The following is a 288,358-nucleotide window of genomic DNA, read 5'->3' as shown; positions in this document are numbered from 1 at the left end:
TACCATTAGACACTTTTTTGGACAGGACCATGCACAGATTTCACTGATCTGTACATGGTTCTGTCGAACTCACCAACCTGGACCTCGTTTATTCATTTTTTGGTAATATTTGCACGCTACTACATGTGCGATTTTTTAAAAATGTGCGATTTTGGCCATTTTTTACCTATAAATCGCACCTAATTACATTTGGCCCCAGGTATCACACAGGGGTGGACTATTTATTTAAAGGCAACCTGCAATCGGGAATCCTTAATTATCATTCCACCACATATTGCGGCAATAATTACCATTATTCTGGACCCTCTGGGACGATGCTCCAGATTCCTCCCCCAGCGGCTTTACTCCATCTGCTACATACAACAGAGAGGACCTAATATTGGATCGATTGGGCTGTGGCACCAGACTCTTCCCTCCAGCGGTGGTTCTCCATGGTAAATTGTACGTACCTGTCTATTGCTGGCCATTCCAAATTATTTTATGCAAATGTGGAACCTGATTATTTAATGTATGTGTCTGTTTATGTCATTTATTCAAGTAAAGTATTGTATATTCACTTGTTCATTCAGTTTTAATTTATTATTTATTTAAGCGCTGCTATGGGTTTCCTTTTTCACTTCTATACAGTGCCAGCATATTTATAATTTGAATGCCGCACTGGCCAACAGCCATTCAGAGCTTGCATACCGACAGTGGTGGTTAGTAATTGGCTGCAGAGTTGCGAGCTCCAGTTAACTTGTGTGCCGGCACCATATTTAAAATGCCCACCAAACAAAATGACGGGATGCACTACAAGGGGCATAACATGTATAAATAGCACGGTATCCGGACTATTTGTCTACAACAAGAAGATAGACAGCCATTAGGTCGACACCATTAGTTCGACAACTCAATAGGTCGACATGTTCATTAGGTCGACATGTCAATAGGTCGACACTGCCATTAGGTCGACAGTGTATAGGCAGACAGTCAAAAGGTCGACATGGTTTTTTTTTTACTGTTTTTTGAGCCGACATGTGCTGACAGGCGGTATTTCATGCCCTACCATCCACTATGACTGTGTCGACATTTGGGTAAAAAAACAGTGAAAAAAACCATGTTGACCTTTTGACGGTCGACCTAGACACTGTCGACCTAATGGCAGTGTCGACATAATGGCATGTCGACCTATTGAGTTGTCGAACTAATGGTGTCGACCTAATGGCTGTCTATCTTCTTGTTGTAAACAAATGGTCCCACATCCAAATAGCACTACTGGGGGCTTTAAGTTTATAAGCGGAACTAGTAAAGGCATTATGTGTGTAAGTGGCTCTAGTGGGGGAATTATGTGAGTAAGCAGCAGTGCAGGGGGCATTATGTGTGTAAGCGGCACTAGTAATTTTGCCATGAAACACCTGGCAAGGAGTAATGAAAGCATTATGGTGGGGCCTCATTTTAAGGGGAATTTTTGTGTGTGGGACAAAATATTGTGTCAGCGGCATAACTGTGTGAGGCATTATGTTGTGTAGTATAATATGTAAAATTATTACTGTGTGTGGCATAATGTGTAATGGGCATTACAATGTGTGTTGCATATTGTGTAAGAGATATTACTATAAAAAGGAAAAACTACTGAGGAAAGAAGGGGGCAGAAACATACCCTTGCTCGGGGCACCATGTCACCTAGCTACACCTCTGCTGATGGGTGTATCTAAATCTGATAAAAGGTGCAGCTCATGGGATATGGTCTAAACTTAATTCGATCAAACAGATAAAAAGCAATTCAACTTTTCTCCTCACAAAAATGGTTCCGGTATAACGGATCGACGGCATCTAGATTGACAATCACATTGTCCACCGCGTCTAGTCAGACGCCTAAAGATAGTCAACAGTGTCTAGATCTACAGTAATGACAGATATACGCAAGCGTTAGACACCCAAAAAATGAGAAAAACATGACCTATGTCGACATGGACACCGAGAAAGTGTACAGTGTCCCCTCGCTACGCTCACCATGCTTTGGGCACGGTGCCTCGCTACGTTCGGCACACTATTAGAATCTGATTCTATGCCCACTTGGATGGTAAACTATGAACCAAGCTTGTCTAAAGCAAAAAAAAACCATGAGAAACTTGTGTCAACCTTTCATGTTCACATCGACCTAAACACCATTTTCGACCAAGAGTGGTTGACCGAATGATTGGCGATCTAGACACCGTCAATTGAATATGACCAAAAAATAAATGGCCTTGAAGAAGCAAACTGGCTTGCCAGGTCACCCTGTAACATTTGTTTAAGATGTGGTGCTAAAATCATAATGTACAGTAAGTTTATTTTGAATACAGTAGGTTTGTGGCCCTACATGAGTAGTAGCTAATGAAATGTACAGCTGTAATCCTCATTACCTTCTGCTGGACTACTTACATTAGATCACAATGTGCAGGCCATCATCCTCTTCTGTTCATTATATCAGCTTCCAGTGATACTGTTACTGATCTTTACCATTACTCTCTGTATTCTCCCTTCTCCTGTGGCAGAGTTCCCCCCAGGGGCACTATATCCAGCCGAGATCAAATAGGCAACTTTTTTTCTAGAGCCCAGTTGACACTCTGCATGAGCCATAGGCATATTTAGAACACGTGGCCCCTAGTTCCAGGAGGGGCCCACACTGGAAACTCTGCACCTACAGAATACTTACCTTGTGCTGGGAATGGGGTCCATCCTCCTCTGCAGTGCCATCTTCCAAGTGATATCTTCGGGATGATGGTGCCGAGCAGTGAAAGTAGACTTTGGCATTATGCACAAGAGTTTATTCTCTGGTGCTCCATCTTCCAGAATACCACTGGGAAGACGGGCCACACTGGACACAGATCCCATCTCATGCTCCCCTACCATCACTGGTGGCCTGGCAGCCTTCAGGTTTTGGGAAATGGACTGGGAATACATAGCTTGCTTTTGCTTAGAGAGCGCAGGAATGGTTTTGGTGCATATAATTCAGTTCACACTACATAACCCAGAAGAGATCGGAGGGGAAGGCACAAGAAGGGATTCATACAAGTTGCTGCAAGTTATAAAAGGATTGGGGGATGCAAGTACACCTAATTATTAATAATTTATAACATGTTTTAATGAATGTCAAATTTAAATAGTTTTATACAGCATTTTTCAAACTCATTTATCAAGGAGCGGGGTGGGCTCAAGATTAAGATATATCAGGATATAAATACATTAGAGACTGTACAAATAAGGGCAACTAAAATGGTGCATGGCCTACATCACAAAATGTACCAGGAAAGACTAAAAGATCTTAATATGTATACTTTAGAGCAGAGAAGGGAAAGGGGGGACATGATAGAAACTTTCAAATATATCAAGGGCTGTAACAAGGTACAGGTGGGAGACATTCTTCACAGGAAGATAAGCAACAGAACACGAGGACATGCACTGACACTAGAGGGAGGAAGATTCAGGGGAAATTTGAGGAAGAATTACTTCACAGAAAGAGTAGTAGATAAGTGGAATAGCCTCCCATCAGAGGTGGTAGAGGCAAATACAGTAGAGCAATTTAAACATGCTTGGCATAGGCATATTGAGATCCTTACAAATAAATAAGTATCAAATATGGTTTGAGGTAACCTGTTTAAAAAAGGGGCAGATTAGATGGGCCAAGTGGTTCTTATATGACGTCAAATTCCATGTTTAACTAATAATTCTTATAGATGTGCGGGTGCATGTTTTCCAGATGAGTATCTAAGTCTGTGTGTCCTATCTTTCCTTACCCGAAACCCTCATGCCCGGGTTACATGGTCAACTGTTTCACCCAGGTGTGAGAACACCATTACGTAAGAGCAAGGCGCATTGTTCCTGAGAAATCCATTCACCCACCGTGGTGAACGGCACTTACAATCTATATTCCCTACCACATGTACACGCGCACACAGACATACTAGGGTTCATTTGTTAGGAGCCAATTAGGCTACCAGTATATTTTTGGATTGTGGGAGGAAACCTGAGTACCTGAAGTAAACCCACGCAAGCACGGGGAGAACATACCAACTCTGCAAAGTTAGGGCCTTGGTGAGTGTCGAACCCATGACCTCAGGGCTGTGAGGCAGTAATGCTAACCATTACACCATCTGTGATGCCCGGAAAAGCATAATACATATGTCGGGTATACAACAGCCACAATCATTGTGAAACGCCATGCCGTAACACAGAACATGTTTATGCACAAATGATCATTTCCAGAGATTATAATTAAAGAAGGGGATATTTATGTATAAATGTGACAGGACGTCATTAATATCTCCCCATAGACAATAAGTGTTTACTTGCAGTCTCCTTGAGGCCTGATTTCCGAGCAGCTGAGGAATAACCGTTACTTCTGTGCTGTACCTGGATTGTGCCCAGATGTAGGTGGAGAAACTGGCGGAGACCAAGGCTTACCGTAACAGAAGTTTTATGTTTGTAGCAATGAGCATTGCAGCGTGAGGAGGTTTTACATTTCAACACACACTTGCAAATACGCACGTCTACAGGTATATAATCTGCCGTAAAGGGAGACCCGAGTATGTTATGTTCATTTCTAAAACAGCAAAATATTTACCAAGCAGACTCTCTGATTGTTTCATTGTGTGGGCCATGCTTTCATTTGCTTGCAAAATGCAATTCATCAACCAGAACATGGCAGTAGTTGCGCTCAAACACAGGGGCATAAATTTATACCAGACACCCAAAGGTAAAATAGTTAGTGGTGACACCCCCCCCCTTCTCATTCCCCTCTGTTTCTGCAACTACAGCTCCCCAGTGTCTCTCCAGCAAGGCCCATCCTGTCTGTCCAGCCCCATCCCCCCTACAGCCCAGTAACCTTCTTCTGTGTCTTGATATCACATGCACCTACTTAAATAAATAAATAAAACAACTTTATTGTCCCAGGCAGAATACAGAAACATCTATCTATTATGGCTGCCTGCACTGTTGAAGACTGGAAGAAAAAAAAATCACCACCTGGTGTCTATTCCTGCATGAATCCATCCTGCCTTTGGTCATTGGTTACTGCTGGTGGTGCCATGGTAAGGGGAATGTTTTCTTGGTACCACAATACCAGTTGAGCACTGCTTAAATGCCACAGCCTGCTGACCATGTGGCCTAAAAGTGGCCGCTGTGAGGATATCTACTAAATAGAGGAAAGGCTTGAGGAGCATTGCATCTTGTGATGTGGTGGGTTGGATATGCATGGACAATAACCAGCATCCTAAGAGGACACTTGGCCAAATAAATGATGCAACTTCTCTTAGGAAGAGGGCTTGGGAAGAGCTAAGTGCCAGTGCACAGCAGCACTGCCCTAGTAGGAGATTCATGGCTGAGCATTGTGCAATGCAAACACAGCTCAACGGGCGATGAAAGAATCCTGTTGATTATCCTGCCAAGCAGAAAGCGAGAACAATGCACCAATCAGCAGCGTCACTCACCCAAACGGTTTCGGAGAACCTGCCAAAGCCCAGCCAGGGAAGACTCCTGGAAACATTGTGGATGGGACCTATCAAAATCCAATTATTAATAAGACATGAAAGGGAAAGTTACGTAGGTTTCACATACACGGGAGGCAGAAGAGTTGGCAATTAAAAATAAAATTGCTGAATGTGGAGCCCGTCGCCTGCGCTGTGTAACTTCATGGTTACAGCTTTAATCTTTATTTGTTTATAAGAGCAGGGGTACAGACCGAGGAACAGAGAGGGGATTAGGGAGGACATAGCAAATCCATCTTAATCTGAAGAATTAATGGATTACTGTAATGAAATGTTCTGATACAATTTAAATCTACTTCGTAATATCTATAGCTGAACCCGAACAATATAGATTTGAGAGGTTACATGATAATAAAGACAAATAAACGTATTATATAGGAGAAGTAGCAGAAACGAAAAGTCATCCTGTTCTATAAACCATTAGAAACAACAAGAAACCGCTTTATAGCCACCTAAAACTAGCTACACACCTAAAGATTTATCTGTCCCATCAGTCTGGTGGGAACAAAATTCTGGTAATTGCCACTAAGCCATACTTGCCTACCCTCCCGGAACGGCCGGGAGGGTCCCACAAATCGGGTCCCCTTCCTGGCCCCCCGGGAAGGTGGGCAAGTCTCCCGCATTGTGGCCACCGCCCCTGCTCCCCCTTTCCCCGCGGTATAAATTTCCGAATTCCGCGGGTCCGCAGGGAGGGGGCGGGGCTAAATGACGCAAATCGCGCAATTTAGCACCTCCCCCCATCCACGGACCCGCAAATTAATGTGGTTGCCGGTCGTGGGGGCGGGCCTTAGGGACATCAGCCTCACCTCGCCCCCAAAACGGAGCCTCATCCAGCCCCCCTTTCACTCCTCTCCGGGCTTCTCCCAGAGAGGAGTTTTCAAAAGTAGGCAGGCATGCATTAAACCATTTACTTCCAAATGTTGGAAAACAGATAAAAAATATAGTTTAAATGAATTTGTTAAATCATACGACTTTAGCAAATCTGTCAGAATGGCCACTGTCTGTCTTCCCAGCGTATTGGTGCAGTTGGTTGATCATCCTCATATATTTGTTCCCACCAGACAGATTGGACAGATAAATCTTTAGCAGATTTAATAGGTACAGAAGAGAAAAGTAAAGTATATCAAACTGGACAAGAAGTAGCCTATTTGCCCAATGGATATGGGGTACTCACCAAAAACCCCAACTAACAATTGTATAACAAAAAAAGGTACTTATATGTTAGTTGGGCGCCCACTATAGTTAGTACATTCATACCCCTACTATCCATGTCGGCATGGAGTTGATTTTATATAGCCCGAAGCGTGGCGAGCGCAGCGAGCCCGGCAAGTGGACGCGGAAAATTAAGCAAATAGCTTAGTGGGCGCCCAACTAACATATAAGTACCCAAAATAATTAGTAATCCCTGGATTTTTAGGACCTAAGAAAGGAAAAAAATAATTCAATCCATGTTTTAGGACTATATAGGTTTTAGAAAATTTAGTTTAGGAATTTATGCATTGCAGGATAAAGACATCACAACCGTGCAACATATCTTTGTGTTTGAAACAATGTGGCTTATTTGCAGATGTGCTGTGGCACCACTGGGTCCTGATAATCGGGATTCCCCACAGTAAGTAGATCGATGTTGGAATTCTAACGGTTAAAAGTCAGACTGTCAGGCTCTCGAGTGCAGCCTGCCAAGCCTGCAAGGAGCTTCTTTGCGCTCGCCCCGCTGTCAGATTACCGGCAGTCAGGATTCTGACATTGGTCTAATGACTGTCAGAATCCCAACTGTCAGACCCCCATACCACAGCCGTTGTAACTTACCCCTTGCATGCAAGGGCGTAACTACAATAGGTGCTGCTGCTATGGGGCCCAGAGCTGAAGGGGGCCCAGCTTTACGTTCTAATTAATATTTTTTACATACATTTATCACCATCAGTTGCTAAATAGGGGGCCCTTACAAACGTTTACTATGGGGCCTACGAATATCTAGTTACACCCGTGCTTGCATGCCTGGTGTGACAGATACTAAAAAGATATCATGGCTTCAGGGGATGGCATGTGGCTATATGGGAGGGGCATGGCCAAGTACTGGCCTCCCCTTTCTGTAACTCCAGGAGTTCGGAATATGCTGTCTGCACCCGTAGACTGTATTTCTGTAGTGCCTTCTCCTACACTGTGAAATTATACTTTGGCCCGCTTTCCCCTTGTGATGCCGCTGCAGAGGTCTTCTGCTACTGCCTTGCAGCATCAGGAGCCTGACAGCGAGGGGGACCAGCAGCGGCGGGGACCCGGGGGAAGCTCGGTTGCCATGGGGGGAGTGTGAAAGTGCCGTGCGCTGGCGATACTTTCGCCAGCCCCTGCAATGAAGAGGCCGGCTCCATCTGTATTGCTCACTACCGATATGGAAACGTATCGGATGGACCATGTTATGGTCAGCAACGCTTAGTCCATGGGTCCTCAAACTGCGGACCCTCCAGATGTTGTGAAACTACAAATCCCAGCATGCCTTGCCACAGTTTTAACACTCCTTTATAGCAAAACTGTGGCAAGGCATGCTGGGATTTGTAGTTTCACAACATCTGGAGGGCCGCAGTTTGAGGACCCATGGCTTAGTCGAACATGTCTAATCAGGTGCTTAAAGATTGTCAACCACGTCTATATCCACAGTAACAGAAGTTAGATGCAAGTGTTAGTTTGCGGTCACATGGTCAACAGAAGTTTTTCACGTTTTTTGTGCAGGTCAACTTGGTTCATACTTTACTATCCAAGTGATAGTTAGATTATAATAGTGTGCTGGAAGTAGGGCGACCACAGTGACCCATGCGAGGGGACACTTACACAGTGCCCACATTGACCTATGTCAACATAGCCACCAACATTTTTAATTTGGATTGGAATTTTCAGAAAAACCAACAGTCATGTTTATTGTAAAGAAAATGTTTAGTTTTTATTTTGAAAATGCTAAAAAAAAAAAAAAAAATTTGCTTTCTGTGGTGTAAATAATATAAGATAAAAGGTTGTCCTCATTCTGGTCATTACAAAGTATAAGAGACCTTACTGAAAGAATATGATGTATAAAAGATGCAAAAAAAAATAAAAAGTAGAAAAAAAAACCATATGGTGTGGGAATAGTGTTAAAATAAAACTCTGGCTAAACTGAAACTTTTGTGAATACACAAGTAAGTCATCAGCGCACAAATAGACAGGCTACATAAAATGCTAATACATATATAAAACCACCTCACATTCTTACAGCGCCATCTTGTGGCCATTACTAACATGTAACTCCTGCAAGACAAACACACATGGTAAGGTTGACAAAAGGCACCATTACACTCCCAACAAATGGTGACGGTAAAGAATGTCATCAATTAAGTGAAAAGAAAATAAACTCCCAAGACAGTCTGAAAACGTCAGAAATGGGTTTTTATTATAGTGATTCAGTGTTCCCAAAATTAGCAGCATGTTCCTGAATTAGAAGTTTGTACATAGATCATCATTGTTTAGACATTTGTATAGAATACATATTGGACACAAATCAGTCACCAGCTACATGAATGAGAAGGAAACAGGCACAATTTATAAACAAGTGGACCATAAAAGAAAATAAAATCTAGACATATTACATGTGCACAGTTGTATAGACATTGTACCGCACAACACAGCAATGTAATGCTATCTGTTACACAGATGAAATGTGCAGACTTTTTTGCCTAAACAAAGTTCTCATACTTCAAAATATAAAATTAAAAAACCCACACACCATGCTACATGTTAAGGCACTTGTTACCACAGTACCAGCTAGCATCCACTAATAGCAAAACTATTCAATTACTGAGCAGGACCGCGCTTCTTAAAGCGACAGATACCTCTGGTGTCTGCCACTTAATCTTTACATAATAGCAAAACTGTAGCAATGCATGATGGCACTTGTAGTTTCACATCAGCTGGAAGGCCATAGTTTGGACATGCCTGCGCTACACGGAACAGCACAAGTTATGTGTATAGCATAGGACACTTTAAATTAATAGATATTTAAGCTGCATTAGTGGGAACAACAGTAAACCAATCCTGTAGGACAGGGGTGGCCAACCGGTCAGAGGTAAAGAGCCGAAAAATATCGGTAGTCAAGCTAAAGAGCAGACATCATGCGCGCGCCAAAGGCGCATGCGCCAAAAAAAGGGCGTAGTCTATTTTGACCCCTTGGGTGGGTGTGATACAAATATGCCTCCAATAGTGCAGTGCCATATATACATATGCCCCCAATAGTGCCAGATACACATATGCCCCCCACGGTGCCAGGTATGCCCCCACAGTGCAAATTTCCCAGCAGCAGCACTCACCATTGTGCTGCTTCCCCCTCACTTCCCTATGACTGGGCCGCCCACCAATCAAAGCTCGCTGGCCGGCTCCTGATTGGTGGACGGCCCAGTCACAAGGATGCACAGTAAGGGGTAGGAGAGATGCGCGTTCCGCGCTCTCCTCCCCTCAGAAGGAGAAGGGATTCAGGGAACCGGCAGCAGGGGGGACTGGGACAGACGGTGGGCGGCGGGTAGCAGTGGGAGCAGGAGCCGCACTTTACAAGGGGGAGAGCCGCATGAGGCTCAAGAGCCACAGGTTGGCCACCACTGCTGTAGGACATCGTCAGAGGCACATCATAAGCTACAGAAGTATCAGTGGGAAAAGTAGGCCAGAAGCCTGAGCAGCCCTGGAGTGTGTATTGTGCACGATTTAGACCTATGCGCATTTGAAGCCCTGCCGATTAGCGATAAGATTGCACATGCACACGGTACGTTGTGTGCATCTGCCAGGTCCCCCCACAAATGAAGCCAGTGATGTCTAGCCATTGCTGGCCCTTCACAAGTTGATTGACAGCCAGCCAGTGTTTGTAGGCGGCACCCTGGTATTTTCGGTGAGTGCTGCTGAAAACCACAGTTGGGAGGGACACTGACATCATGGCAGCGCGGAGTACATCTAGACTTACTTGGCAGTGGCACAGCTGCAATCAGGACTGAATCTGGAGCATTGCACCTTAAATTTAAAAGACCATCAGGGGCCCATTTATTATTAAAACATTTTTTATTATTCAGGGGCACAGGAGCACTCATTATACAGAACCCCCTGGCAATGGCAGCCACACATGTGCAGTCAGTGGGACCACACATGCGTAGCCCTGGCAGCACTCAAAACACAACGCAAGGACGGGCTCCCTTCTGAGTTGCTGTCCCTGCAGATACTCTAATACAGTGGTTCTCAACCTCAGTCCTCAAGTACCCCCAACAGTTCATGTTTCCCATGTCACTCAGCAGGTGCACTCATTACTCACAGGTAAAGTTACTTATATCACTTGCAATTCTGTGTGGGGTTACTTGAGGACTGAGGTGGAGAACCACTGCTCTCCAATACATCCCATTAAAATTGCATGTATGCCATTGTGATCACATTGTATATGCCATTCTTATAAACCTACCCCTTTTCAGAAGACTTTAAAGGGCTGACAATCGTATGGTGTAAATCATCATTTACATTAATTTTTAGGTCTTTCTAATGCTAGGTACACACCAGAACGATCAGGAACGTGATAATATCGTACGATGGTCGCACGCTCTGTTGGAGCACACAATCTGCATACGATCCGATCACGATCTGTATCCAGTTGAAGGGATCTTTTACAAATCCAGACTGCAGCAGGTAGAATCTCCAAAACCACCAGCGGGGACCCGCATTGGATCAGAACTAAAACATGCCCAATTTACATGCAAATCGGTCAATGTTGTATCAAAATTGGGGGAAATGAGGCCATATCTTTCTGGCGTGTATCCTACATAAGTTTAGTATCGAAACTTGCATTTTAGGTAAGTGGTCCAATAAAGAACTGGGAGCATATACAGTGCAATAATTACATTACATAAGCAAGGCACATTGATAGTTATGCAGGGTTTTTTCTCAAAATAAGGCTACCGATATAGAGAACCTACGGTATGTACACACCCACATTTTTTTTTTGTAAGGGAAGACACAAATGACTGTTCCACACTCAAGGCACAAGAACGGGTATACAATATCGGAGTTGTACGGCTGTGACACACCGGCCCTGCATTATTCAGCTATAGATAGTTCCCAGGTCATACTATGGTGCAACGTACATAAACGCGCCAGGACCCACCGCCAGCAATCCATTGACATTATAGAATACGCAAAGGAGAACAATTGTTTGATTGACCAATATAGAAAGTGAAAGTTAAGGTTCTAAAAACTAGAGAGTCATTCATGATGGGAGGGTGGCAACACTCACAATTTGGGCTGTTTGGGGCTATGGATGAAGTGTAGAAGTTACGCAGGTTTGTTGCTACAACTATACGGTAGATTCCTTATGAAACGATTTTGCACAATGCTCACTAGGAAACCGCACGGTCGCCCGCAGCAGCACATGCACTGCCAGTTGCAGCCGACCAGTAATTGGATCTATCGAATGATTTCAGCATGATCACTCATTGCTGATCAGTCGTGGCCACACACTACAATTATCAGCCCAATCTGCTGCATACTCCGCATTAATAAAAAGATTCATGGAAATCACTCGAAGTTAATGTTTTGGTATTTACATTGAGTCTGTAGGTGGCGCTGCAGCTGCTGTACCTGACTGTATTAAACTGAAAACATCCAGATCATTTAACTTTACTACAGACAGACCATCCACACAGGATTGCTCACTGCATCCAATAAACCTAGATCTTATTTCAAGGGCAAAATATACCAGCGAAAAGTATCAAAATGACCCTTTCATAAATAAGGCAAGGGATCTTCTGCTGGGAACCAATCAGCTTCTTGACATGTCTGACCAGACATCAAATCTGGGTGGGCTATAAATTTGCATGTCTGACTTGCCTGTACCCACTGCTTATTGTTAGGATTAGGGAAATAGGGATGTTCCAGACATATGGGAGCTGGAGATATTGCAGTTCCTGCAGATGCGCCATCTACCAGGTACACCAGGATGCCAGACTGCCATGCTACATATCACTGAAGGAAGGCCAATGGGTTGTTTATAACCCTCACCCATAAACCAAATAGGAGAGTCATAATGGGGCACTTTAACACCACCTCACCAATTCTGAACAGGTTTGCGGAATCAGTTGGAATCTGGTTCTATTGCGGTCATGGCAGCATATGAGGGAACCAGAATATGTCCATGGTTTCTTTTACACATTATATATTTTTATGGCTTCGCTCAGTGATCAGAATGATCCTCTAAGGGGATTGGAAAGCCTGCTAATTAGGATGGGCAAAGTGTGTGTGTGTGTGTGTCTTCTGCTGGGTACCAATCGGCCTCTCGACATGTCTGACCAGACATCAAAACATGTACGGTATTGGTAATGGACAGATTACTCCATTAGAGAGACCACACAGGACAAGGATTGCCTTTGAATTTGCACAATAAATGGGACATACATACTAAATATTGGCTTTGAATCGCATCAAAGGGATTAAAGGAAAAAAAAGCGATGTTGATACAAAGATCATACATCTGTATGGTAAACCTTCAGAACAAATACAAATTCTGATTCATTTTGTTCATAGACAAAATCATGGTAGTCATTGGGTTGCCATCACCAGAATGTCAACATTTGTAGCATGCCATCATAAAGGCTAGGCTACAGGGGGAGCTGAACAGGTCAGTGACTGCCATACAGCCAGGACGCGGTTTATGGTTTACATTCTGAGCATGTAAAACATTAATCAAAGTCAACGCACTCAATTACGTATACATTTATCAGTCACTTAAAAAAAAAAAAGGAGGTTAGGGCACCAGGATTCAAAAGAAGTTTGGGAACACTTGTTGCCAATGTAGTATTTGTGCATTCACCAGCAGGTGGCAGCAGTACTACAATAAATGCAGTCTGACACTATTCTGCCAAAACACTAATCTGTAATGAATGGAACTGGTATTAGATAAGACGTTTAGGTGCCACAAACAAAAGTGTGTAATAGCGAGAATATGTACATATACACACATTTTTAGAATATATATATTATACATATACACACAAAAATCCTCCATAGACTACTGCAGAAATGTGTACATTTTACCGAACAGGAAGTGAGAGGGGAGAAAAAAAAAAAGTTTCCCCCTAAAATTTGCATGAAGCACTGAGTGACAGTTCTACGCACCCCTGCAAAGTTTTAGCTCAGTATGTCCAACCACTTTGGAATTTTAGTCCCTTAAATACCATGCGCCCCATCTCAGGAATTCTTTATGGGAGAATTCCATTTATTTGATTCAGCTTTAATATAAAAAGGCAAGACTGTGCCCCTATAATATACATACAGTGCATCCAGAAAGTGTTCACAGCGCTTCACTTATTCCACATTTTGTTATTTATCCCATTTTGGTATAAGGCTGCAACATCCTGAAAAAGTGAAGCGCTGTGAATACTTCCCAGATGCAAAATATAAGTGTGTGTGTGTGTGTGTGTGTGTGTGTGTGCGTGCATACAGTTCAACTGAAGTCCACACACACTTTGAGAGGGATAAAGTGTTTTATTTTGTTACCAGGGTTATACTGTAATACATAGGTTAGAGATCCTTAGTATACAGCTTTTGCTAGGTGTGTAATATCACATGGCTGCCCTGTCTGGTACAGGTTGAGTATCCCTTATCCAAAATGCTCGGTACCAGAAGAATTTTGAATAATGGATTATTCCATATTTCGGAATATTTTTATATTTCAATGATGTATTCATAGGCATCTTGCATTTATGTTGCACAAACACATGAAATACACACAAATATATTTTATTTGTGCATGAAACAAGGTTTCAAAACATTAAACAAAGTTTGTGTACTATCTCAGGTACTGAATGTGAATGCCAATCAATCATTTTCTTGCACATATTTAGTGCCAGTTACATGTCATGTCCCCAGTAGTGCCAGATACATACCATGTACCCAGTAGTGCCAGTTACATACCATGTCCCCAGTAGTGCTTTTAGCCAAAAAAAAAAAAAATAGATTACATTCTGGAAACGAAGGATAAGGGATACTCAACGTGTATTACAGAAACCTAAATCACAACAAGTACTCCCTCTGGATACCAATACCCCAGTTGATAAAACAACTTTACTACAAAGACACACATGACATTTACCTGAATAAATTGAAACAGTTCGTTCCAGGTCTACTTGTTGCATAAATAACATGTATTTGCAGCAGACCGTGTAGGCCTCACTTTATACACATAGTATAGCTGGTCCCCTAGATGGGCTGTATATGCACCATACACAATACCTCACCATCTCTGTAGCAGTCAATTGCATACAGCTTCTCAAATGCAGTCATTCACACTTTATTGATATGGTTAAAAATGGCTACAACAGTCTGGAATTTTATTATGTCGTCTTGCTGCAAACCTGTCCAAATTCAGACATTGTGGCCATTTGGAAACATCAGTCCGACCTTTTGAGTCTGGTGGCGAATCTGGAGTACTGCAGCCACAAGGAAAAACATTTTCTGTTAAAGTCCTAAGGCAATGTGACCAAATAAAGGGTTAAGGCAAAAGGAAGAGCACTTTAATGTGCTGCCCCACATCTGCTAACCCACGCCTTATCCACTACACAGCCCCCCCCCCCTCCTTTGGGTAACAAATTATTACATGTGGAGTGGGGCACAAAAATTACAGTAGGAGGAAGTCAAATAATTTAAACAAAGATCTTTAGGGAGGATGTGTCAAGCCCTGTGTCGAGAGGATGAAGAAGTTGCCCAACCGGCAACAAGATACTAGTTATTTACAGAACATGAGTTCTCAACCCTAATGCTTGAGTGCTACCAATAGGTCATGGTTTAACCCCTTCAGTGGTAATCCTGAGAATTTTCCGGCCTGTGCTTCGGTGCCCAGACTGGTAAGCCCGGAAAATGCTTGGGATTGCCACTGTTTAGTGCTGGGCAGCACTGCTGATTTAAATTGCTGTACTCTGCTACCTTCAGCGCTGCCTGGCTTCCACTCCTCCACCGCACCTCCTCACACCCCCTGCGGCGCTGGATATGGACACGCCGGGGGCCGGACAGCGACTGACAGGGTTCAGCGGCACTGCCCAGACCCTAGACACAGCATGGTGGTTTTTGTTTAGATTACGCGCCCCCTACAACACTAACCCAGTGGGGAGCGCTACCTTAAAAAAAACAACCCACACCACTGATGGGGTTAAGGATGTCATGCACAAGACCATTGATCTATTTTTACTAGGTCAGTAATTATCCCACAAGCAGAAATCCAGAAAACATGACCTCTGGGGGTACTTGAGGACCACAGTATTAGCTAGATACTGATTTGGGCAATATCTCCATTTGGAAAGTTTAATAAATCACCCCCCCACCCCCCAAAATCGCATGATAAACCATTCCTGCAGCAGAAATTTATTACCAACATACAAATATAATGAATACAACTATAAGATCTGGTTTCATATCCCTAAAACACGTAAAAAAAACCCTCAGAAGCATTCCAATAATATTATATTACCTAAAAATAACATTTGTGACTTGTGCGTAGACTCAGATATATATATATTTTTTTAATTTGTTAAAATAGCATAAAAAAATAAATATAATATATGACCACTTGTGGGCAGCGGGTCCTATAAATCTCTCCATACAATATATATCTATATAGCTATATGCTGGTACAGCAAAACTACACACCAGCATTGCTGGTCACAAGTAAATAGGACATCACCCAAAGATAAGCTGAAGACACTCCGGATTGTAGAGGTGTTCGGGAGAGGCAGCACACACTGTGCCAACGTGTTTTGGTCAAAAGGAATGATTAATTGGAATTTCAGATATAAATAGATTTTTCTCTTCTTCTGGTGGAGATTAAAAATAAATTAATGATTGTAAAAAGGCAAGTTAAAGGTCTTTGGCGAGACTGCAACCTTAAGGAACTGCTCTGCTCAAGGATTTCCAAGTGTGCTCTTTAGACAGCGGACAAACCTGAGCATACACACTTCGGACCCTGCGCCACCACATTCGTTAAGTTGATACAGACTAATCATTGGGTTTGGTAAGAAAGTACTTGAAGAATTCATACACGGACCAGGCAATGGCTGTGGAAGGCATCTGATAAATGACCCGCGCTTGCACTCCCTTGAAGTAGCCCGCCATGCCTCCCAGTTGGTAGACCGTCCTGATGGCATTGGCCATGCCCGAGAGGTGTCCGCTGATGTTTACAGAGCTGAGGGCCATGTTCTCCTGCGTGTTCAATAGAGTTTTGCAGACGTCCAACGGAGTTGTGGCTGCAGCTGCCACGGCTCCCGCGATGGCGCCTGATACTATGTGAGAACCTGGGTGGTACTGCCGCCTCGGGTTCAGCTGCTCCTGAGTGAACTCGTAGGTTATGAAATGAATGGCCTGGAACGGGATGTTCATCAGCAGCTGGGTGGTGTAACTGCGATAGAAAGCCCCCACTCCTTCTGTCCTACTGATCACCTGGATGCAGTGCATCATGCTCTTGTAGGGGGAGTTGTACATCTGCATTCGTTGCTTGACCACTGGTGAGGACAGAGTCAGTGTTCAGATTAATGGAGAAAAGACAACAGGAATTACAGGGTTTAAAGGATATTCAAGCACCTCAGACCATTTGATTTAGCCATGTGGACTAAAGTATGGATATCCTTAAAACCTGGACTGAAATGGAAGTTGATTTGCACTGTTCCATGTTAGGATTACTTCACAAATGGGTACGGATCGTAGGATAGACAAGCATTCAGTCGACCACTGAAAAATCAACATGATTGAAGGTCAACATTATTATGGGGTTATGTCGACACAAGCATTAGGTCAACAGACAAAAGGTCGACATGGGGCGTGTCACATGTTTTTACTCGAATGTTGACATGGACACCATAACGTAGCACCACGTCCACTCGCATGGCTCGCCGCGCTTGCTTCGGGCACACTATTTTATTCTCTCTCCACACCCTAGTGATAAGGCATGAAATACCGCCTGTCGGCACAAAAAAACCTGAAGAGTCCCATGTTGACCTTTTGACTGTCAACCTAATGCTGCTCGTCAACCTACTGACCGTATCCCTCACAAATGAACAAAGCTCTTTGATCATGCTAAAAAAGGATGCTCAATAAAGGTATAGAATGTCAGTCATACTGGCACGGAAGCCCCACATTACCGCCTAGGAGACTGCAAACCAATCACCCGATGATGCTCATTACCAGTTATACCTTATTACCTTCTCCTGAGAACAATAGCCAGATTGTACTATGAATTTCCAGTATCTTTATTTAGCTTAGTAATAGTGGCTTTATATACACAAATACATTTGGAGCACAAAATCTAAACTATCTGTCCCTGGCATTCTCCCAGTCATGAAGCTGTTCAGCGATGTTCCTTAAAGTGACCGTCTGTTAACAAGAACATTCTCCGATTACAATTCAAAATTAAAATCAATGAAAAAATATAAGTACCTTCTGCTGGGTTCATAACAGCGTCATGCAGCACAGTCGCAAGACTTCCCGCAATCCCTAAAGATAAACGAAGAGTTAGTCAACAACAAGTAACCTAGATGGGAAATGGCATTGCTCAAGGCTCCTGCACTGCACTTTTTTTTTTTTTTAAATAAAACAAATATATTTTGCAATATATAATATAAATTAATGCATTGAATATAATGAACCACTGCATAAGCCAAGAGACCGGGGCGGTGCTATGCTGAATACAGTTCGTATAGTTTTAGAGGTTATTTTTGTCTATCCAATTTCTCATAGTAAACTTCTATGTTTGGTCTTTCTGTGGCAAACAGAGTTGTGCGGTTCCATTATTCGCTGCATCTCTCTGTATTGTATGCTATTGCTGCATCTTTATGAATATCTTCCATTATTTTTATTTTAGATCCTCTTTTGGACCATGCAGCAATTTCCGGAGTTCAATTACAATAACACTTGTGATATATTAATACCTACATTGGAATGTGCATTCATCAGTGTTAGTATTAGGTTTAGCGGCTGTACCATATTTAGAACATGGTGCATGTTGTGGCACACCTGTGGAAAGCATTGGAATGACATGACACCTGTGCTTACACATACCTCCCAACATGACCCTCTCCAGGAGGGACACAATGCTCTGCTCCTGGACTTCCCTCAATGTATGACTGCTATCACCTTTTTCACACAGGTTAATTGATAAGAAAGGTGCTTCAACACAGGTGATGGCAATCATTAATTAAGGGAAGTCCAGAAACAGAGCAATGTGTCCCTCCTGGAGCGGGTCATGTTGGGAGGTATGCTTACATTCTAAGCTCCTGTGGTAGACCTGAGAGGGGACAGAACAGAACACAAGGCTTACACCATAGGAAGCATGCCTATTTCACATTTAGCAAAAGGATATAAGACAGGCGATTTACCATGTGCAGTGCTTATGCATGATCGCCAAGAACACGTCGGCACTCCTGCACTAATATAGCAGAGGAAACCCCTGATGGGGCAGACAATAGATTTCATATGATGGAGACATGTACATTGCAGCCAAAGGGCTATCTGCCAGCAAACAGATTAATTAACAAGTTTTATATAGGAGTAGTTCACCAGGCACCTCACGAGGGGGCCGGAAAATTCCCCTAATCAGCAATCGGACGCACTTCAAGTGTTTCTTAGTGAAGCGCTTGGGAACTGCTGGTCTGTTATATGGATTACTCAACAAGATGGGATTACCATTTGCCACATGACTGTTGCCAGCATGGTGAATCATTCCCCCTATAGTGGTCTTCATTTTCTCATAGCAAGCAAAGTACAGGGCATGTGCTGGGCCAGCACCGAGCATCGTCACGTTGATCCCTCTCAGAGGAGTCATCAACCCCTCGGTCCGTACCATCTTCCTCAGAGCTTCCATGACACCCCGGTACTGGGCATTGGGGTCTGGCTGCAAGCTTTGCATTCTGGTCTGAAAGAAAGACGGGAAAAGAAGTCTCAGTCTGAGGCAATAGCTACATACTGTACACAGCCTCTCCGAGGACAGAGGCTACATCTCACTAGCACATGCATGTCCAAACTACGGCCCTCCAGCTTTTGTAAAAACTACAAGTCCCATCATGCCTTGTCAGTCTTAGCACTCCCTAATAGCAAAACTGTGGCAAGTCCCATCATGCCTTGCCACAGGTTTTGCTATTAGGGAGTGCTAAGACTCTGGCAAGGCATGATGGCACTTGTAGTTTCACAACATCTGGAGGGCCACAGTTTGGACATGCCTGCACTAGCAGCACAGTGACAGCATTGCAGCAACTCTTAAGAAAAACCATCGCTGAAAAATGGAATGCAGTATATGACAGGGAGCAGTTGCTCCTCAGAAACCGAAGAGAGCACAAAATATATGCTGGAGGCCTCAGACTACATAGCATAATATACAATTATTTATTTACAGTTTCTTATATAGCGCAGCATATTCTGTTGAGCTTTACAATTAGAAACCGTGATTAAATAAACTGGGTAGAAACAGGTGTGCAAAGCAGTCACCAGCGGATGGGTCGGCTTGTGGCAGCAGACGTGACATATGCACGTGCCTAAAACATGCAACTAGTCTCCATTTCCTAGCTAAGATAGACACACATAAACTAGTTAAAAGCCCATCAAACTGATGGCTTCTGCAATGTATGTTCACTTTGAGCTGTGACAGTATTTAGCCCAAATTCTCCAATCTGCTCCTACCTCCACAGCACCCACTCTCCATATCCAGAAAGGTTTAAAATCAGTGTCACTGCAAAGAATTCTTTCCCTTTTTGTTAGGACATCTTTTACCACATCTCATCTATATACAGTATACATTCTCTGGTGAGGTTTAACCATGCAGAGCATTGAAACTTGCTGTTTGTCTTGCTTTGCAAATGATGGCCACTTCTGACTAAAGTATCTTGCAGCATATTGTCCCCAACATCTGTATCTGTATGTATATATATATATATATATAAAAAAAAAATATCACACTACAAACAACCTGCTCTGTAACTTCATGAATTGTGCCTACACAGACTGCAGCTGTACACATTGCCAGCACTGGTTAGTAAGCATACACTTGCACAGCCAGCAGCGCAGGGACTACATAGATGGCTGCACACATCACTACCGCATGTCTGACAATGACTCACAGCCGGGAGAAATGCAAAGGGCCGCAGGTCCTGTACTGGATCAGCATAAAGCTCTCTGGATCTTTAAGTTCTGACAAACTGGGTGTGGTGTATGGGAGGGAGCACTGCAAGCAGGCTTAGCAGCACCATCACAGGAGGTAGGCCAGGGGTGGCCAAACCGGTCCTCAACATCTACCAACAGTTCATGTTTTCCAGACTACCTGTGGATCTGTAGAATGTGTCAGTTAGGAATGAATGCAGCACATGTTTAAAAACGAGAGTTAGTAATGACTGCACCTGTGCACCAGCTAGGTGGTCTTGAAGGGTGTGGATCATTAGGTCACCAGCATGTTGGTAGACAGGGTCAAAATGGGGTTTTCCCCAATTTTTTTGTCCCGAATGTCGCCATGGACACTGAAACGTAGTGCTGTGCTTGCCATGCTTTGGGAACGGTGCCTCGATGCGTTAGGCACACTATGTTATTCTCCCACCACACCCTAGTGGATGGTAAGGCATGTGCCTGTTGGCACAAAAATGTTTTAAGAATCTCCATGTCGACCAACATTCTGGTGACCCAAAGTTTCAAAACACCTCTGTAGTCCTATACATTGATCTCTTGGTATTTACATTACAAAAAGCAAATATAGGGCACTGTCCCTGTACCAGCATACAAAATAAATTCTTTACATTTACATCCATTGTTCACCATCGGGTCAGACCTGCAGGCCTCTGCCTGTAATTAGCTTATTACACTCACCCCTAGGGGATAGAGAGGTTATATAACCACAGCGACAGCAGAGCACTGGGAGGACAGATGGGTTTGTGAAGAGACCAAAAGGATGGCACCCTGACAGAATCAGCTGGCAGAGCTCACTGGTCAAACATTAATAGGATATAAATCAATGACCAATACCAGGCGTACCCTTACACCATGAACTGCAAATATTCCCTTTACACACAGACAAAAAAGTCAGATAAAATAAGTTTGATGCAGAATTCGTTTTTTGCATCGGTACTACACCGACGCATCCATGTATTACCTGGCTATCGAGTGCTGAGGGAACCACGCACCTCCTGCTAATTACCAAATGCAGCTTTTCCTGCACCTTTATTATATGGTTAATGGGTGGACAAAATGCAATGTTATAGAAGTGTTGCTGGGCATTACATATACACACCTAGGGCTGTAGTAAGCAATTCATTCTGTTTTAATGGCCACATCTACTTATGCAAATCACCCCCTATGGTAATATTGCAGCAGCTCCTTCCTCATACTCTCTGACCAACACCTTACATAACCAGGAAGTTAAGGTCTCCATGTCTGTATTGGCCATATACTACAGGCTGTTACATAAACTTGAGGAAAGGGAAAAAAAAAGTTTTGTCCCCCTATGCATGATTGTGAGAACTATTTTGCGTGTGGAACTATAAATAATCTATAAGTTTATCATACTTTTAACGGAATATCCCAAATGCCGGTCATGTGCTGGCACGCTGCTGCAGCTCTCCCTAACAAAACAAAACAGACTCCTTACTGTTCTACCATGTGGTTGAGGGAGAAAATGGATTCAGGATTTTTTCTTTTACTTTCGCATTGGCTGGGGGAATAATGTGCATTAGTAGCTACTAGTTTGCTTTATAACTACATTTTATACCCCTTTTAGACATACTACCCGGGAATTACCCTGCATTTTGACATTGGACATGGGTCATGTTCCCGGGTGCAGCCTGCACACATTCACAACGTCCTGACGGAGACGCAGGAGCGGCTTCCAGGCGGGAGCTTCAGTATCAGACAAGCGCTCCGGGCGTCCCTGCATCCGAGAGATCCAGGGCTGGTAATAGAGACCTTTCCCTGCAAGGCAGCCGCGCGCTGGTTGTGCTGGCATAGCCTTAGCTACGGGTTTCGGTCTCCTCTATTTCTTATCTTTTCCTTTTTCCCTTCATTTAATTTAAAATCGCTAATTGGATAATTTGACTGTTTTGTAACTGTGATAGGATTCTTTGGATAATATGGTTACCGTTAACATTGTATCGAATCCATAACATATTTATGCTTCTGATGTTCACTTGTCTCATTAACCGCACTCTAGTGCAAATGTGTGTGAATGCATACAGGGACTGGTTACTCCGCTGAGAAGCGGACTCAGCTGATAGCTGCGTTTATACAAAACCATTAATTACACCTGTCCAGCGTTCCAGAGTGCCTGTATGGTGCCTCAGTCAAAATCAGGGAGACACAATTAATGTATAGTCTATCTAGGGCAATTTATCTTGGTGTTTTTGATTCTGGTCCGGCATTGATTGTGGATAGATGGATATATAGGAGCAATCACATTCAGGATACATTAATTGCTCTATTTATTTCTGAGTGAGGTTTTTGTGGACAAGATTGTGACACTTTAGCTTCATTATTTGCAGCAGTTGTGTCTATAAGTATTATTGGGCTAGTGCGCTAAAATTTATATGTGCATATCATCCAGCTAATTGATTAGTCCATTCACAGCAATCAGTCAATTTATGAAGGGAATTATTGTATAAATATAAATGTAAATAATGTGTATATACTTTATTTGAATTATGTCTTACTTTTGCTGACTTATGATTATAATCCTTGTCTCATCACAATTGAGAACACAAATATAATGCCAAATGGTATAGGCATTAAGGATTTATGAAGGTCAGCCTTATATAGCATTGGTGCTTATGTGGATTTCTTATAGGGGTACACATGTAAGGATTATTGCACCAATCTGAAATAAAGTCACATTATTTTCATAGTGTTGGTGCTGATGTGGATCACATGTAGCGATACACACATGTGAACCCATTGCACCTTCCTTTGATCCAGCCCTATAGTTATTACTTTATAAAATATTCGCAAATAAAGATATATATATTTTGGATATTTATAAATTATTCATAAGAAAATAACAATATTAAATAAATATATCTACAAAATAACAACGATACCAAAATTCTTGTGCAGTATTAGATTTATTGATTTAATCACATTTAAATGTCAATATAGAAAGGAATTTTGTAAAATAATTTTCTAGTAAAAAAACCTCTTTTTCTTTTTATTTATATTTTTTCACTTGGCATCCAAAAAAACTAAAAAATAAAATAATATAAAAAAATCTTTTTCGAGCAGCTTAGCTATTTAGATTGGGGATTAGGAGTGCACCCCACCCGAGTTTCTTTTTTTCTTTTTGTTTATAATTGAACTTATCTCTACTCGGGGGTGCACCACTGACCATCACGTGTCTTCAGGCCACTGCTTAGTGCATAGTCTTGATGGTGATGTTAGTTACAAATTATTGAATATTAAAGTCAGGTTATTCCCAATCTTTCTATCTTCCCCCAGACCTCATTTCCAATCTTTCGTGCAGACCCTTCCCACCTACTCTCTTGCACATTCACACAGCAGCAAATTACCGGGTGAAGCAGATCTACCCAGTAATTTACTGAAAAACCTGTTTTTTTTTCTTATGTCTGAAAGGGTCAACCCGGGTCTTAAATCCCGGGTCCTCAACCCAGGTAAAAGGAAGGGTCGGAGAACTGGGTGTTTAACACCCGGGTTGACCCTTTCAGACATACCAAAATCCCGGGTTGATGCGCGTTAATGTGCAAAAACCAGGGATTTTGCCGTATGTCTGAAAGGGGTATAACTCTACACTGTTATTAAGAAAAAAAAAAAAAGTGTTCTATGGAAATAATATCCCCCCAGCTGTCAAATATTAGGGATCTTTAAAGTCTCCTGGATTGCAGCAGTAGTGTTATATGCTCATGGACCATCTTCCAAGTGACGATTAATATCCTTAGATTGCGCGCTATTATGCGCACGTGTGTCCCAGAAAACCCTAAACTCCTGTGCAACCCATGAAAGGGACTAGCTGCAGAGTTTTAAAAGAGCAGGCAGTAGCATCCCAGCTCAGGTGCCAACAACCTGCCCCACACAGATATCACTGCCTTGCCCACATCAGCACAGACCAGCAGTGACACAGCACTTTCAGCTCAATTCATAGTTAGGGTGGAGAATGAAACAAGAGCACACTGATATCTACAGTAGGTACTTCTAAAAAACAAAATACAGCTTTGAGAAGCCGATAAGCCCTTTATCTACTGCATACACCGTTTTATGAACTGGCTGCAAGTAGATCTAACCATAGTCAGAGGCACTTGCCAAGACTCATTCATTTTAAACATGTTTCACTGTAAACTAATCTGGACTGCAATCCTGGAAATACTCTACATTGCAGGGTGGTGACAGTCTGCGGCTGGAAGTTCGGGGATCTCGTAAGAGCTGGCATTCTGTATGGCTGCTTACTGGAATGATGCCTGTAACACACTGGAGAGCAGCAATCCCAGAAATCGGAGACTACCCTACAATGTGACCAACGTATCTGCTGGTGTCCGGTGATTTATCCCCAAATACACAAAGCGCGGGATTGCTGCCAAGTCAGCACCTGCCGCGCACACAGACCTATTACATTGTAGCACATTTGTTATCACCAACTTACAGCTGATACTATACACACACACACACACACACACACACACACACACACACACACACCAGCATCTAGGTGCTGACTGCTTGCCTAGATGTTTAGAGCACTACAACACATCAAGGGGAATATTAGGGCCAGATGTATCAAGCTTCAACAAATGATAAAATGAAGAGTGATAAACAACCAGCTCCTAACTGCAATATAGACTGGGCTTGAAAATGACAGGTAGGAGCCGATTGGCTGGTTATTTATCTCTCTCCACTTTATCACTTTTTGAAGCTTGATACATCTGGCCCTAAGTAACGTGTACTGGCCCAGCACAGATGTTTGCCAGTACAATGGGTGTACTGCGCCAACAGTGTAATTTTACCTTATTGTAGCACCCGCTACAGATCCTCCTTGGTGCGCCAGACCACATGAGATGCAGCAGAGCATATTTTTGCACCAATTTTCACTTTATGCTGGGTACACAATAATAGATGTGTACCCAGTGACTGCACTCACGAATCAGTTAACAGCAAGATGCATAATTGCCCGCCGTGCTTTAAGTGCATGCTGCTGTTCTGCGTCATCCCATTGGACATGCAGCACCCCCGACTAGATGACATATACGGCCCCCGAAGCCGGTCTTTGTGGCCCGACGGCTGTACAGCGAGTCAAGTACAGGCGAAATTTTGTGAGAGCTACTGACCTCTCGCGAGATTTCCCCTGTATGAGACTCCCTGCACAGCTGCCGGAACACACAGACCGGAGACTCGTAACCTGCGGCAGCCGCCTGAGCGGGGGACGGCTGCCGCAGGATGATTTGTAAGGGCGTTTTTTTTGTGTGTTTTTTTTTTTTTTTTTTAAATGGCCCCCGAGACATTATGCCTCAATGCAAATGGCCACCGGACCTCAAAAGGTTCCCCACCCCTGCACTAGGGCATTATGGGAGAACAAAATAGTGTGGCAAGCGTAGCGAGACACTGTGCCTGAAGCATGGCGAGCACAGCGCTACATTTCAGTGTCAATGACGACTGTCGAAACAAAAAACCTTCCCCATGTCGACCTAATGCTTGTGCCGACCTAATAACCCTGTCGACCCTCTTGCATGTCCACCAACATGCTGTCTACCCAATGATCCATACCCCACAGTAGATATACAAGTGTTGTTTATCTAATTCATTTGTGAATTCTCCTAAAGCGATTTTGTCACATCACATTACAATTAAGATACATTTGAGACTTGGCAACTCACTTGCACCGTATGAAGGATAGAGGCTGGTGTATAAGGACCAGGGCCAGCTCCATCATTAGGCAGCTGCCTAGGGCGATGGGATCTGGGGGTGGGGGCGCCACCAAGTCTACCTATAAAACCAAAAACTAGGGTGCTGAGAAGCCTTACACCGGCCCTGACAAGGACACATGTATATATGGCTTCATTTGTGTCTTAAGCTGGGTACACACTGGAGGGCCGTCAATTGTACCAATTTTACTGAAATTCCCTAGAGCCCAGAACTAGACAAATTGAGCATGCACGTGCACACAGCAACCTTGCCGTTGACTTAACACTAGATCACATCATTTGTCCCATGCAATATATCATTGTTCCTGCGTACAACAGAACAGGCTCGGCCAAGCTGTGGTTCTCCAGCTAATGTAAAACTACACATGCCAGCATACCCTTCCAGTTAACATTACTTAATGGCAGGGCATGCTGGGAATTGTAGTTCCTCAACAGCAGGACAGACAAGTTGGCCATGCCCGCACTAGTACAACCTTGATGCCACTGTTCAAGGCGACATCAAAATCGGTCCGACAAAGCTTGCTGTCCAGTTTGCCTTACACAAAGCACAACTGGAAATACATCACTAGCGTCGCACGCGACCACTGTACACACTCAGCAAAGCTATGTTCCAACCACCCATCTTGTAATGCAGGTGGTAACATAACTAAGAGAAACTATATTAGGGAGAGGGGGGCGTTACGTCTTCCTACTATTACAATATAAACAACCACAAAAAAAACACCTTAAACAAGAAACAAGCAGGGGAGTCCGCTTCAGCCTATTGGGTTTTCAAATAATAGTTATCAATAATGTATCTGTCTTTGTGGTGAAACAAAACACAGACTGTTTTTTCTGCATCTCCTCCATCACTTATACCCCTTTCACACCAGAAAATGCAGGGACCCACCTGGGAATTCGGCCCAGGCATCATGCCAGGGCATTCCCGGGTTAGCCCCTTTCACACCAGAAAAGTCCCTGCATTTTCTGGTGTGGGGAGGAGGTAGAATGGCGGCGGAGGTAGTACAGTAGACAGTACTCACCCCGGGTTGCTGGTCCTCGGTGCGGGTGGTCAGGCTAGGAATCCACACAGGTGGCGGGCACAGATGACACAGCTCTCCGGCTGCAGTGAGGGCGCCGGAGAACTGCTTCATCTTCATCCACCACCTGTCCTGTCATCTGCGCCCGCCGCTTGTGTGGATCCTCAGCCCAACCACCCACACCGAGGACCGGCAACCCAGGTTACACCTACCCCTTACACACCGGCAAGGACCCAGAGTCGAACCAGGGAACAACCCTGCTCCATAGCAGAGTTCAAATCCCGGCAAATTTTCCTGGGAACCTTACAAACAAGCGCTAGCCGCGGGTGGTTCCCGGGCCCAACCAGGGTAATTAGGCTGGTGTGAAAGGGGTATTTATGAAAAACGGTAGGGTAGTTGATTATAATAGTGTGCGACTCTTTACAGTTACACTGTGTCCTTGTCAACCTATGCTAACATAGATGCCAATTTAGTTTTAAAAATAATGTCGACCTTTTGACTGTAGATCTAATAAACCATAATCGCTTAAGAGACCTTAAAAAAACTGGTGCTGTGTAATAGTTAAGTGTTGGCTCCTGAACCCTCACTAACCCCTATGTGCAGATGTGTCCCCTAGATGAATGGGGGGGGAACACTGCATTAAAGGCCCATACACACTGGGCAATTTTGAGCTGAGAGCAGTTTAGTTCACTCGTTTGAGCTGCTTTCAGCTCAAAAGCCGCCCTGTGTACGGTGGCAGCGATGAGTGCTCTGCGATTTTCCCCCCTCATCGTTGTCCATACACGCTGGGCTAAATCACCCAGTGTGTATGGACACCCCCCCCCCCCCCCAAGTCTCTGCAAGTAGTCAGTGTTACTGGGGATCTTTAAGGATCTGTAATGCCCCTTTCAGACCGCACTTTAAAAACGGTATATTGCCGTTTTTTTACCGTTTTAAAACGGTAATGTGTGCGGTCTGAAAGGTGCAGGACCACTTAACCGGTTAGAAAAAAACGTTTTTTCTAACCGGTTAAAATGCAGGGTCCTACCCGTTTCAGAACCGGTATTTTAGGCTCAAAATCGGTTCTGAAACGGTATTTAGGACCCAGCCAATGAGCTGGGTCCTAAATTCAGCACAGGGAGTACTTAATGAGCGCTCATTAAGTATTCACAGCACTGGAGCCCCCCCCCCCGCGCGCGTGTCGACGCCCCCCGCGCGTGTCGACTTACCCCGTGCCGGTATCTCCGTTGTGGTTCCCGGCACTGCAGCTCAGTATGCTCAGAAAGCACTTATGAAAAAAGTGTCTTTCAGAAAATGGCTGATCCCATACGAAAGACAGTTTTTTTAAACTGGGTTTTCTATGGGGCAGCCATTTTCTGGAAGACACTTTTTTCATAAGTGCTTTCCGAGCATACTGAGCTGCAGTGCCGGGATCCACAATGGAGGTACCGGCACGGGGTAAGTCGACACGGTGGGGGGGGGGGGGCGCCGACATGCGCGGGGGGCGTCGACACGCTCTCGGTCGACACGCGCGAGGGGGGGGGGAGCTGCACGGAGGGGAGGGCTGAAGGCTGCACTGGCTTTGACCCTGTATTTGGAAAGTTTCCAAAAACGGGTCTGCCAGTGTCAAAAAATCGGCACTTAAACGGTAATATACCGTTTAAGTGCTGCGGTGTGAAAGGGGTTTTATCTGGCAGACCCGTTTTTGGAAACGTTTCCAAATACAGGGTCAAAGCCAGAGATGCGGTCTGAAAGCAGCATAAGTGGGTGAGGAGAGGGTGTGTGCCGGAGAGCCAATTGCAGAGACTCTATTGAGAGTTACAGTAATTTAGAAGACATACAGGAATTCACAATCCTAGAAAGTAAATGATCCTGTTTATCAAGATTACTCTGCATAGCCTTGTTGTGTAAGTGCAGCATTGTGATGTTACATAAGAAATGGAGAAAACGAGTAAAAAGAATGACAAGGACAAAGATCAGCAGGAAAAATGGGAGGGAGTATAGGCAGCTTCCAGGTAGGACTGTGACCCATTACCTACAAACGCCGGCTGCTGTACCAACAGTACAGGACTGCAGGAGGATTTATCATAGCAGGATGTTACAGGGCGCAGATGTAGAGTTATTATGGTAAGACCACTGCAAATGGTTGAAAATAAGGAATTACTAGAACACACCAATAGGAGGCCATGCCAAATCTATCCAATGCATAATGGGAGTCCAGTACAAGCCATCTGTAAAATAGTGCAAATGCTCCATATTTACAACACGCAGTGCTGCAATCGCCACAAAGAACACGTTTCACCTGCCCTGTGTAGCAAACACGTACCTGCCTCTACTGATGAGATGTTCATCAGGGCCTGCATACGGCTTTACAACCAAGGTGTCCAATGACATATACAAGTTACTGTAGTAGGAGAGCTAAACAACGGGATTAAAATGAATTACAAAACTGGAGATTAGAGTTATTACGGAATCCTAACACTGTGACAATGCAACACGCACATTTCCCCTTCTTACTCCTCCAGTTCTTCCTGCCAGGGTTTCGAAACATCCTCTTTGTATACATGGGAATGACATTGAGAAAAAAAAAACAACCTTACAGCACTGGTTCCCAAATACAGTCCGCAAGGCACCCTAAACAGTCCAAGTTAAGCATATCCATGCATGGGCAGAGGTGACAATTAGCATCTCAGTCAGTTTAATAACATGACCTGTGCACAAGCAGGCATATCTCTAAACCCTGGACTATTACGGTGCCTTGATTACTTTGCTTTATAGACTTGTATATCCATGCCTACACCCCAAAATAGGTCCATCTTACAACCAAGTTGGTTTGGTATACTTCTTTTCCAAAACTTTTGAAGTCCGATTTCTATTGGCAACCCCCTTGTGTGCATCAGAAATGTGCTTTTATGTACACCCTATGCATTTACAGCCTGCAGTAATTTACCGTATATACTCGAGTATAAGTCGACCCGAATATAAGCCAAGGCACCTAATTTTACAACAAAAAAACTGGGAAAACTTATTGACTCAAGTGGGACCCTCACTCGAGTATAAGCCGAGGGGGGCTTTTTCAGCATAAAAAATGTTCTGAAAAAGTAGGCTTATACTTGAGTATATATGGTAATAGCTCCAAACCCAGGAGATAAAATGCTGCTGTCCTGCTGCTGACTGAATACCTCAACTACAGTAAAATACTGTACACATCGGCTGTGGTATGACTGCCCAACAACCGGACTCACGACTGCCAGTGCCCCAACAGAGTGCCAAGCTGCGGGCTCGGTGGCTCGTTTCGCTTGCCACAGGTTCTATTCTCTCTTTATGGGGGTCATGGACCACCCACAAGGGAGAATAACCCCTGAGAGTCCGATGTCGGTATACTGACTGTCGGGCAGTCATCCAGTACCCATAGACATCACCCCTCTGTACCATCTCCCAGAACACATCTCTGCTCTGGTCCTTTGACAGCATGTTCAAGTGCATATCTCTCATATGTGCAACCTGCATACATCCCATACCTGCCCACTTTATCCTATTAAAGTGCATAGGGTATCCCTACTTTATATAGCAGCAATGGGGAGTTAACCCTTTGAATGCCAAGTGAATTTGTCAAAATTGGAAAGCAAACATTTTTATTCATCATAATGACCTGTAATGTAACCTTAAATAGGAAGTAAAATCTTTTAACGTAACATTTTCTTTATTGAATTTATATAACAAATGTGAGCAACACTGGCATTTAACAGATATTTGGAACATCTCTCACAGTGATGTTGGCACATCAGGGCAGTCTAAGGTGCCCATAGACTAGGGCAGTATACATGTGAAATGGTCACATTCTATGCAATTGCGGCAATCAAGTATAACCCTTTTACACCAAGATGCCGGGTCACACCTGGGTCTTGGACCCAGCTTCAACCTGGCTTTTGTTACCTTTTACACCGGCGCAACTGCCCACCCAGTGCAGGCGGTTCCTGAGCCGCCGCTTGGAGGTGACATAATCTCCAAGGGCTGATCGCCACCGCCAGGCCCCGGACCGCTGTGCTGGGGCAAGCCCAGCACTAAAGGTAATCTGCTGAGCTGCCCCCAACCCCCATGCACCCCCCCAGCCCTCATCCGGGAGGTGAATGGATGCCGCACACGGGCATCCATTCACCTCCTCCGCTGCTGTCTGCAGAGTACAGCAGAAAGCAGCGGAGGCGGTGTGTGCCTCCCTGTCCAACCTGTGGTCAACAGGTTGGATGTCCCCATTGATGTAAACGGGAGCCGGTCGGATGACCCGGCATACCCGTTTACACTGCCCTCCACCCAGGTCCTAGCCGTGTTCTACCCAGGTCAGGACCTGGGTAGAAATCCCATGTAAAGGGACACGGCATGACCAAGGTCTTTGCAGCGGTGTATGGCAAGCTTTACACCTCAGGAGATATACTAATAATGCAAAAATAACATCGTTTCCAGTGTACAAAATATACACACCACACACACCTGCACTGCATGTATAGTATACATACACACCTTCCCTGCATGTACAGTATACAATACACACACCTGCCTGTGTGTGCAGTATATATACACCCCATACACATGCCCTGCTGCAGCCACGATGCTCCGATGCACAGCCATACCCACCTGTCACCGCACGCCCCCGCCCCCTCATTGCATCTCACCTTGACAGAGTCCACCGGATACATGACCGAGTGCTCCAGGATCCCCGCCACAGCTCCGGCTGCCATGTGCGTCAGCGGGGATACCCCGTCAGGCAAGGTCTCGTAGTCGTCCCCCTCGCCGGGCAGCGAGGGCGCCCCTTCTCTCGCCTCCATCGGAATGCCGGCGCTGCGCAGCTCCATTGGGCTGTCGAGAACTGGGGCGGCACAGAGCCTTCCCCCAAGTACAGCGAGCAGGCCAAGCTCTGCCCGCTGTGTGCAGCCAGGACGCCGCTCACCGACCCACAGGGTCCAAGGTGACGTCACAACGATGGGCAGGGACTTTCGAGGGCGAGGGGCGGGACCGGGAGGACCATGCATCTGAAAGCGCGGCGTCTCCCTTTACCTTGGAGACCAGCAGCGGCGGGGGCGCTGGTCATTGGATCCTGCGATGGACACGTTTTTGTGCCACGCCCCGCCACCCTTCCTAGTGCTGGCAATGGAGCGCTGCCCGTGTCGTGTCACATGGTGCGGCTGGGGACGCGGGAAACTACTGGGACGGGATGCGGGAAAGACCAGAACTATATATGCAAATGTGTTGGTTGGGGTTCCAGAAGTAGGGGGATGGCCATCGTTGCCATTGACATCGATGGTTGCCATCGATGGTAAAAGTACAACTGGCCATCGATATTGTTAAACTATGGATGACCAAGAATGTTTTAACCTACCGATGGTCATTCTTTTTTTTACTGATTGGCCTGTGGGCTATTCAAAACATGGGGGCAGTACTTGGAAGGTGTCCGGCGAGGTGGGGCAGGCGGACTGAGCTATGCTACGGAAAACAACAACAGCAAAATATTGGTTTTGTTGTGGCATCGATGGACGGAAACCATCTGTGTGTGTGTGTGTCCCATCAAAGGCAAAAGTCTTTGACATTGGCCATAAACCATCAATGACTTTGAATAATCGATGGCCATCCCTATTCCAGCACATGCACAGGGTGTGTGGCTGGCCACTAGCACTGGTTATGCCCATCACTTTGACCATACATAATTTAATTTGGTCAAAGTCCACCAACCTGAAGTCTCACAGCAGCCTAGGGTGCCTAAACACACAGGACAAGATGCACTAAGCTTCAAAAGTGCTAAAATGGAGAGTGATAAACCACCAGCCAATCAGCTCCTGCCCAGGGTTGCCGACTTTCTTATTCTCCTCTCCGGGAGAAGCCCGGAGAGGAGAGTTTCAGTAGCCGGTCAGGGGTGGGGTTTAAGCGTGACATCACTAGGCCCCGCCCCATGCTGGTAAACCAGCTAATTCAGTAATCTCCGTGGAGGGGGTGGGGCTAAAATGACGTGATTGTGACATTTTAGCTCCGCCCCCTCCTCTGAGACCTGAGGATTGCGGCATTTTAATGCCGCGATCCGGGGGACAGCGGGGGTCTCCCCTGAATTCGGGAAGGTTGCCCACCCTTCCGGGGGGCCGGGAGGGGGACCCGATTTTCGGGAGACTCCCGGAAATTCCGGGAGGGTCGGCAACCCTGCTCCTGCCTGACATTTTTGATTGTCTGGCTCTGACTTTGGCCATTGAATGATTTTTAAAAATATTTGTCTCTTCCTTTTAAAATTGTTTAATATTATTAATGAATAATCATGTACATGCTTCAACATTTTTCTCTTGAACCTCGTATTACAGTGGCAACATTATTATTATTAGTAGTGGTATACTGCAAGCTGTAAGCGGCTCTTACCTCTGCAGAGGGGGGGTCTGCCACAATGATGCAGAAAATCCAGGTCCCAGTAGCTTTTTATTTACTGCGCTCTATAAGCTGCTTTTGCAGCAGCCCGCGGAGACATATTCCGGCGCATGCGCAGTATCGTCTGCGATACTGTGCATATCTGCTATGTACGGCGCTGCGGACACTTTGCGGCGCCCTATAAATAAACGTACTACTACTACTATCTGAAAGGGATACATGCAGTGTTTTTTTTCAGCAGGAACCAGCAGGAACTCAGTTCCTGAACCTCAAATTAAATATGACATCATCATGAACTGAAAATCTACTTTTCATAAGATAAGTTTTATTTTAAAGTCACCTGTGAGTGCCTTTTTTTTCTAAATACAATATATACATCTATCTCTCCCTCCCTTTCTATATTATATATGGGTTTTTTTTTTTATTTAATTGATCCACACCCAGACCTGGAGTTCCTGAACCTATTTTTCCAGAAAAATAGTACTGTATACATGCAACATCCCAATACGGAAAATCCAGGCAGGGCTCCCCTCAGCCTATCCATAACCCCACATTGTAAGTGCCTAACTCCCTCCCCACAGTTTAAACCCTAAGTTCCCCCCACTAGTGCCTAACCCCCTACCCCCCCCCCCCCCCCCCCATTTCCCCAATTCAGCATACTTCTGCTCAGGATGAGGGCTGTCAATATTATGGCATCATCATCCTGATCTCTTCGAAGTCCTAGTGCTTGTGTTTTTATTGCAGCTGGGATGCTGGAGTCTCCTACCCTCCAACTGTACCGATTTAGCCGGTACAGTACCTTTTTTAACAGACTGTACCGGCTAAAAAACGAATGTACCGATGTACAGAATTTCTGCGCCGGTGGCCGCTCCTCCGACTCTGCAGGTGAATGCTCCGGGCTGCTATGGATATGATTAGGCCCAGTGGGTGTAAATATGTCCCAGTGCGGCTGTTCCCGTTCCCAGGGGTGCCTTGTGCGGCAGCCAGCGTTAAAGCTTTGCATGACATCATGCACACTACCTGCGCTCCCGTTGATCTGACTGGCACCATAGGATTCGGTGCAGTCCCCTCCCCTGCTAGTACCAGTGCAATGCTCCATAGCAGCCCCCCAGTCACAGCCTACTCCACACTCCCTGGATCACCCTCTAGTGAGCTCGCCATAAGCAGGCAATGATCAGCCTGGGCCGGGTCTGCTCTGCGACAGTGGCTACTGGTTCCCTCACATCAACCAACGGCTGGGCGCCCACACTGCCTGAATGGCCTTGATCTGACTGGCACCACGGGATTCGGACAACAAAGCAGCTCAATGGGGTACAGTACAATTTTAAATTAATGTCCGTTCTCAGATGGGGGCATGGCCACGAATATATGAGGTGTTGTCACCCCTCCTCTACATGTGACCAAGCCCCCTATATCCGTGACCACGCCCCCTGTACCGATTGCCATGGCTAAAATGTTGGAGGGTATGGAGTCTGTAAAGTGAATGTTGGACTGGTGTCCTGACCGCATCCCATCTGGAAACCCCACCCGGAATTTAGCGTGGCGAGCGCAGCGAGCCACCGAGCCCATAGCATGGGCAAGGGAAGCGAGCCCCGCAAGGGGACACAGAGGCTGCTGCGACTGAGACGCTGCCGCCGTGAAACTAAACAAGTACCGAAAATTAATTATTTAATAGACAAAACCATGTGCACTGCAGGTGGGGCAGATGTAACACGTGCAGAGAAAGTTACATTTGGATGGGGTGTGTTGAAACTGAGATCTAAAGGTGAGTTAAATCTAAATTACTCACCCAAATATAACTCTTTCTGCATGTTGCATCTGTCCCACCAGCAGTGCACATGGTTTTGTACATTAAAGAAGGAATTCAAACCAGAATAACCTTGTGAGTGTATGTGTGTGACACCCTATAACCCCCTCCTCAATGCGTTGACAGTGTATACATACCCTCCAACATGACCCATTGCATTCGGTACACAATGCTCTGTTCCTGGATGTCCTTGGTAATGTATGATTGTCATCACCTGTGTTGAAACAACCTTCTCGTCAATTACCTAGTTCCACACAGGTGCTGGCATTCCTACATTATCAGGGAAGTCCAGGAGCAGAGCATTGTGTACCGAATGCAATGGGTCATGTTGGAGGGTATGTGTATACCCCCATACCCTGTGTGTGTGACACCCTGTACTTCCCTCCCTGCCGTGTGTGACAGTGTATACCCCCTACCCCTGTGTGTGACACCCTATAACCCCCTCCTAGCTGTGTGTGACAGTCTATACCCCCCTACCCCGTGTGTGTCTGTACTTTCTTCCCCGCTGTGTGTGACAGTATATACCCCCTACCCCTGTGTGTGACACTCTATAACCCCCTCCTCGCTGTGTGTGACAGTGTATACCCCCTAACCTGTGTGTGTGACACCCTGTACACTTCCTTCTTTGTGTGTGTTTGTGGTGCCTTCTAGCTCCACTCAACCTGTGTGTGTCACCCTATACCTGCACCTTACCCATGTACCTCATCGGTACTTATGTACTAACTGGGCTGCCGATTTTGAAATCGGGTCCATCGCATCGCATCCGACCATATCGCATGCGATGCGATGCGATGGACCCGATTTTTCCATAGGATTCAATGTTAAAATGGACTGAGTCCATTTTAACATGGAATTCAATGGGAAAAGGGGTCATTTTCATACCCCTACTATCCAAGTGGGCATGGAGTTGGATATAAACCTGTGGCGAGCGTAGCGAGCCACCGAGTCCGAAGCGTGGCGAGCGGACACAGAATACCGTCCCCTCGCGGGGCTCGCTTCGCTCGCCACGCTTCAGGCTCGGTGGTTTGCTACGCTCGCCACAGGTTTATATCCAACTCCATGCCCACTTGTATAGTAGGGGTATGAAAAGGACCCCTTTTTCCCATTGAAGTCCATGTTAAAATGGACTCAGTCCATTTTAACATTGAATCCTATGGAAAAATCGGGTCATCTTAAGTTAAGGCATACAATCAAAAAATCGGCAGCCCAGATAATACATAAGTACCACCTCATCTCTCTGTAGAAGGGAGGCCCATATGAAAAAGTTGTTATGGGGCCTCCAAAGTTCTAGTTATGCCATACACTGACCATATTATCATCATTCATATTATTTCTAGAAGGTGATTTTTCGTGACGCTCCCTTTGTCTCCGTTACAATTGCACAATGTATTGTTTGTTTACAAATCGATGTTACTTACTGTGTTGGGATGCCACATACCTCCCCGCTGGAATTATGCGTCTCCCCATGCATTGCATAACATAAGGAAACAATAGAACAATAATAACATTTAAAAACAGTTTTAGATTTCACAACGACACAAATGAACCGGTTCTTCTTTCGTCCTACTACAAACCACCAACCTCGCCATAAAATTAATCGTATTTTATTTGCATGCAAAATTTTCACACGGGCCACCTACTACATTATGGACCTTATTCTGCATCATGCACTCCCATGCGAATTTGCAGGGGAGCGTGATGGTGGTTTTTTTGTGCATTTCTGTGCATGTGCATGCACTGTGTGTGAGCGGCCACGGGCGGCCAAGAGGCTTGGGGTGGCGGGTCGGAGGATGCCCCATGGGAAAGCCCAGCATTTTATGGGTATTGCCATGGTAATGCCCCAATGACACGGGTACCAGGGGCGGGCAGCTGACATCATCGGATGTCAGCTGCCCTCCATGTGCCCCTCTAGAACACACATTCGCAGCCATGCGGGCAAATTCTCCCTGCAAAGGGGGCAGCAGCCTGTGAAAGCGGTGGGTGGGCTTAAAAAGCGCTGAATGTCAAGCAGAATAACCTATATTTAGAACAAAGGATTGATGGCTCTCTAATGGTGCTCTTGTCACCTGATATAAATGGCATAAAGAGTAAAGCCCTCCTTGTTGCAATTCTTCTCTGTGTCGTTTTCCCCTTGTTTCTCAGGAGATACACAGTATGTAAACAACAAGAGAGGAAAAAAATATAGTGTAATACGTCTAAAACAAAAAAGAGTTCATCAAAAGGATGTAAGTCCTCCCGCCTATTGTTGATGTTGAATTATTTCTGTAATGGGGTCACCGCGGTGTAGGCTGGAGATGGCTTACATGAAGCTTACATTCATTCAGGAACTCGAAAACATATAAAGGTATCTTTCGATTATTCACATACACCATATACAAGGATTATTAATAGGTGCTTACACAATCGCTTACACCAACTCGCTGTGTATCCTCCTATCAAGGTTTCTTTCAAATGAATCCTCCTGGATCCAAAACAATTATTTTTATTAAATATTCTCAATAAAAATAATCTCAATAAAAGCACAGGTACCACAGGATGGAATACAGGGCCTTATTCTGGTTGGTTCTTTGGGATGCGCGTTCTTTCGGAAATTACGAACACCACGCACGGCGGACATTCTAAGAACACACGCCCACAGGTCGTCCGCATCCGTTCGGATGGACTCGCTAATAAGAGGGAGTGTCTTCAGACTGCATCCAAACATGCATGTGCGGTAGGAACTCAAAGAATCTGCGCGGTCTTACTGCGTCCGACGGGAATCTGACCATACGCACCGAGTTGGTGTATTTGCACAAACCTCAGTAATCTATTCGGAAGTCATGCTTCAGCAACATGACACATTTATCCAATTAGGGTACCAGGGATAACATATATATTTATTTGTCATTAAATCAATTACTTCCTAAATGACACTTAAACACATTACTAGCACTTTAGATTAACCCTTACATCATGTTAAGTTGAAATACTTCATTGTTGCCCCTTTACCTGTGTTTTATGTATGCATAATATTTTTTAATTGCAAGGCAAATGCAATCATTCTAAAATGTCAAATTGTGATTTACACAGCAATGCTTCCAATTGAACCTGTGAAAAGAGTTTATTTAATCACTAATGACTAGAGGACTGGATTGTATTGTGGTCAGCTGCGAGTGTTTAAGGTGCGTACTAATTGGGCGATCCGAATGCCTAGCGCATGAACCATTGCCTTCTGAGAACTGAAACTTGCTTATTGACACCGAAGATTTCTGTCGTGTTGGTTCGCTTGCACTCGGTGTCCGGTCCGAATGCATGCCTACCACTGTTCGTGCACTCCCACGTGTGCGCCCAGATTTACGCCCAGTTTTGCCCACTTTGAAACCACGCCCTTGTGTACGCCCATATGACGCCCATATTACTCCCATATTTCCTGAGGGAGTTCGGTACACATTTGTAGATGGTATTGGTGAGAACGAGTGCGAAGACACTGCGTGCACATGCGCATTGCGTTGCTTACGCATGCGCAGGTAGCTACAAATCGCCGTCCGAAAGAATTCAGAACGGACCGCACCAACCAGAATAAGGCCCACAGTGTAAAAAGGTAAACTGCAATGAACCCGGACACGCTCACCTTTAGGCAGAACTTTTACTGTCAATGTGGACCTTTTCTAAAAAGCATAACACCAACGGGTTTCGACATAAAAATAAATTTTTCAAGGTGAATGTAGCTAGCGTTCTATGTCCTCCTTATATCCCCATTGAGGTGTATAGCCCGCCTCCAGGGGGAGGATCAAACTTCTGAATCCCGGAAGTGGCCTAAACTCGATTTATATATAATGAGGAGAGTCAAACATTTGCAACAATACTTTACAATAATGAAAGATTTAGCATAAATACATACCTCCCAACTGTCACGCTAAACGCGGGAACGTCCCGATTTTTGGGGACGTTCCCGCGTCCCTCCCACGGCCGGCAGTGTCCCGCTGCGGGGGGGGGGCAGTTGGGAGTCCCCCCCCCCAATCTCACAGAATAGACGCTGTGCGCACAGCGTCTATTCGCGTCCGAAAACGAGGGTGTGGCCTAATTTGCATAAACCACACCCTCATTTGCATACACCACGCCCCTTTTCGGGTGCTCGCGCGGCTTCGCCACGCTAGTGTCCCTATCCTAAACTTCAGAAAGTTGGGAGGTATGTAAATATATATAGATTGTAGGGAAGGTCTGAAAAACTTTAAAAAGTGTAGGAATGCGGTGTATATTTGTTTTGGTAATATTTATGTGAATACTGTATTCAAATACCTTATATATATTTATATATATATATATATATAAATCCAGCAGAGGGATGTCACTCGAATGTAATAATAAACAACAAGAGGCAAAGGTTTGGTCAACGTTTCAGGGGGCTTCCCCTTTTATCAAGACCTGAACAAAGAATGCAAAACATACATATATATAGAGGAAAAAGACTAAAGCTGGGTACACATATGTACAATTTCCTTTTTCTTGCGACCGTTCGATCGACCGAATACACGTTTGGCCGTCCAAAACATACGACCGTTCTGCGCGTACACATATGTACAATTTTACTTGCGACGTCCGATGTACTCCCGTCCAAACAATCGCAAGAAGAAGTATATGAGAGACCCTGTAACCCTTTGCCTGCTGTTTTAACTAATGTGTATATAATGTATATATGTTGAGCAGTGGCTCAACACTTTAGACGCATCCCTTTAAGACATTAATCAATGTTGAAGTTTTAATAGAGTGGGCTGGAAGCTCTTTTCAGGGCACCAGCTTCACACTATTAAAACTTCAACATTGATTAATGTCTTAAAGTGATGCGTCTAAAGTGTTGGGCAGTGAGGCATTATACACACATTAGTTAAAACAGCAGGCAAAGGGTTACAGGGTCTCTCATAATGCAGCATACCACCGTGCTTTGTCAAACTGTCAAGCATATCGATCGAAGGTGCGTACACACTTCACTTTTGTTCCGATATGGAGCCGTCCTGTCGGATGAAATATTAAGCAGCAAAGAACCTTCGACCGACCGACCGTGGACGGCCAAGAGCGTTTTTGGCCGTTTATCGGTCGCACAGCAGCAATTGGGACAGCGTACACACCTATACAATCGAACGGCCGTTTGCCCCCAGATTGGAAGAACGGCCCGACGATTGTATATATGTGTACCCAGCTTTACAATTGTGCACCCGACACCTTGGCCACGCAGCCCGTCTGGGGTCCGGTGACGTCACTCAGCTGTAGGAACCTGCTGTGTGGTCCACGCTGTGCTTCACCCCAAATGGATGCCCTTGTTGCCTAACTCCTGAGGAAGGTCCTTTATGGACTGAAACGCTAACGTTGAGTACCCTTCTTTTTACATTTGATGTTTATGTGAATACAAATACACAGCTTTTTATTTTGCATCAAACAGTCTGGAGAGTGTGTCTTTTTGGTCTTTATATACATGGACTTTGTTTCTTGTAAGGAAAGTTCTGGACGTCACCCCAGCGGTTGAATATTTTTTGTATGGAGTGCGATCTTATTGCATATATATATATATATATATATATATATATATATATATATATATATATATATATATATATATATATATATATATATTATGGTTCCTTCTGTTTCTTTTTTGTTTAAGTGCAATGTAACTTTAAATGCCTTGGATTTCTTTAAATTTCAGCTTACTCTAAAACCTGTTTTCCCTTTTGTGTGTATACTTTCATTCTGCCTCAGTGACTATGTAATCCTGATACAAGTGCATGTGCAAATTACACTTGTTCTCTTATACTACCAGGTGTAGTGGTGAGCATCCTTTTTCACCATTGGCTGATGCACTCTACTGTATATTAGAATATATTTACATTTAACTATTAGGGCAGCATTCAATGCTCTGGATTCACCGTTTTTTTTCCAGCAAATCGGCCTGTTTTCTGCTGTGAATATTTTCCCTGAAAATCTGATTCACAATATTTAATGTTCACTGTTCGCCAAAAGCGAACAGTGAATGGCGGCCAGTTCTCTGTTTCATGCTCACTGCAATTCGCTGGTGTATTTCACTGGGGTTTTCACTGTGATTCGCTGAGAGTGTATTCAATTCTAGGATGGAGAACTGCTTTCAGCATGATTTTCGCCGTGTTTCACCGTTTTGCATTCAACATCTTTTTAAGGTGAACTCTAATGTGTTTTTTTTTTTAAATAAAGTTTTTTTTTGTTTTGTTTTTTTGGTGTAAAAAAATCAGTAATGTTATTATGTGAAGAGGCATGCTATTTGGATTGATGTGCAATATATATTTAATTAAAAATTATTTTTTTTTTACAGATGACGTCACAGGGGGTGGGGAGCCGCTCATTAGATATTCACTGCGCCTGGTCCCACTCATTACATATGCATGGAGTTTGACCAGCACAGCGCTCCCTCCACCACCTCCCTGCCAGCTCTCCCAGGGTGGGGAGCCGCTCATTAGATATTCACTGATACTGGTCCCACTCATTACATATGCATGGAGCGGGACAAACGCAGCGCTCCCTCCACCGCCTCCCCTGCCAGCTCTCCCGGGGCGGCAGCTTCTGCTGCCTGTGCCTTCCCCACACATTCTGGCGCAGACAGGGAGGCTTCCATCTTCTTGCCCTCTGCTGTCCCCCCAACTCCCTGCGGCATTCGCTGGGAGGGTAAAATTCACTGTCAGGGGCAGAGAGCCACTAATGCGTGGAATAGGGGGAGAGGGAGGGCTGGCAGCCAATGCTATAGCCCTCTGGAACCCTGCGAATGTGCAGCGAATCCTAAATATTCTCATTGAATACCTACCGTAGTCTGATTCTAGGGGTAGTCAGTCTCTACATTATAGAGCCTGCAGATCACATGGTAGTTCCCTATAGAGGAACTATATGGCTTGTTTCATTCTGTCCTACTTTAAGGGTTATTCAGGCCTGATCACATGGCTACGATCAGGTTCAAGGTTTGTGAAAAGCTTGAGAAAATATCGCAGCCCTGCGGTTAGCCGTAATTCCATTCGCAACTTGCTCACCACCAAATGATTTTCCCAGTGTGTGCAGGCTGTTCGTAACCCAGGACCTACTCAACTGGCGGGATAGAATTAGGCTGTTCGTGGCCACAGCTGACCTCCACGACTTCCCTTCATATGCCTGGCAAGCCTGCATTTCCCTGACACTCCCAGAAAATGGGCAGTTACCAACCCCCAAATGCGTCTTCCTGTCAATCAACTTGCGTATGGCCTGCGATATGGACACCCATTTAAATGGCCAAATTTTACAAATAGTCTGTGTGTGTGTGTTTGTGGGTGTGTGGACTCATTGCTGCCTGCGAGTGTGGATCACTAGTTTGACCAAAAACAGGTATACATTTTAAATGACCAAAATGTAGTTTGGGTCAATTGGTCAACATGAAAAAGGTAGGCACCACAAAAGGTCAACAGTTACAATAGATCAACACAGTCAAAAAGATCACTATGGGAATGTCAACATGGTGGTGTAGTTTTATAGTTTAATCACATATAAGCCAAAAAAGGGGAAATGTGCACTGTTGCTGTCTGGCTTTGCTTGCCCTGCTTCCCACAATATTCCCAAACGCTGCCCACATGCATGGTAAATGATGAAGTTGAAAAAAAGGTGTTGACCTTCTAACTTTCGATTTACTATCTGGAACCTGCTATCTGTATGGACAGTAACATTGTATTGTTTGCCTTTACTATATTCTTGTAGGAATTAAATAATCATTCGGTAGGAGGGGGAAAGAGAACACAATCCACCCTAAAACAACATTGGGGGTTATTCTAGTTCACTCTTTCTGACAAAATCCTTCTTAGATGGACAAAACCATGTGCACTGCAGGTGGGGCAGATATTACTTGTGCTGAGAGAATTAGATTTGTGTGGGGTTTTACTTCAAAGTGAGATCTATATTGCAGTGTAAAAACAAAGCAGCCAGTATTTACCCTGCACAGAAACAAAATAACTCACACAAATCTAACTCTCTCTATACATGTCACATCTGCCCCCTGCAGTGCACATGGTTTTGTCCATCTAAGAAGGATTTTGTCAGAAAGAGTGAACTAGAATAACCCCCATTGTTCTGCTGGCTGAGCTGCTGGGCCTGCACCATCACAATGACTCTGCATCTCTTCTTGTGAGTATGTCTCAAGTGGCTTGTGGCTGATCTAAGTGAGAGCAGATAAGCACCAGGCTGTGAATACAATGTCATCATCTAAAGACTAGTGGTATAAAAAAAACAAGGAATGATGGATTAAAGAATGTGTTCATACAGAGCTGTGGGAGTTCAGGACTCATATTGAGGTTTAACATAATTACTCACTCACCTGCCAAATGTAGGTATTCTGTAAGATGGGAGAAAAGGCTGCACGTGGCTCTGAGAACGAAAAGTTATTAGTTTATATAATATTAGCTAGTTTCTCATAAATGTATATGATATTGTGGCATTACTATAGATGGTTCAACTGCTTTGGGGCATGGTTACTTGGGGGGCCCCCAGGCCCAGCAGGCAATTCCACTACACCAGTTATCTTTTTTTTCCTGGTAGGGAAGTGCAAGGTGGAACCCACTATGGGGGCCCTGAGCTGCTGGTCTGCATCCAGAGACCAGTAAACCTGCAGAGCCGGCTCCCCCATTTGTCTGTCCATCCATCTATACCGCATCCTTTCTGTCTGTTCCTCTATTCACCTAAGCCCCCCATCCATCTGTCTGTCTACCATATGATTTATGCCACCTGTCTATCCATCTATACCCCCATATTTTGCTATGTTCACCCGTCTGTCCATCTAAGCCCTCTTCATCTGTCTATGCCCCCATATGGTGCTCTGTCTATCCCACCATCTGTCTGTTCATCTGCCCATCTATGCCCTCATATGATGCCCTGTATGTCCATCTATGCCCAATATGGTGCTATGTCTGTTCTTCCACCTGCCCATCTATGCCATACCCTCCAACTGTACCGATTTAGCCGGTACAGTACCGTTTTTTTACGGTCTGTACCGGCTAAATAAAACTGTACCGAATGTACCGCTTTTTGAACATTACGCTCCCGTTCCCATGCACCTCCTCCCGTCTCGGAGGTAAACAGCCGATTCATAACCACTGGCAGGTTTCTGGAGGCGGTGCCGGGAGAAGAGGGGCTGGCTGCACAGCTAGGCTTGCTAGCACTTCGGCCAATCAGAGCGCAGGGGGCCGGGAGGCAGCGCCGGGAGAAGAGGGGCTGGCTGCACAGCTAGGCTTGCTAGCACTGCAACCAATCAGAGCGCAGGGGCTAGGAGGTGGCGATGGGAGAAGAGGGGCTGGCTGCACAACTAGACTTTCTAGCTCTGCGGACAATCAGAGCGCTGGGGGCAGGGAGGCAGCGCCAGCTCACATAACGTGAACCGGACATTATATGCATTTGGGTGACGACAAGTCTGGTCTCCTGATTATATGGCAGCAGTAAGTGCAGTGGAAACGGATGTTACAGTATATGCTAAGGGCAGCAGGGTGACAAGTCCAGTCTCCGGACGATAGGGCAGCTGAGGCTGCAGCTCCAGCCCGGGATGTTTGGGAAGTCCTCTCAGTGCTAGTGACACAAGGGCAACCAGCAGTAACTGCAGCGGCAGACCGACCTCTGAGTTACAGCTTCCCCGGCCAATTGCCGCTCCACCCATCATCCCTCTTAGCTGGCCTGACTATTGGCTCTGATAGACAATCAGCCCAAGTTGCAGGCTGACAGGGAGTTCAGCTGTTATTCTCTCCCCAGTCTGGTGTCTTCCCCCATTAGTTTTTTGGGGAAAAAAGCCTAGTACACATTCGGAAAGGGGCCACACCCCCTTTCGACACACCCATTTGTCAATGACCACGCCCCTTCTGAATGTGTACCTGTTTCTGCGATTCAGATGTTGGAGGGTATGCTATGCCCCCCATATGGTGCTGGTGCTCTGTCCATCCATGCCCCCCCCACATCTCTCTACCCATGCCCCCTCCCACATCTGTCCATCTATGCACCCCCTACCCATCTTGTCTTGCGGTCAGGTAGTTTCTCTCCTGCTCTCTGGCCACCCACCACCCCCCATTCCCTTGCTCACTCTCTCAAGCTGCCCTCTCATTCCTTCTTTTTTCCGTCTTTCTTTCATTTTTCCTTTCCTTCTTTTCTTTCTCTCTTTCTCCCTGTTTTTTTTTCCTCCCTGACAATGTCTTTCTCTCCTTCTTTCTCCATGACACTCCATTTATCTTGCTCTGTCTCTAACATCCTCTCTCTGTTTCTCTGATGCTCTCTCTTCCTTCTCATCCCTTTCTCCCTGACACCCCCCCCCCATTACTCTTTATTGCTTCTCTCTCTCCCCCTAACACCCTCCTTGTCTCTCACTCCCCTCACTCTCTCTCATATGCCCCCCTAAGGGGCATTGTAGTAACATGGCAAGATTTTGCTATGGGGGCCACAAAATTCTAGTTGCACCTCTGTTAGCTAGTATCATAATAATAATAATAATAGGTAGTGCTCTCATAAATGAAATAGAGAATTAATTAATCTACTGTCTCTGTGTAATGGCCAATGGCGAGAATGGCAGAGGTGCACCCAGTAGCTGTACTTCAAAATAGACCCACACTCCCAAATATATACCAACGATAGTTCACAATTAACTTGTAATAGCCAATACAAAAATAGCATATGATTATATCACTTGCGATGATAGTCCCCTATAGTGACCTGGCAATGAGCTGCTAATGTCAGAAAGGGGGCGGGGAAGAATGGCGGTGCGTCATTAGGAGGCAGGGGTGGAGGCAGCACTTGGAGCTGATGCTGCCTCCTCCATATAGTGTGAACGGGACCCAGATCGCTTGACCCGGGTTACCCGTTCACGCTGCACAGCAACCCACACCCGTCCCAGGATTAACCCTTCTTTTAACTTAGGTCGGAATGCCCGGGTTGCTGGACCCGGGTAATTTGAAAAGACCCTTTCACACCGCACATCGACCCAGGTTATTTGTGCGATGTGAAAGGGGTATCAGTTTGGAGAGGAAGAAAACAAGAAGCCTCTTTTTGCGGAGGCACTTTAAGACAACATTTTTTATTTAAAATAAATATTTATTGGTATGCATTAAAATAATGATCATTTCATACATACATGATGCAAGTAGTGAGACGCAACCATTTGTAACATTTGATGTACAATAATGGTTGTCAATGTTAGATAGTCTCCTATTCTGGTAATCACTCGGTACTGCTGTTTTTATTAATACATTTTTTGTCATCCGACCAATGCTCAGTCCTGTGCACATCAGATCGGAGTTGGAGATCGGACGTGCTGCACGTCCGACCTCCGACCCGGACAGCCTCCCGGCAGTGGGGACTGGAAACGCATACGATATATTGTATGCAAAAGGACCGCATGTGCCTTTGTAAATCAGGCTGCGATAAGTGTCAATAGGGAATCCTTCTCATCCCCCACTCTTAGTAAATAGGACTGTATGAAGAGAGGGGACTTAGCAGTGGCAGTGTACAGAATTTTTTTACTCTATACAATAGTGTAAAGCACTGTGAATTAAATTTAAATATTAAATAAATACAACTCACTAAATGGATTTCACAAGAGTTGACCATTGTTGGTAGATCGATCAATCTGTGACCTGCGCGGCCACTTGCTGTTTGTCCTAATCCCTTTCTATCTTGTCCCAGATGTCGGTATCATCAGCTGACTGTGCACATGGGAGTAGCGGGGCGCGGACCCTCTGCACTCACAGATACTACACTGCAGCTATCTGACATTACACAGTCAGCGGGAGGACATACAGTGCACCTTGTGTGTGTGGAGATAACGGGGTGGGTCTGCTACATAACTGCTATAGACTGAGCATCGGAATTGTAGCTGTGCATGAACCGAGCTGTAATGGATGAATATCAGCATAGAGGAACCAAACCTATGGCAGCTGTGGATTATACACTGACCCGACAGCTGTTCAAAAGTAACTGAAATTGGGGAAGGCAGGCGTTCAGCGGGCAGCGAACGGCCGCTGCTTAATGAGAGTTGTTGCGTCACCCCCACAGTTTGGGAACCACTGGCATATGGTATATACGTATTACATTTGCGTTTGGAACTTGGGGGTAAATTTACTAAGATGGGAGTTCTGTTGATGATGGGATGTTGCCAAAAGCAACCAACCAGAATTCTATCTATTTTCTACTAGAAGGTGCTGAATAAAAAAGATGTAGGATCTGACTGATTGCCCATAGCAACATCTCATCTTCAATAGAACTCCCATCTTAGCAAGATGAAAGTCCCAAAAATGAATGTGGAGGAGGGTGTGCCGGTCTGGCCCAGTATGTCTTCATATACGCAGGAGTACTTGCCTACTATACAGACCGCTTCAGAAGATGCCGGAGGCCGGGAGGTCCAGTGACAAGAGCGGGGCCCTATAAACACAGTTTACTCCACACTGCGCAGTGTTGAGTCACGCGGGATCCAGTCGCTAGGTGGACACTAAAAAGGTCAACATACATTAGGTCGACCACTAAAAGATTGACAGGGCTTAGGTTGACATGCAAAATAAGTTGACTTGGCTAAGGTCGATAGGGTGAGAAGGTCGACATAAGCATTAAGTTGACAATGGGAAGGTCGAGAATCAAAATATCGACATGAGTTTTTCACTTTTTTTGAGCCGACATGTGCCGAAAGACGGTATGTCATACCCTATCATCCACTAGGGTGTGGAGGGAGAACATAATAGTGTGCTGAGCGCAGCAAGGCCCCGTGCCCGGATCCTGCGAGTGGACGCGGTACACTGATACGGTGACCATGTCGACTTGCGACCCTGACGACCTTAGCCACATAGACCTATTTCATGTGTCGATCTAAGCCCTGTCCACTTTTACTGGTCAACCTAATGTATGTTAACCTTCATAGTCGCGACCCTATGACCCATACGCAATAGGTTGCATTCGACGATGAAGCCATTCGCTAAGAATCATATTATCACGCACCTTAGCAATACACAATGCTGGTGTTCCTCCTGGTGGAAATGGTTCTGCTCTTAGAGAACAAATAAAATAACAGTCTCTTATTTCTATGTACACTGTCAGCTGATACAATTGTATCCCATAAAGCAGGGGTCTTCAACCTTTAAGACAGCGTGGGCCACCTAAAAAAATCCAGTGTAGCCCGAGGGCCACTATACTCTACTGCGGACAGCGGTATTTCGGACAGCCTCATAGAATCACAGCTCCCCTATAACGTCAGCACATTCCTTCATAGATAGTTGGCACAGCCACCCATACTCAGCACATAAACACCCCCCCCCCCCCCCCCACACACACACACACACACACACACACCCAAATAGTTATCAGCAGCCAATTTGGGTTCCAGTGCAAACAGTAAAATTTGTGCCCCCCCCCCCCCCCATATATGATTTGATATTTATGAAATTGCACGCGCCGTAGGCGCGCTCCCAAAAAAGGGGTGTGGCCTAATTATAACGAGTGTGAACTAGCAGGAAAATAATTACCTGACACCTCTTTTGCAACCTGCATGACCAGACATTGGTTACCGCAGGAATGGTCGTTGTCCTCACACGCTTAAGTTGACTGAAGGCTGCACAGGGACATATAAACATGAAGGCCCACACAGTGAACTAGTATGCCTCACAGATCAAACCCAAACAATGAAAGGCTACTTAAATCAATATACACTGTTACACTGTTTATCCATAATACACATTACACATTATGCCGCACACCGTGATGCCCATTACACATTAATCCACACAAAAATTATGCCCACTGCACATTATGCCCCACACTGATGCCCATTATGCCACAGACCATAATGCCAGCAGTACTCCTGCTTATACATATGATGCCCCAGCAGTGCCCCTCACCTAATGCCCCAGCAGTGCACCTCACACACAATGCCCCAGCAGTGCCCCTCACACACAATGCCCCCAGTAATGCCCCACACACAATGCCCCCAGTAATGCCCCACACACAATGCCCCCAGTAATGCCTGCAGCATTGCCAGGTCCCCTGCTCCTGCCAGCTGTACCTCCTCATCCTGCAGCTTTGCCGGGTCACCTGCTTCCACAATCCATGCCTCCTCCTGCAGTTTCGCCGGGTCCCCTCCGCCAGCTGTGCCTCCTCCTCCTGCAGCTCAAGCACCGGGTCCCCTGCTCCCGCCAGCTGCGTCTCCTCCTCCCGCAGCTTCGCCGGGTCCAAACTCCCCAGCTCGTGACCAGACGTGCCTCCTCCTCCCTCAGCCGCGCTGGATCCACTCCTCTGCCCTGCCTGCAGCCAATGGAAATCGGGTAGGCGGCACCCGGGGGGACTCCATTACGCTGCCTCCCTCGGCAGCGTTTTCTTTTACTTAAAAAAAAAATTCCTGTGCATGGCGGGCTGGCGGGCAGGGGGCCACTGAGATCAGCTCCGCGGGCCACTCATGGCCCACGGGCCATGGGTTGAAGACCCCTGCCATAAAGGAACTCCCCTAGTAAAGGTGAGATACATTCACAATGCATAAAGGTATCTTTCAGGTCTCAGCTACATTGGCCCCTGCTGATTGGTTTGGGAGTAGTGTATAACAGTAAAGCTTCCCACTCAAAAGAAAACTCACCTGGGCACAGAGTGCGCATTTATTATTATTATTATTATTATTATTATCATTTTGTTTATAAGGTACCACAAGTGGTTCGCAGCGCCATACATTGGGCACATATTAGAACAATACAGGGTACACAGGACTAAACTGGGGATGTGCACCGGCCACTTTTAAAGGGCCAAATGTAATAGGTTGAGAGTTTCAGAAAGTGAGAGATTTTGGGAGAGTTTTCCCCATGTTTTTTAAAGCAGCAATCAATTACATGGCAAAATCAACCTGGTTTTGCCATGTAATTGATTGCTGCTTTAAAAAAACATGGGAAAACTCTCCCAAAATCTCTCACTTTCTGAAACTCTCACCCTATTACATTTGGCCCTAGGTGTTTTCTGAAACGTGTTTTGGATCTGGATCTGGATCTGTTCCAAAACATCACCCATCAGTGTTTTGAATTTTATTATGTTTTGTGGTTTTGGATCTGTATTTTTATGGGGTGGAAAAAAAATAAAAATTTCTAAAATCGCAGAATTTTTTTTTGCTATTATTGACCTCAATACTATTAATTTCCACTCATTTCCAGTCTATCCTGAATACCTCACAAGCCACAATGCTTCTTTTAGGCCAAAAGGTTGTACCGAGGTTTCTGGAAGACTGCTAAATGACACTAGGTACGGCTGTCCGACTGGACTTATATGGCTGTCCGACTGGACTTATACGGCTGTCCGACTGGACTTATACGGCTGTCCGACTGGACTTATACGGCTGTCCGACTGGACTTATACGGCTGTCCGACTGGACTTATACGGCTGTCCGACTGGACTTATACGGCTGTCCGACTGGGCTTATATGGCTGTCCGACTGGACTTATACGGCTGTCCGACTGGACTTAAACCACATTGTGTCACCTACGGTTCCATGTAAAGCATCATCAGCATCTTCTCTTACTTTTTCCAGACCAGCAATCCACTGGGAACTACCAACCATGGGTGAAGGAAGCAGGGGCGTTAATCCTACAGGAATTAGCGGGAACCCTGGAGACAGTACACAGCCAGCGTCCAGACACAGAGGTACCCGATTCCAGACCGCACACTATTTCTCTGCTACTCTTTAATATACTCCTTAATATAAGGACGCACATACCGCTCACTTCCACTCCACTCATAAGTACTGTGGATATTTCAAATTGAGTGTATGGGGTACTCATATATAAAAAGCCTAATTAAGGGGTATGGGGGAGAAAAAATGTTGGTAACAGCTGATGTAGAGGGTAATCCCTGATGTGCACTGGGTAGAAAATGTATATGCACTCATGCAATGCTGTATATATGTGCCCTGGGCCTGTACAATAAGTGCTTCTTGTAATTGTTTCACAGAGTTACCTGTGTGTAGACATTCAGTACATTATATAATCTGTTTATTGAATGATGGCAGAAAGGGGCGTGGCCTACAGATCACAGTGTGCGGCTCAACTTGATACACCCTCGAAGGGGCCTCACTTTGGGGGTTATTTTGGTTAACTTTTTCTGCCAAATTCCTTCTTAGATGGACAAAACCATGTGCACTGCAGGGGGGCAGATTTAAAATGTGCAGAGAGAATTAGATTTGGGTGAGTTATTTTGCTTCAGTGCAGGGTAAATACTGACTGCTTTATTTTTACACTGCAATATAGATCTCACTTTGAAGTAAAACCCCACCCAAATCTACTTCTCTCTGCACAAGAAACATCTACCCCACCTGCAGTGCACATGGTTTTGTCCATCTAAGAAGGAATTTGTCAGAAAGAGTGAACCAAAATAACCCCCATTGTCCTGCATTTCAGTATAAGGAAAGAAAATACATTTATTCAAAGGACTATCTATAATAACATATCAGAAGGTACTTTAACCAGATGTTTCAAGGTGCAACAAACAAATCTGACAATAACATAGGAAGGGGTCACAGGTTAAGGTTCGGAGGGCCACCTGTTACTCATCATTGGCTTAAAGCAGGGGTGGGGAACCTCCGGCCCGCTGGCCATATACGGCCCCTGTAGCCAGTCTGACTGGCCCGCCCACCCTCCCGACGGCTTGCCCCGGAGTCAAGAAAGGGGGAGTTCTCGCTAGAGGTCGGAAGTTCATGTGAGAGCCCTCTTATGTAGCGGCAGCAGCGGCGGCAGGAGTCTTCTTCAGTGGTAGCCGCCGGAACAGCATGGGACACGTGGAGCAGGGGAATTTGTAAGTGGTATATGGCCCTCGAAGGATTTTTTTAACATTACAAATGGCCCTTGCCAGAAAAAAGGTTCCCCACCCCTGCCTTAAAGGATCAAGATGGCAGAAGGATTGAGGGGCTAAATTATTATTATTACTATCATTATTGTTTATTTATATGGCATCGCAAGGTAAATAAGCAGAATACTGTCGGGAGAGCGCTCACACTATCTACATACAATTTGCATATAAACAAGGACCATTCTCTACCACTGCCGAGAAATAGAAAACTGTCCTTTGTTCCCCACATCTGTCAATCTGTCTCCAAATCATGTTACATGCAGCTAAAAACATATCCAAAATACGACCGTATCTCACACAAGACACTACTAGGGCGCACATTTACCAAGATCGCATTTACAATGCCATCTAGGTGGAATATTACCACCCAGGATCGCATTGTAATATGCGATCACACCGGCGGAATGAATTAAACTTGACGGCGCAGGGACAGGGCTCCGAAAGGAGCCCGTCCCTGCGAATCGCTGACCCGGAAGCCAGGGGGTCTGCGCATGCGCGCTTATGCGCTGACCCCCCCGGCGACCCAGCTACAATGGGCTATCGCCATCCCAGAATGGCGATAGCCCAGGGATGCGAAGCCGGGCTGCCCGAAGTTAATACATCGGGCAGCTTCGCATCCCCCATAGAAACCTATGGGGGGATGTGGCTGGTGGCCCTGCAGGGGATATCGCAGTAGGGGTCAGAGATTCCTGCTGCGGTCTCCTTTAATACATTCAGGTGATACTTAATATATGCGGTTAACTCCTGAAAACGGGTGTTTTGGGGGATTTCGCCACAAATATTACTTGATAAAAGGGGCAGAGCCGGCCTTAGGCATAGACAAACTAGGCAATTGCCTAGGGCATTTGGAATGACTAGGGGCATCAGCAGCTTCTGCTGATTAATATTATATGCAGCATGCCTATATTCTGTGTGTGTGAGTGAGGCTGTGTCTGCATTCATGGAAATCACTGTAATGGTGTGTACACACGGGAGCAATATTAGGTAAAATCGCTGGGAATATGGTCGCTCCCGTGTGCACTCCCTGCTGGTCGCTGGAGCATGCTCCTGCGACCAGCGGCTTTCCCCGGCAATCAATGTGCCGGGAGGTCAGCGCAGCCCAGTGCCGCTGCTCCCTCCCTCCTCCCTTCACGGAGGTCAGCGCCGGGGAGATCAGCATTGATCTCCCCAGCCCAGTGGCGCTGCTCCCTCCCTCCTCCCTTCACGGAGGTCAGCGCCGGGGAGATCAGCATTGATCTCCCCAGCCCCGTGCCGCTGCTCCCTCCTTCCTCCCTTCACGGAGGTCAGCGCCGGGGAGATCAGCATTGATCTCCCCAGCCCCGTGCCGCTGCTCCCTCCCTCCTCCCTTCACGGAGGTCAGCGCCGGGGAGATCAGCATTGATCTCCCCAGCCCCGTGCCGCTGCTCCCTCCTTCCTCCCTTCAAAGTGACAGCAGCAGCGTCTGCTGCTGCTGCACTCCCCCTCCGTCCCGTAGCAGTGTCTCCTTTTCATCGCTGATGAAAAGGAGACACTGAGCAATATAATGGCTGGCAATATATTGCTAGCAATATATCGCTAGCAATCATATTGCACCGTGTGTACACAGCATTACATAGCATTCCATATGCAGGTACAGCCACAGTCTCCTCTTAAGTGACAGCAGCAGCTGCAGCTCTTCTCCTCTGCCCAGCACACACTGCTTTCTGCTGGGTTGCAGTGTGGCCATGGAGGTGCTTAAAATACAATATTTTCTCAGGATTTTTTTTTTTCTAAGGGTATAATGTGAATAATTTGAGGAGTAATGTACATACGGTAAAGTGTTACTACTGTGTGATGTAATGTGAATAAGGGACACCATCGCAAGATATAATGTGAATAAAGTTGCACTACTGTGTGGCATAATTGGAATTGAGGGTACTATTGTGTGGCCATGCCTCTTCCCAGCAAGGACACACCACTGTTTGGGCTGAGCACCGAATGTGTGCACTGTTTCTATTTAAAATATTGCGGGTAGGAGTACCAAACTGATGACTGCTATAATGAGGGTTGATGGTGCTGGGAAAGGGGATCAGGGTCAGAGGCGGAACTAGTGGCGGTACTAGGGGGCACCAGACAAAATCTTGCCTAGGGCATCATTTAGGCTAGGGCCGGCTCTGAAAAGGGGCCCTAAGTCTAAAGGTGCCCATACACTGCAGGCGACGTCTCGCAGCAGTGTACGGACACCCGATGGACTGCAAGCCGCCGGAACCTTCCGGCGGCAGGGACACATGCGATCCGTTGTGACGGATCGCATGCGTCACTGCTTAGCGCCCGTCCCAGAACGTGTGGTCGGACGGCCAGCCGGTCCGACCACCTAGTCGGGTCCGATGCGCACGGGACCGCGCATCGGACACGACTACATGTCAGGGAGAGGCGATTTGGTCCGATTTAACGGGCCGATTGGTCGCAATCGGCCGAAATCGGACCAAATCGCCTTGATGTATGCCCAGCTTTAGTCTCCTAACTGGTCTTCCCAAGAACAGACTCTCACCACTGCAATCCATTTTAAATGCTGCTGCTAGGCTGATCTTCCTTGCAAGACGCTCATCATCTGCTGATCCGCTCTGCCAGTCCCTTCATTGGTTCCCTGTATTTTACCGTACTCAATATAAAACCCTTCTACTCGCATATAAAGCTATTTACTATACTGCACCAGCATATATCTCTTTTCTGATCACAAAATATCTCCCACCTCGACCACTCCGCTCTACACAAGATCTGTGTCACTCTTCTGCACGGATCACTAGCTCCCATTCACTATTACAGGACTTTCATCGGGCTGCTCCCATCCTATGGAATGCACTTCCACGCACAATAAGACTCTCCGCTAGCCTCCAAACTTTCAAGCGTTCCCTGAAAACTCACCTCTTCAGGCAAGCCTATCATATTTAAGTTCTTTATGCATAACCCTCTAAGGCACTTATGTATTATATAGCTTCCCTTCTGGACTTGTAACTTGGTGGGACTGCTATGCTATTACTGATGCCTGTCCTTGCATCAGTAAGGACAGGCATCCCTATATCCCTATAGATTGTAAGCTTGCAGCAGGGCCCTCTTATCTCCAAGTAGTGTGGCCAATCCCAGGATCGGGATCGGCGGGATCCCGGGATTTGGCCTAAAAAAGTCCGGGATTTCAATCCCGGGATTGGAGATTCCAATCCCGGGATTTCGGGATTAGACTGCGCATGCGCAGTCTAATGCCGGGCAGCGTCTGAGCACTCGCTCAGACGCTGCCCGGCTGTTCCCGTAACCTGACCCGGCGTGCGGCCTGCGTAGCGTGACAGTAGAGGTCACGCTGCGCAGGCCACACGTCAACAGTGACCGCCTACCCGCCTCTTCTCCGCCGCCCGCCAGCACGCTGGCCTGACTCCGCCCGCCTGCCCGCCTCTTCTCCGCCGCCCGCCTGCTGTCTTCTATGGAGGTGCACTTCCCGGGAGGCACCATGCACCTCCAAACCCACTCCCGGCCGCCCGCCCGCCCGCACCCTAATGTAAGTAGATGTGCGGGTCGGCCGGGGTGGGTCCTATGCTAAAAATGTTTTTTTTTTTTTGGTGGGGATGCCAATCCCGGGATCCCGGGAATCCCGGGATTGAGCATTTTTCAATCCCGGATCCCGGGATTGAAATAATGCCCCGGGATTGGCATCCCTATCTCCAAGTCTGTCTCTTGTTACCCAGTTATTTTATCACTGTCTACTATTGTAAAGCGCAACGGAATCATCTGCTCTATATAAGAAACTGTAAAAAAAATAAAAATAAAGTTACCCATGCATTACCACAGTGACAAAAGTAATGACACATGTAAAATGTTGACATGGAAAATCAACATAGACACTGCATAAGTGTACCACGTCCCCTCGCATGCTTTGGGCACGGTGCCTTCTATTCTGCCTCTATGCCCACTGGGATGGTAAAGTTTGTACAAGTTGTTATAAAAAAAGTTGGTTGTCTGGAATTTGAGGGTGTTGTCATGTCTGACTAATGCATGTCTAACTTTTGTTAATGTCGACCTATTACATATGAACCTTTTTGATGTGTCGTCCAATAGTGTATATTCGCCATATTTTCAAATTAGCAGTCGTTTCCGCTTAAAAAGACGTGGATTCACCAATCCCCGTCTTCTCCGAGTTTCGGGGCAGGCTTCCAAAAGTCAGAGAAACCAGAAAAACATTGGATAGATCGAATGTGAATGCAATCTATTCTAGGCGAAAACTGATGATATTTCCAAGTTTCAGAAAAATCATCAGGAATTGAATACCTCCCTTAGGACAGCCAGGGAGATATTGAACAGGTCCATCTCTGCTGCCCTCTCAGTCTTCTTGGCATATGCTCCATACAAAAAGTTAACCATAAAGATTTTTGGGTATTTGTTTCCTAGCATGGCGCCCGTCGGGTCCCATCGCATACCATAACTTAAGGGATGCGATGGGACCCGATCAGACCCGACCGACCCGATTTTCGGGGTTTAAAGACGTTCCCCTACAATTTTAAAATCGGTTGCATCGCATGCCATTACAATGGCATGCGATGCGACGCGACCGACCCGATTTTACATTGTACAGCCACCCTGATGGCAGATTACAATGTAAAAAGCCCCCGCAGACCTGATTTTTAATTGTATACCCACCATGATGGTTAATTAGTATGTCAAATGCCCCCCCATTGTTAGCGCCACGATCAACGCCAACCCGAAGCGTGGCGAGTGCAGCGAGCGTCCTACGACCTTTTCATACCCCCACTATCCACATCGGCGTAGAGTTGATTTTAGATAGTGTGGCGAGCGCAGCAAGCCACCGAGCCCGAAGCTTGGCGAGCACAGAGAGCCCCGCGAGGGGACGCGGAATGCATGTGAAGTAATGCGCGGACCCTCGCGGTGCCCACTGCGCTCGCCATGCTTCGGGCTCGGTGGCTCGCTTCGCTTTGGGTTGGCGTTGATCGTGGCGTGGCGTTAACAATGGGGGGGCATTTGACATAGTAATTACTAGAGACAGGATTATTTGCATATGCATTTGCATATTTTGCCCATTCTCACTGGTTATTGCATATTTTACCTAAAATCTAGTGATGGTGCATATTTTAGGCCCTGCTCCCTTTCCACCCGCGAGTCACAGCACTGCTTTGCCCTGCTGCTGCTGGCCATGTAGTGGTAGAGTGTGCAGGCTGGGGCAAAATGTCCACAGTGCGGGGAACCTTGGATGTACGATATGTCTGACACTGCTTTAGGCTGCAAATCCATGTTGATAAAAGTCAGTCGGGCGGATGCCATTACGAAGTTCCTGAACCTTTGCCTGCCCCTGGTCTGGGACTTTACACCAAGAGACAGAGTTCTGCAGCACAGGAGGTGGGCAGAAGGGTTGTGACATCACGCAGCACGGAGAAAATGCTGTGTCACAGTGAGTATGTGGCGCAGGGAGGAATCCTTCCACTGCGCCGCCCTCACACGCTATGCTGACATTTGATCCATCGGCGCTGGAGATGAGGGACCGTGTAGTTGATGCCAGAAGAGCCTAGGAGGCTGCATTCTGCTGTAGCAGCCAGGAAGAAAAAAAATCCTGTGCACAGCACTAAACATCTGCAGGTGCTGTGGGCCTATTTTTGAAGTTTATTTGCAACTAATTGTATGCTGATTTTTAAACAAATAAGTTAAAAATTACTTTTTTATTATTTAATGTAGCATATTTTAACACTTTTCATGCATATTTTAAGTATTTTTCATGCATATCTGCATGCATATTTCAAGCTTTTTATGTTGCATATAATCCTGTCTCTAGTAATTACCCATCACGGTGGGTATACAATGAAAAATCGGGTCTGGGGGGGCATTTCACAAAGGAATCAGACATCAGGGTGGCTGTACAATTAAAAATCGGGACAAATTGGTCGCATCACATCACATGCGATCTGGTCGCATGCGATGCGACCAATTTTACACACCCGATGTCATACAATCTACATCGGTGGCGCTGTGCTAGGAAACAAGTACCGATTTTTGCACCGACCAAGGGTAAGGGTTCTTAGTTCGGCAGTGTCTAGGTCAACAGTCAAAAGGTCAACCACTACTGGTTGACAGTCAAAAGGTTGACACATAAAATATGCCGACATGCATTAGGTTGACATGGTCAAGAGGTCAACACAAGCAAAAGTTCGACCTTGAAAAGGTCAACATGAGTTAGTGGCTTTCTTTGGTTGACATTGACACCTTATAAGTGTACCGCATCCTCTCTCTGTGCTCTGCCACGTCCATTTTTTTTGAGGGGTGACCTTAACCCCTTCCCGACATTGCCTTTTATGGTAATTTTTTTATTTTTTTTCCTCCTTGCGTTCAAATAAGCGTAACTTTTTTAATTTTCCGGCTATATAGACACATGAGGGCTTTTTTTTTGCGGGACAAGTTGTACTTTTTAATGGTACCATTTACTATACCGTATAATATTCTGGGGAATCAGGAAATAATTCAATGTGGGGTAAAAAGAAAAAAACACGCAATTCTGCGCTGGTTATGTTTTTTTTGGAGTTCATAGTTCGTTTAAAATGATGGGTTATCTTTATTCTATGGGTCGTTACGATTCCGGTGATACCAAACTTATATAGTTTTCGTTACATTTTACCACTAAAAAAAAAAATAGAAAATGTTACGGTTTTTCGAATTTGCGTCGCGTCGCCATGTTCTGCGGCTTATAACTTTTTTATTTTTCCACCTACGGACCTGGGTGAGGGCTCATTTTTTGCGGGCTGAAGTGTACTTTTTAAGTAATACCATTATGGGATATGGGCGACTTTCTGATCTCTTTTAGCTATTTTTTTTTGGGTAGGCGATGCGACCAAAAAACGTAGTTTTGGCGTTGGGGATTATTTTCCGTTTACGCCTTTAACCGTGCGGGATAACTAATGTTATATTTTAATAGATCGGACTTTTAGGAACGCGGCGATACCAAATATGTTTATTTTTTTTATTTTTTATTTATTTTTATTTGGGAAATGGGGAAAGGGGGGTGATTTGAACTTTTAATATTTTTTTATTTTTTTTTTATTTTTAAACTTTATTTATTTATTTTTTTTACTTTTACTACAAGGCCCCCTAGTGTACTTGACCACTAGGGGGCGCGATCGCCTGTACTAGGTTCAGCCATAGAGCTCTATGGCTGAACGTAGTGATTTTATGCACTTCCTATTACATCCTGCCTCAGGCAGGATATGATAGGTATGCAGACACGGCCAGCAGAGGGGTCTACATTAGACCCCTGGCTACCATGGCAACTGATCGGCACCCTCCGATCTCGCTGCGGGGGGCCCCGATCGGCGCCGGAGGGGGGCGCCCCCCCTCCGATCAGCTATTTAAGCACTGCGGTCGCTTTGCCCGCGGTGCTTAAAGGGTTAAACGGCCACGATCGGCGAACTCGCCACTCGTGGCCGTGAGAGCAGGGACCTGGCTGTAATATACAGCCATTACCTGCTCTCTTTCAAGCCAGCTCACTCCGTGAGCTGGCTTGATTCCCCCTCAACCGACATATGACGTAAATGTACGTCATATGTCGGGAAGGGGTTAAAAACTCATGTCGACCTTTTGTATGGTGCCATTTTGTCCATGCCCACATAATGCATTTCAACCTTTTTCGTGCGTCGACCTTTTAAACCATCGACCAATGGTGGTCGACTTTTTGACTGTCGACCTAGACACTGTTGACCTAATGACTGCATTCTCCAAGGAAACACACTGCATGCTGTAAAAGCCATGATTGGGTGCACATACTGTATAACAATGTAGAAAAACATAATACCGGTAGTTCATAAATGGGACAAATTTGGTATAACCACAGGCGCCAGCGTTCCTCTCCTGGGCTCAGGAGGAGTTAGTGGTACAGATGGGAAAGGTGGGGACATGGTTGTATGAATAACATCTTCACAGCCTTGAATTTCATTTTGCAGCCGCAATAACGCAATTTATAGCATTGTGTGTCACCACACTTCTCACTGCCTCCACTTCATGTGACAGGATGCGGGAGGGCTGCGCACTCTCCAGGAAACTTCCCCAAAATTCAGGAGTCTCCCGGAAATTCCAGTATGAATAAACCAAACATCCCAACACGTTGCCCAGCCAGATTAGGGATGTACCATTATGCATTAGGTAAGGGTGCCAGTCACTGGTGGGCGGGGGTGGGGTACCGCTAAATTTACAATAAAAAAAATTGTGTATTGTTACACTGCTGCACTGAGTGACAGCAAACTGTATTCGTACAGGACAGCAGGTATTTTTCAGTGCACCCGAGACCGCTGGCTCCCCCAAGCCACAGCTGAGGCTGCCACACCATAGTTATGCCACTGATTATTAATTATAATGTGGATATGGTTAAGGTGTGAATATAAACAGGCTCACTGGGTTCAGGGTGTTATTTTGTTTCAGTTTAGCAAAGACTTAGGTGTCCCTGTTTCCCTATAGGTCTGTAATATTGAGTACAGGGGCGTAACTATAGCACCGTAGCCCCCGCGGTCGCGGGGGGGGGCGATGTGCGTGTGGGGGCTCACTTGATGTAAATGGGGTGTGGTTCTACGCAGATTAAGATGTAGTGAGCAGCATGTTAGATACGTTTCTATCCAATGACTCAATCAGTGGCGTAGCTTGGTTTGGGGCGCCTCCCCCCCCCCCCCCCCCGCATCGCCGCAGGCTTACCTGTCTGCGCGTCCCGGCTCCCCTCCTGGCTTCAATCAATTCTATGGAGACGGACCACGATAAAATGGCCGCCCCATAAAGCAGATAGTTCTCTGAAACTGCGGTATGGGGGCGGCCATTTTATCTTGGTCCGTCTGCATAGAATTAATTGAAGCCAGGAGGGGAGCCGGAACGCACAGACAGGTAAGCCTGCGGCGATGCGGGGGGGGGGGGGGGGAGGCGCCCCAAACCAAGCTACGCCACTGATTGAGTCATTGGATAGAAACGTATCTAACATGCTGCTCACTACATCTTAATCTGCGTAGAACCACACCCCATTTACATCAAGCGAGACTTATGACCCACTGTGATTGGTGCCTTGCTCACCAACTCTACAAACACCACAATGACTACCCAAGTGCTTCTCAGAGCACTGAAGACTCCTGAGATGTCAGGCTATGCTTTCTAGCACATTCACATACACAAGATTGGTTTCCAGACCACAAGTATACAATAAGTATCACATGCAATTGCCTCCTGCTAACCAGGGCTTAAAGTGGCCCTGGAGAGGTGGGGGAACTCATTTCCTTCTGCCACCTATTCACCCGCCCCCCTTCCCTCCCCTATTAGGCAGAGCCAGGGTAGGGTTTCTGTGGCACCCCCTGCAAACTATAATGCTTTTCTGTTAATATAACTATGCAGGGTCAAGGTGGATGTTGAACTAGTTCCACCTTACCATTGGAGGTGGTGGAACTCAGTTTCACCCCATTCCTCCCCACTTTAACCCCTGCTGCTAACCACTGATAGGTAAATTCTGGGTCTTTTATATCCCACATGGGGGATTTGGAAATTTTTCCTCTGCTGCACGCCACTTTCCTGAAATTGATCAATAGTAATTATTTTGGTAGAGGGTAACATGCACGGCACTAATTGCATCATAGAACATCGGCTCCTCTGAAGATTATGGGCTCGAAGTATAAAGCAGTGAAATGAGAGAAGTTGCCCTTAGCACCAGCCAGCTTCTACCTATCATTTTTTGAAAATGTACAAGTAGCCAACGGAAGACCCAGCACCCCTAGCTCCTACACTGCGCTGGCTTTTCAGTTTTGCTGGATTATCGATGGTATTGGGCAGCCCCTTCACAGTGCCCCCCTGCACAGCTGCCTACCTGTCACCAGCAGTGCGTCTCACCCCCACACTGAGACTTGTCTGGCCGCGCGTCCCACACAGAAGCGCTGCTCACCTCACACACATCAGCGACACCCACCTCCCATACTGCAGCACAGCTCACCTCCTGCGCCACTTACCTCCAGCACTGCAGCGCTACTCCCCTCCCTCTCTGCTGCCTCACTAAACCCTCACGGTGGCCCTCTAAAATGTCCCACAGCATTCATCCCACCGGCAACCGATGTGTCTGAATTAAAAGCGGTTCCGGACCATCAGGTGCTGGAAATGGTCTACCTGTACTTGATAAATGCTACCCTGAACCTGCGTTGCTAGGGGCAACTTCTCCACTGTTTTCACCACATGAATCATCAACCTTTATCTCTGGAGAGGTGTCTGTGATCTGTGCCACTGTGCAGCTCTGCGCTAATGAGTGAGGACTATACATATCTATGCTAATGAGGAACGACTGGTAAAAGCTAAGCTGCAGCAAGCACTTCACAGTTAACGTACTGCAAGAAAGACATTTCTCCCTCATTTCAACTAGCCCACATTACACTGTTACATTTTTGGGGGGAAGAATGAATGAGAGATAGATACATTTACATTAAATCATCAGCGCCATTTCCCAGCACTTTACCAAGTATAGCAGCTCCTACTAACTGCTTTGGGGCTCATCTACATTTGTATATAAGTCATTTTAAATTACACACCCACGCTTCTAGGTGCCACGTTCACAATCTCTTTTCATAATCTCTCCATATATGGAACTAGACACACTCTTTGGGTGGAGCATGACACGCCCCCTCAATGAGGCGCTTTGCAAAATTCTGTTACCAACTATAATCTCCCTGAAACTAGTTTTCAAAAGTAGGCAAGTATGCCCACCCCCGTCCCCTTACAAGTCTTCTCCTATTCCCCTTGAGCAGCCCGGAGCCCTCCCGGACACCAGAATCGCATGCGATGTATTGCATGTGATGAATCGCATGCTGCCATTCTGCAGGTTATGTATCTCATGTTATCCCCACTCCCTGACGCCGGGAGGGAGGGTCGGTCATGGAGATCACACGTATGCTCTCCGTGTCTGATTTGATGTGCACTGGACCACACATCGTATTGGAGTCAGACACTTGCGATTTGGGTCGATTTCACCTGATTGTAGCCTTTTGCAAGTTGACTGACAGGAAAGCGCCGTTTGTGGGTGTTACCTGGACAATTTATGGGAGTGTCTAAAAAAAATCAGGCATGCCCAAGAGTTTTCAGTGAGGTCATGTGACGTCCTCGATCAGCCTGTTTGTATCACACAGGTGGAGTAGGTCCTGGGTCCCGCACAGCGAGAAAATCATTGGCTAGTGTGTGAGTTGCATATGGATATTCAGTTAGACGCCCGATCAAAGGCGTAACTACCATAGGTGCAAGGTGTGCAGCTGCTATGGGGCCCAGAGCTGAAGGGGGCCCATCTTTCCTGTCTAAGTAATAGGTTTTACATACATTTAACACCATCAGTTGATAAATAGGGGGCCCTTACAAACTTTTGCTATGGGGCCCACGAATATCTAGTTACGCCCCTGCGCCCGATTAGCACGATTTTTGCAAGCTACTCGCAGAGTTGCAGAGGGTGGGGTTTCACTCTGTCTGCTAAATCGCCCCACTGCAATCAGGTCTGAATAACCCCCCTAATGAATGCACACCTCTATTTTGCAAGGTACAAGTTAACACTAAAGAAAACAAAGACAGGCAATTCAAATGATGTACATTTCAATGGAACAAAACTCTTTCATGACACCTTGTGGACAGCATGAGGTACTGCAACAAAGGAATACTGCAAGGAAAGTCATACCCCTTTCACATTGCACCTAATTACCGGGTACAAGCCAGTTTCTTGCCGGTTCGACCCGGTAATTAGTGTGATGTGAAAGGGGTTACCTGTTACAGCTAACCGGTAGCAACATGGCAATCCGAACCGGGTAAAAAGCAGAATTATTACCAGTTTGTTGCAATGTTGCTGTGCAGTGTGAAGGGTTAAACGGGTCGAGCGACCCATTTCCCATTCATACTATGGAGGAGGCAGTGCTTGGAGCACCACTGCGCATTTGAAACAGGAGGTTGGTGAGGAGGATTGGGAGGCTGGACTGACTATGCTGGTAGCCGGAGGATTAAGCTCAGATGGTGTAATGGTTAGCATTATTGCCTCGCAGCGCTGAGGTCATGGGTGTGATTCTGATTTACATGCTCCCCTGCGTGTGCGTGCAGGGGAGCGATGGTCAGCATCTGCGCATGTGCAGATGCTGGGTACGTGCGGACACGTCAAACTGACAGTTCGCCATTCGGTTCGCACCTAGCAGTACGGGCAGGGGTGAGAGTTCATGCCCATGGGAACGTCCCTCGCCGGCCCATTACCATGGGAAATTCACCGAAATTCATAGCGCCATAGTGTTGACCAGAATAAGGTCCTATGTGTGTGATATATAAATAACTGGTAATAATAATAAATAAATAAGTTGAACTCTTCACGCTCCAAGCGGGTCAGTAAATATATAAGGGGTGAGCAAGGAAGATTTTCAAATAGTACCAGTGGTGAGGAGGGAAAATATCATCAAAATATATAATGGGTGGGGGCAAGGGGGGGGGGGTCATCAAATACGTTTGAAGCAGAGGTGATGAGGTGCTGCTGGGAGGGAGGAAGAGGGAAGGAGGTGGTGACATTTACTATATATAATAGAATGGTATAAAGATCTATCTACCTATCTGAGATACAAATGATATATCAGTGGTCAGGATGTTGGCGGACAAAAATCCGACCACAGCATCTTGAAAATCATGACAGATGCTCCGTACATACCATGCCCCTCTACTTCTCTAACCCTAACTCTACTTTGCAGAAGACCCACTGTAAATGCAGCGCAACCCTAATCCCTATACCCCGCCACCTAAACCTAAACCCTCCCACCCACAGCCTTACCCTAGCTCCCACTTGTAAGTGCCTAAACAAAACCCCCCTCCCGCAGAATAACCCTAAGTCTCCCCACTAGTCCCTAGACCTAAACCCCCACATCCCCAACCTGACCGCCCCCGCATAATCCCGATCCCGGGATTGGCCACCCTAGATGCATCCCATCTAATGATCTAAATATACATATATATAGGACCTGCACTACTGCTACTACCTCAGGCTGATTTGCCAGTTCCCACCATAGACGTCTATGTTAACGTCTTAACATAGACGTCTATGGTGGGAATGGGCCATAGACACACATGTTGAATTCATAACATGCGCGTCTATGAAGAGCGCACAGCCTATCAGGTGCAAGGTCCTATGGAGCTCACTCCTGATAGACTGATGGGAGTCTTGGTGGTTACGGGTACTTTGTGTTTTTTATAAATAAAAAAATGAGAGTTCCATTGTGGATTTTACAGGAAAAGTGTACCAAAATAGGTGAGTATGTATGTATGTATGTATGTATGTATGTATGTATGGTATATGTATGTAGTAAAGTTATACTTTATTCTGTGTGAGTGTTATTATTTGAGCATTGGTCCTGCTGTGGAACTACAAGTCCCAGTGGGCCCTTTAATGCCCTGCATGCTAGGACTTCTGGTTCTCATGGTGTTTGAGTGAGCGTCGGAGTGAGCAAGCCAGGAACTGCAGATCACGTCTCCTCAAACTCACACCTGTTCTACCCGACGACCGCAACTGCCAGCCGCTGCTTGAGCACTATCCCCGGTGTCTGCAAGCGTCTCAATCAGCGCGAACACACAGTCCATCTGTTCTACCCCACATCCTCTCCAGCAGAGCGGCAGTCAGTCAGCCACTGCATTATATGATCACTGCACCCTCCTGCACATTATAGTGCAGTTATCTGCCTGTGTACTTGGATTTGTAAACTTTTCTGGTACTTGTATCGCATATGTTATATTTTACAAACACTACTGCAACAGTATCATTGTTATGTGCAATTGTATCAAACACAGCATTTTTTTTAGCCAGCAGGCAACTACTATTTGGCTTCATAATAAGTTATCATTTAGCGGAGGCTGCATATTTAGCCCCATTTTACCTGTGACTTCCTATCTTACTTCCTCTTTTTTGGTATTGATTATATTTATGTCCTTATTTACTGTCAGTCAGTTCCTCATTATTTGAATAAATCACAGACTGTCATTGCCCAGATATGTGACTGATATACATAGGCCCTACACGCATGCTGGTGTGTGTAGTGCAGTGACGTGCGGTGGTGGCTGTGAACAGAGAGGCACTGTCACAGCCACCACTGCACCCCCCAAACCCGGCCACTGCTGACACCAGACCGCGTCGTCGTCCCCCCGCCGCCGCCGACAGCAGTCATTGTACAGTGCAACCCGGGTGACACCAGACCACGTCCCCCGCCCGCCGCCGACAGCAGTCATTGTACAGTGCATCCCGGATGACACCAGACCACGTCCCCCGCCCGCCACCGACAGCAGTCATTGTACAGTGCAACCCGGGAGCAGGCTGATTGAAGACGTCTCTGTGCGGGTACTCACTGAAGTGACCGCAGCTCTCCTTGATGCCTGGTCCGTGCGGCGCCCCGTGGCATGGCTTGCAGAACAGGTGCGCGGCGGTGACTCTGCGGCTGTAGCAGGGAGTGGGACAGCACAAAGATTGCCTAGTAGATGAGTTTTGTACTGCTGCTGTCCCACTCCAGCTGATCCTCTCCGGGCAGTCAGTGCGGAAGTCCACTTCGAGCACTGCTGCCTGTGCCCAATCCCATTGGCTACAGTGACAGGGGCGAGCTTTCATATTGGCTGAAAGCATATCCCCTGTCACTGAGGCACTTATAACGGTGCCGCTTTCAATAGTTTTTTAATGGGCTTTTACAGTGTGCTGTTTGTTCCGGCCCCCTTCCCACCCCCTGCTTCCAGCTTTTGTAATGGGAAGCAGGAGGCACCGCATTTGATGCCTCCAAATTTAATTGAAACATTATACAACAATGGGAATGATTAAATTAATATAAAGAAGATACTTATGACACAGAATTTGTGTCATAAGTATCTTCTTTGTATTATTTTAATCATTAATGACAGGGGAGGCACTGCCTCCCCTGCCTCCCCTGACTGCACGTCCCTGGTGTAGTGCTTTCTAGCTACGCTAGGTCGCTCAGCACACAGCGCTGTAACTCAGCATACAGCACTGACTGCACACACACAGCGCGAGCTGTCAGCGGTGTGTTCTGCGAGATCTGTGCTCACTGACCACAAATCTCGGCCAGCAATAGTGCATGGTTGCCGACATTTGCTTTCTCCTCTCCGGGAGAAGCCCGGAGAGGAGACCCGATGGTAGTATCGCAGGGGGCGGGGGAAGGAGGACACCATCAAGCCCAGCCCCCATGGCAGGCAAATATCATAATTTGTGGGTTTGCGGATTGGGGGAGGGGCTAAAATGACGTGAAACTATGCGATTTGCTGCATTTTAGCCCCGCCCCTCACCACGGACCCGCGAAAACCGGTATTTCGGGCAGAACGAAAGGGGGGTTGCGGGGGCTGCATTGCCAATGCGGGAGGATTGCCCACCTTCCCGGGGGCCCGGAGGGGTATCCGATTTTTGGGAGCCTCCCGGCAATTCCGGGAGGGTAGACAAGCCTGCAATAGTGACATGCAGTAGTAGTAGTAGTAGTAGTACGTTTATTTATAAGGCGCCACAAAGTGTCCGCAGCGCCGTACATAGCAAACAAAAAAAAAAAAAAATTACAAGGTAACGTACAGGGTGTGTAGAAAGATACAGTATAAATAGGGTGATGCGGATTGCTGTCGCTATGCCCCTACACACACACACACTGATGTAGGGGTATTTTCTAAGTGACTTAGCCAAACTTAGCAAAGTCGCTTAGAAAATGACTTAGGGCGGGATGTATTAATATACATCGCCGCCCAGCCGCCGCGATGCTACCGGCTAGCATCAGGGTGCGGTGACGGAGACCCCCGCGATACCTGTACTGTGGGTCTCCGTCACATCCCAGCGGCTGTCAGTGTCCCCAGCATCTCCTCCTCCCCCTGAAGCCGAATGTCTCCCGGCTGTGACACCTGCTGGGGGAGGAGGAGATCGATGGAGGACGGGATGGGCGGTCGCGCAGACGCCGGGCAGCAGGCAGTGATAGAAGCCCATAGGCTTCTATAGGGTATCGCCACCCAGAGGTGGAGACGGGGTGGTAGGGTAATGGTACATAGGAAAATGCCCCGTTTTACCGCATTTTCACCTTTAGTACATCCCGCCCTTAATATCAGCATGTGTGTAGGGGCCATCTCTCTCTCATCAGCGATCAATGCTATTGACAGATAACTGTCAGCAGAAGCAAATGTGTCATTATCTTACTGGTCTCACTGTCGCCTCTCATTACAGCACCCTCTCCCTAAAGGTGCGTACACACGGGGCAATATGTCGCTGGCAATATATTGCTCAGCAATCATATTGCCCCGTTTTCATCTGCGACCAGAGATGGTCGCAGATGAAAATGTCACACTGCCTGGAGAAGAGGCAGTGGAAGTCGTTGGTCGGAGGAGCATGCTCCTCCGACCAGCGACCATTCAGGGGCTAAAAACGGGAGCTCGCGCCTGGCGATTTATCGCTGGTGCACACATTGATAAGTGTTCATAATCCTTTTGTATCACCATAACTCACTGGCATGCCCAATTCCATCTGATTTTGGAAGATGAGCAGTGAATGGCTGGGTCAGTATTTGTGTGGGAGACTCCCAGAGAATACTCAGTGCAGTACCAGGATTACATCTCTGCACAAACAGCAGATGCACGACATTATTAGAGCTTGATCTTGTCACTTCTTGTCTGCCTGCTATCTATTAATACAGGGACCAGTACATAATTCCTTTATCAACTGGCCCCATATGTTTGATACCATTAAGACAAAGTTCTCCTCCCTTTAGGGGTGGAATAAGTGGCGGTTGGATGATTCCCAACTGTAATATATGTTGTGATGTAATACACTAATAATGCGTTACTTAAAATTGGGATAATAATCATTTCGCCGCATCTAATAGAGAATAGGGGAAATTTACTAAGATTAGAGTTCTATGTCACACGGGATGTTGCTATGGGCAACTAATCAGATACTATACATATCTTCAAGAAGGTTCTAAATAAATAAGAAGATGATTCTTATTGGTTGCCCATAGCATCCAATGTGAAATAGAGCTCTCATGCCTGCCGCTCACCCTATTCTACGTTGCGGGGAATCCTCCAAACAGCGAGGCTCGCAGCCAATGTTCCCTCTAATTTTACGAAGGCTGTGTGCGGCAAAAGATTTTGGCTGTGCAACTTTGGAAGGAAATTTAATTTTTTGTGCGTCACTTATATATAACTGGAAAATGACGTTCAGCATTTGTGTTAACTTTACTTCAAAATGATAATAAACATTTAAACATTCAAAACACAGCACACAATGTAGTTAATGGGTGAAACACACATTAATTGAGTCCACAACTGCAAAAAGGGACCACTGCTGCTTTGTGCGCTCTGTTGTAATGTATGTGCGCACGCTCATCGAGTTGTGTGCGCGCGCACGTGCGCACTGCTTAGAGGGAACACTGCTCGCAGCTATTGCAGGGAGCCTGCTGCATTTAGCAGTGAGTCTCACTGTTTTAGCGGCCGCACCCGCGGTTTCCACGTCGCTACAAAAACAAAGCGACATGGAAACGGCATGTGCAGGGGGTCAGTTGAATACTGACCGTGCGAGCTGTGACAGTGAGCAGTCAGCACTGTTCTCTCTCACAGCTCGCATTAATCATTGAATGAATATACCCCTTGTGTTTTTACATAATTGTGGGGGGGGGGGGGGGCACCACCAACCGGTTACTGCTCTATGTTATGCAAGTTTGGTTTTGATGTTGTTATTACTTTACTTACTGAGACACGTATGAGACACTCGTGTGTCTCAGGCAGATGGAGCGCCTCTGCACCGGTGCCCGCATGATCGCCTCTCCGCCGGCGTCCGCCAGCGCAGGGGATCTGGCGGTCACCAGCACTGTGTGAGAGACGCTCACTAGGCTTGCCAGGGACACCGGGGACAGAGCCACAGCTCGCGGGGACAGAGCTGCAGCTCGCGGGGACAGTACGGTGACTACGCTGTCTGACAGGGACACTACGCTGACTGCGCTAGGCTGCCATTGGGCTATGCTGACAGCGTAGAGTAAGGTGCCATCATGAAACAAGTACCCTTACTTTTCTTAAATAGGTCTGTGTTAATCCACCCCCATTGTTGTATGACAACTAATATAGAGAATCTGATTGGCTTAAACCTTCCTTAAGGTGCCCATACACTAGTAAGATTTATCTGCAGATCTGGCTGGTTGGAACAAAAACATGGTTATGGATGAGTGACAGTTTGTCAGGTTTCCAGCATTTCCAAGCAAATGGTCAACTGTCATTTGCTCTCATACATAACCATGTTTTTGTTCCAACCAGCCAGATCTAAAGATAAATCTGCGTGTGTATGGCCAGCTTTACAGTTCAACTTTCAAACCTTTTATGGCTGGGGTGCAGATTATTCTGAGTAGCACACAGCAAAGTACAGTATGTGTCTGCATCTAGAAACATTCAGCAGACTTCTGGCGCAGTAACTGACACGTGCAGCTCTGCATGTCTGCACACGATTTCAGCAGATGAAACCTCTTGCTCAATATATTTGAAGGCACAAGTGACTTGTATATATCTCTTGGTTTCCCCAACTTGGGTCAATTTTTATCACCTATGTCAAGTACTGACTAACTCATTTTCTACATTAATATCTATTCACTTTTGCAATGGGCTCACTCTTTCCTAATAGTATAAGATACAGATGTAAAACATTAGAGGGAGAAAGCCTGTTCCATCCATTAGGCATCAGTAAGAGTATATTTATTTGGCAATGTGTGCTGTTTGTGTAGCAACTGGAGGCGGCAGAGGATGAGCATGGCTAATTAATAACAGTCCTTTACAATGGCATGGGCTGCAGGGGTCAGAGAGCCTGAACAGGCCCTCTGCTGTGCCCTGTGGGAATCGAACTTCTGCAGCCTAAATACAATAAAACTGGACCACTTGCCCTCGTTACATACTTTCTGGCATAAAATAACTTCAGAAATATAGAGGTCTGACTCTGACAGATTTAGTACATAGTTTAAAGTAGCACTGTTAACAATAAAGTTTTATCGTTTCAATTGAATGCAAATATAACATTGCATTAGTATTATAATTAATAATAATAATAAATGTAATATGAATATAATAATAATAATTTGCATGCAATTTATCACATGTAAAGGTGCCCATACACGCTCCGATCCCGGCGTGCGTTCTGGGCTAAAATAGCATCCATTGCCTTGTGCATGCAATGCAATGCGATGAAATGCAAGTACAAAAAGTATGTGCAGCACATACTTTTTGTACTGTGAGATGAGGTGCCGCAGGAGCACAAATCGCACTGCCGGGATCGGTGCGTGTATGGGCACCTTAAAGACTCCCGGGGAAATGTAGGAGTGACAGGGGGCAGGAGAATTTGGAAAAAAACTTCAAGACTGGCCGGCTGTTGATTGGCTGAGAGAGCATAATCAGCGGCCTTCCATCTGGGCGGCTGCTGATTGGCTGAGAGAACTCTCTCAGCCAATCAGCGGCCGGTCAGTCTTTTGAAGGTGTTTTTTTTTATTCTGATACCACTCACCGATGCTGCCTCCCACTCCCCACCCGGGACCTGACCATGGATCAGTCCCGTGTCTATTAATCTTTACGGAATACGGCATTTGTTGTGAATCAAACACAATAGCTTTTTAAGTTAATAAAATAACTCTCTGGATATGAAAAACTGTATTGCATCTATTTTTTACACAGGCGTTCTACCACTGTACATTTTGAATTGTGTCATAGGGTGCTAAGTCGCTATTACTATTGTATTACCATTGTAAGTTCCCATAGAGAAGCAGGGGGCTCAACACTCACCATAATAAACGGGTGCATGAATTGATCAATGTAGTTAAGCTTGTAGCCAGGGCCGGTGCTCTGGTGTTCGGCACCCTCCTGCAAATGATAAATTTGCACCCTCCCATACTTTACAAAGGGACAGCGCACACCAAAACAAAGACATGTGGTCTAACAAGGAAGGGGCATGGCCACACAATAGTACTTCCATTCCAAATTACACCACACAGTAGCACAATCTTATTCACCAGACACAGCACCAGTGCCATAACTAGACATTTTGGTGCCCTGTGCCAGAAAGGGAATTGGTGACTGCCCCACCACCACAGTACATTCAGGGAGAGTGCCTGGCAAAAATGTAGGAGCGTGGCTTCATAGTGAAGGGGTGTGGCCATAACACTGTAACCAATAACACTGTAAAGCCCATAGCACATTATGTTTCACACCTTTATGCCCATTACACATTATACCACACACAGTAATGCCCATTATACATTATGCCACACATCATGATGCCCATTGCACAATATGCAGCACACAATAATGACCATATAACATTATGACACACATTATGCTACACGTAATGCCCCGAGTACTCCTGCATATGCCCACAGTAGTAGCGCTGCTTATACATAATGACCACAGTTGCCCAAAGAAGTAGTATCGCTGCTTATATAGATAATGCCCACAATTACCGATAGTAGTAGCGCCGCTTATACATAATGCCTACACCAGTTGCCGACAGTAGTAGCACTGCCCAAAGGCAGAATTCACTGACTATATATAACTCCCACACCAATTGCTGACAGTAGTACTCTCACACTTTACTCACCTACAGTAGTTCAGGCTGGCAGCTCATCCTCTCCTCCTTCCTTTTTCCTTAGTCTTGCTTCCCTGTAGCTCCACCTCATATTCCCCATGTAGCCCTGCCCCAGGGGCGGGCTGGGCCGGGGGGCAGGGTGCCATGTGCCCCCTGGGCCGCTTAGCCAGTCATGGGCTGCGGGCCGCACTGGATCACCATCCACCTCCTCCAACCCTCCTGCGCTGGCCGTGGCTTCCAGAACACGGCCGCGGCTACAGGAAAATGCCCGCCGGCCCCCTGCACTGAGGACATGTCCTCAGTGCAGGAGGCCAGCGGCCATTTTCCTGTAGCCGCAGCCGTGTTCTGGAAGCCGTGGCCAGCGCAGGAGGGCTGGAGGTAGTAGCCTTACCGGACTGGGGTAGTAGCCTCACCGGAGGAGGGGCATGTACTGCGCTCTCCCCCGCCCCCCCCTCCCCTCAGCAGCAGCAGCAGCAGATGGAGAGACAGCAACAATGGTGAGTTGCTGGTGGGAAATTCTGGCACTGTGTGGGCATATGTGTTTCTGGCACTGTGGGGGCATTTCTGGCACTGTGGGGGCATATGTGTATTTGGCACTGTGGGGGGATATCTGGCACTGTGGGGGCATATGTGTCTTTGGCACTGTGGGGGCATATCTTGCACTGTGGGGGCATATGTGTATCTGGCACTGTGGGGGCATATCTGGAACTGTGGGGGCATATATGTCTCTGGCACTGTGGGGGCATATGTTTCTCTGGCACTGTGGGGGCAAATGTGTCTCTGGCACTGTGGGGGCATATGTGTCTCTGGCACTGTGGGGGCATATGTGTATTTGGCACTGTGGCGGAATATCTGGCACTGTGGGGGCAAATCTGGCACTGTGGACATCACATTGTGCGGTATAATGGGCATCATGGTATGGGGCGTAATGGGCATTACGGTGTGGGGAGCATTGGGTAATTGCCATCTCAGTATGGGGTGCAATGGGCATCAAGGTGTGCGGCATAATGTGTAATTAGCATCACAATGTGCAATCTGCAGGTACACAATACAATCATGGTACAGGCCACGCCCCCTTATGATAGGCCACACGCCTATCATAAGGGGGTGTGGTCTGTAATATGGGGGGGGGGGTATGGGCCAGTGCTCTGGACTTGCCCCCTAGGCTTAAAGTTGCCAGCCAGCCATGGGCCTGCCCCCTGCATATTTGTAGCCCTACCCCTTTTTGGTCCTTGGAATAGCTGCAACTGTATAACCTCCTGTTCGCTGGCGGCACTCAGGGACCCAAGAAACTTTGTCCCTGAGTGCCGCCAGCAAACAGGAGGTTATCAATATATACAGTATAAATGTATTTGTTATGTAATCATTTACTATTCCTTATATAGCGCATCAAATTCCGTTGTGCTTTACAATAGAAAACATTAATGAAACTAACTGGGTAGTAACAAACCAGCATAGAGGTAGGAAGGCCGGTCATGTTTGCAAGTTTACAATCTATAGGGATAATAGGAGGGATACATAAGGATAGGATTCCATAGCATGGCAGTCCCATCAGATTACAAGACAGTCCTGATGAGATGCAATTAGATATTGATTTATTAACAGTTTCTTATACAGCGCATCATATTCGTTGCGCTTTACAATAGGAGACAGTGATACAACAAACTGGGTATTTACAGACAGTCAAAGTTATGAGGGCCCTGCTCACAAGCTTACAATCTATAGGAAAATAGGCATTAGTTCCACCAGAATGCAAAGGTTCCTGGTGTGCTGTATGATACGGTGACACAGCAGTTTGGCCAGGGTTCAGGCGGATGGAAAATGTGAAAAAGAAAGAGAGTTGATATGTGTGGACTGTACAGTGGGAATGTGATTATATAGAAACAGTGTATGAAGGTTAAGTGGCAGGTTCTGGAATTTGATTGGTTTGTCTGAAGAGTTGAGTTTTCAGGGAACGCTTGTAGGATTGGAGACAAGAGGAGAGTGCATGGGAGAGCATTCCACAGAGTGGGTGCAGCCAGGGCCGGATTAAAGAGGGGCCCAGGGGGTCAGTACCCCTGGGCCTCCTCTATCTTGGGGCCACCTGTGGTTGGCATTTATTTTTTAGCTAAAGGCATTCTTCATGGGAGTGGGGTAGTGCTGCAGCTTCACCTATCAGCCGATGTGACAATGATTAATAGTGCTGAGTATTGGGAGCCTGTCACGCCTAAGGCAGGAAGTCTCAGGCGTAGGGACAGGCGTATTACCCTAGGAGCCCGTAAAGGGTTTTAGGCATCCCCTCATACACAAAGGAGGGCCCGATGGCGTGACCAGGACAACAGGATGAAATAATAAATAAGTCTTTATTGAAGAATTTACAAGACAGTAATATTGGTAGTGGAATTGCAAGTGCAGATAACTGATAACGGAATTGCAAGTGCCGGTAACTGATAACGAAATTGTAGGTGCAGGTAAGTGATTGGAGATTGGATGATTGGAGATTGGACCATTGGGGATATTGATGAAGGAATTGGATATTGGTGAAGCCAAAGGGAAATGGAGTTTGCTGTATGAGGTCATAGCTGCAGGAGGACCAGGGATACTGGGCCACAGATAATAACCGTCGGGATGATAGGAGAGAGGATCACACCTTTGGAGTGTTAACCTAACGTCCATTAATCCCTATAGGCGGCAATGAAGATTCCGTGGTAGGCTTCACCCGAAGAACTGGGAGTCAGGCTGTAGCGATGAGCTGCAGGAATTGCCAGAGATGCACAGCATGATGCTATCCGATGGACAACAGGAATGGTAGCTGATGGGAACAGCTGGCTTGGAGACTGCCTGGAAGCAGTAGAAGACAGTGCCCGAGCACTGTAGGAGTCAGGCTGTGCAGGAGCTGGTATAGCACTGGCGCAAAGGCACATCTAACCGGAGGGTTTGACAATGGAAGCTCTGACAAAGAGCAGGAGTCCACCTAGCACTTTTATACCTGCAGGTGGGAGGAGACTTGGCTGGCCAGTAACCAGGAGGGAAGTTGCAATGGATTAACTGGGAAAGTCTGTTAGCTTGCTGCATGACTGAGGCCTGTAACGAGAGCAGCTGTAGTGAGCTGAGGCATAGGCATCGTGCAGGTTTTACTTCACAGCTGCAGCATCAGGTACTCACTGGAGAGACTCTGTGGAATCTGTGCTGTGATCTGCAGGCAAACAATATTGAGGATATCCAGACTTGGAGCACAGTGACAGTCTGGAGAGACACTTTAAAGGTAAAAATAGTGTTTATTTTACCTGGATCGTGACAGAGCCAAGGCACACTGAGTGCACAAGTGTGCAGTGCATTACTGGGAGTTGACTAAATTCCATGACATTTTGCACAAGAGGTCAGAGGCTGAGCAGCTTGTGCTGAGCGCTGCTTGGTGGAGCTCATCATATGCTACTCGCGCCCATAAAGGACAGCAGCGGCCTCATCATGGGAGGGTTTTTAATCAGAGGCAGCACTGAGCATGTCAGGGCTCCTACAGAGTGAGGTGCAGAGGGACAAACACAGGCTTTTCATGTGGTTATATATATATATATATATATATATTTATGTTTATATGAATCCCGCCCCCTGCAGTTACCCATTGACCAAGTTTATACTGCCTTTACTCTGTGTTTTGACAGTGTAATATTCTCCATAATCCTTTCTACCATCTCCTAGTCTTACACTGAACTGTGGACTCTCAAAGGTGAAAATACAATAAGTGGATGCAGCTATCACATTCCCCCCTTCCCTTCCCATACCATTGTGTGCCTATTTTATCAATTGTTTATTTATTATAGTATGTTATTGTACAATTAAATTGCTTTTTTAAATTGACCTTATTCTGTCGTCAATGTAAGCGCAGTCTCCCCCCCCTTTTCCAGTACATAATATTCTCCCATGCAGTTTTCAGCCTGAATGACAAGTGGGAGGAGCCCCCCTGTCTGAAGTGACCTGAAGGCTTAATCCAGCCCTGGGTGCAGACCAATGAAAGCAGATATGACTGCTAATGGAGGTTATGTGGGTGGTTCTGGAATATGATAAGCTTGCCTGAAAAGGTGAGTCTTCAATGAATGCCGGGTATGGGTAAAAACCGGACCAGGGCAAGACCCCCGGACCGGACATAAAATTCTGCAGTCCGGGGGGGTGTCCTGTCCGGGGGTGTCCTGCCTGGGGGGGCTGCCTGTGAAGCCTGTCACCAGGGACTGGAGGAGGGGGAGAATACCTCCCTGTATGGTCTGGGCATGTAGCAAAAATCGGACGGTCCGGACCACACAGGGTGGCAGCAATCTCCCATGTCCCTAATGATAGCTATCACAGGGAACCCCCCCGGACAAGAAACCCCCCGGACGGGACACTACACAAGCTCCGGACTGCAGATTTTGATGTGCAGTCCGGCGGTCCGGGGTTTAGTCTGGGTCCGGCTTTTACACAGTGCCATGAATGCCTGAAAGTTTGGAGGCTAGAGGAGAGTCTTAATGTGTGTGGAAGGGAGTTTCATAAGGTGAGTGCTGCCTATATATATAAAGTCCAAACTCTACACATTTCATCTATACAGACTTTATCAGGGGCTTTATCAATTTTGGATGAAATGAGAACATGAATGCAAAAATATGGATCAACTAGTAAATGGTTCCATCATATATCATCATTAATTCATAAATAGTGATTCAGTAACGATTAGAATGTATCCTTTACAATAACACAACTTTAGAAGGCTAAGGACCAAAGGTGTAATCCCTCCATGTGTCTCCAGGCAGGATCATATTCCACACATTTTGGTCCACATTAGGTCCATTAGAATACATTCACCTTATTATCTTTTGCTAACTTGGTGCAATTAAATTGGAACACTAGTAAGAATAACCCCAGATGAAGTCTTTGACAAAAGAAACGTGTTGGGTTACCTATTCTACATCTGCTTATATGAATTTCTTCTGAACATGTTTCCAAAAAATCATCTGGATTGTTATCATTGTTGCTGCACTGATTATGGACTATTAATAAGCTATTGGCTACCCTCCAAAGGAGACTTTGGTGCCATTCCACTATCTATCTAAATAATTTTCTATACTTCCTCCTATGTAACGAAAAGACCCTACATTACTTTTAAGCTAGAATGCAGCAAAGAGCAAACCTTCAGGGATAACTGAAGTAAGGGCAGGCAGCCAAGACTTAAACCCATTTCAAAAATGGCACCTAGGAATTCCCTGCATTGCGTGATTGCACATGCGTACTATGAGCCGGGGAAGGTGCGTCGCGTCCTCTCGCGGGAAGTAGGCAGGTGTCCGGTTGCTAGGGCCGCCCGGCTAGCGGGCCTGTGACAGGGGAGCCGGCTCCCGAGGCAGCCGCACTGGGTACACCCCCTGCCCAAACTCCTCCCCAGGGGAGAGCAGCCTGTCCGGCCGCGGTGACGTGTCCTTCACCTGGCGAAGGCGGCGGTGACAGCACCGGGGCTGCCAAAGAAGGTACGTTCACATGTAGGAGCCGGTATTGGGGGGGAGTTAGGCGCGTGCGTGGTAGCGGCCGCAGGTTCCCCTCTCAGCTGCCAGGGTTGCCCGGGTTGACCCCCTCCATATACAGAACAATATACAATGCCTGTGTGCAGTGTGCCCCGAGTACAGGCTCTGTCTATACACCTATTAGGGTGTTTGCTGTCAGATGCGTAACAGCAGTCCCACTATTCTGCCAACACAGCCCTGATATAGGCGCTGCAGGGTAGTATAAGTGCATGTCAGTAATGGTATAGACACTGTGTTATGGCACTATGCATGACAGCAGTGGTATAGGCGCTGTGTAGTGGCACATTCCATGACAGTAGTGTTATAGGTGCTGTATTATGGCACGGTACATAACAGTAATAGTATATGTGCTGTGTTATGGCACGGTACATAACAGTAATAGTATATGTGCTGTGTTATGGCACGGTACATAACAGTAATAGTATATGTGCTGTTTTATGGCATGGTACATAACAGTAATAGTATATGTGCTGTGTTATGGCACGGTACATAACAGTAATGGTATATGTGCTGTATTATGGCACAGATCATTAGACATCAATGGTATAGGTGCTGTGTAATGGTACGGTACATGACAGTAGTGTTATAGGTGCTCTATTATGGCACGTTGCATAACTGTAATGGTATATGTGCAGTATTATGGCACAGATCATTAGACATCAATGGTATAGGTGCTGTGTAATGGTACGGTACATGACAGTAGTGTTATAGGTGCTCTATTATGGCACATTGCATAACTGTAATGGTATATGTGCTGTATTTTGGCAGTGTGCATGACCGCAATGTTCTAGGTGCTGTAATATGGCATAGTGCATAACAGTAATGGTATAGGCACTGTATTATGTCACAGTACATGAAAGCAATGTTCTAGGTGCTGTACTATGGCATTGTACCATGACAGTAATGGTATAGGCATTGTATTATTACACAGTACATGACAATAATGTTTTCGTTGCTTTATTAGAGTACGGTACAGGACAGTAATAGTATAGGCTCTGTATTATGGCAGGGTACATGATCGTTATGGTATAGGTGCTGTATTATGGCAGGGTACATGACTGTAATGGTATATGTGCTATGTTTTGGCACAGTACATGACAGTAATAGTATAGGCATACTTGCCTACCTGACCCTCTCCATGAGGGAGAAAATGCTCTGTTCCTGGACTTCCCTGGTAATGTATGATTGCCATCACCTGTGACGAGCTAGTTAATTGATAAGAAAAGTGTTTCACCACAGGCGATGACAATCATACATTACCAGGGAAGTCCAGGAACAGAGCATTTTTGCCCTCATGGAGAAGGTCAGGTAGGCAAGTATGAGTATAGGCTCTGTATTATGGCACGGTACATGTCAGTAATGGTATAGGTGCTGTATTATGGCAGGGTACATGACCGTAATGGTATATGTGCTGTATTTTGGCACAGTACGTGACCGCAATGGTGTATACGCTGTGTAATGGCACAGTACATAACAGTAAGTAATGGTATATGTGCTGTATTTTGGCACAGTACATGTCAGTAATGATATAGGCGCTGTATTATGGCAGGGTGCTTGACAGTAATGGTATAGTTGCTGTATTAGAGCACAGTACGTGACAGCAATGGTGTATACGCTGTGTAATGGCATGGTACTTAACAGTAAGTAATGGTATATGTGCTGTATTTTGACACTGCATGACAGTAATAGTATAGGCTCTGTATTATGGCACGGTACATGACCGTAATGGTATAGGTGCTGTATTATGGAAGGGTACATGATCGATATGGTATATGTGCTGTATTTTGGCACGGTAGATGACAGCGATGGTATTGGCACTATTAAAGCACAATACATGACAGTAATGGTATAGGCCCTGTATTATGGCACAGTACATGACAGTACTGGTGTAGGTGCTGTATTATGAAAGGGTACATAATCGATATGGTATATGTGCTGTATTTTGGCATGGTAGATGACAGCGATGGTATTGGCACTATTAAAGCACAATACATGACAGTAATAGTATAGGCCCTGTATTATGGCACAGTACATGACAGTAATGGTGTAGGTGCTGTATTATGGAAGGGTACATAATCAATATGGTATATGTGCTGTATTTTGGCATGGTAGATGACAGCGATGGTATTGGCACTATTAAAGCACAATACATGACAGTAATAGTATAGGCCCTGTATTATGGCACGGTACATGACCGTAATGGTATAGGTGCTGTATTATGGAAGGGTACATGATCGATATGGTATATGTGCTGTATTTTGGCACGGTAGATGACAGCGATGGTATTGGCATTATTAAAGCACAATACATGACAGTAATGGTATAGGCCCTGTATTATGGCACAGTACATGACAGTAATGGTGTAGGTGCTGTATTATGGCACTGTAATAATATACACATATACACAGATACACATAACACCTGGTATAGATTTATGTGGGGTAATGTAGTCTCTACTATTTGGATATTAAAATTATCCAGTTATTGTGATCATGTAAGAATACTTTATGATAAATGCTTCTATATAGGGCACAGGAAACACATGTGATATCTATCGTAATTTACAGCCAGGGAGTGGGTACTACTCTTTGTAAGACACACACATGCTTAAGTGTCAATGAAGTGATTACAGCATTACTCATTGTTTACACAGCTATTTTTCTTTATATGTATATTAGCATGACGTGTTTTGTACCATACTGCATCCTGTTATATGGTGCAACTGTCTATATTTCTTTAGCAGTCTGATACCCCTTTCACACCGCACTTGTTAAACGGTATATTGCCATTTTTTTCCCATTTCAAAACATTTAAGGCTGCAGTGGGAAAGCGCTAGAGTTGATTTAACATTTAAAAAGCAGAGTCCTACACGTTTCAGAGACGTTTTTTATGCAGTGAGAATGGCTCTGAAACGGTATTTAGTAAAAACAACAGATCACAGACCTGTGATAGGTTATTCCCTGCATTCTGCCTTGAAACGTGTTATGGGGATGATGACGATGTAAATGGTACTTAAACGGTAATCTATTGCAATGTGAAGGCTCAGACCTATTTTTGAAATGTTTTGGCAGTGTGAAAGCGGTATGATTAATTTCTCTGATTATATCTAATTCACCTCGTGTCACAATGCACTCAGCATATTAGCATGAGAAGCCATGTTGTCCTGTGTAACCTTTTAAGATCATTTTCTTTTCACCAGTTCGATTACTCCACATCAGATAAATAGCATGAAAAGCATTTATTTCTGTTTCTCTACGATTTCCAGATTTAGGGGCAGATGTATTAAGCCTTAACAAGAGATAAATGCAAGGGTGATAAAGAGAGATAATAGTGCAGCCAATCATCTGCTAACTGCCATGTTACAGACTGTGTTTGAAAAAAGTCAGAAAGGAGCTGATTGGCTGGACGTTTATCTCTATAACCCTTGCATTTAATCGATGCAATAAAGAATACAGTATCTATCCTTGTGTATCAATGCCTATTTCCCTACAGATTGTAATGCGGGGTACACACCAGGACGACCCGCTCACGATGCACATCATGAGCGGGTCGTCAGTGTCTCGTCCGACCCGCTCACGGTGACGCAGGGGGGCACGACCCGCTCACGATGTGCACCGTGGGCCCTTTTCTGACCTGGTGTGGACCGATACCGATCCGATGGCGACCCGCACCCGGCTGTATGGTCGTCATTGAGATCCTACCTGCAGCAGGTAGGATCTCAATAACGACCGACCGACCGACCCGCGGGACTGCACATCGGATCGGTATCGGTCCACACCAGGTCAGAAAAGGGCCCAATCACCACACAATCTACATCCAATTGGTCGGAATTGGATCTAGATTGAGGGGATCGGGCCCTAGTCGTCCTGGTGTGTACCCAGCATAAGTTTGCGAGCAGGGCCCTCCTACCTTTTGACTGTCTTTAAATACCCTTTTTGTTGTATCACTGTCTCCTTTGTAAAGCGCAACGGAATCTGCTGCGCTATATAAGAAGCTGTTAATAAATAAATAAAAAATCTCTTGTTAATACATCTGCCTCTTAGTTTGTTATGTTGATCACACTGTGTTCTCCAGAGCTGCATGTATAAGGTTATGTACCTCTTCTCTACTCAGGTAAAGAACATGGGAAACATTGCCTGAAAACCAGCGTCGTAATACAGTTGCAGCTATGGGTTGAATGTTAAAGCTTTCAGTGTCCTCATCGCGTTTTACCTCTCCAAAATGGGAAGGTAAGTGATCCAACTGTGGCAGTGGAGTATATAAGACTTAAATACTCCCGTGGCTAATCTCTTTATATTTGTGCTTCCCCTTTCAGATTGAGCATATCGTGCCTCCTACCAGCTTCCTGGCACTTTAGCATATCCCCTGGGGGGTGCCCGCGTGCCCTGAATACCACACTACGGCAGTTGGTAGTAATTGGCGCAGTGACAGCCATCTTGTTGTTGCTGATCTACTCTCTACTCTTGGTCAGGACGAAGTACAGTCTTTCCCAGCGAGACAGGAAATATCACAGGTAGTATATACACTGTTGGATAAAAGGGATAAGGCCGCAGGTTTTCTCTAATGGGGAATGTACAGATTCTGCGAACAAAGAAAAACTGGTTAATCCACCTGATTGTATCTGTGCCTGTGGGAAATAAACCACAGGGCTGACTTTCCTTTTTACTCAGCGTAGCCATTTTCCCAATTTGTATGCTCCCATATCAGGATGTTTGTATTGGCCTCATGCCCCATTCATTCACTGCTCTCCTTCTTATACCAGCATGTTTCTGTGATTAATAAAAGAGGGTGTTCGCACACCCACACCCTGGGCAGTAGTAACAGCCAGCCAGTATATTGTGCAGAGAGGTACAAGGTGCTGTGTGTACGGAGCAGTGCTTAGCTCCTATGTTAATAGTTTTTTCATATATATATATATATATATATATATATATATATATATATATATATATATATATATGTGTGTGTCTAGTGTCTGATTAGTGTCTGATTGTGTGTCTCCGAAACACTGACATCTGTTGGCAGCGAGGGAAACTACATCTCTTTCTCTCTCTCTCACACATACACAAACACAGAGGCAATCACAAGGTACCAGACTAGCTTTCGAAGCATTTGCTTCAAGCAGGCTTACTAGTACGCATATGTGCTCCTTGTGAATTATGAACCCTCACATACCTATTAAATATATTTAAGGATTCCCTTGCCCCTCACAATTTTGCACATTTAATCACTGCATCGCCCTGACTACATCACATGACTGCCACCATTAGTATAGGGCCATTTTTTTTCTAAACTTTCGAAGCCATCTAAAAAGTTTAGGAGCCGGCTCATCATCCCCAACCAAAATTATTGGAAACTTCTGTAGACCACAATACATGCCCCACCAATGCCCATCAAACCCAGAGAGCCGGGGCATTCAAAGTATGCCACACAGAAGTTGGCCAAAATTCATAGTAATTGACACAGTAGGATCCCCATTCATAGTAAGTCACACCAATTCATTGCTAAAAAGCTTTCATGCTGTAAGCAGGCATTAATGTGAAATTTGTCATGGCTGTCAGTGCTGTATAATCTGTACAGACGGGCCCAGTGTAATACATGAATCAATTAGTGCTAAGCCAGTGATATCGCCACGGCTCTCCTCCCCCAGCCTGCCACTCCTTAGCTGTACACCTGAGCAGTAGAGCTCTACTGGGGGATCACCAGGGCACTGTAAAACTGAGAAAGAGAACAGGAGGCGTGGCCCTGGATAGGCAGCGGGAGGACGCGCTGTAATGAATGGCACAGTATAGGCGTGCATTAGGATGTTCCTGTGCAGCATCCCACCACTCCAGTACCCTGGGGTCTCCTCCATCTGCTCTTGCACCTCTTGAGTCTGTACAATAGTCGGGTACAGCCTAGCCACCTTGTAGAAGATACTGGTTTATGAGGGTTGGCGTGCAGCATATTAGAGGAACGAAAGAACCAGCCAAGCAGGATATTGGAGTAGAGGAAATTGGAAAGACTGGGTACGCCAGGACTGTGGAAGTGGAGAATGGTGTAGATGGGTCAGGCACATTTATCTGTTGTCAATAAGAACACAAGATGAGATGGGGTTTGTGTACTGGCAGTATTGTTTTAGATATCTCTTTTATCAGGACACATTGCATTGTTCCACACAATTCTATTGCCCTGCAACTTGGATTTATCATGTCATTATCTGGCCCCTGAAGTCGGGGGTACAGGATGAACTGTGTATAATCTCTGTACATCTGCAAAATCTACTATGGTTTTGTCCAATGTCTCTGGAATCTTCTACAACCTCACTGCTTTCCCCATATTCAGATGTTCTGTTTCTAAATAACTGCAGGCAGGTATTAAAAGAAAGACCAAATGAATTAGTGTATACAGGATCATAAAAGGCCCATGCACACCGGGCGATTTTGAGCTGAAAGTAGATCAGTTTTGCTACTTTTAGCTCAAAAGCCGCCCAGTGTGTATGGCCCAGCTCCCGCATTATCGCATCACGCTCTATGGGAAGCCGTCCTCCCCCGGGAAAATTGCTTAGATTTGGGAAAAATCACTCAGTGTGTATGCACTGAGCGATTTTCAGCCCAGCAATTTACCCCCATCATCGCTGTGCGTACACGCTGGGCAAAATCACCAAGTGTGTGTGGATCTTTAGTCTTTGTTTTTTAAACAATAAAATGCATTACTTAGATGGGAGTTCTATTATTTATAGAATGTTGCCCATAGCAACCAATCAGATTCTACCTAGAACAGCCCATAGTAAACTTACCGCATAGAGTGTGCACTAGTACAATAGTAAATAAAGATGACTGCATGCTCTCATGCAGATGGAGAGGTACTTGTGGAGTATCACGGCTCCCATCGTATGGCATCGTATGCCATATGTAGTGGCATACGATGGCATACGATGCGATGCGATGTTTTACCGATTTTTGAGCATTTTTGCTCAAAAATCGTATGCCATCGCATGGCATCGTATGCCATATGTAGTGGCATACGATGTCATACGATGCGATACGATGTTTTACCGATTTTTGAGCATTTTTGCTCAAAAATCGTATGCCATCGCATGGCATCGTATGCCATATGTAGTGGCATACGATGTCATACGATGCGATACGATGTTTTACCGATTTTTGAGCAAAAATGGTCAAAAATCGGTAAAACATCGGATAACATCGTATGCCATATGTAGTGGCATACGATGTCATACGATGCGATACGATGTTTTACCGATTTTTGAGCAAAAATGGTGAAAAATCGGTAAAACATCGCATGGCATTGTATGCCATCGATGCGATACGATGTTTTACCGATTTTTGAGCCATTTTAGCTCAAAAATCGTATGCGATCGCATCGGATGCCATACGATGTTATCCGATGCGATGCGATGGCACCCGATTTTGCACTGAAATGCATCAGAATGCATTGAAATGTGTATTAAAGTAGTGAAATGCCCCCAAATGCCATTTTTCATAGTGCACCACCCCCACTATCAACGTCAACCCGAAGCGTGGCGAGCGCAGCGAGCCCGCGAGGGGCGGCGGTACGCGTCCTACGACCTTTTCATACCCCCACTATCCACGTCGGCGTGGAGTTGAGAATAGAATAGTGTGGCGAGCGCAGCGAGCCACCGAGCCCGAAGCGTGGCGAGCGCAGCGAGCCCCGCGAGGGGACGCGGATACCTGTAAAGCCCGCGAGGAGACGCGTATAGCTGTGAAGGTATCCGCGTCCCCTCGCGGGGCTCGCTGCGCTCGCCACGCTTCGGGCTCGGTGGCTCGCTGCGCTCGCCACACTATTCTATTCTCAACTCCACACAGACGTGGATAGTGAGGGTATGATAAGGTCGTAGGACGCGTACCGCCGCCCCTCGCGGGCTCGCTGCGCTCGCCACGCTTCGGGTTGACGTTGATAGTGGGGGTGGTGCACTATGAAAAATGGCATTTGGGGGCATTTCACTACTTTAATACACATTTCAATGCATTCTGATGCATTTCAATGCAAAATCGGGTGCCATTGCATCGCATCGGATGCCATCGTATGGCATCCGATGCGATCGCATACGATTTTTGAGCTAAAATGGCTCAAAAATCGGTAAAACATCGTATCGCATCGATGGCATACGATACCATGCGATGTTTCACCAATTTTTCACCATTTTTGCTCGAAAATCGGTAAAACATCGTATCGCATCATATGACATCGTATGCCACTACATATGGCATACGATGTTATCCGATGTTTTACCGATTTTTCACCATTTTTGCTCAAAAATCGGTAAAACATCGTATCGCATCGTATGACATCGTATGCCACTACATATGGCATACGATGTTATCCGATGTTTTACCGATTTTTGACCATTTTTGCTCAAAAATCGGTAAAACATCGTATCGCATCGTATAACATCGTATGCCACTACATATGGCATACGATGTTATGCGATGGCATACGATTTTTGAGCTAAAATAGTCAAAAATCGGTAAAACATCGCATCGCATCGTATGCCATCGTATGCCACATGCGATGCGATGCGATGCTATTTTTAGCATACGATCGGCATACGATGCAGGTCGTGGGAGCCGTGATACTCCACAAGTACCGATGGAGATAATAGAATCAGTGTATCCAAATCCGATTGGCTAATATCTGCATTAGTGTGACCCGTGTTTGTCCTCCTCAGGTACCTGGCTCGCGTCACTGATATGGAGGCCACTGACACCAACAACCCCAATCTTAACTATGGAGTGGTGATAGACTGTGGCAGTAGTGGCTCCCGGATCTTTGTGTACTGCTGGCCTCGTCATAATGGCAATCCACACGACCTGCTGGATATTAAGCAAATGAGAGACCAGAACAGGAAGACTGTGGTCATGAAGATCAAACCAGGTAATGGTTAAGGGTTGGTGTGTTTGTGTGCAGGAAGCAGGTCTTATCGCATGCTTATATATAACATTTATGTTCCAGTCTATACAGTCCTTTCCGTGGTCACCATTAATATTGGCTGGTTACATTATCTGTATCTAGCATCTGTAACTTGCTTCTATTTAAAGGTGTATTATTCTGACTAGTCAGTCATTGTGGAAACCATGAGGATGATTTTGTGATTTGTTTAAAACATAATTATAGGACATATTACTGTGAAATTCACATTGCCATGTGTTTACTATGATGGAATAGGAAGTTCCCAGTCATCTCAGATGCATTCATGTTTCTTACCTCAACAGTGTTCTGGCAGCGGTAACTCTTTTAGCATATGCAGTGCAAAAATTCACTGGGAACATGCCTTGTTCCAGTAGACTGGCAAAGTGTCAGAGTTTGCTCACATGGGCCACAGGCTAGATAGGAAGATGTCCAGGCAGAGAGGGAAGGGTTACAAAGGTAAACCAGGCCCCAGCAAGGAATGATGTCAAGTTGCTCACTCAAGGGAAGACCAGTTCCCAAATGAATAATGTGTAAAACAGGGGGTGGAGTGTAGCGCTTAAGATAAATATAATGTTGGATCAATTGAAAATCAAACATCCTATAAACATAATCACTATAAACACTAGGACACAATGAGGAACTATTATGCTTGTGTGCTGTCCCGCTTGTTCCTATATTGCTCAGTCCTCAAAGTCGGTCCTCAGGACCCCCCACAGTGCATGTTTTGCAGGTTTTCTTACAGAATCAAGTGAAATAATGGTACTTATGTATTAGCAGGGCGCTCGGCAACGCTACGCTGACAACGTACCTTAGACTACGTTGTCAGCGTAGCCTAGCCGTGCGCCCTGCTAATATGTGTCTGTGCAGTTACACTTACGGCGGGCGGCGGGGCTTGTCCAGCGGGCTGAAGGGCGGGCGGTGGGGCTTCAGCGGCGGCCGGGCGGAGGGGGGCCAGTGGACACCAACAGCCGCCGGGGGGGAGACGCGTCCTGGCTGGGTGGCAGCAATATACGTAATTCAGCGTACTGCCTCTGGGGGAGCATCACATGGTTTCCCTGCTCCCCCAGCAGCACAACTCTAATTGCGTACATTGGGACTGTCATGGAGGACACGACTGCGGGGAGCCGAGTGCCGGAGGCGCCGGGGACATCGTTGAGGGTAAGTATAATGCACTACACACACACACACAACACCCACTAACACAATCATATTCCCACTATCCACGTCATACACCCATAATCCACGTGGGCGTGGAGTTAATTTTATAAAGTGTGGCGAGCGGACGCGTATCCACGTCCCCTCTCGGGGATCGCTGCGCTCGCCACGCTTCGGGCTCGATGGCTCGCTACACTTTATAAAATTAACTCCACACCCACGTGGATAATGAGGGTATGACATGGATAGTGGGGATACGAACCATTATGTATTAGCACAGCTCCAACTACGTAAATTACGTAGAAAAAGTGAAAACGTCCCAAGGCGCAAAGCCAGAATCCTGCAGCCGCACACTGGAAGAAGGGGTTCACCCAAAAACCTCTTGACGACGGAGTTGCAGAAAGAAAGAACCAATGTAGGATAGGCGCTGGTTTCTTGTTTGCATCAGTTGTAGCTCATAAAAGAAATGAAGAGATATGAACATACATTAGGGGTATAAGTGTATGTTTTATGGTCTTATTTGAAATGCCCAAGGTGGCAAAAATGATGTGGCTCAAAGGGATATCATACCCTCACTCACATAGAGTAACGGGTAGGCAAGCACATCAAGGTATCTTTTAAACTTCAATAAGCACCATAATGTGCGGTCGAGTACGTAGAATGAATGCGTACCGTACTCACATGTACGAACACTTCTGCAATCACATAGGGGTATCTTTTTAGGATTCCACAGGTACTTCTCGGTGTTTAAATAGCGAATATCCTCCAATAGTCCCCCAGCATAAAAAAGAAAGAAAACGTTCTTTCTTACTTAAAAGATTTTATTGGGGGTATCACATAAAGGATGTGCAGGGTGCAACCTGAACCCACAGGTGTTAATAGGGACAAAGGGAAATCGTACCTGAAATGGCAGAGTATGGCCATCCACTGCCAAACAGGTGCTTCCAGGGTTACAGGTGGATAGACTGCACAGCTCCTCTCCACCAACGCGTTTCGACAGGTGAACTGTCTTTCTCAAGGCTGGAGAGCAGTTGTGCCTAGTGCTGGTATTTATAGTAATGGAGAGGCTCTGTGAGACTTTTATGAACTTTTGGCAGTAAATAAATTACTGGCACAGAGTAATCTTCTTTTATTAGAAAATCTGCCACTTCCTTGGACAAGGTACCCATTTCTGTATATGTAGAAATTAAAGTTTTGAGATTTTTAAGTACTCGTTGGGAAGGGTCAGATCTTAGCTTTTTATAGGTCTTTCCGTCTTTTAGTTGCCTAAAGACCTCTTCCATATATTTAGCTCTGTCTAAGACAACCACCCCCCCGCCTTTATCGGCGGGTTTGATGATAATCTCAGTGTTATCTTCCAACTCTTTTAGGGCATTACGTTCTTGTATGGATAAATTATGCTTATGGGCAGGGAGATTGTTTTTAAGGGAACGGATCTCATCATTAACAATCTTTTGGAAGGTGTTAATGAAACAGCCCTTGACGTGACTGGGGTTAAAAGTCGATTTCTTTTTGAAGGGTGTAGGTGTTTGCCCCTCATCATTCTCTGTGTCTTTTGAAAGAAAAAACTTTTTTAGAGATAACTTTCTAATAAACTTCTCTACATCGATATAGAGGTCAAAAAAATGTATTTGATTACTAGGGCAATATTTTAACCCCTTCTTTAAAACTGACACTTCTTCTGGACGTTTGCGCTTCAGATGCGTGTCACCCGCCGCTTCCTGGTTCGCTTTTTAGACGATTTGCACCATTCAGAAGTGAATGCGAGCGCTGTTATTATCAGACACAGAAGGGGGCAATAAAAAGCACAGATGGTCTCTGAGGAGATCTTTGTCATAAGCTCTATAACACCTTTTTCAGTATTATACTGCCACATCCGGTTGGGTCTCCTCCCCTTTAGGGGGAGAGTCCACCATGATTAAAGCCATTACTATAAATACCAGCACTAGGCACAACTGCTCTCCAGCCTTGAGAAAGACCGTTCACCTGTCGAAACGCGTTGGTGGAGAGGAGCTGTGCAGTCTATCCACCTGTAACCCTGGAAGCACCTGTTTGGCAGTGGATGGCCATACTCTGCCATTTCAGGTACGATTTCCCTTTGTCCCTATTAACACCTGTGGGTTCAGGTTGCACCCTGCACATCCTTTATGTGATACCCCCAATAAAATCTTTTAAGTAAGAAAGAACGTTTTCTTTCTTTTTTATGCTGGGGGACTATTGGAGGATATTCGCTATTTAAACACCGAGAAGTACCTGTGGAATCCTAAAAAGATACCCCTATGTGATTGCAGAAGTGTTCGTACATGTGAGTACGGTACGCATTCATTCTACGTACTCGACCGCACATTATGGTGCTTATTGAAGTTTAAAAGATACCTTGATGTGCTTGCCTACCCGTTACTCTATGTGAGTGAGGGTATGATATCCCTTTGAGCCACATCATTTTTGCCACCTTGGGCATTTCAAATAAGACCGTAAAACATACACTTATACCCCTAATGTATGTTCATATCTCTTCATTTCTTTTATGAGCTACAACTGATGCAAACAAGAAACCAGCGCCTATCCTACATTGGTTCTTTCTTTCTGCAACTACGTAAATTACGTAGTTTGCATAAGTTACATAGTTTACGTAGCCAGCATAGTGGTGTGTTGATATTCTCAATACACCACTACGCAAACTACATAATGGGCGCCCTGCTAATACATAAGTACCGAAATGATTAGCTCCACCTGTGGATCTTTTAAAATGTGGCAGTCAGGAATGAGTGCACCTGCAAAACATGCACTGTGTGGGGTCCTGAGGACCGACTTTAAGAACCTGTGCATTAGAGAATCCTCACAATAAGTTCACATTAAGTATAATACATCACCACTGGAGTCTGTATAACAGTTTGGATGGGATTGACTGCTGGAGGATGTTAGTTTCCGTAGGCAGGGTGCGACCTTACAAGATATGAGTGGGGTCAGTGGAGTGTAGGTGGTATAGTCACAGAGGCAAGGATTTTACCACTTTTCAACCGATTCCGAGGGATCTGGCTGAGAAATCGGGTGAAAAGTGACCAAAATGCATGTTCATCCGTTCCAATGCACGGCCCCTTGCACATCGTGTTGGTCTCAGAGGTTGGACTTGTTGCACATAAGATAAATAGCATGTGCAGCTATCAGTGCACATTGCAGGTGCTTTTTTAGCACCCGCAATGTATCTCATCCGATTTCCCTTGAACTCCCCTAGCAGCTCCCTGGGAGTCCTTTTACATTCGATAAATCGCATGTGAAATTGGCACAAGTGCCAAATCTGATGGAACCAATCCCGTGAGTTGCCAGGGTAATCCAAGGGAAATCAGGTCCCAGTTGTGCTTCAGACCACCCAGCAGGTCACATGTCACAGGCAAAGTTCACCAACTGTCACATTTTCCATAGAATTTGACGGCAGATAAGAACCACTTGGCCCATCTAGTCTGCCCCTTTTTTTAAACATGTTACCTCAAAACATATTTGATCCTTATTTTTTTGTAAGGATATCAATATGCCTATCCCAAGCATGTTTAAATTGTTCTACTGTATTTGCCTCTACCACCTCTGATAGGAGGCTATTCCACTTATCTACTACTCTTTCTGTGAAGTAATTCTTCCTCAAATTTCCCCTGAATCTTCCTCCCTCTAGTGTCAGTGCATGTCCTCATGTTCTGCTGCTCCTCAATGTCTCCCACCTGTACCTTGTTAAAACTCTTGATATATTTGACAGTTTCTATCATGTCCCCCCTTTCCCTTCTCTGCTCCAAAGTATACATATTAAGATATTTTAGTCTTTCCTGGTACGTTTTTGTGATGTAGGCCATGCACCAGTGGCGTAATTATAATTTTTCCTGCCCCCTGCCAAAAAGTTTGTGGCGCCCCCCCCTCCAGGCTCCCCTCCAGCATGTGACGTGATTACGTCACACGCATAACGGAGCAGCTGAAGCAGGAGAGAGGAAGAGAGACCAGTATACACTGCTGCTTCCCTTGGCTCCGACGCATCCCAGGCCACCCTAGCACGCCCATCTGCCTGCCCATCCTGTACACAGTAGCCAATAGCTGGCTCTGTGTGCAGTCAATTGAATCAGTGGGAGAATTTGTCATCTCTGCCATGGCCCCACCCACGCTGCGGATGACTCGCCTCCAGTGCTCAGTCAGTGGGCAGCGGCAGGTAGCAGCATGTCAGTGCGTAGAGCAGGTGCCGGCGCCCACATAGACCCTGCTGCTGCTTGCTCCCCCAAGCGGCTGCTGGGGCTGCCTTACAGTAGTTGTGCCACTGCCATGCATCATTTTAGTTGTCTTTCTTTGTACAGTCTCTAATGTATTTATATCCTTCTGGAGATATGGCCTCCAGAACTGAACACAGTACTCTAGATGAGGTCATACCAATGACCTATACAGTGGCATTATTACTTCTTTCTACTGCTGATACCTCTCCCTATGCAACCAAGCATCTGACTTGCCTTCATCATTGCTTTGTTACATTGCCTACCTGCCTTTAAGTCCCCTGAAATAGTGACACCTAGATCCCTCTCTTCCTCAGTAGTTTCCATGATAGTGCCATTTATACTATATCTAGTCTTTGGATTTTTGAGACCCAAGTGCATGATTTTGCATTTTTTGCCATTAACCTGTAGTGGCCATGCTCTTGACCATTCCTCTAATCCACCTAGATCATCAATCATTTGTTTTACCCCTCCTGGTGTGTCTACCCTGTTGCATACCTTTGCGTCTTCTGCAAAAAGGCACATTTTACCCTCAATTCCATTTGCAATATCACCAATAAAGATATTAAAAAGCACTGGTCCAAGTACAGATCCCTGGTGTACCCCACTTGTAACCTTTCCCTCCTTTGACTGTACTCCGTTTACTACAACTCTCTGTTTTCTGTCCTGCAACCACGCTCTTATCCATTCAACTATCTTAAAATCCAATCCCAAGCTTTCAAGTTTATTTAACAGTCTGCAATGTGGGACAGTGTCAAACGCCTTACTAAAGTCTAGATAAGCTACATCTACAGCCCCATGTTGATCTATTAGTTTAGTCACCCAGTCAAAAAAGTCAAAAAGATTTGTTTGACATAATCTTCCCCCAGTAAACCCATGCTGTTTCGGATCCTGTAAATTGCTGGTTTTAAGATATTCTACAAGAGTGTTTCCATCAATTTCCCTACTACTGATGTAATGCTCACTGGTCGATAGTTGCTAACCTCTTCCTTTCTTCCACTTTTGTGCAGTGGGACTACATTCGCTGTTTTCCAGTCCTCTGGGATTACCCCAGTAGCTAGTGACTGGTTGAATAATTCTGTTATTGGTTTTACCAGCTCCCCTTTAAGCTCTTGTTGAGCACAATGATGATGCATTGTAAATGTCAGGCAAATATTTTGCCACATACATCCGAAATGATCTAAAACTCTGCAGACCAAAACCTTTAGTTTGGTCTATGATATGCCAGTGCCGTCATAGAAATGTCACTCATAAAAGATGTCCTGCTTCTAATATATAGATATCTACAGAGATCTTTGTTTAAAAACATATTTTTATTTCATGCCACAAAGCAAGTTTGAGTTGGATAGCTAATTGCTTATTGTTCTTTACCAAATGTGTTTGTAGAAGCTCAAAATGTGCTAGGTAATATGTTCCTGTAATGCAAGAATAACTTCTGGAACAAACCTACCGCTGCAGTTCCCAAATGTGTTATTAATTACAGCTGAATGACATGCTAAACATGCATGGCAAACTGCTTTATATACGAACCGCGTACAGTCCATTAGGCGCAACAGATGTCCAGTGCATTTCATTTGCCAAGCAAACCTTTTTATTCATCATACTGACCTGTATCTTTTACTTTATATAGGTAATAGGATCTTTATTTTGAATCTGTAAATTAGAACCAGATTTCAGCATTTGCTCTAAAAATGTCAGAAAAAAAACACTTTTTTTTTTGTTTATATCCATCAGGTTTTTATTTTGATTTATTTCTTATGTTATGCATAGTGCTGACGGGTCCAGAGCCAACTTCATATGGCCTGAAGCCTCTGTTAGAAGTGACATAGTGCACTAGTCAGCAAATACCGCAATCACATCTCTTGCAATAAACACATCAAACCACATTCTGCAAGGCTCAGCTGACTGCTTCGCTCAAGTCAGAGAATGGAGGGTAGGATGAGCTAAGTAGCCAAGGAAATTATTCATATCTCAATGTAATGTCCATAAGCTACCAATATTACTCTGTAAATGAGCTTTTTCAGTGGTGATCTTTAAAGAGAAGTAACTTAGGGGTAGATCACTTATTGTGCCGCATTAACGAGGCGAAGCTGGAGGGGAGACCAACAAGATGTATTAACATCTTGCCTGCCGAAGTGGGGGAGCGCAAACTCCCCCCTCCTGCGATGTCCCTCCCGGAGGACTGACGCTCTGTCTCCTTCTCTGGACTGGACATGCGCAAGATCCCCAGCACCGCTCAGAGCCAGCAGCAGGAATAGCGAGAATAATGCATCGCCACCTGCAGCTGTCGGGGGGCAGAACGGGCAGCGCTGCTGACCTTTCATACATTAGGTAGGAGCCAGGCGCGCAATATAAAATATGGTAGCTGCGCTAAGCCTCCTCCCCCGTAGCACTGCCTGTTAAACACCCGCATCCTGGGTGTCCTACATCAGGGGAAGCGCTATCCCCTGCCATAAGGCATACAGATTGTGCATATTCCCCTGTTCGCCGCTTAATAAATCTAAATTTATAATCTAAGATTGGAGTTCTATTGAAGATGGGATGTAGCTATGGACCACCAATCAGATTCAATCTATTATCTTGTAGAAGGTGCTAAATAAATAAGTAGATTCTGATTGATTGCTCATAGCAACATCCCCTCTTTGATAGAACTGACATCTTAATAAGGGTGCCGGACGGGTTCCCGACAGTCGTTTACCCGACTTTGGGATCCCGACTGTCAAAATGCCGACAGCCGGGTGCTCGACGGCCACCCGCTATTTTCCCTCGTGGGGGTCCACGACCCCCATAGAGGGAGAATAGCATAGGTGGCTCGTGTGGTGAGCGCAGCGAGCCCACAAGGGGCTTTTTTGCGCTCGCCATGCTGTTTGACTCCGGGCAGTCGGGATCCCGACGTCGGGATAATGACTGTCGGGATCCTGACTGTCGGAGTCCCATACCACACCCCTTAGTAAATACCGCCTTGAAGTCCCCCAGCTTAGCAGTATGCTGCGGGACTCTGAGGCGGTATTTACTAAGATAGAAGCCAGCTAGTGAGAGAGATGAGTTCACATGGATTTATAAATACTGCAAATGCAGAAGTCTCCGTTACAGAGTCGCACATTCTTCATATGTCATCTCCACAGTGCTTCTGCTAATAGGATTGGTCCTGGCCTGAGCGGGATATTCTCCTGTTGATACATATATATTTTTAAAAGTACATTTACCAGGAAGCACCCCTAAGGCTCCACAGTGAAGGTTCTGCTAGGACCAGTTATTTTGGGAATTGCAAAGCAATATGCCTCCCATTGGGGCAGATGTATTAAGACTGGCAAAAAGATAAAGTGGAAGGAGATAACGCACCAGCCAATCAACTCCCAACTGTCATATTTCAGCTGATTGGCTGGTGCGTTATGTCCTTCCATCTTCACCTCCACCTTATCTCTTCACCAGGCTTGATACTTCTGCCCCATTGTTCCCAATATGATAACACTTGGGGCCTGATTCAGATCTTTTAGCTAGGCTGCGTATGCTTGCAGCCTAGCAAACCGGAAAACACCGCCCAGCTGAACGCCCGCCGCGCGGATCCCCGCATTTGCATGCGAGTGGATGTGTACTATTACACATCCACTTGCATGTGGCCACACAGACCAAAAATCATGTTGGTCGCTCACCATCGCATAATTTTATTAAAAAATTTTCCCCCGTTGATAAAGGTGGCCATACAAGCTGCATGAATTGCATGTGTTATGGGATAGATCGCTTTTTGCATGCAATGTGTGATGCGATCCAAAAGCAGTACAGAAAGTATGTGCAGCACATACGTTTTGTACTGTGCGATGCAATGCCCGCTGGAGCGTGCATCGCATCACACGGTACTATCGCAGCATATATGGCCACCTTAAGACTAAACTGACCTTTATCCTGGCAGTAGATGGCCAAATTCGGGGCATGCTGTGACCTAATCCTGCCCACTAATTCCTCACATTATGGAAGAAACTACCAGGCGAATGTGAGACTCGCCAACAGCGTGCGCTCAGGGGGTTTGCACATCTGCAGACCCCCACCATCAGCCGGGGGAACGAGTTTGACCCGCAACGAGCGGGTCTGAATAACCCCCTTATTTAGGTGCTTTGTAAAAAATGAACAAGATGAACTATTACACTTGGGAGTCGCGTTTGTAACTTAAGCATGGCTATAGCAGCAGCAATGCCCATATGCCGGCTGCCAGTGCCCATACTGGACTATACCACATACCAGCAGCAAGTGTAGATCCCGCATTATAGCAGCACTGCCAACATAGCAGCAGCCAGTGCCTGAACCTGCCTTATAGCATTAGTGCTCAGATACTAGCAGCCACTGTCCATACCTGACTGTAACACCACCAATATGCAGCGTCGATGCTGTAAGGGTTAGCATTGCTTCCTCTGAGGTCTTCAGTTAAAATCCCATCATGGCCTGGACTGTTTTGAATTTGTATATTCTCCCAGTGCTTCCGTGGGTTTTCTCTGGGGTTCCTGCCACACTCCAAAATGATGCTGGTTGGTTATAATGGTTCCTGAGACAAATTAACCCTAGTGTGTGTTTGTGTGTGTGTGTGTGTTTTAAGGAATATGAGGGACGGGGATATAGCAATTTATCACAGTTTTTTACGTCGCGCGCGAAAATTTAATTTTCTCATGAAACACACAGGTTCAGTGAAATCTATGTTGTGGTTTTTTTTTTGGGTTAAACAGCCCTTTTTCAATCAAAAATTGTCTGATTTCTGGGATTTGTTTTGCTTGCACGAGGCAGGAGAAACATAATCCTGGATAAGGTGTGGCACGCACCGGCTTATTGGGGAAAATTAAATAGGGGCGGAGCACTTATAGCCACAAGAAAAAAATATGGCTAATTGAATCAAAGATTGTTTGCTGATGGGACTGATGTGAGTGTCCAAAGATTCTCTATAAAGTGCTGCGGAATATGTGTGCGCTATTTAAAGAACTGGTGAAAACATATATGAGAGGGGAAGTATAGAGTAACCGCAATGCGTTGTGTACATATTTGATAACCAGATCATTTACCTTGCATGGCCATTGTAAATGGGAAAACAAGAGTATACATAAACACAGTGTGGGTTACATGTATTCACTTGTGTTTTAATGTGCATTAAGCACGATGCATAACCTTAAACGGGGCAGGGATGTATGTGATTATTTTTGGGGGAGCCTGCTCCATTCTGAACAGAAAATAATCACCTCTGACTACTGACCATTAGTGGTATATGGGATGGTTAGGGCTATTTCACACGCTCAGGCTTCTGCCGGGTGGTGAAACCCAGCACGGCCAAGAAGCCATGCCGCACTCAGGAGTTTAGAATGGTGGGGATGGCCACAGCCCGGCCACTGGGCGGCTGGGCCGTGGCCATCCCTTGTGAATGGACACATTTGTGTCCATTATTAACTTCGGTACTTGTTTCCTAGCACGGCCACAACGATTTAGATCGTTGTGGTCGGAAGATAAAAAATCGGATCGATCGCATCGCATGCGATTTGGTCGCATGCGATGCGACCGATCCGACCGACCGATTTTTCACCCGATTTTTTTCAATTGCCCCCCCAAATGTTACTAAGTGGGCTAGACCCCACGATAGACGTCAACCCGAAGCGTGGCGAGCGCAGCGAGCCCGCGAGGGGCGGCGGTGCGCGTCCTCCGACCTTTTCTTTCCCCTACTATCCACGTCGGCGTGGAGTTGAGAATATATAGTGCGGCGAGCGCAGCGAGCCACCGAGCCCGAAGCGTGGCGAGCGCACGCGTATAACTTCACAGGTATACGCGTCCCCTCGCGGGGCTCGCTGCGCTCGCCACGCTTCGGGCTCGGTGGCTCGCTGCGCTCGCCACACTATATATTCTCAACTCCACGCCGACGTGGATAGTAGGGGAATGAAAAGGTCGGAGGACGCGTACCGCCGCCCCTCGCGGGCTCGCTGCGCTCGCCACGCTTCGGGTTGACGTCTATCGTGGGGTCATGGCGGGCACATAAAAAATGTGAAATGGGTCATATTGGCCCATTTCACCTTTTTTATCATTTTTCCCTATGTGAGATGGACTTAATCAAGTCCATCTAATCTTGTGCCATTATAATGGCACAAGACCGACGCGATCCTCCCGATTTCAATGTTAAAAGATTTTTTAACATTGAAGTCTATGGAAAAATCGGGTGAATCGGTCGGTCGCATCGCGGCCGATTTTAATTGGTCGCGACCGACCGATTGACCCGATTTCTGTCATTCAAAGGGAAAAAATTGTAAAAAATCGGCCACATCGTGAGGATCGTGTCCCTTAATTAAGAGCCACGATCACTCACGATTGTGGCCGTTCTAGGAAACAAGTACCTTAACTTCTGTGTGAGGCACGGCTTCCTGGCCGTGCGGGGTTTCGCCGCCCGGCAGGAACCGGAGTGTGTGAAATAGCCCTTATGGTATAGTGGATCAAAGATGTTTAGATCAACAATCACAGGGTTGACCACTAATGGTCGAACACATCTATTTAGATGCCTAAAAACGGTCGGCAACGTCTACATCAAAAGTAATAGACGCAAACAAAAAGTTGACAGTGAGAAGGTCGACACAAAGTTTTTCATCTGTGACCACACCATATAAATATAATCATACATGCTGTGCGCACATGTCCTTGCACTCCAGGCTGCATTGCATTCAGATTCAGGGAATATTGGTTCCAAAATATTGCAATAATTTGTCATGCTCCCCTCTCCTGGGGAATCCTTATATTGACCCTGCGTCATTTGCCACCAGGTCTCAGACAGGTTTTAGAACACAACAGTGCTCGTTTCCAAGGGTTTGTCTGCCAGCTCATTAGCTGACCAGAATTATTATTATCCTTTTATTTATTTAGAATTGACTTGCATATCTAATAATGGAATTCAAGACTTTACATAAATAGGTTTTAGTTCACTGCACTCCACTATATATATTTTGAATATATTATTTAAGAAATAAATTGTGCTTTGGCCTTTATGGGAATATCTGGCTATTCAAATGAGTCCCTGCCGCATTGGAGCTTACAATATATGGTCCTAATTCAGGTTTGCATAAGTAGTGTTCATTCTAGCACCCACTCTCTTTGAAACCCCATGCAGTTCCTCTTCCCTGCCTGGGGTGTCGCTGTCTGCTGTAGTGTTTCTAGCACAGTGTGGTCTGTACATCATCACTGATATGCAAACCAGACCTGTACTAGAAACACCACAGCAGACAGCGACACCCCAGGCAGGGAACAGGAACTGCATGGGTTTTCAAAGATAGCGGGTGCTAGAATGAACACTACATAAGTGATCCAACCCACATGTGCAGAGTGGGTCCTGCGATCGCTTCTGAAATATGCAATAGTTTGCGGGGAGGGATGGGGCGAAGACAGCTGGCACTCCCCTAAAATCACTAGATTGGTGAAATTATAGACTTTTTGGAAAATGTAATTACTGTAACTACCGTGATTCTCTCCGGAGCAGACTTGTGTAGAATCCTTGCAGAGAAGGTCTTCTTTCCTCTAGTGTTTACCATTGTAGGCGTGCATTGTGGGTCTGTCTGCAAAGCATGGCAAGTATCCTGTTATAGCTGGGTACAGACCTATATCGAGTGAACAGGCTGACTAAGTGTGTTTGCAGGAGATGTTCCAATCGTACAATCTCGACAGGTTGTATGATGGATTGCATGCAGACACAAATGTGCAATGCACGGTTCCACAGTTCGATTGGTTGGTCCTCTGATCAGACGTGCTGAATGTTTGATCAGTGGTGATTTTAAGCACATGGAATCTGTCATTCAACTGGTCTGCTGCCTTCCCCCATCGCCATATTCCTCCGCCTCGTTGGAGACAGATGGTCGAGATAAAATGTGACCTCTAGGGTCTAACAGGGAGCACAACGCTATGCACTTCCGGCACTTCTGGGTAACGCTGCAGTGCTGTGCTCCCTGTCAGACGCAAGAGGAGAATATGACATGGCAGCTACCGTTAACCCCATGGCAGCGAGCATTAACCCGTTGGTAAAGAGCACTGACACCTTGGATATATGCAGCAGCTGGATTGTATGACGGATTGTGTGCAAATTGGGAGCACATTGTGTGTCCAAAAACTACCAATTCTTCTGGGGAATTGTAGGGAAATCTGGACACAATCATGATTGTGAGCAAGTCTTTCTGGTGTATGGCCAGCTAGTCAATAAACGGCTTAAACACTCCTGCAGTGATCTGGAGGGCGCATCTTATGTAATGTATTTCTACCTTACATACCAGTCCCATAGAAGCCCATATACACTAACCTATTTCTAATGCTGTGTACACACGGCACAATTTAACATTCGATTTTGACTACATAGTCAAAATCTAATTGTTATAGCATAGACATCGTATGGAGAGGTTTTTAAGCTTTCTATCCCTATTTAATGCCAGTGCGCACTCCCGTTCAGCTTTCTATCCCTATTTAATGCCAGTGCGCACTCCCGTGCAGATTGAATGTAGATTGCATGAGTTTCCTCACATCTTAAGATCACAAACCTTTCTAGTGTGTGGGCACCTTTAGCAACATCACATGTGAAGTCTTATTTGTCATCTTAGTAAATTTCCCCCATTGTGTGTAATCACCTAAGGTCGTGTTTCTTCTTAAGACAGAAGCTGGGTACACATTAGATGGCATGCATATAATGCAATGTTGTCCACCATTTCCCTTGGAACTCCCAGTCAAATGATATAGCGATATGTGCATACCATCAGTGACCACATCAAGGACAAAAAGAAAAGATCATTAGACAAATGACCAGTGGTAACACGCATAGAGTTTACATTGTGGATGATTTCAGAACCTATCGTTAACGTCCACATCATTTGGTCATTTTTCATGGATGTTTTGGAAAGTGTGTACCTAGCACATTCATGTTCTCCCAGTCTGTTTAATGGAGGCTTCCCACAGGGAGATTACACCCACACTATGACATGTACTGTGTTATTCCTGGGGTTTGTGTTCCATCTCCTGGGATTACAGTATTGTATGGTGTACAGTGCCAGCGTGGGAAAATGTTACTTGTGCTCAATAATAATTGTTTGTTCTATGGGATTCTTGTACCATAGCGTCCTGTCCTGTCTGCAGTGTATTCTGTATTTCTCTTATTATGACAGTCTTCTTTTTCTTCTTTGCATACAATAACCAAACATTGTATAATATTGTGAGGGTATTTAGTAACATTATCCTTATATAGTTGTAGTAGTTTCTATGATATCCTGATGCCTGGGGCTACTGCCATCCAGAAGAAGCATCCGCCAGCCAGATACTGACCTTTCCACTATGCAAATCTGAAAGGTCACTGTCCTTTGGTATTTCTGGTATTCTGGACTGAGGGTCATAATTAGCGCCAGCAAGTTGCATGGGGAAGGGGGGGGGTGTTAGCATGTTGTATGTAATATATGTGCTGCCTGCCTGTCTCCAGGGATCAGCAGCAAGGTGCGTTTCACAGCCGCCGCTGCCACTGCACCCAGGATGTAACAATCGGCTTCATTCTCCTTCTAGCCTGCCTCCAAACTTCCATTGGCTAATTTCAAAGGAGCCTGGGGGCGGGTTTGTAAGGAGAAGTGAAGCCGAATGCTGCTTCCTGAGTGCTTCAATGGTTGTGGATCGCACAGCACTGCTGATCCCCGGGGAAAGGCAGCCAGCACATATCAGAATCATCTTTATTGGCCAGGTATACTTGCGTATGCTTGGAATTTTTTGTGGTTACAGTGCAGCATCAATCAGGGAACACAAAGGGGGTGGGAGAGAGGAATAAACATACATCACATACATTTCACATGTATCTAGAACAGTTCGAGTTAGTATTTGGTACGTTCAATACGGTTTAGTTGGTGGACAGCTATTGGGAAGAAGCCTTTTGTAGTTCTTGTCGTCTTTGCTGGGATGGACCTAAAACGTCTGCCTGACGGAAGGGGTTCATACAGGTTGTGGCCAGGGTGTAGCTTGTCCGCAAAGATCTTTCCTGCACGCTTATTGACCCTGGCCTAGGTATAGTTCTCCGCCCCAATGATCTTTTCTGCCATCCTCACCACTCTTTGCAACCTTCGTCTGTCATTCTCGTTTGCTCCTCCGAACCAGATTGTGATCGAGGAGCAAAGGACAGACTCTACTATGGCAGTGTAGAAGATGAGCAGCAGCTCCTGCGGGATGTTGAATTTCTTGAGTTGCCTCATTGCATGTATGCATGCGCTAAATGCCCCAGCCACCCAATGCGATGTGTGATGTGTGTTGCAGCTGTCACTGGTCCTAATAAATACATAAATCTACCCAGTGTTCACTTCAGGATTTTTTTTTAAGGCAGGGTGCTGACTACCAGGCAGGGCACTTTTTTCAATGACAATTACCCATTATTCATTATACACTGTAATGCCTCTTGCACATTATACCATACACCGTAATACCCATTATGGCACACACCAAAAGTTCTCATTGGCATGTCGCGTTGGAGCAGCGGAAGGGCGCACAGTGCCACACACAAAAGGGCAGGGTGCATTTTGAGGTTATAAAAATGCGCAGGGTGCAGCACCCTACGAAAGAAGCTTAGAGGGAACATTATCTACACTGACCAACAAGCTGTATGTTATGGTTGTAGTTATAAACTTGCAATGTCCTCAGTATGCCACAAGATGGCGATGGGTCTTCTCCGCCCAGTCTGTGTTAGAACTTTTTGTTTTGCTAAAGTCTGCTGTGTTCATATAATTTCTCTATCTAAATAAATGAACTGTGCCTGGTATGTGTATATACAGTATAGATACTGTTTACAGCTTGCCAAAGTGTGCACTCCTTTAATAATATTTATATATCAAGCTGGATGCAAAAAAATCTGAATTATAATAAAGTCCAAATATGCGAAATATCTCATGGAATACAATTGTACCATAAGATAAATCTGGTGGGCTGATAAGGGCTAGTAGGGCAGTAAATACCAGTCAGACTTCCTGCGATATATCTCATACACAGAAAGCACAAATTTTTCCATCTGATTCCATGCGATACCGATAAATCAGTGGTGGGGTACGAGCGATCTAGGGGCTCCTATCCGACACTCACGGGACCGCGAATCGGATCTGATGGAAAACACATAGGATTTGCCACTTTACAAACGATATATCAGGTTTTAAATCATGCAAAATCATTGTGTTTGGGGGCCCATAAGATTTATTTGAAAGGTGCAACTTTATGGGTCTCCTTATCCCTTTTGTTAAGCAGTATGATGAATAAATTAAATGGAAATGGTGAGAGCTAAATAGATGCGAAAGGTGTTGTCTGAATGATAACACTGATCAGGAGACATAAACCCCCTGCACTACAGAATAATAATACTACATTACCCCAGTCCATGGAAAACAAATGTATTCCATATAATGGGGAAGGGGGCACTATGGTCCCCCCCCCCCACCCCAAAATAAAAGTTTGCATTTAAAAAAAAACTATTGGGGAGGTTGTGATGTGACAAGTGAAATTGTGAATACGAACCCTCAGTGGATTGTAGATTTCAAATAGTACCTCAGATTCTCAGTTGAATTGAGGTTTGGACATTGACTTGGCCATTCTAAAACCTTTACCTTTTACTCTAACCATGCCAGTGTTGCTTTTGCCTTGGGATCACTGTCCTGCTGAAAGGTGACATTTTCTCCCAAGCTTTGTATTCTAGCTGGCTCCAGCAGGTTGTTTTGCTGCATCTCCCTGTATCTTGCACAGTCCTTCAGGTTTAGAATGAGCAAGTAATGTATGATGCCTACAACCTGGAGAGCGATACGGTACTGACCAGTTAGCTTCTGTTATTTTTAATACACAACCAGTAACATGGCAGTTACAAGTGGATTGGCTGGTATCACTCTCAATGCTAAGAAAAGCTTCCTACAGAACAATGCCATCACCATAACTCTCTGTGGGGATGGTGAGGAATGGGCAGTGTTAAGTACTGTAGATCAGACATATCACTGCAAGGTAAGGTAGTAAACAATGAAAGTGTATTGTGTGGAGTGATCTGGGCTGATTTGTTCTCTATATGTGTAGACAGTGAGTGACTGTGTAGAAGTAACCCTTTGTGACTGTGAATATTACCAAGTATTCAGAAGGGATGACTGCCTGGGGATATGAAGTTGAGGTGCCAATACAGATTTGCGTCAGAGTTTCTGCGGACAATCGTTAAAGTGTAAATTGTCCCTGCATTCACTAATATTAAGATGAACCTGTCTTAGGCACATCGATCCTGTCACACCGTTGGGTGTGGGAAGTGAAATGACATGATCACAGGTAGTGAACGCCAGGGAGAGAACAGCCCCCATCCAGCCACATTCCAGACTCACGCCTGACTAGTACTCAGGAATCCTAAACTTGCACATCACTGACAGGTGACCCCGGAGGCCTCATTACCAGACCTCTTTGTATTGCTGCGCCTAATGTGCCCTTAGTAATGGTTTTGTGGCTTTATTATAGTCCAGCAGCAATGTGAGGGACCTTCTTAGTGGAATGTTGCTATGGTGACAAAATAAGCCAATAACAAGGTTATTTGTATTTATGCTAAACACACATATATACTGTGTGTGTGTGTGTGTGTGTATATGTATGTATGTATGTATGTGTGTGTGTGTGTGTGTGTGTGTGTGTGTGTGTGTATGTATGTATGTGTATATATATATATATATATATGTATATATATGTATATATATATATATATATATATGTATATATATATATATATAATTTACATTTACAATGTATTCACTCATCTGCTAGATTGCAAGATGAGCCATTTAAGTCTGACTGCTTTGCAAATTGTAAATTAACACTCGGTTGACATAAGAAATGTCGACATGGGGTTTTCATGTGTCTCTATGTCGACATAGATACTGTATAAATGTGCCACATCCCCTCAGAATGGCTGTTCTATTCTCCATCTATGCCCCTGGGATGGTAAAGTATGAATAAGTCTGTTAAAAAAAACAAATAAATAAAAATCATGTCGACCATTGTTGTTGACCTATTGTCTGTTGACTAATAGTCTTCAACCAATTGACTGTCGACCTAACAACCGCATAGCGATATGAGGGGTTTTTGTTCACTTGATAGAAGCGAACCAAAGAAAGAAAAAAGCTTTGTGGGCGCACTCTTATTGTATGTAAATATGATGTTAATTTAAAATTTAACTTTTATTAAGATCCTGATAAAATAAAGTAACAAGAGCCGTTACAAGGAATGGAAGGACAGAGAGAATAATTAGAGCAAAGTCTATAATTAGATTTATAAAATGTAGTGTGATCACACTAGTAGCTTTTTCACACATTAATCTCCATTCAGCGCATTAGTTCCTAATCTTCATTGGTATGTATACACAATGTGATTATAGGCGAAGTTGAATGGTTAGTATCCCTCAATTGGAAGGCTGGAATTGCCTTCGCATAGCGATGTAAGTTCCTAGCATATCTGGAAGCTCACATTTTGGATGCAGATGAGGACCTGGGAACCATACGTTTCACTGATTCTATGAGGTCAGTGTAGAGTGGGGAGGAAAGGAGAGTCCTGAGGAAGGTGTTCCATATAGACAGTGGTTAATCCTGATCTGACACACCCCAACAAATGTGCCACAGTGGCTGACAGGAGTGATGGCTCCAGAGGAGCATAGCTACAGCAACCAAACTAAAGTCCGCTAGGGAACAGGAGTGTCACCATAAAGCACAGGACTTAATGGTACTATATTCTCAGTACAACCTGTGCCACATACCAAATCTGAAATACCACTAGAGCTTAAGGACCCCATGCATCTAGCTGCCGTTTTTCTGATTCCCAATTGGATCAGTGATCATAGATGGCCATTTGCTAGTTCCAGTTGGATCAGGGAAACAGCCGTCAAATGTATGAGGCACTTAGTGTTAGTTAGTGAGTGTGTAAGTTAGTGTAAGAAGAAGGATTTGGTGTTTTTGGAGGACTGGGCTGATTTTCCTCCCAGCTACAGGCTTGGTCCAGGGAAATGGGATAGCTGGCTGAAGCAGCGAGAAATGACCATTGGAAGGTGCATATAAATGTAGGAACTGTGGAGCTGCAAGAGAATGATAATACCCTGGGTATAGTGGAGACTACAGTGGGGAATTAAATGTTAAGCCCCTCCCCAATGATCTATAACCCTGGGGGCGGGGCCCAATGATGCATGATGTGTGTGAGTACAATGCAGTCACTGTGTAACTATACATCAGTACTGGTCGTCTTTTTACAAGTACATCTAGCATTTATGATTGTACTGACCGTCGTAATAGTGATTTGTAACTCACAATAAAAAATAACTAGTGATTTTGACAGATAAAGCTGATTATTTTTGAAATAGGCAAGTATGATGGGCTGCAGTATTGATCACATAGTACCAAAGCGTACACGGAAAATAGTGGTCACTACACAGTAAGATGTGGCTTTGGTTTGTGAGGGGTGGGAGGGGGGGGGGGCTTAGTCTGATTGGCTGAGAGAAGAACTGACTCTGGATTTGTGCTGTTAAATAAATCACGGAGACCAAATGGGAAATCTAAATAACATGTTTTGATTTAATACATATTGTTGCTAGTGGATACCGTATAACAGCAACATTATAGGAATACTGGTAAATAAAGGTAAGTTTAACATTAATAGATGTGAAAAGAGAACATATGGTAAAACAAGAGGAGACTGGAAAGTAATTATGGTCATAAAAGGAATGTAGCAATCTGTGGAAAAAGTAAATCATGTTTGCAAGAACTTCCTATGCTGATGGTGAATCCATCTATCTTCTGCTCACACTGGCTGGGGAGCGTATCAGGGCAGAGAGGGAGGTGGGCTGTGCATGGGGGGGGGGGCTTAGGAATTATGTGGGGGACAATAAAGGGGTGGATTGTGTTTAGATATAGAACTGCTAATTGAATGGAGAAATGTCTTACAATGACTGGCTGGTTTGTGATCCACATTCCAAGTGTAATGTCATTTTCTTGTTTTATTTGTGTAGTGGAGTGAGCCGTAAGCTTTTAATTCCCAAACCATAAAGGCCTGAACCCCATTAGAAACCCACAAGCTTCAAATTCTCTGTCTTTCTGGGATGGGCCAAGTTCTGGTTTCACAAAGTCCCTCTCTTAAGAGATTCTCATTTATGTGGGAGGAGCCTTGACAACCCTGTTGTCAAGGCCCCAGTCCCACAAATGTGGTGGTGCAGTGATGACTTGGTGTTCATTCTAGCACCCTGCACCTTTGAAAACGAATGCAGTCCCTCTTTCCTGCCTGGAGTGTCGCTGTCTGATGTGGTGTTTCTAACAGTCTGTTCTCTATCTCAATACAGACCAGACTGTACTTGATACACCAAAGCAGACAGCGACACCTCAGGCAGGAAAGGTGCAGGGTGCTAGAATGGACACCAATAACCTATCAATGTGGATCTATAGCATGCACAAAGTAAAGATAGATGCTTTGTGCCTCATTCCTCACCATTGTCACATTTAACTTTAGGCTTGTTTCATCTCCCAACTGTCTTCTTATAGGTATTTCGGAACTTGCCACCACCCCAGAGAAAGCCAGCGACTACATATCTCCATTACTCAACTTTGCCGCCAGCCATATTCCAAGGGATAAGCACAAAGAGACCCCCCTGTATATTCTCTGCACTGCAGGCCTCCGGATCCTGACTGAGAGGTGAGCGTGTCCTTCTTTTTATTAATCCCACTGAGAAATGTTTGTGTCATCAGTTTTCACCGGGCTTCATTACAAACCACACAAGGCACGACATCTGCATAGTTATCCGGCAGGTTCTGCAGAGTGCAGAGATTCGCCTGTAAGAATATAATTACTTAGACATGAGGCATTTGGTTTTCTGGCTGGAGGGGAGAGAGAGGGGGGGGGGGGGTTGGGGTTGTGAGACAGCCTTTAACCCTGTTCTGTTTTCTGGTGCCCACAACATAGATGTACTTAGTGCACTTGTGTGTTTCAGCCAGCAGGAGGCCATACTTGAAGATCTACGAACCGATATCCCTGTACACTATGACTTTCTCTTCTCTGACTCCCACGCAGAGGTCATCTCAGGGAAGCAGGAAGGTACGTGAGGCAGGCCAGACGCCACAGAGGGCTGCTTTATACCATCATGGTACCACCATGTCCGCATCCTGACAAATCCTCCTTTTATAAAGCCAGTGCATGCGCTAACAATGTTCCTTAGAACTTGTAGTTTCCTGAATGTGTAGAACACTGGTGTTGTGTACGATGCTTCCACTGTATATATAATATATATAGCACAAACACTGACTGTTTTGTTGGGTCTTGTAGGAGTGTATGCCTGGATTGGCATCAACTTTGTCCTTGGCCGTTTTGATCACATAGAGGACGGTGAGTACATTCCCCTCATCCGGATGGTTTACATTGGCAGCGCCTATTGCTGTTTGTTTATCTGTCACTCTTGGCTCCCACAGAAGACGACGCAGTGATGGAGGTTAATGTGCCCGGCAGCGATAACAAGGACGCCATCTTCCGCAAGCGGACAGCGGGCATCTTGGACATGGGTGGAGTCTCCACTCAGATCGCATATGAAGTACCTAAAAGTGTAAGCTTTGCCTCCTCCCAGCAGGTCATTATCAGTAATATTTTACTCCTTTTTATTTGCATTTTATTTTGCTTCCAGTTTTGCATTTGTGCCATAAACCGCTGCAGCAGCAAAATGTCAACACAGTGGAAGGAGTATCTTACACCATAGCCATATCACAGTAGCTTTATGTTGGCATGGCCGGTACCTGTCACCTGATTTATGGGCAGCAATGTTCAGCCAATAAGCTTTCTAGTGACTGGTGACATCATAATGGTTAAGCCATTAAACACACTAAGAGCTAGGGACCACATATTGGTTCAGCCATTAAACTCACTAGAACTAGTGCACAGGTTCTGAAAGTCGGTCCCCAGGACCCCACACAGTGCATGTGTTGCAGGTCTCCTCACAGAATAATTGAAATAATTTGCTCCACCTGTGGATCTTTTAAAATGTGTCAGTCAGTAATGAATGCACCTGTGCTCCTGCCAGGTATCCTGGTAAACGTGACCTGTGTGAGTCCTGAGGATTGAGTTTGAGAACCACTGAACTAGTAACATCATATTGGCTCAGTCATGAAACGCACTAGAAGTTAATGACATCATATTGAATCAGCCAATAAGCTCTCTAGGTGCTGGCGACATCATAAAATGCTGCCTAAAAGCCTTTACAAGAGACCATTAGTAGCCGATTGCTACAGAGACTATAAAGCTCCCACTGTGTTGTGGAGAGTGTATTGTTATTATTTATGGTCCTCTTCTCATTTTCACTGTGTTGCCACCAGATACTGTAGCTGGGTAAATGTTACTCTTATGTAGTTTTCATGCACTTGTCTGGTTTACCTTTGTGTAACTTTGCTGCATGAGCTTCTTTCCCACATGCATGAGGTGTAGTTTTCCTCTTAGTATACAATGTATGGCTTCATCGTGTGTAGCTTATAAACAGAACACGATGAAGGGAGAGATTAGCAGCCTCAGGTTCCATATGAAGTAACAGGATAAAGCTATTTATTTCCAGAACACAAGCCAGCCAAAGGACACGTCCATTCTACGGGTGCCGGATAGCTGACAGACAGTAGGGATCCCGAGGTCATTAGCCCGAAGTCGGGATCCCGATTGTTAAAACCCCGACACTCTGGGTCCCGACGGCCACCGGCTATTCTCCCTCGTGGGGGTTCAGGACCCCCCATAGAGTGAGAATAGAATAGTTGGCGAGCCTGCAAGGGGCTTCGTTGCGCTTCTACCACTGTCTGCGTCCGGGCAGTCGGGATCCCCACTGTCTGGGTCATATACCCTACCCCACTCTACTGTACTTAATTAATATTTAAAGCTGAATGTAAGTAGTGAGACCTAATTCTGAGTTGTACATAATTAGTGTTTTCACAATTGAGCAATCATTTCCAATCTGCACATGCGTCTGTCACACTGCGCATGGGCAAACGTTCCAAGTCTTTATTTACAGTGTGATTGACAGTTATACACTTGTTCTTTCCAAACGCCCTTCCCGTGTACCTTCATCTGTATAGAAATTAAAACTAGAATACAGGTAGGAGTCTGGTGGTAATCACCCTTTAGTGATTTTTTTGATCAAGTGATAAAATTTTGATATTTGTGGCTCCAGCCAATCTGCTGCTAACAGTCATGTGTTTGAAAAATGACCATTAAGAGCTGATTGGTCGGAGCACCAAATATCATTCAAAAGGAGTTTTAACACTCGTTGATAACTGGGGCCCTATATTTTGGATAAATCATATACTTTCCCCACAAAAATTTGGAGGTTCCAGTTTAAGGTTTCTGGGGGCCCCGGGTACACCAACTTGTAAGGGCCTTTACCAATGAAACTGTCGGCAAGGTATGCTGGCAATGTTATTAAAAAGTATAATGTGTAAATTCTCCCAGCAACATATGTGTTTTACACACTGTAGTGCCACCAGTTTACATTATGCCACACAGAAGCCCAGTTAACATCTGCCACATATGTGTGTGGAGTCACCTGGGCGACTGCCCCAGTTGCCCTCTTGTTATCCAACTCTGCACTTCTAGGCTGTGGCTTCTGTCCATACAATGGCACCTGCCCAACACATTGCTGCTGATTGCCAGAAGGCATACTGCTATGCTTCCAGCAGGTTAAATTGGTCCAGCTATTTGTCATGAGAGTGCAGGTGCTGTAGGGATGGGCACAGGATCTGTGAGAAGCAATGTAGAGGTACCCCATCATTAGTGTCAGCCATGTGTTCCTGCAGACTGTATTTATTCTCTCTCCTGAAGCTGTGTCAGGAAGTTACTGAGTGGCAGCGGGAAAGAACCATTAACACACTAATTACAGCAGTAAGATAAACCTGCCTGGTGAGAGGGAGAGGTTATGTAGACCATGACCTACAGTAATAATGGCTGCAGCTGCAACATTGGTAAGGAGGGAATGTTTCTACAAAAGGGATCCACAGAAAATACATGAAGCACTGCTTCCCACACAGCAACCTGTTTTTAGGTCGATTATGATTGGTATCCAGATAGGTTGACAGTAATTGGCTATTATGCGACATGCAATAGCTCGAATGCAATCCGCAGGTAGGGGGCAGAGGGAACGCTTTTGGCAGCGTCTGGCTTGGGGAGAGGGAGCTGGAGGGACCGCTGGCAGCATCCATCTGGGTAGTTTAGTGCTGTGAAGGAGCACTAGCGGGCGGCGGGGTCAGCTGTGGCGGCAGAATTTGAAAAGAACCTGTTTAAAACACTGGCCGGCCCTCTGATTCATTGAATCAGAGGGCCACCCAGTGTTTTAAAAATATATTTTAAAATTTCGCCATTGCGCTGAACCCCCGTCGCCTGCTACCGCTCCTTAACAGCGCTACGCTATTCTGCCGCACTCTTCAAGCACCCGATGTGCCATCGCAAGATGGCATGCGATATCGGGTGCTGAAACAGGACACTTTTTGCACCATAAGATGCGATGGACATCACACTTCGATATCGCATTAGTGTATGGACAGTATAACTCTACAGCGCTACAGAGAACTGCAGGGACCACGCTCTGTAGGATTAAGTTACACAGCCTGAGGGGGAAACTAATGTTCCATGCTGGCAAGTAATCAGGAGTCAGCGAAAACTAAAGGTAATTTTAGTAAACTGAGACTCTGTAATGCTGAATAAATGGAATTGCATCTTACACACACTGTCATTATGTTCTCTTTTACTGACCATATAGTAACTGGGGGTGGGACACGACCTACATCCTCTGGTTACCACAGGATGGGGTCACTGTGCTTCTCCTGATGTGTTCCCTCATGTACTGCCACAAAGCATGGTGTCAGTATCAGGGGCTGCAGAGTGCAGATGAACTTCTGGCTGCCACTGTCTCACAGAGGGAGCCAGAATTCATGTAATGAGGTTTCAGTATAAAGAGTCCTGTCCTGTATTACCCCTCACTATACGCCGATATACTTGCCAGGAACATGATGTACTTAGTGCTGTACAAGTGGAAAAATTCTCCTAAAACAATGTTTAGTCCTCAACACAATATAAATATGAAATTCCTACATTGGTAATAGGTAAAATCTTTGCTTCAGTTAAATGAGTTTTCTGAGTAATATATAAGTAGCTGGAAACCATATTGCTTTATACATCAGTCAGAGAGGTGTATTTTCAACTTATTTGATAAATAAAACTTTTTCTTTTTTCTAATTACATTATGGGCCGGATGTAGTGAAGTCTGAATGGGTATTGTTCATAGGGTTGACAGCACTAAGATTAACATGCATTGTGTCGACCAATGAAGGTCGACCTAAGCCAAGGTCGACACATGGAAATGCTGGCATGGGCTAGGTGGAGAGTCAAAGGGGCGATGTGGGCTTTTATTTTACCAGAATGTCGACACAGTACACATGGACACGGTGCATGGCTCGCTACCCTCGCCTCACTCTATTATTCTCCCACCTCGCCCTAGCGGATGGTAGAGCATGAAATACCGCCTTACATTTTGACTGTCCACCTAGCCCAGGTGGAGCGAATGCTTGTGTTGACCTAATGTTAAGTTGAGCTAAGCCCATGTCGTCCTTCCCATGTGTCAACCTTGGCTCACGTCGACCTTCAGTGATCGACCCAATGCATCTCGACCTTAGTGCTAACGACTGTATCCCGCTTGCCTTTGGCAGTCATGCTAGATGCCGTCCAAACTTGGACATTCTTTTAAAGGAGCAGTAAGCAAGGCATTGGGGTTTCCAAGTGATTGCACCTTAAAAAATGTCTGCGTTCACCTGGCATTCCATACGGTCGTCAGACTGTGTATATACAGTGAAATGGATGATCATATAAAAAAAAATTTGGGTGGCAAATGCAGGTAACCTTCCTATGGAAGTCTCAGCAAGTAGATGCATGACTCATCCCCCTCCTGCTTTTTCAATCGCTGGCATGACAATAATCCTAAGAGTACTGTGAACATTTTTGCAAATTCTATTAAAAAGGAGAAAAAAATAGTCAGGAAAATCTGGTTTTGAAAGAATTTGACATTCCTTTTCATTAATGGAAGCATATCCCTGTAACTAGCAACCACAGAGCCGTGCAAGTATAGCAGCAGTAGTACGCCCTTGTCTGCTCCTGTGGTCCCATGATTCCCCAGGATTCCCAGCAAAGTAGTGCTAGCGGAGGTCACGGTGCACCTGTCTGGGCCCAGGAGCATCATGGGAATTCAGGTTCTTGTAGGGAAGAGTGAGGGAGTTTCATTACAAACAATAAAAACAAATCTGCTTTAAGCTTTTTAAAGTGTGCATGTTATGGGCATCTAGAAGATATTCATAGCCACTAAATACTTTGCATGCTTCCGTGTGCACTGCGTGTGCTGTGTCCACTCACTGCCATCTGACAGCTGTCCCACCTTTCCTTCCGTCTGCAGGAAGAGATGGCTAAGAACCTGCTGGCAGAGTTCAACCTTGGCTGCGATGCCCACGAGACCCAGCACGTGTACAGGGTGTACGTGGCCACTTTCCTGGGCTTTGGTGGTAACGCTGCTCGGCAGAGATACGAGGGATACATCCTCTCCAGCACAATGGAAAAGAACAGGTCAGGGCCACAGCCGTATGAACAGTTGTAATGTTTTATAGATTTGTTTGTTCCTATGAAAGTGAACAATGATTAAATAAAGTTGCTATAGAATCTTTCTGACTGGTTACTGGTCTCAGGCTTCTAGGGAAGAAGGTGGGACTGTCTCCAGATGTGCCATACATGGACCCATGCCTTCCGTTTGATATCCCAGATAAGATTCAGCAGGAGGGGCAGACCATGTACTTACGGGGTACGGGCGACTTCAGTCTCTGCCGCCGGATCATCCAGCCTCTCATGAACTTGTCCAATGAGACACAGACCACCTTAAATGGTGTTTACCAGCCCCCCCTGCCCTACCACAACAGTGAGTTCTATGGCTTCTCAGAGTTCTACTATTGCACAGAGGATGTTCTGCGTATGGGAGGAGACTACAAATCAGCCCGCTTCCTGCGCTCAGCACAGGTAAGAAGAGATTGTCCTGGCTGAAGGGTATTCTTAGGGTTCTTCTCCATTAATGATGGATTTTTCCCAGGTGTTTGATTTGTTTAGAGCCTGCCCACTGACTACTGCTCCTCTAGGGGCAACATAACAAAATAACTGAAGGGTCCTCTCCACAGTTTGGCAAAAGGACAGTCATTTTCATCTTCTCTGATTATCACAACCTTTCCTTGTACCCTTAGGATTATTGCAGCACAAAATGGTCAGTTTTAAAAGAAAGGTTTGACCGTGGTCTGTATGCATCACACGCCGACATGCACAGGCTTAAGTGAGTATTACCAGGCCGGGGCAGTAACGCCAGCTCCTCCTCATCTCTTCCTGTCTGATCATTGTGTTTTATTCTGAAGCCCACATAAGTACTTTATTTCCGTTTGCATTAATGCTTTGTTGTTTCCACCGGCTGACCAATACCTCTCCTGTTTTTGGACTACAGGTACCAATGCTTTAAGTCTGCCTGGATGTATGAGGTTTTTCACACTGGCTTCTCATTCCCTGCCAATTACAGCAGCCTAAAGACTGTCCTGCAGGTGTATGATAAGGAGGTGCAGTGGACGCTGGGAGCCATCTTGTATCGCACACGCTTCTTGCCACTGAGGTAAAAAGAAAAAAAGTTTCTTAGTAACTTTTGCTCTATATTTACAGCCGATATCATGGAAAGAGCATATTAGCTAATAACTTTATACTTGTCATTTTAACAATTAAGATTTGTACAGAACTTTTCCTGTTTGAGTTCTACTAACGGCTTATGCTGGGTACACACCTGAGTGATGGATCAGCCAGAAGCCCAATGGGTCAACCAATCCAATGATTTCATAAGTGTACTGCACTAACGATATGTGAATACACCCTTCTCAATCTGCCAATCCACATGCCTTTCCGCAGAAGTAATCAGCGGGAAACGTGCGGCCGGGATATGGGTCGGACAGTTGCTTGCCCATACACACAGGCAGATGTTACAATATATATCTGCAAGGTATACCCTCACCTGCCCTGCTGCACAGCCAACACGATATGTCTGAACTATATATCATACATCATGGTGTGTACCCAACCTTGTAGCCTTCTGTTGTGAAATATGTTAATATTGGCATAATGAGATTCAGAACTAAGTCAGACTACAGCTTGATGCTGCTGTTGGTGAATCACATATATACAGATCTAAGTGATCACGTTTCGCTTGTGTAATTTCACACATGGCGCTGTGTTACCACGTTACAATATAATACATATATATATATATATATATATATATATATATATATATCGGAGACTTTTCTAGAGATAAACCAGGTCTTTGAACTTGTATTTCCCACAGAGACATCCAGCAGGACCACTTCCGTGGCAGCCATCCCCACTGGCGCGGGGCATCGTTTGTGTACAACCACTACCTGTTCTTGGTCTGTTTCCTGGTGGTCTTGCTGGCTATCGTCTTGTATGTATTGAGGCTACGGCGCATCCACCGCCGCATGCAGCGGAATACATCGTCTTCTGCGCTGTGGGCAGCAGAGCAAGGAATCCAGCCTTCAGGGCTGCCCAGCACCTTATGAGGAATGGTCAGCGACATTTTGCACATCTTCCCTACCTTCGATGGTTTGAAAGGATTAACTGGCCTCTGACTCTTTTGGTTCCTGTGTGAACTGCTCAGCGGCTCCCTCCTCTGGAGAGAGAGGGAAGAATCCTGATGAAGCCTGGCATGTGGGGTTCACCTGGCTATTGGAGATGCCATCTAGGACTTGATGGGAGAAAACAGATAAAAGCCATGTTTTATGCCTCAGGGTCCCCCATCCTGTTGCTTATAAAGTGGTGTGATGTGTGCCTTGTATGGACAACCTAGCACACCTATAGGCCACACATACTCTCCGCTGTAATAATGCCAATATTGCACTTCTGCTGGCATTGGGACACTTATAAGTGATCTCTGCAAAGTGTTTTTATGAGAATTGTTGTTTTAAAATGATTCCAGTACTGACATGGGCAGACCTCATTCTAGCATAATGAGATAGGAAGCATGAAACCTTCCGTACTTAGCTGTTGGATTATTAAAGTTCACCCATTATCTCCGCATGAAAGGCAGCCAGTTTGTGCGCTAAACTACTGTTCAAGAGAATTCAGCCTATCCATTCACAAGGAGCTAGGTGGAAAGTGCCTCAGTGATGTCACTAGATCCAAGTGAACTGATAGGCTGATTATTAGTTCAGCCCACAAATATTGGGTGACATCACTGCGTGAACAGGCCAAGTACACGTTAACGTTCACTCCAGCTTTCCTGATTGCGCTGCGTCTTTTCTTCCGTTGTCCTATGGCAATGCCTCACGTTCTGTGATGCACAGGGACAGACACCTGCTCCCTAAGGTGAAAGTTCTAAATTCATAAATAAGTGTTTGGAGTCCGTCACTCCCTACCATGAAGCCGAGATTACACGTGTCAGTCTAATGACTTTTTACCTGGCTTAAAGGGTAATTTCCTGTATTTAAAGGCAGCTGAATGAACATCTATGCAGAGATCATGTGTATACTATACACTAGTTTTCTGCATAGTTACTATCTATAGATGATGCTTATTGAGCCTGCTTATAGTACATTAGGTGCAGGTTGACTTGACAGGTCCATTGATTTTTACTAGAACAGTCGCCGAGATATGCATCTATGGTAGAGGAGGGGAGGTAGCTGCGGAAGGGTTCCTCCACAGACAGTATGCACCTTTAGCAGCTAGGCATGCTCCTAGTAGGTAGAAATGGTTCCCATCCCCATAGTACACTCCTTCATCCTGCACTGTATGTCGGTGCTCCCAGCTAGACCTGAGGGAATAGCTACTTCTTATTTGTTACATAAGGTGCTCAAATCTGTGATTCCCCTTTAAATGAATCGCTAAAGAAAAGAAACTGGTAGCTAGTCCCAAGCAGAATTAATGTGATGTCTCGCTGGATCTGAGACCAGAACATGTCCCGTAAACAGCTTGGTATTTTCCTTTAATAAGTAAGCTTGGGACAAAATCCATGTGGTAAGTGGTGATGTCAGCTTGTATTCATCTGGAAGACAGATTCCAGCTGGGAGCAAGAAATGTTACGAAAGCTCTGACTCTGTTATCCTCTGCCTCTGTTATCCTCTGCCCCGGTCTAACTGCTCTTCCACACCTCCCATCATCTCCCAGCTCCTGGAAGAGAGCCTCCACCAGCCTTACTCTCCTCTCTGTGCTCAGCCTCCTCTCCACTCACTACCTGTACTTTGCTCACTGGCCTCCTCCTCCAGCCTCTTCTCTCACAGTTCTACCTGTACTCTCACCCTGGCCTCACCCAGCCTCTTCCTCTTCTCCTCTCATGTTTCTACCTGGCCTCCTCCACCAGCCTCACCCTCCTCTCAATGTGCTCAGCCTCTTCTCCTCTCGCATTAATACCTGTACTCTGCTTGCTGGCCTCCTCCTCCAGCCTCACCCTCCTCTCTATGTGCTCAGCATCTTCTACTCTCACTTTTCTAAGTGTAATCTGCTCGCTGGCCTCCTCCGCCAGCCTCACCCTCCTCTCTATGTGCTCAGCCTCTCCTCTCAACTCTCTACCTGTATTCTGCTCACTGGCCTCCTTCTCCAGCCTCACCCTCCTCTCTGTGCTCAGCATCTTCTCTCACGTTTCTTCCTGTACTCTGCTTGCTGGCCTCCTCTGCCAGCCTCACCCTCCTCCCTACGGGGGTTATTTTGGTTATCTCTTTCTATGAACCAAAATAACCCCGTTATTTTGTTTAGTTTTCTTTCTCATTCCTCCTTAGATGGACAAAACCATGAGCACTGCAGGTGGGGCAGATGTTACTTGTGCAGAGAGAATTAGATTTGGGTGGGGTTTTACTTCAGTGAGATCTATATTGCAGTGTAAAAAAAAAAAGCAGTCCGTATTTTCCCTGCACAGAATCAAAATAACACCCAAATCTAATTCTCTCTGCACCTTTTATATCTGCCCCCCTGCAGTGCACATGGTTTTGTCCATCTAAGAAGGATTTTGTCAGAAAGAGTGAACCAAAATAACCCCCTATGTGCTCAGTCTCTGTTCTCACCTTACTACCAGTACTCTGCTCGCTGGCCTCCTCCTCCATCCTCACCCTCCTCTCTGTTCTCAGCCTCTTCTCCTCTCACGTTTTTACATGTACTCTTACACTGACCTCCTCATCTCAGATACACTTAAGTTCACGTTTGTGTGTGGGGTTGTTGGTTTTTTTTTCCCCTTATAATGTTTTTCCCTCTGTCTAATTTATAATTTTATTTAAAGTAAAAACAAACAAAAAAAAAACCGTAATCCTTGGACCTGCTGTGTGTTGTTCTGTGACTGTAGACATTGAAGACAAACATGCCTGTTTGCAGCTGGATCTGTGATGCATTTATTAAATCAAGATGTCTGCTGACTCCCAGACTATCCTTACACCCACCCCGAGAAAACACATGTAATCCCTGATGAGCCGCTGTACCTGGATAACAGCAGGGTGACGGAACTGAGGATGTGCAGTAAATGAGAGAATACAATGGCACTTTGAATAGAAATGTGTTAGCTAAGAAGCTTTCCTGACCATGTAATAACTTTGCCCATGTAAAGGTTAATGTCCTGTACTATACTGAGTACTGTTTCCTGCAGGGAATTGTGCAATATACTGTACCATCCATCCTTCCAATAGATGGGGAAAACAATTCTTAAAGGAACACTGAGCTTTGCCCACTAATTCTTTATTATGTAACACAAGCTTGGATACACAGCGGACATACTATCTAAAGGATAAAGGACCAGATGCACTAAGCATCAAAAGTGATTAAAATGGAGAGTGATAAACAGCCAGCCAATCAGTTCCTACCTGCCATGTCACAGACTGTGTTTGAAAAAATGTCAGGCAGGAGCTGATTGGTTTTTACTATAGTCAGTCGATAAAGACCTGCGGGACCGCGCATCCCCATTGCTAGGGGGGCATACACAAGGAGCAATCCAGGATTAATTCAGATTGCTTGTATGCCCCTTAACGCTACTTCTGCCCCATCTGCAAAAATGGCAGCCTTGCTATCAGGTCTGAATCATGTTGTTCCATGGCTTCCTATATGTAAGTATAGGTTTATCGCAGGTTATTGATGTAGAGGCAAAGCTTGCAAATTCTTTCTTTTGTGTTGCTCCCGTAAACACATCTTACCCTCTCTTTCCGTCATGCCACTTTCACATAACTCGTTGATACTCCCATGATGCTTTGTGTACATCATTTGCTAATGTCCCCCTGATATAATGACATGCCTTTGGTGTTGGCTTTACTTCTCCGCCACACCCTTGTTTTGCAATGACACTGGTCCTGTGAGAGTGGCGAGTGAGAGGATTACATTAAGCCTTGTGCAGTGACCCAGGCCGGACCTTTCCTCAGCTCAGAGCCCTGATATGTTACCTCTATGGAAGCATACACCTCGGCTAGTGACTGATCTTCACTATGGCTTTGTTTGTTTGTGTTTATTTACGTGCTGAAACAAGGCTTACCGAGTCCATTAAGTAGGAAGCATGAAGGCCAGACAAATCTAGGTGACCTGACCTTAAATACCCACATGTGCACCTCAGAGGAACCGTGACACCCAAAATCTCGCCTCTCCATGGGTGCTTGAGTATGTCAGTCATTCGCTGGCAGGGGTCACAAACACAAGAGAAGAGGTGGCTGTGACAGCAGATACCATCTTGCTCCACCCAGTCTGCTCCAGTGCTGTAGGCAGCAACACTCCCATGCACTATCTGATCCCCGGTAACCTTATATCAACGTGTAGACCTGTGTGGAATGGCCTCTGACACTGTCCTCTATGGAGGCTGTCTCTGAGCATGACCTTGTGTGGTAGATGTGTGTCTGGTCCTATCACAGCTCCCTTCTCCTGTCATCAACATGTAATGAGCCATTAGTCTGCTTCCTGTGTATTTCCGTTAAATTAGACATGTAACACAGGTGAGTGATTGCTCTGAAAGAGCATGACGTAAGATTCCCATGGAGCAGGGGTTCCCAAACTTGGTCCTATAGTTCACGTTTTCCAGGTCACCCGGTAGCTGCACAGGTGCAGTCATTACTCATTGACACATTTTAAAAGATCCGCAGATAGAGCTAATTATTTTACTTGTGATTCTGTGAGGAGACCTGCAAAACATGCACTGTGTGGGGTCCACAGGACCGATTTTGAGAACCTGTGTCATGTAGTATGAATTGGGTTGTATGTCTCGCAGATGTTTATGCCCAAAATGATGAAAGTACTTGTTCCTTACCTAAATTAACAAATGGGATTTACAAGCGCGGGATAATCATTTAATGGTAGATTTAGTTTTTTTTGTTTCCATGGTTACAGACATCTTTAAGTTTTTGTTCCAGGTAAAATGTAAAAAAAATTATTGTATGAACTTCATTTAATTCCCTGCATCACTTTAACGAGAGCCTTACATCTTCGCTACTGGAGAACCCTACTCTGTCCGTCGGCCGCGGCCCTGGTCTCCACAGCATAACACCATAAGAATGAACAGGTCACAGCCTCCTGCAAGATCAGCACACTCGTCCTCTTACATACTCTGTGCTTCTGTGTACATATTGGGGGGTGATTCCTGTTTGCTCGGTAATTCTGCGAACATTGCAGCTTACCGAGCACCAGAGACGCCGAATGTTAACCCGTTGACGATTCCCCTCAGTGCCATGATGTGTAACGAAGACACAGCCCCTCGCATGCCTCCGCCGCAGGAGAATCATTCGATGGTCGCAGAAATAGAAGTCAGTGGGAATGATTTGCAAGCGCCTGGACAAAGATGGGGCGGGCAAGTGACATCATGTAATGTCAGCCGCCCACTGGCACACCGCCCCGCCCACGTACCCGTGCTAACACCCATAAAAGGCTGGTGGTCCCAGCCGCCGCCCACCCCGATGTATGTTGATGGCTTGGCAACTATGCAAGTCGCCGAAGCCATTCGCAAAGGAGGCCTGCACGTGCGCATAATGACCATGCACAGTCCCCAAAATATTGAATTTTGGCCCCATCCGAGCAAACTGGAATGACCCCCATTATCTCATAGACTATAGATTGGTCTATCCCTGCCCATTCCAAAGCTGGGGGCATACGGATAACCAGGACATGAACAGCAAATACAAATGTTCTCCTGACCGCTTGGTTGCTGCATATTAGCATGTCCCGACACCGGTCCGAATGCCGGTGCCGGAATCCTAAAAGTAAGTATGACAGGGAGGGTTAGTTTATTGCTCGTACCTGTCGGGATGGCAGTGGGTATTCTGACACGTGCCCAACCCATTTTTTTTTCTTTTTAAACTCATTATATTCTAGTAAATGCTTGTTCTCATTAGTATTTTTTACAAATGAATATTGTAAGAATAATTTAAAAGTTTGCCAACCCATTAATTTATTTGTTAGCCACTTTAATAAAACTAATTGATGGAAACCTCTCTAGGAAGATGAAGCTCAGCATCCTGTGTCTCTGATACACCCAGCATCACACCAGTAGTGTTCCAGCGCCCGTAGATAGCAGTGTATCGAATACTAAGGGCATGCATGCCAGCAGTGTTCCAGTGCTCACTAATACAAAAGGAGTGTCTGATACTTCCAGAATACATACCAGTAGTGATCCAGGGCCTGGTTCAGACCTGATCGCTGCTGTACAAATTACCAGAGGTCTGCATAGAGATAGTTGCTGAAATTATAGTGTGTCGGAATTCCCAGCACACACATACCAGCAGTGATCCAGTGTTCATAGATAGCAGTGATCAAGCGCATAGTTGCCTCCCTCTCTCAACCCTCTGGAGCCTCCTGTTTTCCACGTAAAGCTCCTGCTGTCTGACATTTTACTTCTAATCTCCCGGATTCCTTAGATTCTGCAAGGGAATCAACTAAAGAGTTTCATTGCAAGGACTATGATTTGCTGTAGATGCTCAGGAATCCCTGCTGTCATCCCCATTTGTGGGGAACCCTGAAAGGACAGAGATGAAGATGGCAGCACATGATCAAACACAGGGTCTCCTTATCTGTGCTGGTGTGCACTCATCCATAGCCTGCTGCTGCTAGTGAGTTGTGAGTTAGAGTACGAATTTTTGATATTAATCTTATGTAATTAAACACATTTGTTTAATTAGAGCTTATACTGATTTGGCTAATGGTATGGAAAATGGCACACCCAATAAATACATGTAGTGCCTACAAGATACAGACATTCCGCATTAGCAATAAAATAACATTGAGTTCATTGAAAACATACTGATATGCTTCGAGATGAATTCATTAAAGGTCAAATTGCATTTGGAATTTATTGCATAGGAATCACATTCATCCAGGGCCGGCTCTACCATTAGGCAGCTTTAGGCATCTGCCTAGGGCGCTGGGACCTGGGGGGGCGCCACCAAGTCTACAGATCAAAAAATCAAGGATGTCTTTGAGGATCCTTGTTGTACTTAATGCAGGGGCGACTGATTAACTTCTAAGACCTCACCTCCATACTTTCCATTGAGACATACTTCCCTACATTGCTGCCCCCTCCTCCTTGTACTCTGTTGTGGGTGGCAAAGGGGAGGGTGCAGAGGGCCTCCAAGGAAAGCAGGGGACTTCCCCACCTTCCTGGGGAGGACCACGGGTTTTTTTTGGGGGGGGGGGGAGGGTAGGTTGAAGTTTTGCCTAGGGTGCTGAGAAGCCTTACACCGGCCCTGCATTCATCATGTATACTGTGCAGGAAAACGGAACTATCCTGCTGAATGTGAAATAGAAAAAGCAATAGACGTTGATAATGATGTAATTGTAATAGGACACTGCACCTATCACGATTCCGTAATTATCAACGTCTATTGCTTGTAAATCCATGTATACTATGAGTAGTCTATTTTATAGAAATAAAGTGTAAAGGATATACAATATTTTAAAACTACGGCACTGCTTTGAATATTCTTTTCCTTCTTGTTTGGTTATACAGGAGTGACCCTCCTGTTTACATCAGCAGCTTTTTGGCAGTCTGCTCTGATAAGCAGACTCGAGACTGTAGCCTTTCTTCATTGTAGGGAACGGGACAGTCTCTTTACTAAGGTATGAAAACAGGAACAAAACAAATAGGAAAATAAGTGATTTAAAGAACATTGAAGGGTAGTACCCAATTATGCAGAAGGGAAACAGAACCCATGGGTTAGGTGCCACTGTGGGCAGTGGGGAGGAGATGCTGGTATAAGTGATGGGAAGAGAGGACCCTGCTCGTGAGAGTCACAGTCTGTCATACTTATCGGTACTTGTTTCCTAGAACGGCGCCCATCGCGGGCATCGCATGTACATCGCATACCATTATAATGGCATGCGATGCGACCGATGCGATGTCCGCAATTTTACATAGAAATGCATGGTAAAATGTAAATCGCGTCGGTCGCATGCGGCCAAAAAATTGCATGCGATGCGACCGACGCGATTACCGATTTTACATAGGGAACAATGTTAAATGGCCCACAGACCCCAAATAGCCACCCTGAAGTGTGAAATGGCCCCCCCCCAATTGTTAACGCCACCCCACGATCAACATCAACCCGAAGCGTGGCGAGCGCAGCGGTACGCATCCTCCTACCTTTTCATACCCCCACTATCCACGTCGGCGTGGAGTTGAGAATAGAAAGTGTGGCGAGCGCAGTGAGCCACCGAGCCCGAAGTGTGGCGAGCGCAGCGAGCCCTGCGAGGGGACGCGGATACCTGTGAAGCCCGCCAACATAAGTTTCGGCTGATATCTGTACCTCAGTACCATCACCAACAGTGAGGCCGGATAAATGGTTGCACTACAAGCAGCACTTGGACATTATGCATGCTCCATTTATACAGCCTGCACTGTGCAATTGTCCCCATCCACCACTGGACCTCAGAAGCCCAAATCTCAACAGAGTCCAGCATTGGGGTTTACGTGCGCCCCTTGCTGTTTTCTCACTTCTTTCAGGGTGTCGGCAGCTGTGCCAGACCCAGGTAGTGGGATGGGTGCGTGGCCAATGCAGGGAGATGTGGCCAGCACCCCTCCTTAGGGAATATTAAAATAATAGCTTATGTGCAGCCTGGTGAGGACATTTGGGCGGCTGCGATGGCGGCTGAGGGGAGGGTGGCTGGTGCGATCGCTCACCACTAGATAGAGTCAGTCTCTCCACTGCCTGTGGGGAAGGGTTAACTCTATAATGTGTTTTCTACACATTGCCAAGTAATAGCTTGTGATTGTTGCTTCGGCATTAATCCACCTTTCCAGAACAGAAAAAAGCTGATTCCGGATTTCATAATAAGATCAGCACTTGAGAATAATAACGCATGTCATTTTTCCGCCATTTTTTGCCATCTTAAACTAAATGCATCTGCAGCATGTAGGAATAATGTGGTAGCCCAGCAAGGCGTTCCGTGATTTAAACCAGAAATCCTAACGTATTATGGGCCCGATTCAGAGTTGTCCGCAGAAGTGCTTGAATCGACGAATAATGTTTTCCACACTTCTGGGGGCATCTCTGAATCAGGCCCATAATACAGTAGGTTTCCTAGTTTAAAAAATCAGAATGCAGTTTTAGTGCTGACCAGAGGCAGAAACACAGCTTTTTGTGGGACCAGTCTGGACAGCACAGAAGTGTCAGGACCGTTCGAAGAGAAGGGCCGAGGTGGTTGCATGACATCACATACCTACGCTGTGACCCCCAAATGCAGTTAGGTTTACCACCCGGGGGTACCGAGCACTGTGCCTTGTAGAGAGATGACGTCTTCTCTAAGCGCCAGGAAATCCTCTGATCGGTATCCCCTGTAGTGCCTACTTCATGCTAGGGCATGACCAGCACTCAGGAAAGCTGCTAGGCTGCCCCAGCCTCCATCTGCGCCGGCACCACTGTCATGGCCACCTTAAAGGAAACAGGAGGCAACACCTTTGCCTTGGCACCGATGCTGTCTGCATAGTACAGTACACCACAGCCGAGGCTGCATGCTGCCTGTCCCAACCTCCGGACAGACCGATGGACGCTGTGATTAGGAGGTATGGGCTCTCCCGTTGATGTACATGGGCGCCTGTTCTTATGACTCTGGTTACCCATTTACACTGCCCCTCAACACAGGTCTTACCCTTGTTCAACCCGCAATATTTCCCGAGTTGGATTGCCAGGTATTTGGACACTGGTTATTTTAATAGGGGTGCCATTTACATGGAGGTCCGACCTGGCAATAACATGGGAAATTGCTTCTGTGTAAAAGGGTGTGGTATAGGTTTCCGACAGTCAGGATCCCAACAGTCATTAGCCCGACGTCGGGATCCCGACTGGCCGGACTCAGACAGCATGGCGAGCACAACAAAGCCCCTTGCGGGCACGGTGGCTCGCTACCTATTCTCCCTCTATGGACCCCCATGAGGGAGAATAGCCTGTGGCCATCGGGAACCCGTCTGTCTGTGTTTTAACTGTTGGGATACCGACGTCGGATAAATTACTGTCGGGATTCCGACTGTCGGGACCCCGTCCGGCACCCTGTGTAAAAGGGGTATCACTTTGCAGCAATGTTTCCACACCTGCCTAAAACATTTGTACGGTATTATATATTTATGAAAAGTAGAAGTAGTTTCTGTTATATATATCGTGGGATTAGTGGATCCTTTAAGGCGTTCCTGGAAATTCTGCAGTAACATTATGGAATGTTCCCCACTAGAACTGTTACTGGCAGACACCGTAGATAAGATTATATAAAGCAATAGTTATTTCCCCAGCAAAACAGAGAATGCAGCGCTGCTACCATTAGTAGTATACAGTATTGTGATCCGGATATCCAACATAGAGTCACTATCCTATTTCTTAGAGCATCAAATTTGAGGTATAGATTAGAGATCTGCAGCTTCCAATGTAAAGAAAATTCTTCAGGTTAGGAAATCGTGACCGTCGGTCACCTGAATTTCTATAGAGTACATGTCAATGCAACTTTTCAGTACTTGTTTCCTAGCACGGCGCTCCTGATTTTGAACGAAGTGCATCTTATGCAATCGCATTGCATGCAATATAGCGTCATGCAATGCATGCAATGCGATTTTTAATTGTACAAGTACCCTAATGGGTGCTTACAATGTTAAATGCACCCCCATTGTCAACGACACCCCCACTATCAACGCCAATCCGAAGCGTGGCGAGCACGCGAGGGGCGGCTCTACACGTCCTCCGACCTTTTTATACCCCCACTATCCACGTCGGCGTGGAGTTGATTTTAGATAGTGTGGCGAGCGCAGCGAGCCACCGAGCCAGAAGCGTGGACACGGATTACTTTACATGTATTCCGCGTCCCCTCGCGGGGCTCTCTGTGCTCGCCACGCTTCGGTCACTATCTAAAATCAACTCCACGACGACTTGGATAGTGGGGGTATGAAAAGGTCGGAGGACGCATACCACCACCGCTCGCCATGCTTCGGGTTGGCAATGATAGTGGGGGTGTCGTTGACAATGGGGGTGCATTTAACATTGTAAGCACCCATCAGGGTGCTTGTACAATTAAGAATCGCATCACATGCCATTTGCTGGCATGCGATGCCATGCGATATTTCATTGTACAAGCACTCCTGTTAATTTAACGGGAATATCGCATCCCATCGCATGCATCGCATACCACTAAATACGGTATGCGATGGGCGCCGTGCTAGGAAACAAGTACCAACTTTTCCATTGGCTCCCACGGGGTAACTTGCATATCAAATTACCATAGATAATGTAATAGGGTGAGAGATTTGGTAGGAAATATCCATTTAAAAAAAAATAGGCAATCATTTACACTGCCAAACCAGTTTGATTTTGCAGTGTAAATGATTGCTGCTTCTTAAAAAAAATGGAGATTTCGTACCAAATATATAATTTTCTGATTCACTCACCCTATAACATTTCACTCCAGGTGTTTTATTAGTTGTCTACTTCAAAACTGTGTAAGCCTTTTTTTTTTAGCTTCATGATCCATTTATATTATACTGAGATGATAGTTCCCACAAACCCAATCTTGTATGTTGCCCCGGTTAATAGCTAGTGGCCATATTGTTTTATGTACTATGTGCAGGAGGGATCGCAGCAGGAAAGCAGCAGGGATCGGAGATTCCTGCTGCGGTCCCTCCTGATACATTCCTGATACATTACTTAATTTCAAACTTTGTACTGAGTATCTTCAACAATATACAAGGGCCATCAAGAAATGAACCAGGATGGTAGTAGGGGCATGGAGCCTCATACCCTACCTGGAGCTGCAGATTCACTGGCTTGCACATGTCTGCTGGCCAGTCATATCAGGATTCTCCTGTAGTTGTGGTCTAGTGCAGCAAGGGTGCCACCATCATGCCTAAGGTGAGCTGAGCGGTTACGCCATTCTCTGTGTATCTGTGCTGCACATGCTCCCTAATTAAACAACCCTGTAGCACCTCTCTGTTGCCAGTACAAGTCTTGTAGGACTTCTGGTCTCCTGTGACAGAAGCGACTGCAGCAGTTATGTATGTTGATAGCCTCGGGGCTTCCATTCCTTTGGATTGAGCATTGTTATCAGCAATCACCTTTCTACGGCTACAAGTACCACCTTCTTGAAGGAAGCTGAATAATCCGGTTGCATACTATGACCAGAATACTGTGCCCACTTCTGGAGGCCATATTTCCTGAAGAATATCAATTCTTTAGATTTGGTACAAAGAAGGGCAACTAAAAATGTTACATGGCCTGCACCATAAAGCTTACCTGGAAAGACAAAACATGTCTATGTATAGTTTGGAGCAGAGAAATGAACGAAAGAACATGATCAAAACTTTCAAATATATCAAGGATTTTTAACAAGGTCCAGGAGGGAAACATTCTATGGTACTTGTTTCCTAGCACGGCGCCCGTCACAGGTGATCGCATACCTTAACTTAAGGCATGCGATGGACGCGACCGACGCGATTTCAGGGCTATTTTTAGCCTTTTCCCCGACAATTAAAAAATTGCGTCCATCGCATGCCTTAAGGCAAGCGATGGGACCGATGCGATGGATGCAATTTTGCATAGGGAACACCCTTATGGGTATTTTACATGTGAAATTCCCCCCCCCCCCCCCCCCCATTGTTAACGCCACCCCACGATGAACGCCAACATGAAGCGTGGCAAGCGCAGCGAGACCGCGAGGGGAGGCGGTACGCGTCCTCCGACCTTTTCATACCCCCACTATCCACGTTGGCGTGGGGTTGATTTTAAATAGTGGGGCACACTGTGCTCGCCACGCTTCAGGCTCGGTGGCTCGCTGCACTCGCCACACTATATAAAATCAGCTCCACACCGACGTGGATAGTAGGGGTATGAAAAGGTCGGAGGACGCGTACCGCCGCCCCTCGCGGCTCGTACTGTAGGTTTGCAGCGGTGTATGTATGTCTGCTGGATATTGTTAGTATGAAACGTGTTTATTGCACAGTAATATCCAGAAGTCCACAAGGCTCCTATATGACCATGTGCTTAATTCTTTCCACCCACTCATTCGGATGCTTGGCCCCTTTTGTGCCCCACGAATCTGGACAGTCCCGTCTGACAGTTTGGGATATGCTATTTGTGTCTCTGTCAGTGTACAGTGTATGGCAATTTACAGTAGCACTGTCATTCAGGACAGCATAGATTACAGCTGCCACACAGCTGTACTACAGCAGCTGGAATTCATACATTCTCATCTTAAGTGGCTTTACCAGAGGAATTACTATAATTGTGCAATATCATACTGTCAATCTCCAAGGTATCCTGCACCGATTCTCTGAATTGCCTAAAACATATCCATATAGCCTTAAAGGAGTCATGCTGAAATGAAATACAAGTTTCATGAAACAAGCTGATTTATGCATCAATGGTGGTCAAATATAAGAGAAACTAATAGTGTCCCTGTTCATGTTGACAAAAACTGTGATGCCCCCAAACAGCAGCATTTGGTCAGAAGAAAGAGAGGCACTAGTGCTGTGCAGGCAAATACTGTATATACACACAAGTGCATTACATTCGCAGCCTTATGGGTACACATGGTAAAATTCTAATGCAAAGTTCTGATCGTGATGTCGGGAGGGAAGTAGAGAAAGAATAAACTATTTACATTCAGAAAAAGGGCCAGATTCTCTAAGCTTCAAAAGTGATAAAATGGAGAGTGATAACCAGCCAGCCAATCAGCTCCTACCTGCCATGTTACAAACACAGTCTGTGACATGGCAGGTAGAAGCTGATTGGCTGACTATCACTCTCCATTTTAACACTTTTGAAGCTTAGAGAATTTGGCCCTAAGATAGAAAACTAATCTTTCTCCAGATGTTATCCCTGAGGCTCACATCCTCCCCCTCCCCCAGCATATAGGGCTTCTGCATCCCCCCTAACGCCATTCCTGCTTGGTATGATAATGTAATGCATTGTCTGCCGGAGCTCCCAGTGATGATGACATTGACAGTGACAATGATGGATCAGTTAGCCTCACAGTTGATCATTGTATCCTGGTAGTCAGGATACATCAGACTCAGTGATGATGCAGTTTTTTGATGACATCTTGATGGATAGGTATAGGAGCAAGGGATCACAGCAGCAGATACAAAGCTATATTGTAGCTGCAAGGAATCTCCGTGAAATAACCTGGGTCTGTGTCATTTTGAAATAAGGAAATTCAAGAAGGTTTTTAATAATCTGAGGCACATTTTTCCTGATGCCAATAACTGCAGGTTTTTTTTTTTGGGGGGGGGGGGGGAAATTTACTAAAATGTGAGTTGTATTTCACATATCAGCATCTACTTATTTGTTTAGCACCTTCTAGAAGATAATAGACAGTATCTGATTGGTTGCCTATAGCATCTGAACTACAGATAGCGCAGGCCTTATGCTTGCTGGCGAATCGCCAGCAGCATGCTGCTGGCGATCCGCCAGCAACACGGCGCGCCATCTGACTGAGACGCGCGTGCGTCCCCCACGCACGCGCGTCTCAGTATCCGGGCGGCCGGCCGGCGAGGCGGACGCAATACTGTCCGCCTCCCGCTCGAGGGGGGCTGGGGGGACCCGAGGAGGCTGTGGGGGGGTGCGGGCGCCCGGTGTGGGCACCGGGCGACCGAGGGCAGCACCGTCGGAAGGGGACGCGCGCGCACCTCGTGCGCGCGCGTCCCCTTCCGACACACAGATGGCGCGGGAGCAGGGAATGGCGATGGCGACGCCATCCCCTGCAAAGATGAGCCCGGCCCCATCTGTAGAACTCCCCTCTAAGTAGATTTCCCCCTATGTCTCTTTAACGGAGTTAAGGGAAGACAGCTATCATGGGGCCTCTTGGATTTAGATGTATCAATTGTATTGTCTTGTACAAGAAGTATACTTACTTACCCGCCCGGAGTGGCTGGGATAGACCCAAATATCGTACCCCCCCCCCTCCTGGCCCCCCAGAAGGGTGGGCAAGCCTCCCACATTTAGCGATCCCCCCCCCCCCCCTGGAAAAGCTGCAGAGACTCCTCTCTAAACTTCTCCCAGAGGAGAGGAGACTCTTAAGGTAGGCTAGCATTATAAGAAGGTTCTGCCACTCTGGTATGCAACTAGCAGTATGTGCTGCCAATGTTAAGCTACTCAATGGAGGTGGTGGTTTCTGGGGGGAAGCAGCCTTGAAGGCATTAAAATCCAGCATTGGTGCTGCGCTGTCTCCCCACCACCTCCATGGTAGTATCCGGCCCTAGGCTGTTTAGCACAGAGGTGTAGCTCCAGGAAGTGGACAATGTGGGCTCCGCTAGGGACAACCAGCCCTGTGTTGTTAGCAATAGGACTCGACCCACGGGATGTGGTCAGACAAAAGGTCGGCCACTATTGGTTGAGAGGCAGAAGATCGACATGTGGAAAGGTCAACGTGCACTAGGTTGACATTGTCGAATGATCAACACAAGCAAAAGGTCGACATGGAAAAAAAGGTTAACACGAGTATTTCCATCATCTTCTTTTAACGGACATGTTCATACGTTACCATCCCAGTGGGCATAGAGGAAGACTACAATAGTGTGTCCGAAGCATGGCGAACACAAGGGGACGCGGTGCACTAATAAGTGTCCATGTCAACCTATGTCAACATTGACACAAAAAAACATGAAAAATGCATGTCAACCTGTTGATCTTTTCCAAGTCGACCTTTTGATTATGTCGACTCAATGCATGTTGACCTTTTTCGTGTGGGTCTGGGGTTGATAATGTGTTTTTCACTGTTGCACTAGAGATCCCGTGTAGCCCTGTCAGTACATTTGTACCGGATTTGTAGAACCTCGTGGGTCAGCATGCCTGGACACACAGGAAGCTGGTACCTGTACAGAAAATACTACTATAAAGACAAGACTTATACACCACTGAATACATGTTACTTAGGGCCTTATTCTAGTTCACTCTTTCTGACAAAATCCTTCTTAGATGGACAAAACCATGTGCACTGCAGGTGGGGCAGATGTTACTTGTGCAGAGAGAATAAGATTTGGGTGGGGTTTTACTTCAAAGTGAGATCTATATTGCAGTGTAAAAGTAAAGCAGTCAGTATTTACCCTGCACAGAAACTAAATAACTCACCCAAATCTAATTCTCTCTGCACATTTTACATCTGCCCCACCTGCAGTGCACATGGTTTTGTCCATCTAAGAAGGATTTTGTCAGAAAGAGTGAACTAGAATAAGGCCCTAATCCCTTTGTGAAGTGTCCTCTTTGGTTCGTATAGCATCCGCATATTTGGGAGAAAACAAATGGAACCATGCTATGCAGACACTGCCAATGAAATGAATGGAAGCACTCTGATTGGTCAGAACATGGCAGCTCTCATACATGTTATCAAGTCGCTGAATGTAACAGAATGTGAATATAGGCAAAGTTGCCTTCAATGCATGCCCTACTATATCATAAACAATTCCCCATTGGGCCACTTTGTATTGCCGCTATCAATGTTATGTAAGCAAATGTACTAGGCTACAGCGCACTATATGGAAATATTATAAATATAGACAATACATAGAAAGTATGTACAGCTACAATATTTCCCCAGAAACTGAATTATGATCTGGCCACAATGAGAAGTAGAAGTTAGATTGTGTAGTTTATGTCATCCTACATTTTTCATGTTGTTATACCAGTGTCCACTAGATGGCAACACTGTCTTCAGAATGTAGACAAGGACGTGCCTGCTGAATGTTAGGAAGTTTCTTATTTTGTGTTCTCTGAAATGTTTCCAGATGTTAGTCACTGCTCATACATAAAGGACATGAGCATTTTCCATGTAGTTATGGGATTCCTTTATGGTTATGTACTGCTACAGTATGAAAGGACATCTGCTGCTGCAACAGTCACTGTAGGATTTGGGTCAGCTGCATCATGTCAGAGGTGGCTTTTGTGATCACCGCCAAGATGGCAACATCTGTACCAGATCAATGTGACCATAGCCACACACGTGGTTCATTTCTGTGTAGTATCACAGCTGGAGTGGTCAGACTACTGGCATTAGTGTCATGCAACGGCAGTGATGTGTGTTAATCCCTCTATAGCAGCGGTTGCCAAACTGTGGGTCCTGACCCCAAAGTGGGTCCCGACCTTCTCAGCATGGGGTCACAACTCCATGTTGCTGACCATCAGGCTGATGACTTTTCTAATCTCAGTCTGTGATTCAAGGAGTCTGATAAATCTGTTGAATTTTCTGTTATGTCAGACTCCTCCCATCATTTTGTGCCTCCACAATGCTGCCATGTATGTGCTGTCTGCTGACCACACCTGTGATGTGATGACCTTCTGCAGTAACTTGCTGGGGTCCTGTCATTATTTTTATTGTCTGATGGGGGTCCCAGAGCAAAATAGTTTGAGGACCCCTGCTCTATATAATTTTAAACATGCCCTTTGCATTCATGGGCACAGCTGTATTGGGTGTAAGGGGTGTCATTGCTAGGGGCCTAGAGCAGGGGCATAACTAGTTATTCATAGGTCCCATAGCAAAAGTTTGAAAGGGGCCCTTATTTATCAACTGATGGTGATAAATGTATGTAAAATACATTACTTAAACAGTAAAGATGGGCCCCATTCAGCTCTGGGCCCCATAGCAGCTGCACCTATGGTAGTTACGCCCTTGGACCAGAGGCTTAGGAGAATTGTCTACCAAGTGTCCGATAAGAAATTCGGTCCGACTCATTTTCCAGTTTAGGAGGAGCACTACCACTCCCCTTTGTGACAGGTGTAATTTTTAGCAAACCCTGTATAGCTACACAGAGAGGTACAGTGTGCCTAAAGTAAAAAGATCAAGTGCAATGTCTTACATTAGGACATATTCCCCTCTGGTAGGAACTAGTTGGCACCCGTCCCCTGTGTGGCACAAAGTGAGTGGGAGGCACTGTGTGGTATAATCAGTGGCGTCGGGAGGGCGGAGCCAGTGGAGCATACGCTCCAGACACCAAAGGGGCACAGGGCGCCGCTCCCCCCTCCGCAAATTAGCCGGGAGTCCGCTGTTACGCTGCTGTCACTCTTAGACAGCCCAACAGCGTGCGCCTGCCCTGCCCCCGCGGCCCGTCTGCCCTGCTCACCCGGACCCGGTCCTTAAAAAAAGATGATGTCACGGGTCACGCACGCGCCGCACGTTACTCTTCTCCCTGGCCTCTTCTTCTACTGCTGCTGCTCGGGCCGGCTCCCGGGCAGCGCTGCGCAGCATAAATCAGGAGAGGACACCTCCCCTGCCTGCTACACACAGTCACTCCCTCCTCCCTGGCTGCAGCAGCGTCATCAACATCACTCCTTCCCAAGCGCTGGCTGTAGCCTGAAGGAGAAGGCTGACTTTCTGCTGTCGCCTGCTGCTGTGCGCTGTCTCAAGGACCAGGTGGATTTTATTTTCTAAATAAAGATATTGAATAATCATGATGGGAATAATCATGTGGTTTGGGGGATGGGTGGGGGAGCGTTCTGCAGTTCCCCTTGTCAACAAGCTATTTAGACCCCCTTGGCAACAAGCTGTTTATTCCCCCTTGTCAACTAGCTATTTTAGTCCCCTTGGTAACAAGCAATTTTAGTCCCCCTTGGCAACAAGCTATTTCAGTCCCCCTTGGCAACAAGCTATTTCAATCCCCCTTGGCAACGTGCTATTTCAGTCCCCCTTGGCAATGAGCATGATGCCCCTTGGCATCGAGCATGATGCCCCTTGGCATCGAGCATGAAAACCCTGGCATCGAGCATGAAGTTCCTAGCAATGAGTATATAGGTAAGTGGCACTTATGTGTCAAATATGTAATGGGCATTACGGTTTGTTATATAGTGTGTAATGGGCATCATGTGTGGCCTTATGTGTAATGGGTATTACAGGCCCTGAGGAAGCTTAACTGCGAAGCGCGTGCCGGCTAGCAGTGCGCAGGCAGTTCTGTTGCTGTTTTGTTATTTTTCTTATACTGCATTTTGATTTGTGTACCTACAGTGTGGTGTCTAAGAAGCTCTTATAAGGGCTCAAACTCACACGTGTGCTCCAGTGAGGATACCCTATACTTGGGTACAGTGTGGTGTCTCAGTGTGGTGTCTCAGAAGCTCTTACTCAACCAGAACCTAGGTTGAACTAGATGGACGCAAGTCTTTTTTCAGCCTTACCTACTATGTAACTATGTAATGTCAGCTGGGGGGAATATAATGTGGCATACACTGGTGGCACTGACTGTGTGGTATAATGTGAACTAGGATACTCCTATGGGGCATAAATGAACAATCGCTGTGGAGTGAGGTGTGTTTCTCTAAAACTTTCTGATTTTCCCAGAACAGTTCCATTTACTATCCCACCAGCAAGGTCCTGCGCAGTGTATATTCCTGGAGACAGAGGAAAAAAGGAGGCGTGGCCAGCAGCTCACAGAGAGCACACCATGGCAAGAATCAGGTATGGGGTGTCTTCCTTTGTTTTGATGGCTAGCAGTGGTGTAAGTTCATGCCAGTTGCCCGAAGGCAAGATAAAATTGGTGCCCCCCTTCCCCCCCCCCCACACACATACCACCTTATATAAATATATGTATGTATGTATGTATGTATGTATGTGTGTGTATGTATGTTATGTTTAAATTAAAGAGAGTGTGATATCTATGGTCCTACTAGGAGGAGAAGTCAGCCAGAGAAGCGATATCGGCGGAGTTCAAATTACTGAATCAGGGGAGGAGAGGTGCCCCTTGGGAGCAGGAGCCCGGCGGCAGATGACTCCATTGCCTTCCAGAGTTCTACCTCTGATGGCTAGTGTAGGATGCTAGGAGCGCCAATGGGTTGGGGGGAGTGAGCATACAATGAGCCTGTACCCAGTGAGGGGGGAGCACACACAGTCACTAAAAGAGAGTAGGAGAGAATAGACAAGGAGCGCTGGAAACAAGGATAGTGCTATGAGGAAGGAGGGTCCTGCCTGTGACAGCTCACATGCTAAGTGAAGAAAAGAAGACTCATCTAGACTGTGATATTTTACTCTTACTCTGCATATAAGAAACTTTATTTTTGAGCCCCGGCTAGTGAGCATATCCGTGACAGTGGGCCTTATTTTGGTTCATTCTTTCTGACAAAATCCTTCTTAGATGGGCAAAACCATGTGCACTGCAGGTGGGGCAGATGTAACTTGTGCAGAGAGAATTAGATTTGGGTGGGGTTTTACTTCAAAGTGAGATCTATATTGCAGTGTAAAAATAAAGCAGCCAGTATTTACCCTGCACAGAAACAAAATTACTCACCCAAATCTAATTCTCTCTGCACATGTTACATCTGCCCCCCCTGCAGTGCACATGGTTTTGCCCATCTAAGAAGGATTTTGTCAGAAAGAATGAACCAAAATAAGGCCCAATGAGGCTGGAATTTCCAAGAATCAATTGTCTGTTCTCTTCATCTAAACTGTAGGATTGAATTGTGTATTACATCACCTGTGATCACATGACCTCATTCAGAGGCTTGCAGAAGACCTACACAATATGACACCAAGGCCTAGGGCCTAATGCATGGGGGTACTATGATCAGTTAACTAAAGCAGAAACCCCTGGAGATGTGTGCTATTCCCCTGGTGTATGCTCATAATGAGTCACAGAGAAAGCATGTTATCCAAGGAGTATTCATAGCAACTGGTTAGTGATGGAATTTGTCCCTGTCACCTACCCCCGGCCTTACCAGCCGGTCAGGAGCTCAGGGGTCCAATGGAGAGCTGAGTGAAGGCAGCTGTTACAGAGCTACTCAAAAACCTGTTTACCATCATGTATTCCTAGTCCTCCAATACTTCCGGCTTCTGCAGCCACTTGCTTGCCAAGTGACCCCTAACTCTTCTCCAGGCGCTGATGTCCTTGGTCTGATGCTGACATCAGTAGCATCCATCTGTGTGGGGATGAGAAGATCCATCTATATCATTCTAGTTTTCTGATAGGTCTGTAATCATATGAAAAGCAGGGCACTGGCCTGACACGAAATATCCCTGTAAATGCTCCCAACCTGACAAGCTTGCAGTTTAGAAACTGTGGGCCTTATTTTGGTTCACTCTTTCTGACAAAATCCTTCTTAGATGGACAAAACCATGTGCACTGCAGGTGGGGCAGATGTTACTTGTGCAGAGAGAATTAGATTTGGGTGGGGTTTTACTTCAAAGTGAGATCTATATTGCAGTGTAAAAATAAAGCAGCCAGTATTTACCCTGCACAGAACCAAAATAACCCACCCAAATCTAATTCTCTCTGCACATGTTACATCTGCCCCCCTGCAGTGCACATGGTTTTGTCCATCTAAGAAGGATTTTGTCAGAAAGAGTGAACTAGAATAAGGCCCTGAGTGAAGAACATGAAGCCATCATGCCAGACACGGGCAAACCTTGAGCTATATTTATGTCAGGGTTGCTGGGATACGGGTGGTTGGTCGACCTAAAGACAGTCGGCAGTCATTAGGTCGACACCACTGGGTCAACATACTGCAAGGTCGACATGGGACAAGGTCAACAGGTCATTAGGTTGACACAAGCATTAGGTCAACATGGTCTAGGTTGACAGTCAAAAGGTCGACATGGGGTTTTTCATTGTTTCTAGTGCAGCGAGGTACCGTGTCTGAAGCATGGTGAGCACAGCGAGCCATGCGAGGGGACGCGGTGCACTTAATCCTGCCTCCATGTTGACTGTGTCGACATTCGGGTAAAAAAAAAGGTGAAATACCCCATATCGACCTTTTGACAGTTGACCTAGACCGTGTCAACCTAATTCTTTTGTGGACCTTGTCCCATGTCGACCTTGCAGTATGTCGACCATCTTTAGGTCGACCCAATGATCCATACCCGGGTTGCCTACCCCTGAATTGCCGGGAGGGTCCCGGAAAACAGTTTCCCCTCCCAGCAAGCCTCCCGGAATGCGGGCAGTCTCCCATGACCCCCCCCCCCCTCCTGCAGGGGGGGTCTGTGCAAGCAAATGATGCGCATTGCATCATTGTAGCCCCGGCCCCCACTGCGCAATGCCTGAAATACTGGCATTGCACAGCGGAGGGCATGGCCATGAAGACACACTCATGACCCCACAATTGATGATATGCACGTCACCCCACCCCTTTCCAGCCCCATTCAGTTGTAAGTCACTGTTTCCTGTGTTGGTTGTTTGGTTATGTACTCTGTAAATGGGCACTGCAGATCCCTTGTGGCACCATATATATAAAGTACCAACCAATCAGCTTCTGACATTTTTTCAAACACAGCCTTTGACACGCCAGATGCTGATTTGTTCATACTGTTTCTCTCTCCACTTTATCACTTCCTAGGCTATGATGAATCTCCCCCGATGAACGGTAGCAGCTGACAGAGCATGTGAATCCAGCACTGGCAGGACAGGGCGTGTACCAGCATGGGGTGACGTAGCAATGTGTCTGGCAGCGCCCTTTGTCATTGCACATTGCAATAGGAATCTTAGCAACGCATTCCAGCAGGATGGAGGCAGGTATGGACAATTAAAGAAAATAGATCTGCAGGGAACCTCCTTTATGCACTGTGGCCGCTTTAGTCCCTGTCTAGCAGGCCGTGCCATGAGACTGTGGATGATGATCTGAAGGGTTCTGGAAACAATAAAGACATTTACAAGTGTTGGAAAAATGCTGTGTCTGCCGGCATGCTAAACACATGTGCATGAAATTACTGGCGTGCAGTCATAGACAACACAGTTATCCATGTATAGGTCATGTAAAGACTGCATGTGCGGATCCTATTCCCCTGTAACGGATGTGTGACATTACGGGTACAGTGACAGACCAGCTCTCTCTGTACTGCTGCTCAGTGATCAGTGGAATGTCAGCAGCTTTCAGCACAAAAGTGTTACTACCCCACTCATCCATCTCTCCTCTCCCTCACACCTCCACCCCCACCGTGCAGACCATGGGCATTTTACTGCATATGGTGTCATCCCCAGACGCTACATCACCTGCACTCTTTTTTCCAGGGACTTTGTCTGGGGTATGATGACAACTAGGACTTTAAGCAGGTCCACAACTTCTGACTTTAGAATAATGATATTTGAGGGATCGAGTTACTTTTCTTGAAAGGGATGGCACCTTTTGACCTAGGGGGCTAATATAGGCACCTGATACCTTAGTATCACCCCAGCAGCGTATAATAATAACAGACTATTATGGGTACTAACAAGCAACTGTGTCTTCCAGTTGGGTAATCTTGACATTTATTTATTAACAGTTTATTTATTAACAGTTACTTATATAGCGCACACATATTCCGCAGCGCTTTACAGAGAGAATATTTGAACATTCACATCAGTCCCAGCCCCAGTGGAGCTTACATTATGTTATTTGTTGCTGTTGCCCATCTCCAATAAAACTCCCATCTTAGTAAGTTCACCCCATAATCTAGAATGTACCCAATGCATCACTGAATGAAGCTTCACCCCTATCTCAGGGCAAGCCCTCATTGTTAATAACAAGACCTATGAGGCAAATCTACTTCCCCAATTTCCACCACTCGCCATAAAGCTAGCTCCTCCCACCCATGCGCTATCACTCATTGTGCCTGAGGCGGAGGCAAATGCATTTTGGAGATCACCCGTCTGTGACTTTATGTAAATGATGATACAAAGACCTTCCCTGGTGCACATCTGTGTGTATAAATGTGCAAGGGCTGAGGCGCACACCGGCAGCCTCCATAGATGCTCTAGCACGTTACATGACAGCATCGTATCTTGCACTAGCCCTATGGCAGGTGCAGGTATAGGGGCCTGTGCAATAAGCTTTGGAGAGAGATAAAGTGGATGGAGATAAAGTACCATCTAATCAGCTCCCAACTGCCAGGTTACAGGTTGTGTTTGAAAAATGACAGGAGCTGGTTGGTTGGTACTTTATCCCTGACCACTTTATCTCTCTTTAAGGCTTAGTACATAGAGCCCATGGCATGCGGTCACCATCCCGGCGGTCAGGATGAAGGCGTTCAGTATACCGACGCTGGCATCCCAATTGCCACCAGAACACCGGAACATCAGGATGCAGACACCGAAATACTGACAGTTGGCATCCCAAACGTAAGTATGCCCATATGGGTCAGATCAGGTATTGGGGGGGGGGGGGGGGGTGTTTAAGTGTAGGCATCGAAGGGGACTGAATGGTGAGGCTGCAGTAGGGGGAAGGTTAAGGTTAGGCTGAAGGAATGTGGGGTTAAGTTTAGGCAGCAGAGTACAGGGGGGGTAGAATTACATAGTTACATAGTAGTTAAGGCCGAATAAAGACTTGCGTCCATTGAGTTCAACCTTGGTTTATTAGCTTATCCCTTGTTATATGTAGTGCTTATCCCTTGTTATATGTAGTGCTTATCCCTTGTTATATGTAGTGCTTATCCCTTGTTATATGTAGTGCTTATCCCTTGTTATATGTAGAATTAGACAACACAAGCGAGGGGTAGGCTGCTGCAAGGGAGGGTTATTGGGCTAGGGGCGGGGGTGCCGCGAGGGGGGGTGAGCAGGTACAGTTTACATGGGCCCAGGCCTGCCAGGGGGCCCAGGTCTGGACACACAGTTTTTTTTTATTTGGTGGAGAGTGCGTCGGGTCTGAGTGCACCAGTCAGCTTTTCAGCAGCGGCATTGGGAGTGCGGATGTGGGCCAGTGTGGGGCAGCAGCATTGCAGAGGTCCTTCCGCTCTCCTACTCCAGGGCCTTGTGAGAGCCTGCCACGTGACTCGGGAGTTTACCGTGGCTCGGCTACAGGAGGATACTTAGGGTACGTAGTTCCTGGGTGCTGGGAGGAGCTGGGTCAAAGAGAGGAGTACCACCCACTCTACAGAATCCAGCCCGCCCCACTCTCCACATTCCCATCCCAGCCGCCACCAGCAGCAGCAGGTGCCAGTGCCATGTCTCCAGCCCAGCAATCCCAGACCTGGTACCCCACCCATGTCCAGGGCACTGCATTCCAAGGTGGAAGGTGGGTGGGTGGTTGTTCTGTGTCTGCTGCCTCCCTGCATGCTGCTGGGGCTGAGATCAACTCTAGAAGTCAGCATGTAACCCCTGGCAGAGAATGTACTCTAACTCCATGACAATGAGTGTGTTAACCCCTGGCAAAGAATGTAACCCATGGCAGAGAATGTAAATTAATGGCAACGAGCATATTAACCCCTGGCAGAGTATATAGCACCTGGAAGAGCAGGTTAAGCTCTGGCAGAGCATGTAACCCCTGACAGAGCAGGTTAATCCAATGGCAAAGAGCATGTTAACCCCTGGCAGAGAATGTTAACCCCTGGCAAAGCATGTAACTCCAGGCAGAGCATGTAAACCAATGGCAATGAGCATGTTAACCCCTGGCAGCTCATATAACCCCTAGCACAGCAGGTTAATCACATGGCAAAGAGCATGTTAAACCCATGGCAGAGCATATTAATCACATGGCAAAGAGCATGTTAACCCCTGGCAGAGCATGTTAACTCCTGGCAGAGCATGTTAATCCCATGGCAAAGAGCATGTTAACCCCTGGCAGAGAATGTTAACCCCTGGCAGAGCATGTAATTCCAGGCAGAGCATGTAAACCCACGGCAATGAGCATATTAATCCCTGGTAGAGCATGTAACCCCTAGCAGAGCAGGTTAATCCCATGGCAAAGAGCATGTTAACCCCTGGCAGAGAATGTTAACCCTTGGCAGAGCATGTAAATCATTGGCAATGTGCATGTTAACCCCTGATATCAAGCATGAAGCCCATAGCAACAAGCATTTAGGTAAGAAGAATTTACAGTATGTGGCATAATATGTGTGTTATATGTAATAGACATTGCAGTGTGTGGCATAATATGCAATGAGCATTACGGTGTGTGGAATAAAGTGTAATGGGCATTATGACATGTGGTATATATATGTAATGGGTGTGTGACATGTGTAATAGGCATTACGGTGTAAACTTTTGTCCCTGTATCCACCTTGGAAGCAGTGATGTAACAAGGGTCCGCAGAGTTTGCGGGGAGCTCCGACCATGGGGCCCCATGAAGTTGTTGTACCGGGGCCCAGGATTTCTCTTGGCGGCCCTGGCTAGGGGGAGAGGGAGGGTCAGGATACTTACAGAGCCCCTGTATGAATTCTCTGTATTGGGATGCCGGGATTGATCTTTTGACTGTCAGTAATCCCACCACAAAAGTATTGTATGTATCCCGACCCCATATTGTCTTCCTTAATATGGCCTCCACAATGAGTGATTGACTATACAACATGCCCCCAACTCCCCCAGAACATTCCCATCAGACAGACCAACTGACACCAGTCATCTGCACCACTTTCCATAAATGCACCTAAATCTGATGATGGCTCTGTAGTGCCGTGCACAATAATCTGAAGGCAAAATACACCTGGAAAATTACATCTTATACAAGGGACGTGTTTTAGTAAATATCCTGATTTCATTATGAACATTGTAATGCAGCTATTACAGGCCCCAGCTTGTTTTATGGTTTATACACAAGTATTTCCAATCGGTCCCCTTCTTATTACATTTCTTTTACATTTGGGAAAATGATACCCTACAGGGGATTGGAAATCACTAATGAGTTCTGCATCCACATGAAGATACGCGGCTGGGGGCAGGTAATCTGAGGTAACTTGTTATAGCCATAATATTCCACAGTAGCTGCTGCATTATTCCGTATGATAAACATCAGAATAAATCAATTCTAAGCAATTTCATTCTGATATCATCTCTTCTCTTTGTTGTGATATTATCTAAATTAAATATTTGAAAAAATAACATATATTGTAGAAATGAGTTACACAACAAGATCTGACTCTGGCTTGTAGAGAGTTAAATAACTTCTATCATTTATTTAGAGTTCTTTTCAGATTTCCGAGAAAAATATGCTAGTGTTTAATGTGAACAGATTCCCACCCCATGTATCTCACGTAGACACTGAACATGTGGTGTTTATAAAGGGCCAATCTGACAACGAAATAATCCATCTAATCTGGTGGAGGGATCTGAGGAATACTGTGCTAGTTGTCAGTACATCAGGGAACCCCTCGCTCACCTCCAGTCCCAGCAGCTCGCCGCGCTGAGCGAACTTGTACACACAATACAATGCAAGTTGTGGCACGGGAAGGCAGGGTGGAGGCCGAAACAGAGATTGCTCCTTCTTAATAATGACCACTGGGTTAACGGAACAAAATGTTCAATAAAAACTATTGATGCAAAAAAAAAAATTATTATCTAGAACAGATGGCCAAAGCAAGATAGCGAAGATGTAGCACCAGGGTGCATTGTGGCAAGTCAATAAGTCACTAGAGGGAGTGTGGTGCTTTAGGAAATGTCCTGCAGGAATACCCTGGTCACCCCTGTAAAGAGTGGTCACTTTCCTTGCCACATTGTGTCTCAGAATTGTTTGAGGAACATAAAGCAGCCCATACACGCTGCTATGAGGGCGTGCTTTCCGTGCTGTACTAGCACAGATCACATTGCATTGCATTGCATGTTCATCCGTTGTGCATGCAATTTGATGCAATTTGATGAAACCTAAGTACAAAAAGTATGTGCAAGCACATACTTTTTGTACTTAGTTTTCATCAAATTGCATCAAATTGCATGCACAACGGATGAACATGCAATGCAATGCAATGTGATCTGTGCTAGTACAGCACGCCCACAAAGCAGCGTGTATGGGCAGCTTAAGGCTGAAGTGATCAAAGCGTTGTCCTGGTCTCCAAATAGCACCAGTGGTATGTGTTAATTTAATGTCCTGGGGCAAATGCAGGACTTCTGGAGTGGGGGTTCCAAATGTTTGATTTTAAAGCAATTGTCACCATCCCATTCATTATTGGCATGTAACAGGCTAGAGTGCCTCAAACAAAGTGCAGTTTATGTAATACAGTATGTCAGACATATTATGCAGGTCCAGTGATTACGGTGAGCCACAGACCAGATTCTCTCTGTAGTGTGATCATTGAGCACTCAGATCCATAGATACACACTGCAGACTTGGTAGGAAACTCTGCTGTCACTGGGCAAGTGCAGCATCTCCATTCTATGCTGTATTAGGAAAGATTTGTTTGCGGGCAACTGTAAACCCGTCCAATCTGTGGCGGCTCCATCTGAAGTTGTCACCTCAGAAAGCCAGAGCTGTTAAGGAGCAGCAGCATATTAGGCAGGTGCAGAGGCGGAACTACCATTGGTGCAGCAAGTGCAGTGAGGACTACCGCTGTCAACCTCTCCCTGTCATCCACTGTTTTTGCCTGTTACACTCAGCCTTCCTCTGCCTCTCCCTGTTACCTACTGCCGTGTTGCGTATTGTGAACTTGTGTTGGGATAGAGGAGGGGGCCCCATATTACATTTTTGCATCTAGGCCCACAACCCACAAGTTCCGCCACTGGACATGTGGTCATAATGTTTGGCTTATCAGTGTATACAGTATATGCATACCTCCCAACTTTTGGTCCTGCTGGCTCAGGACACACGCGCAGCAATAAGGGGATGTGGCCAATGAAAAGGGGCGTGTCCTCACGGATTACGCGACCTAAGGCCGCCCCCCGTTTTTCACTGCTCTGTGTCGCTGAATAGGTTTGAGGCGACTCCCAGACTCCCAACTGCTCCCCCCCCCCAACCCCCCCCAACGCGGGAAAATGGCGGCCCTGGGTGGGACGTGGGAACGTCCCCAAAAACCAGGACGTTCCTGCGTTAAGCGGTAAAGTTGAGAGGTATGGTATATATGTGAGGGAGTCCTTGCACCCCACACGCAGGACAATGGAGGCCAGGGGTCTCTCAAGTAGCCCAGTATGTGGTTGAGTTATTCATTTTTGCTTAGCACACTACATTTCCTGCTCTGCATTACTAACTGCATTGGAGGCCACAGCAGGGAGCTTACTGTGAAGGAATATGAAAGATGATATCTTGCTGGAATACCTATTATTTCACCCATATAGAATGTTTCTGATAAATTGAACATAGTAGCTCACGCTGATTGGGTTGTATCGTTTCAGAGCATTATGTCAGGGGGTTTATCAACCCACAAGTGGCTCCTAATCCCAACCCCTTGCTCACAGGCTTTGTTTCTAGGGAGAACAAAAATGTTCCACTTGTAAATTGAGTAATATGAAAATCATGGACAAAACATCTCATGGGAACCCTACTATTTTCTCTAGGACAAAAAGATCAGGGTGAGACGACCCCAAAACTTTGCCCGTCCGTGAAATTCCTTGGTGTGTCATTGTCCCAGACAGTGCCCTCTGTGCTACACATGCACACAATATATATATATATATATATATCTGCTGTAACATATATATATATATATAACCATCCAGTCACCATTACATTATATAGCAAAGTATCTCCCTGCTGTCACAGTGCTTTCCATAGCTACAGTATTAATGGGAGGTTGCGGTGTGATTATTAACCCCTTAGAGGCCAGTGTGTAGGCTACTGCACAGCTACTGAACTCTTACTTCACTTCTTATCCATGAGCTCACCCTCAATAGCTAGGACGTCTCAGTCTGCTGGGGGCTGGGAGAGGAGGGGTGTGGAGGGAGTGAGTGAGTGGGAGGGAGGGAGGCTTCTCTGTGTTCAAAAAGTGCAGGGGAGAGTTAGAGACTTAGGGGGAAGCTTCTATAACACATCCAGGGACCCTCATCATCAGTGTTCTGGGAGCAGAGACCCAGACAGAAGCCCCTGCACTCAAAGCCTGCTGCAACAACTGCTACTGACCTGTGAGTTCACACTCAGATTATAGGATGGAAATTGGAGATGTACGTATGTATGTCATATAGTAATTATAATAGCAATGAGTGCTTACTGCCACTGGGAACACACAAATAGACATATATTGCTTGCCTCTCTCAGCAGATGTCTCAGGGAGGAATGCTCTGCAGATGGCAGTCTACTGTGAGTGGCATCTTCTCCTTTGTCATTGGGAAGAAGCACTGTGTCATTACTGATTCTGTGTGCAGTATAGAGACATAGATATTGTCATTACTGATTCTGTGTGCAGTATATAGAGACATATATATTGTATGCTACTCTAAGCATTGCATAGCCTATAGTGAGTGATGCTCTGCGTAAGTGTTCAAATGGTGCTCTGCATACATTACATACGTTACCTAGCCTATAGTAAGTGTTGCTCTACAGAAGTCACATAACCCATAGTGGGTGTTGCTCTTCAGAAGTTGTTACATAGCCTATAGTGAGTGTTGCTCTGCATAAGTGTTCATAGCTTATTGTAAATGGTACTCTGCATACATTACATACATTACATAGCCTATAGTGAATGTTGCTCTTCAGAAGTTACATAGCCTATAGTGAGTGTTGCTCTTCAGAAGTTACATAGCCTATAGTGAGTGTTGCTCTTCAGAAGTCACATAGCCTATAGTGAGTGTTGCTCTTCAGAAGTTACATAGCCTATAGTGAGTGTTGCTCTTCAGAAGTTACATAGCCTATAGTGAGTGTTGCTCTTCAGAAGTTACATAGCCTATAGTGAGTGTTGCTCTTCAGAAGTCACATAGCCTATAGTGAGTGTTGCTCTTTAGAAGTTACATAGCCTATAGCGAGTGTTGCTCTACAGAAGTCACATAGCCTATAGTGAGTGTTGCTCTGCAGATGTTACATAGCCTATAGTGAGTGTTGCTCTTCAGAAGTTACATAGCCTATAGCGAGTGTTGCTCTTCAGAAGTTGCATAGCCTATAGCGGAAGTTACGTAGCCTATAGTGAGTGTTGCTCTGCAGAAGTTACATAGCCTATAGTGAGTGTTGCTCTTCAGAAGTTACACAGCCTATAGTGAGTGTTGCTCTGCAGATTTTACATAGCCTATAGCGAGTGTTGCTCTTCAGAAGTTACGTAGCCTATAGTGAGTGTTGCTCTTTAGAAGTTACATAGCCTATAGTGAGTGTTGCTCTACAGAAGTCACATAGCCTATAGTGAGTGTTGCTCTGCAGATGTTACATAGCCTATAGTGAGTGTTGCTCTTCAGAAGTTACATAGCCTATAGCGAGTGTTGCTCTTCAGAAGTTACATAGCCTATAGCGGAAGTTACGTAGCCTATAGTGAGTGTTGCTCTTTAGAAGTTACACAGCCTATAGTGAGTGTTGCTCTGCAGATTTTACATAGCCTATAGCGAGTGTTGCTCTTCAGAAGTTACGTAGCCTATAGTGAGTGTTGCTCTGCAGAAGTTACATAGCCTATAGTGAGTGTTGCTCTTCAGAAGTTACACAGCCTATAGTGAGTGTTGCTCTGCAGATGTTACATAGCCTATAGCGAGTGTTGCTCTTCAGAAGTTACGTAGCCTATAGTGAGTGTTGCTCTGCAGAAGTTACATAGCCTATAGTGAGTGTTGCTCTTCAGAAGTTACACAGCCTATAGTGAGTGTTGCTCTTCAGAAGTTACATTGCCTATAGCGAGTGCTGCTCTTCAGAAGTTACATAGCCTATAGCGAGTGTTGCTCTTCAGAAATTGTTACATAGCCTATAGTGAGTGTTGCTCTTCAGAAATTGTTACATAGCCTATAGTGAGTGTTGCTCTTCAGAAATTGTTACATAGCCTGTAGTGAGTGTTGCTCTACATAGCCTATATTAAGTGAAGATCTACACATATTACACAGTTTGTATCGATTGATGTTCTGCAGAAATGCCACAGCCTATTGTGAGTAGAACACTGCATATTCACATAACTTATTGCTGGTGATGCTCTGCATACATTGTCTAGCCTATAGTAAGTGGTACTCTGCATGCATTAAATAGCCTATAGGGAGTGATGCTCTGCATAACTTATATAGCATGTAGTCAGGAGTGGTGCTCTGTATACTTAGCATAGCCTGTAGAGATGGGTGATCTGCTAAGTTGTATAGCCTATAGTGATTGCTACTCTGCCTACATTACATAGCCTATAATGAGCAGTGCTCTGTACATGGTATAGCCTATAGTGAGCAGTGCTCTGTACATGGTATAGCCTATAGTGAGCAGTGCTCTCTGTACATTGTATAGCCTATAGTGAGCAGTGCTCTCTGTACATTGTATAGCCTATAGTGAGCAGTGCTCTCTGTACATTGTATAGCCTATAGTGAGCAGTGCTCTCTGTACATTGTATAGCCTATAGTGAGCAGTGCTCTGTACATGGTATAGCCTATAGTGAGCAGTGCTCTCTGTACATGGTATAGCCTATAGTGAGCAGTGCTCTGTACATGGTATAGCTTATAGTGAGTAGTGCTCTGTACATGGTATAGCCTATAGTGAGCAGTGCTCTGTACATGGTATAGCCTATCGTGAGCAGTGCTCTGTACATGATATAGCCTACTGTACAGCCTACTGATACATTATTATTATACTATTATGTATAGCCTATTCTGCATACATTACATAGCATATAGCTAGTGATGCTCTGTGTAAGGTATATAGCTTATAGTGAGTGATGCTCTGCATAGTTTATAAATCTGAGTGAGAGTTACTCTACATTAGTCTTTATGGAGCGATGCTCTGCATGGAATACATAATATAGTGAATGTTGATCTGCTGATTGTACGCAGCTTACTAGTTGGTGATAGATATTACATAGCCCATCCTGTATATGGGTGTCGGATGATGCTCCGAAAGGGGGGATCCCGACTCACAGGGGCTATTCTCCCTTGTGGGGGTCCACGTCCCCATAGAGGGAAAATAGAAATAGAACCTGTGGCGAGCTTAGCGAGCCACCGAGCCCTCAGCGTGGCGAGCGCAGCGAACCTGTAAGGGGCTGCTTTGTGCTCGCCCCCCTGTCGGAGCACCGGCAGTCGAGATGCCGACATTGGGATACTGACTGTTGGGATCCCCCCTGTCGGAGTGCCATGACACACCCCCTGTATACACATATCACAAGTGTGTTACATGTTTTACACATGAAACATTACCCTAACGCATTTCGCCTCTGGAGTTGCCTATATTTTATACATGTATTGCAGGCATGTCCAAACTATGGCCCTCCAGCTGTTGTGAAAGTCCCATAATGCCTTTCCACAGTTTGGCTAGTAGGAAACGGTAAAACTATTGCAAGGCATGCTGGGATGTGTAGTTTCACAACAGCTGGGGGGCCACAGTTTGGACATGCCTGATGTACAGTATAGAGAAGATCAGGGGTACTATATGGTACAGCATGGTTTATATTAGTCTATAGAGATAATCGGTGTCATTGCACAGTGCAGTATATTGTTGTCACTGTTCCAATACAAACTGGCCAGAGAAAATGGTAAATTGTCATAAAAATGTTGTTTTAACTGCTCCCCTAAATGTGTACCCCCCACTCCAGACACACAGCTTTCTGCAGGCTCCTATGGTTTAGCCATTAGGGGTACTTCCTGCCGTTGATGGATATTCCTGCAGCCTTCTCCCCATGTGTTAACCCTGTCATTGCAGGAAATGCGCTGATTTGTGTCTGCTTCCATTCAGCAGGGGGCTCCAATACTAAAGTGCTGAAAAACAGGACAGGTTTTAAGGATGTCACTGTCTTAATGGTCACATCTGTCATTTATTTGGGATATCTATAAAATGTGCCCTGTTACCAGCCCTTAAATTCTGGATGTATTTAATGCAGTGCTCTGTTCTATAACAAGTATTGGGTATACAAGGAGGAATATGTATATTATATGTATTGGTTATTATAACACTGAGCCTGTCTCTTGAAGTGTGGACATTGTGGTGGCAATGGTAGGTTACATGTATCCGCCTGCTTCCTTCTTCTGCATGGTATACTAAGGACTTCTGTTGACCGTTGCATGCAGTTGAGTGTTAAAAAAGGATGCAGTCAAAATACCGACAAGGTAAAAATCCTGATATGGTGGAAATTCCGACATTTAATTAAAATGCCGACACGGTCAAATACAGACTTATTATGTTGACACCTTAAAAAGTCGACATGAGTTTTTCATTATTATTGCTTTGAAACCGTCTTGTTCCTACTTTACCATCCAAGTGGACAAAGAGAGAGAATATCATAGTACCTGAAGCATGGTGAGCGCAGCGATGTCAACCTCTGTCGACATAGACACCCTGTAAATGTAAAAAGACCTTTTCTACTTTTTGATCTGTTGAGATTTTAAATGTCGGCATTTTGACCCTTTCGGTATTTTGATCATCGGCCAATGTTTGTTGGGATTTTGATCGTTGGGATTTTGACTGTCGGGAAATCATACTGAACCCATTCAAGATTTTGGGAGAGATATGTCAATCCTTCTAAAATGGAAAGTTGGAGAGGTTGTCCTGTCCAGTCACCTTCTGCTTATCATTTTAATTAATAAGAGGTGTGTCCTACACAAAATGGGTGTGGTCTGAATAGGCTGGGGTCTTGGCTTAACCTGCTCCAGTTTCTGTGCACACTCCCAAAGTGACTTTGGAGAGTGTCCTGACTCCTACAGCAATGATGTTGACAGGTATGGAATACAATGGATTGGATTATTATGTAACAGTCCTTTCACTGCTCTGGTAGGTGCTGGACAAAAGGATCTAAATATAGCTTTGGTGGCAGCAGTGGCAGTGGGTCCCAAAAAAGCAGGGATTGCCATCGATGATGTAAAATCATTGATGTTCTTCTATTCCCGATGCAGAATACTTTTACCATTAATGGGGAAGAGTTTCCTGTCAACAATGATAACAGAAGCACCTAGGGAAGGATGCAGCAAGCATTGAAATTAGCTTGTGATGCATCCCTCTACTCTCCACATGTATACTGACATCTAGTAATGCTGTATGCAAGAAGATTTTGGCAAAGGACTGCTCTTTTGGTAATAGGCTTCCTTTGTTATAGTAGAACTTCTAGGTTTTGGAGTCCTATCTGCGCAGGCGTCGTGGATTTTGGGCATCTAATTCTTGCCCAAAACTTTTTTTTCCTCAAGCATCCCAGACACACAACCTAGCTCCACCCCCTGAAGCCCCGCCCTGTGCTCTGGTTGGTATCATTTTTCATTGCTGCATATCACAGTTTTACAAGATGATTTATCAGCAACCTCTGGCTGGATATTAGTAAAACCAGATGTTGCTCATCATGCAGTGATTGGAAGAATCCCTTAGATCACCCCTTATGACAGCTCTCTCCACAAACCCATAACTGCACAACATACTATTCTGAGGGATGATACAGATCACCTCTCAATAAAATTGGCATGGCTCAGTGGCTGCCACACTTCCTATCCCTCTTTCCCATTCTTTATGTTGGTTTGCAGATTGTGCCTGACTGAGGTACACTGCACATGCGTAGGACCCGTACTACAACTTCCAAATACAGTAAGCAGCACTTTCCGTCTGATCCTGAATCAGGCACATTCTGCACCTCTTTAAACTGTTACCACCAGGTAGTATGTACACCAAGATTTTCCCTATTATCTTTCACAACACTTACCTGTCCCCAATGAGGTGCTTTCTAATGGGTCTCCCTGATTCTCACCACTGCCCTTCATGTAATCACAGTGAGCGGACCTATTCCTACAGGGCTGCACATTGGTTAGGGGACTATGGACTAAGGAACTGTGTGAAAGATTATCTGGAACGCTATGTTCCCTTTGGCTGGGAGACTTACTTGGGAAGAGGATCACTGATCAGTGATGTAAAACTATGTGTGGAATTAACTGCATCAGTCACAAAAAACAGTTTTCAAAAATTGGATTCAAATGTGCCCCCCTCTAGCTCCCATTGGGCCTGATTCAGACCTGATTGTTTATCTGCAAAGTTGCCGATGGCTGCCCTGTATAAATTTGTGAGTGAATTGCGAATGGTTCACTAACCGGCATCGACATTGTGAAACAAGGAGAAGCACACTGTCTTTTCTTTAAGGAATGGGAAATTGATGTTGATAGTCAACCTCTCAACACTATTTAAGGCCCAAATTCATAGATAATTATATCACTGGGTATGAGCTCCGGATGACAGCCAATGATCCACCCTTTTTTCCTTGATTACCACCAAGTGGCAAAGCATCATTCATCTGTTGTTTGTATAACCGTCACTGATTGGTTGCTTGATTTTCCCCTGGGCTTGTTTACGATGTTACTGACACTTGACTGTAATTACGTTGTTCGATTTGTCAGAGATCACTGTACCTTCAGGACTGTAACAGTCAGTGTGTAATTATATTTTAGTTGATGCCTCTATATTTACATTGCAATGTACTTTAATTAAATATATAATTAAAAATACAAGCCCTCTTGCCAGGACAGCAGATGAGATAAAGAGTGCATAGAATAGTGATGGCTTTCTCTGTCTCTTTACTACCGTATTCTGACCTTACTTAACTACTACAGTCTGCACTCCGACAAATATATAGCCTACAGGCTACAGGTGTGAAGATGCATCTACTGTAGATATAGGGTCCAAAGTAAGTTCCTATTGATAATTATGAGTACTGCAGTCTTCAGTTTTAGATTGTCTAATGTTAGGCATTTATTAAAAAGCTCTGAGGGGAAGAGAACCAGCCAATCAGCTCCTGTAATTTTACAGATGGCTGGGGATCAGCACAGGACCTGTTCTGCACATGTGTATAACAAGTCCTGTGTGATCGCATGCAGTCCCCCCTTAGCTTTGGCATGATTTACATGCAGCTGTGCTTGGAGGCGGAGCGTTGTTGGCGACAGGGACTGACGGCTCGACACACCTGTTTTGTAGGCGTGCCAAGTCCAGGATGATGTAGACTTCCTGGACCCAGCTGACCAGTTCTGATGGCCAGTCTGTGTAGGCCTCGGCTTGCCCAAACAGGCCGAGGACTGTAACCATCACAGTAGCGCACGCAGGGGGGGTTTCTGAGTACCCAGAAACCCCCCCAGGAGTCTAAGGGCCCTAGCCTGAAAGCTGAGGGTCCCCTCTTTCCATGGGTACAAGAATTTTAAATATCGGCCCTTGGGAACCGGAGATATCTGACTTCAAAGCAGTGGTCCTCATCCAAGCCTGTTAATTGCTTTCCAAGTCAGATATTTCAGGTTCTGTCTAACTTAGAGTTTTTCTGATGGTATATTCCAAAAGCTGGGACTCTCCCCCTTTGATAGATACTAGAAGCTTGTCTCTACTATTCCCCTAACCAGAGATATCAGCCTTCCAGCAGCTGGTTACTGCTCCAGCTCCACACACCTGGTATGTAGTTTTATATACTCGTTGGCAGATTGCTCTGCCTACTGAACTCTGATCCCCTAGTCCCCAATACCATTTGGTAGGTGGGATTCTCTAGTTTTTAATTCCATTAAAATCTAAGAAATCTATTTCCGGAAACTGGAGATATCTGCAGTCAAGCAAGCTGTCCTCCCACCAGAAAATTATGAATAATAAGCCCACTCCACTATACACCCCTCCTCTACCACCCTGGAAGTTATGTATCAGGGCCCGTTCATTCAGCCCAATGCCCCCTTCTCCCACCTCATCTCGCACTATCTGTGCAATAAAGGGGTAATTAGTGGAAATTACTGATCCAGGCCCTACATGCTGAGCGGTGGATATAATACCCCCTACCACCCGCGGGACATCAAAGCTTCCCCCACCCCTACCGCTGGAGGATCGGTAGGTGCCCCAATACATTGCTATGCCCAGGGGTCTACACGGCTGTTGACGCCCCTGTGTGTATGTATGTATGTATGTATGTGTGTGTTATTAATATACATTTGGTCTATCTATAATACTTTAACTGACCCGGCATATACTGGGTCACCTAAGTGTCCATCTCCGTGCTTTGCTCCGCCCCTCTGGAAACCCCCTTCTGAAAATCCTGCGTTTGCCACTGCATCAGGATCCATCTTTGGAAGCAGCAAGAGGCTCATATCTCATATAGAAGCCTCAATTTTAGTTGTACAGTATTACATAGCTACTTTCCTGCAGCTGTGCTATACCGCTATACAAATCGCAATCATGGTCTTTATATATCCCCAAGCATTGATAATGCTCTGCTTGATACCTAGACCTGCAATAAACCATTTGGAAAGAGAAGTTTCCATGATTTATTTATTTACAGTTTCTTACATGGTGCAGCATATTCCATTGCGCTTTACAATTGGATGGTTTCAGGCTTAATGAATAGAACCCAGTGGTGTAGCTACATATGTGGCAGACCCCGCAGCGGCTTGGGAGAGGGGCGCCAGCGGGATCTGTGGCGGGCGCCGCTTGCTGAACGGACAGGTGACCAAGGCAGCAGTGAGCGCTGAGCTGGTCCTGCCCTGTACATATCTAATGAGCGGGGACCCAGTGCAGTGCATATTGAATGAGCGAGTCCCTGTCCAGTGTATATGTAATAAATGCTCATTTTATATGCACTGCGCTGGGTCCACGCTCATTAGATATGCACGGGCGGGACCAGCTTAGCGCTCACTGCTGCCTGGGTCGCCTGTTAGCTCAGCCAGCGGCACACGAAGTCCACATCGCCTCGCCCCTTCTTGGGGGGGGGGGGGGGGGGTGGAATTTTTTTTTGGACAGGGGGGAGAATAATTGATAGGACCCCAAGTATACCTGAGTCAGCTGCCTCTCCTGTCGGCCCCCAGCCCTGGCCTTGCTACTCGTGTGAGCGTGCTCCTGGCTTTCTTCCCAACAGAGAGCGTGCACGGAGCACACATTGGAAGCGGTCACAGATCCCTGTGGTGCTGCACGCACACTGTTCCTCTGCTCTTTGATGGAGGAAGAGACATTGCCCTGAAAATTGGCTACGTCTAATTAACTCTAAACAGTGTGCAGTGTGCAGCGTCATCTGCCAGGACTCTTATTAAAATGTGCATCTCAAATTTCTCTCTAAGAATATGGCTGCAGGGAACGCATGTCTCTGAGCTGCAGACATCATTGCTGGGTGTACACTGCACATACTGTACTACTGCATCAAAGGAGAGATTTATAGTTGTACCTGATTAGCATTTTTTTAAGTTCTAAAAATATACATTACCTTAGTTATCAGTAGGGCCATCCGCCTTTATTATTAGCTGTTAGAACTACACAGCACTGTATATTTAGGGAGCCGTAGGCGCATTACGTACTATATTATACAGTAGGTTGTTTGGCCTGTGGACATAGGATGCTATGTACAGAGAATTCTGTCTATACTTCTAGAAAATTAGTTCACTGTTTTGTGATCAATGTATTTAAAATGTTAACTATTGGTTTAACCTTTAAACAAAAAAAAGGTCCATACACACTGGGCGATTATGCCCAGCGTGTATGGACAGCGATGATCGCTGTCATCGCTGGGGGGGGGGAGCTGCTCAGTGCATACACACTGAGCGGCTTTCCCCCTGGTCGGCACCGACAGCGGGGAGAGGACGGCTTTGTATAGCGCAGAGCTATGCAAAAGCCATCCTCAAATCTGCTCATCTGCTGGTAATACCAGCAGATGAGCGGCTTTCCCGGTGATGATGTGGGAGTTTGCATCACCACTCACCACTCATCGCTGGGCCATACACACTGGGCAGTTTTGAGCTGAAAGCTGCTCAAACTTGGTGTTTTGTGCAGCTTTCAGCTCAAAATTGCCCAGTATGTATTGCCCTTTAGCATCATCAGGCTCCACCCGCTTCCATTGCGAATTGTCATGCAGCCGGTGACTCCATGACACGCACCTGAGACACGCAACCAATAGGCTGATCAGGCTGCAACCTAGGCTGCCAGGACTGGGGGGCGCCTTGCAGGCAGGGTTTCCTACCCTCCCAGAATGGCCGGGAGGGTCCCGGAAATCGGGTCCCCCTCCCGGCCCCCCGGAAGGGGGGCCACCCTCCCGCATTAACCCCAATCCCCCGCGATCTGCCCCTCGGCGGGGGGGGTCCCCGTGAGTAAAATGACGCGATCGCGTCATTTTAACCCCGCCCCCCGCCGTGCAATGCCTGAAATACCGGCATTGCACTGCGGGGGGTGTGGCTCTAAAATGACGCGATCACTGTAGGCACGCCCCCCAACAGGAAAGCCCGTCTGTGGCTCCGCCCCAATCTGCCTCTTTTTAGCTCCCGTCGATAGCCCCGCCCCCCTGCACAACAGAGCTGGCTGCCCTCTCCCGGAAGGCAGCCAGCAAAAGTCGGCAAGTATGCTTGCAGGTGACAGCCAAGGAATAACATTAAGGCATAATTATTCCATGCTTGTTAGCTATCACCCGTCCTGATCTACTGTGGGGGGTAAAGTTCTTAAGGTGACTGCCAGATGGCTGTGCCAATGTAACTTACTGATGGAACCATTACTTTATGTACATTGGCTGCAGGACTAGCTGGGCAGCCTAAAGCCAAAGTCTCCTTTACCCGCTACAAGAATTAGATCCTACATGCCACTTTGTTACATGTATATGGGCAGTATGGCTGGCGAGTCCCTGAGCGCCCATACACCTGTGTTTAGCAGCATTACAAGGGGAGCTACATGTGTATTAGCCTAGGGTACCTGGAACCTTTAGTCAGGTCCTGGTGACACGCCAACTGCCCATACAGAACAAACGTTCTAGCCTCTAAATGTGTGAATCTCCCCGACAATCTGGTATGGGAATAGAGATGTATGACTCTCACAATAAATTGGTCACCAGGATCTGGGTCACTTTCCCATTTGCATCCAGAGAACACGTCAGCAGATGGTGACGGGGCTGGCTTTCTGTGAGTGTGAAGCATGTGAGGTATACATGTGCTTTGTATAGATATGCGCTACAGATGTGCCGGGGGCCTCATTCCTGCATAGGTTATTTAAGGGTTATGTTATTATTCTGACATGTCCACGTCCTCATATTAACTCATCAAACTTCTTATTGCTGATGCTGAGTATATCTCTCATCAGGTTCCTCTGCTTTGTAAACTGGTTCCGTCACTTTCCCCCTCTGTCCATCACATTCCTTTCTGCTGTGACTCTTACCCTGGCCGTCCTCTCACAACCATTACAAAGTCTACTTTCTCTCCTCCCTTTCACACTCTCACTACTAATGAGTTTTCACGATGATGTTAAGTAACCTCAGGGGTCTGTGCATTAGCTGTGCCACAGACTTTCTTTGTCTTCACAGTTCCCTTCCTAGCACAGGTCCCTCTACTGACACCAGGTGCAACAGTGACATGCAAGGTCGGGATAGCGGCTATCCCACAACAGGCCAAACTGTTCCAGGGAATGGCCCAGGTGCATGTATACTGGGAGTATCATTCTAATGTTTGTACAATTGTAGAACATCATTTGTAGTACACAATTTTTATGTTAATGAATGGCAGCTAACTTATTGCTTGTGGTGGGAATGAGACACTATAACTTGCCAATACAGACAAATCTCTCATTGAAATGCTCTTAGTTAATTAAACTGTACTTCTTACAAGCCCGTTTAAATTTAAGGGCCTGATTCGGACCCACTCGCTAAGCAGCGTTCTTTTGCTGCTTAGCGAGCGGGACCACCCCCTTTAACCAACCGAATGCCCGCTCTGGCATGAGAATGGAGGTGTACGCTGACACATCCAACACTTGAATAGCTCTATCTAGTGGATTCAGTATTGAATCCCGGCGGTCGGGATCCCGGCGTTCAGAATCCCGACGCCGGAATCCCGACAGCCGAAATGCCGACAAGGGGGGGACGTGGATCGCCTCCCCTTGCGGGCTCGCTGCGCTCGCCACGCAGCGGGCCCGGTGCCTCGCTACGCTCGGCACGCTATTTTATTCTCCCTCCAGGGGTGTTGTGGACACCCCAGGAGGGAGAAAGTGTCGGCATTTCGGCGGTCGGGATTCCGGCGTCGGGATTCTGAACGCCGGGATCCCGACCGCCGGGATCTTAACTGCATCCCCTATCTAGTGTCCGCCGGCATGCATAACACTTGAATTCCCCTCATAGAGGGGAGGCGTAGCATTGGCCTTGCAGCTGCATTATGGTATATGTGGCGGTGTTATATGCTGATATAGACGTGTACTGCGCAGTTGGTGCAGTATTTTATACAGAGCATCTAGGGCTGTATAACATGGCTGCCTCCTAGGCAGTATTGTGTGTGCTAATGGGTGAGAATAAAGGATGACACGGCCAGCGATCTGATACAGATTTTAGCCTATGGACTGGGGCCCTTTAACTAGGGCCCAAAGCATTTGGTCCCATTTGGCTCCATGGGTCCCAGAGCTGTATTGTTTTGCAGTTTGCGATATCTCAGCAGCCATGTTTGTCTCGTATCTGGATATGCTGACAGACAATATCTAGGTCAACAGTCAATAGGCCGCCCCCAAAAGGTTGACATGCATAAGATCGACATATGTCGACACAGCAAAGGGTCTACATGATTTTTGAGGGGATTTTTCATACTCGGTGGACAAGTGTGGGACAGCAGTGGTAGCTTCTTATAGAGGCACCTTTGCAGAACCATGGCGAGTGAAGCAGTACACTAATAGGGGGTACGCGTGCTCAGGTTTTGACATTGTTCATAAACCCATGAAAAACTCATGTCGATTTTTTTCATGTACTTTTGCTTCCACCGGCCTTTTGTCAAAGTCGACTTTGCGCATGTCGACCAGGGTTGCCTACCTTTGGGCTGCTGCCCATCCCCCCTGCCTCAAAAGAGGGCAGCCAGTTCTTTTGAGGCAAGGGGCCAGGGCAGCTGATGGGGTAGGAAAGGGGGCGGTGCTAGAAAGTTATGATGTATTTGGGGGCGTAACTAGCTCAATTGCTTCCTTGTAGCCACGCCCCCCACCATGCAATGCTGGTATTGTGCAGCAGGGGGGCTATAATGACGCGCTATGCGTCATTTGGTCCCACGGGCCTCCTGGGGAGGACGGGCACTATTCCGGGAGGCTTGCCTACCTTTCCGGGAAGCCAGGAGGGGGAACTGATTTCTGGGACCCTCCCGGCCATTCCGGGAGGGTAGTAAACCAGGATGCCGACTGTTGCGGTCGACGTCACGACTGTTGACCTAGACATTGTCTGTGAGCTATACCACACCCAGTTTGTCTATAACCTTGTCTTTATTTTTATATTAGTGGTTATAAAGATACACAGAAACTTCCTGTCTGGCTTATTCATTTTGACTTAAATTAGCAGCTCAATAGGAGCATATCTGCCCTGACCTCTGTTGTCATATATAAGGAATGTGAGTTTCCTCTGCCTGGAAGAGTAAGCAGGACTCAGGCCTTATACAGAGACGCCTGTTTACTCAAGTAAATTCCCCTGAAAACAGCAGCATCCGCGTGATTTCAGGAGAAACATCTCCTGCATTAGCTCTTTGTAGCGCGGCCTCGTTATCTAACACCATCGTCAGATCGCTGACTGAGAACCCTCCGCTAATGGTTGATAAATAGAATGCAGGAAATGTTACAAATAGCAGCGATAATGAATAATAAGGAATATGTATTATGCTAATTATCAGGGTGGCAGAGCTGATATTAATTAACAGAACCTCAAACCTCAGGCTGTTGTCATTGTTCAGTTCACAATTAATGTAATGGAATGTCTATAAGAATCCATAGTTACCTCCCCTCCTGCATTCTGCAGGAGACTCCCTGAAATAGGAGCAATCTCCCTCTCTCCCTCATTAGTCTAGCAATCTCCCTCATTTCACCTAGCCCACATTACACTGTTACATTTTTGGGTAAAAAAGGAATGAGAGATAGATACAGTTACATTGAATCATCAGCACCATTTCCCAGCCCTTTACCAAGAAAAGTAGCTCTTACTAACTGCTTTGGGGCTCATCTACATTTGGATATAAGTAATTTTAAAAGATTTCTCTCAGATGTAGCAGTACACACCCACGCTTCTAGGTGCCACGTTCACAATCTCTTTTCACAATCTCTCCATATATGGCACTAGACACGCCCTTTGGGTGGAGCATGGCACATCCCCTCAATGTGGCCCAATGCAAAATTCTACTACTAACTATAATCTCCCTGAAACTAGTTTTCAAAAGTAGGCAAGTATATAAGAATCTGGTTGTCGCACTTTGGAGAGCACATATGTTACCGCTTTGTGTAATCAGTGAAGGTAATAAAAATGGTGTGCAGGAATTATATGTAACTGCACATACACTGTGAGGCTCATCCCATTTTGCAGACCTACAGGAAACAGACACCTGCTGGCTACCCCACAGACAGCACTGACTACCCACTGCACAGGCAACATATCTGATTGGGAACTTGACACAGATGTGGGAACCGGGGTCAGAGTTCACCAGCCCCATCAATCATCTGCCTCCTGTGTGCAGTCTGTACCTAGCAGCACTATGACGGATTAGGTGGAAGAGACAGTAAATCATTCTCGCATACTCTTCCAGAGCCATTGGAGACTTCCAAAAATCATGTGGCGCTCACAGCTGCCCCCTCCTGGTGGGGACAGACAGGAAGTTTGCAAGTATGCAGTTAGTTAATGGTTGTGACTAGATCCCAGGGTTGCCGACCCTCCCGAAATTTCCGGGAGTCTCCCGAAAATCGGGGCTCCCTCCCGGCCCCCCGGAAGGGTGGGCAACCCTCCCGGATTCAGGGGGGACCCCCGCTGTCCCCTGGATCGCGGCATTAAAATGCCGCGATCCTCGGGTCTCAGAGGAGGGGGCGGAGCTAAAATGACACAATCGCGTCATTTTAGCCCCGCCCCCTTCACGGAGATCACTGAATTCGCTGGTTTACCAGCATGGGGGCGGGGCTTAGTGATGTCACGCTTAAGCCCCGCCCCCTGAACGGCTACTGAATCTCTCCTCTCCGGGCTTCTCCCGGAGAGGAGAATGAGAAAGTCGGCAACCCTGCTAGATCCACTTCTATTCTGTGACAAGGATGTGACATTAGGTGAGGGCAGAAGTTGTAGATGCCCTCACAGCGGTTTTTATTTTATCTCTAATTTCCGTAGGTGTAGGTTATTTTATTTCATTGCAGCTGGATTGTACCCTGGCGGCCTCGCTTCACTCGTCACACTTCAGGCACCATGGCTCGCTTCGCTCACCACACTATTATTTCCCCCCTCCAGGTATACATGGGCCCAGTACATGATGTGAAATGTCAAAAGACAGAATTGGTTCTAGCCGCAACCAGTAACGTAACTAAAAATGAAGCGCCCCCCCACCATTAAAAGTTTGGCGCCCCCGCCACTAAAATTTTGGCACCCCCTCCTCTGTACTGTAGCCGGGACCTGAGATCTCCTTGTCTGCAGTCACGATGCTCCACTTGCTGCTGATGCAATGAAAAAGTAATTTGCAAAATGGCTGCTGCCTCATAGCAGATAGTTGTTTAGGATGCTACTGCCTCTAGCATCCTGAATAACTGTCTGCTGTCAGGGGCAGCCATTTTGTGAGGGACATTTTTTATGGCAATGCAATAGGAGCAGCGTGGGACCACAGACACGAAGATCTGCAGGTCCCGGAATGGAGAAACAATATCCCCGCAAACCCCCGGCACCCACACTTAACAAGCACCTCCAAGCCCCCGCGGGGTCTGCGGACCTATTGCTACGCCATTGGCCGCAACCATTAGTTAATCCATTTGAGTGAACATATGATAATGTACATTTGTACAGAATACTCGACTAGTTCTATCAGGAGCACTTCCAAAACCCTCAATGCAGCCATTTTCTTGGCATCTCATGTTACAACCCAGATTACTGTATCGATTTTTCACAAGGCAAACTATGCACCTGCTAAGGGCCCAGCAGGTCCCAAGGGGCCTAATAAAGATATCCTTGCCATCCAAAACTTTCCCAGAGGAGCATTGCATGACTACCATGTGATGTCATAACATCACATGGACCTTCCCACACTCCCAAAGTCCCTTTGATGTTCTTTGATCAAATAAAAAAAATGTTGGACACACAAAAGAATTTCATCCACTGTATGTGGGCAATTAGTGGGCGGGATGTTGTAACATCCGCAGCCCATTATCGCGCCCCTTCGCTGGCCACCGCATTTTTAATAACGGAATATGTTGTAACATATGCGGTTATTAACGCAAGGGACAGCTCTTGCGATAAGAGCTGTCCCTTGTGATGCGGTGCCGGCACTGGACTTTCGGGTCCATGACCCGGGAGTCCATCTGCGCATGCACAGACCGACGCGCCAGCCGCAGGGAATGCTGGGAGGGATCCGTGATGGATCCCTCAAACAGCGCTGCGGTAATAAGCCCATAGGCTTCTGCAGGGAATCGCCAACTTTGGCTGGCGATTCCCTCCGCAGCGCTGCCACTGCGGAGGGGGGTTAGAGCATACAGAAATGCGTTAAAAACCCCGATAACGGGGTTTTTACCACATATCTGTCTTAGAGAATCGCCCCCAGTTTACTTTAACGTGACACAGGTATTAAGCCCACTTCCAAAAGACCCAGAGACTGATCAGATTTGTACGCAATGCCGATGTTCATGCAGCTCAGCATTTATCGGTAGACTGTGCACACGCCAAGGTACTCTATCGATGCCATCTGCAATCAGCAAAAATATAGCAGTATGGAACGTTTGGGGGAGGAGGGCCCCAAACCGGTATCTAACCTAGGGCCCCATAAGGTCAAAATCTGTCTCTGCATACACAGGTTACTGCCACTGGTGCATGGCAGCAGACCAGTATATTTCAGGAGGCAAGTCATTGCTGAAAACAGATTAAACTAAATTGGTATAAATCATTGTGATGAACCTAATCCCTGATCACTGCCAGTTGTCAGGATGCAATTTGTTCAGTAATACAGAATTAGCCAACTGTATATGTCTAGCTGCTGCAATCAGACCCAGACTTTACACTGTATGTGTTGCGTGTAGAGTTTCCAAAGCCTCAGCGAATCAGTGTGCAGCGTAATGTATCAAACATAACATTTTCTTGTTATTTGATACCAAACCATTACAGCTTAAAGGTGTTCCTCAATGGTTTGCTCCAATTATGTATCTTCACCAACTCATGTGCCTGAATGATGCTTATTCTTCTGACAATTATTGCGTTGAAGATGACTTTTGTAACATTTGTCCCCAGACAATCAAAAGTCTCCCTCATGCTCCCTGGAGCCCTTGTACTCTCCGGAGCCGCTGAAAACAAATTCTGCAATTTGTGGCTCTTAGTGGAGGAGGCTGCACTAAAGTGATGCATATTGCACCATTTTAGCCCCACATCCTCTGCGCGCTCCTTCGAATCATGGAGTTTGTGTGGAATGGGGGCAGGGCTTGGTGACATCACTCTTGTGTGTCCGCCGACATGCAGCATTGGGTCTTCTCTCCGGGTTTCTTCCGGAGAGGCACAATTAAAAGTAGGCAAGTAGGCCTAAAATACTTTTGACGTCAGTGATTGGTAACATGTGCAGGGTGGTGGACTGGTTTTGAAAATGTTTAAATAAATATATAGTGTTGACATTTATTCAATTTATTTATTAACAGTTTCTTATATAGCATATTCTGTTGCGCTTTACAATTGAAGAAAGTGATACAAAAAACTGGGTATTTACATATAGTCAAAAATGTAGGAGGGCCCTGCGCGCAAGCTTACACTCTATAGGGAAATAGGCATTGATACACAAGGATATGTGTTCTCTATTGCATTCACTAGAATGCACAGGTTCCTGGTGTGCTGCATGATACGGTGACCCAGTAGTTGGGCCAGGGGTCAGGAGGGTCAAACGTGTGAAGAGGAAAGAAAGAGAGAGGATATATGTGACCTGTACAGTGGGGATGTGATTGGATAGGAGAGGTTTATGAAGGTTATATTGCTGGTTCTGTAATTTGATAGGCTGCCTGAAGAGATGAGTTTTCAGGGAACGTTTGAAGGATTGGAGACTGGAGGAGAGTCTTATTGTGCGTGGGAGGGCATTCCACAGAGTGGGTGCAGCCAGAAGAAAGTCTCGCAATCATGAATGAGAGCAGGTAATGCGTGTGGATGAGAGACATAGATCTTGTGAGGAGCGAAGCAGTCTAGTAGGGAGATATTTTGGATAACAGAAGAGATGTATGTTGGCGTAGTTTTGGTTTATGGTCTTGTGCATAATTAAAAGTATTTTGTATTGAGTATGATAGAATACAGGTAGCCAATGGAGGGACTGACAGAGTAGTTTTGCCATAAATCCAATCAGATTGTAGTTCAGATTAGAAACTTAAAGAAACACATACGTACTACCTACCTTTATATTCTCATCTCCGGGAGAAGCCCAGAGAGAAGACCATGCTGGACATTTTGGAGGGTAATTTAGGAGGGGCTGGGGCTAAATGCCACAAATTTGTGTTGACTAGTCCTGTCTCCTCTATATGGAGCCCAAATCCCAGTTATAATCTCCAAAAATCAGGGGTATCCTGCAACTTACAGCTGAATAGGAAGGAATGGAGTTAAATTACCACCTATTACTAAGATGCCCCTTCCACACTCCAGAGCCTCGGAACCTCCACAGTCCGGAGTCTTCCCAGTGTTCCGTGTTTCATGGCCATGGCCGATAACCAAAAAGGACCTATCAGAAGTTGCCGTCATGGAGACAAATCTCACCCACATCTCACCCACATCCCCATTGAATGATGTCGACAAGCACTGTTCAAGTGAATATGTACAATGTTAACTTGCCTACATTTGCTATGTCAACATGCTCCTAGCGGCGACACCTAACCCTAACGCCAACCGTCAACATTTTTACTATATCAACATTTTCAGATGTGAACATGTTAGGTGTCAACATTTTAACCGTGTCGACACCATAACATTTGACATACTGGTATTGACATTATAAAAGACGACACAGTGATTGCCAACATAGGGAATACATATTGTTTGTGAATATTGGAGAAAGCTGGCTAGACAGCGCCGTGGTACCTACTGCAGTGTAATAGATTCCGTATGGGCTTATTGCCTGGAGTTCTTTCATCTTCACTGTTCTACATCTTTCCTCTGGTCCCATCTCCACAGACATTACTAACAGATGACATCATTGGAATATGAGGCCTGTGTGACAGGGCCTGTGGGTATAGTTAGACTTTTCCCTGGTAACAGGATACGCGAACGAAGAACTGTAATACTGCAGCGTAAGCAGGAAATTCTACATGATTATGGCACATTGGAGTCTCAAGGCTGTCCATGATGTAGCAGGGTATATGGGGTGGCTGGCACTGATACTGCCTGCATTATACTAGTGTGTACGTATCACGATATTGCAGGGTATATGGGGTGGCTGGCACTGATACTGCCTGCATTATACTAGTGTGTACGTATCACGATATTGCAGGGTATATGGGGGTGGCTGGCACTGATACTGCCTGCATTATACTAGTGTGTACGTATCACGATATTGCAGGGTATATGGGGTGGCTGGCACTGATACTGCCTGCATTATATACTAGTGTGTACGTATCACGATATTGCAGGGTATATGGAGGTGGCTGGCACTGATACTGCCTGCATTATACTAGTGTGTACGTATCACGATATTGCAGGGTATATGGGGGTAGCTGGCACTGATACTGCCTGAATTATACTAGTGTGTACGTATCACGATATTGCAGGGTATATGGAGGTGGCTGGCACTGATACTGCCTGCATTATACTAGTGTGTACGTATCACGATATTGCAGGGTATATGGAGGTGGCTGGCACTGATACTGCCTGCATTATACTAGTGTGTACGTATCACGATATTGCAGGGTATATGGGGATGGTTGTCACTGATACTGGCCGCTGTTCAGTGACGTCTCTGGGACCCGCTGAACATGCAGGTTGTCTGGCTTTATAGCCAAATTGACCTGCATGCTCATTTGACATGAATAATCATTGACGATGTACTGTATGATATGCCAGGTGTGAATGTTTTCTTTAAACACCTCCAGTATCCACGCCAGCCCGAAGCATGGCGAGCGCAGTAAGTCCTGCGAGGGGACGCGGAATATATGTGAATTAATCCGCATCCCCTCGCGGGGCAGGCTGCGCTCGCCACGCTTTGAGACGCACAAGCATCTCAGGCAGATGGAGCGCCTCTCCGCCGGCGCCCGCATGATCCCCTCTCCACTGGCGTATGCCAGCGCAGGGGATCTGGCGGTTACCGGCGCTGTGTGAGAGGCGTTCTGTAGGCTTGGCAGGGACGCCGGGGATAGTGCTGCAGCTCGCGAGGACAGTACGGTGACTAGGGCTGCCGCGGGAACACTGACTACGCTAACTATGCAGGGCTGCTGCAGAGACACTACGCTGATTACGCTAGGCAGCCATTGGGCTACGCTGACAACGTATTCAAAAATGGTCTACATTGAATGTTGAACGATGTTAATGTTCTTATTTTAGAGTGGCTTACTATTGGATCTGCTACTAGTGCTAGGGCTGCTGAGTATGACTATACGTTGGACCTGAAAAGGGTTAAATGCCTGATAGTTGGGATCCCAACTGACAGGGGCTATTCTCCCTTGTGGGGGTCCACAACCCTCATAGGGGGAGAATAGTACCTGTGGCGAGCACAGCGAGCCACCAAGCCCGCAGCGTGGCGTGCGCAACAAGCCCGCAGTGAGCTTCTTTGCACTCGCCCCCCCTGTTGGTGCATCGGCAATCGGGCCTCCGACAGGGGGTCAGCCTAGCATATCGCACCCTTACAGGAATGGTGTGGGGTAAAGATTTGTATGGATTCCCTGACTTTTGTTCTAGTATAATTAATGATGATTCTTACTCAGAACATGCAGACACAGGCTCTGTCACTTTATATGGGGGTGTCAGTGTGCTCGGTCCCGGGGCAGTGGAATCTGTGATCAGAGGATGATAAAATCTCACCACAGCCACAGCCCATATAGCCCATCCCTGCTGCAGACAAGTCACAAGTGATGCACACACAGAGCAGAACACATTTCAATCTGGGACATTTTCATTCTTTGCTCTTTTCTTTTATTAAGTAAAATGAAGGAAATCAAAGTGTATTTGTATACTTAGTGGAGGAGGCCTGTTTGTGTGGAATATCATCTATATATATGTCTAGTGTCTGTTTGTGTGGAATATCTCTTATATATTTGGCTACATCTGTCACTCAAAGTGTGTCTGGAGCTGTAACGCTGGGTTGTGGGCTTCCATCTTAATTTATGATTGTCATCACCTGTTTTAAACAGGGTAATTGATAAGAAAGGTGTTTAAGCACAGGTGATGGTAATCCATAAATTAAGAAGAAAGTCCAGAAACAGAGCAATGTGTCCCTCCTGGAGAGGGTCATGTTGGTATGCACCTCCCTCCCTCCATCCCCCCCCCCCCTCATTCACGGCATCCCCACAATTAAATGGCACATGCAAAACACTGACATGGCTATTGTCGACAATGAAAAAGGTTGACAAGATTTATTTTTCACTTTTTCAATGTTTTCATATTCATTCTCATGTGTCGACATGGACACCAATGAAGTGCCACACTTATGTCAACATTTACATGTGTTGACCTTTCTGTGTTGATTTTTTCTTGTGGTGATTCGCGGCACCCCCCGCGACCCCCCTCCCGTGATTTGCAGCACCCCCCGCAATTCGCGGCACCCCCGGTGACTCCTGCGATTTGCGGCCCCACAACGTGACACCCCCCTCCTGCGATTTGCGGCACCCCGCGACCCCCTCGGACGATTCGCGCCAACCCCCCGGGCCCCCCCTCCCGCGGTTCACGGTGCCCCCCACGACCCCCCCTACCGCGATTCCCCACCCCTGACCCCCCCTCCTGTCATTGCACGCGATTCACGGCAACCCCAGGATTAAATGGCACATGCAAAACACTGGCACGGCTATGGTCGACAATGAAAAAGGTTGACATGAGTTTTTGAAGATTTATTTTTCTTTTTTTGAATGTTTTCATATTCATTCTCATGTGTCGACATGGACACCGATGAAGTGCCACACTTATGTCAACATTTACATGTGTTGAACTTTCTGTGTTGATTTTTTCTTGTGGCGATTCGCGGCAACCCCCGCGACCCCCCTCCCGCGATTTGCAGCACACCCCCCACAATTCGCGGCCCCACCCCGTAACACCCCCCCCTCCTGCGATTCGCGGCACCCCGCGACCCCCCCTCCCACAATTTTCGCCAACCCCCCGGGCCCCCCTCCCGCGGTTCACGGTGCCCCCCATGACCCCCCCTACCGCGATTCCCCACCCCTGACCCCCCTCCTGTCATTGCGGCAAACCCCCGCCCCCGCGACCCACCCTCCCGCGATTCACTGCAACCCCCCGCGCCCCCCCCCTCCCACAATTCGCGGCACCCACAACCCCCCACCCCGTGACCCCCCCTCCCGCAATTCACGGCATCCACCCACGACCCCTCCTCCCGTGATTCGTGGACACCCCTCACCTCCTCCCTCCCCCCCCACCCCCGCACGCGATTCACGGCAACCCCAGGATTAAATGGCACATGCAAAACACTGGCACGGCTCTGGTCGACAATGAAAAAGGTTGACATGAGTTTTTGAAGATTTATTTTTCTTTTTTGGAATGTTTTCATATTCATTCTCATGTGTCGACATGGACACCGATGAAGTGCCACACTTATGTCAACATTTACATGTGTTGAACTTTCTGTGTTGATTTTTTCTTGTAGCAATTTTTTTCCAGTGACAACTATGAACTATGTGCACGTCAACCTACACATCATCAACCAATTCTTTGTATAATATATAACACCTGTTCTGTTTTACTGTAGGTGTTTTAAGTCAGACCTTTTACTGCTACTATTACTGTTTATGTAAATGCATTCTGAATGACAGCAACATCCTACCATCCTTCTACAAGAATACAGTATATAACCAACTAGGTGATTCATCGCGCCCCATGCCCCCCCCTCCCGCAATTCACGGACCCCCCGCGCACCCCCCCTCCCGCGATTCGCAACCCCCACTCGCACAATTCACGCCCCCTCCCACGCTTTGCGGACCCCCGCCCTCTCCCGCGATTCGCAGACACCTGCGCCCCCCTCCCTTGATTCACAGCACCCCCCGCGCCCCTCCCGCAATTCACGGCACCCCTAAGCCCCTCTTTAGTACACCGTATACTCACACACCCCTTTCACTACCCAGCTTTCTGCTCTCCTGAACCGTAACTTCCATCACTGGGGAGTCGCTGAGGCTGTTTTGCCCAAATGCCCCTATCATGCCTCATAGCCCAGCCTCCTGTTCTCATGGACACTAACTCCCACCCAGTAGGAGGAGACACTGACTCAGGGCCACCATCCTGTACTCCTGTACTGCCACACTGGACCCTCACCCACTGGCAGAAGCTGCACAGTATCTCCCACCCTCCTCTTTAGTCCCCCTTATGCCCACACACCCCTATCACTACCCAGCCTCCTGTTTTCCTGTGTCGTGACCTCCGCCAGTGGGGAGCCGCTGACTCAGAAACACCCTACTATACTATTGCACACACACACACCTAAACAACACGCACACACACACCCCCCACCCACACCCACAAATGTCACTGTACCATCCACACTATCAATGTACATCTTACTCTGTAACCGCTTTTTAATTAAACAAAACAATACACACCCCCTTCCACATCATATGCTCTCTATTTAACACATTTCACCTATAACTCAAGTTGCAATACAGGGCATCTTTCATACAATTCTAACCATCTTTCTCATATGCAAATGTTCACAAATTAAGGGGGCGCAGCCCCTTACGACGGTGTGAAGAACGCCCGTAGGGCGCGATGAATCACCTAGTCATCTATATATATGTCTAGTGCACGGGTGTCAAACACAAGGCCGCGGGCCAAATCCGGCCCGACAGACCTCGTCATGTGGCCCGCGCAGCCGCCGCCGCCAGCCTTCACCTTTTATTCTCTTTTTTTTAGATCTTTTTTTAGAGGTTTTTTTGCATTGCCGGCGGCCATGTTCCTGTGGTCTTTTAAGATGTCTGCGGCCACAGGAACATGGCCGCCGGCCTCCACGGCTACGTGGAGGAGGGCCCGGCAGCCTGTTCCCTCTTATCGAGGCAGTGGCAGACTCTGGGTGGCGACGTCGTGACGATGACGCCTCCCACCCACGCGTCTGCAGAGAGGAAGGAAGGCAGGCCGAGTCGGGGGGGCGCAGCAGGAGAGGCCGCGGCGCAGGGAGTGGAATTGAAATTACTGGAGCCGCAGCAGCAGTAAAGGAGCCTGAGGGATAAAAAACAGTAAGTTACATAAAAAAACAATATATCTGGTGGTGGTGTCATGACATTACTTTTATATTATACAGGGGGAGCAGCCTGTGGTGTCATTATTATTGTACAGGGGGAGGAGCCTGTGGTGTCATGGCATTATGCCTTGACACCACAGGCTGCTCCCCCTGTATAATAATAATGCCATGACACCACAGGCTGCTCCCCCTGTATAATATAAAAGTAATGCCATGACACCACAGGCTGCTCCCTCTGTATAATAATAATGCAATGACACCACAGGCTGCTCCCCCTGTATAATAATTTGTGTCATGGCATTACTATTGTTATATTATACAGTGGGAGCAGCCTGTGCTGTCATTGCATTATTATTATTATACAGCGGGAGCAGCCTGTGGTGTCATTGCATTATTATTATACAGCGGGAGCAGCCTGTGGTGTCATTGCATTATTATTATACAGCGGCCCTTTGAGGGTGACCAAACTGCTGATGCGGCCCCCGATGAATTTGAGTTTGACACCCCTGGTCTAGTGTCTGTTTGCGTGCCACCAAAACACTGCCATCTGTTGGCAGCGAATGAAAGTACATCTCTTTCTCTCACACATGTGCAAACACAGAGGCAATCACAAGGTACCAAACTGAGACACCCACCAGCTGCAGCTCTAATCCGCAACAGTGACCAACAAACTGGCTTTGATGCCCACTCCAACTGTGTGGAGTTTGTATATTCTCCCTGTGCTTGTGTAGACTTTGGGTACTCTGGTTTTCTCCCACAATCCAAAAATACACAGTAATGGTAGTTGTATGTGTGTACATGTGTATATAATGTTCATTGTAGCACCCCGCACCTGTCACATCTAGTGCAGTTTCTTTTTCTTGCATGGGGTGTCGCTGTCTACACTAGAGCCTCTAGCACACTCTGGTCTGTATCTTAGTGTTAAAGCATAAGAGCAACACCCCAGGCACTCCCAGAGATGCTGGTCTGCCCCCCCCCCCCCCCCCTGGGTCTCATGGCTCCCATTCACCTGCTGAGCAGCAGTCTGTGAGTGCTCCCCCCAAATTTACCCTTTGCTCGCCACGGTAGGACATCAGGACCAGTGCTGAATTATCCATGGGGCAACAGGGGCGGTCGCACCGGGGCCCCAACATATCCGGGGCCCCCACACCAGCACTGCTGCTGCAGTGGCAGGTGGGTGGCATCAGCGGGGTCGAGCAGCGCAGGGCGGGCAGGGGGTCCCTGCGGCAGATGGGAAGTCAGTGGCAGGGCCCCCAATGACAGATGGGAAGTCAGCGGCGGGGTCCCTGCAGCAGATGGCAACTAGTAGCGCTACTAGTTCCTATAAGCCGGAGGGACCCCGCCGCTGACTACCCATCTGCCACAGGGACCCTGGTGCCTCCCCAGTGCTGCACGGATCCCCGCTGCCTGGACCCCACGCTGCCCAGGTACAAGGGGGGAGAGGGGGGGCTTTATGGGGGGGCGGGGGGGACCACCACAATTTTGGTGTCCAGGGCCCCCACAGGGATAGTTGGTAATGTGTAATATAATGCTAGTCCACTATCCCTGCGTGATATCCCTATATGCACAGGAAGTGTGTTGGATGTTTGCCTAGTCAGTGTGGTCTTGGAGAACAATGATGTCATTATATGCTATGGATGGCGTTGTAACGGGGGAAGTAGAGGAAACACATAGATACATAGCCAAATAAATAATTCCTTCACTCTAATTGCTATACCACATGTGTAAGGTTACCATAAATCACACGCATGAGCTTTCCTCAGTGGTAAAAGCATTCTTTGGGGAAATGTTCTAGACTTTTGTTTCCGCCACAAGCAGAGTGATGTCATCTAAGAAGGGGCTGTAGCTGTTAGCATTGCACTGGTGGCTACATAGGCTTCTGCTCAAAATAGTAGGCAACTTATTGTCGCATCATATAAAGTATATTAATACAATAAAATATTGTAACACGCCTAAGTGAGCCGGATTGTGTATGCAAGTAGAGGTGCCCATACACTTTCTGCGATGTGTCGCAGCAGTGTATGGACACCCGACAGCCTGCGAGCCGCCGGGACCTTCCTGTCGGCAGGGACACATGCGATCCGTTGTGATGGAACGCATGCGTCCCTGCTTCCCACCTCGCCGCCAAGAGGAGCGGGTGGTCGGACGGCCTGCCGGTCCGACCACCTGGTCGGGTCCGATGCGCACGGGACCGCGCATCAGACCCAATGGCATGTCAGGGAGGGACGATTTGGTCTGATTTTAGGCCAGGTACACACCAGAACGATCCTGATTGTTAGTAGATTGTTAGCAGATTGTGTGATTTTCGCACGATCTGTTGGAGCACACAATCTGCTAACAATCTGCTAACGATCTGCATCCAATCTGATCCCAATCCGATCTAAGTCTGTATCCAGTTGAATGGATCTTTTACAGATCCTCACTGCAGCAGGTAGGATCTGTAAAACGACCAAACGACAGCGGGGACGCGCATCGGATTGGAATCGGATCGGAATTGGACTTAAACATGCCCAATCTACATACAATCTGCATCCAATCGGTCGGAATTGGATCCAGATTGATGGAATTCAGCCCTAATCGTTCTGGTGTGTACCCCCCCTTACAGGCCGATTGGTCGCAATCGGCCGAAATCGGACCAAATCGCCTCGGTGTATGAAAGCCCAGATCTCAGCTGTCAGATCCACTAATAGAAAGATAAAAATGTAATGAGTCCTATCGGAGAAAGTGCTATAAAAAAATTATTATTATTATGTGTTCCAATTTATCACAGTTAAGGGGTTAAGCTGGCTACTTTAAATCTCTCCTCCGGGAACAGCCCAGAGAGGAGCCACACGGGGGTAAGGTATCAGTAAGGCCATATCCTTGAAATGCTGCTATTTGCAGGTTCATGGGTTGGGCTAAATTATGCTAATCGATTCACACTGTAGCTCCGCCCCCTCCATTCTTCTCTGCGAGTACCCTGCAAATCTCCTTATCCTGCCCGATTCAGTAGGAAGCAGTGGATGCGGTAAATGTGGACGCTCGCCATGGGTGCTGGGGACTGTCCAAAAATAGTGTATCCTGCCACTTGTGGGAGAGTTGGCAAGTATGTATCAAACCTTGGAGAGATATCAAGTGGAGACATTATAAAGTAACAACCCTTTATCTTCTGACACCTGCTGTGTTTGTAAAGAGTGGAAATGTAGACCAACAGAGATGTTGCCCATATCCAATTTGGGGGTATTGATGCCCATGTTTGTAGGCCGTGCAGGATGCCGTTGTATGTGATTTCCCCTTTGAAAAGTTCAGCCAAGTTTATCATTTTATCAGGTATATTCTATAAATAGGACTGATTGGCTACAATGTGAAACTTGTCCTCTGATCCACTTTTTGCACTGCTTGATCTATATTCCCATTTATCTCTATACTAGTTATCTTAAGCTAAAAGCTTTGATAAATCTCCTCCATATTCTCGTTCCAGATAATGACCAAGTGAGCTTAATGTTTGAGAACCATCCTCCTTTTGGATCCCGATACTGTATTGCATTGTGCCTTATTTGCTGTGTCTGGTTCTAATCTGCTCATACCTAGTGCAATTACGTCTTCTACATACAGTACTGGGGCCTACACACTGGGCAATTTCAGGGAATCATTCCGTGTGTATGGGCCATAGCAATGCGCGTCCTCACATGGTGCTATCACCCGCGATTAATACCCAGCATGCTGGATAAATATAGTAATATCGCCGGTCAGGGTCGGTGTACTCACTTGAGAACACTAGCCCTGACAGATCGCTCAGCACACAGCACTGACATATCACTGTGTGCTGAGCGATTTTGCTTAGCGTTCTGAGAGATCTAACATCGCTCAGAACTCTCAGCGAATCCCCCGTGTGTAGGCCCCTTAAGTGGTGTTTTTATTATTATGAGATAGGGAGATACTAATAAACATGTTAATGTATATGTGAATGAATCCATGTTTGTTTATTGTATACATTCAGGCTGAATAATTACATAACACTAAATAGTACCTATACAGTATACAGTATGCCGCTGCATGTCATTCCCTCTGTAGAGATAGGGGGCCTTATTCAGGTCCATTCACGGTTTTGCCTACGTTGACACAGGGACCGAAGTTTTGTTAGGGTGCATCCGCATTTCTGTGCATGTGCATCCGCAGGGTGTGTGCACCTGCAGTCAATATTCCCTCTAATGTTACGAAGGCTGTGTTCGGCAAAAGATTTTGGCTGTGCAACTTTGGAAGGAAATTTACATTTTTGTGCGCCACTTATATATAACTGGAAAATGACGTTCAGCATTTGTGTTAACTTTACTTCAAAATGATATTAAACATTTAAACATTCAAAACACAGCACACAATGTAGTTAATGGGTGAAACACACAGTAATTGAGTCCACAACTGCAAAAAGGGACCACTGCTGCTTTGTGCGCTCTGTTGTAATGTCTGTGCGCACGTTCGTCGAGTGGTGCACAGCTTAGAGGGAACACTGCCTACAGTGAGCATTCTGTTCGCCGGGTGCACGCACCCAACACAGTGGGCGGGGGTCGCTGGGCAGCCCATTAGAATATGGGAGTGCCCAGCGTTTCATGAGCGTTCCCATGAGAATGCTGGGAATTCTCATGCTAATGCTGTTATGACGGACAGGTGGGAGACGGGCAGCTGACATCACCGGATTCCTCCAGAACGTGCACACATATGTAAGGTTGCTCAGAGCACCCTTACATATGTGTGCACCTTCCACATCGTTTGATGGTCGGCGACCATCTAAAAATATGGGTGCTCCACCCCTGGCCTGCGAATGGATGTTACTCAGTGGCGTAACTACTGTAAGGCAGCCCCAGCAGCCCATTGGGGGAGCAAGCAGCAGTGGGGTCTGTGTGGGCGCCGGCACCCGCTCAACACACTGACAGGCTGCTGCCTGCCGCTGCCCACTGACTGAGCACTGGAGGCGAGTCAGTGATTCCATTCACTGTACACAGAGCCGGCTATTGGCTACTGTGTACAGGTTGGGCAGGTGTATGGGCATGCTAGGGCGGCCTGGGATGCGTCGGAGCCAAGGGAAGCAGCAGTGTCTGCTGGTCTCTCTTCCTCTCTCCAGGTTCTCCGTTATGCGTGTGACATCATCACGTCACATGCTGGGGAAACACGCTGGAGCCTGTGGGTGGGGGGGCGCCTCAAACTTTTTGGCAGGGGGGGGGGGGGGCAAAATTTATAGTTACGCCACTGATGTTACTGTGCATTCCCTGCGTGCGAATCACGCGTTCCGTATGGGTGGTGCCAGCCAACCATTCGCAAGGCGGGGTTCGGTGGACTCACAAGGTTGCGAATTTGCAGCCTTGCGAATCAAACAGAATAACCCCCAGGGTGTAGAGACATACCTGAGGCTAGCCAGTGACCTACACAGGCAGCGTGCACAGTTGGGGTTAGGGTCTGCAGGCAGTCAGGCATATCCCAGTCACAGACACTACGTAAGAGTGATACACAGGGCTGCCTGTTTCTATACAGACAAGATTGGATTTCCATGGACAGACAGTGCCTGTCATTATATCTCCACTATCTGTACATTTTACATGATTACAGATCACACGTGAGAGTGATTTTACAGCAGGTGACGGGTGTCCTACAAGGTGCTGTTTGCTTTATAGGTTTGTAAAGTTTTTCCAAACGGTAGTAAAAGGAGAATGTGCTTATTGTCTGTCACCCATGCACTTGTCTCCCAGGCATGGAAACTTCTGTATATTACACAGCACTATCTGACTCATGGTAACGGGTATGCTAGTCTGGTCAGGACTGACACAGCGGCCCAGGGCCCGAAACAGGAGGTGCCTACAACTGCATGAGCACTAAGGGCCAGATGTACTCAGCTTGAAAAGTCATAAAATAGAGAGCCAATCAGCTGCTTACTGCCATGTCAGGGGCTGGGTTTGAAAAATGACAGGAAGGAGCCGATTGGTCTGTAGTTTATCATTCTTCATTTTATTAATTTTCAAGGCTTAGTACATCTCGTCCTAAATGATTAACTTAAGATACACTATTGTTAGTCAAATAAAATATATTACATAACAAAATATACATTTACCAGAATATAGAGACTGAGGGGTAAATATACTAAAGTGTGAGTTTTGGAAGTGAGAGGTGTTACCCATAACAACCAATTAGATTCTACTTATCATTTATTGAGCACTTTCTAGAGGATAATAGCTAGAATTTGATTGGTTGCTAAAGGCAACATCTGTCACTTGTAAAAAGTAAAACTTTAGTAAATTTACCCCTAAGGCTGGGTTTGCACCTGATGATGTGCGACTCAATGATACCATGTAATGACACATCGCACCTCTGCTGTACTGTGTGTGATGTATCAGTACATGCTACATGTAACACCACAGCGCCAACAGTGGCATTGTCCCATTGGACGCGCCAACGATCCAGTGGGACAAAACGTTAAAACTCAATTAATCAAACAATGAATGGGGTGGATTTGAGGGTACGCATTACACAATGGTCATTAAGATCCATCACGGATAGATAGATCATACTAGTTAAAAGTCTGCCAAAATGACAGCTTATCCCTGTCTGCTCCTACCTCCCATCTCTGTCTTCTCAGCCCCCTCTCTCCATATCCAGCAAGTCTTAAACAGATAATTTTGCTTTCACTTTGGCCCTTATTCTAGTTGACTTGGACGGATGCGTATTTTGGACGGGCACAGAGTGTTCTTAGCCCCACCTACCGTACAGATCGCTCACACCGTCCGAATGCGGTAAGACGCCGAGCGAATAGACCACGAGTGGATGTTTCATGCAAACACCTCCCCCATCTGTGGGAACCTCCCCCATCCTCCGATGGTCTCCGACCATCGAATGATGGACCGAGTGATCAGGCAGCACCGAGTGCTCCACACCACTCGGGCATTTCTCTGTGCGAAAGCAGGGATATGCGTTTGCAGCTTACATCCGGCTATGTCAGCTGTCCGCCCCCCACATGTGCGTCATGGCCGGATTACCATATGTACGCCCCGCGTTTTCATGGGAACGCCCATGAAACGCGGGGCGTACACATATGGTAATGAGCCCAAACAGCCCTTCACGCCCCTCTTCACCCCCTGCTCGGATGGTTCCGTACGAGCCTTTTCTGCATGGAATTCACGCTGTGTTCGGACGTGCGAAGCGTTCGCACGTGCACAGAAACACCTCTGAACATGCGCAAACACAATACATCGGCCGTCCGACCGAACACGCAGCCATCCGCCTCAATCATAATAAGGGCCATTGTGTTAAGGGGTAAATTGGTACTTCGAGTGGCCTCTAGTGGTCACTGGCGGTACTTCACCTCAGAGGTAAGTATTTGGACATATGAACTATATATATCATAAGGTAGCAGACTAGCTTTTAAAGCTTTTGGTTTGAGTGGGCTTAGCTTAGATAGATAGATAGATAGATAGATAGATAGATAGATAGATAGATAGATAGATAGATAGATAGACAGACAGACAGACAGACAGATAGATTTGGGGTCCAGAGCTGAGATAGGCCCGAAATTCCATGTTTAGAGTTACGTCTCACATATATTTTTTTTACTCTTGGGTGTAGGGTGACCAACTCATCCCTTTAATCCGGGACACATATTCACAGGTTCTGTGGCAGTTTAAAACCAGGTGAAATGGAGTCTTGAGGTGCGGCAGTTTAAAACCAGGTGAAAGCCAGCCACAGAACCTGTGTAATTAATATGTGTCCCGGATTAAAGGGATGAGTTGGTCACCCTACTTGGGTGGTAAATATGGGCCCTTCCATTTTGCCTTGGGGGCTTACATATATATACATACATGATATATCATTTGACACTGGCCCTGCTCATTGCGTTGTGGTAAAAAAATACTGGAGGGCAATATAGTGTGACATAACATTATCTGGGGCACTATGATATGGCACAGTATGAAGTGAAGGAACAACAGTGTGACGTAATAAGAACTTGGGACACTGTGGGCGGCATGATTTTGCCTTGTAAGTTAATTCCCATTTAAAAAAATGTCAAATTTGAGCTGGCATCCCGCACTGCTGCCAAACTAGGGCGGCATTACATTCCACTCCGTATGTCATAATGTGATCTTAGAACACTGTATGTCACAATATAAACTGGGGACACTGTATGCCATAATCTACCTAGAAACTGTAGATCTAACAATCAGAACCATAATATGATTTGGCGGTACTGTGTTGCATAATGTGTACTTGAGAGCCCCACAATGTGACATATTGTGAAATAGGGCAGTGGTTGTCAACCTCGGTCCTCAAGTACCCCCAACAGTTCACATTTTCTAGGACACCGAGTAGGTGCACAGGTGCACTCATTATTCACTGACACATTTTAAAAGATCACAGGTGGAGCTAATTATTTCACTTGTGATTCTGTGTGGAGACATGGAAAACATGCACTGTTGGGAATACTTGAGGACCGAGGTTGAGAACCACTGGAATAGGGCACTACTATGTGACATAACATTAACTTGGGAATTACTATGTGACATAACATTAATTAGGGCATTACTATGTGGCATAACATTAACTAGAGCACTACTATGTGACATAAAATTATCTAGGGCACTACTACGGTATGTGACATAACATTAACTAGGGCACTACTATATGACACAACATTAACTAGAGCACTACTATGTGACACAGCATTAACTAGGGCATTGCTATGTGACATAACATTAATTAGGGCATTACGTTGTGACAAAACATTAACTAGGGCAGCTACTATGTGACATAACATTAACTAGGGCACTACTATGTGACATAACATTAATTAGGGCATTACTTTGTGACAAAACATTAACTAGGGTAGCTACTATGTGACATAACATCATACCTCCCAACTGTCTTGTCCCCGGATGTGGGACACTGCTGATGCGTGCCGAATGCCGCTATGGGGGCATGACCCAGAGGCTCTGTGAGCCTCTAGCCATGCCCCCAGCCCCCTGGCTGCGGGAATAGACGCTGTGCGCATGCGCACAGCGTTTATTCCCCGCTGCTTAGCAGCCGACAGGGGGGACTCCCAACAGCCCCCCCTCACCGCGGGACACTGCCGCCCGCGGGTGGGACAGCGGGACAGGCCCTAATAATCGGGACTGTCCCGCTAAAATAGGGACTGTTGGGAGGTATGTAACATTATCTAGAGCACTACTATGTGACATAACATTATCTAGGGCAGCTACTATGGTTCATAAAATGGACTAGGGAACTATTATGGGGCATAACATTAACCGCTGCTGTGGAGAAATGTCTCTCTAGAAAAACTGGTTATGGGGCCCCCTCAAATTGTCGCTATGGGGCCCACATATTTCTCTCTTCATCACTGGTGCCATAGATAGCTTATTATACCCATCATAAAAGTAAAAACTAACTGTATGGTTACTGTACTAGTTAGAAATCTAAATATATAAAACTCTCAATGAACCCTTGGGAAATAAGTTATGTTCCCCAGCTCTGAATGGCAACTGAGTCTTATACTGTAGCAAGAAGACTTATTGTTCTCCTGAACAGAGTCATGGGTGAACGGAAAAATGCCCCCTCCCCCCACGCTCATAAAACACAAGATGTTTGACATTTTTTACAAGAAGATGTGGAAAATATTACATTTATAGATGTGAGTGTTACAAATGGTGCACAGTTAGAGGCGTGTTATTATACTGGAGCTGGTGGTGGCTGTGGCACTCGCCTACCTCAGCAAATATATTACAGATCTAGGGTATCCCCGTGTTCCAGTGAGATCATCTCCAAAATGACTTCACTGTGGAAAAATTCAAGACTCAGGAACCCCCCTCCTGCCCATGGGAGTCTGGGAGAGGCAGACAGGGAGGGGGGCACCTTCTGTGCATCTGCTGGAGAATGAGGCTACAGGAACAGTTTGTTTTACGGGAGGATATGAATTTCTTCCACTTATACTTAATGATTGTGCTACTGGATGGCCGGCTCTGATGAGGCTATGTCTAGAAAAGGAACACAGCGCAAAGTCAGGCAATATGTCACCTAATAGTTTATGCCCTCCTCACTTTCTCTAGACAAAATGACAGCAGCCCTTTAATACCTAATTATAATAAAAACACAGAGACGTGCGTGACAACGAGAACGTTGCTTTATTTTATAAACACTATAAATGTCGGCGAGCAGACAGCACTGCAGAAACATCAGGCTCAGCCATAGCCATTGAGGGTGCACTACTAGTACCCGGGCTGTTCAGTGAAAATACCTCATGATTTGGGGCCTATGTACTAAGCCTTAGACAGACATAATGGGAAGAGCAATAAAGTACAAGTCAATCAGCTCTTTGGGGTCTGCTAAGCCTTGGAGTGAGATAAAGTACCAACTAATCAGTCCCTGTCATTTTTAAAGATTTACTAAGTCTGGTGAAGTGATAAAGTGATTTACTGGTGAAGTGATAAAGTGGCCAGTGATAACGCACCAGCCAATTAGCCCCTAACTGCAAAGTTACAGGCTGGGTTTGAAAAAGACAGGAGCTGATTGGTTGGTAGGTGCGCCCAGGAAAACGTTGGGCGTCCCCATGTGAACACAAGGACGGTGGGGTGCAGGCATCAGCCAATCAGCTGTGTTTGAAAAATAACAGTTAGGAGATGATTGGCTGGTGTGTTATCACCTTCCACTTTATCTCTTCACCAGGGTGAATACATCTGTCCCAGTACTTGCAAAAGTCAATGTTCTACATTCTAAATGCTGTTACTAGTTATCTGTGCAATGGCGCTGAAAGTGAGGCATTTTATGGCTCATGCCTCCTTAATGTCAATGTCATTATGTCCTCAAAATATTGTTTTTAAAAGTAGAAATGTGAGTAATTTAGCGGTACTCATCCCTTCTCTCTTCGTCTCTTCCATTCCAGGCCCTGTATCGCAGCCCATCGCGCCCACAGAGAATGCTGGTGACGCACATGTTTCTCTTCTTCCTCACCCTATCTGTACCCACGCTGGGGCAGTATGAGCATTGGCTGTATTATCCCGAATATCAAGAGCCCCAAGCACCTGAGCCACTACCCACACAGCCACCCAAGCCGCCCGCAACAGTCCACATCCGCCTGGCGGGCGAGAAACGCAAGCACAACGAGGGGAGAGTGGAGGTCTTTTATGATGGAGAGTGGGGCACCGTCTGTGATGATGACTTCTCCATTTATGCTGCTCATATTGTCTGTAGAGAGCTGGGATACATGGAAGCCGTATCATGGACGCCCAGTAGCAAGTATGGCAAAGGAGAAGGTAAGCTGGCCCTCAGTGTTAGCAGCCTACCCGATACTGCTACAGTGTCGCAGTACAATTCCCTCTGATCTGTACATTATACTGTAGCAGATTGTATTGGAGAATGGTCATTTTCAGCCCAATTGTTCAACCCAAACCAGTTTAATCTGATCCCTGTGCGCTGTTGGTTAACAATAATTGCACCATTTACATGCTACCCCCCTTACGCAGCCCAGGCTGCAAACAATGACTTCTGTGCAACTTGACCATGCAGTGTGTGGCCAGAGTGACAAGATATCAAGCAATTGGACTAAACGGAGAAAAGTTCCTGTTTTGCGGGCCACATTTTAATGAATGCACCAACAAAGTAATTAGCGCCAACAGTTCTAATCAGTGGCGGCTTCAGAGCTGGGGCTGCAGCACAATCCAAATAGGGGAGCCACACCCACTGCCACCAACTGCCATTCCAACCTGACTCGTTGGCTGTTGGTGTGGTTCCCTTATTTGAATTATGAACTGTGCTGCAACTCCACCTCTGGAGCCGCCACTGGTTATAATGGACTTACTTTCTGTTACACCTCACCATGTATAGTTTATGTGGGTAAGTGACACGGTTTCTGTCTCTGACAGGAAGAATCTGGCTGGACAACGTACACTGTACCGGGAGAGAGAGAAGCATTTCCGCCTGCAGCTCCAACGGGTGGGGTGTGACGGACTGCAAGCATAGTGAGGATGTGGGGGTGCAGTGCAGTGACCGCAGGATTCCTGGCTTCAAGTCCAACAATGCCTTGGTGGAACAGCTGCAGGTGAGGAATGCAGGAGATGACTGTGGAAGAACAAAACCTGGGAATTATGAGGAATGGCAGTGAGGTGGTCCGACACACCTTTAGCCTCATAATGCTCTTTGGTGGTTTTTAGAATGCTGCAGCCTTTTAGTGTAATGAAACGTGCAGGAGAGAAAGGACAGTGTTCTCACTCTGGGCCATCCATCCATTGCTAATAAAGTAATACACAGTGCAGCGTGAGATATGTGAGACTAGTTCTGTGGGCAGAAGGCCTATAATTATTTTCCCATTACTGAAAGAATAATCTGAGGACATCTGGTGTCTCTGGAGGTCCGGCTGGACTGAAGGGACTAGATTCTCTGGAATGAGCTGCCTGTGGTATTAATCATCGAGTCATGTCACCATTTCCATTATTCACCCACATGGTGCATCTCACACACCCTCCTTATACTGTATACTGTCGTGTCATATCCCAGCCCCTCTTCTTATATGCATATCATATACTGACCTCCTGACTCCGCACACTCCTCTTATATATATATCTCATATACTGACCCCGCACACTCTTCTTATATGTATCTCATATACTGACCTCCTGACCCCGCACACTCTTCTTATATGTATCTCATATACCGACCCCGCACACTCTTCTTATATGTATCTCATATACTGATCCGGCACACTCTTCTTATATGTATCTCATATACCGACCCCGCACACTCTTCTTATATGTATCTCATATACTGACCCCACACACTCTTCTTATATGTAATCTCATATACCGACCCCGCACACTTCTCTTATATGTATCTCATATACCGACCCGCTCACTCTTCTTATATGTATCTCATATACTGATCCGGCACACTCTTCTTATATGTATCGGTACTCTTTACCTAGCACGGCGCCCATCGCGGGCATCGCGGGTACATTTATGTCTGGCCGCGACGCGACCGACGCGATGCCCGCGATTTCCCATTGAAAACCATGTTAAACATGGAAATCGGGTCGGTCGCGTCGCGGCCGGCCATAAATGTACCCGCGATGCCCGCGACGCGATGCTCCCGATTTGCCATAGGAATCAATGTTAAAAGGCCCGATGGACACGATTTTACTGTTAAATGCCTCAATGCCCGCGATTTACACATAGGAGTCAATGTTAAATGGGCTACAGAGCCCAAATAGGCAGAATTAACCCTTAAATGTCCCCCCAAATTTTTTAACGCCACCCCACGATCCACGCGAACCCGAAGCGTGGCGAGCGCAGCGAGCCCGCGAGGGGCGGCGGTACGCGTCCTCCGACCTTTTCATGCCCTACTATCCACGTCGGCGTGGAGTTGAGAATAGAATAGTGTGGCGAGCGCAGCGAGCCACCGAGCCCGAAGCGTGGCGAGCGCAGCGAGCCCCGCGAGGGGACGCGGATACCTTCACAGGTAAACGCGTCCCCTCGCGGGCTTCACAGGTGTCCGCGTCGCCACGGACACCTGTGAAGCCCGCGAGGGGACGCGTATAACTGTGAAGGTATCCGCGTCCCCTCGCGGGGCTCGCTGCGCTCGCCACGCTTCGGGCTCGGTGGCTCGCTGCGCTCGCCACACTATTCTATTCTCAACTCCACGCCGACGTGGATAGTAGGGCATGAAAAGGTCGGAGGACGCGTACCGCCGCCCCTCGCGGGCTCGCTGCGCTCGCCACGCTTCGGGTTGGCGTGGATCGTAGGGTGGCGTTAAAAAATTTGGGGGGACATTTAAGGGTTAATTCTGCCTATTTGGGCTCTGTAGCCCATTTAACATTGACTCCTATGTGGAAATCGCGGGCATTGAGGCATTTGACATAAAAATCGCGGTCAATCTGCCTTTTTAACATTGTTCCCTATGGGAAAATCGCGGTCATCGCGGGCACCCGATTTTGATGTACCCGCGATTTACCCGCGATTTACCCGCGATGACCGCGATTTTACCCCCGACGCCCGCGATTCTAATCGTGGGCGCCGTGCTAGGTAAAGAGTACCTATGTATCTCATATACTGACCTCCTTGACCCCGCACACTCTTCTTATATGTATCTCATATACCGACCCCGCACACTCTTCTTATATGTATCTCATATACTGATCCGGTACACTCTTCTTATATGTATCTCATATACCGACCCCGCACACTCTTCTTATATGTATCTCGGTACTTCTTTTCTTTCACGGCGCCAGCATGGCGCCGCGCGTCAGAGTCCCCTTGCGGGGCTCACTTCGCTCGCCCACGCTGCGGGCTCGGTGGCTCGCTACGCTCGCCACGCTAATTAAAATCAACTCCATGCCAACATGGATAGTGAAGGTATGAACTATCCATGTTGGCATGGCGTTAACTCCGTTTATTTAACTTAATTAGTGGCGAGTGTAACCCGGAAGTACGCGCGGCGCCATGCTGGCGCCGTGAAAGTAAAGAAGTACCTGTATCTCATATACCAACCCTGCACACTCTTCTTATATGTACAGTATCTCATATACTGACCCCACACACTCTTCTTATATGTATCTCATATACCGACCCCGCACACTCTTCTTATATGTATCTCATATACCGACCCCGCACACTCTACTTATATGTATCTCATATAACGACCCCGCACACTCTTCTTATATGTATCTCATATACCGACCCCGCTCACTCTTCTTATATGTATCTCATATACCGACCCCGCACACTCTTCTTATATGTATCTCATATACCGACCCCGCTCACTCTTCTTATATGTATCTCATATACCGACCCCGCACACTCTTCTTATATGTATCTCATATACTAACCCCGCACACTCTTCTTATATGTATCTCATATACTGACCCCACACACTCTTCTTATATGTATCTCATATACCGACCCCGCACACTCCTCTTATATGTATCTCATATACCGACCCCGCACACTCTTCTTATATGTATCTCATATACCGACCCCGCTCACTCTTCTTATATGTATCTCATATACTGATCCGGCACACTCTTCTTATATGTATCTCATATACTGACCTCCTGACCCCGCACACTCTTCTTATATGTATCTCATATACTGACCCCGCACACTCTTCTTATATGTATCTCATATACCGACCCGCACACTCTTCTTATATGTATCTCATATACTGACCCCGCACACTCTTCTTATATGTATCTCATATACTGACCCCGCACACTCTTCTTATATGTATCTCATATACCGACCCGCACACTCTTCTTATATGTATCTCATATACCAACCCGCACACTCTTCTTATATGTATCTCATATACTGACCCCGCACACTCTACTTATATGTATCTCATATAACGACCCCGCACACTCTTCTTATATGTATCTCATATACTGACCCCGCACACTCTTCTTATATGTATCTCATATACCGACCCGCACACTCTTCTTATATGTATCTCATATACTGACCCCACACACTCTTCTTATATGTATCTCATATACCGACCCGCACACTCTTCTTATATGTATCTCATATACTGACCCCGCACACTCTTCTTATATGTATCTCATATACCGACTCTTATATGAATCTCACATAGGTGTTCGCACAGGGGGTCTGCCAGGGCCGGCGCCACCACTAGGCAGCTTTAGGCATTTGCCTGGGGCCACTGGAGGACGGCCACTTGCTAGCAGACCCCCCCCCCCCCCCCCCGGAGCGAGGTGAGCGGCTTCCACTCTCTCTCCTTCCACCCACATGGAGTGACACTGCGGCCATCACCGCATCTCCCGCCGCCTCCCCCCTCCCCGTGGAGCTCCGCTGCGGCCATTACCGCATTTCAAATCACCCCCCCTGCCCCCCTGGAGCAACGCGATCACATACCCCCCACCGTTGGAACGGGTCCAAATTCGCCTCATTACGATCACTACTGAATCACCCCCATAGCGCCTTCTAGTTCTCTCATATTCCACCATGTACATATACTGCCCTCATATTTCTGTCATATACCAACCTGTGATATACTGTCCTTAATTTTCTCTTATATACCTGTGTGTACATACACTGCTCTTATACATATACCTGTGTGTACATACACTGCTCTCATACATATACCTTTATGTACATACACTGCTCTTATACATATACCTGTGTGTACATACACTGCTCTTATACATATACCTGTGTGTACATACACTGCTCTTATACTTACAGTATACCTGTGTGTACATACACTGCTCTTATACATATACCTTTATGTACATACACTGCTCTTATACATATACCTGTGTGTACATACACTGCTCTCATACATATACCTTTATGTACATACACTGCTCTTATACATATACCTGTGTGTACATACACTGCTCTTATACATATACCTATGTGTACATACACTGCTCTTATACATATACCTGTGTGTACATACACTGCTCTTATACATATACCTGTGTGTACATACACTGCTCTTATACATATACCTGTATGTACATACACTGCTCTTATACATATACCTGTATGTACATACACTGCTCTTATACATATACCTGTATGTACATACACTGCTCTTATACATATACCTGTGTGTACATACACTGCTCTTATACATATACCTGTGTGTACATACACTGCTCTTATACATATACCTGTGTGTACATACACTGCTCTTATACATATACCTGTGTGTACATACACTGCTCTTATACATGTACCTGTATGTACATACACTGCTCTTATACATATACCTGTGTGTACATACACTGCTCTTATACATATACCTGTATGTACATACACTGCTCTTATACATATACCTGTGTGTATATACACTGCTCTTATACATATACCTGTGTGTACATACACTGCTCTTATACATATACCTGTGTGTACATACACTGCTCTTATACATATACCTGTGTGTACATACACTGCTCTTATACATATACCTGTGTGTACATACACTGCTCTTATACATATACCTGTGTGTACCTACACTGTTTTTATACATATACCTGTGTGTACATACACTGCTCTTATACATATACCTGTGTGTACATACACTGCTCTTATACATATACCTGTGTGTACATACACTGCTCTTATACATATACCTGTGTGTGCATACACTGCTCTTATACATATACCTGTGTGTGCATACACTGCTCTTATACATATACCTGTGTGTGCATACACTGCTCTTATACATATACCTGTGTGTACATACACTGCTCTTATACATATACCTGTGTGCACATACACTGCTCTTATACATATACCTGTGTGTACATACACTGCTCTTATACATATACCTGTGTGCACATACACTGCTCTTATACATATACCTTTATTTACATACACTGCTCTTATACATATACCTTTATGTACATACACTGCTCTTATACATATACCTGTGTGTAAATACACTGCTCGTATACATATACCTGTGTGTACATACACTGCTCTTATACATATACCTGTGTGTACATACACTTCTCTTATACATATACCTATGTGTACAGTACACACACTGCTGTAATTTTCCTGACATTCTCTGTTACTGCGCTGATCTGTTTTAACCTGCTGTGCGGGAACTGCCTTAGGTGTGCCCATGCCAGTGCTCTGTGTACTCTCTGACCAAGCTGTGTTCTGAGTCTGAACCTGGTATCTGTGCCCAGAGTGCTTGGTCTGGATGTTCTGTGAACCGTCTGGGTCAGAAGTTCAGCGTCTCTTCTGCATGAAGAAGCTGTGTTTACTGAGCGCGTGGACACATCTAAAAGAGGTCTAGCCAATGTATATATAGCAGACAATCCCAGCACTGTAGGTACACATTTCCTGTACACACTAACACTGTGAGAATATATTTACTTACCTTCACAGCATATGCATAGAGGATGTGGTCACATTATTTTTATACTTATTAGCGGTCAGTGAGTCAGATCAGGCTACTCAGAAATACTTTTCTTTTGACTACACCTGCAGGTGAGCACTGTATGCCAGGCTGGTGTGAGCGCTCTCCGTGTGCCTGGTTACAGTAGCACTATACATGCGCATAGCTGGAGTAGGTTCTCCCTGTGTGCCTGGCTGGAGTAGGTGCTTCCTGTGTGCCTGGCTGGAGTAGGTGCTCCCTGTGTGCCTGGCTTGAGTAGGTGCTTCCTGTGTGCCTGGCTGCAGTAGGTGTCCCCTGTGTGCCTGGCTGCAGTAGGTGTCCCCTGTGTGCCTGGCAGGAGTAGGTGCTCTCTGTGTCCCTTGCTGCAGTAGGTGTCCCCTGTGTGCCTGGCAGGAGTAGGAGTCCCCTGTATGCCTGGCAGGAGTAGGTGTCCCCTGTGTGCCTGGGTGCAGTAGGTGTCCCCTGTGTGCCTGGCAGGAGTAGGTGTCCCCTGTGTGCCTGGCTGGAGTAGGCGTCCCCAGAGGTGCCAATTTATGTTATTGCTGGTGGGTGCTTAAGCCTGTTGAAAGGCTTAACAAGCAAATACAGTGGCCCGACATTGGGACTCTGGAGTTACAGGCACGTGGGTGCTCATTAATTCCTGTGGGTGCTCGGGCCCTTGAGCACCCACAGAATCGGCACCTATGGGTGTCCCCAGTGTGCCTGGCTGGAGTAGGCGTCCCCTGTGTGCCTGGCAGGATTAGGTGCTCCGTGTGTGCCTGACTGCAGTATGCGTCCCCTGTGTGCCTGGCTGGAGTAGGCGTCCCCTGTGTGCCTGGCTGGAGTAGGCGTCCCCTGTGTGCCTGGCAGGAGTAGGCGTCCCCTGTGTGCCTGTCTACAGTAGGTGTCCCCTGTGTGCCTGGCTGTAGTAGGGGTCCCCTGTGTGCCTGGCAGGAGTAGGTGCTCCCTGTGTGCCTGGCTGCAGTAGGCGTCCCCTATGTGCCTGGCTGCAGTAGGTGTCCCCTGTGTGCCTGGCTGCAGTAGGTGTCCCCTGTGTGCCTTGCTGCAGTAGGTGTCCCGTGTGCCTGGCTGGAGTAGGGTCCCCTGTGTGCCTGGCTGGAGTAGGCGTCCCCTGTGTGCCTGGCTGCAGTAGGCGTCCCCTGTGTGCCTGGCTGGAGTAGGTGCTCCCTGTGTGCCTGGCTGCAGTAGGTGTCCCCTGTGTGCCTTGCTGCAGTAGGGGTCCCCTGTGTGCCTGGCTGCAGTAGGTGTCCCCTGTGTGCCTGGCTGCAGTAGGCGTCCCCTGTGTGTCTGGCAGGAGTAGGTGCTCCCTGTGTGCCTGGCTGCAGTAGGTGTCCCCTGTGTGCCTGGCTGCAGTAGGTGTCCCCTGTTTGACTGGCTACAGTAGGTGTCCCCTGTTTGACTGGCTACAGTAGGTGTCCCCTGTGTGCCTGGCTGGAGTAGGGGTCCCCTGTGTACCTGGCTGCAGTTGGGGTCCCCTGTGTGCCTGGCTGGAGTAGGGGTCCCCTGTGTGCCTGGCTGGAGTAGGCGTCCCCTGTGTGCCTGGCTGCAGTAGGTGTCCCCTGTGTGCCTGGCTGCATTAGGTGTCCCCTGTGTGCCTGGCTGCAGTAGGGGTCCCCTGTGTGCCTGGCTGGAGTAGGCGTCCCCTGTGTGCCTGGCTGCAGTAGGGGTCCCCTGTGTGCCTGGTTGCAGTAGGTGTCCCCTGTGTTCCTGGCTGCAGTAGGTTTCCCCTGTGTGCCTGGCAGGAGTAGGTGCTCCCTGTGTGCCTGGCTACAGTAGGTGTCCCCTGTGTGCCTGGCTGGAGTAGGGGTCCCCTGTGTGCCTGGCTGCAGTAGGTATCCCCTGTTTGCCTGGCTACAGTAGGTGTCCCCTGTTTGCCTGGCTACAGTAGGTGTCCCCTGTGTGCCTGGCTGGAGTAGGGGTCCCCTGTGTGCCTGGTTGCAGTAGGTGTCCCCTGTGTGCCTGGCTGGAGTAGGGGTCCCCTGTGTGCCTGGTTGCAGTAGGTGTCCCCTGTGTGCCTGGCTGCGGTAGGTGTCCCCTGTGTGCCTGGCTGCAGTAGGTGTCCCCTGTGTGCCTGGCTGCAGTAGGCGTCCTTGTAACTAAAGTGCTACCTAGCAATAGACACCGCTACAAATGATTCCACTGTTCCTGCCAGTCCCAGAGACTCTACCTTGCAGAGTTTTACTAATATAGCACCCACTCACCCTGCTTCCTGTGTATGACCACCGAGGACAGATTTTCTGCCAATAAGTCAAACATCAAAGTTGATACTGTTACATTACTCAGTTTATTACAATGTGGCTCCATAGTTATGACCTATGTCTAACACAACGCTCTCCCGGCAGGATCTGAACATTGCGGTGGAGGATGTGCGCATACGTGCAATTCTGTCCACATACCGCAAGCGTGTGCCTGTAACAGAGGGGTATGTGGAAGTGAAGGTGGACGGGACCTGGAAGCAGGTGTGTAACACCAACTGGACCCAGAAGGCTAGCCGAGTTATATGTGGCATGTTTGGCTTCCCTGGGGAGAGGAAATACAACCAGAAGGTGTACAAGTAAGTGAGATACCTCACACTTCCACCTCCAGAGGGGAAGAGCAACACATTGTGGGGGTAATGGAATGGATCACAGCTGTATTCCAATCATACACAGCAGGCTGACACTTTGTATAAGCCCACACACAAAGCATGGTCAAATGTATATGGAAATTCTGCCCCAGAATAGTCTACAAGCCAAAGATAGCCATTGCTGGACAGTTAAAGTGTTCTTTACTGCCACCTGCTCCTCATAAGTGGTACTACAATGTTCCCATAGGGGTAAATTTACTAAGTTGTGAGTGTTTAGAAGTGAGAGATTTGCCCATTGCAACCAATAAGATTCTACTTATCATTTATCTAGCTTCTAGCCCTTTTTTAGAGGATAAAGCTAGAATCTAAATTGGTTGCTATGGGCAACATCTCTCACTTCTAAAAACTCACACTATAGTAAATTTATCCCGTAGTCACCGCTTAGAAGTGGTGTGAGGACATGATTGTGTGGTAATAAAGAAGCTGACTTATACATGTATGCGATGGCTTACATTTCCTTTATTGTGCTGCTTCTCCTGTTCCCAGGATGTTTGCAACTCGCAGGAAGCACAGCTACTGGCAGTTCTCTACTAACTGCACCGGGAACGAGGCGCATATATCCGCCTGCAGCGTTGGAGGTGTGCATCCTCCGGATCCAATCACTAAGGACATCTGCTCTGATGGCGCTCCTGCTGTGGTCAGCTGTACAGCAGGACGAGCCTTCGCCCCCAGTCCTGCCATAGGTTACCGAAAGGCATTCCGACAAGAGGTGCGTGCAATGGGGGTTATGTCTGGGGATGGGGCATTACTGACAGTGTGCTGCAGCACAAGCAAAGATATAACTGGACCTGTATAACATAGAGTACTTTTGGGGTGATCTGCACATGTGCAGTGCAGCTTCTAAAAACATCGCAGAGGTATGCTAACATCAGGGTTGTGTACATTTCTGAATTAGGCCCACTGGCTAGCCGTAGGCACTTACATCCAACGTCATAGAACAACACACACACACATACAGATGTAGGGTGGGGACCGCGGTACGCTCTACATAACGCTCTCTGCTGCCTGTCCTCCATTGCTGCCAATGGTGAGGCATTGATATTGTCTTATGTTCTAACTCACACTTACATCTAACACCACGCTGGTTCAAAATGGCTTCCCATGGGCAGCCTTGCTACCACTATGTTACAGGCTGATGTAGCTGGATATGTTGCCTTTGAATGGGGCTAGGATCAGGGAGGCAGTGGTGACAAGGCAGCCCCACTCTGTATGTAAGTGCTTCAGGTGCCACCATCTGCATGATAGTGTGAGGTGGGCAATGGCTCGGTACCCAGTGACCTGCCGTTTTAGAATGGTCACAATGTTATTTATCTTGAATATTATTTTACCTGAAATTCTCCATTTCCGAGGAAAACTTTCCCTATGTGTGACAGATTTCCTTTCTGTAGTCCTGTTGCTAAACATGGGGCCTTGAAAATCCTATATCACCTGACAAGATAGAACAACAATAGCTGGCAGTCAGTTATATACAATACAGCTGTCAACTAATAAACACCTCACAGAACATCACCTGCGGTTACTATAAAACATAAACGGCCATTTTTATTGTGGGCACTACACCAATCGCTATATTCTTTCTGCTATATTTTACCCCATTCTATAGAATCCAATGGTGCGTCTGAGGGGTGGAGCTAATGTCGGGGAAGGACGAGTTGAGGTTCTGAAGAATAACGAATGGGGGACCATTTGTGACGATCGTTGGAATTTGGTGTCTGCCAGCGTGGTCTGCCGGGAACTTGGATTTGGAAGTGCCAAGGAGGCCATAGTAGGCGCACTGATGGGCCAAGGTAATATAGCGACATAAACGGCCGCCTGTGTACTGTACATTACTGTATAAGCAGCATGGATGGGAACAGAGACAGAGCTTTTCATGTCTTTCTGTCTCTCCAGGAATGGGCCACATTCACATGAGTGACATTCAGTGCACTGGCTTTGAGAAGTCACTGATAGACTGCAAATTTAATGCCCAGCCCCAGAGCTGCAATCATGAGGAGGACGCTTCCGTGAGGTGTAATGTACCAGCCATGGGCTTTCAGAATCAGGTGAGAGTTCTGCTTCACTTGAGCATGTGTGGGGTGTAATGTACCAGCTGTGAGCATATCAGAATCAGGTGTAAGCTGTGCCCTGTCCGGGCATGTGTCTGGGCATATTAAACACAGTCATACGCCTATATATAGTTCCATATATTACAGATCCCTATAATTTAGATGATGGATAGGGGTATATTCAATGCAACAGTCAGGCAGACATCCTGGAGCAATAGAATGTAATCATATAGGTCTGTACATCCGCTTGAATAGAAGGGTGGTGGTGGTGGTGGGGGGGGGGGGGGGGTGTTATGTCCAAAAGAGGGACATTGCTGCTGCATACTGTACATTGGGCCTGCTGTATGAAGGCCATATTTGCTATGCTGGCATGAGGGTGACATGTACAGTTTCTAGATGCCATGTACATTGATAAATGCCTGATATGGCAGATGGCAAATCTACTGTAGCTATGATGAGATACACAAGGGGAAACATTTACTAAGCGGTGGTTTTAGTGTCATTTAGAAACCACCAAATACCATTTTCTATGTCTAACGGATAGCATTTACTAAGCAGCGGTTTTGGTGTCTAAACTGAACCCGCCATTGATCCCGGCTGTTTCCGCCATGGTGTGTTCTGTTAGCCAGCGGTGTTTATACAAGATGACTGCAGATTAGTCACCTCACAGAGACGGGCGGCTGGTTAGCTGCACACTGGGGACTATAAGTGGGGAAGGATATAAAGTGAATGCTAATTATTATTATTTTAGATTTCCTTATAATTTGTCTTGTTTCTTGTTCTGCATTTGTCTATTTTCCATATGGTCTGTCCTGCGGGTGAAATGTTTTGTGCGTGAGTGTAGTGTGTGGATTTTTTGGTTTCACTTTTATTTTTTCGGTGTATTTCTGCTAAATACCAGACATGTCTGGTGAGAGATATCTTAATCCTCCCTAATTCAACCGGACCATATTCCTTTTAATCAATTGTTGTCTGTCACAATCAATTCATCTACCTGCTGTGACAGCAAGCGCGGTGGGTTTGATACCGGTGTTATGGTGGTTTACAACTGCCGCTTTCATAAAGGCATGGTTTTAATTCTATTCTGGTCTAAAACATTGATGGTGATTTGATGTTCAGATCTGTCGTATTCCACTCTAACGTGTGTTTTCTCAGTGGTTTTGCGGCAGTTTTGGTCATAGCAAATCCACGGATTGCAAACCTGTCGCCAAAACATCACTTAGTTTATTTTGCGCTAAGTGTGAAACAATAATTAAAAAGTGGAATTCTGACTGGATTGTAATGTGGTTTTAGCATAGCCCCATCCTCATTACATATATGTACATCGTTACGTGCAGCCTATCTATCTTTTCACAGTTTACAGACCGGCAATCTAGACACAGTCAGTTTGTAATGTTGGATCTATAGATAGGTCTTCATAGTTATGGTTAGCATTCACCAGGGGTATAGTAATTCCTCACCTATGAGTTTCTGATTCCCCACAGATACGTCTAAGCGGGGGGCGTAATTCCCTTGAGGGACGTGTGGAGGTGCTGATGGAGCGTAATGGTACCCTGCGCTGGGGGACCGTGTGTAGCGAAGGCTGGGGCACCGTGGAAGCCATGATTGTGTGTCGGCAACTAGGACTGGGTTTTGCCAGCCATGCATTCCAGGTGAGTACTAATATCCGAAAAAGAATATGACTCATTGTAATGAATGGGTCAGGGGAGGCAGTGTGATAAGTCCATCTGTTAGCGCTGGTGCAGTGGGGACGCCATTTTGAAAATGCATCTATTAAATGACTGGATGCCATAGGTTGCTTTGGTGATATTGCTGCATTCTAATGAGTTAATATAAAAAAAATCTTGGCTTTCTGGATTCCCGGCATCTACGTATCTAGCAGGTAATAAGTACACACACAAGGGCCCTCATTCTGGTTCCCTCGCTCCCCTCCACGGTCGCACAGGGGAGCGATGCTTTGCGACTGCGCATAGCGAGAGGCTACGGCGAATTGATGATGGGGCCGCGGACATGGCCATGGGAATGCCCAGAGGTTCCCTGGGCGTTCCCATGAAAATTTGCCTGTGACGCGGGTGCAGGGGGCGGGCAGCTGATGTCAGCGGATGTCAGCTGCCCACCCTCTTCTTGTACAGGGAGCCCGCAGATCTAAGACACCAGAGCGGTGTCTTAGTTCAGCGAGCGCTGTAGAAATAATTCGATGGACGGCAACCATCGAATGATTTTGCCCCAGCATGCCAGCTGCGAGTGGATGTTTATGCAAAACAAATGTTTAGTCCACACTGGTTCTGATTCTTAGTTTGAAGTAAAGAAAATTTGCATGTAGCACACAAATGTTAAGGCCCAAACACACTGGGCGACTTTGAGCTGAAAGTCGCTCAAAACAACAGGTTGAGCAGCTTTCAGCTCAATCCCGCCCAGTGTGTATGCCAAGGCGATGAGCGTTGCCACGAGCTCCCGCATCATCGCCGGGAAAGCCGCTCATCTGCTGGTATTAACAGCAGATGAGCGGCTTTGTGGACGGCTTTGCATAGCGCTGCGGTATGCAAAACCACCCGCCAAACCTGCTGACCGCGCCGGGCAGGGGGAAATCGGCTCAGTGTGTATGCATAATCGCCCAGTGTGTAAGGACCTTAAAACAGCTTTATTATTACAGTACAAATTAGATTTCAGTTTGGACACCCCCACTCAAATCTTCTCTCTCCACATGTTACATCTGCCTCACCTGCAGTGCAGCATGGTTTTACCCCAGTGCACAATTGCTTTACTTCCAAATCAGAATTAGACACAAAACTATTAAATATTATAAAGTAGCACCATGATGTTTTTGTAAATCAATATAGATTTCCACCAAAAAATGTAATCGTATACAGAGGGCTTAATATACCAGAAAATTGTTTCTGCTTAGTTTAATCCATTCTGACTAACAGCATGATTCAGGCTTGAGTTGGCCCCGTTTCCGGTTGTTGGGGTCTTCGCATGCACGGATGTGCAGACCCCCTGTGCGAACGCCTTCGGTGAATATCACACTCGCCGCGGCATTTAGACTGACTGGTGGCGGGGCGGCAGCAGGCGAACGCCCAGCTTTATGGGCGTCTCCATAAAAACGCTGGACATTCCCCTGGGAACGCAGGTTTCTAAGTTTGCTGTCTCCCCAGGAAACATGGTACTGGCAGGGTGAAGTCACCGCAGATGATGTCGTTATGAGCGGAGTTAAGTGCTCGGGCACGGAGATGTCACTGTCACACTGCAGACACGACGGAGCCAACATTAACTGTCCCCGAGGAGGAGGAAGGTTTGCCGCAGGGCTGAGCTGTGTAGAGAGTAAGCTGCTGCCTTTGATGCTTATATATATATAGGTCTATGTGGAGAATCTGTATCTGACACGCTTTCTTTCCAACAGCTGCACCTGATCTTGTCCTAAATGCCCCCCTAGTAGAGCAGACCACATACTTGGAAGACAGACCTATGTTTATGCTGCAATGTGCCCTTGAAGAGGAATGCCTGTCATCCTCGGCCGCCCGCACCAGCCTCACCACTGGCTACCGCCGTCTGCTGCGCTTCAGCTCCCAGATACACAACAACGGACAGGCTGACTTCCGACCTAAGACTGGGCGCCATGCATGGATATGGCATGAGTGCCACCGGTAAGTTACTGGGGTTCATGTAGAACAGGAGTTTCTACTGAACAAAATATTCTTTTTTAAAAATTCACATTGTATACTAAAACTCCTGTCCATGACGGTCATCTGATCCATAAAGCCTGTGAATACCATATGCTGCATTCCATTGTCCCGCTTATAGACCAACAAGATGCACAGTTGATGCTGGCTGACCTACTAATACCTAAATGTTTCATCTAATCCATTTTATACAACCCAAGCTTCTTCCTCCTGTGACCGGTAGGAAAACCCAGATTTCTATAGCTACAAAAATTTGGCAATTTTCTTAGAACTCTTTTCATGCTCTGTGACTTCCTCACATGTCATCGATTTTCCCCTCATGTTATAAGAATTCCCCACATGCCATCAGTCTTTCCCATTTGCTATCAGTATTGCCCACATTCCACAGGCTTCCCACACATGCCATCAGTATTCCCCACATGTTATCATTATTCCCATCATGCCATCAGCACTCCTCTTGACATGACATGGACATAATATGCTCCTATTCAGACTTATCAAAACCTCTAAAGAGTTATTTTCCAAAGCACTTCACAAGCTTTATAGGAGTACTGCCAATCGTTTCCCCACACCTGGTGCCAGTGCACTGTGTATATCGCTGATCGTTTCCCCACACCTGGTGCCGGTTCACCATGTTTATTGACGATCGTTTACTTACCCTGGTGCCGGTGCACCGTGTATATTGGACAGTGCAATGCAGCAAATCAACAGAGTTGATACGCCTAAAACATTCCTCCCGGTTCCACGGTGGTTACACTCAGACACCAACCTTAGCATAATTTCTAGAAATGTATAAAACCGCACACCCGCCTTACATACTGAAAACAAGATTCGCCCAGAGAAACATTTGTACCTGGACTATTCCCTGGTTTCCTTGTTGCCGCCATGAACCGAATCCTACTGTACCCTTTTGCGTGTTTGTTGATGATCATAATTAGATTCTGTGGATTAAATATAGAACCTCCAAGTACACCCAAGCCAAAACAGCCTTAAATATAGCACAGAGGTGTGTTGCCAGGCCAAGTACCTCGGTACTACTCACCCCCTAATTATACACGCCAGAAAGTGTTCCAGACAGGAGTCGAGGAATGCAGAGGGAGAATAAAGACTCTCCTGTGTTCCTGGCAAACTGTTCTAGAACAGGACGGGGTGTCTCCATAATTATGATTTAAGGCAATGTAAAGTTGGAGCCCAGGTGGTGGATGGGGTGGTTAGGAGACATCTGTGTGCAGGGGTGGATGGCCCGGCTGGGAGAGCAGACACAGCTGTTGGTGGAATGGTCGGGTGCACACAGAAAACCTGCTGCGCTAGCTAGCGGTATGAGACATACAGAATAGCTGAGGGGGCCATCACTGATACACATGTCACTACTCCTTCCCTCCCTTGTTCCTGCGCTTCAGGGAGAAATAAGTGAATCAGCTGACATGAATATTATATAGTTATATAACAGAGCCAGGAGGCTGTATAGTCCAAATACTATGCATGCGTTAGCTGGAGGGGGCAGCCTGGGATTCCTCATAGCTTTCGCTATGGTGCCTGGTGATTACTAGTATATCATTATCAGTATATATTGTAGTGACTGCATTGTGTGTGAGCGCTTGTCAGCAGGTATGAGCCTCACTTGGACCATAGCTATGTTGTACTCTAAGATATACTATGAGGGAGGGGGGGTGCGAGGGGTGATATACAGATATCAGTTTGAAGTACAACCCCCATCCAGATCTAACTCTCTCTTTGCCCATCAGCCCCACCTGCAGTGCACATGGTTTTGTCCATTAGAGAGAGACTTTGCTTTTGCAAGTGAACCAGAATCAGGCCCTTACAGTGGTTTAAAATGTAAATCAAATTATCCAATGCAGCTTTCAATAAAAACAGATCTACATGGACATAATATGTCATGAGACATGAGAAATGTATATGAGATAACTGCACTTGTCCCAGATACACATCGGGTTGTCATAAAAGCTCAGTCGTTACTCCCCTGAGTTCTATCACATGAGATTCCACATCTGCCCAGCACCAGGAGGCACCGCGGAGGGTGCAAGGTCCCTCAATAAACCTGGAGGCACGCGGGTTTCATTGCAAGTGCATATGTAATGTATAACACTCAGGCTTCTCTGCATCTCAACTTCTGCATTTTATTTGAGTAAAGATTGATCCTTTATGAAATCCTGATGTGTTTGTTGCAGGTGATGTATCTCAGATGTCACAATCATTACATGCACATTTTAAAGGCATATAAAGTAGTCATACATATCGTTATTGGAAGTAGAACAGAACAAGTGCTTAGAGCAGTGATTTTCAGCCTTTTCCAACATGCGGCACACCAGACAAGACTTTAAAATTGCCAGGGTACAACACACCCCACAGGGAAAAACACTCTGGCCTCCACAGGAAAAAAATAAACCCATTATCCCCCACCTCTCAGCTCCACCTGGATGTCCTCACCTGCCCAGAACTCACCCATTCCTGCGGGCTGTAGGCTCTCACATATATCCTATTGGTCTGTGTTGGGTTTATAAAACAACACTAATACACAGTAATTAATGTTCTCCCTACAGTCACTACCACAGTATGGAAGTGTTCACTCACTACGACCTGCTGAGTCTGAATGGTACCAAGGTTGCGGAGGGCCACAAAGCCAGCTTCTGTCTGGAGGACTCAGAGTGTGAAACAGGTACTATCTATCTCTCTCTGTCTAGACCTCAGAACTGTTCTTTGCTCCCCACATTCAAGGCAATACATTACCCAGGATACTGCAAAAACTGTAACCCATGCTCTCCCCATCGCCCGCATTGGTTATTGTCTTCTTACTGGTCTTACCAAGAAGAGACCCTCGCCACTACAATCCATTCTGAATGCAGCTGCAAGGCTGATCTTCCTGGCTAGACGTTTATCAGCTACATATCCCCTCTGCCAGTCCCTCCATTGATTACCTGTATTCTACTGTATTCAATATAAAATACTTTTACTTACACATAAGGCCATCAACCAAACTACACCAATGTACATCTCTTCACTTATTCCAAAATATATCCCATCCCAACCTCTACGCTCTTCTCAAGATCTACAGTACATCTCTCATCCATATTCATTGCTCATTCCAATGTATGATTAATTGGGCTTTTTTCAGGCTGCACCCACTACCACCTAGTTTCCAAACCTTCAAGCGTTCCCTGAAAACTCCCCTCTTCAGGCAGCGTATCAAATTCCAGAACCAGCCACATAACCTTCATACACTTTCCTATACAATGATTTCCCCACTGCACAGGTCACACATATCCTCCACATAATCTTCTCTTTCTTCACTTTTTCTTCCTTCTGACCCTGGTTCATCATGGCTGTGATGTGAGATCATGCAGCCCACGTAGAACCCTTACAATTCGGGGGACAACTATGCAATACATAGTGCCGATCCTTGTGTATCGATGCCTATTTCCCTATAGATTGAGCAGGGCCTTTCTCCCTCTATTACGTTTTGTTATTACACAGTTTTGTTTCATTTATATATAATATATATATATAATCAGCTATACCACACCCAATTGAGGGTTACAGCGGTTTCCTCTTCTTTGGAGGCTGCAGTCTTTTTCTGGTTACCATGATTATTATAATTAATTGAGCACCACCACCTTATGAGTTCATTCTTTCCCCCCATCTCCACAGACACACAGAAGCAGTACGTCTGTGCTAACTTCGGGGAACAAGGCATCAGTATCGGCTGCTGGGATGTTTACAGACACGATATTGACTGTCAGTGGATCGATATCACAGATGTGGTACCCGGAGACTATTTCTTCCAGGTGGGTTCCACAAACTTAGGTATATATGGATTCTTCTTGTATTCATCCTTAAGAAGTTTAAGTGCCAACCAACCAGCTTCTAACAGTATGCTTTGGAGAAATATCAGGTAAGAGCTGATTGGTTGGTAGGTTATCTCTTCGAGGTTTGATTAATCCCCTACATGGCCCCTTAACAATATGAATACATACATTACACAATTAAAAATAATCTATCTAGAACTATAGGGCCCATTGCCCAGAATATATGATTTATCTTGCTCAGTTCAGACTAATAGCTGGGAGTGTTCACCTCTGCCACCATTCATAGGACATGCACTACCAATTTCCACCAACAGATGGCTTACCCTATTTTAGATCCCAGGTAATTTGCTGCTGCCCCTGACTGACACGTATCCTTTCCAAAAGTTACACTTCTTCTTTATATCTTGCCTTATGATACCCAGCAACCATTTCTGTATCCCATCTTTTGGGCCCAGATTCTCTAAGCTTCAAAAGTGATAATATGGAGAGTGATAAACAGCCAGCCAATCAGCTCCTACCTGCAGGGGCGAATTTAGAGGTCAGGCCGCCCCTAGGCACAACATTTTTGTGCCCCCCCCCCCCTATTTTAATGTAATCATATATGTATATACATTGTTATTTATATATTTCATAAAAATTTAACTGTAGCCCACCTTAATATTTTTTTTAAGCACTCTGGACTGCTCACTGTACGGAGGACCCGAGGGAGGGAGGCACTTATTAGTACAGTGATTAGCACAGTGTCTCCGTCAGTCTCTCTCCGGCTCACACACTGTGACTGACTGAGCGCAGGGAGGATCTGGGCGCCGCTCAGCTCAGCTGCTGGATACACAGCAGCCAATAGACTGTGTGTGTAGAGTAGCCAATGGGCGGGAGCCGGCAGCAGTGAGCCTGAGCCATTTCCGGATGCGCAGGGGGACCGTCGGACCCAGCCACTAAGCGGTGATGTAATGTGCATGGCAGAGTGGGTGGGCAGTGGTGGGTGACGAGCGGTGCTGCCGCTGACATGATAATTCATGTCTGCGGCGGCGGTGCTCAGCACTCGCCGCTGCCCACCCGCTGTGCCATTTAACAGAATGTCTGCCTGCCGCCCTTAATTGGTGCCGCCCTGAGGCCGGCGCCTCACGGGCCTAGGCACAAATCCGGCCCTGCCTACCTGGCTGTTTATCACTCTCCATTTTATCACTTTTGAATCTTAGAGAATCTGGCCCTCTATACGTTTCACGTTTGGCACGGGGTGGGGGGTTTGTCAGCCGCTTGATTCCCGCTGACCAGCGATACTGCGGCCGCCGTTGCTTCAAGGGCGGGATCTGGGCGGGGAAGGAATGCGCACCTGCTACCCGCTCCCTGCTTTCTATGGTTTCTCTCCTCGTCGGCGGCTCAGTACCATAATCTCTTCAGGAAGGAGATTTTAAAAGCATTAATACAGTAAAGCAATAGAGAGGTGCATGGGAGTGGAGCGTGCAATGTAAATACATTTCAGCCAATTAGAACTCGGTGTGTTCACAAGAGGAGGTTCCTCACTGGCAAGGGGAGAAACCCGAATGCTGATTTCTCTCTGCAGAGTGATAGGTGTCACCCTCCATCTGCTCAGTAAGGAATGAGACATTGGTTACAGCACTCTGGTTCCCTCCCAAAGGCAAATTCCTACTCAAATGGACAAAACCATGTGCACTGCAGAGGGTGCAGATGTAACTTGTGCAAAGAGAATTATATTATATATATATATATATGAGGCAGCACCTTGCACGTGGACGCACAGGCCGGCCGCCGGAAGTAGGGTGCCGTGTGATGTTCCGAACATCACACGGCACCCTACTTCCGGCGGCCGGCCTGTGCGTCCAGCCGTCCACCTTCCCCTGCTAGTGCTGCAGCAGAAACTGAGAAGAAGCCTGTGGTGTCTGCCCGGCAGCAGTGAAGATTTCAGCCTCACTACCTCAGGGGGTATATATACAGCTTCCTGCCACATCCTGTCACCACTGCTCCTGATGAAGACGTCCTGAAGACGTCGAAACGCGTTGAGCTTAGCCACATCCAAGATCCTGAGATCCATCCAAGTTCATCCCCCGACTTGGACTTTCAAATAGCCTGAACCACCTTGCACCAGGCTCCATCACAGCAAACCGATTCCGGACCAGCCATTACCATCTTGGGCCACTAGCCCCTTTCTCCCTGGGCAGTGATCTACGGCGGTGGCATACCATTTTCCACCCACCACTCCTGCCTCATTCCATCGGAGAGCCAGGTCCACACCTCCCGGACAAAGATTCACGGCGGTGGCCACTCCATCTTCCACCCACCATTCCTGTTCCACTAACATCTAGAGGTAGTTGGACCTACCAGCTGGGAATTAACCGGTACCTCCTCAGGTCCCCAGATGAGATCCTGACGCTTCCCAATCCATTGGTGGTAATTATAACCAAACTTTGGCATACGAACTGTCTTCATCATTTTTTCTTGGAGCCCAGTGCATGCATTATTCCCATTTTTCATCTTCATTACCCCCTCCCCAATTTTAATACATTGCGCAATTTTTTAACATATGTATTTTTTCTTATTTTATGTTTAGAGAGTACTCTCTTAATTGTTATATTGTACAATAAATGTATTTTGTAATTTCCTAAACCAAGTGTTTAGTGGTCATCATTCAGAAAAACCCAGCGCTGTATACCCCCCTTTTTTGCCCTATGTGAATGGAAGGTGCTAAACACGGCTCACAAAGCCTTGGACAGTCACAGCAAATACAATTCCATGTTCTCGTCACCATTTACAATGTCATTATTTCCGACGTTGACATTCTATCATTGGGCCTAATTCAGCCTGGGTCAGAGAATTAGCAATCAGTTCAATTATCATTCAACTGCTCGTGCCTGGCATTCACGCTGCACAGGTGCCGCAGCTATTAGTGAATATAGTCTGACTGACAGGAATGCGGCGTTTAGGGGTGGGAACACGGCATTTTCTGGGTGTTGTGAAAATGCAGGTGCGCCCAGACGTATTTTGGGTGGGTCTCGGACAACAGCGATGACCAGCCTGGTTCGTTAGCAGATTAGTGGAAGCCCTAGACTGGTGCAGATGGATAATCTGCTTGATGGCTCGTGGTTTGCGAATGGATCCGGATTTGCGATGCATTGTTAATTTTGCAAGGGCGTTTATTCTACTGTTGTGGGTTAAATATGTAATGCAGAGGTTTCCAAACACGGTCCTGAAAGCACCCCAATGGTCCAGGTTTTAAGTACAGCCATGGCTCAGATGGTCAAATCAAAGCGAGGTATTAATTACTTCACTATATATATATATATATATATATATATATATATATATATATATATATATATATATATATATATATATATATATATATATATATATATATATATATATATGGGTGAACCCCGGCACTCCGGATGCTGATCTGCTTGCCCTGTGCCTTCCTCAGTTAGCGGACCCACCGGGGAGGGTGGGTGGCAATAGATACAAAGTAAAGATGGCGGCACTCGGGACTTGATGAAATGAATTAACACGTAGACATGTTCAGTTCAACGTTTCAACGCCTGCAGCGTTTTTATCAAGAACAGATGTCCCGAGTGCCGCCATCTTTACCTTGTATGTATGTATATATATATTCTATCAATTGATCTGCATAGATATATATCTCTCTGTTATATATATATATGTTCTCCATTCAAACTGCCCGATCCATTAGGACGGACATCACATATGGGTGGCCACATGTAGCGCTCAATCACCGGCAAATCCTGGCAAGGGATGGTGATAGTTCAGTACGTAAGCAGCACCCTCTAGTGGGGATCACCAGTACTGCTGTTGTGCAAAAGGACACTGGATTTCAAACTCGATCCCCCAAACAATTCACGTTTTCCAGGTCACCTGACAGGTGCACTCATTACTCACTGACACATTTTAAAAGATTCACAGGTGGAGCTCATTATTTCACTTGATTCTGCGAGGAGACCTGCAAAACATGCACTGTGTGGGGTCCCGAGGACCGACTTTGAGAACCTGTGGACTAGGACATGCGATTTGAACAATGTGTGCTTTGTCCCTGCAGATTGTAATTAACCCCAATCAGGAGGTGGCAGAGTCAGATTACACCAACAACGTGATGAAGTGCCGCTGCCGGTACGATGGCCATCGGGTATGGATGTACAACTGCCATTTAGGTGAGTGGGATGCTAGCGGCAACCTGCCTGACTAATCACCAATCAGCATTGGGACCTACTGGATCTACATTTCATTGTCACATTGTCTGTTTTAGGTGGATCTTACAGCACAGAGACAGAAGAGCGGTTTGAACAATACAGCGGCCTCATCAATAACCAGCTCTCCACCCGATAGGAGCGACACGGGATGGGATCAATCACGTCTGCATCCAGAAGACAAAATGAGCCTTGTGCGCTCCAGCAGCGAGCCTGGCCTTGGGGGGAGAGGTCTGCTGCCTGCGGAACAACCGCCTGGGGGCGCAGGGCATGTGGCAACATTCTCCTTCTGGCTAATCTTACATTCCCTGGTACTTTTCCAACAGGGCAGACCCAGCATCACCGCCAGTTGTGGTCAGATACTTCATCTTATCCATTCCACTACGTGTCACTATACAGATAGAAGATGTATTATTAGGATATCCAAGCCAGTAATCTGGACTCACAAATATCTTCCATACAGACAATTCAAAAGTATTACAGGAAATACCGAATTATCCAGGGCTGTGCGTCTGATGGAAAGATCTGTAGCTGCAGATTCACTCCCTGCAACATCGTTCCCATTTAACCACTTGCCGGCCAGGCAACTCCACACACTGCGTGACAGCAGTATGGCACTAGATAGAAGCTGCCCTGGCGGTAGAGTGGTTAGATTGTGCAATTCCCATTATCAGGGACTGTATTGTTAGCTCTTGGGACCATTGCATCCACGCAGCGCAGGCATCCACATGACATTTATGGTGCTACTAACTTTTTCGTCAGTGGATCCATGAGCACTTTGCTGTGTAACAGATTATATGCAGTGTGTCCTACTGTGAGGCGGCTAGCTCCTATTGTGCAGCAGACAATGGCAGATCAGCCCTGCAGTGTCTATACTGTACTTTAAATGCCCTGTGAAGCACAGACCCCTCTCCAGACAAGTCACCAAGAGAAGCAGCACTGTATGCACTCAGTACTTATATATATATCCTGTGTATATCAAAGAATAAATTATAACTTATTTCTCTTTACAAATGCTTGCAATCACTTGCCATTATGCATGCGTATACTTAGAGCAGTCTGCCATAGCGGGGCGGGGCGGGGCGGGGGGGGGGGGAGAGAGAGAGAGGAGTCATAGCTGTCATTATCCACACTGGAGGGCACTTCCAGTGGGTGGAAATAAACCTGGCTCTGAATGTGTGCGTGTCATTTCTGCTAGTGGGCAGTGGGAAAGATGTACAATAAAGACACGGGTCACGCAGATACCGGTGAGCTTATGTTATTCTCACATGACCCCAGAGCAGGCAGATACAAATCAGTAAATAAACAAAAGGACACAACATGCCACCATTGGCAGGGCTCTACAGACTGGTGTCTGAGCACAGTCCCACATGGAGTATGGACAGGAAGACAAGACGTCACAGTATAGTGGCCTCACCGGACTAACTCAATACACATTTAAGCTAGAAGTATCTTTATGTGGCAAATATGAGGTTCCATAGAACAAACCGCATATAGGGGCATCCATGGGCGGTGTCCTGTGCCCATTATATAATGAATAAACGAACATGTGCAAAACAAACTTTATTTGAGTTGGGTCTCAGAAGATTTGGAAGCGAAAAACTGAAATTTGTACATTGTTACAGGCCCATCCCATGTGCAGAACCAAACACTTGGTACGGATGGACTGGCATCTCTACAACGCATTTCCCTCTCAATAAAAAAAAAATCACTCAAATAGAATGCAGGGAAATCTCCATGACCCCAAAATTATCAACATATCAAATATAACTATCTGTTAGTAATAAGCTCATTCTGCCTCGGCTGGCTCCACCTCCTGCCTCGGCGGCTCCACCTCCTGCCTCGGCGGCTCCACCTCCTGCCTCGGCGGCTCCACCTCCTGCAGGGCAGACCCAGCATCACCGCCAGTTGTGATCAGATGCCTCAGCGGCTCCATCTCCTGCCTCGGCGGCTCCACCTCCTGCAGGGCAGACCCAGCATCACCGCCAGTTGTGGTCAGATGCCTCGGCGGCTCCATCTCCTGCCTCGGCGGCTCCATCTCCTGCCTCGGCGGCCCTAGGAATCTGTTCACCATTCTTTTTGCCACAGTTGCATCTGTTTTGGGTCTCTCTATGCCAGAAGGTAAGAAATCTGCAGAGGAGAAACATTGTGGTTATAAATAGATAGCGGACCCGTTCAAAGTACTGCAATGGATTCCGGGCACAGTTCATGCAGGAAAGTCTGTAATCCAGCTACAATAAATTCTCGTGCAATGGACTATACCGCCAATTACCAGACTGGACATCTCTAGTTAGTTAGGCACACAACCCAGCACGAGCCCATTGGAATCCTCATCCCCAGACATCCACAAGGCCGAGAAGACAACTGTCCCAGCTGTGTAAGGGAAGGTGTAGTAAATATGCCAGCTGAAACAATCAGCTGTTCCTGTCCATTTATAGGTCACGGTTTATTTACAGAGCTGAAGCAGCATCTCCCACATGGGTTTCCTGCCAGTGTCTCCTGGTGCTCATGAGCTGTTGGGATATAGTAACTATAGCAGTGGTCAGGGAACTCAGTCCTCATTACCCCACGCAGGGCATGTTTTGCAGGTCTCCTCACAGAATCACAAGTGAAAGAATTAACACCACCCGCGGACCTTATAAAATGTGTCTGGGTAATTAGTACACCTGTGCACCTGCTGGGTTACCAGCAAAACATGCACTGTGTGGGGTAATGAGGACAGAATTCCCTGACCACTGAACTAGAGGGTACCCTAATGAGGGGTGTGCGCCCCCCCCCCCCCACCCCCACCCCACCCACCACAAGTGTTGCCTTATTTAGGACCGCTGTAGTGATCAGTCATTGCTGGAAGACACTGCCATCTCTATGCAGGGTCTTGCATGGTGAGTGTGCATACAGGCCATGGCGGTTCAGTGCATTACTTATTACTTTCTATGAAACAATTGTAGCTGCTAATTCCAGGCCTTTATGAAGCTCTCCTCTAGTGGTCCTTGGCTCTTGGACCACTCTTCTGATAATTCTTTTCACTCCTCTGTAGGAAATCTTGTGAGGAGCACCTGGCAGTGGCCGGCTTATGGTGAAATTATGTTCTTTCCACTTCCCAATATTGGCTCCAACCGTGTTCACTGGAACATTCAGAAGGTTAGAAATTCTTCTGTAACCGCTGCCATCAGTGTGTTTTCCAACAATAAGGGAGCGAAGGTCTTTAGAGAGGTCTTTGCTTTAACCCATTGGTTCCCAAACTTTTCTGAATCACGTTAGCCTAGTAGATCAGAATTGTTTTCCCTAGGCCCAAACGTTTCTTATTGAGAAATTTAGGGGGAAAAAAATAACTAAATTGCATTTATATGTCATCTTTAAGCGATGTGTGAGCGCTGTGTGCCGAGCGATCTGTCAGGGCCAGTGTCCTCTGATGAGAACATTGGCCGTGACCGACTATCTCACACTCACGTGCGTCCCAGTTTCCCGTCGACGGGGGGACGGGAACCCTGTCAGTCTCCGCTTCAGGGAGACGGACAGGGTTAGGGGGGGGCGGTGCGGCAAGGCGACGGGGACCGGGGGGGGGAGCCCCGTTGTAAGGGGACGCACGCGCATCTCATGCGCGCGCGTCCCCTTACGGCAGCTGGCGAATCTTCCGCCATCCCCTGCAAAGATGGCTCAAGCTCCATCTGTACACTGATTTTATTATTCTGACTGAGTCTGGAGTCATGTTTTATGCAATTCACACTACAAACCCTCCTACAGGTAAGTTTACAGACAGACTTAATATAGTATACAGCTATGGAGTCAGAGAGGAATTGCAGCGTTCCCAACATCTGTGTGTGATAATACCGCCAAGCTCACGTGGACGGTGCAGTCCGATCTGGATTTCTAGAATACAGCAGATGTATACATCAAAAAGGCCAATGGTGGGGGGAAATAGAGTCTTCCAAGTCATAAAGAGGTAATGTACAGGGCACATTGCACTTTAGTTTAGTAAAACTTACTATCTTTTGCTTTAAAACAAAATTGGCAGCCGAGAATAAAGGGCCGATGCTATTACACCATGTAATATGGTTATCACTAGATCACTGCAGAGGTAAAGCCATTTTAACATTTAGGTTTGTTTTACAGACTATAGAGGCCATCTTTTTGGACTACAAGGCTACTGCTGAATCTGCCTACAGGCTTGCACATAGGGGGTTATTCTGGTTCACTCACAAAGGCAAATTCACTCTCAAATGGACAAAATCAAGTGCACTGTAGGTGGGGCTGATGTAACATGTGCAGATAGAGTTAGATTTGGGTGAGTTATTTTGTTTCTGTACAGGGTAAATACTGGCTGCTTTATTTTTACACTGCTTAATAGCAGTACACACCCACCCAAATGTTATTCTCTCTGCACAGGTTACATCAGGCCCAACAGCAGTACACATGGTTTTGTCTAAACCTGTAAATTTGCCTTTGCGAGTGAACCAGAATAACCCCCATAATGCATGCAGCAAACCATTACTATTATGCCATGGAATCAGAGGACGGTCAATTGTGTGTGTGAACTAGCCAACACTAAGGGGCAGATTTATTAAGCTTGGTGAAGTGATAAAATTGTGCGGTTTTTTATCACCGGCCAATCAGCTCCTACCTGTGAAGTTACAGGCTTGGTTTGAAAAATAACAGGTAGAAACTGATTGGCCGGTGATAAAAACCAGACAATTTATCACTTCACCGAGCTTAATAAATCTACCCCTAAGTGCAGTGTGAGAGACTATAGGGAGGGAATGTGCACACATACACCTACACACTTATAGTTATTCAAGGATATTCAATTAAGCAATATACTAACAGTGTCAGATTTTCCAATGACCCATTCGATTCTGGCTGCTGACTATGCATTAAACAACCTATAATTGCATGCAGCAGTGGGGGCAATTGGGGCTACCTTTTTGGCCAGGAGGTGAGAGGGGCCTGTACTGTGGTTCAAGGCCTCTTGACTGGGACCACTGCTTCGCTATGAGCAGGGCTGTGGAGTCGGAGTCGAGGAGTCGGAGGCAATTTCAAGTACCTGGAGTCGGCAAACAATGCACCGACTCCGACAATTATAATTAATGACTTCTCTACTGTAAGAATAAAGACCAATGCATGCAGTGCCTCACGTAACCGCAAAACGAACACATTAAGTGACCGTGAAAAAGCATGCTTTTCATGTGCTTCACTATATGGCACGCAACGCACAATTCGGAGCACCAATACTTATAAATGTATTCTCCCTTGTAGTTTACAACTTATTTCCAACGTTCAATAAGGTTTTCAATACCTCGTTGGTAGAAATCACCTGGTGTAGACTTGTAAAATTCATTCAACCAAGCTCTCCCACCATACGCACAACATCTTTTTACGCGGATGAAGATCTAGTTTCATGCGCGGGGTCGTTTGTTTACCTTGGCTAAGCCATTCCTTACGCTGGTTCATATTGATGTACAGGCACCATTTTTCGTCTACAGTAACGATTCGGTAAAGAAATCGTTCCTTGTGTCCATGAATTGAACAGTGACGAGCAAGCAAACCAGCGGAGATTGTGGCTCGTTGATTTTTGTTGTCGTCACAAAGCATGTGGAACTCATGCTCCACACTTCTGAACCTTTCCTATTGTTTTTGTTCCCAAAACAACCAAAAAATGTGGTTTTTATCTTTGAACTGGTAAAGTTCCTGTTCCTGACGTTTATGCCTACTGCTACTATCCAGCCATTAATTAATAAAAAAAAAATGAATAAAACTTTGTTTTCATTGTGTTTGTCCTTTGCTTAAAAGACTTGTAGACTGTTGGCTTCCCAGCCTCTAGTTTCTGTAGTAATAATATGTAGGTTGCCTTTCTTTCCTTCAAGGAATGTATCAAATACATTTGCATATTAATACAGAGGAGTCGGCATCAGAAGTACGAGGAGTCGGAACATTTATCTACCGACTCCACAGCCCTGGCTATGAGAGGGGCTCTCTGATTGGTGACAGACTGAGCATACTCAGTAGAGCCTAATAACTATTTAAAGATCAGAGTTCAAAAGGCTGCACTAGCATCTTACCGCCCGACCCAAATTGTATTACCAGGAATGCGCTGATCTGACTCCATTTGTATCATAAATGTAGCAAAGCAAGTGTTACTCTGTGTGGTTGGCGGATCTCCGGAAGCCGGCATGGTGTAAGTATAACTAAAGGAAGCAGGTTTTGCAGCCCCACGCCTGTATCTATGTGATGGTACCACCCCACTCGTCTCATGTAGAGACGAGTGGGGTGGTACCATCACATAGATACAGGCGTGGGGCTGCAAAACCTCTGGCACTGCATAAACATTACATGCGACTGAAAATCAGACCCAGGGCACTAATAACCCAAACTAATAACCAAACTCTCTAGATATCACACTAGTGGAAATTTACTAAGAATACGAATACAAAAAAATCATATTCGTATTCTTAATACGAATCAATACGACTGCATACGGCTCGTGTTCCGCAGGGGAATTTACAAAGCAGTCAAATACAACTGCTTTGTAACCTCCGATTGTGTAATGATTCGTATTAGCGGCCGTATATGGGACTTGTGGTTCTCCAAGTCCCAGTATGCGTTCCAGGCTTGCTAGGACTCATAGTTCCACAGCAAAACCCAATGCTTTATTTCTATTTTTTACACTTTATCAGCACAATGCCCACCGCCCAGGGGCATCGAGGACAGCACCAGGCTTCAGCCTGGTCAGGTAAGTCCTGGAGCGGGGGACCCCTATTCATTTTGTCGCCCTGTATTTTGGGAACCAGCCTCGGACCTGGAGCTGGTTTTAAAAAAGACAGTGAAGCCCTATTTGCTGGGTTCACTGATTTTTCATTACCAGCCCCGGCTCTTTCAGCCTGGTGCTGGTTACGGCTGTGAGGGGGACCCAACGCAGTTTTTTTTATTTATTTATTTTTCTATTATTTTTTTTAACACTGAAGCCTACAAATATGACAGGAAAATAAAGTGTATTTTCCTGTCGTATTTGCCCGGCCATTGTCAATATGGTCGCTTAGTAAATCAGGAATCACCATTCTTTTGAATGGTGATTTCTGTTGTATTCTATCGATGGTGAAATCATTCGTATTTGTAAATACAAATACGAATGTCCCATCAATATGAATACAAAAATACGATTTTTTTAAACAAATTTTTCCCCCTTGCGGGCTTGCTGCACTCGCCACCTAGTCTATTCTCCCTCTATGGGGGTTGTGGACCCCCACGAGGGAGAATAGCTGGTGGCCGCCAGGCACCCGGCTGTCTGTGTTTTGACAGTCGGGATCCTGACGTTGGGTAAATGACTGTCGGGACCCCGTCCGGCACCCCAGCCTTACAGAGCATTTTATCTTATACTTATTATTGCCATGACTCTGTTATTACAGCCCAAACCTTAATAGCTGCTCCTTATACTCCTGGCACATCTGTGCTTCCCCCACTTCCAAAGCCTCAATACAGTGTTCTACCTACTGCAGCTAGATTCCGGCATGGGAGAACAAGCGACACTGAACTATCCAGCCACAATTACAGGCATACGTAGAATAGTTACATGTGGTTCCCATCAGGATGTTTAATGCATACGTTGCAGACAAGAAAGGTAAAATATGCCATAAACATGTTGCATTAAGTAGAACCATAAGGTCATTGAACAATGATGCCTAAAATACAGTAACGTCTACACCAGTGATTTTCAACCAGTGTGCCGCGGGACAGCGGGTCACCAGGACAGGACAAGGGGGGGTACTTATTTCCTAGCACGGCGCCCATCGCATAAGATTGTATGCCTTAATTAAGGCATACAATCTATACAATTGAAAAGATTTTTAATTGTATGTACAATATCGCATCTTATGGATCTCATGGATCTTATGCTTCCATAAGATCCATAAGAAGCCATAAGATAAAAGATCCATCAACACCAACCCGAAGCGTGCCCGCGAGGGGCGGCGGCACGCGTCCTCCGACCTTTTCATACCCCCACTATCCACGTCAGGGTGGAGTTGATTTCATATAGTGTGGCAAGCGCATTAAGACACCGCGCCCGAAGCGTGGCGAGCGCAGCGAGCCCCACGAGGGGACGCATAATACCTGTGAAGTAATGCTCACCACGCTTCGGGCTCGGTGGCTCGCCACACTATATAAAATCAACTCAATGCCGACGTGGATAGTGGGGGTATGAAAAGGTCGGAGGACGCATACCGCTGCTCTCGCCACGCTTCGGGTTGGCGTCAATAGCGGGGTGGCGTTAACAATGGGGGGGGGGGGGGCATTTCACCCATGAGGGGGGTTAGCAATTAAAATTGGGGTTTTGGGGGCTTTTTACATTGGAATCAATGTAAAATTGGGTCTCAGGGACCATTTCACGTTGATTCCAATGTAAAAATCTCGTTGATTGCGTAGATTGCATGCATCTTATGCCGCACAAACACATAAGATGCATGCAATGCTTGCGATATCGGCCTGACACATACAATCTAGATCGTGGGCGCCGTGCTAGGAAATAAGTACCCAAGGGGGGGCAGGCAAATCGTCCTAGGCGCTGTATGGGACTGCCTGTGCAGCGCTGACCTATGGAGCTGACGCCGGGACATGCCTGTGCAGAAGGCCGCCACAGACGGGACTGTCGGAGCCATTTTACAAGTGCGCAATGTAGGTTTTGAATACCTGTCCTGGAGGTAAAGGAGGGGCATTTGTGTGTGCCATTTTTAAGGGGAGCTGGTGCGTGGAATAATAAAGGAGGGGCAGGTATGTGGAATAACCAAGGGGGGCAGGTGTGTGGAATAACCAAGGGGGGGGGGGGGGGCAGGTGTGTGGAATAACCAAGGGGGGGGGGGGGGGGCAGGTGTGTGGAATAACTAAGGGGGGGGCAGGTGTGTGGAATAACTAAGGGGGGGCAGGTGTGTGGAATAACTAAGGGGGGGCAGGTGTGTGGAACAACTAAGGGGGGGGCAGGTGTGTGGAATAACTAAGGGGGGGCAGGTGTGTGAAACAACTAAGGGGGGGGGGCAGGTGTGTGAAACAACTAAGGGGGGGGCAGGTGTGTGAAACAACTAAGGGGGGGGGCAGGTGTGTGGAACAACTAAGGGGGGGCAGGTGTGTGGAATAACTAAGGGGGGGGCAGGTGTGTGGAATAACTAAGGGGGGGGGGCAGGTGTGTGGAATAACTAAGGGGGGGGGGCAGGTGTGTGGAATAACTAAGGGGGGGGCAGAAGTGTGGAATAACTAAGGGGGGGGGGGCAGGTGTGTGGAATAACTAAGGGGGGGGGCAGGTGTGTGGAATAACTAAGGGGGGGGCAGGTGTGTGGAATAACTAAGGGGGGGGCAGGTGTGTGGAATAACTAAGGGGGGGGCAGGTGTGTGGAATAACTAAGGGGGGGGCAGGTGTGTGGAATAACTAAGGGGGGGCAGGTGTGTGGAATAACTAAGGGGGGGCAGGTGTGTGGAATAACTAAGGGGGGGGCAGGTGTGTGGAATAACTAAGGGGGGGCAGGTGTGTGGAATAACTAAGGGGGGGCAGGTGTGTGGAATAACTAAGGGGGGGGGGGGGAGGTGTGCGTAATTACAACTGTTGGTGTGCCTTGCCAATTTTAAAGTCTTGTCCGGAGTGCCGCGTCCTGAAAAAGGTTGAAAATCTGGTCTACACTGAATAATTCCTGTACTGTAACCATCAGAGGTGGTGGAATAGTGGACTGTTTTGTATCATCATTTGCCTCCCATTACTGGATTGTTGGCACCTGGGGCCAAATCATTTCTCCTCTACAGCACATTGGGTAGGAAAGCAGGAAATTGCCAAGGACAGTAATGTATCATGCGGACCTGGAAGCAAAGTACTTTTTTCCTAACTGACCAATATAACCAGCCTGGTTTTACATTATGTACAAACATTTGGAACATCTAGATTACAAAGTTATAAATGACTGTATTAAACACCTGCACTAACACCCAATAACTGACCTCACGGACCCCCCTTCACTAATACACAATAACTATCAACAATGCTGATATCTGCACCTTGATGGAGCCAAAACGCAGCCCCATATCCACTCCAGCCTGCAGAAACCGAAGGAACCGACCCAGTCAGAAACCGTAGGAGAACATTGTCTCCTCTCACACCACGACACATATCTCTTCCAGATCGTGTCTGGACATCACCGTCTTTTTAGCCTGAATCATGGTAGGGATAACGTTTCCCAAAATTACCTTCCTGGCTAAAATCAGCCACGCAACTTTCAAGCCGACAAAGCCGTTGTGAGTCCGAATAAAACGAATTGCCCTTGCTGAAGAAGATTCATTCTCAGCAGAAGGGGCCAAGATTCGTCCACCGACATGGTCAGAAGATCGGCATACCACACCCTTCGTGGCCAGTCTGGGGCAATCAGAATTGCTTGTACCCTTACCCCCTGATCTAGTACTCGGGACAGCAACGGAAGGGAACAAGTACACCAGCTGTTATGACCAAGGTGTCGTCAGTGCATATACCGCCGCAGCTTCTTGTTGAGCTGGGACGCCATCATGTCCGGACAACCCCACCGGTCTGTGATCTGCTGGAAGACATCTGGGTGGAGACTCCACTCCCCCGGGTGTAGGTCGTGGAGACTGAGAAAGTCCCCCTCCCAGATTTCCACGTCTGGAATAAAAATGGCTGATATGGCCCTTTGGTGTTTTTCTGCCCAGCGGAGGAATTTGGAGACCTCCAGCATGCTTTTTGTCCCTCCCAGATGATTGACATATGCTACCGCCATAACATTCTCAGACTGCACTTGAATCGCCTGATTTAAGAGCAGTTGGGAGGCCTGAATCAGGGCCTCGTAATCACCCAAAGTTCCAAGATGTTGATTGGAAGGAGAGACTCGTGGCTTGACCACCTGCCCTGAAACTGTACCCCTTGGGTTACAGCTCCCCAGCCTCTTAGGCTTGCATCTGTCGTTAAAAGGACCAAATTTTGGATCCCAATTGTCACCATGGCAGGGAAACTCCAGCCCTAGGGGATAGCTGTATCAGCCGATGCATGTGCAGGTGGGAGTTAGACCATTTGCGCAGGAGATCCAACTGAAAACTCCTGGTGTGTAAACACCCGTATTGAACAGCCTCATAGGACGCCACCAACTTCCCCAATAGGGAGATGTACTGAGACCTGGCTCAGAGTCAGCACCTCCCTGACCAATTCCTGAATGGTCGTTGCTTTGTCTGGCAAAAGGAAGATCTTCTGGGCTACCGTGTCCAGAATCATCCCCAGAAAAAGAAGTCTCTGGGTAGGCAGCAGGTGAGATTTCTGATCATTTAGAAGCCACCCATGTTGGGACAACAGCTGAGTCAGAGAAATGCTGGCTGACAGCTGTTCCCTGGACTCCACCTTTATGAGATCATCCAGGTAAGGGATGATGTTGATCCTTAGCAGCGGACATTGAGCATTGGCGACATAGGCCTGCCGTATGGTAAGACGAATCCACCGGGACAGCGTCTGCCGGACTGGATCAAATGTGACAAACAAGGCATCAGATCTTCTGAGAGACGACGTCCTAGACACAAATCCTCAGAGCTTTGACCACTTCTAGAGTACTATCCTCAGGAGAGGCCTCCTGAAAAGCCGACACCACAATCGGCTAATTTATGTGGAAAGCCGATACCACCTTAGGCAAAAAGGAGCGGCCAGTACGAAGTTCTGCCCTGTCCTCATGGAAAACCAAAAACGGGGGGCGACACGAAAGAGCCCCCAGATCCGAGACCCATCTGGCCGAAGCCAGAGCCAGGAGGATCACCGTTTTCCATGTAAGGTACTTAAGATCCACTTCTTCTAGCGGTTCAAAAACTGCAGACCACAAGAACCCTAGGACCAAATCCAAGTCCCACGGTGCAGTAGGCGGACGAAAGGGAGGTTGCAGCCGCAACACTCCCTGAAAGATAGTATGGACTTCTGGCAACAAAGCCAACCTTTTTTTAAAAACGATGGACAAAGCCGACACTTGTACCTTTAAGGTACTTAGGCATAACCCTGCAGCCAAGCCGGACTGCAGAAAAAGGAGAAGCCTAGCCTTCTTGAAAAGGGTAGTGGAAACTCCACGCCCCTCAAACCAAGACACGTACACTCGCCAGATGCGGTGGTACTGCTTGGAAGTAACGGCTTTCCTGGACTTTATCATGGTAGGAATAACCGCCCGCGGAATTCATGCTCGCCTTAGGATGGACCTTTCAGCAGCCACGCCGTCAAATGGAGCCGACCCAAGTCTGGAAAAACGAAAGGCCCCTGCTGAAGCAGATCCTCTTGAAGAGGTAGGGGCCACGGTTCGTCGATCAGCAGCGACGTGAGGCTGGTGTACCACGACCTGCGCGGCCGATCCGGAGCTATCAGGAGGACCATGACCTCCTCTCGCTGAATCCTCTGCAGCACCCTCGGTATCAACGGAAACGGAGGGAAGATTTATACGAAGTGGAATGGCCAAGGGCGTCCACTCCCTCCGCCTGTGGGTCTCTCGTCCGAGCGAAGTACCGGGGCAGCTGGTAGTTGTGGCGAGATGCCATGAGATCCGCCTGAGGACACCCCCACTTGCGAACCAGACGCTGAAACACCTGGGGGTGAAGACACCATTCTCCTTGGTGCACGTCTTGCCGACTTAAGAAGTCGGCCTCCCAGTTGTCCACGCCTTGAATGAAGATGGCCAGCACGTGGTCCTGGGCCCACAGGAGGATGCGACTCACTTCCTTCATGGCTGAACGTGCCGCCCTGCAGGTGCAGGTGAGAGCCTGACCACTGTCGGAGAAGACAACGTTAAACGGTCTCGACCTGAACCGTCCGTATTAGAGAGTCTCGAAGCCCAGGCGAATCAAGGCCTGTGTGAGGGCTGAAGCTGGTATTTTGCAAAATTCAGGATCCATCCGTGCTGGATAAGGGTATTCCAAGTCAGGGAGATGTTTTCCAACAAGGATTCCCTGGACGGGTCCTTTAACAGAAGGTCGTCGAGATACGGTATCACTGTACCCCCTGAGTCCTCAACACCTCCATCATCACGCCCATGACCTTGGTGAAGACGCAAGGAGCAGAGGAGAGGCCGAACAGGAGGGCCTGAAACTGCCAATGCTGGTTGCGGACCGCAAACCTTAGGAATGCCTGATGAGGCGGCCAGATAGGAATATGGAGGTAGGCATCCTAGATGTCGAGGGACACCAAAAAATTCGCCCTCCTCCAGACCAGCAATAACAGACTGCAGGGACTCCATCTTGAACTTGACCGGTTGAAGATATGGGTTCAGGTCTTTCAGATTGAGGATGGGGCGAGCTGAGCCATCTGGTTTTGGAACCAGGAAAAGGCTGGAGCAAAACCCCAAAGTCTTCTGATCTTCCGGGACCTGGATCACCACACCCGCCTCTATCAGTTTTGAAATGGCCGTTTTGTTCTGAAACAGGCAAACCTGTTTTGAAAAACCGGCGGGTAGGTGTTCTTTGAAAATGAATCTTGTAGCCGAAGGCTATCAGATCCCGGATCCAGGTTTCTTGACAAGACTGCAGCCACACGTGCCTGTAGTCTTGAAGACGTGCTCCCACCTTGGGGTCCCCCAGGTGGGCTATAAGCCCGTCACGCTGAGGGCTTCGAGGAGGGTTTGGCCTCCTGGGTGGAGGAGGAAGAACCTCTGCCATGACCTCGGGAGCCTCTCAGAGGCCGCCCCTCTGGAACGGCCATGAAACTTTGCCTGTGGGCGAAAGGAAGTGCCTTGAAAGGTCCTGCGGACAGGTGGAGGTGGCGCAAGTGGAGGGAAGGTATGTGGACTCACCCCCTGTAGCCTGCGATATCCACTTGTCCAGTTCAGGTCCGAATAGGACATCCCCAGCAAAGGGGAGGGCCTCCACCGCCCGCTTGGATTCTGAATCGGCCTGCCACTGGCGAAGCCACAGTGATCTGTGCGCTGAAATAGAGAGCACCGAGATGCGAGCCCCTATGATACAGACATCCTTAGAGGCTTCCACCATATAGGCTGAGGCCTCCCGGATCTGTTCTGCTAGCTGTACCAGAACATCTAAATCTGCGCCTTGATTTAAGTGTGAAATCATCTGCGCAGCCCAAACCCCCATGGCCTTGTTGACCCAGCAGCCAACCTGAGCCGAGCGTTGAACTACGCCTGCTGCAGTGTATATGGACTTATGGGTAAGCTCCAGCTTACGGTCCAAGGCGTCCTTAAAAGCAGTAGCCCCCGGAACTGGGAGAACCGTCTTTTTTAAGAGACGTGTGACCGAGGGATCAACCACTGGGGGTGTCTCAACCAACTTCCTGCCCTCAGCAGAGAGCGGGTATGAAGCTAAGAGTCTGCGAGAAACCTGAATTTTTTTATCAGGGTTTTTCCAAGCATTTAAAACGTGCTCATCTAATTCCTCGGCAGGAGGAAAAGAGGCCGTTTGTCTAGGCTTTTTGCCAAAAAGGGAGGGGCTACTGGGTGCTGCAGCCCCGTCAATAATATCCAAGGCCAGTTTGACCATATCTATAAAGGTCACCTAAGCCCGGTGCAGCCTGTTCAGGTTCTTGTGGAACAAGCTGCTGCTCCTCAATAAGTGGAGCTGCAAACTCCCCCTCCTCTAAATCTGGCATGTCATCCTCCGTGTCTGTGCCTAAGACCTGCGTAAGCAGTCTTTTAAGCACAGGAGGGTTGTGAGTCACGTGCACTGGGCCGCAGAGTAGAATGAACCGGCTCTGGGGCCAAGGCTTTTGTTAAACCCTCCAAGGCTAAATATACAAAATATATAAATATATATGCAACAATCAACAAGTTATACCATACATACACCCCAGAGGATAGTACAGACACAAGACCAGAGTGAAAGACTGGACAGGAGAGACAGTAAGAAGAGAAAGCTGCCCCAGGCTATCAACAGCGCTATAGCCAAATTTGTATACAGCCCAAAAACTGTCTCACCCAGCTCTAACCCCACTGTCTGCATGCAGGGCTTGGGGAAGCTGTTGCAGGCCTGGACACCGGGAGAAGGGGCTTAGGTTGCAGACCGTCTCAGCCAAAACAGAGGTCCCTCCACGTGTCTGCAGCGGTGTGTCTTTAAAAAAGGGAAGTGCTGCTACTGCGCTGGGACCATTACCTCACAGTAGCTCCGCCCCCCCGGCTGCTCCGTACTCCCTGCAATGGCGCCAGTTTTAAACAAAAATATATAACCTGTGCTACCGCCATCTTTAGTAAAAAACTGAACCCCCCGCGCTAAGCAGGGGGTCAGGCATACATTACCGCTGCCTTGGCTGCCCGGAGGCGGTAGAGGCTGAGGGAGGACGGGACGCACACCACGTGCAGTGGTGGCTGTCCCTCTGCAGCCGGGGACCCGGGCGCGAACCGCACGCAGTTGCGGTAGGGTCCCCCCCGGCAACTCCCACGACGCAGACAGGCAGCGGCAGACTGCCTGTCTGTTGTAGAGTAGAATTTCTTCTGTTTTTTTCAAGCTTTTTGTAACTATGCCCTGGAGCAAGCCAGTGAGTGACCGGCTCCCATGAGGGCACATTCTAAGACTGCCTGGGTGGGGGACTAGAAGGGGAGGAGTTGGCCACACTCAATTAATTTAAAGTGCCCATGCTCCCTGTGGTCGCCCTTCTATCCACACTGTTACTCCAGTGACACCTAGTGGATGAAGGAGAAATGCCTGATGAGGTGGCCAGATCATGATGTGAAGGTACACATCCCTGATATCCAGAGAGGCCAGAAACTCCCCTCTTTCTAGGCCGGAGATTACCGCCCTCAAGGACTCCATTCTGAACTTGTATGTACGGGTTCAGTGATTTGAGGTTCAGAATTGGGCGCACCGAGCCATCCGGCTTCGGCACTACGAAGAGTTTTGAGTAATAATCCAAACCTCTTTGGGGAGAAGGGACTGGGACAACGACCCTGGTCTGAACCAACTTTTGTAACGCCACTAGTAGCATACACTGCGTGACCTGGAAACCGGCAGACCCGACTTGAAAAATCTGCGAGGCGGGCAAGCGCTGAACTCCAGTTCGTATGTTAATGATGCCGACCTCCTTAAAGGTATCACAAAGGACACACGTTGTATCCTGAATGCGTTTTACCAAAGTTGTCATATCAACCAAGGCCTTTCCACCCACTAGGCCTTCCTGAATTTGACCCGTCCTTGAGTGAATGGCGTGAGTCATTCAGCAGCCTGCAATAACAGGCCTCTAGGATGGACCCACAGCAGTGTAAATAGATTTTAACACGCGCTCTATCTTTCTATCGGCCGAATCCTTAAAGGTAGCTGCCCCAGGAACCGGCAGAACCGGCTTTTTAGATAGGCGTGAGAGCGAGGCATCCACTGCTGGTGGTAACTCCCAGACCCCTCTGCCTTCCAGAGCAAAGGGGAAGGTGGACACCAAATGCTTGGGAATCTTTAATTTTTTATCTGGGGATGCCCAAGCTTTTCTGAAAATGTCGTCCAAATCCTTAGTCAGGAAAGGTGACACTAGCCCTTTTCTGTAAAGAGAAAGCATTTCTGCACCGCAGATTCCTCAGCAGGCTCTACCTCCTCGCCTTCCTCCTGCTCATCATCCACGCTTTTGTGGTGCATTTACACCTGAGGAAGAAGCAACCTGTCTGTCAGATTTCTGCACACCTTCCACAGGGTGTGGTATAGGGGTCCGACAGTCAGGATCCCGACTGGCTAGACCCAGACAGCATGGTGAGTGCAACAAAGCCCCTTGCTGGCTCGCTGCGCTCGCCACCTATTCTATTCTCCCTCTATGGGGTCGTGGACCCCTACGAGGGAAAATAGCAGGTGGCCGTCGGGAACCCGGCTGTCGGTGTTTGGATAGTCGGGATCCCGATGTCGGGTGAATGCCTGTCGGGACCCCGTCCTGCACCACTTCCACAGGCACCGGTAATTGTTAATACTGGTGCTGTGTCGCTGCTATTTGCTGCATCACAGCCTTCATTGAACTCAGCCACTGTGAGCTCCCCCTCCCCCCGAGGCCTCACTACGCTGAGATAGCTGGCTGCACTGATCCCACATAAGAGGGTCAGCAGGGAAGGGGAAAACCTGGTGTTACATACAGTGCACTTTCTCCCCATGGTGAAAGAAACGGGTGTAGTATAACACACAGTGAAACACATGTATAAAAGCAAGTCTGCCCCAGCCCACGCCATGTAAGGGACCCAGACAGAAGGAATTGAGCACACCTGGCAAACAGACCCAGTGGGAATCTAATGGCGCTATCAGTGGAATTTACACTGATATACCAGTGAAACAAGCCCCTGTTCTGTGACTGTAGTGCCTTGGAGAAGCCGGAACTAGATGCACACTGTTCCTTGCACAAGATGGTCACTACTGGTCCCACTCTGAGGTAGCTCCACCTCCTGTAATGGCGCCGGAGCTACCAAGACTATTTATACTGGCAAATACACTTGTATCATGTAAAACGCGCCATGGCGCAATGCCAGACTGTACACTAGCCCATCCCGGAACGTGTTCCGGAGCAGCACCTGAATAGGTCGGTGTCCGACACACGCCACCCCCCCTAAGTTGCAGGCATGCTGCAAGTCCAAGCAGCATGCCCAAATAAATGAAAGTTTTAAATAATTAAGTAAATTCTCTGGAGTTCCGGAGTGTGCATCCTCTCCTGAGTGCACATTTTTCTAAACTGAGCTGTGGGAGGGGGCATAGAGGGGAGGAGCCAGCACACCCTGGTTGAAGTTTTAATGTGCACAGGCTAATTTGGACCCTATCTATTCCCCATCGTACTAAGTGAATCCCCATTATCCCTTATTGATGATAAAGAAATAGAGGTTATATTCTGCTGGTGTATGTCACTTAGTATAGGCGCTACCCCCCACCAACATCCAAATCCAGTCTCACCTGTCAGTTCATATGCCCCCATCTTGGCCTGACGACTGCCCTGAGATAAGGGGCGGAACTTCATAGCTGGGTGCATCCTGTGGGAGGCGGCATATGCTGCAAGAGAGGGCAATTGTTACACATTGGTAGCAAAACAAAGGTCTTCATATGCAGTTGTTTATGTAGAGGACATCTGTGCATTCTGAAATGTTTTTTCCCCCCCCTCACATCTTAGGGCATATGTACTGCACACATGCCAACTTTCTACCTCTACAGGGGGAGGATGGGTATAGGAGGGCAGTGCAGGGGCATGGTGGTACTATCACGCCATTGAAGACCCCACTACAATACCCATATTAGGGCACTATAAAGCGGGAAGGGGCGGTGCTCAGACGCGATTTAATGAAATTCATGTTATTCCCTATATACTATTGCACAGCCCTATTAAATTCTGCATAGTGCCCCCCACACAGCAGGTGCCACAACTTTATATTAGTCCAAGGGTTATACTTAGAGACAACTTCAAAAGGTATCTGGCCTAAAGGCCAACAGTCAGTAGGCCGACATAATAGCTGACACCACGTATGGTCAACATAATTTTTTTTTTTTACACATACGTTACTATCCACGTGAACTAAGGGCGCGATTCATACCTGATCACTCAGGTTCAAATTCGCTCCCTTGCCCAATTGGGGGAGCAAACGCCTTTGATGAGTTTCACACTCACTGGGGGCGTTCGCTCAATGATGGGCGCCCGCCCCAAATTTTGGCCATCTCCGTCCAGGATAAAAGTATAGACTCGTATTCACGAAGGAAGGAAAAAAAATCATTCGATGGAGAGCGACCATGAAATGATTTTTCCTCCGTGCGGGTAATCTTACACATCCGCTAGCATGCTAATGCAGAGATTCGCTTGGCAAGGGGGGGGGGGGGGGCGTTCGACAGGGTGGCGTTTATTTGCGTGATAGGCAGTGAATATACGCTGCATAGCGAACCGGTCTGAATCAGGCTCTTAGATTGAAAGTGCTAACCTTGCCTGAAACATAGCGAGCAAAGCGCGACACTAATTGGCGGTCTATCCGTTACAAGATAAAAACTGGCACCACAAAAACATTTTAAAAAATTGTTGTCGACCTTTTTCTTGTGTCGACCTTCTGGGATTTACTTAGACACCACTGACCTATACACTGTCGACCCAATGACCCAAACCCACCGGATACCCCTTTAGTGCATACCTATCAACAGTGTTAGTGGACACGACTTAAAGTCAACGACAATTCCAGGGTTAGACGTGCTCAGGGCAAGCAGATACATGGATAATGCACCACAGAGCGTAGGGCAGTGGTGCCAAACTCATGGGCCTCCAGCTGTTGTGGAACTACACATCCCAGCATCCCCTGCCACAGATTTTATACAATGGATTGCTGAAACTGTGTCAGGGCATGCTGGGACGTGTAGTTCCACAACAGCTGGAGGGCCATGAGTTTGATACCAGGGGTGTAGGGGCTTCCGTTGTGTTCTGGGAGCACATGAATGGCACCTGAAAATCCTGAGACCACCACTACCATTGAGGGAAAGAACAGTATGAAATATGCCCTTATATATGTGAAAGGCAACATATGAAGCTCCATGTGAGTGTTACCAGCTCAGATACCGGCCTAGCCAAACCCTAATATTATTCGCTGAGAAAACCCTGAAGAGGAGCCTTCATATGCAGGGTCCCACAGAGATCACGGAGAAGGGACACTAAACAGGACAATTCACCAAAACACCTCCGATATCTGGAAGCAGCACCAGCTGGTGCTAGGGAATCTGTATACTCCCCACACAGAAACCTGCACCTCAGCGCACAGAGAAAACTCAGAGTCAGGCTTACAGTAATGCCAGGCCCCACTGGAGGAGAAGCAGAAACCCACTAGTGCAGCAATAATAAGGGGTCATGGGATGTTTACCAGCAAGATAGGAAGACAGACAAGCAATGCAGCGTAATACCCAGAGCATCATCATCATTGCAGTGACATCTTACCGTCCTCGGGGCTGGAAAATATTCCTAGTGCATGAGCCTCATCCACCCACTTCAGCTGGAAGCCTTTATCTCTGAGGGGAACAAAATAAAACCATCCAGTCCATTTACTCTGCTCTTAGCTACATATAAGGAGACTTATTGAAAGGCCAATGCTGATCAATATTATTCCTATACATCATCTTCTAAAGGTGCCCACACACTAGAACGATTTTTTGGCTGATTTCCGATAAATCGGCCGATATATCGTCCAATGTTTACCGATAATCGGTCAAAAATCGGCCGATTTTGGTCCAATGCGTGCTCCCGTGGATCTTTAGCTGAATCTTCTGATCTTACGTGCTGCACAAAAGATCAGAAGATTTAACAAAAGATCCATAGGAACGCACACGGGATCTTAAGAAAAATCTTTGGTAAAGATGTGCGCTTGCCTGAAATCTTGGTACTTATGTAATATCTGGGCTCCCGTTTTTCTTAGGAGACCGCATCCCCTCGCGGGGCTCGCTGCGCTCGCCACGATTCGGGCACGGTGGCTCGCTGCGCTCGCCACACTATATAAAATCAACTCCATGCGTAGTTGGATAGTAGGGGTATGAAAAAATGTGTAATTTATGCGCACATCTTACAATCGCAGATCTTTCTAGTGTGTGGGCACCTTACAGAAAAATCTTTGGTAAAGATGTGCGGTTGCCTGAAATCTTTAGGCCCCCATACATTAGTCCGACTTGTCCTAGGGACAAGTCGGACCTGATTTCCCCTGCAGCTCCCCGGGAGGGGGACACACGATTAGGCACTTGATGTGCCAAGGTTTGCATATGATAAATCGCATGGATTTATCATATGCAGTCCCCGGGGAGCTGCAGGAGGAGGGAGCCGTGCGGAGGACGGCAGCGGGCGGGGGATGCCGGCTAATTGAGAGCCGAGCAGGGAGAGGCAGGAGGAAGCTGTTGCGGTTGGGTGACAGCGGGAGGCGAGCAGGGAGAACTTGATGATGCTGGCTGCCGGGCAGCGCCGCAAGCCGGGAGGAACAGATCATTTGGAAAAAAAAAAAGGCCCATAGAGATGACTAGCAAGCCATTGATTGGCTGAGACCTCTCTCAGCCAATCCCTGATTGGCTGAGAGAGGTCTCAGCCAATCAATGGCTTGCTAGTCATCTCTATGGGCGTTTTTTTTCTTTCAAGTTATCTGGTGTTGCTCCCGCCACTGCGGCGCTGCCCGGCAGCCAGCGTCATGTCATCAAGTTCTCCCTACTCGCCTCCCGCTGTCACCCCACCGCAACAGTTTCCTCCAGCCCGGCGCCATATGCAGCCTCCCCCTGCTTGGCTCTCTATAGCCGGCATCCCCCGCGCGCTGCTGTCCCCCGCACGGCTCCCGGGCTGGGCTGCACATAAGATTTGGCAAATCTTATGTGCATCCCATCCGACCTCCCGACCCCGATGCGCACGGGACCGCGCATCAGATCGGAGAGGATGTCTACAAGTGCGATTTGGGCCAATTTCACTGCCCGATTCATCCGAATCGGGTGAAATCGTTCCCATATCGCATAGTGTATGGGGGCCTTTAGGTCCAGGATGGACCAAAGATTTGAAGGCTAATTTATGCGCACATCTTAAGATCGCAGATCTTTCTAGTGTGTGGGCACCTTTAGACAACAGCCTGTAACAATGACTAATGATGCTGATTAGCTACAACGCTTAGCATACTCCTTAGTAACCCTTATTACCTGTACTCTGTAAAAGGCTCTATCAGATCTTCAGTGCAGAGTTCGGCAGAGAAGCCATACACCTCGATAATGTGTCCAAATCTCCCCCGATCCACCTGCGTTTCTGTAAACTCTGAGAAGTCTCCCAGCAGAGGCTGGATGTGGATATCCTTCTCACAGACATGCCCACTGATCTGAGGGGAAGCACACACATGGGTTTTATAGGTAAAAAGCCTGGAGAAGTTGCCCGGAATGCAGCGTAACTCCTACACTGGTATCATACTGCACTAGATTTGCAATGTAATTCTACAAGCATACAACCTCCTGAAGTTCAATGATCTTACCACAAGGTGGCACTATTGGACTTAGAATGTCATGCAAATATTGTAGTTAAACAGTTTATCGTGTTACTGAACACTACACATTGATATAAACATTAAATGGACTGCTAAATGTAAATGCAAGATGTAGGGTTTTATATATCAATTAATTTCTCATAAAAAAATAATAAAAAAAATTGAAGAAAATCCTGGGCTATCCAAAACAACCCCACTTGTGCCAGTCAGCCACAACAACCCCACTTGTGCCAGTCAGCCACAACAACCCCACTTGTGCCAGTCAGCCACAACAACCCCACTTGTGCCAGTCAGCCACAACAACCCCACTTGTGCCAGTCAGCCACAACAACCCCACTTGTGCCAGTCAGCCACAACAACCCCACTTGTGCCAGTCAGCCACAACAACCCCACTTGTGCCAGTCAGCCACAACAACCCCACTTGTGCCAGTCAGCCACAACAACCCCACTTGTGCCAGTCAGCCACAACAACCCCACTTGTGCCAGTCAGCCACAACAACCCCACTTGTGCCAGTCAGCCACAACAACCCCACTTGTGCCAGTCAGCCACAACAACCCCACTTGTGCCAGTCAGCCACAACAACCCCACTTGTGCCAGTCAGCCACAACAACCCCACTTGTGCCAGTCAGCCACAACAACCCCACTTGTGCCAGTCAGCCACAACAACCCCACTTGTGCCAGTCAGCCACAACAACCCCACTTGTGCCAGTCAGCCACAACAACCCCACTTGTGCCAGTCAGCCACAACAACCCCACTTGTGCCATTCAGCCACAACAACCCCACTTGTGCCAGTCAGCCACAACAACCCCACTTGTGCCAGTCAGCCACAACAGCCCCACTTGTGCCAGTCAGCCACAACAGCCCCACTTGTGCCAGTCAGCCACAACAACCCCACTTGTGCCAGTCAGCCACAACAATCCACCTTAACACACCAAGAACAACAGCTAGAAAGGCACATTAAGAAACAGTGGTCAATGCCTTGTTGAGCGAAAAAATAGAGATGCCAGCCAATCAGCTCCTGAGTGGTTACTGTATACAAACTTACAGGAGCTGATTGGCTGGTACTTTCTCGCTCTTAACTTTACGACTCTCCAATGTTTAGTGCATGTGTTCCTCTGTGAGACAAAGTTGCTACTAATCATGTCTCTGCTGGAGAGCATTCTCCCCTCCTTAGTCTTAAAACCAGGGGTGTAAGTGTAACTCCGTCTAGCTGCAGCCAATCAGCAGTACTGAGGTAGACACAGTCTCATCACTCACAGTAAAACATGCGATTTGGGCCCGATTTCACCCGATTCGGGTGAATCGGGCAGTGAAACTGTCCCAAATCGCATGTTTTGACACCCTGTCCGACCCGATGCGCGGTCCCGTGCGCATCGGATCGGAGTCGGGCAGGCGCACCGGCTGCACATAAGATTTCCTAAATCTTATGTGCAGTCCGGTCCGGGTCAGTGGGCGGGGGACGCCGGGGAACTGCATGGTGAGCTGACAGCAGGCGGGGGACGCCAGTGAGCTGGGCATGGGGAGAGGCTGGGACTCGGAGAGGACACAGTCATCGGGCGGGGGGACGCCGGTGAACCGGCGAGGAGAAAAGCTCACGTGCTGGGCAGGAGGACAAGGCAGGCAGCCGCAGCTTCATGGAAGAAAACCCCCAGTAAAAACGAATGGGCAGCCAGTGATTGGCTGAGAGCTCTCTCAGCCAATCAGCAATTGGCTGAGAGAGCTCTCAGCCAATAACTGGCTGCCCATTTGTTTGTATTGGGGCTTTCTTCCATGAAGCTGTGGCTGCCTGCCTGGTCCTCCTGCCCAGCACGGACATGACCTGTTCCCCTCGCCGGTTCACCGGCGTCCCCCCGCCCGCTGACTGTCCACTCCCAGCCTCTCCCCATGCCCGGCTCACTGGCATCCCCCACCTGCTGACTTTGTCAGCTCACCCTGCCCGGCACTTCCCTGCAGCTCCCCAGCGTCCTCCACCCGGCTCTCCCCCTGCAGCTCCCCGGTAGTTGCATATGATAAATCGCATGCGATTTATCATATGCATAACTTGGCACATCAAGTGCCTAATCGTGTGTTCCCCTCCCGGGGAGCTGCCGGGGAAATCAAGTCCGACTTGTCCCTAGGACAAGACGGACTAATGTATGGGGGCCTTTACTGATAATAAAACATCACACAATAGCTATCTTGGTGGGCCAACACCTCTCTGTATCCGTTGCCATCTGGATCATGTCTTAAAAATGGCCGGGATTTCATTTTTTTGGTCCACTTTAGCCGATATCCTGGCCCCTGCCTATTTACTACCCGTTTATCGCCCCAACCCCTAACTCAACTAATAAACATAATTGTAAATAATTATTTTGTGTCGGCGGGCATACATAGGAAAGAATGCGGCCAATGTTACCTTACCTTGGTTTGAATGGCCTGAGGACTTCTTCTGTCATCTATCGGGGGCCTGTCCATATTACCTTTCCCTTATCATAATTTCTGCTCTCTGTCCTATCCAGCATACCCTTGGGCACAGTGGAGCAAGTATGGCGGTACGGGGTGGTACGGCGTACCAGTAAAACATATTGTGCCGGTACCCCGCCATAACAAAATTCCCCCTGAACTGCTTACTGCGCATGCGCGCATATGTAATTGTCGGGGGGGCGTGGCCTCTGCCGCCCGGCCACAGTGTGGTAAGTAAAGCTGGGGGCGGGGCCTGCCGGGGATACGTCGCAGATAGGCACCGCGGGGTTGTTCGTCAGCTATAGCAGTTAATGAGAGAGTGACCCGGCTCAGCTGCCAGGAGTTCAGCTTCTGTGAAGCTGACTCCGCCCACCGGTCTCCGTGCTATCAGCCCTACCTGCCGTCTGCTGTTCAAAGTTCCTGCTCCTCTGCCTGCTCCGTGCTTTAGCCTTGCCTGGCCAGCCCTCTGCCTGCTGAGGCAGCCACACTGTCAGTGTGATCTCCGTGCTTCAGCCCTGCCCAGCTCTGCAGTTTCACTTCCTGCTCCTCTGCCTGCTGAGGGACAGCCTCCCTCCACCACACTGCCCGGGGCCTGTTCCATGTTCTTCCCAGGAAGGATCCAAAAATATGGGTGAGTGTTGTGTACTGGGAGAGCAGATGTGTGTGTAATGTAATAGGGTTGGGGGGGGGGGTGGGGGTGTTTGCTGTGTATATTGTTTTATAGTGCTGTGTGTACTACTAGGTGTTATGGGGGGGGGGGGTGTTTGGTGCTGTGTATACTAGGTGTAATATGCAGGGGCTGTGTATAATGTTGTTTGGTGCTATGTATACTATGTGTAATTTTGGGGCTGTGTATAATGTTGTTTGGTGCTATGTATACTATGTGTAATTTTGGGGCTGTGTATAATGTAGTATTGTGCTGTGTATACTAGCTGTAATATGCAGGGGCTGTGCATTATGTAGTATTGTGCTGTGTATACTAGGTGTAATATGCAGGGGCTGTGTATAATGTAGTATTGTGCTGTGTATACTAGGTGTAATATGCAGGGGCAGTGTATAATGTAGTATTGTGCTGTGTATACTAGGTGTAATATGCAGGGGCAGTGTATAATGTAGTATTGTGCTGTGTATACTAGGTGTAATATGCAGGGGCAGTGTATAATGTAGTATTGTGCTGTGTATACTAGGTGTAATATGCAGGGGCTGTGTATAATGTAGTATTGTGCTGTGTATACTAGGTGTAATATGCAGGGGCTGTGTATAATGTTGTTTGGTGCTATGTATACTATGTGTAATTTTGGGGCTGTGTATAATGTAGTATTGTGCTGTGTATACTAGCTGTAATATGCAGGGGCTGTGTATAATGTTGTTTGGTGCTATGTATATTAGGTGTAACGGCAACAAAAAAAATACACTCCTATTTATTCAATGTTTCGGGGATGTGCTCCCCTTCATAATACCCCATTCACACCAGAAATGCAGGGACAAACCCGGGAATTCAGTTCACGGGACAAGCAGGGACATTCCCGGGTTTGGACCCATTCACACCAGAAATGTCCCTGCATTTTCTGGTGTGAGAAGGGGGCGGGAAGGAGGCCGGCAGGAGGTGGGGAGGAGGCGGGCAGTCGGCGGGATGGCGGCGGAGGTGGGGAGAATACTCACCCCGGTTGCTGGTCCTCCGTGCAGGCCAGGGATCCACACAGGCGGCGGCGCAAATGACGGGACAGGCTGCGGATGAAGATGACGCAGCTCTCCGGCGTCCTCACTGCCACCGGAGAGCTGCGTCATCATCATCCACCGGCTGTCCCGTCATTTGCGCCCGCCGCCTGCATTAATTCCCGTCGGACAGGACACGGAGGACATGGCGACCCGGGTAAGTATACCCTGTACCTTTCACACCAGCCAGGTCCCCGGGTTGAACCCGGGAACAACCCTGGTACCTAGCTGGGTTAAAATTTGCCTGGGATTTTGTCCCGGGAACCTTTCTCACCAGCGCTAGTACCGGGTTGTTCCCGGACTCAACCTGGGAATTTAGGCTGGTGTGAATGGGGTATTAGGGGACATACAAACACAGAATCCCACACCAATGCATATAGATTTGTTTTTGCATTAGACAAAGACAGATAGATTTTACCTGCCATTGCAGGATGCACACCTGAGTGGCAATAAAAAGGTGGCCCCTTGGGCCGAGCTTGATACTCCTGCAAATGTGCGCAGCATTCATCTAACACCTGCAATCTCCCTGAAACTGATTTTCAAAAGTAGACTCTCGTTCCCTATTGTTGCCAGCTAACTTGAGGGGATGCTTTCCTCGCCTGTGGTCAGGGTGAGCGTCTGCTAAGAGGTGGATTAGGAGAGTTAGAAGACCAATAGCTGCCAGTGGGAGTATTTGCTATTCACATCGAAGAGGCTCGGCGGTGTGCTCTGGACGGACAGGGACTTTCCAGAAGAAAAGCCATAAAAGTGCCAGTTTTAGCAAAGGGGAGTCCTTGTGATTTCGGAGTAGTTTCCATGATCACATTGAGCAAGTGACATCATTATCTCAGCACCTTGGGTGTAAGTAACTGGGATAACATGTGTGCATTGCAGAACTCATTCAATGCATTGACCACAAACTACACAGCTAATGACATGCAGTTATTTCCACTTGCTTTAGTTAATATGGATGTTGTGCAGTTTTCTTGCACCAGTTCGCTCCTTCTTTGCAGCTTTGCTAAACATACCGTAAAAAGACTGGGGGTATATGTGTGGCACTGTGGGGGCATATCTGGCATTGGGGGCATACTTCGCACTGTAGGGGCATATGTGTGGCACTGTGGGGGCATATCTGGCATTGGGGGCATACTTTGCACTGTGGGGGCATATGTGTGGCATTGTGGGGGCATATCTGGCACTGGGGGCATAACTAGCACTGTGGGGGCATATGTGTGGCACTGTGGGGGCATATGTGTGGCACTGTGGGGCATATGTGTGGCACTGGGGGCATACCTAGCACTGTGGGGGCATATCTGGCACTGGGTGCATAAAGTTTTGTCATGTAGCCACTCCCCCTTGTGTCATATGACCACGCCCTTCGGCGCGCAGCACAGTACCACTAAGTCATTTTTTCTACTTGCACCACTGCTTGGGCAATATATAGAATGTCCAGCACCTGCCCTTTATATCTCCTTCTCCCTTCATACCCCTACACAGGGGTTTGCATGCCCCCCACCGTCATACGGGAATGGGCTCAACATGAATATCATCACTCACCTCGGTCAGGAGTTGCTCCAGAACCTTCTGCTGGTCTTCTGCACTGTGTGCTGCCTCCGCGGTTCCCTGGTGATGGCTGTTTGCTGAGGGCACGTCTGGCACAGATTGCACTATCTTCACGTGGGATTCTGGCGGCATATCTGCCCTGCCGTGCTCTGCCAATGCATCTCCTGTCTCTAGTGGTAGGTTCTCCCGCTTATTTGTCTTCTCTTCCTCACCCACTTCTAATAGCACCTGTATTTTCTGTTCATCCCTGGCCATATTCAGTCCCTCATTCATAGTATTATAGAAGTCTTCAGCTGTTCCCCTTTCTATATCTGCTCTTCTATACTGTACTGACTCAGAGGTTTCCTCCATTTTCTCATCCTTGTTCGTGTGCTCCTTACATTCCACCTGGTCCCCTCCCAGCATTAGCCCTCTGGAACAATGATCTACCACATGAAGAATCGGATTTATTTGATCTTCAAAAGACTCTTGATGTTCTGTCCCTCGGTCATCTAGAACCACCTCTCTCATCTGTGTCTCACTCGAAAACACAGTGTTTACCTTATCCAGTTTTTGAGATATCTTTACTATTTCCACCTGGTGCCCTGAGCTCCCATCCGGTACTTCCTGGCCCTCGTCTCTGTCCTCTGGCAGTTTATCTCCCAATTTTCTGTCCTCTGGCACTGCTCTGTCCTCAGACACTCCCTGACCCACCACCCTGTCCTGCAACACCACATGGCTCCTTGCTTTCTTATCTAATACCTTTTGGTCCTCTAATAAATTCTTGGTCTCATTTGGACATTCTTCTCTCATCTCCAACAAACTGAGTCCCTCTTCTATCTCTACAGTGTCTGCTTGGCAATGTGATCTTTCCTGAGCACCTTCTTGGGCTTTACTCTCACTCTCCTCTGGCACCGCTTGGTCCTCCACACAGTCTTCTCTCATCTTTGTCTCACACTTTCCCTCCTGCACACCTTGGCCCTGTTCTATCACAGTAGGCACTACTTGGCTCTCAGGATTCTGTACTGGTACATTCTGGCCCTCTTCCCTTCCCTGTGGCACAATTGTCTCATCTGCTCCAATCTCTGCTTCACCCAAATCCCTTGCTATTTTCTGTTGCTGAAGATCCTGTGCTTCTCTATTTTCATTATCCAAATGGCCGACCCGATACTTATCTAGTACTCTCCTCCGTGACCACTCCCTCCCTTCTGACTCTCCCGCTTCCTCCTCTCCTCTACCCACTGCATGACCTCTGTGCTGCTCCTGGCCTTTCCTCCAAGGTTTCCCTCGACCTTCGTAAAATGCTCTATCTGGTCTCCCATTCTTCCGCGGCTTCCAGTTTTGTCTTCCTCTGCCCGTCTCCCATTTTTTGTTGTATGAGGAGCCACGACGAAACCAGCCACGATTTTGATCAGGAGCTCTGGCTCTGGCCTCTCCTTCCTGTTCTGGTAACCTGCAAAATTACAAATGAAAGGTTAGAACATTGTTTGATTATAGATTTCAATATGTTGAACATTCTTATTTAAATATAAATGTGTGCCTTGTGAACACCACTAAAACAACACTGAGCACTTAGAGTCTAAAGGCCCCCATACATTAGTCCGACTTGTCCTAAGGACAAGTCGGACCTGATTCTCCCCTGCAGCTCCCCGGGAGGGGGACACGCGATTTGGCACTTGATGTGCCAAGTTTTGCAAATGATACATCGCATGCGATGTATCATTTGCAACTCCAGGGGAGCTGCAATGTGAAGGGAGCAGGGGGCAGGGGGACATTGAGGCAGCTGGGGGGACGGACGCTGCGGGGGACACAGCTGCGGCAATTACTTACAGCTGAGCCGGGCAGGGGGAGCCGGGAGCTGTCTGTACCGAAGAAAAAAAAAAGCCTATACAATGAATGGGCAGCCTGTGATTGGCTGCTGAGCGCTCTCTCAGCCAATTGCTGACTGGCTGAGAGAGCGCTCAGCCAATCACAGGCTGCCCATTCATTGTATGGGCTTTTTTTTTTTTCCTTCCGTACTGACAGCTCCCGCCGGCTCCCCCTGCCCGGCTCTATGCCGCCTGTGTCCCCCGCAGCGGCTCCAGCCCCCCCTGCTCCCTCTACCGCCGCGCCGCCCCACTAGGTCCCAAGTCGGGTGGTCGGACGTGCAGCAGGTCCGACCACCCGACGCAGATCCGATGCGCACGGGACCGCGCATCGGATCTGAGGGGACATCAAAACTAGCCGATTTTGGTCCGATTTCGGCCAGATCCGACTGATCTGGCTGAAATCTTACCAAAATCGGCTAGTGTATGGGGGCCTTTAGACCTTGTGTGGAAGACCTTATCTGGTCCGATTGTAGGAGTGACCTCACATAACAATAGGATTTTAATACCTACCGGTAAATCCTTTTCACTGAATTCATATGGGGTACTGAGGTCTTATAACCTTGGGGAATAGAGGGTATCCGACAGGAGACAGGTACATAACATTTTCTTCAACCAGGGTGTGCTGGCTCCTCCCCTCTACTTCCCCCTACCAGCCAGTTAAGAAACTGTGCCCGAAGGATAATGTATGTGAGGTAGGAATTAGCATTAAGATAACGTGGTGAGATTTGCACCAGCACACCACAACAAACACAACAACTCTCTCAACTAAACGTAGTTAACCCCGTCATTGTGTTACTAAAACATAAATGATATTAAGATTTTTGTGGAGCAATTAGTCACCAAAACTCAGCTGCTCCTAAACAGGTCAACGGACCTATAACTTTACAGAATGCCAGAAATTGCAATTAGCAAGAAGGCAATAACAGGATTACAACCTGTGCAACACAGCACCGCACTGAGGCGGGCGCTCAGTACCCCATATGAATTCAGTGAAAAGGATTTACCGGTAGGTATTAAAATCCTATTTTCACTTTCATTCATTATGGGGTACTGAGGTCTTATAACCTTGGGGAGGTCCCAAAGCTTCAAGAAAGGGCGGGAACGTGCGGAGCCTGTTGCAACACCGCCTGCCCAAACTGGGTATCATCACTGGCCACAGTGTCAAATTTATAAAATTTGACGAAAGTGAGTTGACCAGACCAGGTGGCAGCTCTACATAGCTACAATGCTGACACACCCCGAGCAGCCGCCCAGGATGCTCCTACGGCTCTAGTGGAGTGGGCTCTCACTGAGGCCGGAATAGTCAAATGGGCTGCCACATATGCTTGCTGTACAGTGGAACGAATCCATCTAGCAATCGATTGTTTCGATGCTGGGCATCCTTTCTTTTGTGCGTCATACAACACAAAAAGACACTCCGTCTTACGGATCCTTGATGTTCTCCTAACGTAGATCTGCAGGATTCTAACCACATCAAGTGACTCAGGAATATCCTTATGTCCTGAACAAGACGGAACTACAATCGGCTGGTTCATATGGAACGCCGAGACCACTTTAGGCAGGAACTGCTGTCTTGTCCGAAGTTCCGCCCTGTCTTGATGGAAAATCAAGTATGGACTCTTACAAGAGAGAGCACCAAGCTCAGAAACTCTTCTGGCCGAGGCCAGAGCCAGTAGCGTCACCGTCTTCCAGGTGAGGAATTTCAAGTCAATGGTGTTCACTGGTTCAAACCAGGCTGACTGAAGGTACTCCAGGACAACATCTAGGTCCCAAGGTGCCGTTGGCGCCATAAATGGAGGCTGTATTCTCAAGACTCCTTGCAAAAAGGATTGGACTTTAGGATAGACGCTAACTTTTTCTGAAAAAAGACAGAAAGGGCCGATATTTGAACTTTTAAAGACCCCAGCCGGAATCCCTTATCAAGGCCCACCTGCAAGAAATGCAGCAAACGGTCTAATTTAAAATCTGCTGGCAGAAAACTCATGTGCTCGCACCAAGACACATATCTACGCCAGATCTTATGGTAGTGTGAGGCCGTCACTGCCTTCCTGGCCCGGGTCATGGTGTTTATGACCGAGGAATGAAATCCCTTCAGAGCCAGGATGTTCCGCTCAACCTCCAGGCCGTTAAACGAAGACGCCCTAAGTCCTAGTAGACGAAGGGGCCTTGTACTAGAAGATCTATTCTTAGAGGCAGCCGCCACGGTTCTTCTATCAGCATGTTTTGCAGACTTGCGTACCGTGCTCTCCTGGGCCAATCCGGTGCTATTAGGATTGCCTGCACCCTCTGATGTCTGATCCTTTGTAACACTCTACCCAAGAGGGGGAGGGGCGGGAACAGGTATACTAGGTCGTATGACCAGTCCGCGGTCAGAGCATCTGTTGCCTCTGATTGAGGATCTCTTGTCCTTGAGCAATACCTTTCCACCTTGTGGTTGGTCCTTGAGGCCATTAAGTCTATCTGTGGGAGCCCCCACAGATCTACGATGCTTCCGAACACCTGAGGATGCAGACTCCATTCCCCGGGGTGGAGGTCGTGAAGACTCAGGAAGTCCGCCTCCCAGTTGTACACCCCAGGTATGAAGATGGCAGATATCGCCACAGCAGGTCAGAATCTTGTTCCAGGAGGAAGTGAGCCTCCAGAAGAGCATAGTGTACAGCTCTCAGTTCCAAGATGTTTATGTGGAGCTGAGTTTCCATGTATGACCACCGGCCCTGGAATCGCATCCCCTGTGCAACTGCCCCCCAGCCGTAAAGGCTGGCATCTGTGGTCAGCAAGATCCAGTCCTGGATCCCGAATCGTCTCCTTGCCAGGAGATTTGGCGTATGTAGCCACCACTGCAGGGACTGTCTTGCCTTCACAGACAAGCGAATCAACCTGTGCATGTGGATGTGTGAGCCCGACCACTTGCTCAATAGGTCCCACTGGAAAATTCTTGAGTGGAATCTCCCGAACTGCAGCGCCTCGAATGAGGCCACCATAGTTGCCATCAGTCTGATGCAGAGGTAGACCGAGACTCTTTCTGGGGCTAGCACCTCCCTCAACAGCTGTTGTATTGCTGCAATCTTCTCCCCTAGGAGAAACACCCTTCTCTCCACTGTGTCCAAAACCATCCCTAAGAACTGCAGACGTTGGGACGGAATCAGTGAAGATTTTGGTATATTCAGGATCCATCCGTGCTGAGACAGGAGATGTCTTGTTGTCTCTATGGCCCCCAGCAGCTTGGACACTGACTCCGCTTTCAGCAACAAGTCGTCCAAGTATGGGATGATGTTTATCCCCTGAGCCCTCAATAAGGACATCATCTCCACCATCACTTTGGTGAAGACTCGTGGGGCTGTTGAAAGTCCAAACGGTAGGGCTTGGAACTGGAATTGTTCCTCCAGGATTGCAAATCTCAGGAAGGCCTGGTGTGGGGCCCACACCGGTATGTGAAGGTACGCGTCCTTCACATCGATGGACGCTAGATATTCTCCCTCCTCCAGACCTGCAATCACTGCCCTCAGGGATTCCATTTGGAATTTGAACATCCTCAAGTAGGGGTTCAGGGACTTTAGATTTAAGATGGGTCGAACCAACCCATCTGGTTTTGGAACCACAAATAGGTTTGAAAAGTAACCCTTGTTCCTTTCTGCAGCTGGCACTGGTATAATGACCTGTGCTAGGATCAGCTTTTGTACAGCTTGTCTGAGGATACTGCGATCCTCCGCTGCTGCAGGGAGTCCCGACCTGAAATATCTCTGTGGGGGGTGGTCTTTCGAACTCCAGCCTGTAACCGTGTGAAATAATGGCCCTGACCCAAGGGTCGAGAGCGGATGCATCCCACACGTGACTGAAGAACCTCAGTCTTGCCCCCACCGCGGGAATATCCCGAGGTGGGAGTGGCCCGTCATGCGGCAGGCTTAGGGGTAGCTGCACTTATGCTACGGTCTCTTGTAGCAGCAGCCGCTGCCTTCCTAGGCTTACCTCTGGCGCCTCTATTGGCGGTGGAGCCTCCTCTGCCCTTGGACCTAAATTTAGAGGTCCAAAAGGACTGCTGTGAACCCCTGTGAAAGGGCGTCTTACCGGGGTGGAGGCTGATGGGAGGAATGTGGACTTACCAGCTGTAGCTTTTGATATCAAATCATCCAGTTCACTTCCAAAGAGCCTATCCCCTGTGAAGGGGAGACTCTCTACGCTGCGTTTTGAGTCCGCGTCAGCGACCCACTGCCGCAACCACAGGGCCCTGCGGGCCGACACAGCCATGGCCGAGTTGCGGGCATTAATTGCACCTAACTCTTTTTGTGCTTCGCACATCATCTTTGCTGTGTCCTGGATGTGACGTAGCTTTTCAGCTACCGTAGGTACATCCATGTCACCCAACAGGCCTTCTTGTATCTGGCCTGCCCATGTGAAGCACCGGGCGTTGAGATGCCCCACTGGCTGTATACATAGCCTTTACTGTGCCATCTAGTTTCCTATCAACCGCGTCCAGGTACCTGGGACTGGGAGCACCACCTTTTCTGAAAGGCGGGACACCGAAGCATCCACTATAGGGGGCTCCTCCCACACCTTCCTGCCCGTGGGGTCAAAAGGGAAGGTAGATTTAAAACGCTTGGACAATGTGAAGCGTTTCTCTGGATTTTTCCAGGCAGCTTTGAACACCTCTTCTAAATCAGACTGTTCAGGAAAGACTATGTCTTGCCTTCTGTGTGACACAAAAAAATGGGTCAACCTCAACCGATGTGGCTAGAGGTAAATCTAGTACTTCTCTAACAGCAAGGACAAGGTTTTCAGTACCTTGAATGCAAGACTGTGACGCCTGTGAATCTACAATATCATCTGCGTCACCATCACCATCATCCATATCGGAGTCAGGTGCCACGGCATCAAGCGCCCTTTTGCGGGACACCCCTGGCATGGGTGTAAGAATTTCCACCCTTGCTGACAGGACCTTTAAATCCTGTTGGACTTGCTTAGTCTGCAAATTATTTGTCGCCAGCTGTGATGAAACAGTCTCGAACATGGCTTTCATACCAGTAGCCCATGAAGGTTCCTGGGAGTCAGCCTGCGAGCTGCTGCGCTGTGGAGACATGCTACTGAGCTGTGGTGACATACATTGCTCACATGCAACCTGTGATGTGGAGCTAGGAGCAAACTTGTTGCTGCAAATCATGCAAGTTATTTTTCTCACCATGTTGGAGAAAATAATACCCCCTTAAACACACTGCAGTCATGCTGAACACACACACAGTGAATGTACAGTAGTATATATGTATCTAAACACACTATGTGCAGTTTCACATATATAAATGACAGTGTAAAATTGCTTAACTAGCAGTGGGGGACTCAGAGGAATATGGGGGACACCAGCACCCTGTAACCTGGTCTACCGATTAGATAGACCGGCTTTTATGCACAGACACCAATATTATCAATACTGTATACTGCTATCAGTGGCTTATAGCACACTAGAAGCGCTATACTTGCTGTCTCTGCTGACTGATCTCTCTCCCTTCAAGGCTGCGCTGAGGAGTGATCTCTGCTCTGCTGTAATGGCGCCCACAGCATGAGAAGTAGCAGGAAGCAGTGTACAGGCGCGCTCAGGTCCCGCTCTGAGCTAAGCCCCGCCCCTTGCAATGGCGCCCGGGCTATGCTAATATTTATACTGGCGCCTGGTAACCCTTTAATAAGGGTTGACCCACATAGCGGTATATGCCCTGGTGGTCCAGTGGCAATGCCTGGCATCCAGTCTGTCGGCGTGGCTGCAGTGTTAAAACAGCTGCACGCGATCCCTGTGCAGGGCCATCGCGCCGCCATCGCCATTATGCCGCACATAAAACCGGCATCCCCACTGAGGGGACCCGGTTATTACTCACCACCGACGTTTTCAGGCTGAGCCAGGGGTGTGCGGCACCTGGGGGTGTGCTCGCTGCAGCGCAATGCCCGCGGTAACAGCACCCTCTCAGGTCGGTGGACCTGCAGCAGGAATCAGCTCGGTTCCTTGAAAGGCCTGCAGCAGTCCCTTCCCCCGGCTTCCCTCGTCGCAGGGAAGCTGTGAAGCCCAAATAGCAACCCGAAAATAAAAAACTAAAAGAAATTGAAGAAAAACTCTCTGGAGCTCCAGGAGTGTGCATCCTCTCCTGAGGGCACATTTTCTAAAACTGGCTGGTAGGGGGAAGTAGAGGGGAGGAGCCAGCACACCCTGGTTGAAGAAAATGTTATGTGCCTGTCTCCTGTCGGATACCCTCTATTCCCCAAGGTTATAAGACCTCAGTACCCCATAATGAATGAAAGTGAAAAATAAAAACCTTACATAAAAATGTGAAATACCTAGGAACATTGTAATGACGTTCCTGGGGGGAAAGAATTGAACACTATTACATAGTGGTGTCATTTGGGACATGGTGCTAGAACACAGAATTGTGTGTATGTGGAGGTGTGTGTGTTTCGGGGGATTTTTAGATCGCTTACAAAATGCCCTGAAGTCGCCCCGTATGTACGCTACTTTAGATGTAGTCTCCTATATCTGGAGAAGTTTTATATTAATCATGGTCTTTTGTCTTGTAATCTACTAACTTCTCCAGATATTTTTAGACAGATAAGTAATGTGACCCCAAAGCATTTCCTGCTCAACTGGATCAAATGTTTTGGACACTAGTATTTACAACATGCAAGCCAATCATTGTAGCGTCTCTCACCTGATGCCGGCATGGCAGATTACAGTGCGGCGCTGCCAGCCTTCACCCACAGAGAAGCTGCTCAATTCATGGCGAGACTCAGTGAAGCGGTGAATCAGATACCGCAGGCGGCTGGAGACGGGAGGGAACAGCAGAACTCTGCACAGTGACAGACAGAAGGCAGGTGGTCAGTCTCATACAGTAGGGCTGGCAAGTATATACCTGGTGCATTTATCATCATTTGCTGCCCAAAATGCATTTAGATATGAAAGATGTTGCCCAGAGCTTCATATAAACCAGATAAACAGAACCCAACAGTAATGAAGAAAAATTTAAGTCTTCATTAAGCATTTGAACTAAGTCCTGCGTAAGTACAGCTATATATATGACAATACAGAGATCTCATTTGTTGTTGCATGCGCCTTTCGGGAAATCAGGAGCGTGTGTATGCACCCATCTATTCACTTTACATGGTGGATCCACTGGTGTGCCTAAACCAGGCATGTCCAAACTATGTCCTTCCAGCTGTTGTGAAACTACAAGTCCCATCATGCCTTGCCAAAGTTTTCCTAATAGGGAATGCTAAAACTATGGCAAGGCATGCTGGGATGTGTAGCTGGAGTTTGGACATGCCTGACCTAAACAACATAGCGCTACTGCAATGAGTGCACATTGAGGCAAGCAGTGCAGCAACAACAGGAGAGCACACATGTGTAGGGCATCAGTATAGCTGTGGTCAGCAGTTCAGTCAGTTCTGTGATACATTGTTAAACTTACAGTTCAACGTGTGACTGGAAGGATAAGCTCACTCTGTTGGATACATTTATAGTGTAATATATGCATCCATTCCAACCAATGAAATGTGCAAAATGAACCATGGAGGTAAAACACTGTCCAGAACACTGTACTTGCACTGCAACACTCTTAAAACAATCTACTATCCCCCTCTCCTCAGGTTATGTCACATGGTCATGAAAAAAAAAGTGGTTAAGCTATAGTTTATATCAATACTCCTGGCCCCGCCCCTGAGGAGCCAATTCATACAGTGCATTTATGAACAGCAGGTCTGTTGCCTGCCTGATTAAGCATAGTAGCCCCCATCCTTGCTCTAACATGGAAGCCTGTGGCTGAGGTGTACTGGACTTATCAAGTAAGACCTAAACTTCCATAGTATTAGATTATTCAGCTTGGTAATATGAAGCCTTTGAGGTGTATTAATGTAAAATAGTGCATTAAACTGCTATTTAAATACTCATTTAAAAAAAAAAAAAAATTCTTGTATCACTGCTTTCAATAAAATGCCATGTGTAACAAAATGTATAATATAGTCTATTTTTTTTATAGGTGTAGTTCTTTCTAGAAGTCTGTAGGTGGCGCAATATGTACCAATAGCAAGGGGCGCACAATCCATTTATCAATAGCAACAATATTTTATGGTGGCCATATAAATGGTTGGCTCTTCTAGGGTAAACAAATGGACAATAAGAATCAAGTGATTCACGATTCTGCACTCACTAAATCCTGGTGAATGGAGAGGCTCCATTGTCAAGAATGCTGCATATGGCACAGGTCCACTATAAATGGCTACAGATACATGGAAGCCTAATATAATATACTCACGCTTTATGGTTCCCCTGTTGCAAGAAGTGGTCCACTTCTGCAGTTACCAGCGTGTAAAACTCATACTCCACGCCAGAGAGGTACACCTGGTCTATGCATGGCGGATCCAGGTTGCCGAAGTACCAGGAGCCACAAAGCTGGGGAAACAAACATCTATTAATCCTAACCACTGATGCAGCGTCAGCCTCCTGCATTCATTACTCTGCATCTCTATATGGAAGGGAAGTTAGTTTATCAGAACATATAGATACATAGACTGCGACTTGAAGTACTGTAGCAGTTTCTTTAGTACAACGAACGTCTGGGGAACTACATCCTTCTGGGATATAATGGAAGGATATAATGGAACTTGTAGTTGCTATGCTTGCCTGTAAAGCTAAAGGACCATCACACCAGCTGATGCACATTGGTGTATTCTCTGCTATTACTAATGTTGATTGTCAACAGAATAAATCAAGCTTTAGTTCTAGACCAGTGGTAGCCAACTCCAGTCCTCGAGAGCTACCAACAGTTCACCTCGCAGGTACACAGGTGCACTCATTACTAACACATTTTAAAAGATCCACAGGTGGGGCTAAATACTACACTTGTGATTCTGGGGCAGATTTATTAAGCTTGGTGAAGTGATAAATCAGTGGTCAGGGAACTCGGTCCTCATTACCCCACGCAGTGCATGTTTTGCAGGTCTCCTCACAGAATCACAAGTGAAATAATTAACTCCACCTGCAGACCTTATAAAATGTGTCTGAGTAATTAGTACACCTGTGCACCTGCTGGCTTACCAGCAAAACATGCACTGTGTGGGGTAATGAGGACCGAGTTCCCTGACCACTGTGATAAAGTGTCTGTTTTTTATCACCGGCCAATCAGCTCCTAACTGTGCAGTTACAGGCTTGGTTTGAAAAATGACAGGTAGGAGCTGATTGGCTGGTGATAAAAACCAGACACTTTAACACTTTACCAAGCTTAATAAATCTACCCGTCTGAGGAGATGTGGAAAACAACTGTTGGTACTGTAGCTCTAACGCACATGTCTTCAACCTGTGGCCCTCCAGATGTTGTAGAACTACATGTCCCAGCATGCCCCGACAGTTTTGGCATGCTCTCATAGGATAAAATGTGGCAATGCATGTTGGAACATGTAGTTTCACAACATCTGGAGGGCCACAGGTTGAAGACCCATGCGTCTAGCGGACTGGAGTTGGCTACCGCTGTTCTAAACTGACAACACATTACACGCTTACAGTGTCAATTCATCAACACACACATACCCAAGGTACAAGGGGGGGGGGCACAAATAACATACAAACCCTACACAGATATGGTCCTGATCAGAGTAGACCCATGGGCGGCAATGTGCCATCATACTACTTGTGGTCTTACCCTTGAAATACTAATGTTTCTGGGTGAAGTGTAGCCTTCTGAAAGTCTATGGGTTGATGCAATTAGGTGCCTGTTACAATGCATAGGACTTTAATTGCAAATTACTTGCCAGAGACCAATGAAATTGGTACATGAGCACCACGCCTGGAAATCATGGCCCAATTATATTTACACCGCTGCAGATTTACACAGAGAATTTAAAACATCTATATTTCTATCAGTAATAAAATAGTCAGACTTCTTACTGAAACTACAATGATATACCAACACAGGAGCAGCCACTACTGAAGCACTTCCAAAGTTAACCTAGGACAATAAAAGTTACTACTACTTGTCTCAATGAGACACTTGCAGAACAGAGGAATTCAGCAATGCGTGGGGCTCTAGCAATCTGGGGCTCTTCAGATACTTTGCATCCCAGAGAATGCTGGAACTTGTAGTTCAGCAGCTCCTGGAATGGGCTTGTTTGCAGCTGCACCAGTGTGCCATGTGCAATGTATGAGTTAGGGATGATGATTAGAACATGTGCTCTGCAGACACATCCACTGCACAGGGCACCTCCATGCGCAGAGATGTCTCCTTTACACACTGCATGTCTCTTACAGGGCAGCAGGCAGACTGTCTCTGTGTGTGGTTGCTGAATGTCTCTTGGCGCCGTCTCAGTCTAGCAGCTTCTCTGCATGTCTCTCTCGTTCATTTGCAGCAGCTTGCTGAGTCCGATCCTGGAAACGTTGTAGGAACAGGATCTCTATCCCAGTTACTCCCGCGTTGCCGATCGCACACAGCGACCCCTGGTGGCGCCTTCTCTGTGTTTGGCTGTATAGACAGCCAAAGCGCCATCTAGTGGTCAATCATAGAATAAGTAAAGAGCTAAAGTCAAACTGATGCTTTGATGCTTCAATACTACTACTACTACTCCTACTACTACTACTACTAATACTATTATTATTAATAATAATAATCATAACAACAATAAAAATAATAATAATAAAATAATAGTAATAAGAAGAAATAATCATAACAATAAAAACAAGTATAATAATAATGATCATAACACCAATAATAATAAGAATAAATAATGATAATAGTAAAATAAATCATAACAATTAAATAACAATAATAATTATAATAATAATAACAACAAGAAATAATCATAACAATAATAATAATAATAATAAAAAATAATAATAGGTACTTGTTTCCTAGCAGGGTGCCCAGTTTCACTACGTACGGTACCATAGTGTAATCGCATCGCATGCATGTTTTTGCATGCGATGCGATCGCATGCGATGCAATGCGATTTTCCTATGTGATTTATTCACTGCTCCCCCCCCCCCACATAGCATAGGGTGCGATGCCATTTATTTTACTATACCGTTGTATGAGATGCAATGAGATCGAGGCACACCCCACCAGTATCCACGCCACCCCGAAGCGTGGGGAGCGGCGGCGGAATGCGTCCTCCTGACCTTTTCATACCCCCACTATCCACGTGGGCGTGGAATTTATTTTATATAGTGTGGCGAGCACAGCGAGCCACCGAGCCCGAAGCGCGGCAAGCCCCGCGAGGGGACACGGAATACATGTAACGTAATCCATGTCCGCTCACCACACTATATAAAATCAACTCCACGCCGACGTAGATAGTGGGGGTATGAAAAGTTCGGTAGGACACGTTCCGCCGCTCGCCACGCTCCGGGGTGGCGTGGATACTGGGGGGGGGGGGGGGTGCCTCAATCTCATTGCATCTCATACAACTGTATAGTAAAGTAAATGGCATCGCACCCGATACAATCGCATGCGATTTATCGGTGCAATGCGATCGCACCGCCCGGGGTGAAAAAAAGCAGTGAATAAATTACATAGGAAAATCGCATCGCAAAACAAAAATGGCATCGCAGAATTGCCCGCTAAGCTATTTGCTTAGTGGGTGCCCTGCTAGGAAACAAGTACCGAATAATACAAAAAATAATAATAGTAGTAAAATAAATAATAATAATAATAATAATAACAATAATAATAACAATATTAATAAATTATTATTAAATATTATTATTATTATTATTGTGTTATTTTAGGCGTTAAACATGTTTTTTTTCTTGAATAAAGTCGTTTCATTTTCAAGTGCTTGCAATGTGAGCGACAGACTTCTGAAAGCATATTTGTAAACATTTGGCAAAAAAAACTTGAGGATCCCGTTTCTGTTGAGCAAGTGAATCTGAGCTTGTCGCCTTGGTGTCATGTCCAGATCAACATTATCAACAGGCTTTAGACTTCGGAGAAAGCAGCAAGCCAATTGTGACTTTGCCCTACACACTACCAATGCCCTATATTAACTGGCATGAGCAGAGCAGAGAGAGTTCATCGTCAGACAGGAAGGAGAGAAGACGGCCCATAGACAGGATAGGATGAGGTGAACAGGAAAATAGGCAAGAGGTAAAAGCCAACGCTGGCAAGAAGATATACAGTAGTTGATGTAGGAACTTGAAGGACTTAAGGAAGATTTGCTGTGAGCACAGTTAGGAAGAGACATTGTCTATCATCTATGACGTAACCACTGGAATTAATTGGGAAGGTGGTGAAAGGTCTAAGGCACAGGTCTTCAACCTGTGGCCCTCCAGATGTTGTGGAACTACATATCCCAGCATGCCCTGAGGTTTTTTGGCATGCTCTTATAGGAAAAAATGTGGCAATGCATGTTGGAACATGTAGTTTCACAACATCTGGAGGGCCACAGGTTGAAGACCCATGGTCTAAGGCCTCAATAACATTGGTGGGATAGTAGGCCTACCCAGTAAAGTTTGGTACTTGTGAGGTACTGCAGACTCTAGGTATGCCTACTGATGTTGGTTTCTAGGTGTATATAGACAGATAGTCACTAATGGTCGACAGTAACTAGGTCATCACCGAAAAAAGGGTTGACACACCTTAGGTTGACACAAGCTTATGGTTGACATCAGAGCCGGCCCTAGCCTAAATGACGCCCTAGGCAAGATTTTGGCTGGTGCCCCCTAGCACCGTCACTAGTTCCGCCTCTGACCCTGCTCCCCTTTCCCAGCACCATCAACCCTCATCATAGCAGTGATCATTTTGGTGCTCCTACCCGCAATATTTTAAATAGAAACAGTGCACACATTTGGTGCGCAGCCCAAACAGGGTTGTGTTCTTGCTGGGAGAGAGTTGGGTGCCTTTTTTTGCTGGAAATTCGTCTTATTTGCATTGTTATGACCAGCACACACAAGGAGCTTCCGATGATTAAAATGATATGCAGCATGCCTATATTCTGTGTGGGACTGTGGCTGTACCTGCATACGGAATGCTATGTTACAGTGATTTCCATGAATACACTATTTTATATGCAGATACAACCTAACTCACACACAGAATATAGGCATGCTGCATATCATTTTAATCAGCAGAAGCTGCTGATGCCCCTAGGCATTCCAAATGCCCTAGGCAATTGCCTAGTTTGCCTATCCCTAAGGCCGGCCCTGGTTGACATAGACAAGGTTGACATAATTTTTCATAATTTTTTGGTGTCTATGTAATCATACTTCGACATGGGAGAGAGAGAGAGAGAGAGAGAGAGTACCTGTTTCATACTCTGAATCCTCCAGGCAGAAGCTGGGTTTGTGTAACTGTAGGGAGAACATTAATTACTGCATTAGTGGGTTTTTCTATATAAACCCAGTACAGACCAATAGGATATATGTGAGAGCCTACAGCCCACAAGAATGGGTGAGTTCTGGGCAGGTGAGGACATCCAGATGGAGCTGAGACATGGGGGGATAATGGGTTTATTTTTTTCCTGTGGAGGCCAGTGTGTTTTTCCCTGTGGGGTGTGTTGTACCCTGGCAATTTTAAAATCTTGTCTGGTGTGCCGCAAGTTGGAAAAGGCTGAAAATCACTGCTCTAAGCACTTGTTCTGTTCTGCTTCCAATAACGATGTGTATGATTACTTTATATGCCTTAGAAATGTGCATGTAATGATTGTGACATCTGAGATACATCACCTGCAACAAACACATCAGGATTTCATAAAAGAGAGATACACACACACACACAAATATTTTTATATATATATATATATATATATATATATATATATATATATATAATGCTACATTAATGCCAAAGCACTGTCTTCCAGCATCTAATGCTAGGTACACACCAGGACGACTAGGGCACGATTCTGTCAATTTAGATCCGATTCCGACCGGTTGTATGCAGATTGTGTGTATTATCGTGTGTTTTTGCCATTTATTTGATCCGATTCCGATCCAATGCGCGTTCACGCCGCTCGTTTGGTCGCATCTTTGGTCCTACGTGCTGCAGGTAGGATCCGTCAATCCCAGGCCGACCGACCGTCAATCGTATGCAGATCGTGAGTGTTTTTTGCCGCCTCCGTCGTCCGTCCGTCGGTGCGTCCGTCGTTTGATCCAGCCTATTTGAGTGGCATTTCCTAAACACTCCCCCGGCGCCATGTTTTTCCACATAGCAAACAGCGCTGGCGCAGCAGTTGGACTCTCCTTCTTGTCTCATCTCCCAGAACAACAACCTGGTATGTTTGCACTCCCAATGCTCTTCTATGCATGCCCACTGTTGCCACCAATGTATATAGTGTGTATAAAGCACTGGTTTGGCAACCGTGCACCCGACCATGTCACTGTTTTTTTTGGGTGGGCCCCATGTGTGTGTGTATACATATAACCAGTGTCCACCATTGCAGTATTCCAAGCACTCCTCTCTGCTAGGCCCCATTCACCTGTGTGTGTGTGTGTGTTTGTGTATATATAGATATATATACATAAACCATTGTCCACCATTGCAGTATTCCATGCACTCCTCTCTGCTAGGTACCATTCACCTGTGTGTGTGTGTGTGTGTTTGTGTATATATAGATATATATACATAAACCATTGTCCACCATTGCAGTATTCCATGCACTCCTCTCTGCTAGGCCCCATTCACCTGTGTGTGTGTGTGTGTTTGTGTATATATAGATATATATACATAAACCATTGTCCACCATTGCAGTATTCCATGCACTCCTCTCTGCTAGGCCCCATTCACCTGTGTGTGTGTGTTTGTGTATATATAGATATATATACATAAACCATTGTCCACCATTGCAGTATTCCATGCACTCCTCTCTGCTAGGCCCCATTCACCTGTGTGTGTGAATAGCAATCTGCACAATAAAATGTATAGTGGTTTTCATAAAAGTTTATTAACATTTTAAATACTTAAAACATAAGAACTAGGTAACTGGTGTAACTATAAAAATTTAAATATGAAACAAAACATGGGTATAACTATAACTATAAAAATTTAAATATGAAACAAAACAAACAACTAAAATGGTTTTATCTTTTTACAGTCCCAATGTCCAACGCAAAGGAACAAGAGTTTTTGGAAGGGTTTATTGAAAAATATCGTACACACGAATGCCTGTGGAGAACCAAATCCAAGGAGTATTCAAACAAAATGAAAAGAAACCAAGCCTTGGAGGAGTTGGCACGCTACAGTCTTCCATTTCATCCAGAGGCCAATGTTGAATGGGTGAGGAAACGCATCCAGAATATGCGCACGGTGTTCTTAAAGGAACACAAGAAGATGGAGGCTGCAAAGAAGTCTGGTGCTGGAGTCGACGAGATGTATCAAACATCGCTCTGGTACTATGACCGGTTGACATTCACCCTCAGCCAGGAGTCGATGAGGACAGGAGTAGTCCTTATGGTAGAACATGAAAACCAAGAAGTCACGGCGCAGGAGGAGGAGGAGAATTCGCAGTCTGCATCGGTGAGTCTATTTTTTTGGCTATCTAATTGATTCCTCCTGCCAATCCACAGCGCCCTCCCCATTAAAGTAGGCCATGTACTCTTCCCTCACCTGTTTGGCTCGTGCACTCCCTGTGTAGCGTTGTGTTGGGGTTTGCAAGGAGGATATCTGCACTACCTCCTCTGGCAGTTCTTGGTCTTCTTGGAGTGCTGTGCCTGTAGCCCTTTGCTGTGTGGCTTTTCTGCGGAGCAAATTGTGCAGGACACAGCACGCCGTGACAACCCAGTCAATTTTGTCCACCCTCAGGTTAATGGCAGTGTGGAAAATGCGAAACCGGCTTGCCAGGATGCCAAAAGCATTTTCCACAACACGCCGTGCCCTGGATAGCCTGTAGTTAAAGATCCTTTTGTCATGGTTCAACCCCCTTTGCGCATATGGCTTCATGACATGCTCGTGCAGGCCAAAAGCCTCGTCAGCCACAAAAACAAAGTTAAGCCCCTGTTTAGTTTCCTGGACAGACGGCAAGTGAAGGGTGTTCGCTATGAGCCTTTCGTAGAACTTTGTGTCCTTGAAAGTGCCACCATCCGATGCACGGCCATTCCTTCCTACATCCAGGAAGATAAACTCATAGTTCGCATTAACAACAGCCATTAGTACAATGCTAAAATAGCCCTTGTAATTAAAATAGTAGGAACCACTATTGATAGGCTGGGCTATGCGGACATGTTTGCCATCAATGGCTCCACCGCAATTTGGGAAGTTCCATCGCTGTTCAAACTCCTCTGCGATGACTTTCCATTCATTCACGCTGGTAGGGAACTGAAATTAGAAGTAAATAGAATTGATTAGTAAACATGTTCAATTTTTTTACAGCTTGGTGACTACCCACCTGCAACCCCAGACCTATCTGTCCTATCTGAGAATGCATGCACATCGAACGAAGTTCCTACTCCGGCACGCACTCCGCCACCCACCCTGGAACCCACTCCACCACTCCCCCGTGCCAAAAAAATGCGTGGCAAAGGAAAAAAAGGAGAAGCAGCGGCACATGAAGAATTTATGATGCGGGCACATCAAGTCCTGCAAAGAAACCCGGACAAACATGACAACTACTTCACTTATGTGGCAGAGTGTGTTCGCAACATGGCTCCTAACCAGCAACTTACTTTTGAAAAGTTATGCATGGAGTTGGTGTATAATGGCAGTTTAGGGTATCTCAACAGTGGCACTAAAATAGTTGGCATTGGTAGTGCACCAGACACACCACTGTCATTAGAATCACCAGTGCCTACTCCGCCTGCCACCGTAGCAGGCCAGTCGAGCACAATTCCAACACATACCCAGTCAACACCTACACAGCCTTCTCAACCCCCCCAGTACCGTCAATTCTACAGTTCTTTACTGATAGAAGATCCAGAGTGTCCTGTTTTTGAGGATCTGTCTTAAAAAATAGGCTACTTTATCATTTACCATCGACATGGTCTCAGCTGCAGGTATGTGATGGCCACTGCTCACATGGCGTATGGCGCACATCAATGGGGCCGGGACCATTGCATCTGCGCCATGCGCCATGTGGGCCGCAGCCTTTACATATCTGCAGCAGACATCCTCTGCCACACAAGGGCCACAGTGTGTATTTTTGTTTATTTATATGCTGCTACCTGTACCTGCATTACCAGAGGGAGAACAGGATTCTCCTCAATCTGGATAGCAAACTCCATTTATTGTCCTTTTGTCTTTGCCAATAGTATGGGGTACTGTGCGGCAGACATGGTCTCAGCTGCAGGTATGTGATGGCCACTGCTCACATGGCGTATGGCGCACATCAATGGGGCCGGGACCATTGCATCTGCGCCATGCGCCATGTGGGCCGCAGCCTTTACATATCTGCAGCAGACATCCTCTGCCGCACAGTACCTATCCCTACTGTTGTAAGGGCATGTTCCAGAAGTTACCAGAGTGTGTTTTTTTTGTTTATTTATATGCTGCTACCTGTACCTGCATTACCAGAGGGAGAACAGAATTCTCCTCAATCTGGATAGCAAACTCCATTTATTGCCCTTTTGTCTTTGCCAATAGTATGGGGTACTGTGCGGCAGACATGGTCTCAGCTGCAGGTATGTGATGGCCACTGCTCACATGGCGTATGGCGCACATCAATGGGGCCGGGACCATTGCATCTGCGCCATGCGCCATGTGGGCCGCAGCCTTTACATATCTGCAGCAGACATCCTCTGCCACACAGTACCTTATCCCTACTGTTGTAAGGGCCTGTTTCAGAAGTTACCAGAGTGTCTTTTTTTTCTTTTTATATGCTGCTACCTGTACCTGCATTACCAGAGGGAGAACAGGATTCTCCTCAATCTGGAGAGCAAACTCCATTTATTACCCTTTTGTCTTTGCCAATAGTATGGGGTACTGTGCGGCAGACATGGTCTCAGCTGCAGGTATGTGATGGCCACTGCTCACATGGCGTATGGCGCACATCAATGGGGCCGGGACCATTGCATCTGCGCCATGCGCTATGTGGGCCGCAGCCTTTACTTATCTGCGGCAGACATCCTCTGCCACACAGTAGCCCGTACTTAGTGGGAAAGTTTAAACTGGGTCATACATACTTAAATCTTTATATATAGTGTGTGTTTTTGTACAATATCTTTTATATATGGTATTATAATATATTTGTGTTGACACAATCTATTTACTATTTTACATGTTTTAACCATGAAAGGCCTAAAAAACCTGTTTCTGTCCTAGGCCTAAATTATAAATAAAAATATTTTGTTTGCACAATAAAGTGTACAGTGTATATTTCATCTTACCTTGCAATACTGGTACTGCAGCACCTTCACAATGGCTTTGCAGGTCTCCGGGATGATGAGGCCCAAAGCTTGCGGGGAGATGAGGGATCCAAACTTTAGGTCAGCAAGAGACCGTCCTGTCGCCAGAAACCTCAGGGTCACCACCAGCCGTTCCTCAGCAGGGATAGCCATGCGATACTTGGTATCCTGCTTCTCGATGTGGGGAGTCACCAGACGCAGCAATTCCTGGAATGTGGCATCATCCATCCTCAAGAAGTTACGAAAATCGTCTGGGTTATTCTCCCTGATGTCCCTGAGCAGTGGCATGTGCGAACGAGTCTGACGCTGAAGTAGCCACTGCTTTGTCCAGCATGATCTTTCTCTCCTGCGCTGGGCTCTCTGACGCCTGAGCTTCAAAACTGCATAATAGAGCAGGTACTGTTGCTGGTGACTACCCATCACTGCATTCTCCATAGTGCAGGGTTAAAAGACACTTTGTAATGGCAGGCAAAACAAAGTAATGTGTAAATAGCTATGTCCAGCGTTCAGCAGGTATAAACCAAGCCTCACTAGTAACAAAGCAGAAATACACTGGTTTAAAATGGCTGCTGCTATTCCTATCCCCCTCTGCTAGTCCTCCCCCCTCTGCTAGTCCAGCCCCGTCATTCAAATTTCAAAGGCCCATCTGACGACGGTCGCATGTGTTCTTGCAAAAAAAACAAAAACCAGCGATCCGACCGTCTTAACGACCATCGCGGGCGCATCGGGATCGGATCTAGATCGTTCCGCAAAAAAACACAATTTTTGCTAATCGTTTGCTGGGGACTGCCTGGGAGCTCCCGGGAAGTCCAAGGGAAATCGTTCCATGGTCGTCTATCGGTCGTGAACGACGGTGGTCGTCCTGGTGTGTACCCTACATTAGTCCAAATTAGAAATACATTCATGAGAGGCTCCTGTGAAGTGCTCTATGTACAGAAACAATGCCCATTTGTAACTAAGTGCTATAACACTTCCTGCTTTTCCTCATTAGCGAGGCGAAGCAGGAGGGGAAACCAACAAGATTTATGAACATCTTGCATGCTGAAGCGGGGTAGCGCAAACTCCCCCCTCCGGCGATATCCCCTCCTGCTGACAGCGCATCAATTAACACTGATGCGCTGTCCCCTTCCCCGGCCGGCTGGACTGGGCATGCGCGGGATATCGCTACTCACGCAAGATCTCCAGCGCAGCTCAGAGCTAGCAGCAGGGACAGCGCTGTCCCAGCTGTGGGGATAGGGCATCATCACCTGCAGCTGTTGAAGTTGATAGCTGCAGGGGGTGGAACGGTCAGCGCTGCTGACTGTTCATAAATTAGGTAGGAGCCAGGCGTGCAATTTAAAATATAGTAGATGCTCTAAGCCTTCTCCCTCGTAACGCTGCCGATATAGTACCCGCATTGCGGGTGTCATGCATTAGGGGAAGTGCTATCCCCTGCCATAACGCACGGGGATAGCGCATATTCCCCTGATTGCCAGTCAATAAATCTACCCCTGAGGGGTAGATGTATGAAGCAGTGATAAGGGAGGAGAAACGATAAGGGGCCTGGTGCTTTGGGGTAGATGTATGAAGCAGTAATAAGGGTGGAGAAGTGATAAAGTGCCTGGTACTTTATCACCAACCAATTAGCTCGTAACTGTCCCTTTTTAAACCCAACCTGTATCTTAACAGTCAGAAGCTGATTGGATGGTGATAAAATACCAGGCACTTCTCTTCCCTTATCACTGCTTCATACATCTACCCAGGAGCGGGCTGGGGGGCAGGGTGCCATGTGTCCCCCGGGCCGCTGAATCGTTTTTCGTGCGGGCCGCCATTGTTCTGAGGCTGCTGCTGCAGCCAGACTGACCAGTTTCCGAGTGGTCTCCATAAACATGGCCGCCGGCCTCCTGCACTGAGGACATGTCTAGTGCAGGAGGCCACTACAGAGACTCTGTATGTTCCCCCTACTTCCTGCCTGTGCGTTACACTTTCTTCCCTATGCTGCAGCCTGCCTTACTGTCTGTCTGGTAGGGATGGGACATCGAAAGAAAACATCGGTCAAATGATGTTTTTCAACATTGGTTGCAAAACATAATTTAGACCTAAACATTGGTACTGTGAACCCGATGTTAACCGATGTTTCGATATTTTTTAAAATAAACTGGTTACCAAAGCATATAATACACTAATAAGCTTCTGAAATGATAAATAATCCCTCTATTAAGTTTATCTTAGTGGGTTCTCCATGATACTCTCTGACTCTCCGTAACAAGTTATAAAAAAACATGACTATACTGGCATTTGTAATAGCAAGCTATTGCTAATTCATAAAAAAAAAATACTTTAATTTAAATACATTTATCACGATTGTTTTAATATGGAAAAACTTTGGGCCTAATTCAGAGGTGGATGCAGTTGCACTCTCAAATCCACCGCTTAAGTATAAAAGATGCAACATTGCCAACATTAAACATCTGAGCAACCCGATTGTTGCTTAGAATAACCATCAGAACAAAGACGCTGGAGCCAGTGCAACTGCAAATGAATGTTTGAAACACGTCCGCATTTGACAAACCAGCCCCGATCCCCTCCCTCAAATAGAAACTACTGTACCTGTCACTCAGTATCTGCAGCCGCTGTTACTAATAAATCACTGCACAGAAATAAACTGTGCACATGTCTGCATCCACAACTGAATCAGGCCCTTTGTAGGGTGCTGTGATATGCTTGCTGCATAATAATAAATCAATTGATAGATTGTAAGCTTGCGAGCAGGGCCCTCATACCTTTGACTGACTGTAAATACCCAGTTTGTTGTATCACTGTCTCCTATTGTAAAGCGCAAGTGAATATGCTGCTCTATATAAGAAACTATTAATAAATAAATAAATATGAAGGGAGTTCACCACAATGTCACTACTAGTGACTAACGTATTATACTGTTCATTCTAGCACCCGCTATCTTTGAAAACCCATACAGTTCCTCTTCCCTGCCTGGACTGTCGCTGTCTGCTGTAGTGCTTCTAGCACAGTATATCAGCACTGATATGCAAACCAGACCTGTGCGACAGTGACTCACTAACAGCACCAGTTGCAGTGAGGCAGGGGTGGGGCTGTCCTGTGTGCTGCTGCTGAATGGCTGACCAGACTGTCTTTCACTGTCAACTACCACCCACAGTAGCAGCACACAGCCACACACACATATGAAAGCCCAGCCAGCAGTGATACGGTCATGTTTGTTAATGTTTTTTTTTATCAGTCTCTTAAGTTTTTAATGAATATAAATCAAGGAGAGAGAGAGCTGGCTGCAAAGCATTGAAAGCAGCACACATTGACAAAAGAAAAAACATTGGAAGATTGAGAAAAACATCGGGGGGAGAAATCTAGCGATGTAGATGAAACATTGGATCCTCAACCATACTTGCCTACTTTTGAAAGCTAATTTCAGATTATAGTATGTAGCAGAATTTTGCGCAGCGCTCCATTGAGGGGGCGTGTCATGCTCCGCTTAAAGGGCATGTCTAGTTCCATAAATGGAGAAATTGTGAAAACAGATTGTGAACGTGGCACCTAGAATCGTTGGTGTGTACTGCTACATCTGAGAGGAATCTTGTAAAATGACTTCTATTCAAATGTAGATGACCCCAAAGCAGTTAGGGGGGGTACACACCAGAACGATTAGGGCTCAATTCCATCAATCTGGATCCAATTCCGACCGATTGGATGCAGATTGTATGTAGATTGGGCATGTTTAAGTCCAATTCCGATCCGATTCCAATCCGATGCGCGTCCCCGCTGTCGTTTGGTCGTTTTACAGATCCTACCTGCTGCAGTGAGGATCTGTAAAAGATCCATTCAACTGGATACAGACTCAGATCGGATTGGGATCAGATTGGATGCAGATCGTTAGCAGATTGTTAGCAGATTGTGTGCTCCAACAGATCGTGCGAAAATCACACAATCTGTTAACAATCTACTAACAATCAGGATCGTTCTGGTGTGTACCTGGCCTTAGTAAGAGCTAATATACTTGGTAAAGTGCTGGGAAATGGTGCTGATGATTCAGTGTAAATATATCTTTCTCTCATTCATTTTTCTCCCAAAAATGTAACAGTGTAATGTGGGCTAGGTGAAATGAGGGAGATTGCTAGACTAATGAGGGAGAGAGGGAGATTGCTGCTATTTCAGGGAGTCTCCTGCAGAATGCAGGAGGGTAGGCAGCTATGTCCTCAACATTGCAGGGTTAAACATCGAACATTGGAACCATAAATCCGATGTTACCGATGAAACATCATATGATTACCCATCCCTACTGTCTGACATCAAGGTAAGAGGGAGTGGGATTGTACAGGCTGAGCAGCCTTAAAGGTTCAGTTATCATACAGGGGGGAGCAGCCTGTGGGGGTCCAGTTATTATTTTAAGGGGGAGCAGCCTGTGGGGGTCCAGTTAATATTATAAGTGGGAGCAGCCTGTGGGGGTCCCATTATTATTATACAGGGGGAGCAGCCTGTGGGGGGTCCCATTATTATTATTATACAAGGGGAGCAGCCTGTGGGGGTCCTGTTATTATTATACAAGGGGAGCAGCCTGTGGGGGTGCTGTTGTTATTATTATTATTAATATTATACAGGGGGAGCAGCCTGTGGGGTCATGTTATACAGGGGGAGCAGCCTGTTGTATCCTGTTATTATACAGGGGGAGCAGCCTGTGATGTATTTTTATTATACAGGGGGAGCAGCCTGTGGGGGTCCTGTTATTATTACACAGGGGGAGCAGCCTGTGGGGGCCCTGTTATTATTATACAGGGGGAGCAGCCTGTGGGGGTCCCGTTATTTTTATACAGGGGGAGCAACCTGTGGGGGTCCCTTTATATACAGGGGGAGCAGCCTGTGGGGGTCCCTTTATATACAGGGGGAGCAGCCTGTGGGGGTCCCGTTATTGTTGTTATTATTATTATTATTATTATTATTATTATTATTATTATTATAATAATAATAATAATAATACAGGGGGAGCAGCCTGTGGGGTCATGTTATACAGGGGGAGCAGCCTGTGATGTAATTTTATTATACAGGGGGAGCAGCCTGTGGGGGTCCCGTTATTATTATACAGGGGGAGCAGCCTGTGGGGGTCCCGTTATTATTATTATACAGGGAGAGCAGCCTGTGGGTTCCTGTTATTATTATACAGGGGGAGCAGCCTGTGGGGTCCTGTTATTATACAGGGGGAGAAGCCTGTGGGGTCCTGTTATTATACAGGGGGAGAAGCCTGTGGGGTCCTGTTATTATTATAAGACAGGGGGAGCAGCCTGTTGTGTCCTATTATACAGGGGGAGCAGCCTGTGGTGTACTTTTATTATACAGGAGAAGCAGCCTGTGGTGTACTTTTATTATACAGGAGTAGCAGCCTGTGGGGGTCCCATTATTATACAGGAGGAGCAGCCTGTGGGGGTACTATTATTATACAGGGGAGCAGCCTGTGTTGTCCTGTTATTATTATAAGATGGGGAGTAGCCTGTGGTGTCCTGATATTATACAGGGGGAGCAGCCTCTGTTGTCCTGTTATTATTATAAGACGGGGAGTAGCCTGTAGTGTCCTGATATTATACAGGGGAACAGCCTGTGGTGTCCTATTATTGTTTTTTTTTTTTTCTTATTAATACATATTTTTAAACCGCAAAACCTAAATTTAACGATGCGCTGTTACTTATGGGCCAGTGCTCTGGACTTGCCCACCAGGCCAAAAGTTGCCAGCCAGCCCCTGCATCTACCCCTTTATCACCAGCCAATCAGCTCCTGACTGTTAAATTATAGGCTGGGTTTAAAAAAGGACAGTTAGAAGCTGATTGGCTGATGATAAAGTACCAGACAATTTATCATTTCTCCTCCCTTATCCCTGCTTCATACATCTACCCGAGTATGAAACAATATTAAACTACACATAAACTACACATAAACACTTGCCGATGCATGCCACAACAGCAGGTGATTGGGATGGAGGAGGGCCGGGGCCATGCTGCTCTTATTAGCAATAGCCTTCATCGTCCTGCATGTAGAGACGATGCAGGATGTTGTTAAGTCCCCTGATTTATTGCATGTAAAAAAAATGCCTGGGGAGCTGCCAGGGGAATGTAAGGGAAATCTGATGTACATATGCTTGTACACACGTGCATTGGGTCAAGTCGGATGTCAAACATGTGCGATTTGGACAGATTTCACCCAATCCATCAAAATTGGGTTGAAACATGGTAAATCGCATGGGGGTCTTAATAGGGAGTGTATTTGACAGTGAAGAATATTCAGATTTGAGATAAATTATAAAAAAATATATTGATAATAATATCATGCCAAGGGACATGGGCAGATTGGTAATAGAAACCACTTTGAAGTTTCTCAGTGGGCTGGAGCGTCCAAGGTGCCACCTGTGGCTGGGACAGGATAGAGGGCGACAGACCGGTGGTGTGGGTGTGTTAAGGTTAGAGGGTGGCATGCTCATGTGGAGGTGTTAGGCGGTAGAAGGTGTGAGGCTGGCTGTGTGGGCATGTAAGGGGGACACTTTTTGGAAATTATTCCAGGGCCACTTTAAATTCCAAATCCACCCATGACATGAGGGAAAGGCATTGTATTGGAATTAGCATAAAGTCGCAGGCACAACTGCAGGAAAAGGCATAAGACTCAGGCCCTATGAGGAGGTATCCCACCCCTTCAACAGACCCTTCCCACTCAACAGAACCCACCCCCATGAGGGCTGCTTCCAGAAATTTCCCAGGCTGATTTTCTATCCCAATTCATCATCATGTTCCATACTTAATTATCAGAGCAATTTAGTTTTCCTCCGATGCATAGACAGCTGCTACAAAAAGCAGCCGTCACCGCAATCCTCAGCATTGCTACCAGTGGTACTTACCAGCGCCATGAAGGGCCGACTGAGCATGTGTAACCTATGGTCACTCCTGCTGGGCTGAGGGATCCGCTCAGATCCCTCTTTGTTAACCTGGACCTCCTCCCCATAGGAACCATGACGCTATGTGACCTCTATATACAGGGCCGGATTATAATGGAGGCACAAGGGGTCAGTGCCCCTGGGCCCCCCACTAGCTAGGGGCCCCCTGTGGTTGGCATTTATTTTAAAAAAAAAGTTTTTTTTAAAGGTTTTGTGCATGGGAGTGGGGTAGTGCTGCAGCTTCACCTATCTGCCAATGTGACAATGATTAATGGTGCTGAGCATCAGGAGCCAAGGCACACTGATTGCACAAGTGTACAGTGCATTCCTGGGAGTTGTCTAAGTCCCATGACACTTTAAACCAGAGGGCAGAGGCTGAGAGGATTGTGCTGAGCTCTAATTGGTGGAGCTCATTACATGCCCATGGAGAACAGCAGCAGCAGCAGCAGCTTAGTCATGGGAGGGTTTTTAATCAAAGGCAGCACTAGGACTGTGAGGTCTCCTACAGAGTAAGGTGCAGAGGGACAAACACAGGCTTTTCATATGGTATGTATTTATGTGTATGTGCGTGTGTATATATATATATATATATATGCAGTTACCCATTGACCAAGTTTATACTGCCTTTACTCTGTGTTTTGACAGTGTAATATTCTCCCATGCAGTGTGCGGCCAGTAATGACAAGTGCAAGGGGGCCCCCCGAAGGCTTAATCTGGCACTGTCTATATATAAATTAATCATCCCTCTGTCAAATGATCATAGGGGGGTTGGCGTAAGTAGACCAGGGCTATAGAGATGTTCAGTGTGACCAGTGTGTCCATACACACTGAGCCATTATGCCCAGCATCTATGGACAGCGATGACCGCTGTCATCGCTGTGGGGAAATCTACAATAGCTGCCATTTTGCTGCAGTCCTGGCTGCATCCCTCCTGTATTCCCAAACATTTCCACATCATGAATGAAGCACTGGGTCCAGGTAAGAGAACAGCATCTGCGAGGGCCTCCATGTGCTGACAAGTGCCATATGCATGTCATCTGTTAGCCACAGGGTAGTGACCGGCACCATATAAAAGGATCTTGATGAATGTATAAGTGGTTTGAGTGAGGTCCTGTCAGTTCATAATGATTCCTTTATGTGCAGCCCAGACACAGAAGCAGTGTTCCCACAGCCCCATCGGGATACAACTTGAATTACCCGCGTTTAACCAAGCAAAACTGTCAGTGAAAGGGGACTCTCAGGACCCCCCAATAATAGGCATTGTAATCTAACCCGTGCTGATGTCTGGAGGGCGGCCTGTAAATGAGACGACTGGGATGCCCTGACCCAGACACAACGGCCATTGTCTCAACATGCTAGGGAATCTGTATTCTGATACAGGACGGAGAATCTGATCCCTCAGGTCACCACTGCACAGCTCACTGACGCTTTATAGAACATAGAAAAACATAGCAGAAATATAGATTTTTTTTGTGTCTTTTAATATGTTACAATGTCAACGGTAATAAAAATATTTCTATAATTTATTGCCCAATGTATTTCTATGGGCAACTTTTTCCAGACAATATGGAACAGCCCCAGTATTGTCTGTACTTATTCTTCTTCTTATTATTATCATCTACATAACATTATTTATGTTATATCCCAACTTTCAACTAATAAAAATAAGTTTTGAACAATGGCAGCTCACCTGATTAACAGCCATTCAATTGGTTCCTAAATGTAATTTTTCAAACCCAGTCTGTAACATGATAGTTTGGAGCTGATTGATTTTTTTAAGATTGATACATCTGGCCCAATATATCCCTCACAAAATGTCTGCCCTTAAGAGCAAAACGTTTTAAGGATGCTAGAGGAGGCCACCACCGCCATTCTCTAGCATCGGAATCGAGACCGGCGAAATACCGACAAGAGGGGGGGGGGGGGGGCGTGGATCCTAAAATCACCCTATTCCAGGAGGGGGGGGGCCCTAATGAGGTCATTAGCCCACCCTGTCGCTTCCCACTGGGTTTTCTCTCGGAGAGGAAATTGTCAATATAGGCAAGTATGATCACTAGCATGTGGGAGGAAACCAGAGCAACCAGATCTCCTCCACAGAAACCATAAAGATTATTTTATTGGTTTCCCCAAAAGAGGTAAAGACTAATGACAGTATAATGAGAACTAGCTAACAGGCCAGTGAGAGTTCTTCACTGCTATTTTCTTTTAACACAGCTCCAACAAGATGGCTGCCACCAGTAGCCCCACCAAAAAAAAAAGCTCTGTTGCACGGATTGATAGGGGAACCTGGCAGCACAACTAAGAGGACATGTATTTTATAAGCTTATGGATATAATCACAGATCTAGTTTGCAGGAGACACCTACTACTGGCATGTCATGCACTTAATGAGTGTGACTGAAAAACTAACCCATAAAGGTTCCCGCAAAGTTTCTGACAAGAAAACAGATTAGTCATCGTTCCACTGGTCCATCCAGTTTTATACCACGGATCTGGACAGCCACTAATATAGTGTTATGAAGTGAGTCAGTAGGCTTTACTAGGTGCCTAGGGTATGTATCATGGTGTATTGGTCTCTCTCCTTCAGTATGCATGGAGGCACCATCTTTTACCTGTGCTTATTATCCAAATAGAAAATAAAATACTGAGATAATATAACTAGATAGATAACAGCCAAGACGAAATCTGCTGTGGCACTACTTTCTTCACAACAATTTCCTCTACATTGGTTAAATATAAAACGGAATAAATCAGTTATTAATTCAATAAGTTGCACTTATCAGAATTAGTCTTCCAGGTTCTCCTGTGCAGCGGTTGCAAACTGCTTATTAAACTAAAAATGAGGGGTAAATTCACTTATACCCCTTTCACACCAGAAATGCAGGGGCAAACCCGGGAATTCAGTTCCAGGGACATTCCCAGGTTTGGACCCATTCACACCAGAAAAAAGTCCCTGCATTTTCTGGTGTGTGAAGGGGGCGGGGAGGAGGTGGGCAGTCGGCGGGATGGCCTTGGGCAGTCGGCTGCGGAGGTGGGGAGAATACTCACCCTGGTTGCTTGTCCTCTGTGCAGGCCGGGGATCCACACAGGCGGCAATGCAAATGACGAGACAGGCGGCGGATGAAGAGGACACAGCTCTTCGGCGCCCTCACTGCCGCCGGAGAGCTGCGTCATCATCATCCACCGCCTGTCCCATCATTTGCGCCCGCCGCCTGCATCAATTCCTGGCCGGACAGGACACCGAGGGCCGGCAACCCGGGTAAATATACCCTACCCCATTCACACCCACCAGGTCCCCGGGAACAACCCTGCTACCTAGCAGGAGTTGCTTTGCCGGCAAATTAGCCCGGTATTTTGTCCCGGGAACCTTTCACACCAGCGCTAGTACCGGGTTGTTCCCGGACTCAACCCAGGAATTTAGGCTGGTGTGAAAGGGGTATTAGATGGGCGTTCCATTGAAGATGAGATGTTGCCCACAGCAACCAATGAGATAATATCTATTATTTTCTAGAAGATGCTAAACAAAACTCTTAAAAATTGCCATCTTAAAAATTGTGCCCCAGCCAGTGTTCCAGAGATCAGGATTCAAAACGGACGATCGGGAAAAGCTCCCTCTACTAGTGAAAAATGTGTTGATATTCAGATCTCTCTTCACCATTCCCCCATCTAGTTAACTAGGAAAAATCCTCTTAGACATTAGGCAGTAAAGAAGAACATTACTTAAATAGTTTCTAATATTTAACCTTGATGACCTGCGGAGGGTATACACAGGCATGTCCAAATTACAGTCCCCCAGCTGTTGTGAAACTACGGTACTTATGTAATATCTGGGCTCCCGTTTTTCTTATGAGACCGCGTCCCCTCGCGGGGCTCGCCACGCTTCGGGCACGGTGGCTCGCTGCGCTCGCCACACTATATAAAATCAACTCCATGCGTAGATGGATAGTAGGGGTATGAAAAAATGGGGTGCATTTAATAAGTACCGAAACTACAAATCCCATCAGGCCATGCCACAGTTTTGCTATTATGGAAAGCTAAAACTATGGCAAGGCATGCTGGGATGTATAGTTTCACAACAGCTGGAGAGCCGCAGTTTGGACATGCCTGGTATACACTATAAGATCTATATCACCAGGCGGATTCCCCCCCATTAAAGGGGGGTCCCCATCCATGGGAAGTCCCCATGTTTAAAAACACATTACTTCATACAGGAGAACTACAAGATCCAGCATGCGGAAGGGGGGGGGGCATTCATGTGCCAGATGGGTCCCATAGTTCACCTGTAAAAAGAATATGTAAATAACAAGGCACACCCAGAAATGTATAACTTTAATACACATCCCTTTTACACTTTAAATTCATTCACACATACTCACCTGATCCAGCATGGTCATCTCTGCCGCTGCTCACCTAGCACTGACAGGCTGCCGCTGTAGTGGAGACAGAGACCCTGTGACTGGGTTCCCGTCTCCGCTGTAGAATAGCGTGCTCACTCAGCAGCGGTCACTGCAGTGGGAGAGAGAGATGACAGCACTGGACAAGGTAAGTATGTGTGATTGAATTTAAAGTGTAAAAAGAGCAGCATTGAATAGGCGTTGGAAATACCCCCATAAATCTACAAAATGACAACAAAACTAATGTTACCCTTTGCATGTGTCAATCTTTTGCCTGTGTTGATCTATTGTATCAGCAGTTCCCAACCTGGGGTGCGCATGGGCTCACTTTCACTCCACTCGGAAGTACTGTGGATATTTCAAACTGAGAAGAGGGGGTACGCGTAAATGAAAAGCATAAGCAAGGGGTACGGGAGAGAAAAGGTTGGGAAAAGTTATATAATTACTGGAGGCGACTGGGTTACGGTGTACGGGGTCACTGCATTCTGCAAGATCATTCAAATGTGTATGGAAAAACCTTCTTAAAAATAATCACCGTGATATTACAAGTAAATGACAGATTCCACAATTTCTCTATAAATTAAATGTTTATTTATAATAAATCCAATACATAAAAGCACTTTGTTACATGACTTAATATACACAAGATGGAAGATTCCAATAGCATGAGCGGAGGATTACTAGAGACAACCAGATCTTCCACACAGCCAATGGCTGAGCTGTTCCGCTACCAGCGGCTTGAACCTAGTGTGGCCGAGTAGGATTCAGAATTGCCAATGGCCGCAAACACTGCACTGCCTGGTGTCAGATGCGTCAACATCACGCGCCTATGCTCCTACACAGATGTTCCTTATCCATATGTGGGCTGCAGTCAACTTGGAGATCCGAAATGTGATAAAAAAAAAAATAACAAAATGTTGTTTAGGTCAAGATATCAGTTTTGTTAATGACATTTCTGACTTTCAAGCAGAACACGGGGAAGTCAGAAATCCAATGTCCTCTTCTGGTACAATATAAAAACAAGAGGTACAATATAAACATCATATCCAAAAGTGAGAGCAGCTATTATAAAGTAAAGAAAAATACACACTATTCGGTTGGGCAATAAGAGGGAATGACAATTGTTTAATTAATAGAAATTATATATAAAGGGAAGGGATCGCCTCTGTAGAGTAATACATTCAGCCCTTATAGGACTGATGACTGACATTCGGCCATAAGAAAAGTGAGGTCCATCCCCCACACACCACCCGCCATCCATTACAATACGCCAAATCCTGGGCCATGAAATGAATTTCTTCATACTATTGTCCTTTTCCATCCTTACAATCTACCACATCCACTCTACAGCTACTAGAATACAAAGGGGCCTGCCAAGGAAGATGCCGCAGCATAGTGGGAGATCCGTACAGCGTTCACAACATTGGCACTACGCAGAGATTCTCCACGGACGCCCCTTCCTGCGGAGCCATATTCACCAGTCTCTCCTCGTAGCCTGGCCGAGTGAAGGATCAGCCAGAGAGAGCACGCTGGCAGGGGCATAGATTGGCACGGCGTCCACGGGGCACAATTTGGAGAAATCATGAAAGGGTGCACTGCAGACACAGGAATGGCAACTGAAGGAATGTTGGGGAGGACGGTGATTGCGGTGGAGAGTATTTACAGCGCAGAAGTCGCTCACCTAGATACATAAATAGACACAAAGCAAATGAAGTCATTACAGATACGGACTCAGCGTGCAAACTGACAATCACAGTAAGAGACAACAATAAAAGTATGTTGTACCGTCATTAAAATACAGATTCAACTGTATTGTTTATTAGAAGTACAGATCATTTCCATTATCTCTCTCCTTGGTAATATGGACCTTATACACACCCTACACGCCGAGCAGAAGGTGCCGGGCAGCACCATTAGCATATGGGAATGCCTAGCTTTCCATGGGCGTTCCCAGGCTAATGAGGCCGTGACGGACATGTGGGGGGCGGGCAGGTGACATCACCAGATGCCAGCTGCCCACCCTGTTCTTGCACAGAGCGCCCGCAGTTTAGAGTGACTATATAGGTCTCTCTGAACTGCGTGCACGGGAGAAATCATTCGATGGTCGGGGACCATCAAATGATTTCTCCCCGTCTGCGAATGGATGATTATGTAAATCATCCATTCGCAGCCGTGCGGGGGGGTCATGCGTTCACAGCCGTGCGAGGGGGTCGGACGGCGGCATCTGATGGTCAGTCAGAAGAAGGTCCTAGGTTGGGAATGATCATGTATCACTTCTGACAACTTAAAACCAGAGAGTTTCTAAAACTCAGATCATTGCAGTCCAGGTTGTAAGGATATCTATGAGTCCAGATGTTTCAAATCAAAATCATCGAGGTTCTATTGAGACTCCTGTGCACAATCAAGCATGAATAGCCTTCAAATCTAGACTGTAATAGCAGATGGGTGCCGGACGGGATCCCGACAGGCATTTACTAGACGTCAGGATCCCAACTGTCAAAACACAGACAGCCGGGTTCCCGACGGCCACCGGCTATTTTCCCTCGTGTGGGTCCACGACCCCCATAGTGGGAGAATAGAATAGGTGGCGAGCGGATCCCGACTGTCGGACCCCTGTACCGCACCCTAGCAGATTACCTCGTCATACATGAAGGTGTAAGCCTGTATTACACATTCCTACAGAACACATTGGGGGAAATGTACTAAGATGGGAGTTGTATTTCAGATGGGATGTTGCTATGGGCAACCAATCAGCTGATATATATGATCTTCTAGATGGTGCTAAACAGATACGTAGCAGTAGTACGTTTTGATTGGTTGCCTACAGAAACATCACATGTGAAATAGAATTACTAAATTTCACTGATCAGAACTGCACTAGCTCGGTGGTCAATTCACCTAAACCAGTAGTTCCCAAACTCTTGGGTCTACATTCTAAACCTGAGAGGTAGATAAAGTACCAGCCAATCAGCTATTACCATGTCAAAGGCTGTATGTAATAAAAAGTACACAAGCTGGTTTGTTGGTACTTTATCTCTAGCCACTTTCTCTCCAGGGCTTAGTAAATAGACCTCTTGATCCTCGGGGACGCCTTGGCAAGGGGGCAACTTTAATCACCAACTGTCAAATCTTTAAAATGCCATAGGTGACATGAACGGTTAGTGTACCTTGAAGACCAATGGGGCAAATATATTTTACCTGCACCTATCGCGCGGGTAGAATGTTACCTTTCTTTATTGAAGAAAAGCAGGAGCGCCGAGATGCATTGACATCTTGGAAGCCGTAGGGGGGGGTGAAAACTGGTGTCACAGTCAGACCCATGACAGTGCATCAGCCTAGTACTGATACGCGGTCGCTCCTCAGGGTAAGCTCACTAGGCATGTGCAAGATGTTGTTACTCATGCGAGATGTCCTGTGCAGCCCGAAGCAGGCAGTTACTGAACCCAGGGACAGCGATGTCCCTGCTGTGGTGTATGGGCTATGACATCTGCAGCGGTCCATACCCTTAGTTGCAGGTGTTGGAACCATCTGCATACACTGCACCTCACATTGGTGCACAATCTTGTGGTTAGAAATGCTGAGCTCACTTCTACATACATGTGGGGGGGTGGGGGAGGAAGCAGCACCGGCTAACAACTGCAATAATAACGCTTCTCCCCATCTACCCCCCTAACAGCGCTGCTAGTTGGGAACAGTAATTGAAGTCTAAACACTTTATCCCTTTTTAATCTTCTACATCCAGTAAAAGCCATCATTATAAGCTGTGGCCTGACATCACATAGCTGCCTATATTTCCATCATTATAAGCACCTGATAGCTGAGGTGTCCTGTTGTACATTGGGACCCTTTCACGATGAACAAATAGTTCTTCGATGACTAGTTTCATATCTTTTGTCCTGCAGTAAAACAGATCTACAGAACCTATGAAGCCGTGGCATGTGACATACCTGTCCTATCTTCCGGTCAGGCTTCTGTCCTCGTAAATTGTGATCTCAATCTGCAAATGATGTCAAGGAATATGACCTAGAACACTGGAGCCATGGAGATTTAGCTGAACAGCCCCTCTAATAGAACGTGCAGAAGCTGCACCGGTTTTACACAACCTCATGTAATAGAGCTTTTAGCTGTGTGAGAAAGAACGCCGCTGCCGAGTGACACCTTGGGCCATCTTCTAGTGATCAGTAGAATAGACACAACAAACAGGTTGGATCCTGCTGTTCAGAATGGTGGCCAACAGAATCAGTGTTTATTCTTGCCAATTTGAAGGAGATCTGTGAGATGTGTCATTTAAAACCATCAGTCACCTCTGTTAAAGCAGTTAGAAGACTATATAGAGAACAGGCATGGGCAAACTATGGCCCTCCAGCTGTTGTGAAACAAGTCCCATCATGCCTTGCCACCGTTTTGCTAAAACGGTGGCAAGGCATGACGGGACTTGTAGTTCAAAACAGCTGGAGAGTCACAGTTTGGCCATGCCTGATAGTAGCTATCTTCTGTTCACATCTACAAACATAGATGGCCTTCAGCGATCTCATGCAGCAGCTTGTAGTTTTATAAAACCTGCAAAACCACAGGTTGCCCAGGCCTGTACTGAGACAGAACCCATGTTCCACTCGTTTCCTCTCTCCTGTATTGACAATCCTGTCCACACATACAGACCATGACTCCATATTTGCAGGCCAGTCCTGTTACCACAGTCATGTCACTACAGGAGAGATTGTCTGCTGTTGGCTCCTTGCTGTAATACGGCAAAGGTGGGAAAAGCTGGATGAGCGCACAGACTCCTAAAGAGGGCCATGGGCTGGTATAAAATACGCTGATTACGTATAAGGCACAATGTATTTTAAGCATTCATTCATGGGCATGGAATAGGGTCTCTACACATCTGTGGGGTTTTAGGAAATCTGCCTGTCATAGTACACTGATTGAAATTGCACTGTGTAGAGAATGGGTTCCTAGGATTTTATAATGACATTATAATACACCATACAGAAAAATAAATGCTAGAGAACTCAGCGACCAGCTGCTTAAATAGTACCAGTGTTCCACCACGGATCTGACATAACTGTCTCTCGGCTCACTTGCCCTTTACATGGCTCTGCAGAAGCCATTGGTAGTAAAATGCAGCAAAGGATACCACTCGGAGACCCCTCTCTATGGGGTCAGTCAGCAGCAGACCTTGGGGGGCATAAATCTTCTCATTCTGCTCCTGGATATACTTAGCAATTTTCTTCAGAACCTGGAAGATAAGGGGAGGGGAGTATACATTATATAAAAGGTCATAAAGTCATAGGAACCCGAGGGGACGGGCACACAGTAATGGTGAGCATGCCTCCTGCACACATCATAGAGCAGAACCGGTTTCCTCCAATAGTGCATAAAACAATAAAATTTAAATCAGCAATCAGCTGACATACTGCGTACCCCAGCAGGCAGCAGAAGGGCCACAAATAAACTACATTAAAATACAAAGAGCCCGTGGAGGAACAATGCAGCCCAAAAAGAACCAAAAACAAACATAAAAGTAAAATAATAATAAAGCTGTAAAGGCATCACGTAACGTCCGCCCTCACCTGATGTCACATCCGGATCCTCTCCATAAAAATAATATAGATTCTATCCTAAACCCACTTCCACTTGGCCTATCACCTGTCAACGTGTTCAGCTACAGGAGTCCTGAACCTTGTTCCCAGGAAACCTTTAAGCCAAGCTGTCAGGTGCTGGCTAATGCCTGGCTGCCATTATCAGCCAGCTACAAACCCAGGGCCACCCTACACCCAGATTCCTGCAGTGGCTCTGTCCTTCGGGTGAGGGCAACAGGTGCGCGCTTACTAATCCTGTATCTGTAATGGGCTGTGCCTGTGTAGTATGAGACAAATGGGATAGGACTGATATGGTTTGCAGAAGGAAGCCACCAATGAAGTACTAGCAAAGACCATGGCTTGCATCACACCAAGGTAACTTTTAGATGTATAGAAATGTCACAACTGTGTTTTGTGAGGGGACGGGGGTATCCAGTGTTACCAGAATTGATCTGAGCACAAGTGAACATAACGGCAGCACACGGGTTAATCCACAGGGAGAGGGATAAATACATAACCCCTCTGCCTAGGAACACATTTGTATGCTTACACTATATACCTCTCACAGAGGTGAATTCATCCAAATCAGCCGCTTTCTCTTAGCACTTAGGAAGAGCTGTCCAAAGCCCCAATATTTACGGTCAGGGTGAGAACACAGACTGCCGCCTATTAACCACTTTGGTGTCGGGCGGCAAAGTGGGTGTAGATGGGAGCACGGTCGTCTTCTACTTAATGGCAGGGAGGGGGTTTACCAGAGTCTGGGCAGCCCTGGCTGAATAAATAAATCCAGGATCTGTCTGTACGTGGCAAACTATTTCATCTAGGAGCTGCTGAAAGGTCTCGATTCATTCTCCAAAAAAACTAATTTAAACACAGCTTACCGGGAATAAAAACGGCTCATTTTATATCCGCACTAAGCTTTAATTCTTCAGGAGAATAAACTAATCCGGATGAGTTTAAATGAAGTCAAGGAGGCGGCTAGGGGGCTTCCTTTAGCGCAGTTTGGACTAGTCGCGCGCCATAATCCGCACTGGCCTTGCGGTAGGACATCGGGCACACCCACCTTCTCATAGTGCGTCTCAATGCACAGGAATATGGTGTAAGCGGTGAGGCAGGCTAGGCAGCCCTCCAGGTAGGACTGGCCCCCTAGCTTCTCTGCCTCTGCATACAGATTGTTCAGCGTCCGCACGGTCTCCTCAAACTGCTGTCTGTCCACCTAAAGAAGGAAACACAGGAGGAGACAGATGAGAATAAATACCCACTCAAATAGTTTTTTTTTTCAGTAAAATAAAAGGTGAGTAAGCAATAATAGTCACTGAGTCACTACAGTGTGCAGGGCGGGCATTGCGCAGACGCGGACCAGTAGAGTGGTTGAGCTGTCCAATGGAAAGGGTCATACATCAATATTTTTAGGGTTTCCTTCAGTGCACCAGAAGGGTGCCGTTTGTGAGGTCCTGTATAAAAATCCAACCTTTAAAAAAAAAAAAAGGCGGAAGCCAGATACACTACCTTGGGGTAGTATTTATTTCTATCTCCAAAGACACCAGCTTTATTTGTGTTACTTGAACATATGAAGTATTCCCTGATGTATTACAGAGCACCGCTGCAGATAGCCAGGTGTTTTTCACCCTCAGTTTTCCATGGGGGTTGCTTTACTTACCAAGAAATTCTATCTTCACATAACCTATGGGCTACTTTCTACGCCATTCACCAGGATTTCCCTGACACATAAACAATCAGCAGCCCATGCATGCGCAGTAGTATCCTGTAGCCCCTTTCTAACCTCTCAGAAACAGCTTTTTGGAGGCGCTGTGCATGTGCTTAAAGATACAAAAATGTAGGATCTGCCCAGATGTATCGCCACAATAAGACTAGAACTTAATATGCCCCATTTCACATTAAGCGGGAAGCCTGCTGTTTTGCCATCCAGAGCCGTATCAGTCATAATCAGTACAGACACTCCCACCAGCCCCATGATACTGAATCAGGCTTCCCATCTCCACAGAGACATCTTAGCCACAGGCCCACGACACTTACACAAGATGGAATATTTCCGTGCAATCACATGGCTGCCGACTTGTTCTGACCCAGAACGCCCATTCCACGCTATGACCAATCCAGCAATTCTCAATCTGGCTTAGCATCAGCCATAGATAAGCATAAAGGAGTAACCTTGCTTCTGCACATGTGCTGTGTGGTAAAACACGCTACTTACATTGCGGAGAACCACGCATCAGCTCCGAGCCACTAGAAAAAAAAATTCTGCACCAAGGGGTCTTTCCCCCCCCCCTGCTATAAATCAGGGGAGTTTCCAAAAGGGGCCCTCTTAGCAGTACACCCACAAACCACCAGAGACTATCTGTATTCCTCATAGCTATAGAAATACCCTTAAGGAGTAGTGAGGATGTATGCATCATGCAGGGGTAATATGCTCCATAAATTACCGGCAGAAGCCATAACAACCTGCTAATTGGGTTAATGTTTGGAGGATCATCTGCAAAGGTTTTGTGCTGTTCTTCCTCTTAGTAGGATAAATAGTTATCACTTTCCCAAAATGACACTTCAGCAATACTTCCATTTAACATGACCCCCCCCCCCCCTTCTCTGTGCATATAACCTCTGATCACCGTGTGCATGCATATACATTCCTATATAAACACTCCCACACAGGCACAGGACATAGCTCTCTGTGTGGTAGGACATATACCAAAGAGATCGGGACTGGAGACCTGACCTGCAGAAGACAGGGGCTGGGCCGTTTCATTTTTAGCTCAAACCGGAGCCAACAAAATCAAATCAGCCCTGGATCTCGTACAGAAAAATATTAGTTTTATGCATGGGATATTGAGACGCCCTGAGGCGGCAACGAGAGAGGATGTGGAATGTGGAGAGACAACACAGCAAGTGAATGGCGGGAGACCCGATACCGTCTGCATTACCCCTCGGCCTATATCGATCACTGTTCCCATTGTATATAGAGGAAAGCCGAGGATCACATTACCGGCATCAATTGTAGAATACAGCTAATGGCGTACACACATATATAGTACTAGGAAACAGAAATAAGGACAGTGTGCAGCCCTTTCTAGACTGACGGAAATATTTTCTTTATTAGTGATAAAAAAAAAAAAAAAAAAAAAAAAACATACAAATCATCCTCAGGCAAAACTTGATTTTATTTACATTTGTCACTACAGAATGCATGCTATTGCTCTCTGTTACCCAAAGGAATATTTGCTGCATTCTTTAAATCAAATAACTTTTGGGGAAAGTAGGTACAAAGATCACAGCTTTACCTCAAGTAACAAAGTGCGGCAAACCCATACATTGTAGCACAGACCATTAGCGTGGGATGGTGTCAGGATCCCAGTGCTTGGGATGCCTGTGGTCAGAGTACATCCCCCACCCCACTAACCCTCACCATTCCCCTTAGTGCCTAACTATCACCCCCCCTTAAGCCCATCCCTAACTGTACCCCCTTAGTGCCTTAACCCTAAACCTTACTCCCAGCATCCTAACCCTAAACCATGCCCTTACCCCTCCTCAGTATACGTCCGATCAAAACGCTGACAGTCATCGCTCTGGTGCCTGCCCTGGGAGCGATGTCAGGTTCCTGGCACTGGCCTTCAGATCTGTGTTGGGATACTGGCATCTGTATTGCGATTGCAGGCATTCTGACTGCAAGCATGCTAACCGGATCCTGTGAGAATCGGCGTTTCAGCTCTTTCACATCTTACAGGGACATCCGTTCCAATTCCCTTTCCCCACCTGATAATGGGCAGAGAATGCTGGAAGCTGTAAGGGCTATGAGATTTGGTAATTGCATCTCCTGTCAGACAACAGCTAGAAGTGTAAAGGCCCATACACACTGGGTGATTTTGGGCTGAAAGCAGCTCACGTCTACCATTTGAGCTGCTTTCAGTGTGTATGGGCCAGCGATGCGCCTCCAGTATCATTACCAGCAGATGAGCGGCGGGGTATTTGGCTATCTAGTGTGTATGCAGTGAGCGATTTCATTCCACCGATTTTCCCCATCATCGCTGTGTATACATGCTGGGCAAGAACACCCAGTGTGTATGCTATTTTAGAGAATGATCCTCATCTGGCTTAATTTAAAGTTAGGTACAGGTGTGTAAAGAGAGAAGTGGAGGCTATGCCACATGAGGGCACCATGTTCCCAGTGAGGTTTTTTTTAAATATGTGACGTTCCGTTACATTGAAATAAGCCGCCCTTTAACATTGAAATATGCCTTCCTCACTGAGAAAGAAGGAACAGGGTGCTACAATGCACACTACAAGTCTGAGGCAAAAACTTGCAGTTACTCCTCCAGTACTTCTCTTCCAAAAGGATACTGTAGCAGGAAAGCTAGAACATGGGCTATCTGCCCCAGCATTGTGCTCTGTAATACACTGCATCACATTTATAGCCTCCAATGTACAGCTCCACCTTCAGCACTATCTCAGCCCCGCTCACATGCTACTGATTACCTCAGAACAATCCCCGGCTGATGAATAGGAGCTCTGTCAGGATTGCATGTCAGCGTAATCCTTCCGCAGAGGCACAAAGATGATAACACACAACTCAACGTTTCAATGCCTCCCAAACTAAATAAGCAGCCCTGCAATGTTACCGGGGGAAAATAAACCCTGCAAATCCGATCGTGAACAAAAAGCTCCTAAGTGTTGGATCCAAGTCAGCAGTTCCTTCAGAAATATCATTTGACACTGCAGAAAATGGGCAAACTCTTAGGAAACTGAACATACCCGTCACTATCACCCACTCAGGTTAAATACACCAGCCAGACATTCACACCGCAGCCAACAATGATTTCATAATCGGACCATTTTCACTAGAATTTCCTTAAAGGACCACACAATCCTCAAAACGTAAGTGTGCATATACGAATCATAATATAATACATTGTTTGGTGCTACATAGACGGATAATAAAAACTAACGTTCTACTTTCCCAATCAACTCCATCACATGCAGCTGATGATGCTACCAAATCCTTAGTACAGTGACCTAATGGATTCTCAAGCTGGTCAAACGGCTGAGAATACAGTCATTTGAGCTACTTTGACATCACTGGCCCCATCCGAGGAGAAATGTAAATTGTGGTTAAGTTGGTTTGTGAGGCCTGGTTAGCCGTTATTATCAGTCTATAAGCTCCACCCATCTAACATGGCAGCCCCTGCTGCAGAGGTGTTAGAGCACCAATGACTTACTCTACATATGTATAATAAATTAATATTTCAGCAGGTTTAAAAAAAAAAAAAAAAATAACCCAGCCGGTTTAAAAAAAAAAAGTGCCAGTGTGCACATAATGACATCAGCCAAAAGAAAGAACACCTCGAAGTTAGGAGCCAGTAGCAACTGTTTAGCTGTATTGGCTACTTGGACGCTGGGATTTGTCCTGCCCCTTGGTACATTAAATATATATATATATATTTTTATATTACATCAGATTTATTGAATTTGTGTCTGATTATACTCATGCAGTTTTTAAGTAAATAACGACGCACACTGATTACATTTGGATTGACAGACTTTAAATGGAGTGATTGTCATACATCAGAATATTACATCATGGCTGGTGATGGTTATGACAAGTGTAACGACTGCAAACCACTAACTACCCTCAAGTTGGTCTTGCTAAGGCTAGGGAGCTAGAAGGAGTCTGCAAATGACAGCGCATATATAAGTGGTTAAGATTGAGCATACAGGTAACTAATCTGCCAGTCTTGTAATACCATGTGCGATAGTTAACAAAATACAGCGAAACGGCAGTAAGGAGTGGGGTTTATGTAGTCACATTTACAGAAATGCAAACCTTTAACCTTCCTGGCACATTACCCCCATAAGAATACAAATAGAAAGGAATTATGCACTTTCATAAATGACAAAAAGTTACAGCCAGCGCAGAACACGTGCAGCAAAATCCAGGGTGGTGATCAGAGTTTGTGTAACTTATATAGTACATGATGTTTTAGGTTATGCTCATAGGAGAAATTCTCCCCCAATTACAGGCTAAATGACATTTCAGCAACCACCTTAATGTCGCTCTTTGGGTTATCTAAAAGACTACAGAAAGCAAACCGGTAACACTGCACAGCGCTACGACATACAAATACAGAATAGACATAACTGATACAGACGGCAGCATCCTGATTTACAGGTTTTCCGATTGTTTATAACCTGGATGACATACAGCCAGGTAGCTTACATAGCTATGTTCTCACACATACCCGGGTCTCCAGCTCGGAGGGGAACTTGGTCTGGAACTGACACAAAGTGCCATTGGTGTAGTCTCTCTGGATGAAGACTTTACCAGCCACAGATGCCTGCGGTCTCATGGCCCAATCCAGAGGCACAATCTAAGGGCAGAAACACAGGAAGTAAGATCTGTTGTTAAACCTGTATTTGACATTGTACACAAATATGTAATAAGCTGGACGCAGACACTAAACTGTACATGGGATTCCAAATCCAGCTTTGGTGACAGTGACAGAAGCCATCAATCAATCTAAATTTAACTTTGGTGACAAAAGGGATTAGTATATACCTTGGAATGTGTTACATCAGCTTATATGAAGCACTCAGGAATACAGGGGCAGCCTTCATTGCTTAATTTTATTTTAAAATATTTATATTTTGCTTTTTGTGTATTGTACTGACAAGGAAAATAATGAAAAAATAATATCACTGGCAAAAAATAAAAGATTTAAAAGAAAACCCCCACTCTGTAGCAAATTTGATACACTATGTAATGGTATACCTTATGTATATGGGTATGTAGCAAATTTGCAACAGTATGCAACAAAGGATTAAGCCTGGTAAAGGGATGAAGTGGCCGGTTAAAATGTGCCAGCCGATCAGCTCCCAACTGTAAAGATACAGCCTGGGGTTGGCAAAAATGACAGTTAGGGGCTAATTGGCTGGTGCATTATCACTGGGAACTTTGGCGGTGATTCTCGATGACTCACAATATAGTGAGTTTAGCCCCGTTCCGATGTTTTGGGGACTGCACATGCTTTATTATGAGCATGTGCAGCCCCCTTTTGCTAATGGATTCGGCGACTTGCATAGTCGCAAGCATCAGGGCGAGATGTGGGCAGGGGGACACACAGCATTTCCTGGGCATGCCCACAAAAGCTGTGGGTGTGTCCAGGAAAACACCGGCGTCCCCATGCGAACGCAGGTGGGCCAATGCCTCCCAGGGGTGGCGGCTGACGACACAGGAAGTCAGCCGTCTGCACCATCTTCGTCCAGGCGCACCCAAATAAAAGGTCCATTTTCACTGACTTCTATTTGTGAAGGCAGGAGAAATCATTCGATGGCCGTTGATTATCGAATGATTTCTCCTGCAGCAGAGGCATGCCAAATGATGTGTTCTCGTTAAACATCCCCTCGCATGTTACCGATGGGAATCGGCAGCGGGGTGCGAGCGGCATCTCAGTTGATGGGTAAGCTCCGAAGTTTGCAGATTACCGTGCCAAGCTGAATTGGGCTTTTTATCGCTTCACCAAAGTTAACCTTTTAAGTGCCAAGTGAATGAAAATAGATGTGAAAATTATAAAATAAACTTTTTTTTTTTTTTTTTTAAATAAGAGTATATATGACGATAAGGAAAAACAGGCATATTTGAAATACAGAGATAGAGGCGATACATCATCGAATATAGAAAGCATCAAGACATCATTTTAAACATGTTCAATGAACATTTCAATGACATTAAAATTTATCAATGCATGAATACTGTCGTATGCAAGATGTTATTTACTATTGAGTGTATGTAACTACCCTGTAAACAGTAAATCTTCATAAATAAAGTTAAGTATTTACCAAAACAATATGAGTTTTCTTAATTTTAAGGAGATTCGCTTTGCACACTTTATACTGTTCCAACCTCTATTTCACATGGAAGGCAGTTGAAAAAAAAAAACAACTCATCAACTATATGATGCGTCAACCAGTATTTCGGCCTATTGACTAGGTCTAATGTCCGGACAGAGACTCAACCAGACAAGCTTGAAAGAGCTCTTCTTTAAAACACAACCCACCAGACCCAAAGGTGGGAACATTTAGGGAAATGTTAGGCCACAAACACGGCCAAAGGAAGGCTGCGATGCTCATTACACACATCGGTCATGCTTACTATACACATTATATAAATGATGGTGTTCCACAGCACTGATGGAAAATACCATTAGCTGAAGGTAGAGCAACAGCCTATTTTGGGCCACACAACTATCTATGCAGCTGGTTTCCAGCACCAGAAGCAACAAGTGGCCCGATAGACGCTGGGTAAAGTCCGGTCTGGGGGGGTGCCTGTCCGGTGGTGCTGCCTATGACACCTGTCACCAGGGAGAGGAGGAAGGAGAGAAAAAAACCTGCCTGTATGGGCATGTAGCAAAAACCAGAATGATCCGGACCATACGGGGAGGCTGTAATCTGCATCCCCCGGACAAGACAACCTACAGGACCGGACGGACACTTCAAGCTCCGGAATGCAGTGTGATGTCCAGTACAGTATTCCAGGGTCTTGCCCTGGACCAGTTTTTACTTAGTCCCCAAATCTCAGCACACCTTGCTACTGGGACTATGTAAAAACCAGACCGGACTACACTCCGGACCGCCGGACATCACAATCTGCAGTCTGGAGCTTGTAGGGTCCGGGGGGGTGTACTGTCCGGGGGGGTGTCTTGTCCAGGGGGGTCCCTGTGATAGCTATCACCAGGGACATGGGGAAGGGGTGATTACAGCCTCCCTGTGTGGTCCGGACCGTCCGGTTTTTGCTACATGCCCGGACCATGCAGGGAGGCTTTATTCTCCCCCTGCTCCTCTCCCTGGTGACAGGCAGCCCCCCCGGACAGGACACCCCCGAACAGGACAACCCCCGGACCGGAGGCTACAAGCTCCAAAATGCAGAGTTTGATGTCTGGTCCGGCGGTCTTGTCCTGGTCCGGTTTTCACCCATACCCCTTGCTACTCAAGCCAGAATATATGGCTCATGAAAGTGTAATAGATATAGGTTTACCATGCAATCCCGCTAAACTAGACCAGGCATGGCTTATACCCAGGTTCTGTGGCTGATTAGGTGGCATGCAGGGCAGGGTTGCCTACCTGACCCTCTCCTTCAGGGAGAATATGCTCTGCTCCTGGTCTTCCCTGGTAATGTATGATTGCCATCACCTGTGGGGAGCTAGGTAATTCATAAGAAAGGTGTTTCACCACAGGCGATGGTAATCCTACATTACCAGGGAAGTCCAGGAACAGAGCATCGTCTCCCTCATGGAGAGGGTCAGGTAGGCAACCGTGATGCAGGGATGTGGTCAGCAGCCACAGAACCTGTGCAAGTCATCACTGGGTTGGTTAAAAACGATACGGTAATCCTATATATGTAAACACTGGTCAGCTCCAGCCGGTGCTTTGCCCCAGCCAGTGAGCAGCGCCAGGGCGACACATTGTTATTAATATTAGCGGTGGCGGGGATACTGCTGCGTGAGCATTACCGAGCACTACAGAGCGGGATACGCGGAGCTCCGACAGAAGGAAGGCGACACGGGCAGCGCTAACGTACAGTGAGGGGGTAACAGGTACACGGCTATAAGAGGTGGAATGGATCATACAGATTCCGGACTCACCCGCTACTTCCGTCAACCGGGGCCCCACCAGCAGTGCTTTGCGGCAGCCGTAAAGAAAGCGACGAGAGACACGTGACCAGGAGAATTACGTGATCCCCCAGCGGCTGATAAAGTCATCTTTGACGCATGCGCAGCGCGGTGTAGTCGTCTTAATTCAGTCGTCCTGAGTAGAATAGTGCCGGGCGGCGTTAATAGCGCTGCTTGTATACCCCTGCTTGTATACCCCTGCTCCTGCCGTATCTATAGATCAGCAACCTTACGTAACTACATGATACTCCTTACTCCTGCCCCAAAACTCACCACAGCTGACCCCTCTTGTGCACTTTGAGCCGGATTCAGACCTGCTCGATAAGCAACGTATATTCATTGCTGACCCTTTCATGGGTCTTCAACCTGTGGCCCTCCAGATGTTGTGAAACTACATGTTCCAACAAGCATTGCCACATTTTTACCTATAAGAGCATGCTAAAACAGTCAGTGCATACTAGGACATGTAGTTCCACAACATCTGGAGGGCCACAGGTTGAAGACCTGTGCTAAATGCTTTCATGCAGCCGTAGGGAGGAAAAATCATTTGATGCTCGCTCACCATCAAATTATTTTTGCAGTCTTCGCTTTGAAAAAGTAAGTCTATAATTAATTTTCAGATGGTGGATATCCACTAAATTGGCGGCAGGCCCGACCTAAGGATGTATGCCTGCTTTCAAAGCGTTTCCATGGGCATGCCCACCGTTTTTGTGGGTGTTAGGGGCGGGGCTATGCTCCGTGTTCCAACACTTTGAAAAAGAAAAACCTGCAAAACATTGGTTTTGCTGTGCCATTGATGTAGGGAAACCATCTGGTTCTCCCCCATCAATGGCAAAAGTATTCAACATTGGCCATAAACCATTGATGATTTTGAATCATCGATGGTCAATGGCCATCACTAGTTCGAACCCCTCTATTTGCTAGTGGGTCTGATGTTTTGCGTATGCACATGCACAGGGTAATCCCCCCCCCCCGTGGATGCATGGGCGCTACGCCCAGCAATTTTTATGGACATACCCATAAAACGCTTGACGGCCCCCTAAATCCACCCGATGACACCCCCTTCCCACCCACCATTGAGTATTGAGTTTGAAGCTTGCCTAAATGTTCGCTTTCAGGGTTTGCACATGCACAAACCATCGGGGCCGGGGGCGAATTTGGACCTGAGCGCACCGGACCCGGGGGCGAATTTGGACACCCCCCCCCCCCCGCCCACAAAGTTCTTTGCTTTATATAATAGTCTGTCATTGAAAAAAAAGTAGTAGACAAACACGACTGTGTGTAATGCTGGCCATACACTAGACCAGGGATCGGGGACCTTTGGCACTCCGGCTGTGGTTGAACTACACATCCCAGCATGCTCTGCTGCAGTTTTGCTATTTGGCCATGCTAAAACTTGCCAGATTTTCAATTCAACCAACAAACTAGTTGGATGGTTGGATGAAAGTTGGTCTAGTGCAGCCTGGCCAACCTGTGGCTTTCCAGCTGTTGTGAAACTAGAAGTCCCATTACTTGCCACCGTTGTGCTATTATTAGGGAGTGCTAAAACTGTGGCAAGACATGCTGGAATGTGTAGTTTTACAGCAGCTGGAGAGACACAGGTTGCCCAAGCCTGGTCTAGTGTATGGCCAGCGTTACAGCATTATATAATAATTGGTAATAAATTTAAGCTGAGGTTCCACTGCAGTACCAGCTCTAGCTGACAGGTGGCAGTGCACGGCCAACATTGACAACGCACATTTATTTTCAGTTACTGTTATCAGTACAATTGGAATTTAGGGGCATATTTATCAAAATTTAAATTTTTACTATGGTTGTAATAAATATTCTTTGGGTACATTTGCAATGTGAAAATAAATATACCACATGAAAATACTCTGGAACACGCTGAGCATGCAGTCGTTGACAATATATAGTCAAATTTGGCTGCATGTGCAGATTACAGGGGTGGTCAGATCATGAGTACCCAGGTTTAGGGCAATAGAGACTCTAAAGGCCCCTATGCACTAGTATGATATGGCCCTTTCCCACTCTATTTCGAAGCATTGGGCTAATAAATCATGTGAAAAGTGTCATATCATATGCCATGTACCCAGGGGTTAAAGTGAGCCTGAACGGGGCGGAACTGCGTTCCGTCAGTTCCATTTTGGAGGCGGAACTGTTCCGCCTCCGTCCGCTCACCCTGCCCCGATGTCTGTCCTTGCCTGCCCCGGCTGTCTCCATACCTCCCAACTGTCACGATTCCGTCGGGACAGTCCAGATTTTCGGGTCCTGTCCCGACGTCCCACCCGCGGCAGGCATTGTCCCGCTGCGGGGGGTGGCAGTTGGGAGACCCCCCAATCTAGTAGAATAGACGCTGTGCGCATGCGCACAGCGTCTACTCTTGTATGAAAATGAGGTCGCGGCTAATTATCATAAGCCGCGCCCTCATTTGCATACGCCCCGCCCCTTTTCGGGCGCTCGCGCGGCTTCGCCGCGCGAGTGTCCCTATTTCCTCCGGACAGAAGTTGGGAGGTATGTGTCTCTCTCAGAGCACTGCAGGTCCATCCGTGTGGCGTGGCTATTTCCAATGATGTGTCGGGCCTTGCTTGCAACTCGTGAAGCAATCAGAGCTCACGGCCCGGCAGCCAATCAGGAGCCACTGCTGCCGGGTCTGGCGCGTCATTTGAAATAGCCATGACGTGGCATGGAGCGGATGGATGGATAAGCCACAGGGGTAGTGAGGGGAAAAATGCCGCCACTGGTCCCAGCTAATCAGCCCGGTGTGTGTGTGCTGTGCTTCTCGGAGCGTCCCTCCTGCAGGAGATGTGCCCGGCGCCCGCCCAGGTAATGCTGCTGCTGCCTGTCACTCACTCATTGCTGGGAGGGCACCTCTCCTACACCACTGCCTCCGCCACTGCTACTCCACACACAGCTACTACACACCGCTGCTATCTACACTCAACTGCCTCCACACACTACTGCTCCCCACACTGTTACTCCACACCACTGCCTCCCTACACTGCTACTCCAATCACTGCCTCCCTACACTGCTACTCCAATCACTGCCTCTCTACACTGCTACTCCACACCACTGCCTCCCCACACTTCTACTTCAGTCACTGCCTGAAGTGTGTGGAGGGGCTGCAGCACAGTGCAGAATTTAAATAGGGGAGCCATACCCATTGCCAGTGAGTCAGTTTGGAATGGCAGTTGGTGGCAGTTGCTGTGCCTCCCCTATTTGAATTTTGAACTGTGCTGTAGGTGTGTGCCCCCCCCCCCCCCCCCCCCGTTGCCTCCCCTGCATTAGACCGATCTGATGCCCGTTCCCATACGCATTAGATCAAATTCGGAGATTGTCACCACTGCAACAAGAATGCATTGTATCCCTGGGTAGTGAATGGCATTGCATACAATACATGATATGCAAAACAATCGCATACGATTTGTCATATGTGATCTAGCCCCATCAGCGACTATGCAAGTCACCAAAGCCATTCCCAAAGTGGAGCTGCAAATGCTCATAATAGACAATGGGTATGCGCAGTCCCCAAAACATCGGGACAGGGCCGAACTCCCATTATAGCAAGTAAAACAGGATCACCCCCTTTGTTGCTTCTGGCGCTTTAAGAGTCTTGTTTGCCTGTTTATTCACATACTGATTGATAATGATGGACCATATGTTAAAGAACCTCTTAAATGTGTGGTCTCGTAAATTCTGGTAAAATCTGTGTATCATCACGGGTCCTGATTTCTTTCACAGTATGCCTCAGCAATGCACTCATTAGCCTGCTGGTACTCTTTATCGTTTTCAATATAAAACAGGCCATGTCTAACTATCCGCTGCAGATTAGCCAAGACTTCCAAGCCAGTAATTGTCAGGGAGGAGAACTGGGGATGAATGTCACTGAAGACAATGGATGTCATATTTGCCAGTTTTCCTGTATGTAGTGAACCAAGGAGATTTGAGTTGTATAATAACTTTTAGTAAGAAACACAGAAGAGACTTGTGCTTTATACAGCAGCAGCGTATGGCCAGCAGCGTATGGCCAGGACTAGTACAGAGAATTGTTTCAGGGAGAAGGACTGGAAGTGTGAATAAACTTGTATGAGTCATATTCTGGATTTACAGGATAATGCCAAGTGAGCGCTTCAGTGCTCAAAGAGTATTCCAAAAATGAATGAAACTACTCGGATAATGATGTTTTTAGATGGGATGTTAATAGCTTTGTTTGTGCAAGCATTTTGCAGGCAGCTGACTCTGCTCCCCCCACCCCCACTTCTGCTTTTACATCCACATTGTCTCCAGTCTGAGGTGAAGGCCAATACACAAGGGGCTATTTGAGGGCTATTTCTAAACGATCTGACAAGATTGCTTAGTAATTAAGCACACAACGCCCCGTGTGTATACACCCCGGCGATGCACGGTCCCCTGCATCTCTATCGCCTGACTAGATTTTGACATCTCTTCAGTGCAGGGAAGAGGGAGGGAGGGCAGTGAGGGGGCTAAGATAGAGCTGGGCACGCCCCCAAAAATGATATAAATGGGGGTCGTGGCACTAGAGCACACTCCATTTTTCGAAGGCCCCACTCACTTTCCCCTTAGCCCCATCCCTTTTCGGGACGTTGCGCCTTCGGCTCGGCAGGTCCCAATTTACAGCTCAGTAAAGATGGGCAGTATGGATTATGAACCCCTGGCACAAAATCCCATGGGTGATTAGAAGGCGGTGGTTACTGGTACATAGGCGTTTCTATAGTGGTGCAGTGTGTCCTGTGCACACTGGGTCTTGGGGGGGCCACAACAAAGGCTGCACATGGGTCCTCTCCTCTCTTAAAATGCCCCTGCCAGGGTGTTGCCCGGGAGGTATTAGTTGTGAATTTGACACACGGACCTCCTCTAGAGAGTGTACAGAGCAGTGGTTCCCAAACCGGGTGCTGTGGCTCCTTGGGTTCCCTTATTGCGGGTTTATGTACTAAGCATTGGATAGCGATAAAGTGGTCATCTAGGTCCCAATTGTCATTTATCAAACAATGCCTGTAACCTGATAGTTAGGAGCATATTGGTTGGATCTTTATATCTGTCCAATTTATCTCCATCCCAGGCTTAGTAAAAAGAACGCCACATTTTTTTATGGTCATTGTGATAATCAAAGCCAATATGTCACTAATCAGAGGTGTAACCATGTCCGCCTCCGCTACGTGACTCCAATCTACTTAATTTAAAATTTTGCTGAATTTTTCAGACAACAATTTCAGCCCAGGCAGGGCCAGAAGATAACGTCTATCTAACGACTAGACTAGTTATATGGGTTGAACTCGATGGACTGACATATTTTTTCAACCCTAAATTACTATGTTACTATGTAATAGTAGGACTATTATAAGCTGTAAATGATAGGTACAACAATGTAATGCTGCTTTCCCACTGCAGACCTGTTTTAAGTTACAGGTAATCTTAAACGATATTTAGCATTCCCACTGCAGCAGATTACAGTTTTAAATGCCATTTAAGTACCATTCCCATTGCAGGTAAAACGTTTAAGCTCTTCAAAACGTTTTTACAGCACAAATGCTGGCCTGTGCCAGCAATGTATATAAATAATCATTGGTGTGCAGTGGTGCTAGTAATATATACATTGCTGGCCTGTGCCAGCAATGTATATATCACTGGCTAATAAATAATCATTGGTGCCCAGTGGTACCAATAATATATACATTGCTGGTCTGTGCCAGCAATGTATATATTATTGGCTATGATCATTGGTGCCCAGTGGTACCAATAATATATACATTGCTGGTCTGTGCCAGCAATGTATTTATTACAGGCTTTGCTTAAAAATAAACCATTGGTGGCCAGTGTACGCGCCTGTCCATGTTCAGCAGGCGGGGGGGCGGGGCGAGCAGGCCGGGAGGGGCGGAGCGCACAGCTTGTGTGGCCGGGCGGGGGAGCAGGACTGCTGGGCGGTGAGTGAAAGCGGGACGGCGCCGGTGAGCGACAGCGGGACGGCGCCGGTGAGCAGCAGTGAGTATATGACGCTGCGGGCGGGGAGGGGGGTGGCAAGGGAGGGAGCAGACAGCTGGACTGAAAGACGCAGATCTTTCAGCCCGGCTGCTGTATACACATTCAGCGAGGATGGCTCAAATATGAGCCATCCTCGCTGCATCTGCTGGTAAAACCGTTTAAGATGCATTCCCATTGCCTCTTAAACGGTAGATTACCGTTTAAAACCCTGCTTTGAAAACGGGTTGAAATACCGTTTAACTTTAAACGGTATTTCAACTCTGGCGCTTTCCCACTGCAGCCTTAAATGGTATTTTGCCCTAAAAAATCGGCAATATACCGTTTTAAGGCTGCAGTGGGAAAGGGGCATCAGAAACACATTTAAATTGTTGTGAAAACAAATTGTTAATTGAATTCAATTATTACTTCTGATGTATGTATTGGGGATGACCTGGTATTTTAATTAACAAATAAATTCATTCATTCATTGACTGACTGACTGATTGATTGATTGATTGATTTGTACTCTGAGGGGGTAAATTTACTAAAGCTTCTAATAATAAAAAGAGATGATGCCCATAGCAACCATGTAGGTTTTCTCTTTCATTTCTCTATTGCGTCCTTGAAAATGGTAGACAGAATCTGATTGGTTGCTATGGGCAATATCACCGCTTTTCGTTTTTAGAAGCTTCAGTAGATTTACCACTGAGCCTCCTCTTAATGATGATGCCTTTGTGACAATGTGGAAAGGGCAGGGTGGAAAAGGCTTCTGGGTAATAAATCTAAATAACACATAAGGAAACACATAAACAGTAAAACATGAACCCTCAAAGTTTTATGCAGGCCTTGCATACTTAAATATGAGATCTCAAAATATAAGAAAGGCCATCAGAAAAGTTCAACAACAAAAACATTTAAGGTCAGTCTAGTTTTTTGTGTAGGTACTCTTTACTTAGAAGGGCGCCCACGATTTTGATCGTGGGCATCGTTAGTAAAAAATCTCGGGCATTGAATGCACTAAAAAATCGGGTGCGATCAACCGACGAGATGCCCGAGATTTCCCATAGGGAACAATGTTAAATGTCTCAATTGACCCAATTTTCCTGTTCAATGCCTCAATTGACCCGATTTTTCCATAGGAAACAATGTTAAATGGGCCACAGAGGCCAAATAGGCACCCTGAAGTGTATAATGGCCACCCGAATTGTTAACGCCACCCCACGATCAACGTCAACCCGATGCGTGGCGAGCGGCGGCGGTACGCGTCCTACGACCTTTTCATACCCCCACTATCCACGTCGGCGTGGAGTTGAGAATAGAAAGTGTGGCGAGCCACCGAGCCCGAAGCGTGGCGAGCGCACGCGGACAGCTGTGAAGCCCGCGAGGGGACGCGGATACCTGTGAAGGTATCCGTGTCCCCTCGCGGGGCTCGCTGCGCTCGCCACGCTTCGGGCTCGGTGGCTCGCTGCGCTCGCCACACTTTCTATTCTCAACTCCACGCCGACGTGGATAGTGGGGGTATGAAAAGGTCATAGGACCTTTTCATACCCCCACTATCCACGTCGGCGTGGAGTTGAGAATAGAAAGTGTGGCGAGCGCAGCGAGCCACCGAGCCCGAAGCGTGGCGAGCGCACGCGGACAGCTGTGAAGCTATCCACGTCGGCGTGGAGTTGAGAATAGAAAGTGTGGCGAGCGCAGCGAGCCACCGAGCCCGAAGCGTGGCGAGCGCACGCGGACAGCTGTGAAGGTATCCGCGTCCCCTCGCGGGGCTCGCTGCGCTCGCCACGCTTCGGGCTCGGTGGCTCGCTGCGCTCGCCACACTTTCTATTCTCAACTCCACGCCGACGTGGATAGTGGGGGTATTAAAAGGTCGTAGGACGCGTACCGCCGCCCTTCGCTGGCTCGCTGCGCTCGCCACGCTTCGGGTTGACGTTGATCGTGGGGTGGCGTTAACAATTCGGGTGGCCATTATTCACTTCAGGGTGCCTATTTGGCCTCTGTGGCCCATTTAACATTGTTCCCTATGGGAAATCTCGGGCATCTCGTCTGTCGCATCGCACCTGATTTTTTAGTGCATTCAATGGCCGAGATGGGCGCCCTTCTAAGTAAAGAGTACCTTTGTGTATTTATAAAATGCTATTATTCTTTGTGCCAAAACCCTATTAAGTGTTTTATGCTGTTAGAATACAAATTATTTGAAACCTGCTGAAAAGCAATTTGAGCTCTCTCCCCAGTGTCACTCAGGAAAGGCGCTGACAAGTACAGTATGGGAACAACATAGCAAGGAGCACATTGTGCCTTTCTGCCAGGTGTCTGCTGATTGCCAGTACTGATATTCAGCACTGACATGCAGAGCAGCCATCAGGGTGGACTGCGGGAACTCTAGTCCCGGGGCCAGGACTAGACTTTATAAAGTATCAGTTGTCGTAAAGTTCACATTTCCCTTGAAGCAATGTATAGGTGGAGAAGTAATTGTTTATAGGCAAAGCCATGCAATCTAGCAGGAAAGCCATTGCAAGCATTGGCTTTCCATGCAGGTGATAGCGACTGCGCTTCGCCATTGTCCGGGGCTATACGAGTACAGAGTGATCAGTGCTCCTTTTCTATGCGATCAAGTCAGATCGTTTAGAAATGGGTCTGAAATTGGGGCAGCGTGGATGGTGTAATGGTTAGCATTACTGCCTGAGGTCATGGGTTTTATTCCCGCCATTGCCCTAACTGTGTGGAGTTTGTATATTCTCCCCGTACTTGCGTGGGTTTCCTCCGGGTACTCCGGTTTCCTCCCACAATCCAAAAATATACTGGTAGGTTAATTGGCTCCTAACAAAATTAACCCTAAAATGTCTGTGTGTGTGTGTACATGTGGTAGAGAATTGTAAGCTCCACTGGGTCAGGGACTGATGTGAATGTTGAAATATTATCTGTAAAGCGCTGCGGAATCTGTGTGTGCTATATAAGAAATTGGTAATTAATAAATAATATGTATGGGTCCTTATCATTACATTTAGCCCAGAAATAGAGTAGTCACAGGTGCATGATAATTGTATTGTTTCCTCTAATTACACCATCATACAATCATTATCCTTTACATTCCTACTAAAAGGTTATTAAGAAACCAAACATTTGTCTTTCTATTATATTCACCATAATTGCTAGTCCTTTGTAATTGGTATGTACTTGGTAAATAGATTTTAAAAATAAAACGTGATGGAAAACATGAATTTCACATCTTTTTGGACTATAAACAATTTGATGATTGCAAGATTCTTGGCTGGTCCGTTGCAGAGTTTGGCACCATTGTGTCTTCATAGGAAACAAATAACTTCTATTCAATTATATATATTTTTTTTTCATTTCAACATTTCTGCAACCTCTTAAACTCTTTTGTTGTTTGTTTCCGTAACTAGTGGTGAGAGTTTAGTTTCCTTTATCCTGGCATTTTTATTTACATCTGTCTTTTCTTTGGCAGCCCCCACCCTGGACC

At 46.6% G+C, this 288,358-nt stretch overlaps 5 protein-coding genes and 1 long non-coding RNA gene across 14 annotated transcripts; 3 read left to right on the top strand and 3 right to left on the bottom strand.

The window, feature by feature from the left end:
* Nucleotides 1–8,904: 8,904 nt before the first annotated feature.
* On the bottom strand, nucleotides 8,905–32,586 carry LOC146075475 (mitoferrin-1-like). 2 transcript variants are annotated; one of them, XR_014473577.1, is made up of 5 exons: nucleotides 32,091–32,586; nucleotides 19,218–19,446; nucleotides 17,973–18,029; nucleotides 9,392–17,041; nucleotides 8,905–9,306 (listed from the first exon to the last, which is right to left on the bottom strand). XR_014473577.1 is itself a non-coding variant. In XM_083184758.1 (4 exons), exons 1-4 carry the CDS (start codon nucleotides 32,445–32,447, stop codon nucleotides 16,539–16,541), a joined length of 1,146 nt encoding a protein of 381 aa, XP_083040884.1. In that variant the 5' UTR covers nucleotides 32,448–32,586; the 3' UTR covers nucleotides 8,905–16,538. The 2 variants fall into 2 exon arrangements, 1 of the variants encoding a protein (XP_083040884.1); XM_083184758.1 differs by having other exon boundaries at nucleotides 8,905–17,041.
* A 45,735-nt stretch (nucleotides 32,587–78,321) lies between these two features.
* Nucleotides 78,322–119,393, top strand: ENTPD4 (ectonucleoside triphosphate diphosphohydrolase 4). 2 transcript variants are annotated; one of them, XM_083184757.1, is made up of 13 exons: nucleotides 78,322–78,526; nucleotides 82,694–82,809; nucleotides 82,896–83,093; nucleotides 87,273–87,478; nucleotides 108,447–108,597; nucleotides 108,893–108,996; nucleotides 109,225–109,284; nucleotides 109,368–109,498; nucleotides 114,362–114,528; nucleotides 114,648–114,972; nucleotides 115,191–115,276; nucleotides 115,442–115,603; nucleotides 116,324–119,393. In XM_083184757.1, exons 2-13 carry the CDS (start codon nucleotides 82,802–82,804, stop codon nucleotides 116,553–116,555), a joined length of 1,830 nt encoding a protein of 609 aa, XP_083040883.1. In that variant the 5' UTR covers nucleotides 78,322–78,526; nucleotides 82,694–82,801; the 3' UTR covers nucleotides 116,556–119,393. The 2 variants fall into 2 exon arrangements, with proteins under 2 accessions (XP_083040883.1, XP_083040882.1); XM_083184756.1 differs by having other exon boundaries at nucleotides 109,368–109,522.
* A 3,362-nt stretch (nucleotides 119,394–122,755) lies between these two features.
* On the top strand, nucleotides 122,756–138,991 carry LOC146072615 (uncharacterized). 2 transcript variants are annotated; one of them, XR_014473218.1, is made up of 4 exons: nucleotides 122,756–123,047; nucleotides 123,944–124,053; nucleotides 135,732–135,843; nucleotides 138,711–138,991. It is a non-coding gene; the product is annotated as an uncharacterized LOC146072615 (long non-coding RNA). The 2 variants fall into 2 exon arrangements; XR_014473217.1 differs by having other exon boundaries at nucleotides 135,727–135,843.
* Nucleotides 138,992–145,971: 6,980 nt separating this feature from the next.
* LOXL2 (lysyl oxidase like 2) lies at nucleotides 145,972–205,659 on the top strand. 2 transcript variants are annotated; one of them, XM_083184755.1, is made up of 14 exons: nucleotides 145,972–146,107; nucleotides 181,221–181,590; nucleotides 182,200–182,375; nucleotides 190,543–190,754; nucleotides 191,313–191,535; nucleotides 192,430–192,613; nucleotides 192,717–192,868; nucleotides 194,356–194,523; nucleotides 196,027–196,192; nucleotides 196,272–196,515; nucleotides 199,113–199,228; nucleotides 200,218–200,354; nucleotides 204,445–204,556; nucleotides 204,652–205,658. In XM_083184755.1, the coding sequence occupies exons 2-14, from the start codon at nucleotides 181,254–181,256 to the stop codon at nucleotides 204,729–204,731; spliced, it is 2,307 nt and encodes a 768-aa protein (XP_083040881.1). In that variant the 5' UTR covers nucleotides 145,972–146,107; nucleotides 181,221–181,253; the 3' UTR covers nucleotides 204,732–205,658. The 2 variants fall into 2 exon arrangements, with proteins under 2 accessions (XP_083040881.1, XP_083040880.1); XM_083184754.1 differs by having other exon boundaries at nucleotides 145,983–146,146; nucleotides 204,652–205,659.
* A 481-nt stretch (nucleotides 205,660–206,140) lies between these two features.
* On the bottom strand, nucleotides 206,141–263,638 carry LOC146073066 (uncharacterized). The gene is made up of 9 exons (XM_083180244.1): nucleotides 263,621–263,638; nucleotides 242,323–242,459; nucleotides 240,724–240,861; nucleotides 232,191–233,628; nucleotides 226,160–226,332; nucleotides 224,439–224,509; nucleotides 222,434–222,529; nucleotides 206,469–206,722; nucleotides 206,141–206,426 (listed from the first exon to the last, which is right to left on the bottom strand). Exons 1-9 carry the CDS (start codon nucleotides 263,636–263,638, stop codon nucleotides 206,382–206,384), a joined length of 2,370 nt encoding a protein of 789 aa, XP_083036370.1. The 3' UTR covers nucleotides 206,141–206,381.
* A 568-nt stretch (nucleotides 263,639–264,206) lies between these two features.
* Nucleotides 264,207–278,998, bottom strand: GOLGA7 (golgin A7). 5 transcript variants are annotated; one of them, XM_083184751.1, is made up of 6 exons: nucleotides 278,868–278,998; nucleotides 275,469–275,597; nucleotides 270,284–270,436; nucleotides 268,776–268,877; nucleotides 267,586–267,635; nucleotides 264,207–264,513 (listed from the first exon to the last, which is right to left on the bottom strand). In XM_083184751.1, exons 2-5 carry the CDS (start codon nucleotides 275,574–275,576, stop codon nucleotides 267,591–267,593), a joined length of 408 nt encoding a protein of 135 aa, XP_083040877.1. In that variant the 5' UTR covers nucleotides 275,577–275,597; nucleotides 278,868–278,998; the 3' UTR covers nucleotides 264,207–264,513; nucleotides 267,586–267,590. The 5 variants fall into 5 exon arrangements, with proteins under 5 accessions (XP_083040877.1, XP_083040878.1, XP_083040879.1 ...); XM_083184752.1 differs by having other exon boundaries at nucleotides 264,207–265,319; nucleotides 267,586–267,629; XM_083184753.1 differs by having other exon boundaries at nucleotides 267,586–267,629.
* Nucleotides 278,999–288,358: the final 9,360 nt, after the last annotated feature.

Source organism: Crinia signifera, chromosome 4 (genome assembly GCF_055691185.1).
Source record: "Crinia signifera chromosome 4, ASM5569118v1, whole genome shotgun sequence".
Taxonomy (NCBI): domain Eukaryota; kingdom Metazoa; phylum Chordata; class Amphibia; order Anura; family Myobatrachidae; genus Crinia; species Crinia signifera.
The sequence above is the reverse complement of the archived record's forward strand: the minus strand, read 5'-3'. Positions and strand labels throughout refer to the sequence as shown.

Excerpts from the sequence above, each read along its gene's own strand:
- GOLGA7 (XM_083184751.1), bottom strand. The coding sequence starts at position 275,576 with ATGAGACCGCAGGCATCTGTGGCTGGTAAAGTCTTCATCCAGAGAGAC. Across the intron at positions 270,437-275,468 it reads CCTCCGAGCTGGAGACCCGG|GTGGACAGACAGCAGTTTGA; the intron begins GTATGTGTGAGA and ends TTCCTTCTTTAG. Across the intron at positions 268,878-270,283 it reads TTGAGACGCACTATGAGAAG|GTTCTGAAGAAAATTGCTAA; the intron begins GTGGGTGTGCCC and ends CTTATCTTCCAG.
- ENTPD4 (XM_083184756.1), top strand. Across the intron at positions 83,094-87,272 it reads CGAGACAGGAAATATCACAG|GTACCTGGCTCGCGTCACTG; the intron begins GTAGTATATACA and ends TGTCCTCCTCAG. Across the intron at positions 108,997-109,224 it reads CATCTCAGGGAAGCAGGAAG|GAGTGTATGCCTGGATTGGC; the intron begins GTACGTGAGGCA and ends TGGGTCTTGTAG.
- LOC146075475 (XM_083184758.1), bottom strand. The coding sequence starts at position 32,447 with ATGCATGGTCCTCCCGGTCCCGCCCCTCGCCCTCGAAAGTCCCTGCCC. Across the intron at positions 19,447-32,090 it reads ATCCGGTGGACTCTGTCAAG|ACCAGAATGCAAAGCTTGCA; the intron begins GTGAGATGCAAT and ends TCTTTCTTTCAG. Across the intron at positions 17,042-17,972 it reads TGTTATGAACCCAGCAGAAG|TGGTCAAGCAACGAATGCAG; the intron begins GTACTTATATTT and ends TGTCCTCACCAG.
- LOXL2 (XM_083184754.1), top strand. Across the intron at positions 181,591-182,199 it reads CAAGTATGGCAAAGGAGAAG|GAAGAATCTGGCTGGACAAC; the intron begins GTAAGCTGGCCC and ends TGTCTCTGACAG. Across the intron at positions 200,355-204,444 it reads CCGGAGACTATTTCTTCCAG|ATTGTAATTAACCCCAATCA; the intron begins GTGGGTTCCACA and ends TTGTCCCTGCAG.
- LOC146073066 (XM_083180244.1), bottom strand. Across the intron at positions 206,723-222,433 it reads GGGGGCATATGAACTGACAG|ATTTCTTACCTTCTGGCATA; the intron begins GTGAGACTGGAT and ends TCTCCTCTGCAG. Across the intron at positions 206,427-206,468 it reads CTGGGTCTGCCCTGCAGGAG|GTGGAGCCGCCGAGGCAGGA; the intron begins GTGGAGCCGCCG and ends CCGAGGCAGGAG.